Below are 288,358 nucleotides of genomic sequence, written 5' to 3'. Positions count from 1 at the left end.
TTTATCAAACTATTAAATATATATTTAATATATTATTATACATATATATTATTAAAAGTATAAAACAAAAAGAATTTTAGAATTAAAAGTCTACAATTTTTATTTTTTACATTATATTCATTCATTAATTTGTATTTTTTTTTATTTTTGATTTATATAAACATAAATTTATTTTTTTTTTTATAAAAAATATTTATAAAGAAAACATATATGAATATTTAATATAATTTCAAAATGGAATTAATAATATTAGTTTTTTTTTTTTATTTTTTCCCTAATTCTTTTTTCTTAATATATTTTTCTGAGTACTATTGTAGTATTAGAAATCATTCTGAAAAAATGAAAAAAAAACAATTTAGTTAGCAAATCTAGGTAGTTCGATCCAAACCATGTATGTGAGTGATACATTTGCTCCTCATGCCACACCTCGAAATGCATTTCGCATTCCGTACCGCGTCGCAATAGCGAACACAAACCACGCATTCCTCGAGGACCTGCACCGGCTTTCGCTGCAAGGTGAAACACTTCCGTCTGCTAGCGATGCTAACATTGACCTTCCTTTTGGGAACACGTTACTTGCTTCTAACAAATTTAAGTCAATAATATGGAATTTTTAAAGAAATACATTGTTATTATAAAAAATATATTGTTAATTCAATCATAATCAATAGAATAATTATATATATTACAATTGTTGAATTAATTATGATCTTTGATTACAAAGATTAAAATTATTTCTCTTCATCAATGATTATTAATTATTGATTATTAATAGTCAATAGTTATGATTAGCATGATCTTACATTAATCATAATTAATCATAATTATTCAATTATTAATCAAATTATATCTCTTATCTAATTCTATTTTCTATCGATTGACAAGATTTTAATTAATAGAAAACAATTATTGCAATTAATAAAATAAAAATAAATTAATAAAATTGTATATTGTTATAATAATTTTTGTATATTGTTATAATAATTTTTTTGATACTTTAATGCAAAAGACACATTAAAAATTGAAATAAAGACTTATCAATTCAATAACTATTATATGTTATGTAGAAATATATATATATTTTTGCAATTAAATATTTTTTTTTTAATTAATTTTCAAGTTAACTCAAAGCAATAATTTTATCACTAAAATTGTTGCTTGATACAAGTAGATCTGTCCTTCTCTTGCTGCAAAATCATTTATTATTTTTATTATCGAATAAGGAATTGAAAATGGAAAAATACATATTAACATTTAATGAAAAATATAGTCTTATTTGGACATAACCTTGTACGATCATAGGCCTCCAACCTTTTACTTGTGCAGTGAGTCATTTTTTGCTTGCATTACTTTCTTCATTTCAAACGATCAAAATTCTGGTGCAAAATTACACAAACTGAAGGTTCTCACTTATATATCGGGACAACGGTGATCTTGATCGTGAGCCTGCAATTAAACACTTATTCATATATATGATTTTACAGAATGATCGAAAAATTTTTAATGATTGTTAACGATTATTATTTATAGTTAAGAATTTTCATTAATTCTATTTAAGATTAAATCAAAAACATTATTTTTTTTTAAATATTTTTATAAGTTTGTATATTTTTATTATTTTTATACGAAATATATTGATTAGGTTGAGTTCAATCACATTTTATTTTATTTATATCAGTTGAATTAAATTAGATTCTAATTCAATTAGATAAATTTTAAATTTATAAATATATTATTTAGAAACTCAAAACAATTATATTTCGTTTTTACTTATCAAATATTACTTATTAGAAAATACAAATAAATATTTTAAAAAAAGTGTTCATTCTTTTATTTGGATTTATTCTTGAATAAACTTTTAATACGACTTTTAATCTTTAAATTTTTAATACAATCTAAATTAATCATTTTTTACATCATTATATTATTATCATCATTATCATATTATCATATTATTATATCCATTACCATCCATTATCATTATATTATTCTTTTGATAGAAAATTTTTTATATATTTTTTCTTTCATTTACATATATACTTGATACTTTATATACATATCACGATAATTCTTGAATAATTAATTATAACTTTAAAAATATTAATTTTTCAATCTATGTTATATCAAATTTTTTTTCTTTATTTAGTGTGCAATCATCTACCTTTAAATTTTATTAATTCTTTTTTTGCCATCATCCTATATATAAGCGTGTGTAACTGTTAGTATCACACACGGAGAAAACGGTCAAGGCCATCGTATGTGTAGATGCTCCGCGGCAGAGTACTAGAAAGCAGCAAAAGGAATAGCAGTAGTGTGACCAGTATGTTTTCCAATCTCCTTAGCCAAAGTCGACCTTCGCAAATTGGCTTACGATTAACCGAAGAAACATTTTTGCTATAAAGGATTCATTCTCCATTGGGGATGGTCTGAATAAAAAGGTATGTGTTTAGAACAATTGGATCATGTCCAATTACGGTAAATTCACACATTTCTCAGACAAATTCATTTCGTAATTGTAATTGTTTTTATTCATGATTCTTTGTTTAATATTGAAAATCTGTTGAAAATTGTTATCATATATCATATCGATAATCAATATCAATAATAGAATATTGTTTTTCTAATATTGTTTAAACTTAATAATATAAATTAAATTTATAAAATACTATCTTAATAACGATTTTCATAATTATTTTTCATAAACTATCTTAATCCTTTTGCAAATAAATATATTTTTATTTCTATATTTCATTTTAATAATTTTTTTTATTTTTTTGATTAAAAATTTTAAGACAATTCCCAGATTCCCATTTTTTGCATTTTTATTATATATCGATTCACATTTTATAATTTTAATACTTGATCAAAAATATAAAAAAATATATAACGATGGTTTTAATTTTTATAGCCTATAGTAAATGATATAATTAAGAGCAAAAATTTCATACCTCATCGAAAATAATAAATTTCTGTGCATTTATATTCTGTTAGCTTTTGGAAAATCTTCCATTTATTATTACTATCATTGGATATCTTGCAACGAAATTGTACAATCATATTTTATTAGGATCAAATGACCATCCAAGTTGAGGGATAAGGTTCATGCCATCGAAGAATTATATATTACCTTCGAATCGATTGTAAACGTAAGTTAAAGATAAAAAGAAATATTTAAATTCTGAAAAGATTCCTGTATACCAAATTTCATTCTGTTTAACTTGTTCTATTGGCTGAAGCTGATTACTATACGCTTGAAAATTTTACGACACAATTTCTGTAATTTAGTTTTATTTGAAGTCATATTATGAGTATATTCGCATTCGAGTATTCCAATAATACGATATAATATATATTCTTGAATGATTCAAAGACTATATTTTGAACATGTTTTTCTTCCTGGAAAAATTACAGAATAAAACAATAATTTTTACTTTGATTTTTACTTTAAAAATTCTATATGAATTTAAAAAAATTATTAACTAAAAACTAAATAACTAAATTTTTATAGGCTTTAAAAAATAAGTAGAAAAATAGTTTTATTACTTTTACTTATATGTATATTAATAAAGAAAAAAAATTATAGAATGTCATTTTGACAAAGATTTAAGAATTATAGGAATAATAATTTTATTTTCTTTTTTTCCTTTTATAAGATTCTTGTTTCTTAAGATCATAATTCATAGAAAGTAATTTGTTAACTTTTAAAAATTTTGTAGGATCAATAATATTGTCAATATCAATAAATATAGTTAATTTAGATTATTTTTAACACTAAATATCATATTTCACTCAATTTTTTACTTTTCATTTAATTAAACATTATATTCAATATGATTCCTTAATTACGTTCTCTTTGTTTCGCATTTGGTTTTAAATATTATTGAAATTTTTTTCTCAATGTCAAGCATATAAAAATATAAAATTTAAAATCTAGTAGATTTTTAAAAAAAAGTTGAAAATTGGAACAATTCATCGTTCTATCAAGAATTCCGCGAGCAACGATCGAGGACATAAATGCGACGATGCGTGGCTCAAGTGCGAAGAATTGTAAACGTGGATTATAGAAATTCTTGCGAATCACACACGAGAAAAAAAATTCTTAACGTGATTATATTAATTGTAAAGAAGAAAAGTAAAAAAACGGCGAAAAAAGAAAATTGGAATCTATAATCCATAAATCATAAATACATCCATCACTAATCTAATCTTTTTGTATTAAATTTTATATACATATAACTTTTAACTAATCATTTTCTACTTATTCTACAATTTATTACATGAAAAATAAAGAAATACTTACATTTATTAAAGATTACTGGGATACTTAGTATCATTAATCAATTGCAAACTTTTAATATCATGCGATATTCATCCTACAACAACAATTAGAGGTTAACTAAAATTGGTTATATTGAATTTACTTTGTGAACATTTATTGCATCACAACATTTGAAAATCGCTTTTCTAATTATAAATTCCAAAGTCGATTAATAAAATGAAATGAAATAATTCTTACCAATAGTTTTTTTCTAAACGGAACAGAATGAAATGAGATGATAAGACCGAATAGAAGGAAAAGAGAATCAAAGAAAGAGAGGTCGGAAGAACGGGAAAATGGGTAGAGAGAGAAAGAGATCGCGAGGCGTCGGAGCGGCTGTCCTTGGATACTCGCGGATCGGTGGCCACCGGCAGTCAATGACCTAACAACGCTCTTGTATCCACGTCGCTTCGCTTGGTTCGTTTGATTCGTTCGGTTCGTTTCGCCTTGTCTCGGCTAAACTCGGTTGGCCCTGCGACGCATGCTCACCTTCGGCTGCCTTCAGTGACTCAAGTTTTCTGCCGACTCTCGAAGGGCTCATTATTATTATTAGTAATAATAATTATAATCATTCGCAATGATGGGATTTGAAACACTTTTAAATGTGATGAAAAATTCAGATCATTTCGAATATAATTGGAAATCGAATATAATTAGAATTTTTAAAAATTATTATAAGATGCAAAATTTTTAGACTTCGAATTATATTCGAAGTAATTCGAATCTTCATAATCTTGGAAAGTTCAAATCATTTCGAACGTTTACTCATTATTTGATTATCGATTTCACTTTTAAATATTTTTGATAATTAATATTTTGGATTCATTTTTTTGTAGCTAAAATTTTAAGCGAACTTTTATTCTTTTAATAATCTTTTATAGTTTTAACTTAAATAAAATAATGATTATAATAATTTTTTACAACAGTTTTTGTCATTCATTCATTTTTCTCCATGCCATAAAAAATTTTTTATTTTTAATATAAAAGTTAATATTTAAAAATATTAATTGAGTCTCAATTAATTTATAGGATAATTTATATAAGATAAATTAACTTTATGTTAAAGCGACAAAAATAGTGTGACAAAAATAGTGTGATAAAAATAGTGTGACAAAAATATTTATCTAATTCCATTTCTATCTCGTTTTTGTATATCAATTTTTGTATTTGCTTTGTCTCTAGAATCGATTCATCAAAAATATCTTATGAATACATTAACACTCTGTATATATTATAAGATAAAAAAGACTAAATATTGAACAGAAATAAATCTATACTTAATTACAATTTAAATTCAAATATTGTTTGAGAATATAATTTGAATTATAATGAAAATTCAAATCTGTAAATTTTAAATACAATATAATATCTTTCAATTTGATTGCTATGGTGAAATTATGACTTTGTGGGCTATGTTATTTGTTGCGACAAATTACATGTTGCGACAAAGAGGTTATTATACATTTACTTAGAATGAAAAATATATGTACTTACATTGCTGAATAAAAAACTAGCACACTCTAATTTTTTTTTAGAAATCTATAAAATAGAATTTTTTTTTCAATGTTTTGCAACAATATTTACATTATTATAATTTTTTCTACTATATATAAAAGAAATTTATTTATTTATATTATATTATATTATTTATTATTTATTTTATTTATTTATTTACTTTATATGTATTCACTTATAAGAAAGAAGTTTTATTATATTTTGCAAATGCAAAAAGCTCTGATGATGTTGCGTTATAAGACGCATTTTTTTGATATACAATTTCTTTTTTTAATATGAAATCATTTTAAAAAAAAGCCTGAAGATATCCTGACAATATATATTGTTTTCCATCAAAAAACATGTTCGTGTCAGCTAAACGAATTGCAAACTGTTTCTACATGATTTTAGAATTTTTTCATTTTATCTTAGAAGAAAATATATACTACTTTGCACAAAATATGATTTATTAAATAATTTAATAATATAATTTAATAATAAATTAATAATATTATTAAATTAAACACTATTAATAATATATAATCACTTACAAGTTTTTGTTTATAGAAAATTTATAACCTAACCTAAAAATCCAGGCTTTAAGAAATCTAGAAGTATATCATAGAATAGCAACTTTTTCTATTTACAGTCTATAATTCCATCTATAATCTTTTAATATATAATGTATAATATACTTAACCTCTTATTATATAATGTATAACAATCTATACATCATGTAACATACAAAATATAATACATATTTTACTACAAAATTCGAATATTTTTACCTTGAAGTATCAGAAGTATTAACTCGAGAATTTCTGCAACTAATTCTGAATGGAGAATGAGAAATGTCAACAGAAGCATATTTCTGAGTGTGTACCTTATAATTTGCAAAAGCAACATGTGCTTTTACATATGTATATATCATGAAGAATGGGCGAAACGTGAACGCGAATGCATTTCCACAATACATTCGGGTCATGGGAAGAAGACCAATGCAGGGTTATGGGGATTTCGTGGCCGTCGTTCATTCGTGTCTCACGCATTTCCGTTTTCGTGTTTTTCGTACCTGCTATGCTTTTTTGCCGTTCATTACGAAGCTTGCTCAAACCACATGGAATATCGTGACAAATGTCATTTTTTGATCCAGGAAATCCATTCAAGACTTAAGAAAATTGAACAGTACTTATTTCAAGTTCAAAAATTTCCTTTAGCTATGAAAATTCTATATATGTATAAGATGATAAAGAAAAAAAAGAATTCATAATTTTGAAGAAAGATAGTAATTTTGTATAATTAATATTAGAATATTATAATTATAATATATTATAATATTAAAACAAATATAATATATATTTGATTAAAAATAATTTAATTAAAAAAAAAAGTTTAAAGATTTTCTTACAAGTCACAAATTAATCGTGAAATCAATCCGATTATTTTTCTTGTTTTGAATTAATATTAGATCTTCACTAATAAATCGATTCCATTTTTCAAAATCCTTTCGCCATATGCGTTGTTCTTTTGCAGAGAGGAAAATTTGGGTCGTTGTAACAACGCTGTTCACGTTAGAAATTGGCGGAAAGAGGTTTCGTTCGAGATATTTTCTAAGGCCGAGAAAAAGGATCGTGAATATTGAATGGGTTCGTTTTCTATGAGCCGTTCAACCGAGTTTTCAATAGCGGCACAAAAACCAGATCAGTTTCGTGAGAAAGAAAATTTTTAATCCTTGAATCTCACAAACGAAACATCGAAAAATATTTTTTTTAATTTAATTTATTTATAATATAATTTAATTTATTTACAAGAAGAATATACAATACTACTTAAAAAGTCATCATTTTAGAAGAAATTAACTTTCAAAATAAATAATTACAAACATATATATATTAAAATGATAAATTTTTCTTTTTTTCGAAAATCGACAATAAATAAATAATTAATTAACAATAAATAATTAACAATAATTAACAATTAATTAACAATAAATAAATAATAATTGCATTTAAACCAAATTTTTTTATTAGATTTCCAGTTGAATAGATCTTATGATGATAGTTATCCATTATGCTGGAAAATTGAAATATAATCAGGATTACAATACCCAGATTAAGAAAGGGTTAACCAAGTTTCGTCGAAACAGCTCACCAAGAAAATTTCTAACAATGAATTAGTAAATAATTTACAACTATAAGTTATTAGAAGCCTATTTAGTAAATTGTCGGTCCAATACAAGTCAAACTCATTGAAAGACTTTACCTTAAGGTCTTAAATCCTGATTTATTTTCTCAGTAAGTATTAATTCTCAGTTCAAACAAACTAATCATCGATACGTTGTAGTATACCCTTATAAGCGAGATATCTATACAACTTTTGGAATACTGATGATATTAATAATTTTTTGATATTAAATTTTTTCAGCTTTATATTGTATTTATAAATAAATGTTTAATGTAATTCTTTTATAATATTTATAATAATAAATGCATAAAGTAAATATTTCATCTTTCCAATTTGAAGTGTAAAAATTTCTTGTTTATAATTTCATCTTTGTAAAAGAAAAAATTAATATGTTTTACTATTTTTCTCTGTAATATATCAATTTAAAGTAAATTTAACCTTTAAAAATAGAGAAGAGATTACATTATGACGAAAAAAAAAAAAAATAAAAAATAAAATGAAAAAAAAATTAAAAAGTTTAAATTATTATAATATGACATAAAATGTTATTATTATAATAAATATAAAATTGGATTTTTTGTTTAGAAAAGAATTTTTGTATAGAAAAAGAAAAGATCCATCCATCCCATATATTTATTGTGTAATTAATTCACAATATATAGATTGATAATATGATAGTTTGATCATGATTATAACTTTTTACATGTTCATTTTTGAGAAAAATATTACAATATTTTATTGTGTATTATTGATATAATCTCATTCAATATACTATAACTAAAATCATTTACATTTTCTTCATTAATATAATTTGATCTTAAAAAAGAAATGATTCATCTCTTAATTAATTTTTTAAATTATCTTAACCTTGATGTAACTTTATTTTATGAACAATTTTATTTTTCGTTAGAGAAGATTTAACGACAGATTTTTCAACAAAATGATGCGGAGAATACTTATCCTGCAGTCACGTCGAAAAGTGCACGACAATTCAGTAAAATTACGTCACATGCCAGTATCTTCCAAGAATTTATAACGGAACTCAGTTTCGTCATTCAGGATTCAGTGGTCGCCAACGTATATACGTGTATGTCGTGTTTATTTTTAGAAACAGCTACAATCATCTCGAGTTTAAACATTGGCAAGGCACAGGTTCTTCTTCACGCTTCTCCGCTTGATCGAATAATTCCCTGTTTCGCGAAAAGAGTAGAAGCAATTAAACTTTCATGCGAGAAGCGTAAATTAAGTTGGCTCATGAAACGACAGGGTACGTAAGTGTTGATACTTCTTTTTAGCGTTCGTAAAATCATTTTTGAAGAGATAATTGCCTACCAAAGTAAAAGAACGAATATTTTAAAAATTAACGAAAGATAATTGCGAATATAAAAATGAGGAATTTATTATTAATAAAATATTGTAAAAGAAATGAGTCAAAGGAAATAAATTATTAATTTTTATATTAGATTATTCATTTCATTTTAAAATGCAAATATTATTAGATACATTTTTAAATACATTTCCATTCAAATAATTGAATAAAACTAAACTTTAAATAATTGATATTCTTCTATAAAATAGAATAAAATCAAACCATTCATTCATCTTACCAATTTCCATTTCGATTTACTTTTTCTTCAACCGTTCATAAAACATTCGTCGAATCTATGTAAATTTCATGGCGCCTATTCTAGTCGGATACGAGATCAATCGCGTTCACGGTTTCCACGATTCAATCAGCATCAGGAAGTTTTCCCACAAGGTGTGCTCAGGTAGGATATGGAACAGAAATATCGAATATACGGTAAGGTGCTACTGAAGAACGCAGGATACACAAGGATAACTCGAACCACCTGTCCCTCTCTCCCACGCTTCTATAAAATCCTATGGACCCGATGGATGGATGGATGGATGGATGGATGCTCTCTAATATGAGATCTTGAGTAGAGCGAAAAGAGATCTGGCCTGCTACCCCACCTGCGCTTTCTTTTCCATTACTTTAGGACAAAGGACAGAGGAAGGAAGTCGCTTCTTCCTCGCCTCTTCCCCTCTTCGAATGGAATCGATTGAATTTCGATTGGAAAATTTTTTGTGAGAATTTTTCCTTGGTCTAAAAAAAAAACGTCTTTTTTCTTTCTGAAATTTAATTTCTGTCGGTTATCTGATTTTTTTATTTTAGTTTGTTAAATATATCATCATATTTTTTCAATATACATTTTCACATGAAGATTTTCCATTCCATCTAAAAATATAAATATTATTAATATTATAAATATTATTCAACATTCAATTATTTTTGAATGGATTTGTGAAATCGATTGTTTCATAAAATATTTTTCCATTGAATGTAAGATTTTTATTTTTTTATTATTTATTATATTTTTATTTTTACAGAAAATTTTGTTTATTGGAATGAAGATCTGCGGAACATTTATCATGGTATTTGTATACAGCGCGATAAAATATTAAATGATTACTTTGCAAATATTTGTTATAAAATAAATGATTAAGGACAAAGAAAATGAAAAAAAAATTAAAAATATTAATTTTTTATAACATAATAGAAAATATATCAAAACGTTAGGAAAATTTCATTATTTTATTAATTTTTTTATTTCATTAGAGGAGTGGAGGACAAGATTTTTTAAATAAATAGTAAATAGAAATAGATATTTTTTTAAATAATACATTGGATTTTGCATATAAACTCTTTTTTGAAATAATAATTATGTAAATAAAATATTTCAAATATATATATATTATACAATTCACACAATATATACAATTCACACAAATAATATAAAAAAAAATATTTTAAAATGAATATTTAAAATAAAATATAAAAATTATCTTCACATAATCTTTATAAGTCCATCTACAATTAATATAATGTAGCTCTTTATATTAAACTATTATTAAAACTTTATGTTAAACTATAATTTTTTTATATTTAATATTTTTATATTTTAATATATTTCTTAAAATATATTTTACTATACTTAAAATTAACATACCTGTATAAAACTCACAGGACCAATAATCATAAATAATGTCTTAAAGGATAATAAAGAGTAATAAATAATGAAACTAAATTTTTTCTCACAATCATTCCAATTTCCACACAGTCTTTTCAGGTATATATACCTGTCCAGTTTCTTCACATCGGGATTTTTGCGGCCCCCTAATATATACCAGAACCATAAACGAAAATTTTTTGGGGAAGCCCCATACGATGGACCATGAAGAAAACTGAAACTGAAAAAAGCGTGGTTTCGTCGATATTTTTAAGCCTTGCCTATTGTATGTAACGGAATCGGTGGTTTTTTTCGACAATATTTTTTTCCATGAAAAATTCTCGAATTGCCATACTCGAACCTTTTTTTTATGACGGTCGACATTTTCTACTAGTTAAACCTGGTCGAAAGAAAATTGTCATAATAGTGGGATTTTTATTGTACGTACTGGACGTAAACCAAGTGAAAATGTATGGAATAATAGGCTTATGTTGAACATTACTATAACGTTTTACTCTTTTTCAATTTTGTCAGATTTACGAAGAAAAATCTTTTATCTTTTTAGTTACAACATGGAAAAGTGATTTTCGTTTTGATTTGTATTTTTTTCAATCTTTTACTCGCATTTGTTTGCAAAATTGAGAAATTGGAAAATCTAATCTAACTTCTTAACTTTGCTGTTATATTTAAGTTCATTTTATATTTGAGTTCATTTAATCAAAATAAGTTAATGATATTTAAGTTAAAATTAAATATAATTGTTTATATTTATTGTTGATCTTTATAAATTTAAAAATAGAATATATTATATCAAAATATATATAAAAAAAATATTATTTATTTTTATTATTATTATTAGTTGTAATTTACTTTATATAGTTGTACTTTACTTTATAAAAAAATTTAATATTTTAATGATTTAATGAAAAATGAACATTAAAAAATTAAGGAAATAGAAAGTATCATTTAATGTTCTTGATAAGTGTAAGTTTCATTACCTTGACATTTACTTAGCCTTGTTTTATCCTCTTTTATTGAATTTGTATATTGGTAAATATTTCATGATAACATATTATTAAGATAAGTATTAAATATTAATAATGGCGTTATTAAGAGTTCTTGAAAATCACCTCTAATGAATACTGTGGTTAGATAGTTTAATTAATATTCAATATATATAAAGAGAATATGCCAGAATAGATTTTCTGGATATAATAACATAGTATCATAGTAATAATTAATAACCACGTTGACCCATTTTGGAATATTTTTAATGAAATAAACAGTTAATCTTGATTTATTTTACAAATACTGATGTCTGTTCATTAATATAGTGCTGAAAAATAAATTTTCATTAAATTTTTTTGAGAAATTAAAATATTGCAATTCTTGAAAATTAAATATACATAATATTACATATTTGAAGAATTAAAAAAAAAACTTATAGGAAATTAATGTAATATAAAATAAGTACAAAAAAATATTTTAAATAAATTAATAAAAAATTATAATTGGTAAAAAATAAATAAAAAAAAATATATAGCTGACAGAATTCTTGGAAAAAGTGTATTTATCGAATAAAAATTTATTTATTAAAAATATAATTGTTTATTAATCTTTTGACGATCAAATTTTTTAAAGATTATGGAAAACATTTTTTTTATATACTTAATTTTAGATTTCTTGCAAAAAATTTATCCTTTATAACAAGCTTTATAGAATTTAGCTTTAATCTATATAGAAATCTAGTATAGAAAGAGTTAAATTTTCTTTAGGGAATTAGCAAGAATTTATAAAAAAAAGTAATTCCATATTTAACTTTTGGTTTCCTTAATATAAAAAATTTAACCTTCATAACATGCTTTAATCTACGAAAAGGGTTAAATTTTTTTCAAGAAACCATCAGATATTTATAAAAATGACTTCGCTTATGACACATTTAATTTTTGGTTTCCTTAATGCAAAAAACATAAGCTTTAATCTAAATGATGAAAAAAAAGATTTCGAAAAAATTTCGGCAATGGTGTTCAGTTAAGAATATTTACTAACAGATGGGGAAAAAATCCTAGAAAAAGTTGACTCCGTCTATAACTCAAAGGATTAACCTAGACCGGCAATTCATCGAGAATGGTTTACAACCATCCGTATTTGAAGGGTTAAGTTTTAGAAACGATGGATTATCCTTTCAAATCTTCAACCCTTTTCTTTCCATTTTTTTTTGTCTAGGATTAATAAAAGATGTTTTTAAAAAATCTGGTAATTTTTGACAATCGTGAAAACAACTTTTTCAAGAAATTTTTTATGTTTGTAACTATTAAATATATAACATTTGTATTTTAATCTTTTTAAATTAATAATTAATTTCCGAACAATTTTATAATGGAAATTTGAATTTAAAATTTTTTAGATTTTAATGAATTTGCAAAAATCCATTAAACAAATCCATTACACAAATTGTTTTGAATATCCATAAAGAGTGCATTGATCATTATGTTCATTACGTCTAGTATTTGCATTTTTTGCTTATATTTTTAATATGGATTAAGAGTTTTCAGTTTTTTTAAGTATTTTATAATGTTTTACCGTTTAAAGCTTGTATTTTCAATGCAACATTGACGGAGAGCATAGCGGTTTTAAATTGTCCTGGCTATTAACGGAATTTCTTCGCAATTGTAGGTACTATCCGTACTTAAGAAGCTTATAATTGGGTTTTCATAATAAAATATGGTCAATGCAATTCAACGTCTAATACAAAAAAAATCATTGATTGCATATTATCTTCGGTATATTAACTAATAATTATAATTCCGAAGATATTGAATCAATAAAGGATATTTGTAATATTTTTATTTTTTGTCAAAAATTATTAATTAATATATTTATAAATTTTTATTACTTTTTAAAATATTTTTTATTTCTATCGTTTGAAAATATTAAATATTAAATATTATATCAAAGAAGATAATAAATAACTATAAGTATCTATAGAATATTATTTCCAAACTTTTTTAATAATAAAATTTAAAAATTTTTAATAATAACTTAATAAAATTTTTAATATAATTTTTGCAATATTATGTATCATTACATGTTGCGTGCAAGAGAATTATAGAATAGCAACTTAAAGAAATAAATTCGAAAAAGACATTATGAAGAGCACTATCGTACTAGACGGTACGAAATGTGTATATCCTTGATAGTTACCACTCGTTCATCGTTCTATAGACCGGTTCACTGACATTGTACCGTCAAGGAGTCCAGCATTGTCAAGGTCCGCCGATTCTTCTCAATGGCGTCGATCTGTCATGCAATTACAATCGACACGGTTTACCGCGAAGGACACTTCTATTGTCTCTGCGCTTTTACAGTTCCTACATTATTTTCACAATTCTTCCTATAGAAATATATAAATTAAAACAAAAGATTAAAATTGTATGATTATTTAAGATGAAATGAAATCAACATGAAAAGTACTTACTCATTTTTAAGAAGAATATAAAAAATATTTTTATAAAATTAATTTTTGAAATATTATATATAAAGGCTGAAATTTAAATTTTTTATTTTATTCTATTTCAAATCAAGTTCAAATTTTTTTATCCAAAACTATTTTTGCATAAAAAGAAATATTATTTATTAAAAATAAAATTATATTATAGTAAATTATTATACAAAAATCTATAAAATTGATGAAAATTCTTAAAGGATTTGCATTATTTAATAAATTTAAATAAATATTACTATTTCACTATATTATTATTAGAAGCCAATTTTTTTTTATTACAAAAAAAAAACTGAATACTAAAAAAGAATTTTATTTTCACATCTGTGAAAAAATTCCGATTCATCACAAGATTATTTCTATTTATATTTGTTCATTCTAATTAATATACAATAAATTAAAATATTTTTATAAAATTTCGTTAAATTAATAAAAGCGTGCTGCTAGATTTATAAATAAAAGAACAGTAACTCTTTTATAGCATAAGAAGGAGTGTTTTGAAAGGAGTTGATCGAGCATCTGCATCGAACATATGTTACTGTCGTGTTTCCTGAACCTTCGAAGAATCGATTTATAACCCGGAAATCAAAGCTTACTAAGATTTTTTTTCTTCATTACAATTTATCTAGTATGCAGACTCATCTCGGTGGAACCTTTTTTTCAATGATTGCCTTGATTAATTTCCCACTTAATTATCCTTCTTCAAAATGAAATGGTCGAATAATTCCTTAAAATCGATCCTTAATTTTTTACCCTCATCTTCCATATGGTGCAATCTTTTCAAATTAAAAAAGGCTACTGTGAACATTTAAAACAAAAATTTTTAAAAAATCATTTATATTTAAAATTTTCTAAAAAAATCTTAAATAATTCAAAAAGAATATTTTGTTTAATATATATATATATAATCATTTCTTATTCAATTATATCTTAAAAATGTCATATGTAATATAATTATCTATGTATAATATGTATAAAATAAATTCTTATTTAGGCAATAGTCCATAAAGTATATGGTTGGATTAAAACAAGGCTTCGTAATCATAAATTTGTCATAACGCCGTTGACTATTATCCAGAGATGTGATACGGTGTAATAATTTATAATTTTATATCCATATCAAATTAGAGAATACTTCCTAACGATACACAAAAAAAGATCTAAATTCCTAATAGAAATAAACGAGCAACGGTACAATGCAACACTATCCAACCAAATGGCAAATTATTTTCATTTGATAACATGTCAATTGAAATCATCATAACCTAAATTATTCTCCATGTTATAAAATTCATGATAATTTTATAAAATATCAAAATAATCATATCAATATAATTTTTTTATTAACAAAATATAAAAAGAATCTTTATCACGAATAAATATGAAACTAAGTTCTCATAAATTTATAATGACGAGAAAGAAATATCGAAAAGAGAGAGAAGAGAAAATGAAATTATTTTTGAAACATAAATACACATGATGTGAAATAAAATTATAAATCTTTGCATCACTGGATAATACTTTATAATGACATTACAACATAATGATAACGTAATAAACAGACCAACCTTTATAATAGTAACCTTTACAGGTAATAGTTTAAAGAGAGGTTAGGGAAAATCGTTCGCTCGAACTTTCCTTTGACAAATCTTTTCAGTATATATTCAGTCGATGACAATAGCGAGCTTTAAATCGTCCCACACGTAGCATACTGTACAATCAGTACCGCAAGTTCCAGAGACACGACTTACTTGGTTCACTTTTGCTGGTTAACGGTAAGTCCGTCAAGAGTCAGTGAGTCAACGAGTCAACGGGGGCGAACACTGGTCCCCACGCACTCGCGCGATTGCTCGAGAATCGATCTTCCTATGTGCATGCGTGTTATTTGTAAGCATCCTTTCTTCCTCTTTCTTTATCATGATCTTCTTTCTTGTTTCGATATTGACTATTATTTTTTCTTTGTTCTTATTTGTCTTTTTTATATTTTTTATCCTTATTTATTGTTTTATTGAAAGACATAATTCTTGCATGTCCATTTTTGAGATTTTATTTTTAAAATTTTTATTTCTGAAACAAAATAATGTTTAATGTTATTTACAAGAATTTTATTTTATTTTATAAATATATCATAAAATATAATTATATTTATTTATATTTATAAGATATTTAATAAACAATGGATATTTAATATAAATATCACATATATGTATAAATATATATTTTACATTTTATAAATATATTATAAAATATATGATTCAGTTTATATTTTTTTTTCGCTATTTAATATTAAATTTTTAATTTTTTTCATCCTGTCATTTTTTTCTCTTGATATGCACTTTTATTCAGAATACATGTTTTCGAGGTTAACAACTTATATATAAATCATCTTTGATTTTCATTATTTTTGAATTACAATGAAGGATGAGTTCTTTTTTGTCTATCGGAAGATCGTAAAGAGTAGAATGAAATAACTTTTTTGTTTTTCTTACATATTCCGTTACTGCTATATTTGCCGTGTATTTGTTCACATGAAAGAGGATTTTTATGAGCGCGGTGGATTCTTATTCGAAGTGAAGCTAATTAAAGTGCAAGCAAGGATGGAGATAATGACAGGAAAGATGAAAAGAAGAGCAAGCAACACGACTATAGCAAGAACTCACTGAGACCGAGATAACTGTATTTCTACCTCCATTATGTTTTGTCCTTTCTCCTTTACTCTATATGTCCTTTCGTATATAATTCCTTTTGTATTATCTCATATTTTTCACATTTAGAAAAACCATTTTTAACATTCAACATTTTCACGCTTCTTTGATATTTATTATTTATTTATTTTAATAAAATCAAAATTTTTAAATAAATTTGAATATTAAATAATTGAAAATGAATGAAATATGATAGAATAGAAAGTTACTTAATTATTTTTTCATCTATTGTTTTTCTTAAAAAAAATATATAATATTTTCAAACTTTTTTCTATTTTATTTTCTATTTTTAATGATAAAATAAAATTTTTAAAAAAGATCTAAAATATTTTCAAAATTGTTTTTTTTATTTCACTTAGTATTTTCTTTCATTTTTTTTTTTATAAATAAAATGAATATTTTTCAATTTCATGAATCTTGAATGAATTGAAGAATAACATTTAAAATTAGATAAAACGATCGATGAATAATCGATATAAATCAATTTCACTTTGATTATATAACTTCAAAGAAGTTATTTACAATAATTGAAATAACTTATTTTCGTATAATAATAATTGAATAATTCGAGAAATTAATAAATTAAAGAGTATTATATTTGAGTTTGAAAACTAAAATTTTAAAATATAGAAATAAAAATTCCTAATTGAATTTGAGAGACCAGTCAGGAATCATTTTTTTTTAATAAGACGAAAAATAAATTATTTCTTTGTATAAAAATATGAAATAATTGTTGATTTTTATCTTTAACTTCAAAGTACAATTCACTATAAAAAAATTTTTTATGTGGAATTAAATTCTAAATTAATACTGATATTTAAAAAATATTGATCTGATATATTGATACTGATATATTAAAAAATTAATTCCTTAAGAAAAGAAAAAAGAAAAAGGAAAATATGATATAAATATATTCAATTTCTATAAATTTTTAATTATATATATGAGAAACTTGATCTCTTCGTAAAAATAGATGATTACAGTACAAGAATGATTTCTAGCAAATTCCAATCATTCTCAAAGCAATAAAATATGCGCATTATGATGTATTATCAAAGATATGAAAAATAGCATGAATAAATATACGAATTGTTGATTGTAGTATAATGAATCGAGATGAACGTAATCAGAAACCGTCTAGCTGATGTGAAATTAATGAATGACGTAAATACGATACGGCTCAGATGAGAGAGTCTGGCGTTTTCCATTTCACCGGTGTGCTTAGAATTTTTCCTCCGGTTGTTCACTTTTCACCTCGGTCAACGAATGCATATGCCCCGCATTGATGCGATTGCGTCGGCTATCGGCATATACGACTTGCGTATGAGTGGTACTTACTTTCGATACCGTGTGCTGATTTCGTACTGATTTATACATTACAAATAATATGATAAAATAGAATAAATATAATGAATTAATTTATTTTGAAAGTTTATTTTTCTATTATAGTGTTTGTTAATAGATGTATACGTATATAACCATACTATAGCACAATACTATCAAATATATATGATTATAATGATTAAACTTACTTCATAATAGAATTTTAATAGGGAATAAAAAACCATAGAAATATATTATAAATTTGAATAAAAGTTATTGAAAAATATAATTCTAAACAAATTTATCTAAATATTTAAATAATTTTTTACTTTAGATAATAAATAAGATTTTATTTAATAAATAATATTTAAATAAGATTTTACTTTATCTTAATTATTTTATTTCTTTCAAAACTGAAAAAATTAATTAATCAAAGAATAAAAGATAAAAGAATAAATAATAATAATAAAAAATAAAAGATTTTAAAAGATATAAAAAAATTAATTTATTTGAAATTATTTGATAATAAAGGGAATAGAAAATGCCAATATAAATGTCAATAAAAATGCTATATATTGATTTAATATTTATGATTTGTCATTTTTAAATTTCATGAATTTAAAAATACTTTTCATACTATGTATTTTACTTAATTATCATTTTACATTTTTATTTAATATAAAATAAGGAAATAGATATATGGCATACATAGATAAAAAATAATAACTATTAATTACAATGAAAAATTAATTATTACATTACATATGTAATATTTTTATTACATTTTTCATAATGTAATTAAATCACATTTATAGTTGAAAAAATATTTACTTCTTAAATACACAAGAATCCATAGCTAATTCATATCATATGTTGAAATTTTATTAAAAATAAAATAAAATTGAATTTTGAATCAGAATGAATCTTAGATTTACTTTTTACAAAAGTTAAAAATCGATTTGAATTTAATATGAGATCGAAAACAGAATTATCTTTAAAAAGAAAATCTTCAAATAATAATATATTTATGTCAACATACTTAACCTATTCTATTACAAAGAATCAAAAATCTTATTTAAAAGTTTAAATTTTCAAATCCTGACTAATAAATCACATAATCGGTTCATTAAAATCCCATCAAACTTGAACGACCCAATTTCCGGATACTAACCCTTCTCCTTCTCGGTCGATGACGCAACCTGCTGTCCCAGGTTTCCTTGTCCCTGACGCAGACTACTCAGTGGGGGCCTCGTAGGAAAAGCACAAAGCACAAACCGACTGAAATGCTATTCACGTTGTACATACAACTTATACTGTACATCATATATGCTCATTTATACAGATGTGTATATATATATATATATATATATATATATATATATATATATACGTACCTATTCGCATAGTAATAATTCGATGACAGGTTTGGTGGCTTGGTCGTAGTTGCTTACATAGCACATATATTCCGCAGTTCGTTTGCGCATCTGGCCTGCGCACCTACACGCGCATCTGGCTTGCGCACCTACACGCGCAACACTAAACACAGACGTAGGCAGGTAAAGAAACGCGTGTTCACTGGACTACACGAGTTGTGCGCGAGGCTGAGAGTGGGTTCATCGGACGCCAGCGGCCGCGGATTTACCGTTACGTCTTCTTGGCGAAACCCAGAGTCCGCACACAGCTAGCCAGGCTGCTTCTTTCTTCTTTCTTTTGCCACGTTCTTCAGTATTCTTCCTTCTAGTTGGGTTCCTTATGTTCCTTAGAATTCCAGCAGTCATCGGTCACTAATTCCTTCAGAGAAACCGGAAATACAAATAATTGTTCCTTATTAAACGATCTGGATAAAAAATTGCAAATATTGATTTTTTTCTGAATATGGAATCTTATGGAATTAATAGCTTTAATTTATATTTAGTGATGAAGTTTTAAAATTGTCTCGTATTTGAAATTTAATTAGAAATGAATTGTGAATTGAATTGAATAGGAATGATAAGTTTTACAATATTATTATATAGAACATAATACATAAGATACATAAATATATAATTTATGAGGCCAATATATATATATATATAATTTTGAAATTTTTGTTTTTGTAGTTTATATTTGAAAATATAATAAAAAATAGAATTATTTATAAATATAATTGAAAAAAAATAAGATAACAATCAAGATATAGATAGATGTTGCCTTACTTATAAAATAATATTATTATAAAATAATATTATTATAAATTAATATAAACTTAAATTAATAAATCAATCAATATTTTTGTATATTAACTTTTTAATTATTTGTTTTGACATAACAATTAATCCTCAATATCTCATTTGATTCAAAAATTTCACGAATATATTAACATCTTGTTGATTCTTATTGTTGAATATCTATAAAATAAAATATGATTTTTTAGATTTCTATTAGAAATCCTATCAATATATTCATAATAAAACTGTATGCAACATACATTATAGTTATACATGAATTTTAAAGGATCTTAATCTTCTCTGCAATCAATGTCAAAAAGCTAAAACAAAAACTATTATATACTATACTATACTATATTATATTATACAGACAACTATACTATATAAATACAAAAATAATATTTTATTCTTATTTCACTTAATTTTTGCTAATTTTATTTAAAATTTTCTAATATTGTTATAATATAATTTTAAAATTAAAATTAAAATCATATTATCTATTTTTTTTAAACAAGATACATTCATAATTAATTTTAAGAAAAATTCAAAAATTTAAATATTGAAGAATTTTTAATATATATCAAGATTTTCTCTCCATATGACTTTTTTATTTCTGTCAAATTATTTCTTCCTTGCTTTTTTCTTTCTCTTTTCTTTCATTTATAAAGTGTGCACTCTGGTTATAATACTAGAGCAAAATGAAACGAATCAAAAGATGACATCAAGGAAAGTCCCAAGTTTAGAATTCGGAGGTCATTCTCCTTTCTATTCAAGGTTTTCTGAGTCACGTGTAAGATTCCGGCAATGCTTCGACCAATCTGACCCGAAATATAGCTCCAGTGAATCAATCCGCAACATTCCTATCCTATCACAGTGTTTCACATATTTTTTCGAATCGTGACTTTCTTTTATAATAATCAAATCTGTAATATATTTTTTCACAAATATAATCTCTATATAAAATATAGTAGAATTGTAAAATTATAATTAAAATAAAATACAATGAAATAAATATAGAATTTCTTATATTAATAATTATGATGAAATCATTCCAAAATCTCTTTGAGAATCGGAGTTCAAAAATAATATTTTTTTTTTATTTTATTTAATCTAATAGATCTAATGAATCTAATGAAACATTTTTCAATTTATTTTACTATTTTATTTTAAATATTTTCAACTTAAGTACAGCTCTTATTTACAACAAATTATACATTCTTTTTAGTTAATCTCGATAGAATCGAAAAAGACAAAAATTCTTGTCAGCAATGATAAATTGTTGTTTTATTCATTTTCGAAGATATTTACTTCCTAGAATGCTGATATTAAATGATGATGGAAATCATGAAGCCGTGATGAATACATAGCCACCAGTTTATTTTATTTATATCCGAAATAATCGGATTTTATTAAAGGAAAGGAATGAATTTTTTTTTTAAAACGTAATAAATCACGTTGATAATGAAAAATTTATTAGCAATAGCTTCTCCATGAAAATTTTTTATGAAATTAATATAACATTAATATTTTCAATAAGTAAATAAAAAATTTGTTACTTTAACGCAATTAAAATATTAACATTTTTGAATAAATAATTATTTTATAATTATGATTTAATTTAATATTCTTATATCGAGAGATAAAAAAATAATGTTAAATATATTTCTGAAAATAAATCAAAGATATTATATTTTGTTCAAGCATTGTATTATTAAATTATTTTCTTTAAATGTATTTTTATAGAAATTTAGCAAAAAAAAAAAATTTGAAATTATTTTGAAACTTATACAAAATCTTTTTTTTTTACAAATCAAAAAAAAATCGTAAAAAAAAAAATAAATAATTCACTTCACATTTTCCATAATTTTCTCCCTTTAAGGAATCGTTGCACAGGTTTCGCGGAATGGCATCGGTGAACGAGTTCCGTTGCACAACGATCGGGAGAAACAGACGAGTCCTCGAGACGTGTTTTTCTTCTGGCTAAGGCCACCTGTGCAGGGCCCCCAGCCTTCTACTTTACTTTCTTCACGGTTCCGTTAAATACCCGACACACCGATCGCAAATCCAGGTGCGGAGGTCAACTTGAGCCAGGTTAGGGTTTCGTACGTTTCTCCCCGCTATCCGTGCCTCTGTCACGCATGCATGCGTACTTGAACACAGGTGCTTTTAACACCGGGTCACTTTTTTCTCTGATAAGATGGAACAAATGTAAATGCGTTCATATATAATAATTTAACTGTCAATTATCTAAGAAAATTAATTTTTTGATTTTAGACTATTTATATGATAAGATATTGGTATTATTGCAAAATCAAAAATATATCTATATTTTATATGAAATTTTGAATATTTTGTTATGAGTAGATCATAATGGATTATACAGCAATTTTTTTATTAATGAAATATCACTTTCAGCAAAATGAAATCAACAAAATCAATTTTCAGTATATTCTATTATTTTTATTTTTTTAAAATAAAACTTTGAAATGATATGAAACGAGCAAAAAATTTTAATTATAAAATATAAATAATTTTAGTGTTCTATTATTTCGTGAAAAAATAGTAGAAACATACACATAATCATTTATATTTTATATATTATTAAAATAAAATTTATTAAAATTTTATTAAAATATATTTAAAATAAAATTTTTCAAAATTCGTAAATTTCCTTGTAAGATAGCACATGCAGTTTTACAACTGAGTATAATAGCTTAAAGAAGGTATTCAGATAATAAATTTGGAAGAAATAATGGTGATTATTTACTACTATGGAATATCTTGTCTTTTAATGTCTTTCGGATGTTCAAAGTTAATCCTAGTAATTTAGGTAAAAATATTTAAATGTAAAATTGTCAGTTAAGATTTATTCATTAATTACTGTTTATTTATTTATTAAAATGCAAATAAAATTTTCGAAATTTAATTTTGAAAGTGATTTTTAGCTAATAGATACCGCAAAGTTGAAACTAACTAACACAAATGTATTAACATTTTGCATTTACATACAATGAAATTAAAAGTAAAATAAAATCAATAAAATTAAAGATAAAAATTTTGTTCTATCTTTAGATATGTTTCTAATTGACATTCGTCTAGATAATATAATAAATACGTTCTCTTATTCTTAAGCAATACAAGCAGATGGACACCTCGAAGAACCGTTTCTCGCACGCTTGATACCGCTTGTTCGAGAGTGAAACTAGTTGTTCCAATTTCGATCGAACTTTCCTAAAAGATGTCTTTTTCTTCTGTATAATCTTCCTTTTTCATATTTCTTCCATTATTTTACGAAATTACATAGAATTTAATTTTTAAAATAATTCTTTTCCATTTCTACAATGCAAACTATCCTATTTCTTATAGAAAAAATATAAATGTATAAAAAACAAGATTCCACTTTTTTATGCACATAACTTAACCTATATGTATCTAAAATTTTTAAATCTTATTTGATTTTTTCATTAAAATTTAAAATAATAGTTTATTTTTATTTATATTTCGTCTAATGCAAATTTCAATTGTTTATAATTTAATAAATAAGCTTTGATCAACATTTTTATATACACAATTTTTATGTTTCGATTTTATAATCAAAAAGTATATACCCAATGTATATTAATAGTCTATATATACACGATATCTTATTCAAAATTCTTATCACAATCCTGTAACAATTTTTGAAATGCTCATTTTATAAAAGTTAAATTTTTCTTAATTCAATTATATTATAATTAAAAATACATTGAGATCTTTCATTATCAAAACAATCGCATTGATCATATAATCTTTTGTTGTCAAATACAAGAACTTCAAGATTCGACAATGAAAGAAATGTTCATAACAAATAACGAATAAATGCAAGACAATCCCCATAAATCCGTAAACGAGGAAGAAATATCAAGAAGCGAGAGAAGGAAATAGAACTGTGTTCTCAGGATCGAAAAGTATGCAACAAAGATATTTTCGCAAAAAATCATGAGAATCTTCGTGGCAGCTTTACGATCGAATGAAACGGGAAAGCAAATCTGATGTCGTCATGCTGGTACCCGCTGACTTCCTAGATGGTGTCTTTCTACGTTTATGCTGGCATGATAAACGACGAGCGATCGATGAAACGGTTTTCGCTATCGCTGTTTTTTTTTTTTTTTATCAAAAATTCGATATTTCGGAGAAATTTTCTGTATCGAGCAATATGTTACATTTCATTAATAAGAAATGTATTTCAGAAATGTGATCCTTTGATTTTGGTGAAATTTGATATTCATTGATACATTGATTGGCCTGTGCAGAGTACAGTATGATCGTGGAATACTTAAAAGAATGATTCTGAAAAAGAAATATATATTATATTATTATATCATAATTATATCACTGTCATAATTGTAATTTTTGATAAAAAGTTTAAAATTTTTTAATAATTTTTAAGATTAAGAAATTACAATTGATTAAGTAATTGAAGTTACAATTGACAGAAGAATAGTTGTAAAATTTTCTCTTTTTATTTTTAATTAATAATTATGATTATTATTCGAAATATAATTTGAAGTAATTATGATTCAATAATTTTAGATAATAAAAAATACATAAGAAAAAAAATAAATAAAAATAACTTTTGATCTCGGTCTATTCTATTAAATATGAGATAATTATTGTTGAATAAGTTATTAATAGAAAAATAGATCATTTAAAAGATTACTTTAAAACTACTTAACGAACTTATAATAATTCTTATCGGTCAATCAAATGAGCTATCAGTTGGTTTGCCAGTACCATAACGAAAAATGATTTCTTTCTTGGATGTTATATATCATTTTTTTAGAATTTTTTTTCCACATTAATTGCTTTAATTGCAAGCAATTTTCAATTACTAATTATTTTGTTACCTAATGATAAAATTTCATGATAAACACTGTTTTTTCTTCTAAATCAAATATTAATTTCAGTAAATCTTTTTATTTTTAAAACATGAAACAATTTTCATAAATTATTTATTATAAATGCCTCTCTATATAATTTTGCAATGTCTATATATTATAATTTTGATTTGTTATTACAAAATTTAATTTATTCAAAGATAGATTGTTGCAATATCAATTTTATTCATTATCGTAAAATATCGATAAAAAGATACATATTATATATTTTCTTTAATATAAGTTTATTAAAATTGATTTTTAATATAAGTTTTATTAAAATTGATTCGTTTCCATATTAATAGGAAAAACTAGTCTTATTAATATATTCAAAAAATGATTTTCTGAATAATAGAAACATCTATAATGCATTCTAATCTCAAAAAAGAAACAAGAACTTTATTGTTTTAAATCTCAATCTTTTCGAATTTTACCAAAACTATGTTGTAATGCATTTACAAAGCGTGTGTAATATTAGACTTACTTTTATCGATACGCCTGTTTGCCAATAGTAGATTTCCACGGTGTACATATAAAGACAGATACGTGAACAGCACGTATATAAGGTGTTCGATCCAAGTTAGTAGAAAATTGAAGAAGTAATACTAAAAATTAAAAATAATTAAATATAAAAGATAATATATAAATGTCTTAAAAAATTAAGTATAAAAAAATATAAAAATTGATATATAAATATATTTTGAAACTTATTTTTCAAGTTATAAGCAATTTAATTTTGTATTAAACAAAATAAGACAATTATCTTTGTCTTGTTTCGTGTTCAATAGAGAAAAATTTCATACTTAAAATTTTAAGTCTATGATTGTTTATTAATTTATAAAACAAATTAAATAATGTAATTATGTTTATTAAAATATAACACTTTCTTAATAAATATGAAATAGAAAATAATAGAATTAAAAAATTCATTTAATAAGTTTCTCAAACAAATTTTACAAAAAAAATTTCTCTTTTTCTGATTTTGTTCTATAGCATAAGTAAAATTATACGAAATTAACAATAATAATATTAAAAATAATCGTATGTATTAATTTATTACAATTTATATTTTAAGCTGTATATAAAAAAATAATGTTAATTCACAAATAATTATTTGAAATATAATTCTATACTGAATATAATACTACATACCTCAAGATATACGAACATAACCTATTGTTTATAAATAAATATGAATACGAAAATAATCGAAAATAATTTCTAAAATATGATATAAATAGTTACTGTAAATAAAGATAGATAATTTTATTATGACATATGGTTTTATATAGTTTTATAATTAAGTTGATTATAATTTGAAAAATGAACTTCAACAGACATCTTCGTATACCGCCATATTTGTTTAGTATCTATATTATAATCATTCTTTCAATTTTCTATATCTACTTTTCTACTTCATTCGAACACCCTGTATACGCATGCGCATGTGCGCGCACACCATGATGTGCCGCTTACATTAAATAAATTACAGTGGCCGCGGACCGGTAACACGGGAACGCTGTTACCTGGTCTCTCCTGGTCGCACATGCGAGCAGAATCGCGCGGCAAAGCGCAAAACACAGGCAAAGTTTCTTGCTACTACCAAGCCAGAGGAAGTTCCTCTAATGGTTTCTTCCCATGACCGTGCTCCACCTTCTCATCTATCTACGGAATGATTTTCCTGTCGCCAGAAAAATTATTACTCAAACGCGGTGCGAATTACCGTGCCTTTCGCATTGTTCAGGTTAGATCTCTCGTCTTGTTTCCGACTCGTCGCTCTTCCTTTCCTTTCATACCAAACTAGGGATACCGTATAGTATGAGTTACACAAATGCATGTTTACTCGCGTCACGTTTCGATGAGACTGATTTTCCGGAATTCTACAGATTTTCTGCATTAATCGTAAAACTGTCTAAATATATATTAGATTATAATATTCAGAATGGAATAATAAAATTCTTAATGAAATCCGATTAATAAAAAAATTTTGTCTATCAAGATATTAGAATATTTAATTGATTGTTATAATTATTTTTTCATTTTATATTTGTGAAAAAAAAACACTCAATTTTGATAATGAAACATAATTCATCATAATAAAATGATTTAAAAAAAGTAAAAAAATTCTAAGTTTCTTAATATTTAGAATATCTATGCAGCATGATTCATATAAAATTTCTTAAAATTATTTATTCATTTTTTAAAACAAAAAAGATTTTATATTCTTACTTTTTTTCTATATTATTTCATATTAAAATGCATATTTTAGAAATCTCATAGAGGAATCTCGTTATATGTTTCTATATGTATATGTATATAAAACAAAATTATTATTCATTCGCTTAATGCAAATAAAGTGACACGTTTGGATATAACTGAACTATCCAAGCATCGCAGAACAAAGATTCATTTGCAGATCTATGCGAATGATTTCTGCCTTTCGAACGCGCCACGGGAAAGTATCAAGTTCCAGAAATTTACACGCGTGCCTGCCGCGCGTATATACCTCCATAAGAGAGAAAAAGAAAAGAACTTTGAAGAAACGAAGCGAGAATCGGCGAGTTCTCTCGATTCGTGCACATATGTATGTTGAATCCTGTGGCCCTTCATCTCCCGCTTCAGCTGGTTTTCCTCGATCTTTCTCTCGCCTTGATCTTTCTCTCCTTCTCTTTCTCTTTCTTTTCGTTTTTTCTCTTTCTTGAGTTCTTGAGGTCAGAACCGTGATCACGCCTCACCTTCCTTCCCGTTCTTCAGCGTCGTGCATTCATTGGCCTCGCCTCCACACATCTCGAGGTTATAGCGTTCCCCTGCGAAGTTCCACGATGGTTTCGACCTTCTCCGATATAACGCTACAGTTCTCACTATGCACCATCGCCATTTCTGAGGAATAGCTTGATAATTTTCAGAATTCATTAAAATTAACATTGATACTTTCGATATATCATTTTTTATAAAATATACTTATATAATATAGTATATATAATTGTGATCATTATATATAGTAATATATTAATATTTGATAATATTATTTATTTAATACTCATCTAATATTGTTCTGATGATTATATTTCTATTTATAAATATATATAAAGGCATAAATAAATGTGAGAAAAATGATATGCTATATTTGCTGTAAAATCTCGTTTATCAAAAAAGAAGCAAAGAGAAGAAGCGCATTGAACATCGAATAACCAGACGATCCGAAGTGGAACGGCTACGGAAAATTACATTGTTACGAGGGCTGGTTCTTAGTTGCGCGCACGCTCGAGTGAACGCAACACATCCACCATTAAGAGGTCTCGACGGAAGAAGCCCTTAATTGGTCAAGCTGGCACGCTACTGCGGGAAGTATACGGGATCTAAAGACGTGTCTTCGTTGTGCTTCGTGTTACGAGGTGCACGCACGCGCTCTTCTGTCATAGTTACACCTAAAATACGCACGCGCAATCGAACGTTTATGAAGAAAAGCTTTCTTCTAAATTGATTCCTAGAAAAGATTTTCATCATAATTTCGATTTTGACAGTTTATCATAGTGAAAGTTTAAAACGAATATATAATCTTGTCATCTTAAATCAAGTGATTTATATGATATCCTAATATCAGTTATTAGCCTGTTTATTTTAAATTTATTTTAAATTATTTCTTTCTAACCTAGTATCATTTTTTAAAATTTTGATTTTCAATATAGCAAATCTATTAATCAACTAATTTTCAATTTATATCTTAACTATATAAAAACCATTTTTCCTGTCTAATTTATCATTTATTCATAAATTGATTGAGCGTTAACGTATAACAATTTGTGACACAATGAACTGACGTAGCATTTCGACGACATTGGACCCCATCATATTTATCTCGAGTTTAATAAACAATTTTTGTTTTCCGAGTTTAATAAACAATAGAGCAAAGATAGAGAAATAAAAGTTTTCATGCGAATTCTTTATATTTATATTTATAAAGCATAAAATAGAGAGAAGAGAAATGTAAAATATTATTTTGATTTTTGATAGAAAGATTTAATAGATATAAAAATAGATTTAATAAAAACATCAAACGAATAAATTTAAAAAATTTCATATGAAAACATGCTATATAAATATTGTAAAATTAATATTAAATAAAAATTTGTTACTATTTTTAAAAATGAAATATGAAATAAATATTTTTATAACAAAATCAGACAAATAGAAATTCGAGAGAAATTCGAAATATATTGACAGTAAATTTAATCATTATGTTTGTTATTTATTTCAACTAATAAAGAAATTGCAAGTCAGCATATGCAATTATTTTCACGAATTATAATAAATGATAATTAATATTCAAACCGTCGTATATTTCGATAAATATATATTATTATTATAAATATATATACATTTTTGATGCAAAAAGTCATATACTCATAATAAATTAATAATATGAGAAATCGTTAAAAGTAATAAATATTGTATAAGTCATATTTTCATAAATTTCATAAATTTCACTATTGCCAGAGAGAATATGAAATTTCCTATAAATTAATAATTTTGCAAAATAATTTCTATAAATATATATACATAAAAAATATATTAGAGTAATGTTTAATTGCACAATGAAAGCAAAAAATGATTTTCTGTACCTTATATCCAGTCAATGCTATCGTATAGATCATGATCATTATCATCGGCACGCTCATGTTCTACGTATCAGTCCGCTGCTAAAATCCAATTCCAATCATTAGTCACGGAAGGCAATTCATGACTATACGAGTTTTCACAGCGACACGTTTCGATGTCTATTTCCTCTACTTGTTCTCTTCTTTCTCTCTCAAGTTCAGTGCCACTGTCCTCGAGAGAGTTCCGGTCATTGCTCACATGCGTCCCTTTCATTCTGAGCCGTCGCAAACATGTACCGTGATTCGTGTTACGTAATCATCGGAACGTGAATTTTTTTCTCTACTTGTCGCCCCCTTTCTTTAACTACCTGAACTATAGTACGTCGATATTAATCACATTTTGCTTTAATAATATACGCACATTCTTTTTTTTAAATTTTTTTAAATCGAGTTTGTAGATTTTTTAAGATATCGCATCAAAGAATAACATTTTTTTTATTTCACACTTATTATTTCTAATTCTCGATAAGTAAATTGCAAATGCAATAACACTAGCGAATATGAGAATATCTTTCGTTATGCGACATTATTCCAATTAGAAATGGTAATGATACATCGATATTTCAATAATTTCGATATATCGATAGAAAATATCAATGTTTTTTGCCATTGATATTTGGAGATCGATATATCGAAATTGATAATTTGATGGAATATACAACTTCACGATATTTTTCTTTCATTACAAAATATATAACTTATAATAATAATATAATAATATAATAATAATATAATAAAATAATAATAATATAATAATTGTCGCCGTGATTCGATCGAAGACCTCCGCCATTGTTTCTCACGCTTCTCCAAGGGATTCTCAGTGCATCGTCCAAAATGCCCTTTAACCTCTCACATGTGTATACCTTGCACGCAACTCCTCGATGAATTGCATTGCGTCGTAGTTGAGATTTTATCGTCGTTTTCGATACTCGCGTCGGATCACTTTAATTTTATACTACTGCCGAGTTGTGCGATATCGCAATATTACTGGGTTAAATAAAGATAACATCATAATATATGATATCATGGTTAAGGCATACTTTTATCATGTTAAAACAATAACAACTATGTGGTAATTCACCATTTCCCGTTAATAATGAAGTGTAAAATTTCAAACAGTAGTGTTTACATTAAAACATGCACAATTCGAGACATATTGCGAACATATTTATATTTCGGTTGAACTTCGTTTTAATCACTATTTTTCTAATGTTTATTGTATAGTATTTATTAATATTATTGGATGAATAGAGACAAATGATGTAATGATTTTGAATTTAAGAATTTTAATTCAAAAAAATGATCTAACCTCATTTTATTGATATACATATGTCATCTCTATTCATTAAATATAAAATCATAAAATAATAAAAATAATATGATAAAATATAATAAAAGTATAATCATTTTCATTAATGATGCCATCAAATCGATTTTTTAATTTCTATTAATAAAAGAAGCCATTAATATTAAAATATTAAAATAATTTATTTTTAAATTCATCATTGTGAAAATGATTTATTTTTTATTCAATCTTTTGAAAAATACAATAATTTAATAAGTTAATAATCTAATGATTTTCAATAAAAAGAAATATATTTGAAAAATTATTTATGAAAATAATATTTTTATCGTTTGCTATCGTTTAGAAAAACTTTCACATTTAAATAATGTACAGTTATATGTTTCGTTTATAATGACAAAAGAAATCATATTTGAATAAGTAGCAGTGAATCTATAATTATATTATCTATAATTATATATTATCTATAAAAATATTAAAATATGAATCTATAATTATATTAATAAACGAAATTCTAATTTTTTTTATATTTCCAATTTTTCTTCAGAAATAATTTCTATTACCATGTATCTATTACTATATAGAACAAAAAAATCACAAGCAATAAAATTTTTTATTCATTTTGTGTAAAATATAAATAACATATTTGTCAATTTAATCAATACTAATAATTAAATACAATTTATAATAAATAGAATATTTTATAATAAATAGAATTTTAATATATAATTAAATAAAATTTTCAATTTTATAGAAAAAAAAATATTACTAAAAGAAGACTATAATGAGGGAACGCAGTTTTACTTTAATTACAATAATGTTTAATGTGTCGACTAACACTTACCATTTGGTAAATGGTCGAAACGACTTTAAGTCGACTGTTTCCTAATCCCTGTAAAATTTATTGGCACGTTTAATCCTCTTCCTGCTCATGGATAGGCATCGTGTTGAGCTGACGCGGTTTAACATTGGACAAAAGCCGGTTCGGTTGGTCATTCGAACTATTGTTCATGCGAGTAGATCCACTCGTTGCAATGAGTCTCGAAACTAGGGAAACTGTGGAAACGCCCCCTGTCAGTAACAATTGGGTCGATGACGTTTATAACCTTCCAGAAAATTCCGTGGACCTTAGTCTGAGCTTCAGGTATATACCGATATGCTATGTACATTTCTACTTCATCATCGATGTAACAAGTACGCGAACTTTTACCTGCCAAATATTTTCAGTTTCACAGTGAACGTCGTCGAGTTAACATTCCTGCGATCGTGCGCTCACGTTAAACGGTTAAACGATTTTCGCGCGAAGAAGAAAACCTTCATAAAGGTATGTTTCTTCATACTTTATATTTGTATATTTGTGATTCACCGTGTATTAGATTATTATGATAAAATGATGGAATTCTTATAAAATTTTTAATATTTATAGATTTATCGAAAATAGTATTTGTTACTGTTTGATTTTAATGAATTTGCATATTTACTGAAAAGTAAGGTTAAGATTGTTACAAATGAAATATTTTATATCTTACATATTAGAATATATTAATATACATATATTATACTATATTAATATAATATATCTATCAATTTTTTATTTTTTCTTATATTGATTTCTTATTTTTTCTATATATTGCTATATTTTAAATATACTTATTAATTTCATTAGTCTTCTATCACATTTACAATTAAAAATATTAAACAGTGATAAATATTAAATGTAAAATAATTATTAAAAATTTATAAGTGTTTTTAAAACACATTTATTATTTTTTATTAATTTATTATTTTATTTTTAATTTATTATTTTATTATTCTATTATTCTTTATTAAAAATGGATGATTTTCCAATGATTTTCCGCGAACATAATTTGAGTAAAAAATTAATTCTAAATTCTAAATTAATTCTAAATGATCCATGAACTAAAAATAATGAATATGAAAACAATATGATAGAAAAATTGAAATTATAATATATTAAATTATAATAAATATAAAAATAATATAATAGAAAATTTAAAAAATTTTTTATAATAAAAAATAATTATATAAAGAAATAATATTTCAAATAATAATCATAATCATAAATAATAATAATAATCATAAATAAGCAATTTTTAATTTTAATATTATTATAATAGTGTATTCAATCTATAAATTTTCAGTATTTAAAAATCGAAAAATAGAATAGTCGAAAAAAATATAATTTTGCTTGTTACATTCTAATTAAATAGAAAATAAATATTTTTTATTTATTATTTATTATTTATTATTTTTTTATTTATTTATTTATGCTAAATTCGAGTGTAATAATTGTGATTTAGAAATTAAACGAATAATATTTTAAAATATTTGCTTATAAAAATATTTCAGTTTTTTAATCTTCAATTTTCCTTAACTCTGATTACCACAATGCAATCTCATTTCTCATTGCGTTTCGAGTATTGAGTTTTCCTGAGAATACGTAACAGTTCTTTCATACCTGTTTACTGGCGTGGTCGGTCACCGTGCTGCTGTGCAATGATCTCCCCACCATTTTCTTTTAGCTACCGCGGACTATCGCGGTGTACGGTAGGCAACAAGAGAGTTGCATAAGTGTGTTCTCTCTCGCCTCGATCTCGACCTTGACTTTGACTCTTGATTACGAGCACGATCACGACCAAGTAACGACGCCAGTCAACGACGAACGGTTTCGCAAGCCGTGTATAGTTGCTCGAGACCTAGCTTTGCTTGCTATTACATGGTTCTGCGGTATTCTTTCTCTGTTCTGTTCTATCTCTCTCTCTTTCTCTCTCTCTGATGTCTTAAACAAAACATGGAATCGGCTTTAAATGAATCTTGTTTAAACTAGTAACCAGAATACGTAGTTCAGAAAAATTTGAAAAAAGTTAATACAAATATTGAAAAACTGAAATATTTTTATAAATATTGTTTGAAAATACTATTTCGTTTAATTTTAAATCATTAAATATATATACATATATATACATATTGAATTCAATATAAATCAAATATTTTTTTTTTCTTTTGATGGAAACAAAATAAGCATTAAAAATGATCATGTTTTATTTCCCATTTTTTATTTCTTATTATTCTAAGAATGTTAGAATTTAGAAACTTTTTATTCTTAAATATTAATATTTGTTAAATTTAATAATTGGACTATTAAATCAAAATAAACATGATTTTTTATTTTATACTTATAAAAAAATACCTTTAAAAAAATTACATTTTATTAAAATTAAAGTATAGTTATGCATATTTACTAATATGATTCTGGCCAATATCGATTGATTAGATCCTTGCAAATTTATTAGAGAAACGTGTGAATTCATAAAAAATGGTCCAACAAAAAGAGAGAGCTTACTTTCTCCTCTTGAAACATTTTCTTATCGATTTGTTAACTCTCAATTCTTTTTTCAAAATGGTTTTCTTTATTTTTTTTAATGATTATTTATTCAATTGATCATATATTATAAAATTTATTATAAATATCTTAAACAATATATATTTTTTATTTAAATAAATATTTATAAATAAAATTAATGATACTTGTGAAATTTTTCAATACTGGTTTTTAATATGTAGCTAAATAGTTTATATGTAAATAATTGTAATTTTGTGACGTTTGAGAAATTATTCTCTATGTCTATTAATAGTATTCAAAACAGTATGATGCAATATAACATAAAATGTATAAATGAATGTAAAGTACAAAATGATGTAAAGTACAAAAATTTAGAATCATTAGAATCTGCTCTATAGAATTCAAGAAAAATTAAATTAAAATTCTAATAATTTAGAAAATTATTTCTTGCAAAAGTGATTAAAATTATTATTAATATACATATATTAATCTTGAGTTAATAACAAAATTAATAGATTTTATATATCACTATATATAATTACTATATATATAAATAATAATTTTAAATTTTTAATCAATATCTAATATATATATGTTTTTAAAAAAAAAAGTGCAATTATGGATATCAAGAATAAAAATAATATGACTATGCATAATATCTTATTCATCTTATTCATCTGGTTTTATATTTATTTATAAGTAAGACATTATCTAATTTTTTATTATATAAATGAATAGAGTTCAAACTTATAAAAAAATTAAATTAATATGCATATATTATTAATTAATCAATAAATTTAATTAATAGTTATAAATAATGATAATAATTAAATAAATAAAAAATGATATTAAATGAATATTATAATAAATATATAATAAATGTGTTAAAATGATTGTTCAATAAATTAATAAATAATAATAATAATTAAATAAAGGAATACTATAATAAATATATAAATAATAAATTTTTTAATAATTAAAAGATTAGAAAATTTTACTGAAACTTATAATTTTGCAGAAAATTTTTAATATCTAGAAATAAGACTCTCAAAATACAAATAAGATTACTTGTTCATAATACGGTAAAAAAAATATAAACGGAATAAATCCTCACAGATAGATAGTTTATTAATTCCATTGTCTTGGGAGCGAAAGTAAGATAGATAAATATCATTTTATAATATCTTTATTATTTACATAATCTAACAGGAAATATGAATCAGTCAAAAGAAAAAAAAAATTATTAACGTAAATAAAAAATAATAAAAAATAAAAAATCTTTTATAATAATAATAATACATCATCTTTCTCGTTTTTGTAAAATTTCATTAAAAATTCCTCAATTTAAACAAATATATATTATGATATAATGAAATAATATTTTTTATATATATTTTATATATGTTTATTATTTGCACATATTAAATAATTTATTATACCAATCTATGAGAATATAGATTGAAGAAAGAGATAATAAGAAAATAAATATTGCAAATTTATTCTTATTTAATTATTAATGTTCCAATAAAATTTAGATAGTGTTCTTAATTTTAATTTTTTGTGATACAATTCCCTTTTATAATTATTCAAAAAGTTAATTTTTCGAACAGTGAATAATTTATATCTAAATTTATTGTACTAGGGATCCTATATAGAGGAAGAAACTATCCTATATAAGAAACTTGATAATCGAAGGAAAAATCTTTGCATGGTCCGAGATTCCATCTAGGGGACACGTGTCCCCCGTGAAGAAAGTCGTAAGCGTTTAGGTTTGTGCGGGATTTTTCTCATAATTTTAAGTTTCCCATGCGAGATGCAAGCAGGATACCTGCCGAATCCATGTTGTGGCCAAAAAGCATAATTCAACGTTGACAGTTGTTGTGGCCTAAATTCAAACAAGTGCTTTTAGTATAAGGAAACTTCCTAGAAAACAGAGTCATCTTTAAGGTTTTTTGACCTGTGAAATTGAAAAAAAAAAAAGAAAAGAAAAAGAAAGATCAAAAAGATTTTCCCTCGTTAGTTTCTTTCTTTTTATCTCTTTCTTTCTTTCTTTCTGTCTTCGCAATCCTTTTTTAGATAAACGACAAATATGTATGGATAGTTTGGTCTTGGTTTTATTTCCATAAAATTAAAAGTCACGTCGCCTACCTGAGATTGTCACATTACGGTAGCGTAGTTTGAATTTCAAGATTCTAGAAATCTTTGTTGACTATCCTTGTTAAGAAGCCCGAACTGTAATATAAGAAACAGGAAATGAACTTATTACGAAAATTCTGTGAAATCTCGCAGCTATAATCATTAATTTGATGTTTGTTTTTTGAAATAAAAATAAAACCATTCAAATAAAAAAAAAAAATTTTTATTATTAGATATAAAAATATTTGCAAATTTTTTAAATCTTATTTTAATATTAAATTATTTTTAAATAATTTACTTATCAAATATTGATAATTTTAAAAATAATAAAATATTTTTTTAAAATATAAAGTATTATTTTTTTAAAATATAAAATATAAGATTATTTAAAATATAAAGTAAATATACATCTATATATTTAAGTTAAAGGAATATAGAAACATAACTAAATCTAAATAAAAAGAAGACAAAAAAATGGAATTATTATATTTTTTAAGAAATAGTTATATTTTAGTAATAAAATCAAAAAAAAATTATTCAGTGCTAAATAAAATTGAATATTAAAATAATTTATTTAATAATAAATATATTATCATTCAAATAATAAAAGTAAACAAATAATAAATAATAAAAATTTTATCTGACAATATTTAAAATATCCTATAGATATGTATACGTGATTACGTGTTCGTGGTATAACAGCATGGTTCAACTCAGCCGCTACGTGTATACCGCTTGACAACATAACTGACATAGTGGTTAGAGAGGAGAACCTAGCCTTAACCGTGAGTCTATCATAAACCAGTATGCGGACACGTAGTATCTACGTACTTATGTTTATTGGAGAACCGTGCGTGCAATTGTGGCGAATTGTACAGGTGTTATAGATCAATGATATAGAAGTTGTACATTTTTCATTGTATCTGTTTAGTTTTACGTATTTGAAATTTATAAATTTATTCTATGTAATTTTCCTTTTTTTATAATGTCTTCCTCTTCTAGGTTTTTTTAATACTAAAGAATCATAAATTTCATATTTAAAAAATACATATAAATCAACTATATTAATAAGGTAACCGATTTCTACCCAAATCGTTTATCAATTATCTTCAATAAAAACGAGGGCAAGTTCGCAGGGATCATTGCGTCGTGTGAATGAAAAACTTGCACTGCGCACGCGCAATCGCATTTGCACGCGTTGCCGCAAAAAAGGAGAAAAATATATGAAAAATATCAAGCAACTGGTAGGAAAAGATTATACATACACGAGAAAGAGGATAGAAAAAAGAAAGAGAAACAGAGACGATACAATCAGGATAAAACGCGTCTCCGTTAAAAAGAGACGCAAACGCGATGAGGGTGGGAACCGGTACGAGGAGAAGGGCAAGGGGTGTCTCGCACGCTTCAGCACACGTACGATGCTCCGTTACGCGCATGCGCTATCCCGCGAGCGGTTTCCATCTCCAACAGGCCACCGACGGGCCCCGCGCATTGCTAAAGCGACCAAATAATCTGGATGGGTTGTATACCATGCGAGGTGCGTTTAGTGGGAGAAGGAGGGCCTGCCGACCGAGCAATAAAGTGGGGATTAAATCTGCTCGCGGTGGGGATGAAGCTCGGGGCCCGGTCTAGCGAAGAGGCAACGGAGTCTCAGTCGTTCACCAGAGATCGGTCGTTCATGTATGCTACTCGATCTGCGGCCCCTATCCAGGATAACTGTAAATCCGTGACAAAGAAAGAGAGAGACAGTAAAGAAAGGAAGAGATAGAGTAAAAGACAGACCTTGGACTGACCGCGAACAGAGTAGCTAATCGATCTCTGAACTTCGCGAACATCGTGTATGATCGTAAATAGTGACTATTGGAACAGTGATCCAAGAAAAACTTCGTTTTGTTAATATTATTAATATTATTAACAATATCATCATAGATTTTTTTTTCTTTCGAAATGAATTTTAATAAGGAATGCTATGTCTAACTTGCATTCGGATCATTGACATTGGACGAACATTTGGAATTCTGTTTCGTTACCGAAAGTGAAACGTTTGCCGCAATCGCAGTTTTTAAAACAGACAGTGATTGGCTGATTATTAACTTGAAAAAGACTCGAGAAGTGATTATTTGTGCGATTGATGGTTCTGAGGAATGCTATTGAAATCGGACGTGGGAATGGTGGCGTGAAACAACAAAGCAAAAGTCACGTTAGCACGCGTAAACGTACATCAGGATGCCAAAAATCTTCCTGATCAAAAATCGGCTGCATCAGCAGCAACTGAGGTTGCTGGAAGCGCAGCACCTTGGAAAAAGCCCGCCACTCTGTAGTGGTAAAGAAAGTCCTCTTGGCAGTACCGAACCTCTCAGTCTTATTGTGAATAAACATCAATGTAAGTTTTTTTTTTTAGATTAATTAAATATCTCAACAACAAGGAGAATTTTCTAGATTATCATAAAAAGAACATACTATTATTTCAATCAAACATTCAGTATCATTCACTATCAAGTAATTTATTTTGGATTAGAGAATAAATGATATAAATTATTTTTTTCAAATCTTATTTTAATTGAGAAATTATTTTTAAAGTACAGTACAACATAGATCATAAATGATCCAGAATCATAGTTAGTATTATCCATCAGTTAATGTTTTCAAATGTAACATGAATCACAAATGATCCATAAATTATTCAAAATGTTATCAATCTTTATTCTAAAATATAATGTAGCATGGGTCACGAATGATTCAGGATTGATTATTATTAATAATCAATTGACATTTTAAAATATATTTCGATGAACTATGGATCATGAATAACTGATTCAGAATCAATTTATTTAAGCATTAAATCAGATTTAATTTCACAATTTGTATAGTTTGAAAATTTCGTATAAATTAACAAATAATTTCAGAAATCAATATATGTAAATTGAAGAAATATTGTTTCGTGAAAAATTACAACAATTTTAAAAAAAAATAACAATTTATAACAATTTTACCAGCCCGCGATAAGAAGATTCGCTGCAAAGATTGTAAAGCAGGTTTCGGCCGGTTCATTAAAATTCTCTGTTTCCTTCGACTTGGTAAGACTCCTTTCTTGCACTTGACTGTCCTAAGAAAGAAAAGAAAAAAAATGCGCGCGCGAGAATATTTTAGGCCAGCCTGCAGGTGCAAACAAGAGTCGTGTGCACAGGTGCCGTTGCAATTTAGAAGTGCATTTGCAAATTTGATTTGTAACGCTGTCATTATCTTTTAGCATTTTATATAACATGTCATTGTTTTACGATCTATTACATTAACATCGGGAACTTGAATTTTTTTTCAACTGTTTAATTTGATCACGTAAGAAAAATTGAGAAAAAACGCGTTACGAAATTCAATCATAAAATTAATAATAATTTCGTATTTCTTTTCGAAAAGATAGCTAAAGAAAAAAAAACATTAATTTGTAGATTATATAATAATTCATGATGTGACATTTGTCAATCAACGGATCATTTCTTTTTTTAATCATTGGTCAACGGTATATAGTGCATAATGATATGTAAATAAGTTTTTCACTTATAACGTTATTTCTATGAAGAAATAAATTTTCTTATTATTTCATTTTTTATTATTTTTACGATTTCAGTTAAATCATTTAAAACAAAACAGTTCGACAACGATATTCTAACGTTTCATTTTTTTCTATCATTGAACGTTATGAAAATATAAATAACAAATAAGGAAACTATTCGATATTTTAAATTTCCAAATGATTTCAAAATGATTTTAGATTATGTACCTAGTAAATGTAATAATGTCATTTTAACATCATTTCTTCATTGAATGTATAATACGTATAATGGATAAAAGAAACAAAATTAGTCGGTATTTTGAATTTCCATGTTCAAAATCGGAGGCTGATTTTAGGTTATGTAATTCATTGAAAGACAGGTTAATTGAGTGTTTAGCCTGAGGCGCCTATTCGCAGGCATAACGCGCGATGGTAGTCTGACGCGATTCTTTTACAACGGTATAGTGAGTAGACAGAACGATGAAGTTGGTCCTAAACTGGTTTAGAAAAATGACTCGAACCGGTTCCTCGTTTTTCGTCGCCCCTTCTATTTTTTTTTCTTTTTTCTCTATTGCTACAGACACGGTCGATCGTTTCGAGAGCTCGATGTCGATGGCCTCGTATCGATTATCACATACCGCAGGTGCAAATTTATTTTCCCACAATTACTCATTAATCATCTCGTATTATCAATTAAGATGTACAAAACTCGAAAACTTATATTGATAAGTTTTTATTTTTGAAAAAATATCTTTTAATAATAATCGAAAAGAATTAGAATCTTTGAGTTTTATTTCGGCGAATGCACGCATATGATTCTTGATTATCGCTCAATAAACTGAATTGCTAAGCTGTTTCGATAAGTAACAATTATCACCATCCATCATGCAACTGTAAATTTGCAACCGTATCTTTGGTGAAATACTAATTTAATGGAATAATAAAGGCTAGACAGATAAGATTGGAATGAGATAAGCAGACGTTCGTTATTTTATTATGTGAAAATTTATTATGATACTTATTAAAATTTATTATTATTAATTTATTAGTGTTTAATCAGAATCTTCTCTATTTAGGATTTTTTTTGTATTTAATTATCGGTCATTACCAACGTTAACTATAGTATATGTGACGAATATATTTGAAATTCATTCACTATAGTTGAAATTCATGTCACAAACTATAGTTCCTGTATCCGATTATAGTCAACATTTACATAATTAGTATTAAGTGCTCAATATCTATGTTGACTGATGTAATTGTTTAATTATATGAAAAAAATTATAATGTTTTTATTATTTTTTCGTTTTGCAATATTTCAATAGATATTTCAATAGATATTATTATATTAATATTACGATAAAAATCATATTTTCAAAAAAAAATTTTATTTAAAAAAATTTAATGAAATTCTATTATTAATATTAATTTTATTGATATTATGTACTACAAATTGTTCGAAAATTTTCGAATTGCTGAAAATGAAATTATTACATATTTTTTTAAAAAATAAAATAATATAATATTTACTTCTCTTATAATTCAAAGCATTATGAAAATACATATTTATCTGCTACGAAAGTCAAACCTCATTTCAACTTTCTAGGTAAAAAGCATTATAAGTAGAAAATAATTAGTGAAAGACAAAGATGGATGGAGTGTGAAATTATTCACTTCATTAATAAGGGATTCTAAGGGACTTTTCCTTTAATGGAGGATGAGTATTTGAAAACATATGTTTTAGCATAATGAAGAAATAAGAAAAAAAGAATATTTAAACTTGTCGCTTATATTATAATATATTACTATTTATGTAATTAAAACTAATTAAAACAAAATATATATAGATATAGCAATATACAATATAAGAGAATTATATATATTAAAGTATATGATATAAAGAATAAATCTATTTATTTCATAAAAAATTCATTTTAAATTGAAATTTATTTTAAATAGATTATAAAAGAATCACGTAGATTAATTATCGATGATACAATGCAATTGTTTCACCTTCGTAGTTACATCGATGTCCCGTTAATATTACAAGATAAAGAATCCATTGAATATTAATAATTGAATAAAGTCTACGTACTTTGTATCTAGATTTATTACGTCTATTCATTAGATGAGATTCAATAATTTATCGAAGCGACAATCTTTGCTGATACATTGATTGTGTCCGCGTGATTGTGAAAGTATTCAATTCGTATTTAAATTTTTCTATATACACATTCATTATTTAGTAGCACACAATATCTTCGACGCGGCACTTCCACGTTCATATGCGGAGACATCGACGCCCGCATAAGCAAGACGCCGCGATACTTTTTATGCGTTTTAGCATTAGCATAATTTACCTGCATACGCGAATAATGTGACATCGTGATTATTCTATTGACTGTATATAATATGGTATATTCAACTATTTTTAAACTTTTAAACTTTGTATATATAATACACATATATATATTATATTATATTTGTATAATTATATATATTATTCAGTTCTTATTAAAAGAACTATCATATGTTATATATGTCATAAATTTCGTGCATATATCATTTTTTACAAATTTAAAATTTACTTCTTTTATAATTTAATATTTACTTAAAAAAAAAAATAATATATGTTCATATATTATTTTCGTGTAAAATAATTTACAATTAATATATTAATCGATTATTTCAAATAAAAAAGATTTTATAATTAAATTTAAACGAGAAATTCCAATTATTGAAATTTCAATTTTCGAAAAATCTGGTTCTTTATTAATAGCTGAATATTTTTTTTTTTCAAAAAAGAATTTCATTTTCTAAAAATTCAATATTATATCTTATAATAATTATGGTAAAAAAAGGATTTTCAATTATTTTTATCAATATTTTAATAATATCAATATATCAAATTATCATTGATCTGAAATAACATTTAATAATATATAAAATGAATTTTATTCTATTGTACAAACGATTTCAAACAATTTCAAATAAAAAAATTCAAGAAAAATATATATTTATTCATTCAGAATAATTGTTTTTAGGCGCGTTTTACTCATTACGATTCAATTTGGTCACGCATGCGTTACGCGATATTGCGCAACCCTCGCGCCCGTTACAATAAGAATTTTCAAGTTTCGCACGGTTCTCGTACATATTGCGCAACACTTGAGAACGCTCACGATCGTCAATGTCTGTAATTCCACGACGGCCAAGGCAAGCCTCGTGTACCGATGTAGAGAATCCTGTGTCGGGTCGAGAACAGATTGAGAGAGAGGGGGACAGAAGGACGTAGCTGGTTCGCAGTCGTAAATAGAAAAGTGACCGAGAGGAACGAACATTCCACGAATCATAGAATTATTCTTATCGAGCGTTTGTTACTTGTGCGAAGATTTATCGTCGACTACGGAAACTAGATGGACGATAAAGGAAATGGCGTTCGTGAAGACATACTTACATTCTCGCTTATGAATCATTGGAAGTAATCACTTCAAAATTAATAGAATGATTTTTAATGTACACATAAATAAATTATTTTATAAATTATATACTCTAATTATAATATTATATATTGATACGATAAAATATTTTTGTTGCACATTATTATTTATTATATTATTATTATAATTTAAATATAAGATAATTAGTATCAATCATATTGTTTATTTGTCTGAAATGTAAGTAATATCAGATGATTTATGAATGAGAGTAGAGTTTAAATTCAATAATTTTTTTTAAAAAATACTTCAATGTTTATTTATTGGAAGTTTAAGTGATTCATTCTTCTATGAAACAAATGTGTTAAAAAATTATATTAACATTACTTTATCAGTTTGTTTTTATTAAGTTCTTAACTTAGTTTAAAAATTCTGTCTCGAATTAACACGTTAGAGATTATTATCATTTTACTTATTACTTATACTATATTATTAAACGCAAGAATAGAATACATTAACGCATAGAATATATTAAATTCAATTTGATTAACCGTGCTTGTTTAATTTTCAAAAATCTTAGAATTTTTACTTATTGAAAAACTGAAAAAAAATTAAATAGAAAATTACTTAATTTAATACTTTACTTTTATAATAAGTAAATAACAAAAGGTATTAATTATTTTATTAAATATTAATAATTTTATTAAAAATACGAATTTTTGATCAATATATCTATTTGTAATTATATTAAAAAATATTCAATGAAAAAAAATAATTTTAATAATAATAATATTATTTTATTAATGAATTTTACAAAAAATATAATAAAAGGAAAAAAACTCGAGTCAATATAATCTTTTGCTATTTTGAACGAAGTTAAACGCGGTACTATTTAAAATTGTGTCACTTTCCAAAGGTAGCGTATTCACAGTCTAGTCTGCTCGTGATGGAATAGGCGAACACGTTGCACCAGTCAGAGGCGACGTTCGGTTGTCGTTGACACATAGGTTATCGCGCACCTGTGCCAAAGACTAGTACACCAGGATGTGCAGTCATTGTGACGAATTACAATGCACTGCTCGCAGTGTTCATCATGCGTGCATTTCACGCGTGTGCGTGTCCTTACCTGTGTGTACTGGTATGTGGGTATTAGAGGTATAGGTTTCCTCTAGTGATGGGAATGACAACCATTCATCAATATTTTGAAAAACTCATCAAAATTTAATACTGTTAAATTTTCATTGAAACTTTACAATTTTTAATTTTTTATGATAAATTATAATAACAGAAATAGATACGACATAAAAAAATTGATTCATAGAAATCAATGAAAAATCAATAAATAATTAAATGGCAAAATGCTATTTATAAACAAATATAGAAAATATTAATCTCTCATTGTGATATCTGAATATTAATAATCTATCAATATTCTATAACTTTTAATTTATAAATAAAATCACAAATATATATAATTTATTTGAACACAATAAGATATCCTAGACTTTATTTTATAATGTTTAATTACACGAATTTAACACGGGCCAAAAATGATTCGGCATTGTTTGCTCGAGCGTTCGATTGTTAATACCCCTATTTTATCCTACTTTCCCCTACTTGCTACTTATCCTAAAAGTATTAAATAGTCAAAAACAATCGCATACTATATGAGAAAAGTAGAATTAGCAATGGTCGTCCATCCGCAAGGACTCTGTGGCGGTCGCAACAGATTTATCGAGTCGAGCATTTTCTGCACTTGGCCCCTTTGCTTCGAAAGAATTTCGGTCACGGCCCTCTTGCGCCATTAGCCTCCGCGGCACGGTAGTCGTTAATACGGCTGTTTCTGTGCGGAGTCTCTTGGCGTGTGTGATGGACGTCGGTGAACAGGTGCTTATGTGTGCACTAGCCAGACGTACATCGTACTTTTCTGTTCTTCTACCTGCTTACACCGCTTTCGACCACGAGAGCTGAACCTGTTCTCCGCACGGCCAGAGGTCCACGTCGTGTCGTTTCAAAGCCAACCGACGCGACATATCTCTCCCCTGGCATTCATTCCGTTCACTGGCATCTCCCCTCGAGATGTTGTATATGCTCGTACCTTTGATTATCTTTGTTAGTCGTTTTAGTTGGTTAATTAGAATTTACATTCGTGATTAAACTCGATAATGAGATTTCGTTTTTTTTAAAGAATATTAATAAGTAATGGATTATCTGATAAAAATAAATATGAAATAATTGATATATTGATGATTAGAGATGTCAATTGATATTTTTTTATTTATAAAAAATTAGTATTGGAAGATTGCATGATTGCAAGCATGCTGCAAAGAATATTTGTTGAGCAATTTTATATTTTTATAAATATTAAAAAATGGAATTAAAAAATAAAATTTAAATAGAAATTTATTTCACTCTATAAATCTATTAATATTTTTTTTAAATATTGAGAACTTTATTATAGATATATTCTTGGATATTATATCTGTCCTATAGTTCTCTGCAAATTTACATTTTCTATTAATAAATTAATATTTGCAATCTAATTATAATATAAAGCTACATATTTCACAAAATTAAATTTCTTTACTACGCATTAAAAACTAAAAATAGAAATTAATACGTATCTTCTTAGAAAACCTAATGCTCATAATATTTACTTAGGTAAACTCAGAGCTCGGAATTGACCGCAAGCAAGAAACGAAATTCGAGCCTTGTTTTATCTTTGTCAATAACGAGGATCATAAGTAGAAAACGACAACGAAAGATTGAACGAAAGACGAAGAGGGACTGAAAGTTCAAGCATTTAAAGAAAATTATGATGCTTTGTTCGGTGTGAAATTATTCGCTTCACTGAGTCCAAGAGGACTAATTCTTAGAATAGAGAAAAATAAAATATTTTCTCAAATAGTTTTTGTTTGGAAACATTTCTATATTTGTTTCAATTTATTAATAAGTAACAGTCAAAATAATATGTTAATAAATTTTTATTATTATTTTGAAGATATTCATGCATTATTTATAAAAATATAAAAACTAAAATTATGTATACATAGTAGCATATAATTCACAAATTTTTTATTTTAATCTTTTAATATTCATATCAAAGTGAAATATATTGTAAATTATAGGAACATTGGCAAATTCATGAAATATTTTTGTATTGTAATATAAAAATAAAAATATTTATATTTTTTACAATTCAACATTTTAAAATCTATTAAGCTTTAAAAAAAGAAGTTGAAAGAAAAATTCATCATAGAATTAAATAACACTTAACTTCAGAAGTTTATTTTTTCAAGGCAGATGCATGGTTGCACCTGTAACTAATCAGTTTCGTTTGTTTTGAATCTACGTGCAATGCTGTTCTTCCATTGTCTTTTATGCTAAACGAATAACGATATTTTGAATCCGTGTCTTTCTATATCTATATATATTTTGTCTTTGTAAAATCATTTTTAAAAAAAGAAGATACACATAAATTTTTTTTCAAATTTTATATATTAATAAACTTGATTAAATTCTATTTAAAAATATATTTAATATTATGACAATTAATTAATTTCAAATGTAACTGTAAACTAAAAAATTCACTGTAAAAAATCAACAATATATTTTTCATGCATAAAAAAATATAATAATTTCAATATTAATAAAAATAAAAAAAATAAGTAATAAGTAATTTAAAAAATTTAAAAAAAATATATAACAAATATATAAATATTATATATGATATAATAATATATAATAATATTATATATTATTACATGATATGTAATAATAGTTAATGAATATTAATATTATAATACTTTCTCTCTTTATAAATAAAGAAAATAAGCATATTACATATAAATCATTGAAATTGATCAATTGACGATAATAAAATCTTGAAGATTTTCTAAAATAAATTATGAAACGAAATGATCAGAAACTGTAAAGGACAAGCAGGTGCATTCACCAAAGAAATGAAGAGCAAAATGAAATGAAGTTTTAACCGAATTGTAAAACTGTTTTTTTCGCGATATTCATTTCCATTTACGATTGAAAAAAACAATATTCCATGAGAGGAATCGGGTTGCATTCACGATTCGTGTTATTACGTTCAACAAACACTGTAATTAGGAAGCCATCGCATATCGACTTGATCGCGATCTTCCATCCGAGCACACGAATATCATGACATCTTGCTTAAGTATTATTCTTGATAATATACGAATATATGATATAAATGAAAATTTAAAATCCGAAAATTATATGTGTCAGTTTGCAAATTTTATTATTCTTGATATAATTTCGGGTAATATTTATATAACGACATGAATGAAAATTTTAGAGATAAATCGAAATTTAATTTTTATTTTAAATTCTTGAATTGAAATTGAAAGAATCCAGATTCAGAATGATTATCTTTTTTTTTATTTGAAAAGTATTTATAATAATACTAATACTAATACCAATAATCTAACAATAATTATTTTTTTAAGAAAAATTTAATTTTTATATAAAATTTATAAATAATAAATTAATGATTGAAAACTGATGGTTAAAAATTGTTCATTAAATTATTTGTGCCTGGAATTAAATGCTTATTAGTGTATTTAATATATCAATTTTATGTGTAAATTATTAGTAGATTTAATATTCATAGTCTTTTCGATCTAAAAAAATTGTATATATTCTATAAACATAAAATTTTTGAAATAACAAAGAATAATTTATAAAAATCAATTATATTTAAATTTTAAAAATTAATTTTATAATGTTATATTATGTTACTATAAACATATAGATATAATAATTGTAAAAAATTAAAATTATCTAGATCTTTTTATTTATAATTTTTTAATCAAAATACATCTTTTTTTTTCAAAAATAAACATTCTTCCAAATACTTTTGACTCAAATGTTTCGAGCTGTAACAAAACATTGCGACGCAAGTGTGACTCGTTGCTGCGATTTTGCGATAACTAATGTGCGAAACGATTGTGAGTGACAGGAAAGAAAAAAGAGGGGAAAATTTTCCACTTTGGAATATTGAAATTATCGTCCGGTCGAATAACGCGAGACAGCATCGTACCGGTTTTTCCTGCGCGTTTCTTGTAAATCGTTACGCTGGAACACACCGATTAACGTTATGTATGTTTTCCGTATGCGCCGGTACAACGAATGTCAAGGCTTCACGTAGATCTTGAAAACATGTTTCACGCGTACGTCCAATTCGATGCGACTATGCGCTTTAATCGATAGAAAAAAAGTAAGCAAAAAATGAAAACTAGCTAGGCTATTTGCATCTCATTATAACGAAAGACTATTTTGTATTATGCTAATATGAACTTTGTTTATTTATGAAGAAGATTTTTCCAATATACTATGATGATACTTTTAGCACATATTGAAGATGGATATTTTTGCATTTGTTACCTTATGTTTTCGATATATAATATATATAATATAGTGTAAAATTATATGTGATTTAATGAATTATGTTGATAAACAAATTTTAATGAAATATCAAAATATTTATAGAAGCATCAAATGCGATGATAACAATTCTGTTTCATGTGAAATTGCTTATTTCACTGGATGCTTCTTGATTAATATATTCTATCTATTTTTCGATATAACTTTTATATTTTAAGTAAAATTAAAAAGCTCATATAAATTTTCTAGAGATTTAGAAATAGTTTAATTTATTTATTCTAAAAAAAAACGACACAAAGAAAATAAAAAAAAAAATGTCTTCTCGAACATTTCGAAATACATATTAGATACAACTCTTTAATTAAAAATGGTAGAATAGTAAGGATGAATACTTGAAGTGAGTGAAAAAAATTAGAGAATAAGAAAAGTTCAAGCATATGAATAAAATATTCATTAGTAAATCTATTAACGAGGGAAGTTTTAAGTATTTTAAGAATCGGCACTATTGCATTTTTAGTTCATACTTAAAACTTATTCTCACTTCTTAACGAGAATGAGAATAAGTCTAAGTAAAATAAAAAAGGATATTGATATTCGACTTTTCCTTGACGCAGTATATGAAAAAATACAAAAGTTCTTCTTAAGCAATTTCAAGAAATAATGAGAATCAATCTACTATCGAAATGCACAGATTTTTTTAAATGAAATACATACAAATTGAAAAAATAACGAATTTCAATTTTTTAATATTTCTATTATTCAAACTATCTTATCCTCTAACATTGATTAAATAAACGAAATTCCATTCTATTGAAGTATTATTGTGTATTAAAATTATTAACTAGGAATCCCATGATTTTTGAACGATAGCATTGTTCTACATTTTCTCATCGCGACAATAGTTTCTCATCGCGATTTTTCACCGAGGTCAAGCGCGAAATATGATCTGCCTTGATCTTCCGTTCCGCACTGCTAGAAAGGTTGTTCTCCGCGAGAGGAGAGGTACGTTAGAGGGAGAAACGTTGTGTTCGGAGAAGAATTAACGGACGACAGGAGGAGGGACACTCGTGTGCGCGCCTCCATTACGTAAGGCAACCGTATAGCTGCGTGTGCAGTGTCACCTTGCTGTTCGCGATGCTTCGACCCACGCACGGTACCGCTACGCAAACGCTACATAGATGTACGACGTAGCTAGCCGTCTTTGTCCACAAAAGATCTTCCTTTTTCAATTTTGTTTTTCACACTTCGCCTATCACTTATTTATCTTTGAAGAGACAAAGATTCGTTTTTTCTTATATTATTCTATTGTTGGAAAATGTACAAGCACTGTTTTCATTTTTTTCCTTTCTTTTTTCGAAGAATTAATATTTAAAATTTTAATTTTATTTCATTTTAATTCAATAAACTTGTTCTTCGCATGATTCAAGTTAAGAATATGATAATATATGATATAATAATTAAAACTAATTTTCGGAATGCAATATTGTATTGTAATAACAATAATAATAATAATAATATAATATATAATAATAATAATAGAAAAGATAATAGTAGAAAAGTTGAAACATTAATAGTTTTAGAATTAACTTTATCCATTTAATTGTTGCAAAATATACATTTTAATTTTCACTGTATATTTTATTTTAATATTAATTCGTACAAATTATATACTATTTTGAAATGAGTGGATAGTTTTTATATTTCATTAAAATATAAAAAATGATATTTGTAACAATAATATACATTTAAATTATTATAATATAATATATCGAAATTATATATTTGAAGTTATATATTTGAAGTTATATCATACCGTATATAACATAAAATATAAAATATTCAATCTATTTTCAGTGTCTAAGAAATAAGAGATGAAAAACAGAATATAATCTTCTTCCATGCTTATTGCGTTTCAATTAAATGAAACATAAATATTTAATTTACATACAGTAATAAATATTTGCCCATGATTTATAAATTAAATTGAATTGATATGTTCGAATAGAGATTTATTTAATATCTCAGCTTTCTATTTATTTATTTGTTTCACTTTATTTCAAATTTTCTCCAACTCTGTTCAGTCGCCAACTTATACTCGACACACGTGCATGACCAATAAGGTGTGACTGTTGAAAAGAATGCGTACCGCGAATAACAACGCGATCGACATTGTTCCGATGCCTTGCATCAAATCCGTGACAACCGGTCGACGCGACGACTATGATTCAGACGCAATGATTTGTGCATCGTTTTTATTATAATCGTAAGTTGTATATGACGATTCGCGCTAATTATGAATGCTTTACGTGTTTCGTGAATCATGTGTCATTAAGAAAGCCTTCTCATAAAGGGCTTTCAGGAAATTAAGGAAACTAAACGATGTCACGCATTAAAATGTTATTAAATGCTATTTTTTGGAAAGTATTTTAATGTAAAATTTCTTGGAGGCTAATATAATTATAGTAAAGGAATAAAATTATTCTATCTTAGAAATGAATGATGTTTGAATATTTGATAATGTGATTAGACACGAAGCTTGAAAGTAAATATTTAAAGATGTGTTAATAAATTTTTCAGAATTTTTTGCATGATGTAAATTTGCAAGAGACATACCAAATCTGAAAGATCTCAATATATCACTCGATCATAGAGTTAATAGGATTAACACTGTTTGTTTTGTAGAAATAAATGAAATCGTAATTTATTGATTTATTCTCGAATACTGGCAGTATATTAATTAAACAATTGAAAGCTAGAATCATCTCATTTTTTTAATCGATGTTAAATTCGCATGGAATAAAATTTAAAAAATTTTATTATCATTAAATAAATAATTTAGAAAATTAAAAATTATATATATTTAATTGCAAATTAAAATTTATAAATTATAATTGATTCTTGTTAAGTCAGATCCACGTGTAAAATTTCTTTAAATTAAATCAAAATTATCTAAAAAATTAGCATTGACTTAATAATAGCTTTTTCCAAAATAATTACTTTTGGATCGTTGTAAGAGTTAGATTTATAATTGATAAGCAAATCTATTGGTTGCCTTATTTCGACCAAGACCTTGACTAATACAAATTGTAATGGTACACATTCAAAGTACATAGATATACGAAGGCTATCGATCTCTCGGCGGACAGGATGAGAAACGAATAAATCGGCCGGTGAAAGACAAATTCACCGTATTGTTTGGCCGCGTTATAATGTCCGTGTGAACGCAATAAACGATAAACGGATAGCGTGCAAGCGGTGAAGGTTCGTAGCTCTGCGAGTAGCCAAAAGGAAAGGAAAGGAAAAACTGGAGAAAAAAAAGGATCCAAGGAGTGGTCGGACGTAAGTAGGTCGGCTAAGTCGAGGCGTTTCGTTCGATTGAGCGGACAACCAGCCACGAAGCCGACGTGAGGCCAATGGCTGACGAGTCGCTTCTCCCGCCGGAATACATTTTCAAATCTGGTTCCATCCTTTTGATCGAATGTTTATTCATGTTGGGATACGAATTTTAATTCAGATTAGAACTTCCTCTAATTGCTCGTAAGAGTATTTTTTTGTAAATTGACACTGCGTTGAGAGTGATCGTTAATTATTTAAAATATAGAGAATGACTATCTGAGATTAACTATGACTCTTAACGCGATATTTATTTGTGAAAAATATTTCGAAAACAATTTTGAGAAACAAATTGAGAAACTTATATAAGGTTTATAATTTTTATTTATTATTATCTTATGAGGTTTCTGTGAAAAATCATTATTTCATTTTGAATTGATTTGTTCTTTTTTTTTTTTTAATAAGTATGAATGAATTTTTATATTGTTGTAAGAACAAAGTTCATATTATTCGTTCATATTCATTCTATAGATATTTTAAATGTACGTAGAATTGGTAAATTGATCAGATAAAAAAATGCAAATTAATTGATTGATTTCTAATAGATTTAATCAATTCATAAGTATGCATATTTGTTAAAATATCGAAAACTTACTACTTACAAATAAAATCGTAAATGTTTGTGCAATCAACTTTTTTCCTATTATTAATTTAAGAAAGAATGGGAATGGAAAATATTATAAGACTTTTGAACAAAAATTTATATTCAAAAGATTTTATTTTAATGTACCTTTATGGATTATTAATAATAAACTATGCTTGAAAAACATATATAATTTGCAATCAAAATGTTACATTTAAAATTTTAAACATAAAAATAAAAAATGTAAGCATTCGAAGATCAAAAATCGAATATTTTCCTTCAAAGTGGAAGTTATCGTAACTTTAGAAGTATTTTTAAAAATAATGTAATTTAAAAATTTAATTTAAAACGGGATTTTAAATTTAAATCAATAATCAATAGTATTAGTATCGATTACTAGTAACAGAATTGACCCGAGAAAAAATATATACGACGTCATCTCATTCGTCATCGTAGATTCTTCAACCCGTTACTTTTTAACATTAAGCCTCGTGGGGCAGTCGAACGTTCTCGCTTGCCTTGGACCATATCTTTATAGCGATCGAGTTCGCAGGGTCCTCATTTAAAATGGAACTGTCTACGCAGTACGCTCGCTGAAACGTTATTATCGTAGTATCTTCGTTGTACCTTTCGGTTCTGCGATTAGGGATATTCGTGTAAGATGGAACGAAATCAAGATTGACAATGAGAATAAATCATCGCACATAGTACATTGCGCAGCAGTGACTCGCACATCTCAATGTCATCCGATCTTCATGTGATGATTTCAATTTTTGTTAATGTTTTTATTAATTTAATAATTAATTTAATGTAAAAGAAACTTACGAGAGCATTGTGTAGAGTCAAAGTAGATTTTTTTATCAGATTTTTTTCACTTCAAATCGATATAAGTTTCGATTGTTCAAAAATTGAATATTACATATTTTATGATAGAACGTTTTACATCGTGTTAATTTAATATAGAAGAAGAAACGTTACGAGGGTGTTGCGTACGGTCAAGGCTCGAACAGCTATCAGATCTTTCTCGTTCACCGAGAGTCCGTCCAGTCGTTCAAGACTTCGTAACCGGTCTCCTCCTCCTTCCCCTCCTTCCCCCTCTCCCCCATGAAGCCTCGATTCGCGATAAGGATTCGAAGCGACTGGATCCTCTGTACAGCTAAATTGCTCGAAAACTCGCAACACGTAAAGTCGAATGGCCATCGCTAGTCTCTCTCTCGGCAGAGAGCTCATTCCTGCCGAAGTAGACTCGAAGTACCGGTTCTTGTTTCTTTTTTTCCTTCTCTTATAGTCTCCCTTTCTTCCTCTCTCTGTCCAGACAAATGAAAAGAAGGCGAGCAATGGATGGAAAGAGAAAAAGAGATAGGGACTTCCTCCGGGGAGAGAAGAAGCGACTCGAAGAAGCGAGACGAAGAAAAAGATCGGTACACCGGTCACGAAGCTTGCGCAGGTATTTATAGCACGGCCCCGGACCTGTTCGAGGGATTTGGTCGGAGAATCTCACGTACACCGGTCGATTCTTTTCTACCCGAAGGTTGCTCAACCGTGGACGGACGGAACCGCCATTTTGGTTACTCTTGAGCGCGGGATTTGTTGTTACCTTCGGGTTGAAAGTGTGACGCAACGTATTGCGTAAAAACCGCGTCGTTAGAAGCGGTCTCTAAACGGTTGGCCCACGGTCTTTGATATTACTGTGAAATCTCACTGATCGTGGAGACATGTTTCGCCTGAGGGACGAGGCTTTCGCGAATGGCGCGGTAGCGAGAATGAAGGTCATTGAAAATATTAATATGACAAGTATCATATACCTTCTCTTAGAAAATTTATTGTACATATTTATTTCAGATTTGAAAGAAATAAAATAGGAATATCATGGAATAGAAACTTCATTCATTAATAAAAAATTATTTTCTACGAATCAAATTGTTTAAAACGTTATCGTTCATTAAAAAAGGATATCAAATAAACTTTTATATAGAAATTTTTTGTCATTCGAATATCTCTGCAACATTTCATCTTTATAACTTCTTTCTTACTCTTCTTTGAATATTTACATTAAAATATTGCAAAACATTGCTACTGCTTTATATATGTTTATTCTAAATATAGAATATCAGAAATCAAAATTATATCAGTGTTTGAATATTTTTGTAAATATTTTAGTAATTATATAATTAATTCATAATTGACCGATCATAAGTCAATAGAAATCATTAGATATTACAATCGGTCGTTGAAAGAATGATTAAAAGCGAGGAGCGGAAATGGCTTTCCTCGTGACTGGTCCCATACTCGGCGCGCACGTGCTCGCAAAAAGCGGCGTGTCCTCGCGGTCGGTTTCCTGGTTTACGCTCGAATGGCTTCGCCGGCCGACACGATGTCCTCGTGCTCCATTCGCGAAACAGAGTCGGTGTCAAAGTCAAGAGAACGCAGACGCAAGCGGGCCTCCGATAATGGAAACAGAAATTACTAAACGCGTCCCACCGATCAAACGATTCGTGACTGCGTGTAATTGCCTTCCATATCGTGTCCTTGGAGGGCGCTCCTCGCGCTCGCATTTATCCGTCATAAATATGATCGTCGAACGATAGAAAGTTGCACGAATATGTAGCTTTTTTTAACTTGTATTTCCAAGGTTATTGTTATTTGATATTGAGAACGTCAATTGAATGAAATAGAGAGTTAATTAAAGAACTTGGAAACGGTATTATTATATCCGATTAAGTTAGGTTAGATTATATAAATTAGATATTACGTTAAATTAGATAATATATATTAAATATTAGATATTAAAAATATTAAATACCGATAATTTTTTATAGAAAATATATGTAATATGTTAGTTATGTTAGATATAATAATGAGAAAGTAATATCGAGAAAATAATAATTTTCTCAACTACATAAATAAATCAATTTACTGTATTTATATATATATAAGATATAAAAGATTTTTTTTATATTTTTCGTAATATTTGCAAAAAATTTATGAATATTATAATTTTATTATTTATTCTTACATATTATGTTACAATTCAAAGTTTGATCAAATTTTGAAGCTAATATACATAATCGACATAATTCAATTTATAATACACAATTTACTTTCTTATATTCACAATAAGACAATTAATAAAACATTTTAATACTCTTCTTTATTTTGTAACAAATTCTTACTAGTTTAAACGAATTTATTTACACACATGATTATTTTAATTTTTTTGTGTGCAATTTTCATTTTCTCGAACAAAGTTCGCCAACGGTTTTCTTGTAAAACTATTCTCGGAATATCTGTACGAAGGAAAAGATTAAAATTCGCAAATTTAGTTCGGTTTTGTCAACGAAATTTCAATGTCCAACGCGTCTGGAATACATAATGAGCAAACGGTTACAATATGGATTCTCGTAAAGTCAGGATGGCTGAATTTACGAGCAACCTTGAGGGGGTTCGTAGGTACCGTATGCTATACTCTCTTTCCGCACGTCCTTCACGCACTGCCTCATAATTTGTCCTCGATCAGCGATGTTATATCTAAAGCTATCATTAAAAGTCACTCGAGAAATCACTGCTTCTATGAATGGTGAAGGGCATTTGATCTTCTGATCGACTGATTTTAAGCAGTTCATTAATCTAATATTTATACATTTGAAAACATAGAAAGTTTCGAAATAATTTAACAACGATCTCGTTTGAACATCGAAAAAAACTTGAATGTATTAGTAGAATTATAAATTCTCGAGTAGTATATTAAACGTTATCAAAATAAATTCTTAAGTAACAAATACTAAACTACTTAAACGAAACTTTTAATTTATTTGTTTATTACTCTATCTCAAACAATATTATTCGAATAATAACTCATTTATAGGATAAATTATTTTAACATTTGTTATTTTATTTTGAATAGAGAAATTTTTTTATAGAGAGTCAAAAGAGATCTAACAGTCAGTATTACAATTTTCATTTTTTGAAGATTAATATAAGAAAGAAAGATAAATAAGAATAAGAAAAAAAAAAGAATAAGAATAAGAAAAGAAAAAAAAAAAAAGAATAAGAATAAGAAAAGAAAAAAAAAAAGAATAAGAAAAGAAAAGATAAAAATTGCAAGAAAAAAATATCAGAGATTCAATATAAAAAAATTTACAATATATAATGATAATAATACGATTTATAGATCGCGAGAAAACGGATGATGATCGTGCGACGACCCCGGAATCGCTTCGCAGTAGCAGTCCGGCTTCGTCTCCGCCCCCTCAATGGCAGTCGACAAATACTCCGGCTAATACGCCACCTAGACGATTTATCTCGAGTATCCTCGGTGGAGATATCCCATATGGAAGCAGAGGTCATGTTTTAACCAGGGCGGAGCGCAAGGAATACAGCAATCCCCCAATTGCGCCCTCTTCTAGTGATGCTACACAATTCCTTACGAAATCGGAAAAATTGGTATTGCCTAGACCAAGCACTCCTCCAAAAACGCCTAGAGTCGAACCACCCACACGGGTCTCAGTCATTCAAAGGGTTCCTTCCCAAAGTCAATCTGCATCGAGAAGAGAAGATAAGATCGAAGTGCCACAAACTCAAGAACCAGAACAAGTAATTATATCTTTTCGTTTTACATACGTTTCTTGCAATTGATATTGTCTCTCTCTTTCTCTCTCAACAGTTATATTTTAGTTCACATTTTTCCAATTTTAAAATGATTTTTAAAATGATCGTTAATTGGCACTTTTATACATTTACTGAATAATTAAATTTATGATTTAAATTTGTAAATCAACAATTAAAAATATATATAAAATAAATCCTCAGATAACAGATATCTTTACTCTAAATTTAATTCTGGACAACATAATAATTTCTGAGTAACCATAATTTAAAAATGTATTATCGATTCTGTTCTTCGATTCCTATTAAACAAGAAAAAAAAAAAAAAAAAATTAATTTCAATTTTGAATAAACCGATTCTAAAATAAAAATATAATTTCTATACTTCAATATCGAATTTATTTAATAATGAATATATGAATAATGTTATAAAAGAAAAAAAAAAAAGTTTTTGAAATTATACTTTCTGTGATTACTGAAATACTTACGTTATAAATACTCCATTATTATCAATATAGCTCGCGGTGTTTGTCCTTCGTAACAGTAGTGGTTAACACCTCATCAAGGCTAAACTTTTCCGCCCCGCTCGCCCGTTTCCCCTCGCCGGCATACCAGGAAGAATTTTATGAATACCAATAGGAACATATGTTAATCCATACCGCCAGTCCCGAGCAATCCTCAGAAATGCGTGACAGCTGACGTTACTCGTTATCTTTGCAGGAGCAACCTATCGATTACGCTGTGCCGAAGAGAAAGGAAGAGGACGAAGAGCGAGGCCGCGAAGGCGCAAAAGTGTCACGCGCGATAGGTAACTCGATTGCCAGGCCTCTCCTGGCCATGAGACTGTCCGGTCCCCAAGTGGTCCACGCAGCCGCCGGTCACGGAAGATCGTCTAATTCCGGTGGAAACGGCAGTTCCGGGTCCAGCAGCAGCTCCAACAACTCGGGCAGTTCCTCCTCTTCGAATTCAGGCGGAAGTGGCAGTTACTGTGGAGGAGGAGCGGCCACAGGCGGTAGCGGAGGTGGTGGTGCTGTGGGCGGAGGTGCTGGCGGTGGAATGAATCCTGGAGGAAACGGTGGCCGTGGAAATTACGGGCCAAGTTCACCGCCCACTGGTTCTTTGCCGCCGTTCTACGAATCCCTTAAAGGCGGCAATAATCTGGCGAATTTTGCGAATCAGTATAACAGTACTCAAGGTACGACTTTCAATGAAATGTTTTTATTATTGTGGAATTTAGAGGATAGACAGTCAAGATAACTGTTCAAAATAGGAATCGTGTTATTAATTTCGATCAACGACATATCCTTGAAATATTTTGTCAACATCATTCTTCCGAACAACGGTTACTTAATTTTCAAAATATGCAAAAATATTTTATATTTCGTATATCATATTTATTTAAATAGCATGGATATAATGTTGATTTAACTAATTAAGTAAAATTAAATAAAAAAATAAAGAAAAGTAAATGAATTAAATTATAATATTTTCACATATTTAATTTTTTAAATTAGTGTAAAAAAATTAAGTAACATGTTCTTCATATTTTTTGAAACATTTGCCAGGAATGCGTATATTAGTAATTTTATCATTTAAACTTATTATTTTATATTTAGATTAAATTTTAAATACTTTTAACTAGATTGATTAAACTTTGCAATGGTTAGTCAACAATTAAATTGTATTGATTTGACCTTGGCTTAAAACGTATACAATTAATCGATAACGTAATATATATGAAATATATTGAAAATATATCATATAAATCATGTATAAATCGTATATGAAAATATTTTCATATAATATTGGAAACTAAGGAACAGTAAAAAATTATTTAGAATAATAATTGGCAATATATTTCAAATAAATCGAAAATCAATAAAATAATTTCTATATTAAATAATTCTGATTAGATTTTATAAATAAAATAATCGTTTCAGGAAATGGATACCTGACACCATCACCAACAGTAGGGATGGAATGCGACACCGGTCAGCAGGACGTGAACTCACAGCATTCCCAATATAATGCTCAAGAAGGCAAGCAATACTCCCTATTGCAAAATGTCTGCGCCTCGTACGGTTTAACGTTGAAGGAGGAAGAAGATTTATCACCGTACAAAATTCAAGCGAATGATCTGTTATCCGGTCAATATGGCGCATATGACATGACTGATACGGGAATGATGGTAGATATGGTGACTGGCGCAGTGGTGGATCCTCTTCAATTCACTGCTACTCTAACGTTTAGTTCACCCTCCGATCATACCGCCCTCTTAGAAAGTCTAAGTGACGCTGCTGATCTCTTCCTACCGAGATTACCGGCTGAAGATGGTAGCAATGATCTTTTAGAAGAATCGTTACATTCACCAGCATCAGCTGGAAGTGGAATTGGTCAAGATAATGGACAAATGACCACTCCTGTAGAACCAAGTGTTGACCCTTTCCCAGAGCACAGCATGGCTTTGACTAGAAGCTTCGATACATCGAGGTAAATATTATGGACTATATAATATATCTCAAAATTGAGCTGCTTTTAAAGTGCGCATCTGATATGATTCGCGCTATGTAAAGTAATCATACCTTTCGAATTTTATTAGATTTGTTTAAATTGTCTATTTGCTTTATTTTGTTTGTAATTCATTAAAAAAGTAATTAACAATTGTGAGTAAACTTAAACTTTTAATATAAAATTTAATTGAAATTATTCTTCATAGTATTCTTCATAACACATAGATTTAATTATTTTTCATATTTCAATGTAAATAGTGGTCGAATTTTCACTATTTTTATTTACTTGTTGAAATGACGAATTATGTGTGACTATATTAAATATTTGCGTATGTATCGTATCGATTGCTCAAAATTTATTTGATAAAAATATTTAAAGAAAAGAATTTTTTTTATGAAAGTATACTATATATTCATTTTATTTTTATTTTTATCTGAAAAATGTGAATTTCCATTTTTTCAATAGCCTGATTCTCTTTTCTATCTAATCAGTATTCGAAAAATATATGTATTACACATACGTGAATATTTAAACATTAAGCAAAACCAATGGACAACGATTTAAATCAATTATCGATTAGTTCTCGACGAATATTTTTGTATTTGAAATATGTATATATATTTTGTATATATGTGTAACTACAAGATCAACACAAAAATCAATAACAAAGACTATCGACTCAGAATATAAATATAGAAAAAATTCGGTTGGTAATACTATAAGATTGTGTAAGAAAAATAAATATCAAATTTTGAAAACCTTATTTTCAAAACAATATTGAAAACAATAAGTTTATTTTAAATCATTAGTTTATTTTATACAATTAAATATATATTTTAATTTTTAATTTTTATTTATTTTATAGGATGTTAATTTTCGGATACTTATATATCCGAATGTATGTATCTTATATTATGTATCTTTTATCTATTTTAACATTAAATTATTATGACAAATCAAACTAATTTGAAATCAAGAAGTAAATAATTTTTGTTTAAATTAATAAGTTTAATTATGAATGATTTAAACTAACAATTTTTAAATTTACGTAATGTTCCTATTATCATATTATATTCCTATTAGTTAAATTTTAAACTGAAAAAAATATGATTGCTTTATGTTACATTATAAATTAATCGTTAAACTTTTCAGAAAAAAAGGATTATTTTAGAACATTATTATAAATAATTATAATCTTGAAGAATTAAAACGAGTGAATTCGAAAGTTGTTCATTGACTATTGTTAAATAATACAAATGAATAATCATCTTTGTTCAGGCACTACACGGCAGCTCCTCAACATTTCAGCACTTCGAAATTAGGACTAACTTATGCTACGGGAGAATCGAGTTATCAATCCGTTTCAAAAGAACGACCCGAACTCGCGCTTCACATTAATCAAAATCATCAACACCAATCCGAACCACAGCTGCAACAATTGCAGATACAGGTGCAGTTGCAGCAACAACAACAGCAGCAACAAACAACATCCACTTCACCTCATCAACAACAACATCAAGGATTACTCAGTCCGGGATTAAGCTTCACCGGTAGTGGTTAGTGTTTATACCGCTTCTTTCCGTTTCATTCTTCATGAAACAACTTGTACAAATCACTTTATTTTAACAATAATGTCTCCATAAGTGGTTATAGTTATTATATATCTCGATATAATTTGAGATTATTTTTTATATGAATATATTCATCATATTCATATAATGATTTTGTTGATAAAAATAAAATCAAAATAAAACCAAGCACAATATAGTTAAAATGATTTTTGAAATTGATAATAATAATATCATATCATAATAATATCTATATGTATTCTTATTTATTTTTAATTGCTTATTCTTTTTCATTTGTATCACTCGTTATTACATTTTTTGTCATATTCTTGTACTTATATACTTTTTTTTCTTATCACTGCTAAAAATATTATAAAAAGATAAAAACAAATTGAACGAAATGAAATTAAGAAATTCAATATGGCAAAAAAATTATATGCTACTTCTTAATTTATTTTGAAATATTTCCATTTATGAAAACATTAATGTAACTGCAAAATTAATAACAAATTATTTAAATATAGGTGATTTTAAAGTTTTAAAGTTTTAACAATTATATTGACTTTAAGGTCTGGAACTAGATTCAGGTAGTAGTGTGGGTGGAAGTTTACCAAGTCCCGGAGCAGCGAGCTGTTCGTTAGACGCTGCTTCTACTAGTACGTCGCCATCTTGCGCTTTAATGGAGCATGCGCCTAGCCCAGCAGCCACTGTATCTTCGGCATCGGTAAATACTGTGCAATCAACAGGTCCAACTGGAGAACCACCACTGACGCAACGGGTCGGTGTACTGCAGCAAAGGGTAAGCACCCGAAATTGATACAGGCAAAAGCATACTTTATTTCTTTAGCAAATTGAATGCGACTAATTGAATCTGTATGGCACTGTTTTGTTCGATAATTCGAAAGCTTGCCTCTTCTTTCTCCTTTATCTTTTCTCGTACAACTTTTTTCATCTCTTAACACATTCGGATTAAGATGTAAAACAATTGTCGAAGATAGAAAATTATTGTAAAAATACAAATAAGAATTGAATAACATGTTAGTCATTATAAGATTATAAACTTCATTAGTATTCAAAATTAAATAATAGCACTACTTTTGAGTTCATTGATAAAAGAATCACTATATTTCTATAAGAATTAAAAAATAAGAAAGTTTCATTAAAAAACTAAGATTTTATGTGTAACATAATATTTTCTTAGTTTCTCATTTGTGCAAATTAAAATTTAAAAAGTTGTCATCAAGTTTTCTGCAAGCATACTAATTTTTCTATATAACATTCCAAAATGCTTAAACATTGCCATATAGACAATTGAAAACTACAAAAAGATAATTGTTTATATAAAAGTAAAATTTAGTTTCATACGAAACCATTCGAATGAACTGCATTAAAATCTATGCATATATACGATTATGCAATGCCAATCAAATTGAGTGCTTCATCCACTGTCAACGATTTAATTGTGAGGAGGATATATACCGATAGAATTCATTCTTTTTCTTTTATAGCTGGGGTTACCTGGTGACTGTCAGTTGGAGTTCGTGAACGGTGGCCACGGAATTAAAAATCCACTCGCGATTGAGGGTCAGAGACAGGCAGCAGCTAATCGTGAGGAAGAGAGAGCAGCTCGACCTCCGCCTGGCAAGGTAAACATCATTCTTTGACACTTTTCCTCCCTACACTGTATAATTTTATTAACTTGTCTAGATTAGCATTCCATAAGCTATAGATTTACACACCTAGATTCTAGTTCCCGATTAGTGTTCCACTTTTGCAGTTGTTACATATTTTATGCAATTATATTTGTTTGATAACTCAAGGTTATAAAAGACATTTAACGATTTAAGAAAATTTGAAATTGATTTTTCAGGACGACGATCCAAATCGTTTCACGTGCCGTGTGTGCAGCAAAAATTTCAGTCTGCAACGATTGTTGAATCGCCACATGAAATGCCACAGTGATGTGAAACGTTATTTATGCACATTCTGTGGTAAAGGTTTTAATGATACGTTTGATTTGAAGAGGCATACTAGAACACACACTGGGGTTCGACCATATAAATGCAATCTCTGTGAAAAGAGCTTTACCCAGAGATGTTCCTTGGAAAGTCATTGTCTTAAAGTTCATGGTGTTCAGCATCAATATGCGTATAAGGAACGTCGAACAAAGGTAAGAATTTGAATTTGTTCATTTCAGTTACTTTAAATAAAGTTATCTTAAATACATTTAATAAATATAATGAAGTTTTATATATATATATATANAGTTTTATATATATATCTGTTCACACAACCAAATTTTTTCTAGCTATAATTTTTAGCTCAATTATTTTATTTTTAAAATTATATTTTATTTTAAAATTTATATTTAAATTTATTAATAGAATATAAAAAGTATATTTTATATAGATTATATTATGAAAATATATTTGATATTATATATATTACATTACATACACATATTTTATATGAATGTTTATTATATGAATGTTTTGATTTTGATTAATTTATTATTGACAAATCTCTATTTTAAAAATAAAAATATAAAAACAATTATAGTTATCAAAACCTTAACTTATAAATTTTTATTATATGATAATATTTATTATATGAATATATGAAATTTATTAATTTAATAATAATAATTTATATTAATTTGTTTTTATTTGCTCTATTTAGGTATATGTATGTGAAGAATGTGGTCACACAACACAGGAGCCAGAGGTTCACTACCTACATTTGAAAGATAAACATCCATACAGCCCGGCTTTGTTGAAATTTTACGATAAGCGACATTTCAAGTTCACCAACAGCAATTTCGCCAACATGTTGCTCCAGGTGCGCACGTAGACTCCGATTAGAGTACAGTATGACAATTTAAAATGTCGTCATATAAATAAAAAAAAAAAATGAAAGGTAACGAGAAAACATAATTACATGTTTCTTTGTACCTTGGGAGAAACAAAAAATAAAAAAAAATAAAATAAAATAAAATAAAATAAAAAAAACGTTCAAAATTAAAAATTATAAAGCTAGGTTGATAGGAAAGGGTGGGAGGGAAATGCATGAACGAAGAAAATGAATCGAAAGAGAAAAAGGTTATAGTTTCCTAAGAGCGATAAAAATAAAATAGATAAATATAGAAAATGATATGTAGAATACGAAGACACGAGAACGAAATCTGAATATTCAAACAAAAGAATAGCAGATACAAGAACACGAAATTGTTCTTGGTCATGTAACTCTTCAGGGTGGCCTGTTGCAACGGGACTCGCGGAATACGGACAGCTGCGTAAAATCAGCCTCGAAAAACCTTGAAGCGCCACTTCAACGCTCCTCAACATTGTTGCATCTGGGTCGAGCTTCCAGTTTCTGATGACTAATACGAAAACTGACTGGGAAGAAGAAAGAAGAAAAATGGCGAAATGGAGGAAAGAAGAGCCGGCTCTGATTTTAGAAGAACTCGATCTAAATGTCATCGAATCCCGAAGTAAACGTCGCGCGAAAAGTACCTGTAGGTGGCTCCCCTTTAGCGGTGACACATAACAGCATCGAGGGCCAATGACGATCAGATTTATATTAACAAATTCTAAAAAAATCTATATAAGATTTAAACAGACTCGTGACTTTCAAACCTAGACGAAAAACGAAAGAGCATATTTGTATACACAGTATTGCGCTACCGAGTACATACACGATCTTTTTTAGATTTTACCGATCTTAAGTTTATATATATATATATGTACACGCGTATATGTATAGACTATGATATATATTTTAGATTATAGAAAAAAACACAAGTCAGTCGTAAAGAATTACACCTGAAAACTCGGATTGAACGTTTCAGGAATGATGATTATTTCTTCTCGTTGATAAGATTTTTTTGCACGAGATGGGATTGACCAATTGATTTTTTCGAACGATTTTTTTTTCTTTTTAGCGATGCACGGCAAGTTACGTTGCTTTCCGACTTAGAAGGTGAAAAATTATGTAGAAATATCTGATATTAGAGATATTTCAGAGATATGTCAGATATTTCTCAAATTTTTGTTACACCGAGATAACGATACTTCTTTGATGAACATATCGTGTCTCGAAGTAATTGTTTCTTATTTTTAATCGTTGCGTTCCTCGTTTTGACTGATGCGTTCGGGGAAATATATTGCGGAAATGAATTTTTTTTTTTAGTAGATGACTAATGCACCTTGGGAAATCTGTGATATAAGACACGATTTTACTCATTACTCCAAGATTTCGCTTTTTGCACTTTGGTTCTTTCATGGGGTACGCACCGATATAATGGAGTGAGATTACACACATAAATATACATTTTTTTGAATTCACATTAAACAATAATTGATATTTTTTTATTGTTTTTGACTTCAATACGATTTGTACTTTTAAAGTATCAAAATTTTTATTAAAAAAATTAAGCAAAAAGAGTACATTTACAAATATTTAAGGCTTCCACTTAATATATAATAATTTTAAATTTAATATAATATTATAATATAATATTATATTAAATTTTAAATTTAATATAATATTGCATAATATCACAATATCAATAGTATAAAAATAATTTTTCGAATGTAAATTTGAAACATCATTTTAAAAAATCCATTCCGATTATTTTATTATCATATATATATATATATATAAATATATTTATTGGCACATAGTATACTTTCTAAAGCGATACAAATTATATCAGAAAGACTAGATTTTGATTATCATCATATAGTTATGTACACACATACACAATGGGATTTCGTGCAATTCTGCGGTGGTAGGACATATGTTAATTTGGGTTACACATGGTTCAATATACAATAGCAGACACATGTGAATCAATTCTCGACTCGACTTGTTGTTAAAGAAATGATTCTTTTTCAGTAAAATAATTTGACAAATTAAATTTCAATTATATGCATAATGATAATAATGATAATGACAACCTGGTAACAAACCGAATTTTAGTCCACGAAACGGGTATATATTTTCTTTTTAGGAATGAATCGGGTGCTGACTGAAGTACACGATCAATATAATATTTGTATAAATTGCAATCTTAATTTGTAAACAAATCAATTAATAGTAAAAACAAAAATTAGATTCTAAAGAAATTAATGTAATATTGAAATATAAAAGAAGAAATATAAGAAATATATACATAAAAAAAAATCGCTAGATTTCTTGAAATAGGTAAAAGATGATATATTTGAGGTATACGTGATGTATAGTATAATTTAAGTCTGATTTAAGAAATATTAGATTAAAATACGTGGAATTTGCAAAAATTTCATAATTTTTAAGCACATCATACGTTAGTTTTTTACATAACTAAAAATGAATAAAAGCTGAAATAAATACAACGAAAAGTGGTTTAAAGTGTACGTATTAGAATTATTTTCTAATTTTTCAAATAATATTAAGCTTCAGCTAATTTGTGTAAATAGTTTCATAAAAATTTTCAAGATATATTTTATCTTCGAAATCTTTTTTAAATTTATTTTATAGTATACTGAATGAAAATATATTGTGGTGGATTGTATATAGTAACTATTAATTGGGTTGCACGAGATGAAATAGAGTTTTAATCTTTGATTATTCAGTACCTTTTTTTCGTATTGATAATGTATACATATTTTATCCGCGTTGTGCCCCTTGAGAATACTCGAAAATAAAATATATATTTCTCGTCGCAATCTTTTTATTATTTAGAATATTATTTTATTATGTATTATTATTATTATTATTAATTATTATTATCATTATTATTATTATTAATTATTATTATTAATAATGTTATTTCAATTATGATTATTTAATTTACGTCCAGTATTGTCCAAACTATTAGCTTAAATATTTTTATTATCATTATTAATAGAAATTTCCATTTATACCTGCTACCATTTACACCAATATTTACCAATAATTATTCATCTTGACGTTTTAACTTGTCAAGATTATCACCGCCTAGTATATTGTAATGTTTAATTATAATATTATTGATATATTAATAATTTTGATTATATTGACATTATTAATAATATATAAATATATATTTATATATATATTATCTATATATATATATACATATATACATAATATATATATATGTATTACATATATAGATACATACATATATAAATAAAAATAAATATATATCGTCGTTATCATTGTCTACAAGAACGACTATTTTTCTTCCTTGTTACACGAAAAACCGAGGATTGGTATAGTGCGCCATGTACGTTTAAATTTTTGAGAATGAGTGTCAAATTGTACATATGACTCGCTAATACACGAGTTATATAGTATGCATGGAAATAAAATGCACATGATTGTTTAATATATTGTGTATATCGCATTTTAAAAAAGTTGAAGAAACATTAAACTAGCTAAATCAAGATATCGATCTAGGTTCTCAATCCATTTGTCATTTATTGATGCTATCATATGAAATGCGGTTACACGCTGTCTGTGTAGAAATGGAAAAGATAATAAAAGTAACATTAATTGCGTTTATTCCCGCAACTAAATTTATTTTTAATTAATTTTTAATTGTTTTACCTTATTTATAAAATGATTCGAAGAAGGATATTATAAAAATTAATTACACAATTTGCATAAATATATATTTACTCACATTTAGTTGCATTAATATAATACAATCTGTAAATTATATGATCCTTCCAGTTACGAGTTTCCTCACGATAAAGTGTAGCCAAATTTTCTTTGTAGAAAGATCTTTAATGTGTGAAACAGCGTCGATGCAATGAAGAATTCGTCGATTGTACGAACAGTCGGTTAGCAAGCTTGTGTTTCGATGCATTTGCAAGGCTGCAATATCAAAATGATAAGAGACAGAGAGAGCTACTGCTACGGTTAAACTACTACTCCAGGATGTGTTTTATCTGCAACAAAGAATGATGCCGATGTGTGATGATTTTTCGGTAGAGATGAAGAACAAACAAGTATGCGCACGGTGGGTCAAAATTACTGGGTGGTCGTTTGTCGGCGGCCCGTTCGACTTTCCGGAATCGATGATCTTATTCGTCGATCAACGCTGTTTAGCTCGATAAATACGCAAGGAAATCATTCTCTTAGAGATGATTTCACAATGCTTTTGTCTTCTCCACGATTCGAGCTTGGTCAGCGATAATGTACACTTTTTTTTGGTTTATTTACTCACTACTAATTACGGAGCTGAGCATCATGTATCTGGGCTTCATCGGTACCTTCGGCGCATCCTTTTGACCTCTCGGTGATTTCTCTTCGTTGAGAAAACGTTTCACCTATAATAAATTGATTTTTTTTTTTCTAAAAAAATCATCTTGACTTATTTTAAATATATTTTTTACATTCTAGCATAATTAACCTGTTCATCAATTGCATTAAATTGCCATTTCCATGTATGATTGTATAAAAAAGGTCGATGATCAAATCTGTTATCGTCAGGACTATAACTTTCTGCATGACAGGATGGTGTTAAGATAGTCATTTTATGCCGATTTATTGCATAACATCTATAAAAGTGTTTCACTTTATCTGCTACCTATAAATGAATCCAAATTTAAAAATATCGATACATTTTGTAGCGACAAGGACTAATGACTAGTTACTTCTTTTGAAGTACATTTATCCCACATATGGACAAGTCTACAAAACATAGTGAAGGGCCCAGCACAATCTTGTTTTCTTAAACGTCCAAAAATACCAAGTTCCTGATATGTCATACCCATATCAATTTCATCAAGCTGTGCAAGTTGCCCTGCTTGAAGAGGCTCTAATTCTGCAGTTGGAGGAGCATCCAAAATACTATCTAAAGCCGTTATTCCATGTTTTTTCCTAAAACAGAATTAATAATTGTTTATATATATTTAAAAAATAAAGTTTTTAAAAAATATTAATTATTAAAATATTAACCTAAAGTAAGAAAGAAACGATTTTAAATCATTCTTTGCTATTCCACCAATAGGATTGATATCAGCACTACTACAATCATATTTAGTGAAGTATCCTCGAAGCGCCTCGTCAACATTACTGCTTCCTAATACTAGAAGACCACCTGGTCGTCCTCTAACCCAGAGCATCAATTGGGCAAACAAATAAGATATTACCATTCTTAAACGAGCCTTAAAAAATTATAATAATTTAAAACTTATTTATTTTCTTTTCATAAAAATTATAAAAAATTGAAACTAACTTGTATATTTTGTAGAGCTAAATTTTCTCTAGGAGATCCTCCTTGCACTTTAAATCTTGGTGTTAGCTTAGCGACTTGTTGGAAAATGGACAAAATAGCAGATACAGCAGCATCAATAATTATACTATGATGATAAGAACCAATTTGGTTAGCAAGTTCGGCAGCTCGTGTTTTTGTTTCAGCAGATGAGTTTTCAGTTGCCATATAGCATGTGACTAGAAGAATATTGCATAGTTGTTTTGGATCAGTTGGCACATATTCAAAATCACCAACTATTTTCCTGATGTCAGATAATACCTGTAGATCTAATCAATCATTTATTAAATATATCCTTTACGATTAGAAAAATAATAATACATATAATAATATGTATAAACAATTATAATACCTCCTTTTTTAACAGAGTTCACTATCATATCACACATAGAATAAACCATACATGCTGATGAAGCTGAATCAACACCACCACTCAAAGGCAAAAAAAAACCACCTTGGCAAGAACGCCTTTTCAAAAAAAAAAAAGAATAAAAAACATTTAGATCAAAAATCAAAACGATTAAATTATATTAAGTATAGCTTATATATATAATTATAAATAGACAAACCTCAAGTAATCCCAAAGCCAGCAAGCAGGTGCCATTGAAATTTCTTCATTAACAGTATGATAAGAAAGTTTTCCCGTTATATTTTCATTTTCGTAAGGACCTAGATCTATATCGATTGGTCGATCAGGAGGAGTGGAAATCAAATTTTCGGAAGTTAAAGCAAAATCTACTTTTACACGTGGGTAACTTGGTGATCTGGCTGCTAGATGTGACCTTGATCTAATATTGTTTCTATAACTTCTATAAAAAAAATAAACAATTCGATTAAATTGAAATTAAATTTTAACGAATATTACAATCTTTAAAGTTTAGTAAATATTACAGACCTTATGTCTTCCAAATCAAAAGTCGCAACAATGATTTCTACTTCATCCAAAGCAAACTGCTTGCCACGATTTAAAATCTGACCATTTAAAGCAATGCAAGAGCCTCCATTAAAATAAACTCTAGCACCATCACAACCCCTTAAATTACTAAACATATAACAACCACCAGATTTAAATGTAGCTGATTTAACTAAGTCCACAGTGACATATGCTTTCCGTAATTCAAAATATGAGCCACTACCTTCAAAAACAAAATTATAAATATAAATATATAAGTTCTTCTTTCAAAAAAAATTAAAAATGAAGATTATTATATATGATGCATCTACAAGTTTTAGAATTGGATTTATATTAAAATTATTTCTTTTTAATTTTCAATCTAATTTTTAATGTATGATGAATCTATGGCATTATTAAAATTATATTAACAAAGAGAGATTTCACATATAAAAATTTGTATAATATAATATTCAAATAAATTATTAAATATTAAAAATAATAGTCGTTAATTTAATTAATACTTTCGAAAAAAATTAACTCTAAAACTCTGTAGTACTGTGCATGTACTATAATATTTTCAGCTACCATTCGCAATAATTTCAACACCATCCAAAGACATTGGAATATGATTGCTCATTGGATTCCATAATTCTTCGCATATTTCAAAACCTATACATGTGTCTCTAGTCGAAATAACAGCATCACCAAACGGCACCACTGTTTGATTGGTGATCTGAGATATCATTCTAGGTAGAAAATAGTCCTCCACCATACGTTCCTATATAAATAATTAATAATTATTTGACTCAAACAATACATAATATTGAGACTTAGAAAATCGGGAAATTCTTATATGTATAATTTCAAAGAATAACCTTGGTCCACGGTGAAAACCATCTGGATTCTCTGTAATTGCCGTCCTCGCACATTTGCATCTTGGGTCTGATGAGCAGAATTCGTCGATTCAGAAAGGCCACTCTGCAATTATACGTCACATTTTTATGCATGACCGGCATACCGACATCGATAAGCATATCTTCAGCAACGGTCGATTTAAGAATCATTGCAAGTACTTCCCAGCTATGGAATAACGTGTCTGATTCATAAAAATGATCCTCACAGCTATAACCACTGTAAAAATAAATAAATGATGTTTTTAATTTATACTTCTGTCTATTTTATACATGAACATTTTTTTAATTTTTCTTATTTCTTAAAAAGAATTAATAAATCATTAATAAATTTCACTAAATTTTATTGTATTAGTAAGTATATTATAATAACGTATATTTCATTAATAATAATAGAAGAATTAAGTTTTTTTTTTCATTATCTTTCTTTTTTATATTTCTTTTATAACTCTTTTTATTATTCTTGGCTACTAATGTTTTCATTCTTTCATAATTCATATTTCTTCATTCAGTTTATAAATACAACTTTGAATACTATTTTTAAATTTATTTATATATTATACAGGAAAAAAATTCTATATGTTATGGATGAAAATATATATTATAAATTCCACATTAAATGAATGATTTCTATTTTTTTTTTTAGAGAAGAAGAAATTTTACCAAATTTCTAACTCTGGTCCGCTTCTGTAGGTAGCGCCAGCATCTTTAGCTTCTTGAATACTTTGCAAAATTCTTCTAGAATTTCCGTCAAAGTCTAATGCCCATTGATTTAATGTGCAAACTGCCACTGTCACCGTTCGGCCCATCTTTTTCTTTTTCGAATATTTTAAATAAAACGAAAATTAATGTGATCTACCTGTAAAAACAGAAAAAACAATATAATTTTATTGATAGAAAAGCGAAAAATTACTTGGAAATTGTAACGTAAACATTTATATAATTGGAAAGATACAATGAATATCGATAAATGGACAATCGATCGATCCTTGTCTATCAATTGAAAGCTCATTGATTAGTGGAAAGAATATTCGCCCAGGAAATAACAGCATATCCATTCTTGAGTCCGACAAACTTGATTGATCAATAATTTTCAGTCAGGAAAGGGATGTATAAGTAAATTGCTTAACTGTTTCATGCGACTAAGTAAAAGAAACATTTGAAGACACTGCCAATGCTTTTAAATTAATATTGTTTTCTGATATATCATCCTTGTCACAATTAATCTTTATAAATTGCAGAAATATTTCAAAAATTCAGATTGTAAAACAAGATATAATTTTTTACAATTTTCTCCATAGCATGATTGTAAAACAAGATATTCAATTGCAAAGATTGAGGTTTAAAAGAATTGAGAAAACTAATAACTGTTAAAAAAAATCGATAACATCATTTTTATAATGAATCAAAATAAAATTCCAATACTAAAATTGAGAAAAATTTAAAATTAGTTATGAGTTATTTAATCAAGTAGGTATCACTTAGTATTTATATTCAAATTTGATAAGATAGAACATATTAAATAAAATATTTATTTTTAATTGAAAACAATAAGCATTTAAGTTAATTATGTCCTATTTTTCATTTTTTATTTCTTAAATATTTAAAATAGATTTCATTATTTATGTTATATTATATTAATAATATTAAGCAATTAATGGAATAATATTAATGGAATAACTTTGAAAATCATTAAAACACATAAAATATGTAATACATATATACTATACATATCAAATATATGAATTGGTATACAAAAATATCGATTCAGATTTATTTTCTATCTCGCTTCATCTAATGCAAAATTAAATTAATTATAATTTAAATGAATACATCTCAATTGACATTTTTGTATACATATCAATTATTATTTTGACCTAGAATAGATTAAAGTTCAAAAGTACTCCATATTAATATTGTACAATAATAAGACTTTGATATATTTATATTAAACTAATAATGTTAAAATTAAAAACTGCTTATTTAAATTATTATTATTTGAAATAATATATTTTCTCATTATTATTATCTTCTAATTCAATGAATCATAAAAAATATAACTATAATTATATTATTATTATAAGAAATAATTTCACTGAAATATTCATTTTGGAATAATATTTATATAAGTTGGTATTAGAATATTCATTTAAAATACTATTTATTTATATAATTATTTGCAAAATCCTATATCATTCAAAGAAATGAAAATATTAATTTCAATTTCATCTATTTCAACAACTTATTTTTCTTATTTTTCTTATTTTTCTTATTGCGTGCAAATGATCATCCATCAGAATAGAGCGATGAACGAGAAAGCTCCGCCCCTATTTCTCCGTTGTCAGGCAATCGACAAGTCAGCTTTTACGTTCCTTTTCACTGAAAGGCGTATTTTCCTGCTGGCAGTTCACGCGCTAAATTCGTTCAGGGAACACATCACACGAAATTAATTAATCCTATAACATTCAATGAAATTTGAAAGATGTTTTTAAAGAATGATCAAAGATTTGATTCGACAAATGATTAAAAAAAAAAAGATTTCTATAAAATATATAGGAATAAAAATTAAAGAAAATGAACACGATTGCAAAGTGTTTGTTGGATGGAAGACTTTTGTGGATGATTGATTGCAATTTGAGCGAAAATAAATTTGAAAGTTTCGAGGCAATAAAGTTGAAGAACGAAGAGAAAAATGATCAAGCAGATGAAAGATAACGAAAAATGAAAGATCTTTCGACTAGTAGTAAGGTGAAGGAACTTCAAGCTATGCTTTTCCCGATTCAACCGATTCCTGGTAAGTTTAATCCTTTATAATATATGTTATAATATAACAAACAGAAATAAGAAATATTTGCAAATAAATTCTAAAATATTATTTAAAGAATAAGAAAATAGAAAATTTATCTCAAATTTTTATATCAAAAAATATAAAAAGAAATACACTTAAAGTTATATAAAAATATTATCATTAACATATTAACATTAAAATAATTTCTTTTAAATATATTATTATTATTTAAATAATATATTACTCAAAATAAAGTTTTATTTTATCATTATATTTTCATTTAAAATGAAATTTAGAATTTTATATTTTCCTATATAAAAAAATTTTTATTATTTGATATTTATTTGATATATCAATCCTTTAATTTAAACTTCATATATTTACAATTTTATGTATAATTTTATATTATCAAAATGTTTTTTAAAATTTAAAATTAAAAGTGCATTTATTGCAAGTAAATAAAATAACATTCATTATATTAATATAGAATTCGTTATTAATACAGGCAGTACGCTGGCAAATTTAAAAAAACTTCAAGAATTGCAATTGCTGCAGTTAGGACAATGTGAGATACCACGACGAGAAACGGAATTATCATTGTTCTCTATTCCATTTGGAACCAGAGATAATCAGTCGCAAGAGACTCTTCGAAGCTTATTGGATACTCATTGCATAATAGATGGAATTACTCGTGAAGCTGCTAGATGGCCTACAGAATGCGAGGTATGTAACTACTTATTTAATTACAAAGATAGCTCAATGATATTTAATATTTAATATATTTTTTTATATAAAATTATAATATAATTATAATATATAATATTATAATATTATTAAAATATAATTAATATAATATATATATTATTATTATTAAAGGATTGATAAAATAAATATCAAATAATAAAAATATTTTTATATAGGAAAATATAAAATTCTAATATATTAAAAAAGAGAGCAATTTAAAATCAGGATTATTTATTTGTGAAATAAGTAATAAAAAATAAATCTATTTAAAATATCTATAAATAAATTCTAAATTCTTATTATTATTTTAAACAATAATAATAAAAAATAAAAAATAAATAATAATAAAATTCTTCATACGTATACATCATTGAAATTCAAATAATTCTTATTCAAATAATTATTAATAAGAAACTTAAAAAGAAAAATTAATATTAATTTTGTATCAATATTAATAAAATTTTATTTTTAATTTTTTTAATAGTTTAAATCATTATTCGAACAATATAATTGAGTAATTAATATTTTAGGTACTTCCAGAAAGAGTACGACACATTGAATACGCTCCCCTCGTTCCAGAACCATTCTACGTGCCAACCGGAAAGGAACCGAAACCAAAGCCATTAGGAGATGAGCTTGGAACTGTCATATTTCGATATCACCCAACTGGTGTCACTAGTTATGTAAGTCGATGATACTTCATGTGATAGTAAAATATATGTTTATATTAACAGAGGGGAAATAGATTTTTGAAATAGAAATAATATTTTCTTAATTATATAAGATTTTGCAAATAAATTATTCTCCATAATTCTTCTTATCTTTCTGGATAAATGGTCATATCTTAATCTCGATTCTGCAATGGAGGATTATTTGTTTTAAATTATTTCAAATTTTATCCAGTTTTAAATCAGTAAGGTTTTCAAAAGATTAATAATATATATATTTAACGATCAACAGTTTAGTAGATCTTGCGTAGGCGGGAACACAGTTCCAACGGAATTTCCAACAGATTTGGATGAAAACGGGTCAAAGGATGTTGACACTAGCGACAATGTGTTCCTATTAACCAAAGTGACTAATGTAACGGATACTAACACCGATTTACATTTTGAATCCCGTTTCGAATCTGGAAATCTTTGTAAAGTAGTTAAGATCACGGACACGTATTATCAACTCTATCTTAGAAAAGATCTTTATACTCAAAGACACACGCAATGGTATTACTTTAGAATATCGAATACAAGAAGTAGAACGAATTATAGGTGAACTTTTAATTTTAAGTTAAATTTTCTATTAAGAGGATTAATATATTAATACGAATTATAAGTTGAAAAAACTTGAAACAATTTCAGATTGTCTATTGTGAATCTTAGCAAAGATGAAAGCCTCTATAACGAAGGTCTTCGACCACTTTTGTATTCAATCGAAGACGCCAAGAAACGAGCTGTCGGTTGGAGAAGATGCGGAGAAAATATTGCTTATTACAGAAATGATTCGTCGTACGTGTTATTATCTACTCAGACGTTTTGACAATAATAATAATAATAATAATTTTTTTAATACAAAAAATATTAAGTATAAATTTAATATTGTTTTTTAATATTGAATTTGAAAAGGTTTCGAAATATTCAGATTTCAAATATTCCTAATTTTTTATTACAAGTATTTTGTTTTTCAGAAGTGACGAGGAAAAAGAAAAGCATACATTGACGTTTAACATTTCTTTTCCTCACGACAGAGACACTGTCTATTTGGCACATTGTTATCCATATACTTATACCGACTTACAGGTAATATAATAATAAAGTATGTTTGTATTTTTTATTTTTTCTTATTAAATTGATTGAATTAATTCATTGAAACTTATTGTTAAAGGCAGCATGTGATAATAAATAACAATATTCATCAAATATGTAATAGATAATTGTCTCTAATTTTTTTTTTATTTAATATACAATTTCTGAAAGTTAAGTTATTAAGATGTTGCAGTATATTCTTTATGCTTTTAATTCTTATTTTTATCAATTTCTTTATTCTTATATTACAAATTTATTGATATTTAAAATGAACAAATTAAGAATAGTTATAAATTAATAGTTTTCTTTAATCTATTCTAAATTTCTTCATCCAAAATTATTTTTACATTTTACATTATTTGCTGAAAACAAAAATTAAATAAATCCGTGAATAAGAATTTACAAAATTGATAAAAATAATAATTTCTAAGCGATTTACAGCATCTCAAAAAATTTATTGATTTAAATTCAAATATGATTAAATAGTTTAAATATTATTAAAGAAAAGGTCATTTGTACTTATTATTTCAACTATTGTATAAAAATTATGAATGGTAAAGGAAATTTTTTTCCTTATCTTAAATATATTGAAGAAAAATCATTGGAAAATTTTTAGGAATATCTCAGCAAACTAGTCGCCGATCCCATAAAATCTAGATATACCAAATTGAGATTATTATGCCGTACACTGGCAGGAAATGGAGTTTATTATTTAACCATTACTGCCCCTACATACGAGGAAGTACAAAGAAAAAGAGGTATCGTTATCACGGCAAGAGTTCATCCTGGTGAAACACCATCTAGCTGGACAATGAAAGGAATTATTGATTTTTTAACTGGAGAATCGAATCAAGCCAGAGTATGTATTTCTCAACAGATAATATCACAATCTTAATTTCAATTTTAATCTTAATTTCACTGCTTCTTTTCAAATATCATTATCCATAAAATGTGCATATATCTAAATGTTGTTTGTATTGTTATATAAATTAAAATGCAATCTCAATAAATGTATTGAGAAAGATTTTTAACAAACGTAGGTACTTCGTGAAAGATTTGTGTTCAAATTAGTTCCTATGCTGAATCCAGATGGCGTTATCGTAGGCAACAATCGTTGCTCGTTATCGGGGAAAGATTTAAACAGACAATACAGAACCGTGATGAGAGAAAGCTATCCCTCCATATGGCACACTAAATTAATGATTCGCCGATTATTGGAAGAATGCGGAGTGGCAATTTATTGTGATCTCCACGCTCACTCTAGGAAGCACAATATATTCATTTATGGTTGTGAGAGCAAAAAAACCGCTTCGCATATTAGACTTTCTGAGCAAGTGTTCCCTCTAATGCTGCACAAGAATGCAGCTGATAAAGTGAGTGATTTAAATCGTAGATTTATTTTCACATATTTTTTACACTGTAAAATAGTAATAAGATTAATAACAAATACAATATTGCTTAATTAATTACGCAGGATCGTAATCGAAACATGTTATGAATTTTTTGTCACTTTAGAAATCGAGAAAAAGAAACATTTCTTGTTCGTATTTTATTTTTTTTTACGATGTATATGTACATGTTTTTATAAAATATCCTAAAAATAAACCGACAATAGGTTGATTCTTCAAGAGATAATTTCAAGCAAATTTCGACTTTATTAACGAATTATTAATGAAAAATATCGGGTTTGAAATTATCTCAAAAATCATCCTCATCTGACAATTTCTGGAATAACAATATATGTGTGTGTGTGTGTGTGTCTCAGAAATTTCAATTTTTCAGAAGAAATGGATTAATTAAAAGTGCAATAGTTAATCAGGCACTATATTTCTCTTTCTTCCTTAAATCTCGAACAAGATTTAATTTTTTAGTTCTCATTCGAAAATTGCAAATTTCACATGGAGAAGGGTAAAGAGGGTACAGGAAGGGTTGTAGTTTGGTCTATGGGGGTGCAGAACAGTTACACGATGGAAGCATCGATGGGAGGAACAAGAATAGGTTCTAGATCTGGGACCCATTTTTCTACTCAAGATTACGAGCAAATTGGAAAAGTGTTTTGCGAGACTTTGTTGGATTTTTTCGATCCAGATCCTGTCAAGGTAAATTATGATATATTCTTCGTGAACACGCGCCCTTCCATTTTGACTGAATCTACATATTAATCGTGATAATTTATTTATTGGAACATGCAAAGGAAAGGCTTCGGAACAAAATAATTATCAGATTAATGAAGGGTGGCTCGAGTGCCGAAGAACCAACTAACATCGATTTAACTGACTACTCCAGGTAGTCATCATTTCAACGTTAAAACATCATATCACTCCCTCATACCAGAGACATGCATATTTATTATTTGTTAGCGATGAAGGAAACACATCAGATAATTCAATCTCAGAAGAAGAAGAAATAGGATTCTCGGAGGGCACATGGACCTATACTGTGAGGCAACCAATTGTTTCACCGCAATATCTATATGCACCACCCCCTACACCAACATTCATTCCCCTTCGAAGCTTAGAATTGACTAAAAGAAGGAGTAAAAAAGGACTACTGGCCACTAACAAAAGCTATCTTCGACGAAGAAAGATGCTGGTAAAATTTGAAATATTCTTAATTTCTTTCTATTTCTTCATGTACAAAATGTAACTTAATATATGGGTTATGTATCATGTTACATATTAATATGTATTTATTATACATATTATAATTTCATATTATAAATATTTTTAATTTCTTTCTATTTCTTCATGTACAAAATGTAACTTAATATATGGGTTATGTATCATGTTACATATTAATATATATTTATTATACATATTATAATTTCATATTATAAATATTACATATTATAAATATTTTTAATTACTTTCTATTTCTTCATGTACAAAATGTAACTTAATATATGGGTCATGTATCATGTGTCATATATTATGTTACATATTAATATGTATTTGTTATACATTATGGATTGATATTTAGACGAGAAGGACAGTGATGGATTTGCCAACTACAGATCCTGGTAGCGATTTTTGCGAGTATAATGATTCAGCGGATGAAGAAACAACGAAACAAGAACGTAAAGTCATATCATTATAATTAGATGTAAGGTAAAGTAAAGTAAAAAATATAAGAATAAAATTTATCTTTATCAGATTCTTCAGCAAAAATTCTCGGATATTCTAAAGAAGATGCTATTCAATTTACGCAGAAAGAAACAAATGATGTCACCAATGATAGTTTAGTATTGCCGGAAATAGCGAGATCTCGTAGCATATCATTGGACGAAAATTTCAGTGTTATTAAGGAGAAAGCAAAAGCGAACAGAGAATCACATTGTCTTCGCTTGGTCAGGTGAAATATTATAGAAAAATGTTTTGAGAAAAAAAAATATTAAAATTTATAAATAATAATAATTATATGTTTAATATAATAATTATATGTTTAAATTTATATAGAACATTGAGACACCATTCCCCTGTTGCGTTAAGAAGTCAGGACATACAAATTAAACTTAGTTCACTGCGACAACAAATATGGATGGGAGTTACGGAAAATATCGAGAAGAATATTGCGCATCCTTTTGTACGGGAACCATTAAGTTGGGGAATATCCAATATGGCGTTAAGGCAAGATAAAACAGATAGTGAGGCATTGTTAAAGTATGCTAAATTTTCTTAAATATTATTGATAAATATTTAAATAGTAAATTTAAATATTCAATATTTTGTTTTATTTTTATTTTAGAAGAGATATGAAAAAATTGCAATTTTTTGAATATTTTACTATGAAAAGTAATACAAAAGAAATACAAAATAAATATAAACATAAAAAATCGATATATTCAAATGATACTAATTTGCGATTAGAAAATCAACTCGAGAATATTGAACAGAAACCAAAGAAAAAGAAAGTTCCTCTTAAATGGCAAAAAATGACCAATTCTAGAATGGAAGAAATGCGTCGTGGTAAAACATCTTTTTTAACTATTAAAGCAGATTCTTTAAAACTAGTTACGCTCGAAATGCCTTCTAAAGTACAAACGCGACAACTTAAAAACGAATACAAAAGAAAACATCACAAAAATGGCTCTATTTCTAATGGGGAAAAAATATCGAGCATTACAAAATCCGAAATGCATTTGCAAACACATTCACGATCCCATATACAGTTACAACCTTTAATTGTCCCTTTATGCGACAGTTTTTCATCAGATGATTCTGCTAATTCTCATACACAAGAAATTTTAAAGAAAAAATGTAAAAAAAAGAAACAATCAAAAAAAATAAAATCGACTGCCATAACAGGAAAGAAAAAACGTGCAATTAGCGCTAATACGTTACGTAATGCGTAAAAGATTTGATAAAATGTATATTGACATTTTGATCAATATATTTCATAATTGAAGTTCTTATTCGAATTTTTAAATATACTTCGTATATTTGTTATATCTAATAATAAAGATAATATAAAATTAATGTTTCTTGAATGTACCATTCTTTATCACCATTTGATTAAAAACTTCAATTGTTACGTAACGAATCTTTCCAATATATTAATTAAAGCATAAAATAATTAATCAATATACTTACAATTTTCCGCCGATTAAACGGGATAAAAAGAACAAATATCAAAAATTGTTTTCAGATATTAATCCCGCGTTATTTAAATGACATGCGCGAAAATCGTGCTATTTTTCCATGTGTTTTTTACGAGAAATTGATGAATTTACGATTCAACAAAAACATAACCTCACAAATTCTTATCAACATTTTTAATCCCAATTTCCGTTAAAACAATTTATCACTGTTATAATAAATCGTCTAATGGAAATGTATTTTTAAAATGGGCTTTTTTAAACGAAAATCTTTTAAAATGTATAAATTTTTAAAAAACTTATTTTGAAATTTTTCAATATATTATATTGTCATTGAATTTTTTAAGTTTTTAACACAATTTGCACATAAAGCAATGAAATTCTGTTCAAGAATCACTATATTATTATATTCGTCACTAATATTGGGATTATCTTAAAAAGATTTTTAATCGTGAATTTAACTACTATCGTAAAAACAATTACTGTTTTTAACAAGGTGCTGCCATCTGATGTTAGTCAGAATTGTAAATAATAATCATATGTGTATGATTAGATTTTTTGCTTTAAATATTTCAAGTGTCATTAACAAAATAAATAAGTGAAAGTATATTTTAAAGATATCTTTATTATTTCTTTGTGTTTATTTTATCAAATGAATTAATACTATATACAATATATATATATTGACATCATGGAAAATATTATATATCTCATCTTATGTATCTTTATTACATTTCATATAAATAATGAATAAAAATTCCTAATATGTTTTCTTTTTATTTATAAACTGTATTGCTTTAAATTTATTTATTTAAACTATTAATATTCGGCATTATCGCTGAACAATGTTTTAAATTGTATATCATATATGTATTTTGCATCTTCTTAAAAATACATTATAAAGTTAAGAATGTAATATTTATATTTTTTTTACTTCTTTTTTACACTTCTTAAAAAAATGATAAAATGTGTTCAATTAACATTTTGTATCTCGTCTATGTTCATATCAAAAATAAATATAAACAAAAAAAGCAAATAATGAAAGAAAAACAAAAATAAAATAAAAATTGTGCAATTAGTGCCATCTCTAGAGTATCTTAGATAAAACAAATACAAAGAAAACAAATAATAGAAAAAGAATAGATAGAATAAGAATTAACCATTAATGCCATCTCTTAATGCTAATCTTTGATTCTTAATTTACTTTTAAAGAAATATTTTTAATATTCAAGAGATGGCGCTGATTGTCAGTTTTTTATACTACTTTATCTTTGATATCACTCACAAGATGGCGATAATAATTAATTCTTATCCTATTTTTATTCTTTTTTTTCTATTATTTTCTTTCCTTGTCTGCATTTATTTTATCTAAGACACTATAGAGATGGTATTAATTTTTACTTTATTTTTATCTTTTTATTATTTTCTTCCTTTCTTTATATTTTTAGTCTACAAAATGTATGTGCTGAGGCTAATTATTTTTTTATTATTTTTTTTATCATATCGATTTAAAAGTTTATCAAAGTCCATTCAATCTATTCTTTATATATATCTATTTTATTAATTTTTATATATAAGATGTCAAAAATATATATATCTGCCCTTATATACATATATTTTATGTATACATATATGTATAATATATATATATATATTCTTATATATGTTTTATATATACATCTATTATATTTTTTTATATATTGTAAGAAGATATAATTTTATATCTTTTCTTCTTTCTTCAATTTTTGAAAATATGACATTTCAAAAAATTAAGAATGTGCAAAAATAAGTATAAAAAAAATATAAAACATTAAAACAAATTGGCCAAAAATTTTTTTCGTTCAAGAATTTCGATAATTTCAGGAATTTGATGATTTCATTTCCAAGAATTTTGAAAATTCCAAGAATTTAACGTCACTTCCAAGAACTGTCGAAATTCCTAGAAAAATTTTTCGATCGACCTCCTATCGTATCATGTTCTCCTAATACAAAATCGACAAATTGGCGAAAAATTTTTTTCGTTCAAGAATTTCGATAATTCCAGGAATTTGACGTCATTTCCAAGAATTTCGAAAATTCCAAGAATTTGACGTCAGTTCCAAGAATTGTCGAAATTCCTGGAAAAATTTCTCGAACGATCTCCTATCAATTTATGTTCTCCTAATACAAAATCGACTTTTGGACAATAATTTTACTATCGCTCAGGAAATTTCGATCTTAATCTTTTTTCTTAAATATCTCGTTTATTATCAATAATATTAAAAAATGCTTGGAATAAAAATTGAATGGTTTCGAAAGAGCTATATTCTGGTGCCCTCAGTTTTTTCGTAGGTGTATTTATAAAAAACTACTCAAGCTCAATTTCATTTTTTTAAATAGAATCATATAATTTTTAATGCATCAGTCGATGTACCATGGTATTCTCTATAAAAAATCATTAAGCCATATATAGTAAAAAACCATTAGTTTAAAAAATATTTAATTAAATTTAATTATTTTCTATAAATTTTTTGCTACTTTATGCCTTAGTACTTTTTTATAGAGAATGCCAAGATATATCAATAGGAGTATTAAAAAGTGTATACTTTTATTTAAAAAAACAACATTCACTTTTGTAAATCTTTTACGCTTCTATATATAAAAAAATAAATAGCAAAAGGATGTATGCCCCTCGAAACCATTTAACTTTTATTTGAAACATTTTTTAATATTTTTAAAAACAAGCGTGACATGTCAAATTATACTATTCAAACATTTGATAATATTATATTATGCAATCATTCATTAAAAACAATCGACATTTCAAACATTTCAAATAATGAAAATAAATAATGCTCAATGTATTCGTGAATTCTTAAAAAATTTAAAAAAATGATAAAAAATGCATTAAGAATTGCAGAACAGAAGCGTGCAAGAAATAAATATCTAAATTTTAAAAATAATAAATATCACATATAAATTGTGAAAAAAAATGTTTTAAAGCTCTAAAATGGCAATATTAAGAGAAATGATAAAAAAAAGTAAATATGAGAACGGTAAGTATATGATAAATGTGAGAAAACTTTTAAATTATGTTCTCCTAAGATCGATTTTGTGGCTAAAAGTTTCGATCTATTATTCGAGAACTTGGAAATTTCCGAGAATTTGACGTCAGTTCCAAGAAATTTAGAAATTCTCAGAATTTGACGTCATTTCTAAGAATTTTAAAGATTCCGAGAATTTGACGTCATTTCTTGGAAAAATTTTTCGATCGACCTCCTATCGTATCATGTTCTCCTAATACAAAATCGAATTTTTGGACAAAAATTTTTCATCGATCGAGGAATTTCGATACTTATCCTTTTTGTTAAATATCTCGTTTATTATTCACAATACGGAAAAATGTTTCGAATAAAAGTTGAATGGTTTCAAAAGGACTATATTCTGGTACTCTCGTTTTTTTCGTAGGTGGACCAATAAAAAACTTTTCGAACTCAACTTAATTTTTTTAAATACGATTGTATACTTTTCAAAACACCAGTCGATGTATCGTGGCATTTTCTATAAAAAAGTACTGATCCATATATGGCAAAAAACCATTAGTTTGAAAGATATTTAATTAAATTTGTTTATTTTTTAACCTATAAGTTTTTTGCTATATAAGGTTCAGTACTTTTTTATAGAGAATGCCAAGAGATATCAATTTATGTATTAAAAAATGTATAGTCCCATTTAAAGAAACAACATTTACCTTTACAAATCCTCAACGCTTCTATGTATAAAAAAATAAATTACAGCAGGATGTTCCTCCATCGAAACCATGTAACTTTTATTCGAAACATTTTTTAATATCTCAAAAAACAAAAGAGATACATCGAATAATGCTATTTTGACACCCAAAATAATATATTATGTAATGGCTTATTAAAAACAATCGAGATATTGCAAATAATACGAATATAATGTTTGAATTCTTTAAAGATTAAAAAAATGATAAAAACGAACTGAAAGTGGCAGCATTTGTGATAGAAGATAAGTATGGGAGCAGAAAATATTTAAAATTATGTAAATCGTAAAAAAAAACGTTTCAAAGCTCTAAGGAAACGACAATGGTAGAAAAAATAAATGATAAAGAATTAAGTAGGAGAACGATAGATATGTGATAAATGTGAGAAAACTCCTTTTAAATTATGTTCTCCTAATAAAAGATCGATTTTGTGGCTAAAAGTTTCGATCTATTATTCGAGAACTTGGAAATTTCCGAGAATTTGACTCAGTTCCAAGAAATTTAGAAATTCTCAGAATTTGACGTCATTTCTAAGAATTTTAAAGATTCCGAGAATTTGACGTCATTTCTTGGAAAAATTTTTCGATCGACCTCCTATCGTATCATGTTCTCCTAATACAAAATCGAATTTTTGGACAAAAATTTTTTTCGTTCAAGAATTTCGATAATTCCAAGAATTTGACGTCATTTCCAAGAATTTTAGAAATTCCAAGAATTTGACTTCCAAAAACTGCCAAAATTCTTGGAAAAATTTCTCGAGAGACTTCCTATCAATTTATGTTCTCCTAATACAAAATCGACAAATTTTTTTCGCTCAAGAATTTTGATAATTTTAGAAATTTAAGAATTGTCATTTTTAAGAATTGTCCTTTAATAAAATATCGATTTTATACAAAATTTTTTTGGAATTTAATATACTTACCTTTTATACTTACCTTTTTAATACTTACCTTTTTAAATATCCCATGTTTAGAATAACATTTTTCAAACATTGTACTTAATTACTAATTATAGAATTTGAAATACCTATTCTATACTTACTTTTTAGAAACTCAATCTTTTAAGACATATATTTTGGATATACTGAAAAAAATATGTAGAATATATAATATTTATAAAGCTAATTTATTATATAAAAGTACAAGGCACGTATATAATACTTTTTTTATTATTCCTCTTCATACTATCACATATTTCCATTTAAACAATTCTCAAATTATAATTTAATTTGTATGTACTACTTCGTTTCCTTCTTTTCCTCTTTGTTTTTCTATTTTTTTTTTCTTCTAATTTTAGAGAATTCTGGAATATATAGTGAAATATGTCAGGAATATATCTCATATAATTTTTTATCTGGAAATGTCTCTATTTTTCATAATTATTAAATATTAAAAAATAATTCAAATAAAAGTTGAATGATTTCAAGAAGATTATATTCTGAAATTATTAATTTATTCATAATTAGACGTGTAAAAGACTAGTCGAGCTTAACTTTATTTTTTTAAATAAAATCATATACATTTTAATTCATAAATGGATTCATTTAGGCATTCTTTATAAAAAACCATAAAAAAATTATTAATTTTGGAGATATTTGCATATAATTAAATATTTCTTAAACTAATGATCTTTTGGTATAAATGATTTAATACTTTTTTTTTATAGAAAATAATGTATTATATTTTTTACTTTTAATATAAAAAAAAAATATAAAGTTAATATTTAAAAAAAAATAATTTGATTTTAATCATATGATCCTTCTATATATCCATCTATGAAAATAATATTAATATTAAATAATAATATTAATTTAAATAAATAAATAATATTAGAATATATTAACTAACTAAATATATGAAAATATATTTATGTTAGAATTCAACAAGAAAAAGATTTTTTTACTTCTATTTAATTTTATGAACTTTGATACCTGAATTAAATATACATATACTCACACAATATCTAAATACAATTCTAAAATCTTTAATTTTTTTATACTTTAATTCTGAACAAAAAATTTAAATTCTTCTATAAAATGATGGGGGATTTATTTCTACTTCTTATATGATATTATCATAATTTTATAATTTGAAATTAATACTATAATATAATAATTTTTTTTTCAACACATTTACATTTCTTATAATTAAAAAAATACATCTTTATATATATATATATATATATATTTATCCTTGATATTCCATAATATAATAATTTATCTAAACCTTATATAATTAATTTTAATTATAATAAAATGCACCTGTATAATTATAATCGTAAGAAAATATTTTATTACGTATTAGCTAAAATGTCAGGTCATCGAGCAGTAACCTGGATATCCGGTGATTGTAAGCATAAATAAAATTTTCTCATTAGATATACGAAAATATGAATTGTACTATTAAAAAACATTTTACATTAGTCTTGGAATTCAATTTGAAATAATATTATATATAAATTTCAATATAATTATAATTATATATTTTTTAAACAATTTAAACGATAAACAATAAAAAGAAAAGAATATATTCATGCCCGAATAAATTAGATTAGACATTCGTATCCTTTGCATATAGAGTTAACTAGAGAAAAAATTTGACTAAATGAATATTTGATATATTTTTAATAAAAGATAAAATATCATGAAAAAAAGAAGAAAACAAATCTACTTTTAATAAATATTTACAATTTGTATTGTTTTATAATCAATTGTATAATTGAAAATATGATGTAACGCATAAATACAAATAATTATTTAATGGAAGATAAAAATTTTTTTACAAGTTTACTTAAGAGAATCTTAGGAAAATTATTCGACAAAATTTCTATATTTCAATGATATTTAAATGATTTAATGAAAATGTTATAAATTTTTTTTCGAATGTGGCAATGATATGATATTCTGGCAATTATAAGCAAATAATTTCTGCGCAAGCAAACGAAAAAAAGAAAGCATTGTTTGTAAATGACAAAACCGCTGACAAGTGATAGGGGAGTAGGTCAAGGCGGAAATGTTCTTTACGTCTTCGATGACGACGTAATTTCTTTTTATTCAATTCGAAATAAGATGCCTAACAATGGAAATAATTATTGATATGCAAAATTTTAAAAAAAATCATTTTTCATACGATTATGAATTTCTTTTTACTAAATATTATTAAATTTATTATATTATATTATATCATTATATTATTAAATTTATTATATTATATTACAATAATTATCATTCTTTGCTTTATTAATCATATCATTTACTTTTCTAATAAAAATCAATATTATAATATTACCCACAATGAATTACAAGAAATTTTTCTTCAACTTTCTTTTCTATGCATCAATAAATATGATTATTCTCACTGTTTTTTAATATCTTTAAATAAATACACAAATAAATATAAAATATTACTATTTAAAAATATCATATATTAAATGACATTTAAATTAATAAAAAAAGTTATATTAAAAATTTAAAAAAAAATGATTTTAATATTTTATATGATAAAAAAGATGATAAGAAAATAATATAAGTGAATAAAAAAAAATTATATATATATACAAAATGCATGATCTTCAAATATTACAGTTTCATTAAGAATAGAAATTATCTTATATTCTTTTCGAACAAATAATCAATCAGTGTACAATGAGTATTAATATGAACATTTTAAAATCATGCGAAAAATATGTTAAAATTTGGATAAAATAATAAAATAATCGAAATACAAAAAATAATAAATATATAAAAGCATAGTAAAAGTAATTATCAATTCCAATAAAAGCATTCGCACAGCTATTAATTAACATCGCGAATATCTGCCTGAGTAGGGGGTGACCGTAGAAAGGCCCGGTTATAAAAGAGATCGCACGAAGTTGGAAAACCAGTTCGGTGATGGTTCATCGACAAGAATCACAAGTGTCACATTTTAGGTGGGTGGTGATTCTTCATGCGAGGAAGATTCGATTATTTGTTCAATAACATTATCTATCTTTGAAAATATTATGAAAAACATCGGGTTTATTTATGACAATAAGTGATCTCAACCTCAAGATTTCAAGATTTCAATCAATGAAAATATAATCTTTTCACTTTTAGATATTGATCAACTATGTCTACGGCGGGACCAGAAATAGTAGCCGGGTCAATGGCGACCGCCTCGGTCACTGGATTTTCCGCAAGCACTGTGTTCTTATCACTTCTCATTCCTGCTCTCGTTCTCTATTTTATTTACTTCCGGATCTCTAGGCGTCATATGCTCGAACTTGCGGAAAAAATACCTGGTCCGCCTGCCTTGCCGTTGATTGGAAATGCTCTGGAATTAATTGGAAGTTCTGATGGCAAGTAGACAGTTAATATTAACGGTATAAAATCAAACATAATATTAAATAAAATCGAGTGTAGATATTAATAATATATATCAGACTTGAAAATATTTGAATTTAAAATATTATTTTTAATCAATGTATTATTCTAAATTATATGTTACTCCGTTTTTTCGATATTTTAAAATATTTTTACGATGTCATTTAAGATCTTAAAATTTTTATTTAAGATTTTATTTTATCGATTATTTACTTCGCAAAAACAAGAAATAATGAGATAATTTGTTATTTAAAATTGCTATTATTTCATACGAATATATTTATATATTATTGAATATATATTATCGAACACTATTCAAATAAAATTTTCCCAAGTCTGAATATACATCATTTATAATAGTAATTAAAATTTCATCTTACATAACTGATGTTAATAAATTCAAATGATTCTTATGTCATGTATTGACACGAAGAAGAAGAAAAAGAGAAAGAAAATTAAATAAGATTATGTTCCTTATTTTTTTCATTGCAGCCATCTTCAGCAAAGTGCTAAAGAAAGCAGAAAATTTTAAGGATGTTGTTAAGATATGGATTGGTCCCAAATTAGTAATCTTTTTGATAGATCCTCGTGATGTTGAGATAATCCTTTCAAGTAACGTATATATTGATAAATCCACTGAATATAGATTCTTCAAACCATGGCTTGGCGATGGTCTTCTTATTTCCACTGGTAAGTTTTGAACTAAAAAAAAATTTTTTAGTATGATCATTTGATTATAAGAAATAAGAATAATAATATAGTAATAAGATAATATAATAGCAATATAATAATAACAATAAGATTTCTTTTATAAACAATAAATTTTTAACAGATATTATTTCACACAGATGAAAAATAATGAAGGACAATATCTTTGTAACAATAGATATTAATTGAATTTACAAAAATTAATTTCACAATGAAGATAAAATAATTTCATACTTGAAAAAATAATTTTACTGATAAATTAATTCATAAAATAAAAGTGAGAACAGCATAGAGTAGAATAAGTAGTTTAAGAAAGAAAAGGCATTCTTCAGTGAGAGCGAGAATAATCCGGTGAAAGAAACAAGATGTAGTTTCACGATTGAGTGCAGTTATCGTAACTTTCTCGCTATCTAAATGGCTTTTTTTTCTCTCTTGACGAAACTCTTTAGGTCGTTTAATCGACTGCATAACAGGGCTCGACAAGCCCACGTAACAGCCTCGCGTGAAACAAACTCGCACAGTCGGCACGTGCATATTATGCGGTAGTATATTGCATCGACGTAATACTTTCTTCGTATCCTTTACTGCTTCCTTCTCAGCTTTTCATTTTTTTTAACTATTGAATTAGATTCCACGTACAGTCGATTACAAAATTCTTGATACACCGTGTTTTAAAGATTTAGAAATTTTTCTAATTTTAAAGAAACGATTTTTTTTAACAAAACTCGATAATCTTTATACATGGAATAAATTTTTTTTTCGGCGAAAAATCTCATTGAGATGATGAAATAAGAATTTCCATTCCAAAATACAATATTGCTTTAGAATATCTTTTATAGTAAGACAAATAATATTAGAATTTGAATATTTTATCCTTGCATTAAAATCAATGCATCAAAAAATTATGTTTAAAAATATAAAAAAAAAAACAATAATTAAATTAAGAAAAATTGTTTTATATATAAAACATTATATTCTATGTACTCATAAAGTTTAATCAAAAACAAAATTTTTATTAATTTGGATAACACTTGTTCAAGATGTACAAAGACTTTTATGACTGAGTATGATATAATAATAATGATATAATAAATAGATGAAAAAAAAAATATGATAAAAATTTTATATCTTTTATATTTTAATTTAATATCTTAATTTTCATATTTCAAAAAAATATTAATTGTTTGTCAATATATATCAGCCAAAATTTTTAAATCATTTTTTTTCTTTTCATATTGAATCTTTTTTTAATTTTATTATCAATTTAATAGATTTTTAAGAAAAGAATTTTCTAAAATAATGAAATTCTAATTTGTTTCTACTTTTTATGAAACATGTTAATGATTTTAACATTGATTTGATTGAATTAGTGTAATTATTCTATAAATTTTCAAAAATTTCTAATTATAATATAATTAATAATTTACTTAAAAGTTGATCATAAATACAGGTCAGAAATGGCGTAGTCACCGCAAATTAATCGCACCAACTTTCCATTTGAACGTATTGAAAAGCTTTATCGATCTGTTCAATGCGAATGCAAGATGCGTCGTCGAGAAAATGCGCAAAGAAAATGGCAAGGAATTCGATTGTCATGATTATATGTCTGAACTGACTGTTGACATTCTTCTGGAAACCGCTATGGGTGTCTCCAAGCCCTCTCAGGACCACAGTGCATTCGAATATGCCATGGCTGTAATGAAGTACGTATTCGTTTTTCCGACCCTCTTACGCAAACGTTTTCTTCCTCGGAGAAAGTTTGCTGATATTCCAATGTGCACGAGTTATAACCATTATTGCATAAGCACTGGAAATCGGATGCATTTCTGTAATGTAAACGTTATGTACATACGTATAATTCAAGCAAAGTTAAATTGCTTGTAGAATGTGCGACATTTTGCACCTCCGTCACACGAAAGTATGGCTTAGACCTGACTGGTTGTTCAATCTGACAAAATATGGCAAAAATCAGATCAAGTTACTTGAAATTATTCATGGATTAACCAAAAAAGTTATTCAAGCCAAAAAAGAAGAATACAAAAGCGGAAAACGTAACATCATTGATAATAGTGTCCAGAAAACCGAATCAAAAGTAAGAATCAAATTTTCATATATATACAATATTTAATTTTTATTCCATACTTTTATTCTATAATAATTTTTATTTTAAAATAATGTATATTGATACCATCTTTTTGTAAATATTAGAGCAATAATATTGTAGTAGAGGGTGTTTCATTTGGACAATCGGTTGGTCTTAAAGATGATTTGGACGTTGATGATGATGTCGGTGAAAAAAAAAGACAAGCTTTTCTTGATCTTTTAATCGAAGCCGGTCAAAATGGTGTTCTCCTTACCGATAAAGAAGTCAAGGAACAAGTAGATACAATTATGTTTGAGGTAAGATTTTAAAAAAAATTGATACTCGATATAATTATATAATATAATATATTATATAATATAATATATATAATAAATTTTATATATAAAAATAAATGGAATATTATGTTTTAAAGGGACACGATACCACTGCTTCTGGATCTAGTTTCTTCCTTGCAATGATGGGTTGCCATCCTGATATTCAGGAAAAAGTAATTCAGGAACTCGATGAAATCTTTGGCGACAGTGATAGGCCAGCTACTTTCCAAGATACTTTAGAAATGAAATATCTTGAACGTTGTCTTTTGGAAACACTTCGAATGTATCCACCTGTACCCATTATTGCTCGTGAAATCAAGACAGATTTGAAATTAGGTTAGTATTGTGAGATAAAATTTTTTACATTTTTCACTGATTCATACATTTTGCTCTTTTAATATTAATATTAAACTCACGGTAATTTTAGCAAGTGGAGATTATACCATTCCAGCTGGTTGTACGGTTGTTATTGGTACTTTTAAACTTCACCGACAGCCACATATTTATCCTAACCCAGATGTTTTCGATCCTGACAATTTCTTACCAGAAAAAACCGCGAATCGTCATTATTACGCATTTGTGCCATTCTCGGCTGGACCACGATCATGTGTAGGCCGAAAATATGCAATGCTTAAACTCAAGATCGTTTTGTCAACAATTTTAAGAAACTTCCGCATAAGATCCGATGTCAAGGAATCTGACTTTAGACTACAAGCTGACATTATTTTAAAAAGAGCTGACGGATTCAAGATTAGGCTCGAACCTAGGAAACAAGTAGCTACTACTGCATAAAAGTACAAAGATAATATATGAATTATTATTATAAATAAAAACACGATTGGTGGGCTTTTCGTGCGGTGAATTAAACATATCATAATATATTTTATTGTGCATGTATATGGTTTTCGTTAAACGCCATATTTTTTGCACATGCGTGAGATGCCATTTCGTAAAATATGGTTGTATTTAAATGTGTGTATATTTTTATCGGCCGTGTAATGTGTATAGGCATATTTACTACTTGTGTTAATATTTATCTTATGCAATAAATTATGCAGCTATTGCATTGCGAAACCTGATCGCATAGTTATTACTATATTCCTAAACTCTTTTTATTCCTCCTATTCCATTTTGATTATTTACATTTTATATATATTGTCAAGAGGTTAGAAGATATATTTTAAACAATGACAGAATATAATGAAGAAAAGAAATACAATATCACGGAATTTTTAAAAAAGAATTATAAAGAATGGTCAAATACTTCGGAAAGTTATATTACAAATCCAAAATTAAAAACTTTGCCTCAAGCTCGTGGAAAAGAGATATACAAGATTATGGATGATTTAAAAGCTGCATTACCGAATATAAGTCCTAGAGAATTAAGAAGGTTTTTATTATTATTATTACTATTATTATTAATATTATATATAGATTAAAAATAGATAAAAATGAAAATAACATAAAAAATATTTATAAAGATCTTAACTGTAATAATTACAAATAGATTTTATACTCCGTTTCACGAGGCAATTCTTTGCGAGCTTGAAGAAGAAGGATATTATATAGCATATAATTATATGAAAGAAATTTTAGATCTTGATGAAAAAATTGTAGAAAAGACAGTGTTAATATCGTGGAAAAAACCGTATTTAAAGGATCAAAAAGATTTTATACTTTTCTTGAAAGAGGGATTAATCCAAACTGAAAAATGTAGAAGGAAAGGTACGAAAAAATATAATAAATAAAAATAAATTAATTCATTTAAGTTTTCTTAAATAACATATTTGCATACAGTTTTAAATAAATATTGATTAATTACTACAGATGATTACATTGGACGAGCAATATCACTTTTAGATATGGCCCTATTTTTTCAAACAAAAACATGGGAATGGTGGTGGGTAACAGAACAACTATATCAAGCTGCTCTTTCAGCTGCAGAATGGATAATCAATGATGATAATGAAACAATTACATTGATACGTTATTTATACGGTCGATTTCTCTTTTATGAATGTTAGTAATAGATCTCCTCATATTTATAACTTCCTAAAAATATTATAAATTTTCTAAAAATATTTTCGATTGTATAATTAGTAGAAAAACCAAAAGAAGCTATAACTTATTTAGAAAAGGCGCGAAAAGATTCAAGAGATAAATATTGGAATGCGTCACATAAACTGCAAATAAAACAAAATTCCATTTTTATAGAATGTAACATACTTCTATATAAAGGTCTGTTGATTTTAGTTCGTAAGATACGTCCCGAAAATCCTGAACGTGCTTTATCGTTTTGCATAAAAGCTGAGGAAAGAGCTTTAGATGGTAAATTTTATTAACTTTTATCGATTTCATATGATTATAAAATAAACAATATTAACTTTAAACGAAAATAAAAATAGCTCAGAACACTGAATATATGAATGAAGTTCTTTACGAGCTTGGTAAATGTTATGCTGCTGTAGATGACATGAAAAATGCATTGCATAATTTTTCAAAATTATTGGCTCTTGCAAGAAGAATTTCAGATGCTGAAGGTGTTTGCAATGCGCATATGCAATTAGCTTTTACGTATAAGGTAATCAAATTCTTTTTTCCTTTCTTAGTATGTTCTACAAAAATATGATTGACACTTATCTTAAACATATAGCAATTAAATGACGATAATTATACGGAAAAGCATTTGCAAAAGTGGCGAGAAAGTGCTGAGGATTTTGGTCTTATTCAAAAACTCGCCGATGCACATTATTATACTGGTGAACACTTTTTAAATCAGGTAAAAATAAAGTGGAAAAAAATATATTCTATTGCCCTGCTTATAAATATTGTTACAATGATTCTACTAAAAAGATATATATTAATTCAAAAAATATATATACAAATCAAAAGATTATAATAATTATCTATGGTATTTGACTTTATTAAATAATTAATTAATATATTCCATGGAATATAAAATATATTAAAATAAAAAAAATTTCATTGTTAATTTTTTCCTACAGAGAAAGTTACATCTATCTACTGGTCATTTAGAAACTGCTTTTAGCTTATACAGTAGATTAGGCCTGTTGAACGAAGCTGATCGCGCAAGATGCATAGCAGGAATTTCTAAAGGTAATACTTTAAAAGATTATTTTTATATCTAGCACATAAACTTATATATAATGTTATGTTTGATAAAAAACAACAAGTATGGAATGAAATTCCTTATGTTTTCACATATTGAAAATTATACACAATATTCTTACTTAATTATATAGAATTACTATTTTGTTTTTATTTTACATATTTTAACATTTCATAAATATTTATCTACACAAATCATATCACGATATTGAGTACTTAATTACAAAATATTGAAATATAATATAATAAAGTTGTCTCTTATTTATTCCTAAATGCGATAGAAATTAAAAATCTCTAAAGTGCTTGTTTATGCGTAAAATAAATATATATATATTATATATAATATCTTTTTAAAGGGCAAGAAAAAATCGAGAAATATATCGATTTGTTATTACGATGTGGTGAATATGATCAAAATGCAACATTGGATCTTTGTCAATGGAAAAGTCACAGAAAGCCTTTCTGGATTGAAGAAGAAAAGATAATCGGTAATCAAAATTGAACATCAATTTACTATTAAATTATTACGTAATATTACAATGTATAACTTTTTTTTTATACATATTTATGTTTTATCATTTAATTATCAAAAAAGTTTTTAACATATTATGAATTTTTATAATTATTTTTATAATTATTATACTGATAATGTATCGCATATTAATACATTATTGCATACATCAATATCAGATATCATTTGAATCCTGATAAAACCAATTATAATATTTGAGAAATATTTAAAATTTCATCCAAAAGCATATTATTATATTTAGCTTTAAATCTTAATTTTAATAATTGCATATTTATATTATGTACATATTTTTCTTCAAAAAACACTCCAATGACTGTCATATCATGGCTACATTATACTTCTAAAATTTTTAATATTTAACAGATGTTTACATAAAATACTACAATTAATTTCTTTTTTCTTGTTATTCATGAAAAATCATACATTATTGATTAAATTTTGAATATTGTGGACGTATTACATTTCCACTCAAAAATCATAAGACATTTTATTTTCTTGAAAAAACTTTAGTATTTGATAAAGATATACATTTTAAATTGCAAATATTTTTTTTATTATTATACTTTATATTTCCTATTATTATACTTTATATTTCCTTATTATATAAAATATATTAGATTAAGTAATTTTTTTTCATACATTCTTTGTTTTTTACCAGTCTTGAACCGAATGTAAACTATTTTATAACTTTTGTGAGAGCATATATTAAGATAATCTTATTTACTCTTAATTAAAGTTTTTTTATGGTATTTTTTAGTATAGTTTTAATTAATAAAAAAATAATATGTGCAAAATTTAAACTCGCTCGGATAATGAAAAGATATATCTTGAAGAAATAATTAATTAAATATTCATAAAATTATTTTTTTTTATTATTTTCTAAATTATTAATTATATCAAAAAATGTAGTAGATGCAAATCTAAACAGAACGTACTTTTAATGATATATTATTTTTTTATACAATAAATGATTTTTTGAAAAAAATAAAAAAAATCTAAAAAAATCAAAAATTTTTTCTTAATTTTGAAAATTAAAGTGTTAATTATCTGATCGAGTAATTAATTAATTATTAAAACCTAAGAGTACATTCTGCCGTTATCCGATTGAAAAAATTTTCTATAAATTATTTTTTTTATTAATTGCTATAACTATTCTGGGAACATTTCGAAAATAAGAATTATCCTAATATATATCCTAATATATATATATAAATAAAATATCTTATTTATTTTGAAAAATATCATTTTATATATCTATTATAAATGTTTCAGATGTAAAGTCAGATTTGGAAATTCAATATGAAAACTCGGATACAATTTCATCTTCACTATCTTTTACAAAAGCTTAAAAATTTATATGTAACAATAATGCCAAATAAAATTTCTTATTATAAATTCATGTTATACTTATCCAACTTTATACTTAAATATAAAAACTTCGTATTTTTGCTTTGTGAATATTTTGAATTGTCGCAATAATGTTTAAACGAGTAATTTGTGCATAGTCAAACTTATAAAAATATATATGTTATATTTTTCGAAAATTGATTTATATAATTAAACAAAAATTATAAACATAAAATGAAAATTAAGATAAAATGAAATGCATTGCTCTAATGAACCCAATTTGTAATTTTTTTTATAAAAAAAAAATTGTGTATTATAAAAAATTATCTATTAAAAATATATTATTAAAGTTATTAAAAACAAAATTTCAATCAATCAATGTTTAGTTCATTTTACATATGTATCAAAATTGTAATTGTGTTTTATATGATGATTTTATATTGTAATAAGTTCATAGAGTACAAAAAATAGAATTTAATAATTATATCAATAATAATGATTAATAAATAATAAATTATCAATAATAAATTTCAAAAGATTTATTCCATGATTACACACGATATTTGTGTGCAATATAAATATCTTATTTTTCAAATTTTCACTTTAAATTTCGATTAAAGTGCAAATATTTTACATGGTATTTATACCACTAAAAACAATTAATTATAAATTTTATCAGTTTTTAAAAATATATAAATTTTTAAAAAATAAATCAATATTTAATTTATAAACATTTATATATTTATAATAAAATTAAGAAATTATTAACGTTTAATACCTCCAATTAATATGAAGAAGTAAATTTGTTTAGAATTTTCTATTCTATATTTTATAATAAAGAGATAATTAACATATAAAAATTCATTGCAAATATTTAGAAATGAATTCAATTATTTTTATCTAAACTTTTAAATTATTTAATTATGTATGTATTATAATTTTCTTCTTAGCATAATGAAAATTATAAAAAATATTAAATATCAACGTATATATGACATATTTACAACGTATCAGATACGTTAACTTATGATCATTTATGTAATAACATGTTTTTAAATAATAATATGTTTCTATATGAAAAAATAAACTATGTATACAAAGAATACTAATGATTTGAAATAACTGAAAATTATTAAAAATGTATATTAAAATTGAATATTCTGTTATAAATTTAAAGTAAGAATTGAATAATTTTTCATTCTATTCTTTTTTTGTTTATATAAATGTAAATTAAAAATATACAAGATATATTTACATATATATCAAACATCTAAATAAGAAAAACAAAGAAAAATGGATTTTTATAATATCAGAACTATACTTAAATTTGTTATAGAAAAGTGGTATAAATATATATACTTATGAAATTATCTCATACGGATATTATTCAAAATCAATTATATTGTCTACTTTGAGAGATGGCATATCAACAGTATTTTGTATTTCATGTGATATGTTTTCTAAAGTTTCCGTCTCGATAAAATTATTTCTTGCACTTATATCAATAGTTTCTTGTTGTTCTTCAACCTTTGCACTTGCTAAATCAAGTACTTCTTGCAATACTTCTGCTACAACATTAGCAGATTCGTTCATTAGCTCTTCTTGTGTTGAAATATTTAATTTAACTTTTACTTCATCTATATGAAGATCGTTTTTATTAATCATGTTTTCTTCTTCCAATAATATATTTGTTTCTAGTTTTGATTCCTTTGAATTGAAACTATCTATTTTTGTATATATTTCACTTTCATCAGATTTTCTTTCTCGTATACATTCAAACAATTTCTGTTTCGTATTTTGTATTGAATCATTCCTATCATTTATTTCTTTTTTTTCAATACCATTTTGTTCAATCACTTTAAAAGGAGTCTGAATTTCATTTTTATTTATAGTAAATTCAACAAAATCTTCATTAGATTTACTTTCCTTATTCGTTTTAATTTCTTCTTCATTGTGTTTCATTTCCTCTTGTTCTTTTTCTTTTTCAATGTGCATCATTTGTTCTTGTTCTTTTTCTTCTTCATTGTATATCATTTTCTTTTGTTCTTTTTCTTTTTCATTATCTTTATTATTTATATTTTTTTTTACATTTTCTCTATCTTTATCTTTATCATTTTCTTCTTCTCTTTCTTTAATATCATTATTTTCTTTTTCTTTTTCTTTTTCTGTAATATCATCATTTTTCTTTCTTTCCTCTATTTTAGTTCCACTATTTTCTTGATCATCTTTTATTTGTTTCTTTTCTTTATATTTTTCCTGTATATCTTCATTATTATTATATATTTCATCTGAATTTTTCTGTATTTCTTCTGATTTCATATTTTCATCAAATTCACAAATACTTTTATCAGTCTTATCATTATCAGTACAATTATTTTCAGTTTCTATAACAATGTCTTTTTCAACTTCATTCTCATTTTGAATTGATGAAATATCAACATTTGTTTTAATTTCTTCTTCCTTTTCATTCTCAATTTTTTGTATTTGATCATCATCAAATTCTTTCATGATTAGTTTTACATCAACAACATCTTCTATTACTTCTTTTTTAGGAGAAAAAACATTTGCATCATCATTTACATTTAAATTCTTTTCATCTTCTATTAATTCTTCTTCATCATCTTCTATTAATTCTTCTTCATCATCTTCTACTGAAATTACTATAGATTCAGATAGATCTTCTAAATGGTCATCTATTGCTTCATTTGAGCTTGGTATTTCTCTTATGAAACTTTCATCACTTAATTTTTGAATTTTTAATCTTAGTTGTTTATAATGCGTCAATTTGTGTGTTAAACCTATCATTTTATTTTCATAACTGGCTCCACATTCATCACATACATATGTCTGAGTCTCAAATATATCTTCTTTATTATCTGATTCTGAAGACTGAAATTCATGAGATGTTAAATCGATGAAATTTATGGAACGTTTTTGGCTATTATTTCTTCTTTTTCGCAAAGATATGCTCTCTGGTGGAGCACTTGTAAGTCTTGTTCGCTTTCTCTTTGATATATCTTCGTTTGATAACGATTCGTCACTTTCATCTACATTTTTTACTATAGAAATATCTTTTATAATAGTTTTTAATCTTTTATGACTATGTTTATTGTCAACATCGGCATCGGATAATGACAAACCAATTGCTCGTTTATGTCTTGTTAAGGTTCTTTGTTTTCTTTTTGCAGATTTCGATACAGAAGAATCTGAATCTGAATTTTGAATACTATTTCGATTTCGATTCCTTTGTCTCAAATGAATTGACTCTTTTGAATTAATATTATTTATTTCTTTTGTATTAGATTTATGTTTTTTATTAGGTGTATATTCATTATTTGTATTTTCATTTATATCTTTGATAGATCGCTTTTGACCATGTTTTTCTATATTATTTCCTATATTATTAAATTCTTTATTAGATTTATTTTCATTTTTTAAATCATTATCCATTATAATATATGTTTTATTACCTTTATCATCTTCATTAATTCTATACAGTTTTTTCGCTTTTATATCACTATCTTTTAATACATCTTTTAGAAAAACTGTACAAAGTTTGATTTCTGCAAGATTTTGTTGTTTTTGTTTTTCAGTTTCATTCTTATGTATATTCATGTTTTTCCAACAATTTTTACATACAATATTTCCTGTTTCATGAATCTTATACATATCATCATCAGTTTTAATAGAATCATGACATTTGTTACAAGATTTTGATATTGTTTTTTTATTTAATTGATTTTGAGACCGTGTACGAGTCATATTGTCAGAATCAGTTTCCGATTCCCGTAATATGGATAAATTTACTCTTTTAGATTCAGTAATAGTAGTTTTGCGACTTATGACAGTTGTTTTTACCTATAAATAAACAAAATAAAAATATCATGAATAATATAAATTTAATATAATATAATTAATAAATTGATTTAATATTATAAAATACTTGTTTTTCTTGATTGAATATATCAAAAAGCAATAAAGATATAAAAAAAATATTTTTATAAAAGTTTTTTGCTATAATATGAAAATAAATTTTATATAAATGAAAGTTTTTTTCATAGATTTTAAAATCACTTTTATTTTTTTTTATTTTTAAATGGCATGACTATACTTTTTATTTGTTAAGTAAAATAAGATATTTAAACAATTTCAATGAATACAAATCATTTATATATTTATATATATTTATTTAATAAATAGAAAAATAAAAAATAAATTTTATTTTGTAATAGATATAGATATTAATTAAACTTGAATATGAATCTTAAAAGTAGATCATGAAATCTCTAAAATCTTCCACTTACATAAAAAAAATTATTCCCATATTATGATTTCTTTTATCAAAATATTTTCTTAATATATTTATCATTGTAAAATATTTAATTAAATAAAACGGATATTATATATAACAAATCCAAATAAAATAAATATTATATATATAATAAAACATTACCTTATGAAAAATCAAATTATTTGCTTCCTTATTATTTGTATTATCGAATTTTATACTATTTGTAGTTTCTTCACATATGTGTTGTAAATCCAACAACAGATCTATTGTGTATCGACAAGATAAACATATAAATTTAAACTCTTCCCAAAATTTTTCAAACTGTCAAAAGATATAATTAAAAGATAAAAAAAATAATCATAATATATTACAATTAATAAACCACTATATTATTATTTCATACTTCATGATTGAAAAGCTTTCGTATTTTTAAAAATATACTTTGTTGCAAGCTTTTCTCTTTAACAAGATCAAAAATAAATTCGTTTTTTGCAGGTTCCCGACATAAATTGCAGCACTGTTTGCGGACATTTGTTTTTTGCTTTGTATTTCGTTTAAATTTTTTTATAAAAGCACTACATTGATTTAATTCATATGCACATTTGTGACAAATTCTGGTTGGCAATTCATTTGCTTTTGGTACCTATGTAAGTATGAATATTTAATGTAACTAAAATATATAAGAATAAAGTAAAGTTTGTTTAATTTAATAATTAAACAAATATATATATGTATATATAAAATATATATATATATATATATATTATAAAAAATATAATATAACAAAATATAAAAAATTATATAATAATATATTTAAAATTCTAATTTGCAATTATTACTACTAGTATTTAGTACTTAAAATATTTTAATAATTATATTTAATTTGTGATAAATTTTTTTTTTATATTAGGAATAAATATTTTCATAAAATCAATATCATTTTTGAATATAACTTTTAATCTAAAATAAATATACTGAAGATTATAATATTTATATAATATAGATTTATATAAATACATAATAACATAACATTGTAAAAAATTTAATACATAATAAAATTTATAAATTTTATAAAAAATATAGAAAATTTTAATTTATTATATAGTATAAAATTATTTATATTTTGATAAATAGAATAATGTATAAATTTTTAAATTATACACAAAATAGTCTCAATTTCATATTATAATAATATAAATTTTTTGTATAAAATAATTAAACGTTTTACTTAACCTCAATTGTATTTGTAAATTAATAACTTTAAAAAATTAATATTACAATATGATTTTTTGCAATAGATTGGTTAACAATAACAATAGATTTTTTATTATGTTTAAATATAATTATTGACAAATTAACTTAAAAATATCTCTTCGTATATTTACGTTATTTAATGTGCAAATATCGACGCACGTTCAGATTTGCTCCAGAAAATTTAATCAGATTTGAATATTCACTAGCAAATTAGTGATTTTAAGCACGCATTTTTTTATGTAAAACTACCTTAACAAGTGAGCAGATCTCAAATTGATCATAATATACTTGTTTATTATCCTCCGTAATATCCAAGAAAACACCACCATCACTTGCGCAAAGAAAACAGTATTGTTGTGACATATTAATATATAAAAATAAATGAACAAAAATGGATTATGTAAAAAATAAATACGTAATCATTAATTTCAAAAAAAAATATTAATTTTTAAGAATTCACAAAGTAACAAAATTTAGAGAAATGTAATACATTGGCGGCAACCATACTCGAATTAAGATGGCGTACGATGTAGATGCGTCGTCGTCACATTATCAGCATTTAAATAATATACACGTATTCAACTGCAACATTTTAAATTTAAAGTATAAAATATATAATTAATGACATAATTAAATATTATATCAATTATTTTCTATTGTTTATTAATTAAGATATTCTAAATATAAATAATTTTTTCATAATATTTTTTTTATTAATTTTATGATTTTAAATATACATAATGATTTTATTTCATCAAGAATGTGCGAACGTAAATATATATTTTGGTCAAGTTATTTATTTTATAATTATAAATTTTAAAAATATGTCTATCAAAAAAACATCAATATTTTCATACTTCAAATTATTGTTCACGTTGGGATTGAGACCACTTTTGTAGTTGTGAAAGTGAAAATAGATCAAATATAGATTGATTCTGTTCATGAAATTCTTCAATACGAATTTTTATGTCATCTAATATTGACCTAAGAAATAAAAAAATATTGTTTAATATATTTCTTATTGAATGCCAATTATATTATATTCTATCTATAATCACCTGAAAGATTCTGCCATGTCTTTAGAAAATTTGAAAAAATGTTGCATGTACATATTTTTTATATCCATAATACTTCTTTTAACAATAACATTCATTTGTTCATGCTCTTGTTTTATTTTCTCTAAATCGGGTTGTTTAGTTGGATCTTTAATACCAGTCATTATACTTAATTGCTAAATGAAAAAGAATTGAATAAAAAAATAATTAATTGTTTATAAAATAAACAAGTGTTGCAGTATAGTCGCATTTAACAGAATATTTTTATTAAAATTACGCAATAATTTATAATGATACGTTATTATAACAAATTTAAAAATCGCGCGTAAAAACAGTATACATAAATACACGTGGTGGCGTGATGCGAATCAGACATATTGAGAATTTACAATAAACTTAATATATGATATGTATATATTATACATATTTTAAAAAATATTCAAAAATAATTACAATATATTTATATGAAAAGTGTATTATATAATATAAATAAATGAAAAATAATTTTAAAAGGTTCATAGAAATTAAAGATTCATTTAATATTGTTAATTCACTACATATATATATATATACGTACATATAACTAGGGCTTTTTTATATAAAACTGTCAAATACGAGCATTACTGCGATATTTTTTTATAAATGATCAATTCAAATACGCACATGATACGCAATGCACACAATTGCCGATGGGCGCTCGTTTCTATTTTGCATGATCTGGACCATAAAGCCTGAATTATTACTGATTCAAGAAACGTAGACGTCACTATAAAATCCGACAACGAACGCAGAACAACACTTTTTGTCCTGCTTCGTGCGGTACTAATTTCTAAATTTAGTAATTACTCGTCTACAAATTATTGTTTTCGTCGATTTCGCCAGTCCAATATTAGGACTACTGATCGAACTCAGGGATAATGGTTTCTGCGCGTTCGCAAGTTTATTTATCGACGCGCGCAGTAAACGCGGGTAAAATTTTTAAATTTAAATAAAGTAATGTTCGCGTTAAATATTATAAAAATATAACTTATTTTTTTACGATTATAAAAATTAGAGAAAATATAAAAATTAAACAAATTATCTTGAAAATAACACATCTTAATAGATCTTAATTTTAATCAAACATTCGACTCGTAAATAACTATTTGCATTATTTGTTTCTTCTTTGGTTGAATATTATTAGCGTTTACAGCAATGTCTCGAAGTACAGCTTCTACTGCTTCCTCCCAATCTTGATCTTTCGTATCTCCTCGATTGAGAGAAGTTGACCATTTTAGACGTGGCATTGATATTACTGTTAAGACTTTTCTAAAATTAACAATAATATTACAAAATGTTTATTATTACAACAAATAATTTATATAATATTATTACCTAAGATCTGAATGAAGTGCCGACATATCTCCACCAGCTTGTTCGCCTAACCTGCGAATAGTTTCTGCCAATGGTCCACTAAGCCTCTGCAATCTTCTCCATGATTGAGCATATTGACGTCTTACGAGCTCAATAATAGTGCTTGTCAATGCCAAACCAATCAAGATATAGAGAGTACATAATAATGTATACTTCGGTTTTTCTGTATATAAGTGATGATAGAAAGCATAACTTGTAAATATGTAAAATTTTATAAACATATTACGCGTATACAAATATTAATATATGTATAATATATTTTATTTATATAAAATAAAAAATACCATACAATAGAAATTACATGATATTCTAAAAACTGTTCAAAGTAATTATATGATTTAAATAATATATATTTTAATACTTACTTGGTACTAAATCACCGAATCCTATCGTGGTCATCGTCACGAAACAAAAATAAAATCCATCAAAAAAATTCCAGTCATCTTCCCATAACATAAACATACCTGCCCCACAAGCGAGATACAAAAAAAGCAAGACAATTGCAGCAAATGCTCCTATATAAAGATCACGTACGATAAAATATATATAATCGATTATAATTATTTTTTTTTGATGCAAATATTTATAAATTAATTTATATTATAAAAAATATGATAATGATATAATTATATTATTTCGGATATTTGAATCATGAATATTTGAATATAAAATTAATTACGATTTCAATTATATTAATTTTATGTAATTGAACAAGTTGATTAAACTAACCGAGCGATCGTCTTCCAGCTAAATTCATCGGAATGCAAGAGAAGGAAAAGTGTAACGGAAGTTTTGATTTCATTACCAAAGCGATTTTAACTACACCTTTGGCAAACAGTTTTCCCAAATCAGCTATTACTATTAAAGTCAAAGGTATACCAACGAAAGCAAACAAAATACAGAACATCCTTCCTCCATTAGTTGATGGAACAACATTTCCATATCCTTAAAATAACAAAAAAAGAAAAAAAAATAAATATCAAAATATTAAATACGTATTAAGAAATCATAATATGCAAATATCTTAATAGATATAAATTTAAATCTAAAAATTAGATATTTAATTATTATTCATTATTATTCATTATTATTAATTTACCAATCGTAGTGAGAACAGTGCTTGCAAAAAAAACAGCTTGAAAAATACTCCATCTTTCAATTACAATAGGAGGCAAATCCGTTGTATCTCGATTTTCTTGATCGATCGTATCAGATACAAAAGTGATCAACAAACCGCTTTGTGCTGCCTCCTGGACCACTTGTTCATATTCACGTAATTTCACGCTAACCTGTAAATATTCTTTGTCATTCCATTCTTTATAATTATTCAAAGACTGTTGGTATATTTTCAAAGATCGATTCGATTTTAATCATATTCATAAGATGAATATTTTTTCGAATCAAAATTTAAGGATATCATTGATGCTCAAGATATTGACTTACCAGTCTGCGCAAATTTGACACATCACTATTGTTGGAAACCGAATCAACGAATGAATATCTATGAACGCGTAAATTGGCGCGCAAAGTTTCCAAACGTGATAATTCTGCAGGAAGTTCAATATATCGAAAAACCTGTCAATGAAGATTAATATAATAATTTTTAAATTTAAACGAATTCATATAATATTTTTGTATTCTGATATTATCTTAGTTCTAAATTTTAGAAATGATGTTATTTATTACTAATGATATTTAAGACGCGTGTTTGTAAACCTCTTGAATCTCAAGTAAATCGTTTTTTAATTTCATTTTATGTATTCTGGATGCATGTTTAGTTTACAATTCAATAATATCATTATTTTATCGTTATTAATATCGTTATTTTATTCTATAAAAAAAAATTATCTTATATTAATATATTTTTAATGATAATATATTTTTAATGAATCAATTAATTTAAAAGAATATAATTTAATAATATAATATGTATGTGTGTATATATATATACGCACACACAAATATTTAACAAAAAAAGTTAATCGTACTGTATGTATGATTGGTCAATTGCTAAAAATAAAGATACCACATGGAAATACAGATTCACGTTGTTATTTCTATAAATATTACATTCTATTTAAACTTGCGTAAATAAATGGAAAATAAATGGAAATTTGAGTTCAGATGGATAGTATTTAATAATAATTAATTAAATAACGTTTTTCGTTTAAATATATTTGTATATTTTTTGTATATCATTTTTAAATTATTTATAAGATTTTAACGCGCAATTTTCTCATCATTTGAAAAAAATTGTTATCCATCAATTTATACCTTATATTAGATTTAATATGAAAAAAAATAGTAAAAAGTAAAATAAGTATATGTAATTCATTTTTTTTTTTTACTTTAAAAATATATATATTTAAAATTTAATTTACCAAACCACCAATTGCTGTATAAAGCATTAATGCAATTAAAAGTCCAGCATGACCAGCGATTGATTTAATATTTTGTAAATATTCTTTTCGAGAAAATCTTTTTTCTTCTGTAACTCGTTCAACATTTTCTTGGGTAAACCCCACAGATAAATTTGACTTTTTGATCGACATACTAAACTTAAATGCACACGTTTAGAGAACATGTAACTGCCTTCTATACTCAAGAAGAACTGATTGGTTTCGCCTGAATCTTCTACAATCACATCGGTTATTTCTGTATAGAAGAGCGAAGAAACTGTAGTCATAAAATTTCAGCCAGAATTCATTTTTGTCAAACGAGATAATTATTTTATTAAGTGATATTTAAAATTTGCTCATTATCACATCTTTTTTCATACTTGCATTATATTTATTAAATTCATTCTAATTTATTATAAATTTTATTATATCTATAATATTTTATTTTTTGGACAAACATTTTACAAAAAAAATATTTTAATTAATTTTTGATATTTCGAAATCTTTAATTTTTTTATATCATTTATAATAATTTATTATGATATGTATATTTCTTAAAATTAAAAAATATTTTCCAATTTAAGTTGAATTATGTATATAAATATTATATTAATAATATTATATTGAAACATTATTTTTTAATTATACGTAAATGAAAATTATGTATAATTAGGAAATAAATATAAATATAGATTTTTATAAGAAAGCAATTGCATTCTATGCACAGTCGGTAATGAAGAATTATGATCAGACTATGATTACATTCAAATAAAATTTACAATAACAAAAAAGAATAAAAATTTATATAAAAATAATAGTGAATACTAGATAATTGAAATAATATTTATGATGTTATTTGAAAATAAATATTAAGAGTTGAATAATTAGTTTTTGTGAGTATATCTTATAAATTGTATGTGACAGGTTATAAAATGTTATCAATAACAGTAAAATAAATTTAAAACAAATCAACTATTAAGTAAAAAAAATATGAAAGTGCATAATTTTTAATATTGAGTAACAATATAACAAAAATGTTAAAATTTATAGTTAAAACGTAACGAAAAAATGTGTCGTTTATTACATTAATGAAGCAGTATGCTATTTTACTTTTATTAATTATTATTTAATTGACTATAGTAAATTTTTTATTATTTAACTACATTTTTTTAATATTATATTGATATTTATAATCATAATATTTTGATGAATACCTTTGAAAACAAATTTTTATATTTATCTCAATGTTAATATATTTATTATATATATATGTATATATAATTTTAGATCATGACAGCAGTGAAAGTTCATGGTGGAATTGATATCTTAAGACTTCCTGTAAATCAAGAAGAACATGTATTTCCACCATGGCATATTAAATATACACAATCGCATATACTCCATTCTAAATGTTCCAAAAATGAAAGTGGTTGTGGTGATAAAGATGCTGATGCCTGTCAATTTTGCATGTATATTAAATAAATTTGGTTATTTATAAAATTATAATAAATTCATATTACATAATAAATATTTTTGTAGTTTTAGCCATACTTTAGAACTACCACACATGCCAGATATGGTATTTCCAAACAATATATTGACTTTAAAACATCAGGATGGTGCATTCATACAATTCAATGCATTAGATGCATTAAAAACTGTATCAAATGGAAAAATTAATGTTCAATTAGCATGTGCAGAAGCTTGGAAAGAATCCAGGTAAAAATATATATATTACATTTAATTTACACAAATTTATATATGCTATTATGAATATATATATTAAAAATATAATTTTATGAATATATATATTAAAAATATTATTTTATAAGTAGATCTGATGTTAGTGAATATTTAGAAGAAAAAGTGAAACCATTTGATTGGACATTTACAACCACTTACACTGGTACAATATCTAATTTTGAAATTCAAGAAACTAATGAACGAATTGATGTAGATAAATTAAAAAGAAGGGATAAGATCTTATTCTATCATGATTTAACATTATTTGAAGATGAACTTCATGATAATGGTATTGCAGTTTGTTCTGTAAAAATTGTAAGTTTATGATAGTATAAAAGAAAAATAAATAATTGAATTCATTCTAATTTTATTTACTGATGTCAATAGCGAGTTATGCCAAATAGTTTTTTCATTTTATTGAGATATTTTCTGAGAATTGATGGTGTAATGTTAAGGATAAATGATACGCGGCTTTATCATGAATTTGGTCAAGATTATTTGTTGCGAGAATATACATCAAGAGAAGCAAAAATTGAAGAAATACGTGTAAGCAATTTATAAATATTGTTAAATATTTTTTATAATTATAAATTTTTTATAATTATAAATATTTTTAAATATTGTTATATAATAATTTAAATTAAATTTTAGTAAATACTGATCATAATATTCATTTTTTTTGAGTTAAGATATTAAAATAATTAATATGATTTTATTTCTTTTTTTTTAGGCTCCACCATCACTTTTTATAGAACCAAGCGAAATAGCTCCATATTTGCCTTTAATTGGATATCATTATCATAAATTAATAATTGTTTCACATAAACCAGAACTAGTCATAAATAATAAATTGATTAATGATACAGTAGCTGATAATACTACAGCTACAACTAACATAAATGATATAAATAATTCTGTTACTTAAAATTTGCACTTATATGTAAATATATTACAATTTGAAATAATCTACAATTGAGCATTTATTAAAAGAAGAAAATCCTTATACTTTAAATACAATACAATAATGCAAAAGTTGCTACATAATCATTAGAATAATATAAAACAAAAAAATATAAATTTCTTATTCAATTAATAGATAAAATTTTTTTAATATTAAACATATGAATGAAGCATTCATTAATTTTAAATAAACGCTTTTTGATGGCATATTGAATATCATATTAATTCTTCCTTACTCTACTTCTTAAAAAATATATAGTATTATAATTTATTATTAACTTTCTAAATTTGTATTTTTTTTTATCATTTGGAAAAGGATTCATTTAGATGTTCATCATACCGTTTTCTGACATTATTATAAATCCATGAAAGCAACTTTCTATTATATTGTTGTTCAGTTAAACATATAATTCTAGTTGCAATGAAATTTATTTTCGCATGGCATATATCTGTAAATGTAATTTCTGTTTTCGGTTTATTTTTATGCAAAAAGTCAAGTGTACAATAACCTAATGCATGTATATAATTACAACGTTGTATCTCTTCACCCAATGTCCCATTATTTGTTTCCAATGACCAGTTATATTCAAAAATCTATATAATAAAAGTATATGTTAATATCTTCTTTTTTTCATATATTGTGCTTCAAAACAAATTTTTCTTACTTACAGCCATATCACGTATACTTGTATTAGGAGGATAAAAAAATTTTGGTCTTGGATTTGGAAATTTTTTTGGGCATTTTTGATTTTTTAATATTTTCATGTTTTCTTTTACATTATTTGATAAATTATGATACTTTTTATCAATTTTTCTTCTTAGTGCAACACTTTTTGCAAAAAACTTTTTATCATAAAAAATAGTGATGGTTCCTGTTCCATCATCAACTAAAAAATACTTCTTACAAATATTTATACATGACAAAGTTTTTAAAATTATATATATTATATAAAAATATTAAATGATACTAAAAATTTTGATATTTAGATTATTTTAAATTACCTTGATATCGATAACATTTAGCATCTTCAGAATCACATATTACAAATCCCATTATATTAATTTTTCCTATTCTGATATAAGGCATATTAAGAGGATGAAATTTTATATTTTTACCTTCTAAATAAGGTACGAATCTATTCAATTCACATATTAAAAAGGGTCCATAAACTTTTATTTTATCTAAAATAATTTTTTGTATTTATATAATATATGTGTAATTATGTATTTAAAGTTTAATATATATTGTATTATTTAGATATTATTTAAATATATTTAAATATTATTTATTATAATTTTTAATGTTTTTACATACCTTCTTTGTTTTCAATATTTTTATAATTAATCCATTCTTCTTTTTCGGATAAATATAATGGATAATCATAATCTCCTCTGATTGAAATAAAATCATCTTCAATTTCTTTTGGTAAATCTGTCCAATTAAATAAATCTTCTTCTGACATTTATAAAATATAAAATTTTTTTAATATAAATATTTTTGATATTAGCTTGTTATAAATGTTATAAATGTTGTTATAAATTTTTTAATTATGTAAATTAATAATACTTTTATTTCACTATATCTAATTATCATTTACAAAATTTAACATTAATAGATGTTTTTATTCGCATATAGATTTAATATGTTGTTACGGATTTGGCGGGAGAATTTTATCTGTTACCAATAAGAAAACACTTATTAAGATTGAATCTTTAGTGAATTTCAATATTCGACACTAGCGGGCGTTGATAGTACAATTTAAAAATGTAAAAAATCTAAGCATTGGTTCAATTTTAAGATATATGAAACATATTTAAATATCTAATTAGATGTTAATTTAAAAAAAAGTAAAATGTAATATAAATTGAAATAAAAAAATTAATTCGTTGAAATGTTATTAAACAAAAATAATGTAAAGAAAAGATAAAAAATTAACTATGCAATTTATAATTAAATCATAATCATCATATCATAATGAATCTATAAATAAATAAATAATATAAATAATATAAATAATATAAATTGAAAAATAAATTATAAGTTGAAAAATATAAAATTATAAGAATATTAATATCTTATTGCTAAAACTATAATTAATATTCTTAAATTATATTATAATTATATATATTATATATATTTTATTGTGAAAAATATAAAATTATAAGAATATTGCTAATATCTTATTGCTATAAAACAATAATTAATATTCTTAAATTATTTTATAAAAAAGAATTTAATTTTTTTTTTAAATTTTTTATTTTAAACTTATATTAATGGAAATTTTTCAAATGATAGTAACAAATGATATTAAATATTTCTGAATAACTAAATAATCAAAGAAACAAATACATATTTATTATTTCCTTCGATTGCAATCGTAATTGCTATTACTAGTATTGTATCGCAGACTACCACGGATCAAGTCCCATGTGCATTGTTCCTTTACACATCGTCTGACCTTGGGAAGGTCACGCCTGTTATACGCACCTCACATTCCTCGAATCCCCCGCGTTCCATTCTTCACGAAGGCAAGGTTATTTCGTTAAGCAATAAAGATTGATTTCATGTAGTAATATTTAATTTTTGTGAATTAAATTAAATGAAAGTAAAAATTAATTATTTTCATTCTTAGTTTAAAAATAATTAAAACAAATGAAATAAAAATTGAATATTTTTATAGAAAAACAAAAAAAATTATTTAAGAGTAATTTCCTTGAAATAAATTAAAAATTTACTATTTTTGTTCTTAAAATAATTTATATATATAAATTAACAGAACAAAAATATATTGTAATATTAGAATAAATTATAATTTTTAAAAATTATCAATTTTATTTTTATGCAAATGTATATTATAATTCGTCTTTTTAAAAAAATAATTTACAAGAAATTGCTTTATATATAAATTAATAAAATAAAAATATATAAAAAAATTATAAAATTATAAAATATATAAAAAAATTATAAAATTATAAAATATAAAATAATAAAAATCTCTTTGAATTTATTTCATTAATACTTAATGAAAAAATCAATCGAAAAAAACATCACAGTTTCTAAACATGGCAAGGACAGTCTTTTCTAATTGAAATAAGAAGATAGAAAAAAAAAGAAGCGAATCAATCAATTGATTGGTTTGCATCATGACAATATACTTGTGCAAAAGAAACTTGTGCAAAAATTATTCAATTTCATGACACGAGAAAAAATAAAAAAATTTAGATAGAACTAGTGACGGTGTTGAGATTCTTTCGAAATAATAATTCTTAATTAGAATGAATTATAAATGATTTAAATTAAATAACTATATATATCTATTTTTAAAGTAATTTCTACTTATACATTAAATTTTTTTCATACGATTACTTTTCTAATTACTTTCATTTTTCTATTCATTATAAATTTAAAATATTATTCAAATACAAATTTTATCTATTATTTATATTATTATTATTAAATTATATAAGATAATGTTTATTTTTTATTTTTATATATCAATTATTTAAAAAATTATTAAGAATGAAAATAAAGTCTCATAGTCTTCTTTTATCTATACAGTTTGTCTAATTCTCATTAGTGATGAAGCAACATCCGTTTGCAGAATTCATTATAGCATTTATTACAAATTCAATACCATTAATTCACGAATAGTAATATTGAATTATTGCATATAAGATTGCAACCAATTAACAATGTGGTATGTATTAGATCGAAATTAGATATAGTTTTGCTATATGAATTTTCAATGAATTTTTTTTTCAGAATCTCAGGAAAAAATCAGGAAAATTAGAATACAAATGAATATATTTGTGATATTTAAAATTTATAAAACAAAGTTTTTATTTAATAGAAAACAATGCATGACTTAATTACTTGATAAATAAATAATTTTTAGTTATAAAGGACTTCTTTTAACTTTTTTTTATTTTATAACATATACTTAATAAATATAAACGAAATATATCAATTAAAGTTAAATAATTTTTTAATTCATCTATTCCTAAACTTAATATTTTATAAATGTTCAAAACAATTTTATTAATAATTAGATCGCTAAATCGTTAATAATATATAATATATAATAAATATTTATGTAATGTCGATTTTCAAATTCATCATAAAATTTCTCATCCAGGAAAGGGTGCCAGGATGCCAATACGATATTAATCTAACCTAACTTACGCTAAATATAATTAAATTTTAAATATGCATAATATGTTTTCAAATCAATACAGATTCTAACAGTCAAAACTAGTATATTTCATCAATATTCATCGAATATTATCACAAAATATAAAAAGATACATAGAAAAAAATTCAAAGATACTTCAAAGTTTAACTTAAATAATTGTAAAATCAAACTTTAATAACTTTAATAATGATTTTATAGAAAATTGAATATCAATATATTTATCGGCAAGAAACGAGAATTACATTTTTCAACTCTGTTGAAAGAAATCTCGTGAGGTGGTCGTTCCCATCGCTGAGCATCACCTCGCACGCTACCACGATGCGTAGGTGTTTCCGGCCGGCTGAAGCACGGGCATCTACCCGATCTCTTACAAGCACAAGAACGAAGAAATAGTAAGAGAGAGAATAGAAAGAGAGGAGAAAGAAAAGAAGAAAAAGAAGAAAAAAGAGAGAAAGAGAACGATCAGATGAGAGAGCGGTATGAAGCGAGAGAAGAGCGAGTTGGCGAATAAGAGAACTAGCGAGCAAAGCGAGAAAAATAGAGTCTGCCAGCGGGTGAGCGAGTGGAAAAGCAGGATGCGAGTGGAAGGACGCCCATCGTATACAGAGGGACTGAGAGGAAGGGAGCAAGAGAAAGAGAGAGAAAGAGAGAGAGGGAATACTCGGCCGGAAGCAGTTACTCGTGCGATGTAACGAAAATATCAGCCGTCCGTTTCGCAATCGGCCTACCAGCGTTCGCCGAGTTTAATATAGAACACTCGCACACCCTGTCGCGAAAACATCACGCTAACCCCGCTAACTGCATGCTATCGCATTTATCGCATCAGATCAAATAAAAACCCGTTTCGTCTCTTTCTTATATGCGAATTCAATTAAAACTTCATCTACTATTAGTAATTAGACATTCGCATAAATTATTACACAACAATTTTTTAGGTTAGGGATGTAAGTTGTCAATCTACTTACATATATCTTCAATATTTTTTTTCAAGGTCGTAGATCGAACATTCGAATGTATCAATGAAATTTGATCGATTCCATCGTGATTCCAATGAATCAAGATTAATTTTATATCGAAGTATTTTTTTTTTGTGATTTAAATAAGAATCTGTAATAAGAAGCATTTTTATGCATTTGTCATTTTAAATTCATATTTTTTTTCAAAATCGCGAATGTTAATAAATTTCTATAAACTATCTTTGTGTAAAATAATCTACTACGTTAAATCAGATTTGTATAACGATGCCTCGTAAATTTTTCTCTCTCGTTTTTTTCATAATTCATTTTTCATAAATTTCTTAATTTTTCTATCTATTATCCTGATATTTTTCCTATGAAAAATTTTAGTCTTGTTCATCTAATTTTTTAGTTTTATTTCATCTCTAATTCTATTCATTTCTAATTCATTTCATTTTTATAAGAAATCATATAAATTATATAAATTCATGCAAGTTTACCTCATGAATTCTATGATGAACATTTCGAATGCTTTCGTTTTAATCTTCTATCTTCGATAAATCTCGTAAAAATATTTGGTTACTTCAAATATCATGATCGAAACGTCATTAAAAATCGAAACGTGTTTAAAATTTCTTGAAATTCTCTCTCCATCGATTTTCTTGAAAAGTTTATTGATGATTTGTCCGTGAGTATCATGCACATACTCATTCCATTCTCCTTTCCACCTACTTACCACATATACGAATAATGATCAATATGATGTTGATAGAACGACACTAGAAATATCATGCAATTCTTGGAATATCGCAAGCATTCTACGAACACCTCTCTATCAGTCTCAATTCTTTCCTCGACCGCATTATTGGTTAAGATTTTTACGTTTCCGCGACGATGCGCTTCGAACGCATTCGTACAATGGCTGCTTCTATTTGACTCTCGTTGAGTGGCTTGCTACTCTACGACTTCAACTTGCTACTCTAGTATTCCATGATTTGGTATATTTCTGCGAAAAAAACTATCATAAGAAAATCTGATTTAACATAAATTTGACTATTGTTTATCCGAATGATATGAATGGTACAAATGATATAAATGAATGATATGAATGGTATAAATGGAGACACTTTCTTGTGTCTCGTGTCGAAGTTTGTGGAGTCACGTGATAAGTTTGTGCTTTCTTGTATTAGGTCCATGTTTGTATCACGTGACAAGTTTATCTTTCGCTTGTTTCTTTTTAGTGGTATTGTCATCGTGTCACAAAATCAAACTGAAGACATTATCGTTCATATCGTTATCGGAATGCATCGAGTCGAATGCAATTGAAAATTTCTCTGAGGAAAACTTTCTAAAACACACTTTAATATTACACTTTAATATTTTTGTTGGTCTTTAAAAACAATGTGATAAATATTACATAATATATCTAATGTAAATATTTTTAAGTTGATCTATATATTATAAAATTATTGTGTCATATATACACTTATCCTTGATATAATAATCAAAGGATAGAATTATATTCTTCTTAATTAAAATATTGTTCTTTATGTTTCTTATTTTTTAACATATAATGAAATATTTTAAGTTCTTTTCTTTAAGGTCTAATGCCTTTTTAAATTTTAACAGTACTAGATTTTATTAAACATTACATTAAAATCATTTTCATTTCAATTGTGTTCACTACTATCAATATTATTTAATTTTTTATCACTAATTTGTATCAAAATTTTTCTGAATTATATATAAAATATAAAAAGATTGTTTATTATTTAAAGAAAAGAATTTGAGATATAAAAATTCAAAGATTATAGCAGAATGAGTAAGGTTAGAAAGCTCTCTATGTTTTAGATTATATCTACGATTTCAATCAGATCAAATTTTTTATTTTCCTAAAGATATCAAAAAAAAAACGCTAAATTTAATTTTTATATATTTTTATATATATTGAAACATAAGATATTTCAATTAAGAAGGATAAACTAATTTTATTAAAAAGGAAGTGAAAGGGTTAAAAGATATTTCCAATTTTGACTTCTTCGGACGTGATCGAATCATTCGTAAAGATAAAGCAAAAGGAAGCCAGACCAATCTTTCCTCGTTAATGTGTTCGTTCGTGCGGAGAAGAAGGGATAAATAACTGGAGATAGTGATGGATTCAACACGTTTTGAATCCCTTTGAACTGTTAACAAAGCTTTCATCATTTTAAACGTTAAGCAAAATCGATTTAATTACCAATGTAATTTATTCTTACTTATAAGTATTAATTTCAATTCAATGTACAAATTTCACTAACCAGTTTTAAAAAGATAAAGATTAAAAAGAAAAAAAATAAAAAATTTTTTTTCATATTGTTAAAATTTTGATATTTCAAAAATAATTTTAATATTCCACTAAATTTTTACTTCTGTTTGTATTAAAATTAAATTAAAGTAATAATAATATTGTGATACCTTTTTTTGTATTTGTAATAGTCCATTTAATATTCTAAAGAATATATTATATTCTGACAATTGCTCTCTTCTATGAATTATTAAAAAAACCTATGAATTTATAAATATATTAAAAAATTATTATTCAGTACTGACTATTAAAAGGAGATTTTTATCGAAGTTTTTCATTCAAAAACTTACAGCGGACGGAATTTAATACCCATCGCTAACCGGATGAAGCCAGAGGAAGGAAAAAGGGGGGAACGCGTACAGGTCTCCACATCGAAGGTGGAGTTGAAGGGTGGGGAAAAGGCCACTTCCGGTCACGTGACAACACTGGACCAACCAGCCTGCCTTTCTTCTTATTTTCGGCTCGTTCTCTTTTCTCTTTCTCTTCTGTACCCTTCTCTCATTGGCATCATCTTCTTCTTGATTAACTTGAATCGTCATGAATCGGCTAAGAGCAAATAAAACAGATGATAGAACGTATTTTCTTATTTTTCTTATTATCACAACGAAATAGAATTTTCAATTTATATATGTTTCCATTCATAATCCATTTCTGATTCTCATGATGATCGTATCGTAATAATCTATACAAGAAATTTAATTGCCATCAATATAAATATTTAGAAATCTTGAATTTCACGAAGTTTGTGTTTTTTTTTTTTTTGTTTTATAAAAATTATATATACAGGTTAAAAAAGAGAGCGAAATTCGTGTAAGAAAAAAAGGAAAATAAGAAAATATTTGCTTACTAACTTTATTAACAATTGCCGGTATAAACTTGAATCTACTAACAATTAGATAACAACATGTGCGTCAACGCATTCCTATGGACGTAACGAATTCGCATCAACCGGAAGTAATGGAATTTTTCGTTCTTTTCTATTCTCCTGTTTCTTTTTCTTTTTTTTTCATTTTCTTTTCTGTTTCTTTTGCCATTTATTTTATAGCCATCAAATGTAGAAAGATCGTTCAGTTTGAGGCGAATTTGTATCGATCGTCCATGAGATTTGGGGGGGGGGGATTAATACACCGAATTGATATCTTTCCTTCTGGTATTTTTATACCACGTTATTTTTTTTTTCGTTTTTAATATCGTACGTCCATGTACGTAAGATAATATTTATATCATAATTATGTCGATGCTCTGCAATTACAATTTCCTGAAGATCAGGCTTCGTAAAGGAAACCACACGGTAACGATCCTAATGCGACGAAAGCTCGTTCATTGTAGAAGAGATTGATCAAATCTAAATACGCCGATTTGTCTATTTCTGTTTTCTTTTTTTTTTTATTTATGCGCATTGCTCGTTCTAATGTTTTATATATATATATATTTTTTTTGAATGATTTTAATTCTGATCTCGCGGTAGACTGAATTGTCTTTCTCTCGATCGTTTTTTCCAATCAACGATATATATACGTAAAATACATTTGTGTGTACCACTTTTTTTCTTTTTTTTTTTTTTTTTTTTTGCTAATCTAAGGACTATTTGGAGTGACGGAAAATAATGCAAAAGAGAAAAGAATATATTTCGATTCATCGAAAGTATTTGCATTCGATATTTCGAAAATGACCGCTGCCTAAGTACGATGCGATACTGTGAAACGTCGAAAGAAAGACATAATGATGAACGATACAGAAAAAAAAAAAAGATAGAATGTAAAAGACAAGATGATAAAAACAGAATCGATCGGATTTCTTGTCCTGTGTTACAGCCTCTGCGCATTCAATAAAATGATATTGCAAAGAACGACAGACAAATTTCTAAATTATTCGGGGAATCGAAATAGATCGGAAAGAATTTTGACTGTCCTCAAACTACGGCTTCTAACATGTTAAACAGAAATGCATAAATATATATGTATACATATATATATATACAAGTATATATACGTATGTGTGTATATAAAATATTTATGTGCATATATATACATATACATATATGCATGTATATATATATATATTTACAAGACATATACACACACAGAGCATATAGAGTTAATATTAATAAAAACTTACATTTTTTCTTTTCGCTTGGCGAGACGCGCGCGCGCACACACATCGAACCACACATATACATACAGACGTGTGCGTAGGTACATACAAACATCAATGGGATTGTCGCACATTACTTTCTAATTAACATTGTAGCAAACTTCTTTCCTCTTGCATCGATTCATTCAATCGAATCTTAATAAACATTTAAAAATCCAATTGACTTTTCTCAGCGTCTCTTGTGAAACACTTTCGTTGTTTCTTTTGTTACATGAAATATATTCACAACATGAATATATTTCATGTTGTAATACACTAGTTAGGCTCAAGAATTGACACTTGAAATATAGAAGCTAAGATATAATATTTATTCGTTATACGTCGTTATAAAATCGGAATATGAAATTCTAACCTTATTTTATTTTTGCTAACAAGAATAAATGTAGACAATAAAAACTAATAAAAGACTAAGTGGAATTGAAAGCTTGTATATTTCAAAAAATTTGTTATGTATTATTTCGATATGACATTATGCACTTCACTAAAAAGAATTTGCAATGGTGGGGATAAGACTTAAGGATATAGTATCCGCAACAAAAGTTCGAGTATGTAATGAATAAATGTTGTATAGTTTACTCGCTTGCTCATATGGTATTATATGATTTTATCTGTAGATGGTGACACTTTCGATCAGTATTCTTATTTTTATGATTGTATATTAAATCTTTTAGAAACAACCAATCAAATTCGATTGCCTATTCTTGAGCTTTTAAACTAGTATTACTTATTTACGTAAACAATTCTTGGCTGGTGAAAGGCTAACCCGATCAATGAATTTAAAATTATCAATTACCGATTAATCTCCGTTCTTTATGTACCATGCGTTCTCTTATTCCTTCAACATGGAAGAATAAAGGTATGAATGTAGATACGTTACGATTCATTTGAAGTTCGATCTCTGTCGCCATATTGACTTTTCGATGGTAATAATTTCGTCTCACTTCTCGCTACTTCTTCGCGATGAGCGAAGCCGAACGAGTAGTTTGAAGAATCATTGTTTCGAACAATCGCTTTTCTCGTGACATATTTTCGAACATTTTGATTTCTTCCTTCTCATTCGTACCTTATGAACTTCTAACAATCCTTTCTCGCTGTCGACCTCGTATGCATTTGTGATCAATGACATGTTCAATCACTTGTAACGCTTTCGATATTTAAATATGCAAAAATGAAAAATGATAGTTTTATAAAGTATTTGATTAAAAAAATAATTTCAGATAAAATTTCGACAACGAAACAATCGTACGGTCATAACGATGACGATGTGTGTCCTCGTGGAACATCGACAGCGTGGTACATTCTTCAACGATCAAGCTGCTCGGGAATGGAAAGTTAACACACCTTCGTTCAGTGAATTCCGTCCGCGTGGGAAGCGCTGTTACCGTGCAATTAAACGCCGTTGCGGGCTGCAGTAGCAGCTCCAACACCAAAGAATCTCAAAGGCGTTAATTATTTTCTAAATCTTGCCTGAGAAGTAGACTTGAACTAATGAGGAAAACGATTATCCCTGTATATATGTTAAGTCAACATTTGTTAAGAGAAAAAAAAAAAAAAAAAAAAGAAAAGGAAAAGAAAAGGAAAAAAGAGAAAAGAAGAAAAAGATCCAGTTAACGCGAATTTCCTTCGTCCAAATCCATTCTCCTTGTAAAGCAGAGAGCGGAGCCAATAACAGCAACATCAGTTTAGCAATCACCACGCATGCATGTATCGCTTTTGTCATTCTCCCGTTCCCTAACGAAACGATATTTAATTAAACTCGCACGACTAGATAATACTGGAAAAAAAAAAAAAAAAAAAAGAAAATTAACAAAATGGAAACGACGCCCGAATGTGGTATACTATATACGTACATAGAAGAGATTTCAGGCGTGCGTTGCTCTTTCTCCCCACTCCCTCCTCCTGATCTGTGTTTTCTTCTCCTCACGCTTATGCCCCCCACGCAATTGTCCTTTTTCCATCTGCCCGCATTCTCGTCGACCCCATGAAGCACACCCACATACGCATACATACTTAACATACACACATAAACGCAAACGTTCATTCTTACAGATTTACAGTTCTCTCGCTCTCACGCAACCCGAACGCGCGTGCATTATCTCGATCTCGTGTCATATCACGCTCTCTAACGCTCGACAGGGCCTCGCGCGCTCGATACAATTCCAGTGTTAACGAGTATAAAAGCGTATACATCATATGCCGAGGAAAACATTCGGAAATACGGACAATGCTTCTTTTCAGAGCTTTCTTTCCCCCTGCCCCGCCCTTTCCTGCTTTCTTTCCCTCTTTCTTCCTCTTTACGGCCGATATTCTTTATGCGTTTCCTATCGCTATGGTAAGAGACTGGAAATAATTTTTGCAAATAATCCAGTCGCGGCCTTCTCGCCTCTTTTCTCCTTGTCGTGCTCCTCTTACTGCGAAACTTTATATATGTGTTACTTGGCAATTCAGCCACGAATAAATTAACCGTAGAAAAGATTTTTCTTTATACAAATATAATATACAATATACATATCTATAATCTAGGTGTAGATGCGCATACACGCGCTTCAAGCAAAGTAACAGCAGAAACGCGTGTATACGCGCATACACGTGCTCGCGTTTAATATACTTTAGTGGTTCTTCTATTCACTCTCTCACTCTCTCATTCACGTTCCACACATTCGCTTGGTCACGCTCGCACTTGTTCTCTGTGTGTGCGCGGTACTATTTATATATTCTATCATGTATAGACCTATCTATACGTAAGTGGTATGTTTCTGCGTTAATACGCAAGCTCGCGTACCTTGTCATCTTTCTCGCCCTTTCTCCGCTATCTTTCTATCATCTTTCCTACGCCACTATATCCTTTAGCATCATCTCCCTCCCCCGTGACACGATCTCGCGTTCTTCCATTCGTTCTTTCTTTCTTGCTCTCTCAATCTCTCTCGCTCGCTTCGCATTTTCGCGCGCGCATGGAAGAATAATAAATAAAACACTCGCGACGTTAGACGTACAAATTCGTCATTCTCGATTATCGTTTCTCGACTTAAATGCAACTCTTGTACTTAATGCAATTTTCATTTTGCTCCCTCTCCTGTCGGATAATCTCTATGCGTAGAAGAGCAATTTTGTATCCCCCCCTACGTGAGAGATAACACTGCGGGTGTTGGTATTACTGTTGTATCTCTTCCAATTAGAGTTCCGGCGTGACAGGGTCGAGTAACCTTTTTTCCGGATCCCTCGAATCCCCGATATCATTCGCGATCGGATGATGTCTGTTTCCGGCGTTCCCAGTCGTGTTCGGATTACATCTGCATCCCTGGGCTGCGTGCCGAGCATAACACACCTCACAGGCCGCGACACATCCTTTGAACGGCCAGTAGCACAATAAGCAGGGCATGACGAGAGTTAAGGCGCCAAGGCAGGCCCACCTGGAGACTCTCCTATTTCCCGTACAGGAGCACGGCTCGTCCGCACAACTAGCAGCCGCCTCCCCATCGATTCCACCTGACCCATTCCCGTCTACGCAATGATAAAACAGTCCCTTCACGCAGCACAGGCAAGAAGCGTAATCGAGAATCGTATCGGCGGAACAGAAACACTTGTTGTCGCACAGCCATTTGCTGGGCAATGGAGGCGGTTCCCGACAAGACTCGCAACGACATCTACCGCAGAAATTGCACATTATCGACAAACCGGCCGGATCATAAGTCCTAGAAGCGAGGCTATTGGCCGGTTCTTTGGTGAACGAAACCGGCTGCTTGGTCACCGCATTCGGTGTCGCGGTGTTCGCGGCGATCGAGCCTGCGGACGCGGTCGCATTCGTCCCACTGCTCGCAATCAATCCACGAAACGCTTGAGTCCTGCTCGCGTGCAGCCGATGCGTCGCCGCGACGGACGCATCACCACCTTTCTGTCGATGCCTCCTGTCGATTTTCGGGCAATCGGCACCGATCCCCCGTTTGTTCTCATCCTCGAAGACTCGTCGCTCCTGTTGGTTGCTATGTTTGAATGGTGCCTCGACGTATTCGTTGATAGCCCTCTCTCCGTCTGGCCTGGGCACGGTCAGACTTACTTCGCTTATAGGACTTCTAGGTGGCGTGTCGTTCGATACCAATCCTCGAGCATTCGTCTCGCTCGTCGAAGTATCCACGTTTCTCGGTCTGCTTCGGAAGGTGTTCGAGAGTGGACTGAGCGGAGCTGTGACCAATACTCTCGGATTCGACGATGCTGTGAGAGGGGGCGCTGTCGAGGCAGTGGCAACATGCACGCTCGGCAATCTCGGCGGAGGAAACGGCCGATTGTGATCATGGACGCGACCAGTGGTGGTGACATTTTGCTGTTGAACGGAATGCGCTTCTCCATCGTCATTGCTGTTCGCTACGGCATCGGTGGTGTCATTTATATTCGTCTGCGAGGAGGGTGGCCGCGAGAGCGGCGTAATCGCATTGTTTTGCGACATCGGCCGACCTCTCAGTTCAAGATGCTCGGCTTGACAATGCGCAGCTGTGTCCACGCAACGCTTTCGGTGCTCCTCCTTCTTCTTCGCCTCCAGCTCTTCTTCCTCCTGCCAGTGATTCGTGAAATGGATACCGTTACCGATCTCTGTGCTTCTTTCTGCTCCTCTTCCGTCACCTCCACCTCCGCCTCCTGGCCTAACTCGACTCGACGACGAGAAAACTCTTCTAGACGATCCTGTTCCCGGTCTCCTTGTTGTTTCTGGCGAGGATGGTGATGCGGAACGACCAACCGACAAAACCGACGATGTTGCCCGCTCGCTAGCCCATTGTTCGACTGCTCTCGGTGTGCTTGGACTCGAGGTATGCTGATTCTGGTGGTGGTGATGTTGTTGTTGTTGTTGCTGCTGATAATGAATTGATTGACTCGGGGTAGTAAGTGTCGCCTCGTTGATCCGCACTGGCCAGCCCGCGCGAGGTGGTGACACTCTCGACAAGGGCGTTCCATTAGCGAGGATGAGGCTCGGTAATGCTCCGCGTCCGCTTCCTCTCGCCCTCGCGACACGCGCTTCATCCCCACCTGAAACGATACCAGATCCGTCAGTCTTTCTTTCCCGTCCCTTTCTTCGTTTCCTCATCCGAATTGAACAAATCGTTCTCGCTTTCGTTCAAAAGTGAAAATCAAATCTAAATGTTCAGTTTATAGAATGTAATATTATTTTACATCATTTTTACAAAACTTTTAAGCGGTAAAAGTTCGCTAAATGCATATAAGAATCATTTCGTAATGCTTATTGTGTAATACGAGGAAATACGATTCTCCAAGCCTTTCCTATTTTATCGAAAAGCAGAAAAGAATAAGGAGTTTTAAAAAAATAGAAATTTTTTTATTTTGAAATGAGGATTGAATACGATATAATTGAATATGTAATTCGATTGATATTTATTTATTTAATTAGTGTTGATAATTAATTTTCGAATGATAAACAAAATTTCTTAAATTTCTGCATTAACTTTATTAATATTGATTTTGGCATATAAAAACTTCTCATTTAATTGATTCAAGAGAATGAATTTCTAAGTAATGGAGATAAAGATATGTATATAATTTAATTATAATTCATAAGATATTAAATTTTATACGTAACACTATCTATCAAACGTAACTTTATCTTTCTATTCATTTCGTGTCGGATACAATCTTATAAGTTAACCTAACTTTCAGTCGGAACTTATGCACAAGATACAAGGCATGATTGTTTCTATCCTGCGTAAACCACGGAGAATAGGTAAGTGGAGGAAGGGATTTGAATGAACAGAGTCGAAAACGATATTCGGATCACACTAAAAGAGACACGAAGAATGTACGCGGCACTACCTACGTAGCTTCGAGATAGGATTGGTCTACGTGGGCGAGTGCGCCGCTCGTGGGCGCTCGTGGCCTGAGCGTACTGTGGTTCTTGATTCAGTGGTCATCGGCCCACTCGAAGCGCCTACAGTTGTGGAAGAATCGAGCGTTTTGTTCAGCCGAGATCAATCGTGTCCTCGTCTACGCATCTACGCTTTGTGACAGCACGATTTACATCCGATTAGCCAATTAATTATTTCCATAAGAACATTTAGGAATATCGAATCAAGGAAAAATAGGATGAATGAAACGTTAAACAAATTTTTTTTTCAATAACAAGAGAAAATCTGAAATGGGTTTAGAATTAAAACGAGAATTTTTGTTAAAAGGAAATATTTCATTCATCAATAAAAATAAGATTCTTCCAAAATATCGAAAAATATATATCAATTTTAATTATGAAGTATTAAGTGTTTCGTCTCATCGAAATTAGATAGTGATCTAATAACGACATCTACTGATTTAAAATGTAAGCACAAGTCACGTGACTTTTGTGATTCTTGGTATCTAGAATCTTCTTCCTTCTCATCATTGCAATCAAATCATTGCAGATATGCTACTTAAATTTTCTGTGCAATGAAGATTTAATATATTATTATCTTTATTCCTGATATTTTATTTTAAAGACCAAAATATAAACTAAATTATACTATTTTAACTAAATTCGTCCAATTAAAAACTGATGCATGGATTTGACTATAATATATAATATATAATATATATATAATATATAATATATAATATATATAATCACGAACTAACACATACTGTTGAATTTAGACGTATATCGATCGTAAATCGTATTTCTTATTTTACAAAAACAAAAATAATTCGTTTTATCCATTTTACAGTTATTTTATTGTATTTTTTTCACATTTTTTCTTATTCATTGAATTATATTCTCGAAAAACTATCGCGAAATTGCGGAAAGCTGATGATATTAAATCTGGCTGGGTAATACGTTCAATGTGCTCCGACCCACTCTTGAGGGGCATACAGGATTGGAAGAAACGACGTTTGCCCGCACAAGACCATTCTCGCGACCTACACGCATCTCAACGTGTAAGATATACAATACGTCTCGTGCAACGATGCTTTTTACCTTGCAATTTAATCCTTGCTGTATAAACACATTTATGGTATTTTTAAAATGTAAACGTGAGTCTTCCATGCTCGATGCATTTTTTAGCGATAGTGATAATAATTTTTAGAAGAATCTGAAAAAATTTCTGTGCGTGTCCTCAAATATATTATATATATTTTTAAACAGGGAGACTTGTTAAGAAGTTTGTAAAAATGTATTTATACTAAATTGAAAATTGGATTAAAAAATATTATTTATTAATGATCCTTCAGTCTTGTAAGATCTATGTGACTTTTTTTACTATTAAATATTTTTCATTTTGTAAAAGGATAATGAAAAATAAATAAAATAATTAATATTCTTATATAATGAGTTTTTTTATAACTGAAAGAAAAAAGGGAGGTCAAAAAATGGACTTATAACAAATGTCATCCGTTGATGATTTCACTATTCGCCTTCGGAAAGTAGGTTTTGTTCAAAATTTAGTGTATAAATGAAATCAAAAATAAAATGATAAAAAGATGATAAAATTATTTAGAATTATTAATAATATATACAATAAAAAATAAAACAAATAAAATTAAATAGCTTTGAAAATTGTATTCATACACTTCTCAATTTTATATTAAAAATTCACTTTCAGACGCTTCATTTTAACTCCTATATTCGAAAAATAAATACACCAAATTTCATTTTGAATATTTTCGTATGAAAATATTTTTGTCACAAAAATGCGTTAATCTTTAATCATCCTTTTTTTTTTTAGAAGCAAAATTAAATACCAAATTTAAACGACGAAGGTTATCTATTAATCTACCGAATGTCAAATTGATGTGAGAAAAAGAACGAACAAGATTATCGGTAAACATTGTATCAATTAAAACGAACCTCCTTTAATGAAACATTAATGAAACTTCTAATAATAATCCTCGCTCCGTATAAAAATTATATATGCTCCCCTATCCACGAATAACGCTTGCTCTCACTCACCCATAGTCATGTCTCGAACCAAGTATCGCGATGTAGGAGATAGTGAACAATCGAGAGGATTCGAGGAAACGTATTGTGGCGCGACTCACACGTGGTGTGAACACCCACGGAAACACGCACACACGCGAAAACGAGCGAAGGACGCGTTCGTGAAAAAGAGAAGAAAAAAAAAAAAAAAAAAGAAAAAAAAAATAGCCAGGACGATTCAGAGGGTGGACTCTGAGAAGAGAGGAATGCGCGCGGCCTATCACCGACCGACTGGCATAGGTCAGAGCTTTTAGTCGCTCTATACCGACCAAACGCAGATAAGAGACGTTTTGTGAGTTTGTGCATACCCGGTGAGCGGTCGGCTCTCTCCCTCTCTTCCTTCCTCTAACCGACAAAAAGGCATTTCTTTTCAGGTTTCCCTCGTGCATACCTCTGCGTCAAGAGATAGAGACTCATCTGCTAATGGATTTCTGGAACCAACCGAACTTCCACTACTACTACCGTGGACGATAACGCGGGACGAATTTTCATTGAAAACCGAGGTAACCGAGAGGGTGAAAGGGAGAGAAATTCATTTTGTCACGGTACGAGACATGTATAATCCCGTGCAACGTAACGTGGGTTAATCTGGACGAATAATAATAATAATAATAATAACGCGTGCTTTTCAAGTAATGAAAAAAAAAAAGTAAGTCGAGAATCAATTTATAATGAATCACGTTATTACGGAAGAGGATTCGGGGAATAAATCGCGTAATTGTGACGCGGTGATTGTTCCGGCAATATTAACGCGTGCACGATCATCGTGATTACGATAATGACCATGATACGTCGAATATTTAACCGATTATCGCACCCCGTCGCTTCGTGATCCGTTCGACATTCCATTTCTCATTCTTCTGATCGAGTGTGCAACGATTTATCGTAGAAAACGCATTTGTTCGCAAATTGAATGCCACGAGAGATGAGATATTAAAAAAAAAAAAAAAAAATGATAGAAAAAATGCGTACACTGTTTTATATCTCTTATAGGAACGTGTATATAGGGAAAAAAAGAAAAATTCGGTATGTTTAATAATAATGATAAATTGAATTTAACTGAAAAATATATAAAGTATCTAAATTTAACAATAAAATTCCTATAAATATTCGTAATCTAATGATAATGATAAAAAATAAAATTTGACTTTTATAATAATTTAAATACATCTCGAATTATGAATTATATATCTTCAACAGGATGTTAGAAATAAAATTCGTATAAATATCATCCGTAAAAAAATAGAATTTTTAAACGAGGTTCCGGTCCAGATATGTTTTAATAACGTGCCGGAAATGTCCGCGATAAGATCGGACGTATTTCCTTGCCATGCACATATATGTATATTTCCGTCCAATAAAATTATTTTTTGCCAACTCGACATCATACGAGACGACAAATTTTTTTCAATTATATATCATTTAATTTCAGAAGAATACTTGTGCATGTACGAAATAAACATCTAATTTATAAATTTCTTTCGATAAATATTTATAATCTTGATATCCCTTTACGATGATAATTGCATAAAAATAAAAATAATAATAATAAAAAAAAATAGAAACGAAAATGATCTGTCGACTTACTGAAAATTCATGGGACTAGTGAAAATCCAGAAAAGAAGGTGGGCTCGCCCACGCCAGGGCCGATAGAATCCTTCTAAAGCGTGTCTGTTAGTCAGAATGACGCACGCGCACCAACACGATGCCTTCGGAAAGGCGATTCCGTTCGAATGGTTGAACGGATCTAGGAACGTCCTCGAATTCCACCGGACGGCAGCTGTTTATCACCCTCTCATCGGTCACGTCGTGCTGCTCTCATTTCCCGGTCGTTAATATTTCAACCATGAGCCTCTCCTTGTCGCTGATATTTAACGACGAGAATGGAGTAACACGTTACGATCGCCAACAAATTCGGATAAATATCATGAAAAAATGATTTTCTATCGTATATTATATTTCCATCGGACGCCTTTCACTTAACGACACCGAGAAACGAGGATTTACTTTCTACGAAAAAAAAAGTTTTAGTTTCACTTGAATCGCAGTCTTTCAATTTATCGATCGTTTATCGAATTTCAAGAATGAAAATATATTAAAATCCGTATAAATTTACTTAATTGAGTAAACACGCTTGTTTCAATATATATCGCGTTAGAAACAGGAAGTGGTTGTGACGCGCGAAGACTAGGATGAATGAATGTTGCTTGACACAGAGGCGAGGAGAAGAAACGGTAAAATGTCAAAACCCGAAACAAACACGAGAGCTGCTGGCGAACGACTGACAATGAGCTTGCCGTGAACGAGTCGAGTTGCCTGGCTGGCGAGGGAAGAAGAAGAGAAACGCGTCGGCGATTGGGCGCAGCGTAAGAGGACGGCAGAGGGGCTAAGAGGGGGGCAAACAAGTTAGAGAAACGACGGATGAGAGAAAGAGAAGGACAGAGTGGGAACGATAGAAGAGGGAGTGCGAGGGGGAAGAGAGATATACGAGCAAGAGGCAGTAGGACGAAACGGATGGGGAGAGAGGGAAAGCAGGAAGGGAAAAGGTGGGAAGGAAGCCATGAATGGCGACAGCCAGGCGAGGGGGATAGAGGACACAAAAGTAGAGAGAGCGAGCGAGAGAGAGACACAGGGGGGCGAGGGCCGGTCGAGTTCCGTGCACGGTATGCCATCTGGCGATATCGTGGCCAACGACTCGTTCGCAACACGAAGCTTTTTATGAATGGGCGGAAGCTATCATTGAAGCTTTAGATTGAATGAAAACATTACCTATGTCGTCACCGTGTATACCACCGACAGCGTCGGCGCGGCGACAGTGACGGTCGTCGGTCGCCACGCTGGAGGTGGCAATGCTTGCGCGGTGATTTTTTTTTTTTTCGTCCCTGTCAAATGTGCTCTCTACACGTTGCACACGCCTCCTCCTTCCACGCTGTGGGAAATTTTTTTGTCCGCACCAGGGGTTCGATGTGCCGTTCCTCGCGTTATCGATCGAATTTAAGCGTACCTCTCTCGCGTTTACACTCGGCAATGAGTCACATTGGATAAAGGATTCTAGCTGCGTCACTTTACACGGTCGACGTCTACCGGGTCTTGTACTTTTTTTTATTTTCTATTTTTACTTTTTCTCTTTTTTTTTTTTTTTTTTTTTACTTTCACGCATTTTCGATCGATTCTACGTTTCAGAAGACACAAATGGAAATACAAATCGAGAAAGGGACAATAGATATAAAGAACGAAAAAACCGTTATGCTTTAATAACGATGCCATTTTTGAACTGGAGGAATCTCTACTTATTAAGTAATCGGATTGCATATCTGACCACATGCCTTCGATCTTTCACTTAGCATTTAAGGTATCTGTCCCATTATTTCAGACATCGGTCTCATTAATATTAATTACTCGAGGCAATAAATCCTCACACATATTCCGTTATAATCAACTCGAAAATCATCGTTGTATTTGTTATTAATATGATAATATATCGTTACGAAACAAAGAGAGATCGGTAAAAATAATCGATCTGAAAATATTTAATACCGTTAACTTTTCACAAGCGCATCTTGAATCAATTCATATGTCATTTCAATGTTTTATCTTTTAATTTTATAATACAGGAGGAAATTTTTTGAGAACGCAAAGAAAGCAAAGAACCTGAGAAATAAATTACTGCAATGAAAAAATTTCGAGGGTAGATTACATATGATATGTACGAACTAGATAGAAAATTTATAGAAAATAAAGATTAAAAATGAATTTAAAAATTGGTATCCAAGAATGTCCATCGATATTTAGTTCTTAAATTATGAACAATTTAATTTTACAATAGAAGTGAAACGTCTCTATCTTCGTCTTGTTTCGTTTATTTATAAATTGCTTATATTAATTTTTGTATTTGTTTTAATTTTTGAAACTTTCTATTTCATTTGAACAATTTTTACAAAGATTGTCATTGAATTTGATTTCAGAATCGAATTTTAATTGAAAAAAAAAAGAAACAAATGTTTCTATACGATTCAAGAATCGAACGCGAAACAGATTGAAAGATCTGTAGATGATAATAAAAGATCGAGGATTATCGCTGAATGAGTTCCAAGCGTACTATACTATCAATAAGTTAGTCTAGCTAGTTGACGCTATAGCATCGATTCAGTTGGCACATATAATATGCGTAAGTGTAGATCATAGTACGACAAAGAAGAATCCTCTCGTTCTATTTCGTTTGATATTGTATTTGAGGTTGCTTTCGAGCGAGTAAGCTATCTCGTTCGATCACACGGGATAGAGAACCGAAGTCGAGAAACGACCAACCAACGAAGTGAACCGAACATCAACGAAAGAGAGAGGGCGCGGATAGAAAACGGAAGGAGAGGAAGAGATAGGTCGTCTCGTTCTACCGCGTTACACGCTTCTATATTTATCCCACTCATTAATTCTATCCTCGTCGTGCACCGTTCATTCATTCGAACATCTGTCTCGCTCTATCTCACCCTACCACGCGCACCCGTCGATGTCTCGTCTCTCTCTCTCTTTCTGCCACGTACGTACGTTCATTCATCTCCTCTCTGTCCTTCCCGCTGCCCGTGTACTTTCTACCCATCGTTCGTCTTTTCCTCTTTTCACCTTATGTTCCCCCTCTCAATCACTTCTTCCTGCGCTCGACTCTCTCGCTTCTTTTTCTTCTTCATCCTTTTCTAGCCTTCGTCCTTCTAGTTCTGGTTCGTTCACTCAGTCGCGCAACTAGCCACGTCGCTCCCACTCACTCGTAGCCCCACTACCAACACACATCCGCACGACAGATACCAGTAGCGTAACAATCGATTTGCCCGGTTTGTAGACTTTCTAAACGTTCATCCTACGATTTTCTTTCTACTCGTTCTTTGGAAATCTTTTTTCACGATACGATTCTACGTTCTTTTTGATCTTTTCATTTTTATTCGATAAATTTTATTTTTATTCGAAAGCACAAAATATTGATTAATTTTATTTCAGCATTTCGAAATATATATGAAAACTAAAATTTTTATTTTTTTTTCTTGCGATGCTTAAAAAAATAAGTTAGATTTGATTCTAATTTCAGAAATATATATATAACTTTTTATTTTTATTTGAAAATTAAAATTTAATAAAATTGAATACATTTTTAAAATTAAAAAAAAAATTTATATTAGATTCTTATTCTAAAATTTACGTAATTTAGTTTAGATATTGAATAGACAAAATCAACATTAGATAGCGGATATAGCGTGCACAACGTGTAAAGGAAACGATTCAAGTCTGGCACGTTCATGCTATCTTTTAGCAAATTATATCAAGTATTATCTATCCGCAGCGCAGACCTGCCCGATCGTGTGTCAACGTAGATCATAGTTGCGTAACAACGTATTTCCGGGTCGCGGTCCTTGCAGTGCCGCACGAAAACTAAATAGCGCAGATAAAACGATATCGAAGTGTAATGTTTCTTTGGTGTATCTCGAGTGTCGAGCCGGCAACGATACCATTCGAAACTACATACGATATTACAGTTTATCGCTCTCACTATGTGTCGATGATTTTCCATTTAGAAAAATTTTACTGGAAAATTTTTTTAGCGTATATTTTACTTTTATGAATTATATTTTAATGAAATCTTAATAATCGAGAAATTAAATTATAAAAAATTACATTTTATATCAGTATGTCCAAGTATATTCCTATTGAAAAATTTTCACATCTATTTGAATCATTATTTGTCATTAGTATTAATTTATATTTTAATTCACAGATTAAAGAAATCATTTGAAATATATTATGAATTTTTTAATAATCGAGAAATGAAATTAATAAAAAAATCATCATTACGCGAGGTTCCGCGAATTTGATGATACGCTACTGAAGCGTAGAAAGACAAGCGCGCAGGAACGTTAAGCGAAGCGGGCGAACATCGAGCAAGCGCACAGCCAAGTAAACTTTGACGAAGGCTTGGCTCGTTTTCGAGCAAACATCTGTGCTCTAAGAAATTTCTATATAAAATAAATTCCGATCCGCATCCCTACCATCGGAAACAGCCTTTAAACCAAAAGATCTGCAAATTAATTACATCTAAATATAATTTTCAATTTATTAATTTCTAATATTTACAACTATTTATAATTTTTCTATGAATATGTTCTATATAATAATAATCATTTTTACTTACATAAGATTATATTAACCCTTTTTACTTAATATAAGATTAAAATTAAAATTTTTTTCAAAAGATTTTTAAATTTAACTCGTCAATATTTATTATCGATTCATGTTTCAAACTTGAAATTTTATTAATTATTGAAAGCAGAAACTCAACGTTGAAAATTAATTATTAAATTTAGCTGTTGATATAAAGATAAGAAAGATCCAAGTGTACTTTCCTAAATTGCTATTGCCTTCATCGAAATTATGCGTCAATACGATGAAAAAGTGCGAAGTTGCTCTAATGACGAAGAAGAAAACTTTTCGAGGGAAAGGAATGGCGTGCACGGTAGCGTTAAGTTAGCAAGCGTCAAAGCAGCCAGTTTATTTCGAGCGTTTTCGATTTTGAGAAGGCAGACTCGCGTGCCACTGGCAAAGCCAATTACACAATGGCTCGTAAAGGAGGTTCATGTGAATTTCGGTTAAGATAGAGGTGCGCGCAAACAGTGCGCAGTCTGGCTCGTTTCGTTTTCGCGCGTTCTCCGTACCTCGAAATGAAGCACGGAAAACGGTTAAAAGTTAACAGGACCGGGCAAGTTGACGGTGATCCAAAATATTTTTCTTTCAACGGGCCGTGTCAGGGTACGTCCGTTCATAACGCTGACAAAATTAGATCTCCGCTCCGTCAAGTTATTTTAATGAGAATTCTACTTCTCGCTGTGTCAAGATCGCGCGATTCAACGACCAACACATTGCGTATGTGCATGAAATGCATAAAGCTACCGTGTCTAAAGTAGAGTGGGATCGAAAGAAAAATGTTAAATAATTCAAAAAGTAGATAATATAGTCATAAATATGATAAAAAATCATAGTTAAAATATATCTATATTTTAGTAATACGGATACGCGTATAAAGAAAAAAAAAACAATATTTTCTAACTTAGTTAACGACATATTTTAAAACTTTAATTTTGTTTTTAGTACACCATAATTGCTACGATAGAAATTTTTTATTTACTTGAAATGATAATGTACTCTTAATTTTTTATAATTAGTTTTCACTGTTTTTGATAATAAATAATTTTTTTTTATATTTTTTTTATATAATTAATATTTAAATAATATTTTATCCAAAAATTAAAAATACTTTTTAGTAAAATTTCATAATGTTACATTTAACCGAAAACCATTTGACAGGGATAGTATTTCTACGCTTGGGATACGATCGTGTTTGACGAGCCAACTGGTAAAGCCACCGGATCGATTCTTATCGGTTGCGTGTCTTTCTCTAGAGGTCGTAACTTGTACGAGTTATCTAATATCAGGCGCACACACTGCATCCCAAACAAAACAAGCTATATTTCGGAAGAAGCGATTAAACTCGTGCGTTTCGTATCGCAGAAAGAAGGCCGGATTCCATTAAAATCTTCAACAGTTCTCGAGCAATTATCGTACAACGTAATGATAAAACGTTTTCTTCCTATCCAATTATTCTGCTATGAAACACAAACTATTCCAAGCAATAAATCAGCAATACTAGAGGGGCATTTCTCCTATCGAAATCATTTCTCAGTTCGACGTCCTTTCAGTTCACTGAAAACAGAAAGCAAAATGAAATTGATTCCGCGATGGTAAAGTGCTGCCCACTTCACGCAATTTAGTACCGACTTCAGATGCTTGTTGGATAAGTGACTTCTGTGCCGTCATCGATATGTACTTGAAATAATCAATAAAAATCGATATCGAGTTTTGTTAGACAGTTTATCTTATTTAACATGCTCGAAGCTCGTTCCGAAGTTCCATTTTCAAGAATTGAAGAAGTTTAAAATTAAAATTCCATAGAAAATAATAATTTAAGAAAAAGTTAGGTTATAATTTTGACAGGATAAAATATTTTCTTATGTATAATAGATTTAGAATAAATATTAATACTTTTAACATTAATTTCAAATAAATAACAAGATTGATAGAAAATTCAACTATTGTAGCTGTAACAAGAAAACTAATTTCAAATTTTTGGACAGTGTGCTCGTTAACCGATTTTAATTATTTTATAACATGCTCATCATGAAAACGTTCTTTTTGTTGTCAGACTTTAAACAAACTGCACAATTCTTTGGCAAAGACTTTCGAAATCTTTATAACCTTTTCTGATAATAATCTATTTTCTGATAATAATCTAACTATTTTAAAATAATTATAATGTTATGGAATTCACGAAGAAATTAATAATAATTCAATTAATAATAAAACTATTATATATTTTTTTATATAATTCAAAAATATATATTGAAAAGATTACATAATTATAGATTGAAAGAATTATTGAAAATTGATCCGATTTTGAGAGATCAATAAAGTGGAAAAAAAAAGAAAATTAAGATTGTCTGTTCAAAATTAATTATCTTTTTTATTTAAAATATATAAAATAAATTATAATAAATGAATGATAATAGATTAACGATAAATCATGTAATCTTGCATCCTGATCAGAATTCTGTCTCGTAAGTTGGTCATCATTATTCATATTTTTTAGAAGTGGAATTATCAAACATAGCTTTTAACAAGCTTATCTAACAAAAACAAACGCGAGTAATATTGTCTCATTCTATCTTACCATTCATCTCATGCCAAGACAGAATTCTTGGTAAAGACCCTGCCTTGCAAGTTGGTCAGTTTCGATCCTAACCTATTCTAGGATGCAAGATTACTGTACTATACTGTAAAAAGAGTTCATTATAATAAATGATAATAATGATAATTTGTTAATAATAAAGATGAAATAACAAAACGAAAGAAACAATAATAATTTTTACAATGACTACAATAAATGAACACTGATTTTTTTTTATATTTTTATCAATGAGATTGTTTAGACGTAGATCTATAACTTAAATCTAGAAAAAAAATATAGATGGCATTTTAAATACAATATTGTCTTTTTCAATTATTAATTTAAACCAAATATATTTGATAATACCTAATACCTATATATATATGAGTATCAATCATAATTATTGTATCGATTATCATTTATTTTTTTATCATTTATTAATATATTTTTTTTAATTATTATCTATTTATTTAATTAAATTTATTTTTATAATAATAATAAAGATAATTAATTTTAAACAAACAAAATTGGTTTTTCACTTATTTCTATTATTTTTCTTTCTCTCTCAAGATTAGATCACTTTTTTTTAAATTTTGTAATATACGTATTTTTTAAATCACAAAAATATTTGGATACTTTTCAAGCTTTATATTTTAAATAAATATATCAGCAACAAAAATTTATTATTATATAGCAATTATTAGCAATTATATAGCAATATTATTATTATAGCAAAATATCAATTAATTTCGTCTATCTTTTATAATTTCTTATAATTAATAGTTGGTAATAGAAACAAAGTTGGCAATCGTTGAAAGAATTATTCCAGGCCAATGATTGGTTAAAAAAAGATGATTGTGTAAAAAAAAAAAAAGAAAAAAACAATCAATATTAATCTTTCATTGTATTTTTCTTCTCTTTCTCTTTCATAAGTCTCATATAAAAAAATAAGAAACATTATATGTTTAAATCACAAATAAATATTATTGATTTATTCGAGTCACGCAAACTCACGTTTCAAGAAATAATAACTCAAAGAGATTTAAACAAACACGATAACTATCTTTCGTATTTTTTTACGAAAAGGAAGTTACAAAGTATTAAAAGCTTATCTTATTCAAAATTGAACATCGATCATTCAAGTTACAAGAGAAGAGAAACAGAGAAAAGCCGGGGCGACAGCAAAATAACAAACAACCAGGGACAATAAGGAAATGAAGAAGCATACTTGCACCGCCGTTTTCCAGGATGTTGCAGCTTTTTGTCATAACTGACAGGGAACGCGCGCCCCATGCAGCGAAGACGTTACGACAGATGTTTGCCGGCCTCTGTTCAACTTCCCTTGCCAGCCAAACGGAGAGAGAGTTGGTCGTCGGAAGCTGTTTTGACTTCGCATGCAAAGTAGTAGCGGCGCGGAGAAACTTCTTGCTAACGTAGGAATTAATCGTTATATAGTACCTTAATACGATCGTAAATCTCAGATAACAAATCGGCTATAAATCGACCGTCACTATAAATTCTTATCGCGACGACAGCTTACCCGGATTATTAAATTTTAATTTTGCGCCAGACACGTTTTTTTTTACGATTTCTACGATTCCCAGGGAATTTAGTTGTAAAGAGGCGACCTATCGGCTAGGGTCTTTTCTTTTTTCCCCTAGATAACTTTTTCCTAATATATATATATATATAGTAATTTCATTACTGTGCCATAGCAATTTGATAATTTCACATTAATATTGTATATGGCAATTTAATAAATAATATTTAAAATAATTTTTTAAATATATCGATCTTTTTTTTTTTATAACACGAAATATTTTTTAAATGATTTTTAAAACTATAATGGAATTATTATTATTTGCCATATTCGTCATCGATTTACAATTTCATTAAAAATGGAAAGACAAATGATAACAAAAAAGAGGGATTCGAGTTAATTAAATTCGAATTGAAAAATTTTTCAATAGTACGAAGATATAAAAAAACTGATTTTATCAATATAAAAAAATGTAGAATAAAATTTATTCATTTAAAAACTCGTTCAAAAAATTTTGAAATTTTCGAAATAAGAAATTTTTTTTCTATTTCAAACGCTTGAATTAAATTAAATCTCTTAATTCGTTACGACTGATTCTTCCAAAATAAATTATTTCAAGATTTTAACAAACAGAAATACTAGTAGATACTAGTAGATTGAAATCTAACCTAATAAAAAATTTTTCTTTTCAAAAATGTAAAAATCATATGTCATGCATCAAAAATTTTATTCTCCATTCTCAACTCATTATTTGACAATTCAATACGAATTATCTTTCTTTCGTATCACACCATATATATATATACATATATATATTTTAAAACCAAAAATTGAATAATACCAAAAATTTTATCGATATTGACACAAGAAAAATACTAATAATTAATAAACGATGAGAAAATCTCGAAATAATGTTTCAAGAACAGATTGGAAGTAAACGAGAGAGAGAGAGAGAGAGAGAGAGAGAGAGAGAGAGAGAGAGAGAGAGAGAGAGAGAAAGGAAGGAGCGAGAGCAACACCGGATATCCTTCAGACTGCGCCCACGCAACATGCATGCATGCACGTGTGCATACACTCGTATATTCAAGATGCACCAGAGCATCTCTCCGCGATTCAGTGCTGGCATATTTTTAAGCGTCGCTCGGCAAACTCGCCGCATCCGATTATTTATTCCCCCTTGGTGGCATTCCCGCTCGATTATCTCCCATCTTTTTGCCCACGGGAGCGTCGAACAACACTTTCGAAATTGATTACGAAAGGAAATAGCCCGAAAATATGACCAGAGTAGGGGAGGGGGAAGCAGAGAGAGAGAGAGAGAGAGAGAGAGAGAGAGAGAGGGAGGAGGAGGAGGAAGGCTACGACGAGGACTTTTCGGTGGGGAGGGGGGAGGGAGAGGCGAGGAATCGACTATGGACCCAGCCACGAGGAGACAGATGCATCCGGTTTTCCCTGAAACGTACTACACGTTTACTTCGCCCTAAAAACTCGGCAAACTTTCCTTTTTCCGATTCAACGAAATTCCATCCATCTAGGGACTTTTTTTTTTTTTGGATTGTTACGCTCCGCTTGCGACAGTTTTATCTTCGGAGTGAAATCTATTCTGCCGAACTAAACGTGTAATTATCGTTGCAATTTCTTATTGAAGTTGGATTATGATATTGCTTATAAGTTAATTGTATAAATTAAATTAAATTGCATTGTGTGTTAATTATATCATAGGATTGAACTTAATATCGATCAATATTAAAAACAAAAAGTTGGTCAGTTTAATAGATAATGTTACTACTTTTTTTGCATTTTAATTTGTTGGTAGTACAGATTGATCGATATATCGACCAAGTAACCGTAATAGACTTCGCGTGTAAGTTTTACCAAGAGAAAAATTCTCGAGAGTTCTTGTTCTAATTTCATTACGTACAGTTACTTTAGTTGTTTATAATTGAAATTATTATCATCCGTCGACAAGAGAATCGTCTTCGTTCCAAATTATAAATAGATAATTTCGTTTTTGTAATTTGGTAATAAATAATTTTCGATCGTAGAATATTTGCATTGTAAAATATTGTCCTTAATTGATAAAAATCGCTTCCGTTTGTTAACAACGACGTTGTTACTCCACTTTTTGAATTTCCCGCCAATTAGAAATATTCGAATTTTTAATGTTTCGCCTGAAACAGTTTCAAATTTTCCCCCAACTCTTACTTGGTCCCATTACTACTCTCTACCTCAGAGGTGAATATACAACAAAGGTCGTTTACAGTGACACCAGGTTACAGAAAGAAATTTCGAGGAACCCGAGAAACGAGTCATTTTCTTACAAAAGGCAAGGGAAGGACGAGAAGGGAGGATGGCAAGGGAATGGAAGACAATGGAACGCTACGATCCCCTTCTTTCTCTCGTTCCCTTTGCTTTTCTGCCACCTTGTGTTACCTGTTCCCGTACCTGCAAACACCAGCGCCGGTCTATGTTACCTTTATACCCGGGATCGGTTTCAAATTTAAAGCGCAATAAAATCATTGAGGGAAAGGTATCCCGGGTTGTATAGAAAAAGCACCAGGTTGGATGATTTACGACGGTGATTAACCCTCGAGTACCTCAGATCGCTAGAGAAAGATAATCAATCACCTGCTCTCTCGACTACGTTGCTTCCCGCTACCGAGTGTTAAATTATCATCTTCCTCTCGTCCTAATTTGCATAACCTTCCTGTATTTTCTTTGACTTTTCGTTGATTGATTTGCACTTGAACATTTGCGGGAAAATTGTAATAACGTGTAACGCAATATCAAATTCTGGAACAACATAATTGACGGATAAATAGTAATTAATATTGAATATATTTAAAGAAAATTTTCTATAAATGTGATTAAGGAAACAGTAGAATGAATGAGGATATCATAGATACTCTTTTTCTGATAAAAAAAGAGGAAAAAAAAAATATAGATTAGAAATCTGGGAATAATCGATTTAAGATATTTATCGATCGATGCATTATTTGATTTTCGATTGGTTGAACCATAAACTCTGTCGATAAATAGTTCCACTTAAGAGATATTCGAAGATATAGGGGATCGGTTCTATTTGATAATCAAACGATAGAATCATCGAAGTAAAATATTATCGATGTTGAAAAGAGAGGGAAAAAATGCAAGGAACAAAATTTTTTTCAATTACAAAGATATTCGCAAGGCGGGAGGTAAGCTGGCAGAACGAGAGAGCAAACACGCAGATATCGTCGGTGCAGGAGAAATGGAATGTGGACACCATATGGCCGGGATCTTCGCCCAACCACCCACTCGCTGTCGCCATCGCCGTCGTCGTCGTGATAGTTGTCGTGGATTCGATTCGTTTGCTCTCAGCACGTTAGGGTGCGAATAACATTTGAGAGTAAAACTCTCGAGAGTTGCTGTCGAGACTATTCTCCGCAAGTGGCTGGTATTGAGACTGACAAAGTTACGATCAAACAGTGAAAATTGCCATCGAATAGTCATTCTTAATGTAGTATTCACAATAAAATTTATTATTTTGATCAAATTCTATTTTCAATAAAGTTTTCAATAACAAAAAATAATTTTTGATTCTACACCTAACCTAACTTTCACTGTTCAATAAATTTACTTGAATGAATGAATTCCCTCTCAACACAGTGTCCATTTATACGAGAAACACTTTTGAGAATTTTACACTCAAATATATTCGTCTAACCTAACTTTCAAATATAATCTTTTACACTGAAATATAACCTAATCTAACTTTCACTATTCAATTACTAATTTCTCAAATAGTCATTCAAAACGCAATTATAGAGAATATTTTTTAAAAATTTTATACCCAAATATATTCGCTTATCTGCAAATGTAAGCTTAATCTAACTTTTATTGCGGGGATAACTATTCCGAACGTTGCGTCCACTAGCGAAGTACCAGATTCACGAATGTATTTGCACCCTTAACGCGTTTCTTCACTTCAACTTTATTCGAGAAGAGTTCGTTAGCAATTCCAGCGTAATTGTACGGCCTGCGGAATGGAAATTTATAGCCGGTATTACCACATTCGCTTTACGTGAAATCACCCGCTAGCCGGGAATTCTGATTGTGCATCTGTTTGCGAACTCGCGTCGTCCAGCTACCATTTTACAACGCTTTGCTCGTTCGCTATTTGCCAATGGTTTCTTCGATTTCTCGACTCGCGTATCGATCACGTTCAACGACATTTCGATAGGAAATAATACAAGATGACGAATAAATTTATAAATGATCGTCAATATGTAACAGTTTTTGACTCAAAATGATCAATTTATTAATGTAGATACGAATATACTTAACTTTTATTACGCATTGTAACTGTGTCAATTGAGGTTATTGTATCACTGACTCGATTTGATCAAAAATGACCTAGTCAGAGATTGGTATTTCAAGAAAGAAATACGCGCTTCTTACTAATTTGAAAAATATAAAAAAATGTTTGAATATATCTTTTTAATGGAAACGAACAATTGAATTATTTTACTGAGATCCAAAGAAACCCGTATCAAATCAAATACGTGTTACGTATAACATATGTAAGTTTATATTTTTCACCATTTATCATTTTTACAGTATAGTATTAAAATACACATTTCGCATATATCTGTATATCCAAATAATATAAACATTGTTTCTCTCTATATATATGTAGATATAAATTAAGGACTTTCCCTATTTATATTCTCGCCACTGTATATACAATATACTATGTACATAGAAACCTACGCACTGGCGACCCACACTCCGCCACATGTCGTGAAACGCGGACCCTCGTGTACGTTGAAAAACTATTTTCGACGCAAGCATTGTGTATAAGCACGGACTCCGGACTCCGCCGGAAACCTGTGTTTTACGTATGTAAACATATTGCCGCGGCCTACATGCGTTTCTCGATATTTATCCAACCGGCAGAAATTCTTCTCGTTAAGGGAATCGGTAAACGCTGCAGCCTGATCTTGTATAATTTCTGTCGAACGCATCGTTATATAAGAAAATCGTAATATAAAATATCAATCTTTCGATCGAATTTGAAAAACAGAATCTTCGTGACGAGAATATATATTTAAAAAAGTATATGTCTATAACAAATAAATATTAATTGGGACCATGTTCATGCCAACTAAAAAAAGAATATAAAGATTCGTTATCGCATTTTTATACCTTGGAGAGAGTGAGAAATAATAAGTTTGAGTGTAACAAAAAAGGACATCGACGTTCGACCGTTTTCTCACGCGATGTGCAAAAAAACGCAGAGGCTCGCTCGGCCGAAGCAATTTCAGGAAATGGTGGGGATGACCGCGTCTACTATCGAAGCTACTGTATTTGCCTTGCAATAGGATATCGTCGAGCAAATTTACTAAAAATTCCTCGTTCAACTCCCGTAACGGAAAAAATCGCAATTCTCAAACGAATCAAAAAGAAGATTAAACAAATTTAACAAAATTTTCCCAATCGTTTCGATTAGATGGATTCATATATCCAAGATGACAGTTAAACATTGTTACTCGTTTATCGATATTAATATCGAATCTAATGTTTTTTTCGAGTGACGAGGAGGAATTATTCGTGTCTTACGATAATGTCTACGTAGTTGACCAAGCTATCTAGGGAACGATACACGAACGATCGAAGGGAAAAAAACGCAGAGTACAGTGTTAGTGTTGTTCTCTGTTGTGCAGCATCATTCCTCATCCAGTATATATCAACGTCGATCTTGGCTGGCATAGCATTCTGAATGAAACCACATTCGGAACCAGCGTACGTACGAACGAACGAACGAACGAACAAACGAAGGAACGAACGAACGAACGAACGAACGAACGGACGGACGGACGGACAGATGGACGTTCTCGTGAGGGTCAACGTTCCCTTCCCTTCAAGGACGGCCAGAGAAAAGTCAAAGAACAGTCTCGAGCGTAGGAGCGAGACTAACCACGAGAAACGGTGAAAGGGAGAGAAAGAGAGGTAGGAAAGAGAGAGAAAGAGAAAGGATGGCATTTATTTCGGGAGGATGAATTTTCACGGAACTAATAATAGTTCGTAAAGTGGAATAGATTGCCCTAAATATTTTGTGATGTCCACTTTTAGACGGGCTGTTTAAATGTGGCGTTAGAATTTTATAGGCATTCGAGGCGAACACTTGTTGCTCTATGTATGAGTAACGATATGAAATGATAAATTTTTCTCCCTGCCTTTTTTTAGAACATCTTTTTACGAAGAAAATTTTGATGATGTTTGATAGATAATAATAGTATTTATTAACGAATTAGTTAAATATTTGAAACAAAATCCTACAAGATCTAGAAAGAAATTAGGTTAGAATGTTATGTTAGAAAATTCCTTGTTAAAAAATCTATCACAATAAGAAAGATTGTTATTAATATTTATAGCATCTTATTTCGAATTAATAATAAAATTAAAAAAAATTCAATGTAAAAAAAAAAATGGAAGAACGAGATTTTTAATTAGTAATTTACGTATAAATTAAAAAAAGAAATTAAGGAAACAATTACGAAAATTTAATAACGATAGATAATAATTAGAACGTAAAATAATAGTTTACGAATTATTTTGACGCCATGCTGTCATTTTCAAAACGAAGAATTTCAATTTGGTAGAGGAAGAGATCTTGAAAATTTAACGACGACACCTTAGTACTTAATATACGCGTATGTCGAGAGTGGAGAGTAGAGAGAAGAGGCAGATAAAGTGAAAACACTGAAATGCTTGCTTCTCGTTCTTAACTCGACAGAGGTCGCGCATCTCGATTCCAGCTCGTATTACACGGCTGTCATAGTGAACTGCTTTTATCGTGCTAATTCGTAAAAGTGTCTTCGAGATAAGGGCACGTCGTTCTCCACGATAGAGGGACGCAGTCATTTGGGTCAGATGAAGAGAAGTACGGAAAAACTCTTTCGAAACTCATTTCTTTCCAAATATATACATATATATATATATATATATATATAATTGGAACTTAAAATACGTAAAATGAAAAACGTATCATCGTTCAAATAATATAAATAAATATAAATAATTCGCACAATTAATTATTTCCATTAATTTTAATACACGAGATTAAAAATTCTACCATTCAGATTATAAGATAGATCAATAATTATTACGACATGTCGATCTATGATAATAAAAATATAATACTTTTTATTATTATTAATAATATAACATATCTTTTCGACGAAACAGATCTCAAAAAAAAAACTATAGAATTTTTAATCCGTAATAAAAATTTTATCCTAGAGAGGATTAAGTAGCAATTGGAAAGCATGACTTTACTTAATGAATTTTAAACACGACTATCGACTACGAAGAGGATCGTAAAGATGCAGCATGGCAATCACTTACTAATTTATACGATAGATGGTACGGAATACGAATAATATAAATACGTACAACGAGTAAGAAAAAAGAAGAAGAAGAAAAAAATCGGTATCGTAAGTAGAAATTGACGGGCTGTAAACGTTTACTTTATCGTCGTATTATGTAACCGATCGTTCACGGTTCGTTTATTCGTATAGCACGTATAATTCGTGGTCGCAATAAAAGTCCGTGCATCCGTGTATCATAACGTTGGCCCCGTGACAGTGACAATAAATTAATTCGCCGAGAGGCCAATTCGTTGAACCCTGAACCGAATCGAATACTCTAGTCGCCAATTAAAGCGGCAGCCTGCCTCGTATCTTCGTCCCTGCGACTTCCGGTCAATCTCCGCGAGCTGATCGCGACACACGATATCTTCGTGGCAATAAACTGCGTCAATCCTGTCCCTGCATCGGATCGAGCCATTGCTATAATTTTCGATGCATCGCCGGGAAAAGAAAAAAGGGATGTCCAACTGGTTTATTCCCTTCACAGGAAATAATCCTGAATAGAGATTTGGATAGAGTATCTATCTAATCTAATTTTCTAATTTTCTAATTTTGTTATCAAAGGTATGTTGGAAATCTTCGATTACACGAGAAAAATTAAATAAAAACTTCATCCATTATACCCTCAATATACTCGATGTTATAAATTTTATAACTTTAATGAGAAAAAACAGAAATTAAAAACTCTTTCTTCGAATCTATTTCTTCGATATATTTTAATATTTTCAAAAATATTTATATCGTATAATTAAAAAAAAAAGAAAAAATTATATTTTCCGATTGGAAAATTTCTATCGAATCGTTCAAAAAAAATCAATAAAAATTTAGAACCTTAATCTTAAAGATGTATTCGATAAAAATATTTTTCGACGAGGCAAGAAAAAAAAAAAAGAAAAAAGATTATTACAAATACAGTATTAAAATACGTATAACCGAAGGAGGAAGGAAACCGAATCTCTAGAAGCAAACGTATAGATCGAGCGAGGAGAAGCAGCGACCCAGCAAGAAGACCGAAAAGAGAAGCATTAAGAACAGAGAACGGGGAGAAGGCGAGCGATCAGCCAGACCGGATATGACGCGACAGCACATAACGATGATCGTAGATTGCGTTCAGTGCTTGTGCAAAAGCAGGCGAGCAGGAGCGAGTTGATGAAACGATGACGAACAGGGAGGGTAGAGTACCAACGACAGAGGGACGAAGACGGAACAAAGGAAGGGGAAGAGAGAGAAGGACAGATACCGGCAATGGGCGGGAGCGACGGAGATAGGGATAAAAAAAAAGAGAGAAAGAGGGAGAGAGAGAAAGAGGGACGCGGGAGAGCGAGAAAGGAGATCAAAGACGGAGGAACGAGAGATAACGGGGTTGGCAAACATGAAGATAGCGGCGGTGTTCTTGTGTTACGAAGAGACACAGGGAGAGAAGAGAATCTTATTTCAGCAAAGGATGATCCAAACGTTCGCACAACTTTCCGATCGAGTAAATTCGCGGTGTAAAAATATCTTCATCCTTCTTTATATATCAGATATATATATATATATATTATAAAAACGACCCATCGCGAAACTTTTTTTCCACGAAAGTATTTCTCTTATCTAAATTGTCATTTAAAGAATATACTTTTTTTGTCTAACTACGAAACTAGTTAGTTCTCTTCGTAATTGAATCAAGCTCGTACATTTGAATCGTATTCTTTGTTAAAGATTCGTGCACGACTGTGTAACTGTTGTAACAGAGTTGTATTAGGTCGACAGGCGACTCGGCGGGTTTATACATCGAGAACGATACATGCACGCGTTCCTCGACGCGTTCTACTGAATATTTCAACGCGATGAAATGGCGAGAACAAAATCTAACAAAATAAACGTGCCGTTTAAAACCAATTTTGATGGTTATCGCGTTACACGCGTTATACGGAACTTCAATTGCAGGAACTTAGAAGCATTGCGGTTCGCTGTACGCGATTGTACGCGATGATTTGTCACGTACGTCGAAACGCGTGGAATGCAGCAACATTGTCAACGTTACGTGGAACATTCAATCCGGAATGGAAATTTTCCTCCCTGATGCAAAACATATCGATGATTCTTTTTTTTTTTTTTCTGATAAATTTATTTACGTATCGATAGATAGATACGTAGCTCCTTTTTTCTCGTGCAAGAAATCCTTTATATGATTTATATCATTTTATACGCAACAATATTACGATTTTAATCGATAATACAATGAATTTTTTTTTCTTCACCTAAAATATTATATTTTACGATATTCATCGATGATGAAATTTATTTTTTTCAATAAACTTAATAAATCAATCAAGTAATTTTTTTTTGGTTTTTTCTTCTTTTTAACAAACCGGAAATAATATTTGAATAATTTATGAAAAATTCAAAGATATTTTTTGTTGAACGACGAAATGACGTCGATCGAGATGATATCTTTTTTCTACGGAAATAATGAGTTAATTTCATCTCGATCTACGATGAGATGTTAATCGAAGCTCGAACATATTTTTCACGATAAACTTCATCGCTCTCTCTGCTTCTCTCTCTCTCTCTCTCTCTCTATCTATCTATCTATCTATTTATCTATCTCTCTATGGAAAACCGGAAACGACGAATTAATTTCATAAACACGTATGTATATACATATATACATACACACTCCCATAATTTCGATCGATGCACGAACACCTTTTTGGAAAGGCGAAGGATACGATCTGAACGCAATTTAAATGCCCCGTTGATGAGTTAAACACGCACGTGCGAGAACGTGCAGCGCGAACCACTCCTTTTATGACTTTGTTCATATTTCTTCGATTCATTATTCTGGACACATGTCACTCAAGGACACGGCGTCTTTGCGCGAAGATCATCAAACGCATTTGCAATGTGTTACCACATCGCATCTTTTTTCTTTCTTTCTTTTTTTTTTTTTTTTTTTTTTTTTTTTTTTTTTTTTTTTTCGGAATTGCGACACATTACATAAGTAAATGTACGGTAGCTCTCGAAACGGTACCACGCCTCTCCCCTAACGTTTAAAGATTTTACGTCGTCAAACGTACAATGTTTTACAAACATTGGACGCCGGTGTCTATGTCAAACCTCATACATAACGATCGATACGTCAACCGAGGAAAGAAAATCACCATTTACCATTTTTCAATCGATGTGCTTAAGATTTTTTGTAACTTGTAACTTGGACAAATAATAAATAAATATAATAAACGAATAATACGGAGAATAACAAATTTTTTAAAAGGATTATTATTTAATAGAAAAAAAAAATAATTGTATCTCGTGATACAAACGCAAGTCTTCTAATTTGACTTTGTATTAATAATGATTGTTTAGTATTTTTATACACTTTTTCCTCCGAAATTTTGTATTTTTGATATAAATATAATGTTAAAATGTTCAATCTGATTAATTTTTTTTTTTCATTTCACGATATTAATTATTCGTTTGTTATATCGTGGAATTTGATGTTATCGTAAACACATAGTCGTCCAATTTGGTTTCTGAATATAAAAATAAGTTTGAAATAAGTTTCTCGATTTTCCAACAACGAGGAATATTTTCGAGATATAATGAATATCTTTGTCGCGTATCTCAAACGTACGTCGAATTATTCAGTAAGCGATGCAATCGTTCGAGAATATCGGAAAATCACATTTCTGCATCGCGATTTGCGTCATCGACTTCGCCTCGTCCCTTCTATCGAAAGAATGATAAACGCAAGCGGAATAACGATAGAGCCCTTCGAGAAGAGAACGATGGTTAAATGGAAAATATTTAGTTTCTCTCGAATCATTCTTATTCTTATTTATAAATTATTAACGTCAAAAATACGAATAATATAGAAAGATGAATATTTCAATCGAAGTATTTTTTTAAACTTATTAAAAAAAAAGGAAAAAAAAAAAAAGAAAAAATATTGCGTAAATATTCTCGTTAATTTCGTTTCACACGATAAAAATGAAATTAAAAAAATTCGAAAAGTTTTAAGTTAATATAAACAGATTATTACGTAACTACTTACGATGTACTAGTTGTCATTCAAAAGTTCCTGAATGAGAAATCTTATCGATTCATATGCCAGTTGAATGAAAAAAGAAACGAAAGCAAAACGAGACAAAATTAGTTTCAATATCTCTGTCACAGATATAGCATATTAATCTTTCTCATCGATGAGTCGAGCATAGCGCCAGACAAGTCACCTACCTATGCGCCATGCGTGGAAATCATGGTTTCATTCATGCCAGACCGACACTGCGTGTGTGTGCGCTCGTAAACGTGTATATCTGTGTCACGATGCGCGTGAGCGTGCCGATATCTCGCAAGTCGCCGTGCAAACTGCCTCTACAAGTTGGCCTGAAAGTCTAGCACACCTTTTCGCTATACTTGTGCCAAGTTCAAACAACGAACTTACGAAGATGACAGACTACTATTTCTTTAATTTTCCGTCATCAATCCCGTTATCTCGAATCGATCGATACACTTCCGTCTTTCAATAGGGAAATATCAAATCGATTCGAAAAAATCATAATTAAAACGTTTCACTCGCGATTATACGTTTATTCGAAGTAAGATTACACTATTCATCTATTCGATAGATACCTAATCTACGATACCTAATCTACGATATCAAAATTACGTGTCAGATCTTATATCCCAGTGTTCTGACTAAGCCGTTCTCGATCGAACCTTTTTTTCCAAATATTAATCGTAATCTCGATACACAACTCCAGCTACGCGTCAATAATTTAATCCTCGCGTTCCTGAATTTCTCAGAAAAGAATCATTCAACGAGGAGTCGAATAACCAACATGTGTTTGGAAACACGCAAGATTCTTCGAGCACCCGATAAATCGGAATATTTATATGCGAAAATCTTACGTGAAACATTCACGCAAACACGCGGACGCATGCGCACCAACTCACCAGGTACGTCAAACGAGTGGCATTCATTCCTATTGCCATTCGAAGCGAATGACGCGGCTGTGTTAGTGTGAATGCGCGGCTCTGCGCATGCGCGTGTATTCCGATCGTATTCCGCACGAAGAGAGAGGAAACTAGCAATGAAACTAATTCAATTACAATCTCCAAGTTTTCAATCGATGCTAACTTTGATAAATCATGCATACGTAATGAAAATGCGTTTAACTTTATGAGAAGTTTAAAGAGAGAAAGAGAGAGAGAGAGAGATAGAAGAGAAAGAGAAAAATTTAACAAGGCATAAAGGTGTGTATAATCAAAAGAAGAGATAAATAATATCCAGTTAACGTAGGTCTGCGAATCAACTCCGGTAGAGATAACGCAAGATAAAGACCGATGTTTACTCCGAGTCAGATTTTTATTTTAACGTTCTACAAAAGTCATTTGACACGTCCACCTTCTCTTTCATCATTTCTTATCACATTATCCAATTCATTCGAGAAGAATATCGACCCATTAATGGATACGGGAACGATAAATAAATTGCAATACAAAATAACTGAAATTATCGTAAATTTCACCGAGAAATTCATCATTCACATCCGATGCATTCATAAATAGTTACAATAAGCGAATACTTTCTATAAAAGCATCTGCGACTTGCCTACGAGACCAGCATTCCCATCAACGGAAGGAAAGCAACAAGTAAGTAACGAAGCCGAATAATGCTCGAGGAAGAAATACGGCTTAATGAAGAATGTGTCGGGTGTTACGAACAGAATGGTGGCAGCGACTTTCTCGCAAACTTTCTACATCAGTAAATTTCATTCACTAGTCGGCTCGTGCCTTCTGGCTTGGCCTCTATGAAAGCGTAATGTGACTCAATCCACGGCGAGTCACGCTCGCTCGCTTCGATCGTCGATGAAATTACCACGAAGAAATCGTGTGACCTCGCTTGTTCTCGATCGTCGAGTTCTCGATCGAATAGAAACAAATTCATACATTAACTAGGAAAAGTGCTAAATGTTATATTCTTTAAAAAATTATGAAACGCGTAACCTAAGATACCTGATGCAGAAATCATAATAAAATATTCATACCTTCGTTTTAATGATAAAACATTAGAATATCCTTCTTTCACACTTGTTTTCCTATCTTTCATTAAATGCCTTTAAAATATTATTAAACAATAAATAAACTTTCAATATTCGCGGATTATTTATTATTAAATATTCTCCGTTTTTTTTAATAATAGAAGAATAATTTTTCTTAGAAAAAATTTCTATTATGGATCAAAAGTGATTCGTCAGTTTCGTCCGCTTATCTACTGATCATGGAAAAGATTATTAAACTCAATTCAAATGGCTATTTAAAATAAAATTTTCAAGATTCTAGCGTGCTAATATATATATTATAATTCCTATATATATATAATATTATAATATCCTAAACAGGAATTAAAAACGAGAAAGAATGCAAGAAACAATGAACAAATAAGAATGAGATCTATGATCTCTTCGAGATGGATTCACGTGAAAGTAGAACGGATAATCGAATGAGAATAAAAAAGTATAAAAAAGTTGAATAACGGTATAAAGTTACAGACTTACCGTTTCGACTAGGGGGCCGTGGAGGCGCAGGATACTGGGGCGGCGTCAAGGGTGGCGGCTGCGGCGACACTCGCGCAGACGAGGAGGTCGTTGAGCCTTGGGAGGCGGACAGCGCCGATACTAGCGTCGTTGTCAGTGGCGTCGTCGACGTGGTAGTCGTCGTAGCCGCCGTCGGTGTCAACGGGGACGTGGTGGCGATGGTGATGGTGCGCTGCCCGATGTACCTCGAGGCGGTGCTGCTCGGGCTGTTGAACGGCCAGGGCGGGCGCCGCGGTGGCAGCACCGGGGGCGGCTCGTAGTCCAAGGTATCCACACTTTCGGCACTTCCGTTTCACCTGTATCCTTCACAGAACCGCAAATCTTCCGCTTTAGCTTTATCCTTTGCTCCAATCTCCGTGGCACGTGTACGAGCACGAACTCATCGGAGAAGCGAGCCGACAAACTCGTTTTTTTTCTTTTCAGTCCCTTACACTGTTTTTCGCGTCGTCGAATCCGCGAGCACACAACACGCGGTTCGAAAAGGAAGGGGAACGAGAAAGAAAGATGGGAAGTAAAGTGCGCGCACCGTGAAATTTCGAAAAATTGTTAGATTCTTTCTCTCTGTGTATTATATGTATCTATTCACTTCTCTTCGCACTAGTCACGTCACAACACGTAAACACATGCTCCGGTACGGATGTATACGTGTGGTATAGTGTGGTAAAACGTATCAGAGGAACAAAAAACTTGCGAAAGCTATAGATTATCGGTATATTTCCATGGTTAGGAACGAAAGCGGCGAACGCGGCACAGTGACTCCGGCGTAGAGCTCTGTCAAGAAAAACATAAGCACGGGAAGAGGAGACGAGAACCGAACCGAGTCGAGTCGAGTCGTGGCGAGGCAAGACGAGACGAAGTGAGACGAGGCGAACTGAGGCGAGGCGACGCGAGGCGATGCGAGGTAAAGCTAGCCAAGACGAGGTGGGGCGAGGCGAGGCAAAAGCGAGACGAGACGAGAGATGAGGTGAGGCGGCGAGGTTACGTAGAGAGAAGCAGAGGAATACGAGAAGAGGAAGCAAGCCGAAGCAAGACAAAGTGAGGCAAAGGGCGGAGTGTCGATGGAGTACTAAGGTGCGTGATGAGGTGAAGGAGGTGAGGAGAGGTAGAGCGAGGTGTGGTGAGGTAAGAGGAAGGGGTGGCGAGACGAGTCGAGACGAGGCAAGACAGGACAAGACCGGTGAATACACTGCGGACTCTTCTCGCGCACTGGGAACACACACGGCTCTCTCTCGTGGCAACGATGCGCGTCCGTCTCTCTTTCTTTCTTTTTCCCTTTCTCTTTCCGCTACGGGACGCCTGCTTGAGCGAGAGCGAGAGCGAAAATCAGGGAGAGAGAAGGCACGAGGGAACGACGATTAGCGTGCGCGATCGAGAGAGAGAGAGCGCGAGAGAAAGAGAGTCGACGACTGAATCTCGCGTAGGCCGTCTGCCAGTAAACAGGCTCCTTCATTCACTGCTTATTTTATACGAGCGGCCCCCTATGCTCCACAGAAATAGCCACTTCACTCTGTCCTTGTCGTGCGCACATGCCACGGCCGGATATGCCTTCGCTGTGTAGATCTCCTTCCTCTCTCTCTCTCTCCCCCTCGTTCCTGCCTCTCCTTTCTCTCACACTCTCGCATTCGTGTCACGCGGCTCGCACCTCGAACAACAGTACTACTGCTCGTCGTGGAAAAGCAACGAGTAGGAGGTCCTCACCGACGTTTTCCTTCTCGCGCATCCTTCTTTCCTCTTCCTCGAAGCGTTTCTTCTTCCTCCGTATGTTTTCTCTTCTCTCTCGTGAACGTCCTCGTGCGTAAACTTCACCGAGCTGGATGCTTGCCCTTTATTCTACCCTCCGTTATTCTTCCGTCTTCTGCTGCCGGCATACGAGACACTGCCACACTCTCTGCCACTGCTAGCAGCACCCCGACGACGACGATGCCACAGGTGCGTCACGATTGATTGCGTCGCCCCGTACTTTGATGACTGACTGACTGTCAACAAGAATTTCACTGTTCTGTCGTGTTATAAAATTTTAAAGTCACTAACCAATTTATCGTATCGTGTTTGTGCCTGAAGAATCTAATTGTAGATATAGTAATTAACTTGATCGAACAATGTCGCAATCGATACAGTATTTTTCTTTTTCGCGCACATTTCACTCATTCTTCTGAATGATACACGTTATTTCCTGCGAGAAAATTAATTTCCATCAGTGATTCAAATAAAACAACTTTTACGTTGAATCACACATACACATCACGATATTAGTTATGAAGACCACTGCCACGATAAATCTGACGCATGTGTCCGTGGTTAAATAGCAGTAGTGTAAGGGGTTCGCTTGCGTTCACTGATTTTCTCGAATGGCAAGCCTCCACTCGATTTCCCCGCGATGGCTGGCAAACTGCGCGTATACACACATAAGCGACGCATACACAAGGAGTCTGGGTATTCGTGGCGCACGGTCCTCTCTTGCGTTAAGCAAAGAACGGGAGAGAAAGAGAGTCAGAACGAGTTGGATGGAAGAAAGAAAAAAAGAGACAAAATGACGAGACAGTCAAGAAGTGGGAGAAGCGTGAACGAAGACGAAGAAGGATTGACAGAACGAGAAAGAGAGAGAAATGAGACAGAAAAGAAGGAAGGGAGGAAGAAAGATGCATAAAGTGGGTGGGAGCAACGATCGTCGTGCAAGAGAGAGAGAAGAAAAAGTTCAGCTGGCCTCGGCGGCCATGCCGGTGTAGATCGTGCGAGCGCAGCCCAGGCACGTACTGTCCGGCTCGCAGGCCCACCACTCAACACCTTCTCTATTTTCTCGCCTTTTCCTTCTTGCTCTCTCTTCTTCTTTTATTCTCTCTTTCTTCGGCACTTTTTTCGCTTTTTGCTTCGACCACGTATTCCTTCAGGCTTCGCAATCACGTACACGACACAATCTTTACTCTTACTTGTCTTTTCTAACCTCTCTTCCTTCCAACTTTTTTCACGTTCGCTCGTATTGCCGTGCCGGTCGATAGTCGAATCGATCTTCGAACCGCCGAGTTTCCATCGATTCTTTTCGTTTCGCCACTTTAAATTACACTCAATTTTGATATAAAGTGTACACGTTTATGTTTTCAGTGAATATCGCACACAATCCAAATATGCAACCAATCATACAGAGATATGATTGTATACCGACAACTCTCGAACAGAAAGGTGAACGAACCTTTTTTCCTGTTTTTCACAGAAAATCTTTGCGAACACTCATCATTTGATCTGCTCGAGAAACAACGAAATATAATATAATAACGCGCACGCGTACACTACCGATCTCTTTTATTTTCCTCTTTTTACGTATAATATCGTCCGTTCTTTTTTCTCAATACCGTTCGTTTTCACAGCAGGAGTATAATCTTGTGTTGTTTGAAGCCGAGGCCGGTTGCGCTCGACGCTGGTGTGGCGTTCTAGACTCTCTGCTTGTTACAAACAGCGGAGCAGCGGCCTGTCTGTCTGTGGGTGGGGTGCGCGCGATGCGCATGCGCATTCGATCATACCGAAAGTTGCATATGCGCGCGTTCACTCATACGTGCGTGATCGTTTACACGTAAACGCGTATACATACGTCGCAACAACCTCACCGCCACGAAAGCACAGTGACGCCTGCGATCCCCCTCGTCGCTTCACCCTGTTTCGTCCGAGTATACCGTACCCCGCGAGCCAGCCGCGATACTTCATTCATGCTCGTATTGTGCGACCAGGGCTGCTTCTGTTCATCCAGGTTCCACGTACTTTTCGTCGACTTTCGTACACGTGTACCGCGTCTAATCTACGACATATGATTATATTCTACTCTTTTTTTTTTAATAATATTCTATCATGCTTTATTCTTTCTATTTTGTTGATACGTTTTTATGCCAATTATTAAAATAACTTTTGTTTCGCTATTGTCATTTTTTTCAAACAATTAATTAATAATTAATCTTACTAATGGAATATTATTTAAAAATTGAGAATTTTTAAATAATAAATATAATTGAATGTAATAATTATGTAAAAAAAAAATTTGCAATTAATTAATTAAAGAAAGAAATTCATGATCATATAAATTTTCGAAAACATGTTATTTCCGCAGAAACGACGAGTTAGAACATTCTCAGGGACAATCATTTATTAATCGAAGGATATCGAAGAGAATGATAATTCCGCTTGTTCGAATTTTCTCTTTGCTCCATGATTAAAAAATCTTCGTTCAGGTGATCGAACGTCGTAAAACCGATACCTCTCTCTGTACTACGGGGCTCTCCCACATGTCGGGGATACTCGGTTCTCTTCGTAAATGTCCGCCGACTACATCCTCTTTCATCTTCGTCGTTCTTGTTTTACAACCTGTATAACCATCCTCTTTCCTCTGTTTGTCTCACTCTCTTCGTTTACACGTAAGTCCGCACTGTATTTCTGTGTGTTGTGTCACGTTATTTATGCGGCCATGTGTGCGTGTTCCTCCTCCCACTCCCTGTTGTAAGGCAGACAGTGAGCATAAACCTCGTTGTCCTTTTCGTTTCCATATCGGTTGTCTTTGTTTCACTCATAGTTGGGACAGCAGGCAGCGCAGCAGTTCGGGTATTAATCGGACACGCATGTTTCAAATCACGAGCGGAATATTGTCAAGATAAATCGACCGAACTCCTGTAAATAAAATTACCATAAATACACCAGGTTGCATCACGTCGCGCTCTTTCCCCTCTCGTGCACGATTTTTGTCGCTTGTTCCTGTACGTTCCAAATCGACGCTTCTGTCCTCGAAATTTCATTACGATATTTGCCAAACGTTCCAGCGTTATCTGATCCATGCTAGACATTTATATATCAATGACTGAAGAAGAATATAGTAGAAGGACAAGATATCCTATTTAATATATCATTTTAGATATAGAATACAGAATAGAATAGAATACAGAAACGGGAACACACACAAGAATTGGTATAGAATTTTATGAAACGCATCGATAGTGACGACTCTTAATACTTGGCATTAAATACAGTGAACCGGTTTCCATGCAAAAATGCCACTGTTCTATAATCTCGTATGCGCGAAGCGGACGTATTGAATGTGTGATTGATTTGCAAATCGCATTTTTCGATATTTATGATAGGGAATAAAACGTAGCAGGACGAATATAGAGGATAAATTCTGAAAAAGTTGAGAAAACAGATGACATTGAAGGGAGCAATGAAACGTGATCTAGAAACGCGACTTGCCAGACTCGTCTAATAATGTGGTATGTACCGGCGTTGCTGCAAATCATGCTCTCTGCACATGCATACAAACAGCTAGCCGAGAAGACGGTTCAAGGTTTCCACGAAATTATTCGTTTATTTCGCTGTTTAACGTCTAATCTGATCCATTTTGGAACGGTCAGAATCGCGAAGCTATCATTACGAACATCTGGAAGTGAGAACAAGACCCGAATTTTTAATATCATCGAAACGTCAATGGAATATAAAAAGAATATTTTTGTATTAACATTTCGCCGAAACAAAACTTTGCTCTGTTCTCCGAAATTATTCCATCCTTCTGCAAATGATATCTCGAAAGAATTATAGATACCATAAAAATAGAATTAAAATTAAAATCTTTACGGTAAACATCAAGATAAACGATAAGACGAGCCGATCTTGACACCAATATATATATATATATCTATCTCTTGTGCAATATTCGACTTTTCAGATTTAACCAATAATTAAATAAAGAAATTACAATTAATAAAGCATAAAAGATCAAACCAATTAATCCAACAATTTTTTCGTATTTTTTCATTATCACTTTTTATCAATAAATTTATAATAACATATATATAATAAAAAAAACGAATTTCTAATAATAATATAAATATATATTCTCTGCATGACGGGCGTGGCGATGCGAATCGCGTGCACTACTTCCCTCGGATTCGAGGATATCCGGTGTGGAAACGCTTCGTCCTACCTCTCCCTTCTCGTTCCAACCGACGAACCCCCTCTCTTCCCTCTTACGTTCGATGATCACCTTTTCTAGCGTGGTAATAGTACGTCCTGACGTATCTCCAACCGAGCAACGGAGACACATTCGTCTGGTAATTTTTTTAGGAGATCATGTTGAAAAATATTTACTTCACTTTAGCAATTAAATTTAATCAAATATTGCGAAAATCAGAATACTTTTGAATCTACTATTTTACATTTAATTTTTGTCAGCATAAAATTTTAATGAAATGAATCATAAATGATCTAGGATTAGGATCGTCTATATTATTCTTTCAAATAAAAGATTAACAAAAATAGACTAGATACTTACCTAAATGAAATATATGAAATTTATCTGTCTAAAATTTTCGATATTAAAAAATAATCCATGATTTATTCGTCAAAGATTAAAGGAAGATCAACAGAAGTAATAAATCAATGTATTTTATTCTTTATCTTAAAATATCGTGTAAAACTCAACTTCTGATAAAATAAAAGCGCTACTTTTCTATATAAACAGGAACGAGAACAAATTAAGAATATAGTGCTATTTTTCGCACCATCGATTTCAATGATCGTAAAAAATTAATTATCTAATTAATCTTGACGTGAAGTTGAATATCATGCTCATCAAACGATGGCGAAATTTATCTTCATTCTCGCAATTTTATTCCTCCGCATTCTTATCTTTGCTTCATATTGTTGTCCGTCTCGTGACAGTTTGGTTGTTCCGTTCCCTTTACTAATCGTTCCGTTGCGAGCATACGAGCTCGAACAAGAAAACATTATCCAGAGATTTTTTCCTCCGTGAAAGCATAAAACCAGCATGTATGAATTATAACGAGTCACTGCTAAATAATTGAAAATGACAATGTGTTTGAAGATTAAATTAAAAATTAACCTTAGTGGATCCAATAAAAAAATTTTCATTGTAAAATATCTTGTTCGAATTGTTTTAGCTTTCTTTCATATACTATTTATATTAATCTATTTATATCAAATACAAACTTAAGTTTGAGAAAATCCAGCACAGGTTGTTTCGTTTCATTGCTTGCAAAATAAATTAACCTAAAATTTTCGCTATAATTATAATCTATATACCCTTCGTTACGATTATAACCTAAAATTCTCACTACGGTTATAAACCACCAATGTAAAGATTTAATATATACTCATTTGAAATTGAAAAAGTTATAGCCAATCTTTTTTACCTTGTATTCAAAATTATATGTAATCAAATTTATAATTCTAATATCATTTTTTTTCAACACCATAATTTCGGTTCTTTTTTCCTTTTATTCACTATCTTTTCCTGTATTCGACAAAGAATGTAAACAAATTTCGAGGTTTGGTCGAGTCAGAAGTAAGAAGTAAGAATCAATATCTCTGTCGATAACTGGAAAAGTCGAATCTTTTATAATCATAAAATATTTACCTTAATGTCTTGCAATATTATATATGTTTTATGATCTGCTTATGTGTATTTATTTTTGAATAAATTGGAAATTGTATTAAATTAAATTAAATCGAATTATATCAAATTTTCTTTTTGCATCTTTCAAGATATCAAATCGCGAACTGAGTTTAGTTACTTTCAAGTTTGTCGCACGAAGGATCGTGCGCTTCGTTCTCACGATATCGTTTACACGGCAAGCATCAGCGCGATATAGTCGTGACGTAAAAGTCTTGAACCTTCAAATGGGGCTATATTAACGAGTAGGCTGAGAAACACTGGTTTAGCCTATATTTAAACGGCGGCACGCCGCGTATCTTAAGCGCGTTCATTAATGCACTTAAGTATGTACCGCCCGTTTAACCTTACGCCTGTTTACAGTTCTCTCGCCTGGACGATTTGTAACCTACGACATACTAAGACACATTTCTGTCGTTCCTTCTCTCGTCTCGCTTGCTGGCTGACCTTGATCGAGTTGTTCCTATGAAAGAATGCCGCTATTGAAAGCATTGCGATATATCGTTGCAAATTTTATCGAACGGTCATGGTAAATGACTCGATGCTCTTGTCGAATTTAAAAATCTCGCAAATAAAAAAAAAAATGAAATCGATGCAATGATTCTTCTTTGATTCACGAATTCTGCAATCAAAGATAAAGCAAATTTTTGATAAAAGGGTAAAAATTAGATCGAGATCGAATTCTTAACCTAACTTTACTTCGAAAAGCTAATCGAAAAACTTTTTTTCTAAAGTTAAATTTGAAGAATTATTTAATTCTTTATATTTTATTAAATAATAAATAATCATATACAAAATTATTTCACTATATAATGTTTTTAATAGATTAACGCCAAAATTCTGTTATTAAATGAGAGATCAAAGAAATATAAAGAATAATAATAATATAAATCATTATAGATATGTAAAAGATTGCAGAATGATTGTAAAACCACATCAGTGGAAATCAATTAGATTCAAAATGATATATGATTTTACCAATATGTCAAGAAATATATCAATTCGAATTGAAAGTCTGCAATGTATTGTTGAATCAAAACGAAGTCACGTGAACGATGTGAAGAGAAATGAAACGGAAAGAACCCGAAGTCAAAGACACGAGCGAAGGGGGAAGCGAGACAAATGATAACGATACGACATTTTTCTGAGCACATGTAAAACTATCTACGCGATCTTTCGTGACCTAAGCTACGGATAAATACACACCATACATCAGTGAATAGTACTTACGTGCGCTAGCTAGACTGACTATATGGCAATCTACACTCACATTCAAAAATCTTTAATAATAATAATAATATTTTAATTTTTTTGATATATTTTTATTTACAATATATTAATACATGTTAAATATTTTTATGTTTAAAATAATAAAATATTAATAAAATTTTCGCAACATACCTGAACTATTCTTGCGATACAATCTTTTTAAATAATTTCAATTTGTTTTACTAAGATTTGTGAAAAGTTGATTATTTTTCTTTTATCATTATTTTTCATTATCTTTTTTTCTCTGGACGAATTGCTTTAAAAAATAAAAGAAAAATTAATTGAAATCTTTGTTTGTATGATGAATTGTTCTATATATATATTTGATAACAAATTTTACTTACTTATTTTTAATTTTTTAATTAATATTAAAAAGAAACTTAATATTTTTAACAGTCATAATTTTTTCAACCACTATTTTCTATTTTTTATTACGCAAAATATCAATATACATATTTTTATAACCAATTTTATTAATCTTGCTATTTTAGCTATTAATTTTTTCATTACCTTGCAATTATTATTTTTCCAATTAGTTTGTAAAAGTGTCCTTAAATGTTTTTTATGATTTTCTATATTCTTCTTGGATTGGTCTGATTACGATGATCACGATAAAGCAACATCCTATATCGTAAATAAACTTTTAATTATTTTAAGAATGTTTTAAATTTATCAACGAACGTCATTTTATGTAATAATAATTTGTATATCAATCGTTCTATTTATGAAGAGAAGTGTACATAACTCTGACATATTTTCAATGATTATAAAAATATCAATTTTCTTTTTCTAACCTTAAAAGAAATTGATTATTTCCGCAGAAAGGTCAATATTCGATCAAATTTAGTAAAAAATTAAATGTTGTATTTAAGATAATTTATTCGCGCAAAAATATAGGCTTTAAAAAACCGAGAGCGACCTTGAAATTACCAAACTAAAAGAGATAAATAATTCGATCGGCACGAGTCTCGAAGCTTTTCTATCAATTCCACATTTTTTTTATTCATGTCAAGAATTTTTTTTCTCTTTTTCAAATGAATATTTATAAAACATAAAAAAATAACAATTTGTCCATTGAAGAAACAACTAGTAAACAAACATCTCGCGATCACATGATATATGGTTAAATAGTACAGACCGAATTAATCAAGAATTATAAATATTACGTGAATGACGAATTTGAGGAAAACAAATTATATAATACTTTTCACAAACGTGTACGTAATACGCCATTATGATAACTACCGATAAATATATAGTAATGCTGTAGTATTTGCGGCACTCGTGCGACGTTCGTCATTTTGGTGGGCTCGATATCTCGAAAGCTCCTTCCTATCGATTAAAGAACGATATATAGGTGGCGCTCGTTCTTAATCCTTAAAATATCGATACCAATGAGTTTAATAGATTATGGATTTCCAAATGCGAAAATCAGACAATATGATGCAATTTTATTTTTTACATCACAAAACTATCAATTATTTTGAGTATTTTTAATTTTAGAAAGAAGAAATAAATAGTATGTCTTGTTTCGATTACTCGATTAAATTGTAAGAAGAGAGAATTAGAAAGAATCGAGAGACGATTAAATACGTACTTTCCACGAAAGTATGATACATCACTTGCGAGGTCATCATTCCCATCGCTAACGCACACGCAGTCACGTGTATTGCGTATAGACGCGCGAGGACAACCTGCAGATGCATGAATGACTCGAAATGACGTGTGTTCATTGAGCGCCGCTTGGCGTGCCGACTTGGTGCTCTCGGTTGCTCCCAGCAAGGACACGACATATTTTCTGACTTGCGTAGGAAAAGATTCGAACCGACCGATTTCGATTGCGACTGCATTTTTGTAATCACAATCGATCCTGGATCATTTATGATCTATCTTCACAATTAAAAAATTTGACAAAGTTCATCTACATCATACTACAAAATCTAATCATTATATATATATATATATAAATTGTGTGTAATATATATTTAAATATGCATATAATTAAGAAATTTTTAAACTTTAATTTTCTCAAAAATATAATTTCATATGAAAAAATTTTATTTTATATTTTCGATTCATTTTTAAAGCAAGAATTATTTCCTTGTGCTACGATTTTTCGGGAAATATGTATAATCTTAGTCATATCTGTGTATGATATATCTTTATATAATACTGATGAAATATTAAAAAGTTTTATATTAAAAATATTCTAGGACAACTGTTTAAATATTTTCATTAGTCACTATTATTACATATAAAATGAAGCAAACTAATAACTAATAAAAAATTTGTTCGAAAGCTCGTGCCTATCATTGAACAAGTGTAACATCCAATATCGATGATTTGGAATATTAGTGAGGGATAGGCAAGATAGGGCGGGCATGAGGGTGGGGGACGAGGAGATGAGAGGAAGTGAAGGAAATGAGCGTGCACACTTACGCTTACGCATACGCAGCGTGTAGCGTAATAGAGGCGGCTGCATCGGTAAACCGATTAAACGACTTACATAAGTTCCAATTGGCAGAATCTCGAAGCACACGTAGATTTGATGAAAAGAAGATTAGTGTAAGGTCAAGAAGAGAGAAGTGAAGAAACAGAACGTCGGTAAGAGAGAATTCTGCTTGGCGTCTCGAAAATCGATGATACGTACGGGCTGAAACGGAAAAAAAGGAATGTGAGTGCATTGCGCTCGGCGTTCGACGCGGATGCATTTCCTGTATGCATGGTGCACAAAATGACGATAGCCTGGTTTCGAGTTCCTTCGCTAATTATGTTTCAAATTTACCGATTTACTGGCGAAAAGGAAGTGGAACAGTTATACCTACCATTAAAAAATTAATGAGTCATGGTATCTCCTCGGAGAATTTTAAATATTCGATGGTCATACGTTGGTTGTCTTCCGGTATTTCATCATTTTTAATCTTCTTGAATTAAGAACGGAAATTATGTATATCATTCTAATTTTTTCTTTTTTTCACAATTTTGCGATCCTTTTATTTTGAAATGTATATCATTAGTCAAAAATTTAAAAGAAAGTAATATTAGAATCTTGTTTTTTATAAAATGTTCTTTCCTAAAAATCTATTATAAATGGAATTATTATCGATACATGTATTAATACACTTGTTAATAATAAAATTAATAATAGATAAATGAAATTGGAAAAGAAATTCTATATTTTTAACCAATAATATATATGCGCATTGTTGAAAATTATTCCATGCTCTTAAATGGATAACATTTGTTCCTTCTCGTTTCTTTAATAATCGATCAAGCGTTAAAATCAGTATAATTGGAAAATGCAAGAGAATCTCATTGAATATCCGTTACGAACTTCTCTGGAACCTCGTGACACTGTAGGCAAAAACAAAAACAGGAAGAAGGTTAAACTGATACACTCGACCGCAAATGTCCGATCGATTATTATTTTTTTTTCTTGTGAAACTTGTGGTCTTTATTTTTATCGCGATAATTCGCTCGATTATCTTATACAAAGTGAATACATATACAAAACACGTGAGGCTCTCGTATATCCTTTTTTTTTTCTCTTCTAATGTAACATCATTTTACCTTTTTGCTCCTAGTTCTTATTTTTTTCTTTCTCACATACATACGCTCTCTCTCTTTCTCTCGATCTCTCAGTCACTCTTTCATTCGCTGTTTTCCTTCTGTTCACGTATCTACACACCTACTCCCCTTTCTGTCTCTCTTTCTTCTTTTCCTCGCACGTGTGTTCTCGAACAGCGAAACCGGAAACACGTCGGAAACTGTATGCGAGACACGCTTCTGCTTCCACGAATCGATCGTGAGTACCGACACTCAGACGAGTTTGCCATTCGTGACAAAATTCGTCGTCATAACTATTATCGTATCATTTCTCCGCCTAACCTCTTAGAATGTATCTAATTGTAACTCATAATACAGTTGGAATTATAAGATTACACGCACATTCGTAATTTAATACTAACGTTGCAAAAAGTATTTGTTTAAACTTGTTTTTCAAATTATATGTATATTGCCACTATATTTATTGCACATTCTTCCAACTTTTTGTCTTATAATTAAATCTTCTCGACATAGAACTAATTATATATAGGGGAAAACTTGGTAACATACCTCTATTAACGAAACACGCATTGTTTTAGTTACGTAGATGGCGACACATTAATAAGTTCGAACATTTTTCAATCGTACACAAATATGACAAGTATATAATAAGTGTAATTATTATTATTTAATTAGTGAGAAAGTTTCATTGATTTTCGAGTTTGGTAAGATAAACAATTTCAATTTGTATATCATTAATAAATTCATTTTATGAGAATGATATTCTATATTTTATATTCTATATTCAAAATATTCTATTATCCGAGGTTAGAAATCAATGTAGATTAAACAAGTGTAGCTTTAGACATAAGACAAGACAATATGTGTTTTGTTCATATATTCTATAGATTAAAAGATATTGAAACATGAAAAAAAAGATATAATAAGCAATTAAGTAATTGTTTTCTCGTCTCGATGAATTTGAAAATAGAGTATATTATCCAATTTTCCCTTATTGTATAAAAGACCTTTCATTCGATTTATATAAAAAAACATTGATTAAAATTTTAAATTCTTTTCAGCAAATTTGAGAAAAAAAATGAAGAAGAAAAATAAGGAATATATTATCGATCAAATATTTGAAATCATTAATGTATTCCATAAAATCCAGTTCGATATTTAAAGAATAGTTAGAATAGGTTAGAAATTTTCTTATCTTGAAAAATTCTATGAATTGATATCTGTAAAATTAATTTCAATTTAATAATAAAATTAAAAGAAAATTCGACTTAATTTAAAAACAAAAAATGATTTCAAATTTTTGATCGATATTGTATATAATCCTTGTTTGATCGCGATTTCTTTTCAAATCAGCAAAGTGTTAGAAGCAACTTTGCTGGAAACTAGCCCGAAAAAGACACGGCTTGAACACAGTAATCGGGTGCAAGGAAACCAGAGCGTGTGACGTAAGATCGATCGCAAAAACGGGAAGAATCGTTGCGGTCGAATCATCGCGGGAAGAGGAGAAAGAGAGAAGACGGAAGTTCCCTTTTCGTTCGAACAGCCACCGCCTTGTTCGCCTCGCGCAACCGCATGCGAGGTAGTATCGGACGAAACTCGTTCACTCGTCGACGGCTAGTTCAAGAGATCTAAGTGACCGGAAACTAGAAAACGCTAATAAGGACTTCTCTTACTTTTTTTCGATTTTTCTTCATCTTCTTCTTCCTTAGCTCTTGTCCGAGACTTTGTTGGGCATGATCACGAATCATATTTCGTATGTTCTAGTATTTCGTTTTTCAAAACGTTATACGGGATGTCTCAGATTTTTCTGTACAAACATCGTCAATGGATTTTATAATTAAAAATGAGATTAAAATCTCATATAATAGACAATTCATTGATGCTTCATTTAAAAATTGTATCAAAACTGAAATGAAAGATTAAGTACAATGATATTATTTTTTTAGGTTAATTCAATGCAGAGCAAGATATAATATGTAAAATGTTAAAGTTATCTATTATTGTAATTGTTATATGTAAACTGTTTGTGTACTAGTTCATTATAGCAGCAAACAATTAAGTTAACTTCACTTTTGTTTCGTTCTGTAAAGTAATACAAAAGACAACATAACCTCTTCGGTATGTTTGAATAATCGAATCGTAATTTCTTAATTTCAATTATGCAGATACACATTTTTAAAATAAAATTACAAAATTAATTACAACATCAAATATAAAAAAAAAATTAGACAAAACGATTATTAAAATTGCAACGATATTAAATTCAATAATACATCGATACATATATATACTTATAAAACATCTTGAAATGAAAATATAGATATTTACAGTGTTGTACAACACATTTCATATTTTTGCTATAACTTATTAATAAAATATTTATAGATTACATGAAATATTAGTTATATTTTTAAATATTGCTTTTTCATTTTTTTTATTTTTTTTTATTTTTTTTTTATTTTTTTTTTTTTTTAGAATTCATTAATAGCGAAGTTCGTACGGAAAAATCTGGGATCTGTAGACGTAATATTATTGGTTCAAGGCCCCACTTTTCTCTCTGTTTTTTTTAAATATTTTTAGGATATTATTAATTTCCATACATTACAAATTCTTGGATCCTAGATAAAAACAATTGCGATTTAGCTTTATTCAGTTTTTTTTTTTTTTTTAGTTTTCTTTCTTTTTGTTCAGCTTTGTTTGACTCAATAGATAAATCTCGTCTTCTAATTTCAAAAATATTTTCCAACATATATATGCGATTTTTTTTTTTTTTTATAACTACATGCAAACTATATATGTATTTCTCGGTGTTGTGTGTGTTACACTATCGACTTTCTGCTATCGCGAAATCTAGTTTATTTCATTGTGACATCTCGATTTGTCATAATTGAGAGGTTACGTCCGGTTGGTTAAGATGCGGTTCACTAACGGCATTCAATTGTACGCGTTAAAAATAATTCAGTTAACTATGCACAATGATTTGCATTGATATTTGAACAGTATAATGTGATATAGATTATTATTCCATATATTTGTTTCTTATTACACTATTGAATTAATTAATTTTCTTTTTAATACATTTGAATATTTCTTATAGAAACATAAATATCATTTAATTAACGTATAAATTTTTTGCACAATAAGTGATAACAAATTGAAATAATGATCAAAGTTGAAAAAATATTTACCAAATAAATCATACGAATTTTATATTTGCGTTATAAACACTATAAGCTAATAATAATAAAATAACTCAAACCCAAATATTTTTTTTTTTTGTTAAATTTCGCTATTTCAATGTATCATAGATAAGTGATTATTATGATTATAATGATATGGTACAAATAAATAAAAGTATATAATGATAATATTATAATATATAGTAATTATAATTATAACTACTATAATAATGTATATTACATATCATATTAATAATATATATTTATAATAGTAAGTAATTGTAAATAATTATAATAATAATGATAACAACAATAATAATAATATAACAGTACAATGGAAATAAATAATAATTAAGTTTTTGTTTCCAATGAAATTCCAAATGTCAAAAATATCCATATTTTTACTAAAATAAAAAATCTGCATCCCATTTTGAATCTCTCTCTACCTCTGTTACTTATCACAATTATTGTGCACAAAAATTACATACATTAGAAATAAAAATTACGTTTCTACAAAGAATATTCAAATATATTAAAAACAATCGATTCAATAATATAAGAAACGAATATACACAGCAATAATGGCACAAATTGTTCGAATATTAATGCGAATCAACTGAACAACATTGTATTTGTTGTTCCGTGTTCGTTGCGTGCCAGCGTGAAATCGGTGATTAAGTACTACAAAGCTTGAATCGTTCATCACTGCTGCAAAGCTTTCAAGGAATAGAATCGTGGAATCGCGCGGTCTTGTTCTCCACTATTATCTATTAAAAAATAATTTTCGATGATTATATTATATACGTGATTATGTAAGATTTTTTTCCAACTGTTGATTTCGTATTCTATTGTAAATATGGTACAGTGTCGCTGTACATTATTAAAAATATCGACGAATATATATATATATATATATATATATATTCCGACAAGACGAAATAATTTTAAATATTAATCGGTCGAGATTCGAATCGAAATAATAAAAAAAAAAAAAAAAAAAAAGATGATTCCGCGTGATGTGTGGCTTTCAGCGAGTTTTTTTCCAGCTTTATTTATCGAAAAAAAGAGTGGGATTTATCACGTGCAGGGGGACCTGAGAAAAACGTTTCGAGGGATCACAGGATGAAGAGAGACGTGCGCCGATTAATTGCGTACATCAAAAGAGAAAGACAGAGAAATCAAAAAGTTCGACGTGTATATTACAATTCGTGTGAATGATCGACAACGAACAGATCCAAGATGGTACGTGTGCTTGATAATCGTAGCCCACATTTCTATACTCGTCACCCGGTGAACCCATCGATAATGGTTCGATTTCAGTTTTCATATTGTCCACCATGTCCTAGAGTATCTGGAAGAGCTTTTTCAGTTCGACCATCAATTGCCAATCCGTTTTCACAAGATCGTCCCTGAAGTATTCCTTGCAGGCGTCTATGCTCTGCCTGCTTATCTGTAACAGAGGCGATGAACAACGTTTTTTAATTGATTAATTTCAATTTTTTTTAATTTTTTCCAATCTCAATTTCTGTAACTCGTAAATATGTATTTTCTAAACATAGTAAGTAATTTATTTAATGATAATCAAAATATTTTATATATTATTATTTTATAAAATTATGAAATAGTTTGATCATCTCGATTGTTAAACGAGAAATATTTCGAATTATTTTAATAAAAAATGGAAATTTTAATAGGAATTTTTATTTGTTAAACTTTTCTTATTCGAAAATTTCAATAAAACGAAATATATTTCCAAGATTTTACTTCCTTTTTCGAATTAAAATCGATATATGATGGTAATATAAGATAAAAACAATGTATCTAAAATAGAGACGTTATTTATATGAACATAGGTTAGAAAAAGTAATCTTACGAAATACTGTTCGTAATGGAAAATAAAATACTTTTTTTTTTTTGGATAAACAGTCGAATCATATTATTCTTTGCAAGTGAATAAAGAAAGAACCGGGAAGTATAAAGATATTTGTACGACAGGTTAGAAAATGGAAAGATCGTTTTAATCGTGTTCCTCTTCCTACGAATAATTTCCTTGAATCGGTTTTCGCGAGAACAGGCGCATGCTCGCGCACACGGTCCATTCACTAACGTAACGCTTTACAACTGTTTCCGCCCCCACTCCCGGCCGGAAGTCCCGTTTCATTCATGGATCGGTCACAATGGTGGTTTTACGCGGCTATTGAGGACGCCTGCCTCCCGCCACGCCCCTGCTACTTCTCCCTCTCCATCTCATTCTCACTCCCTCCCGCCCCTTTCATTCCCTTACCTTTCCTTCTTTTTCTTTCCCTTCTCTCTCCTTCCCTCTCGTATTCGTTCGCTTGCACACGCTCTCCCTCACTCTCTCTTTTTCTCTCTCTCACTCGTTCATTCTAGCTTTTTACTTCTCTTTCGCACGCGCGCACGCACACTGCGCAGCTCTTCCACCGTAGAATTCTTTCCCTCTCTTTCTCGTTCCCATTCATGTTTCATATCTTCATCTTCGTCCACCGTTCTCCTATACGCCTCGCACCCTTTGTAACTAACCGTGCAACGTTGCACGAACGGCAAAGGGTCCTTCTCGTGAAACCTTTGCGCACGTTTTCCTATATGCCTGACGATCGACGACGAGTTCGATATCTCAACACGTAAGTTACTATATCTATACAGGTCAAAAATTTCGAATTACTTTTTATTAACTACAAAGAATTTCTTTACTTTAATTTTTAATTTGATTATTGATTAAAAATTAATATCATCGATAATAATTTTTAGTTAGAGAGATTTTGATGAAACAATTTCTCGATGTTGTTATATATTTCGATTGAAATTTTAATAATCTAATATTTGATTAAGTTTATGGACTCTTAGAAAAAGATAATGATTCCAAATTTTTAACAGTGCACGTACAAAAATCTATTTATCGTATAATATATATAACTCTGATGTTAATGTCAAAAAACGAATTTTATTTGCTCATAATAATGATTCTTGTCATTTACGAAAGAATCAAATCAATATCAAATAGACAAATGTTTATTAATAATTATACTAATAACTTTTAGATTACAAATTTTTATACATTATTTTTTATATTACATAATAAAATATGTTTCTTAAATAAAAAAACAAATAAAAAATTCATAATCTAAACCGATAAGAAACAGAACAACGAGATTAAACTTTAATATTTCTTATTAATCGATTGGAAATTTGATTTTCGATTTTTGGATCATTTTTAAAGATTTTAGATAAAACCTCCTATAAATTTAAATTAAAACAACCATTACCAAATTCTTTATTATCATTTAACAAATTAAATAAATTATATAATATAAATTAATTTCGATCTATAAAATCGATTCAAAGATATGCCACGAGATTATATTTATTAGCACATTTGTCCATTAAATTTCATAATCGAGATTTTATATAGGAGCTATTTTAATTTAAAATTAGCCAAAGTTCGGAACATGGAATTCGAGTGACAAGAAGGAAAGAAACGTGGAACCTAGGAAGGTCGAATTCATAAAATTGTCGCCCGACAAATCATCGTGGGAACAAGGTGATTCCGGGGAATCGATTCTACGAAGCAAACGGTAACGACGACTTCCGCTCGCCTTGGGAGCACACAAAGATGCCGAAGCCAGACCATGCTGTGCACGTATAGTGCTCGCACAGTTGTTGAATACGCGTGCGCGGCCGGAAAGTTCGTATAGAGATAGAGGAAACGAAATTGATGCTATTAAACACGGGAATTTTTACGATACTCGATGATTAACTTTCTCGGAAACGAATTTAAAAGACTGCGGGAGAGAATTCTTTTTTTTTATTAATTGTAATATTTTCCATCCAAATATATTATTATCTTAAAATATTTTTGATAGAAAATATTATTAAAAATCATTTTTACGAATTGATTACGAAGGGAACTTGAGACGTGATGAATTTGAGGATTGAGTATGGAAAAATATAATTTTCTATTAAAAAAAAAAAAAAAAAATATGTTACAATTTAATACTCAACTTATATCCAAAAAGAATATATTCAATTATTTAATAAAAATTATATAATAAATTTCTAAATTTCATAGAATACGAAGACTGTAGAATGACGAGTTGCAAGTTTAATTATTATTAATATTACTAAATTCTTATTTATTCACGAGAATAAATCCGTAGATATAAAAAGATGGAAAAAAAAGTTAAAAAATTATATATTACTGCGCAAACACTCCTCCATAATGTTTCTTTATTTATACATTTTTTTGCAATACTTATTTAATTTATTTATAATTATTTACACGATATTAATTTATTTATTAAGCGATAATAATGTTCGTTCGAGGAGCAGAGAGAAACGCGACCGTTCTGCTCGGCGTCCGGAAAGCGACTTCGTTAAATCAATATTACGGATATCAACATAACCGATTTGCCTTTCCCCGCGCTGCGGTTCGTAACTGTATAAAAGTATAAATATTGAAAATATTATTTCACGAAACAGTACAATTTATTCATTTTCGTTAAAAAATATTATCAAAAATTTTTAAGTCGACGATGTTCGTTATTTAACACATATAAAAAACACATAAAAAAAAAAAAGCAAAAAGCTTCATCAAAATAAAGTTTCCATAACCTTCTAAAATTAAAATCCTTGGAAAGAAAAAAAATTTTTTTTTTTTATTATTTTCTTGTAAAAAAAAAAAAAAAGAAAAAATAAATAAATAAAATAAATCTCATTTACACGTCCTAAATGGAATATCGAACGTAACGAGAATATCGTTAAGTATGATTAAACCGAGGCCGATCTATGGGAACGAGACGCGTGTCGAGCACATTATATATCCGCTTCCATTAAAGTACGGCGATCGATTCGGTGCCGATATCCGAACCGGAAGGCGGAAAAGAAAGAAGGCAAGAGGCGAGGGGAAGGAAGAAAAAGAAGGATGGGAAGTTCTGCGAAGGCCGGAAGTCGATGGTGGACGCCTGATCGCTGCCGGATGTGCATCTTCCTTTTTCGACCAAAGTCTTGCATACTAATAAGGATCGTTTCCGTCTCGCTCGTCTCTGATTTCGATGAAAATTGCAAAGCTGTACGGAATTGGCCGACACCAAGGGGAAAAAAAAATATCTATATATATATATATATATATGTATACTCTAGGGGAATTTCATCAACGGCCGAGACCACCTGTCGATCGAATTCTTTCGAAGCAGCTGCTTCTCGAAAGCCTTGTGATCGGTCCTTCTTTCCTCGCGAGTAGTGATGGAATCAAGTATACGAATAAACGTATGATTTTTCGTTCGGAATTTTGCAATACATGAAACTAATAAAAATGGTTAAAAAGTTAGGTTAGATAACGATGGAATCAAGTATAAAACTCTCATTATTCAAAAGAGAACATTAAAAAATCAAGTATATTAAATTTATTAATTTATAACACAATATATATATATATATTTTTAATTTAGATTTATAGTATGTATTAAATTTGATCCCATCAGTACTCATGACTAACCTCAACAATGAATTCTCATGCTTTTGCATTATTCTATACGGTGTGCGCAATTTAATCGTGTAATAATTGATTAAAATATCATCGAAATTTGCTAAATGAACAACTTAGTTTAGAAGAAAAAATATGGAATTAATCTTTCTTTTTTCTTCAAATTAAGAAAAAGAAAATTTTCGAATTATATTGAAGAGTTCGAAACAGTTTGTTCGATCATTTTCGTAATGGTTACCGCATTCATATTAAGATTTATTATTATACGTTCCAAAACGAAAATGATGGTTCGTGTAAAAGTGAACATGTTTTAACGAAACTGTTTCTGTAAACATGAATGACGGATGAGAAATAAAGTTCTTTGAATTGAGCAATTGTCTATAATATTCGTGATGATATCTTATGTAAATTGTTGATTCAACAATGTTGATTCACTCGTATAAATTTAGTCGATGAATTAAAAAACATGAAAAGCTTACCTTGCTTACGACGAAATCCTTTTCATCGAAATGACGACCGAACATTTTAGGCGCCTCTCCAGGTATCGGCTCGATTTTCACGCAGACTTCCTGACCTTTTCGCGCGGATTCCACAGGTTTGTGATTATATTCTATGCTCGTGACCACGCCCAAATCCACAAACTGTAAAATAAAATCAATACAAAGATTTAGAATTAGATATAAATATTTATAATTATTCTATAATTGGAGAGTTTAAAAGTTTCAATCATATAAGTCATATTCTCTGAAAATGATTTAATTTCTTTATTGTTTCAACTTTCACTTGACAAATCAATCGACTATAATGAGTCAGAGTTCAGAATTTCATTATTCAATAAAAATTTCGTGTCAAACAATTACGAAAACAATTAAGAAAACAATTACGAAATTCTTAATAAAAATATTAGGTTTTTAAAAAGATTACATTAAAGGAATAAATAATTTATTATTGCAAAAAATTTAAATAATAAATAAATAAGAAATGAACTAGTCATAATAAAATATATACTAGATACATATAAAAATCAATAAAAATATTTCAATTGTAATAATCTTAACCTAACTTTTCGGCGAGAAAGATGTATCGAAGTGCAACGAGATGTTATAATCCATAACAATAAAATCTAAGTTATTTAACTTCCAATGGATGCTTACAATTCATCAAAATGTCTTTCAAAGATTTGCAGAATTTTCGATTTGCAATAGAAAGCGTGAAGCATACTATGACAAGGTGAGAAGATTTCGAAAGGTTAGAATTTTTCACGCGCAGCTCTCTATACGCAGGCTGTTTCACAGCTTGTACCGGCGCTATCGCCGTGTCTTTTTTCCATCCTCGATCGGCGTGTGTCTCTTTGCGTGGGTATAGCTCCGCCTATGCATTCCTTTCTGCGACCGGAAGTCGAGAGAAAACCGAGTACCTGAGCATTGCGCGTCGTCAGGGCCGACTCGGACGTAGGTACGGTTTTCGTCGTGAATACCAGGCGAGGATCGGTGTGGACCGAGTAGGTAGATACGCGGATACGTAGGTTGTTGGATACTGTGGGACGTTGTACACGCAGTGATCTACAAGTTTTGATTGAAGCTTCGTTTTGGGGCATCATCTTTTTTCTAAACTTTCTTTTTGCATTTTCTGATAATGAATACAAACAAAACGATGATTTTGAATCTGGGAATAGATTGGTTCAAAAGTTATCTAACCTAACCTAATTGGTATCACCTATTTAAGATATAATAAAAGACTCAAAAAAATACGAATTGCTTTTGTTAATGATATCAAATCGACGATAATAACTAACTTTATAAGTATTCATATTAATAATTGATCTTGAATTTCATCATTGTAAAAATAATTTTTCTTTCTTATTCTCAATTGTTTGCAAGATGCCAATAAGATGTCAATTATCTTATTTAATATAATCTCATTAAATCTAATCTAACATAATTTATAAGATAGACTAAGATAGATTGAATATTGAATGTGAAATTTTAAATTAAATTTTTACGTAACCTTTAAATTAATTTTTAAAATCAAAATCAATATATTTTATCCCTATTCATCGAGTATTAAATAATATAAAATAAACTTTAAAAAAAAAGTAATACCTTAATACGAAGATTAAACTTTATTTAACATCACGAAATCTCGTGTGGAAGAAAATATATTTGCGAAGAAAAAATGTGTACACGTATTTGGATATTGTTGAAACAACAAAACTAACCACCAGAGTGCACTAGTCTCGATACATGAAAAATAAAAGTGCATAGGTTACAGAAGGAAAGATTTTTATTTTGAGTTACTTTTCTTATAAAATTGTTTTCATTCAAGTTATTTAGTGTTTATTTTTCTATATATATATATACAAATATATTTATATTATGTTCATTATAAAAGTGTTGTTTAACTGTGTTATTTTTTTTTTACATTACTATCTTCTAACCTCAACAAGAATGAACATTCAAAAAGAAGATACAAAGGGAAGTATATATGTATGAAATAATAATAGTATAAAATTATTATATTCGGATTTAAGAACACCGTATAGAATGGTATATAGTGGTAAGAAAGCTCGAGCATGTCGTTTAGAATCGCGTTATTGCCGTAACACACCTGCAGCTGCAAGAGCGCCAAGTGGGCGATAAACCCGGACGCAAGTTTGCTTGGGGACACACGCAGATTGCCGCTTATCCTTTTCAAAGAATTGCCTATAATTATGACTAATTAATGATTACCTCTTCCGAAGAGTTTTAATCTATTCAAAAGTCTTCCTCAATGAAACTTCAATGTAACATCGAAAAGTTTATTTATAAAAGATGTTACTCTTATTGGAGAAATTTTATTGTAAAACGACAATATCTGGTAAGATAACCCTACTTTCTGTATAAATAATAATAATAAATAATAAGAACCAAAGAGATTTTTAAAAGTCTTAAAAATAAAAATGATATTTCTGATATAGAAAAAAAACATCAAGGAGCAAAGGGACGAGACCGAAGCGAGGTCGAAAGAAGCAGAAGCAAGCATGGTATCAATCGATGGACAATGACCGGTCGTGTATTTCGAAACCCACGCCACGAAAGAGCAATATGCCCACACACACACGCTTATAGTCAGTTCAAATCGAACCACGAGGTCTCTCGTTTCTTTATCCCTATAACGTGCTCTCTCTCTTTTCTCCCATATTCTTCTCGTTCCTCCATTCCTGGTTACTTTTATGGTGTTGTACGATCGTCCGATTTTCAACACTCTTCGCGTCCTACTGCATGCATATACAGGATCCTGCATTACCATATACAGGATATATATATATACACACACAAATATGGTGCATCTTTAAAGAATTGATTTTAAATATTGAAACTAATAAAAAAAATTAATATATTGAAATATCGATTGAGGTTTATTTTTCAAATTATAAGCAAGAATTTTATAAACAGAGTATAATGATAATATTTAGGTAATATTAAGATGTGTCAGAAATTATTGCTCTATATGTATATTTTCTTTTTACTATAGTGTTGTTAAATTGATCGTTTCTTTTATACAATGAAACACTCTTTGTAATTAGTAAAACAAATTTAACATAACTTTTATTAAAGCTTTTATTCAAAGCAAATATATCATATCACATATATACATAATTATAATGATATAATTATATCTTTTTTTTTTTCTCTTTCACCATTTTAATGACTCTTCTTTATAAATCTTAATATACTTTCTATTCTTCTTTCGATCCTGTTTATTTTTCATTCGCAAAAGTTCGAATTTTTCTCAATCTCCTTTTATTTTATCGCAATGCAAGAATAGCATGTTAATTTGCTCAGCATCATCATCTTCAAGCTCCGTTAGCAATGCGACTGGAAGTAAACAGGTTTGGTCAATTGTTTTTTCAAGTTGGACTGGGAAATTGCCAAGCGTCTCGCGTATCGGGTAGAAATGGAGGAAGATGGGAACACGTTTGGCGAGGATTCGCAATGTCTTCCTCGTCTTCGCGTGGGTTACCACGGATTCTTTTTCTTCTTTAAAGCGTTTCAGACTCTCTCGGGACACGTGGGAAGCCAGTCATGGGAAAACAAGAATTTTATAAAAATCAATTTATTTTCTTCTTAGATCAAACTGGAACTCTGAATAGAAGAGATTTCACTCACAGTTAACGATATTATATATATTAAGTAGTTTTTTTCGTTTTTTTTATTATGCAAATCTCTTCTGTTTTCATAACTTTTATGATCTTATTCTTTCAAAGTAATGATTGAGCAATAATTTTAACAATATATTTATAATATTTATATTTATAAAATATAAATATAATTATATTATTATATATAATATAATATATAATTTATATTATGATAGGTATGTATTTAAGTATAAATATAATAATTATATTTATATTTTTTCATATACTTTGTATGTATATATGTGTCAAAATTCTATTTTATTATAATTTTCAAAATAATTATTTGCAAAATACTTAAGATAATTTCTAATATCATTAATAAAGAACCGATTCTTTATGGAGATTCATCAAATTGTTTGATTATTTCCTATTTAATTGTAAAATCTAAACCTAAACTTTTAAATTAATCAATTTATAATTTGTTAAATTTTATAATATTATTAATATTCCAAAACTTAACAAGAGGATACGTGTTTCTTAGAAGAAAACTGAATAATATAAATGGTCTTAATAAAATAAAAGAGATAAGAAAAAGAGATGCATTTCTTTAACACTGCTTGTAACATTGTAAATAATAATATTTTAAAAGCATAGTGTTCATTCGCTTTCTTTTTCTTCCTCTATCTATTCGTATTTTTCTTACATTATCTTCGTCTCATTTATTATCTTTATGCCAGTCATGTATCGTGGAACGACACAAGATATATTCGGTACCGGTAACGAACTGTGCCACTGATTAATACGTTTGTCGCTTGATCTATCCGGTGATTAGCGTCATTCTTCCGGTCCGGAAATGACCGCTCGATGGCGTTAGGGTATACATATGTTGATTTCGAAATATTTTCCTGTCGTAATAATTAGTTTTTTACGAGATCGAAATTACCATGAAACATTAACAGAAATGAATAATTCTTATATCATTTATCATATCAAATTTCCCAATTAAATTTCTATTTATTAATTTTTTAGATATATTTGATGAAATGTACATTTCTTATTTCAGGATGATGAGTCTAACTTATCAATCGAAATAAAGTAATATATTTAACAAATTTAAATTTGCATTTGCTTATTTTGTAAAGTGATTTATGTCTGTATTAAATTTTTTAATAAATTTAATTTCGTTGATTTCATTTCATTGATTTGACTTAACTAAGTTTATATTAGTATTTTTTAAATGTTCGCTAATATATCATAAAAAATTCGATATTTATAAAAAAATTAAAACTTGTGAAATTAAAATTTATTTCAGTTTAACATTTTCGCAATGAAATCATAATTTATATTATTGCATCAATGTTTTTGACCGTGTGCGCTATAAGTATAAAATTAAAAGCGAGACTACCTGGCTACGTAAACAATGCCAAATACCATTGCATTTCCTCAAATTCTTTGAAACATATTTTTCAAAACTATTACTAAATTATTTATATTCTATCATTTTCTTCTTTCTTTATTTAATTAATTTATTTTATTTTGCATTTTATTTTATTTAATATATTTTGATATCTGAAATCATTTTAATATTATTTATTCTGCACAAATAAATTAATTTTTTCATAAAAATTTTCCACAGAAAATTCAATGAAAAATAGACACGTGCCATCTGATACGATTTCATTCAGCCAAATATACGTGATATTATATTAAAAGAATTAATTTGTTTTCTAAAAGATTCAATTAGTAATCACATGAACAAAATTATTTTTGCTTTCATTCCACAACGTTACTTTTTTAGCTGCGCACGCAACTTGATTCTCTTATTTACAATTGGTCAAGAAATGTGTCGCTGACAACGGTCCTAGTTCCTTACCGATTCGAAAGCCGGTCATTCTCAATGAATCTAAGTTTAGTAAAGTGCCAACCTGATGTACTCGAAGAACGTGTATCGCGGGCCAAATATGCACGTCACAATATAAAACAGATTCAGAAACGTAAATCGACAATGTGCGCATGCGCCACGCGCGCGAAGGAAACTAGGAAAATTTAAGTCAGAACTAAGCGTGAATTTAACAATAATTATCAACGATTCTTCTTTCAGTAACGTACATCGTCCTCGAATAGACAAATGATTAACGGAGATAATCGAGGTTAATCGTGAGTGCTAGACAAACGAGTTATATATATATATCTCTATAGGTATGATTGATTTAATCGATTATAGTGTAAAAAAACTTGAGTTATATTAAACATGAGAGTTGTTTCGAAACTTTATTATGATAATTTTTACCTTCTTTTTTTTTTTTTTTTTTTTTTTTTTTTTTACGATTTTTTATTCAACTATCATTTTCCATTTCAATGAAAATGTGATACAAGATAAAAATATAAGAGGTTATGTTTATATCTACAGTATAATTAGAAAATCTTTATAAAACTAGAATTATGTTCATTTTTTTCCGCTTTGCTGTAAAAACTTTTACAAGTTGTTTATTTATTATACGTTTAAAAACTATTAGAAATTAAGTTAAATTATCACAAGTCGAATTCAGAATAATTCTATTATAAATTTATTTCTATAAATAAAATTTTTATCACAAATGTCTTCGTAATAATGTTTTCCATTTTTTTTTTTTAGGTTATGATCTTTTTTTATAATAATCAAATAACTTTTAATTTTAAAAGTATATAAAAGAAAATTTGTATATTAAGTATACAATTATATGATCATATCATATATATTGTATTTGAAAATTTATTTTTCGATAAAATACAACGATTGAATAATATTAGATATTGAATATAGTATCTGAAATAAAAATATTTCTTTAATTATTTTCATATTAATGTAAGTAAAATATTTATTTGATTTTACAAATATATAATAAGTATTTCAGTTATAAGTATGTCTTTTAATATAAATGATATAATTGAAATAGATATTTTCTTCAGTACACGTGTAAAATATTTGAATATTATTTTGATGAAATTTTATCCGCCAAGCAATTACGATTATATCTTAAAATTCGTGTTTACATGTCATGGAGTGAGTGATTAATATTTATCTAAGTTCATACGATAATCAAAAAATATAAAAATAAAATAAAAATATACTTTCCTACTTATTTTCCTTGTTAGATAATAATCAAAAAATACGATTATTTAAAATAATTAAAAGTAAATTTGGACACGTGAAATATTATTTCAATATTTCATTCCAGCAAAACTATTCCCAATACTTGTTCGAAAAAACTTAAATATTATTTCATTTAATCAGTAAATTATATACAAATATTATCATATATATTATAAACATTTATAATATTTATTTTATATATCTATTTATATAATTGGAGAACGACTACAAAATATATATATCTATATTTTAAATTGCCAGAAAAAATTGTACGTAAACGAGTTTCAATTTTCAGGAGTTTCCTTCACGGAAGACGGATTTCCGTGAAAGATAATAGAATGAGAATGATGGAAAAAGGAAGAGAGTAGAGGAAAAGCGGAGCGAAAACGAGACGAAAAGAGAATGGGTGTTGGCATACTCGGGAGCAGACGCAGCGCAGCGAGTGAACGCGTGAGACGGGAACCGGAAGTCTATTTTCGTGTGCCGCACCGATTTAGAAAGCTTTATAGTTTGTACGAGCCTGAACGGCTACAGCCAACGCATCGTTGATGTGGCTCGTTGCTTTGAGTGCATGCACAAATTGAGATTTGTGCGGCATTCTCTCTCTCTCTCTCTCTCTCTCTCTCTCTCTCTCTCTCTCTCTCTCTCTCTCTCCCTCTTTTCTCTCACTATTCTAGATCTATCCCATCCAACTATTTACAAACATTAGCCCATCAAACACAAAATAGTAAAATAATAACGAACACGTGTCAATTTAATAATTGTGATTATTGATATCGTTATCGATAATATCCTTCATCTAATGGAAAATTACGTTGCACACTAACTTGATAAATAAGTCTCAACTCATATTTTTTTTTTTTTTTTTCGTTTGATTCCTAGAACTAACACTTTTCAAAAATGTTCTACTTTTATTCTTAATCTTGTAATATTTAGAAAAATTTAATAAATAGAAAAGAACCGGATTAAAAAGATTAATATACGTCCTCTATTTTCATAGAATGTTCGATGAACGATAAAAAAATATCTTAAATTGGATCCACGCGTTATCGCATTCGTCACGGTTTCCTCGCGGCGGAATAGATATCTACAAACATAGACAATATTATTTCAATGAATGCCTTGTCAATCAGTTGCGTAGATCGGCCACGTGCACGATACACCTTTGATCTATCGGCTGCTTAATGAGTGTCGGACGGATGAGTCGATGAATGAAATCCCCACTACCGGCATCGATGTCCTTCCTTCATTCGCGACCAGCGCCATTCAATGAACAACCGTTTCTGAAAACCTTGACGGCTCTACTCCCCGTGTTTCGTATCCGATAATACGATACAGTGCCGGCCAAAAATTTGTGCACGCATACCAATACGTAAAATATTTTTAAATTCTTTGATTGGTGATGGTAAAATAACAAATATGATATGGCTTTTTATTTATTTGTTTATATATTGTATATACTTATTGACAATTAAAATTCTTAGTTTTATGCAATAAACAAATTTTCATAGTTTTTACTCGTCTATATTCTATTCATTTATTTAAATTGAATAAAGTAAAGTATTTGTAAAGTATTATTGATTCTTAGAATCTATAAAATTTGTGTAAATTTGTGTTTAATCGTTTTTTAAGAATTCTGTGATAACCTAATTGAATAAAGATTAACACAATTGCATTTTGATTTACAGATATACATCTTCTTTTCTAGTTCAAAATTAAATTAAATACGAATCAGAAGAAATAAAGAATGTATAATAATTATTAATTTAATTGACCGACAATTTTATTTCCGAAAGAAGAAATAATTTTCCCCAAACAATGAACAAAAAATGAGATTCGTGTCGTGTATAAAGATCGATTCCTCGAAATGGAAGAAATGGAACCACGAGACGCGCGAGACATTTAAATTCGATACGATCGAGAAGGAATCCGGACATTGAAAACGATACGATAAGCATTCTTTTCTTAGCCCATGGACGGGAAGAAGGAGGATCCGTACAGTTTCGTCAACTGGCCGATTATCGTCCAGTATTCGTCGTTAGCAAAATTAATCGCGAGCCCGGGTAAAATGATCTACTCGACATTGGAAACTCGACATCCGGCCAGACGTGTATCTCTCTCGGTCGTATCCTCGCTTCTCTCTCGGCCGCCTTTCCTCCAACCTCTTTATCTCTCTTCCTCTCGCTTCTCTCTTTCCCAAGTTATTTCTTCTCTTTTTTCTCTCTTTTTTTTTTCCCTCCGTTCGCTACGATAGCAACGTTAACCAGCTGCCTACTTAGAGAAACAAGACAGAAAGAGGGAGAGGAAATGGGATGAAGGGAGAGGGAGAGAGAGAACGAGAAGGAGAAGGATAGAGCGAGAAGCGAGTGGGGATAGAGATGGAGAGAGGAGAACGAGGCGGAATACTCGCATACTAACGCATCGATGCCACTTACTCACCAACCACATCCCGTCTTTCGGCCTTCCGGCTTGTCTGTAACTTTCGTGGAAACGCCTCTGGCTTCCTTCCGGTCGTTTATCACTCGGTAGACGCTCTAAACGTAGATACGCTGTCCCACGTATGTTCATTTCACCCCCACCACATTCATTTCTAAGCTGCCTCATCACCCCCTCCCCATCCCTTCGCACCAATTATTCCCCCTCTCTCTCTCTCTCTCTCTCTCAACTCTTCTCCTTTCTCACTCTTCGTTTCTTTTCATTCCTCTTTTAAGATGGCGGCATCTCTTACATTTATGTGCCCTTCTTCTTCACATTTTAACCTTTCCTCTAATATTAGGTCGCACGATTTTCTCTTTTTTCGCGTTTAGAAGGTTACTTGAATGCCATACTTCGAAGGTAGGTGCAGTTGCATGGTTGCATGCTACGATTATATATTATAATTGCGCGTTAAATTTCTCTCGCAATTCGCACTTAACAACTTATCATCTCGTCGCGTACCAACAAAATCGATACATAAGTTGAAATAAATTTGAAAAATATTCCAGTAAGATAAAAATTGATATTATTTTTTATCCCTAATTAAACCTAAAATCAATTTTACGTATCAACAGGGAGAAGAGAATTATACTTATTGATATAAATAAATAACGTATATACTATTCTAATCAAACGTAAAAAGGATTAGGAAAGATTATTAACGTATATTATGTATATTCATATTAACTACCATTCTCGGATCATTTAATTTTTACTTAGAAAAAAAATTTTTTACGAAACAATTTCGATGCCCGCGACGATCATTCGTCGTTTCTCTCGCGTAAAATTTTTACGCGAGAACAGCTTATACGTCTAACTCGGTCGATAATGAAAATCACGTTTCATATTCTATTTATTCACCGTTCGTATTCGCGTGCTCGTTAATTAGCTTCCCTCGCTAGGTCCCGCTCGGCTAATCCGCTCCGACGTGTTAATTTTCCACTCGCAATCAACAAATTAACAAATATATTCTGGTAACCTGGCGGTAACCAACAACCGGGGAGGGGAGAAGGGGGGAGGAGAGGGGAGAGCATTACGAGGCGGCCTTCCGCCGGAAGGGAACTCGCACACCACGGAGTTTCTAGTTCCTGTCACTCCCGTGGCGGGATATGTTATATAGTGGCGCGGCTCGAAAATCTTCCTCGCGTTTCCTTGATATAATTATCGTCGTTGAACGTCGAACCCCGACGATCGAGCGGAAGTCGCGTTTAAATTCGTAATGCCGTTCCGCTAATTATGCTCTGACCGTAATCCCATTAAAATAATATCCAACGTTGCAACGTTCCGTAAAATTTCACGATCGCGATCACGATACTTTGATAGTCGATATTTTTGGAATTTTTTTTTTTTTGCAATTTGAATTTTTTCCACGAAGATTAGATTGAGAAAAGATTATTCTGAGAGTAGCGCGTTAGGGTTAGGATTTTACTTTAGTTTAGATTATCGTATATTCTAAAATTCTAAAAATTTAACACGTTCTTTTAGCTTTGCTGTTAAGGAATTATCACTCTTTAAAAAAAGAGCTTTTTGTAACCGAAGGTGCAATAAATTTGATGAAATTTTAAAATTTTTCCAAACGATCTTCAAAAATATTCGTTTTATCGTGATAAAAATGTACTTTCAAATTCATAAATAAATAAATATAGATAATGAGAGATTTTTTTTTTATTTTTTTTTTTCCGTATCGATGATTGATCGATCGATAAAGAAAACGGAGATAAAAATCTTTTTACTCGAAAATTTCAATGAAACTTTGAAGCACGTAAGATAGCATGTTGTCGAAGCTGTGATACGATAAAAGAGCCTCCTTCGTCTTTTTAGAGACCCTTCGGCTAGACGGCCTTCTTTTTTTCACCGGCTACTCGTCTAGCGCTGTTCGAGTTTCCAGCTGTCGTGACGCGACTTCGTGAAAGGGACTGAAGCATCGTCGACAAGGGGAGCGTGCTTTAACGAGACACGATCGATCTACCCTCGCCCGTATCGGGTCTATTCAGCCGTACGGGGAGGGAGGGGAGGGGGAAATATAATTCCAGGTAGACAGAATATGACGAAGATAAGAGTATCATCCCTCACATTTTGTCTGTGCAATCGATATTATTAATCGAAAAAATTCTGTCGTTCATTTTCATAGAAAAGATATATGAAATCTGTGCAACGCTACTTTACCGACAATTCCAGATGATTATTATGAGATTTTAAAATTGATTATACAATGGATTACATTTAAAATCACATATTCCTATATCATACTCAATTATAACGAAATTTCACGAAACATTTCTTCAGAAAAAGTTTCTTTATCTTTTTTTTTTATATTCAAATAATTTAAATTTCTATAACTCGAAGATTTTGATTTAACCTTAAAATTCGGAATTTTATCGTCAGAAAATTTCGAGTAAAAAAAATGTTAGATTCAAAGTTGGTTGAAATTAGAACATTCTCCACTTTTTTTTTTTTTCGTGAATAAGTGAGAAGAAGAGCGGAAAATCTGTGGAGAAAAACGTAGTGGCGGTGGAGGACCAGGTTCGGGTGATCGAGCAGTGGCGCACGGTCGGCGAGAAGGAGAAAAAGGGATAAGACGAAGAAAAGGAATGGCGGAACGGCAAGAAAACGGCAGGCTAAAAGAATCCGCCGGATTTCCGCTCGACGTTAAAGCGCCTATCGAGGCCGTTGCGCAACGCGCGTGTACGCCCGATAACGATGGAAGCCGATGGAAATGCCTTCTACGTTGTTCCACGGATTTTATCTATGGAAACCGATCGGATTTTCATCGATATATCATTTACTACTCGTTAATCCCTCCTCGTTTTCCTAGATATATCTCTTTTCCGTTTCTTTTCTTTCTTTTTCTCCCTAGGAAATTTTGACCGAACTAATGGTATCTTAATTACTGTCATTGGGATAATAATTTGTGAGCTAATTAACCAGAAATAGAAATTTTTAAAGATATAGGAAATAGGTTTACTAATCGGAATAACGAAGTATTTTTACGATGTTTATTTAATAAACATTTTAAGGTAAATGATATAATATTTAAACTAATGATGGAAATGTGTGTAATAAAATTTGCAGAAAATACAAATATTGGAAGAAACTGTGGGAAAAATTGTTCAGAATTTATTATATGTGATTTTTTATATATTTCATTAAATAAATCATTTAAAAAGAATTTATTAAATGAAATAATAAATGTTCCAAAATTATTTTTAACTCAAACAACAATTTTTTACATGTAAAACATACATACAATTTTATAAATAATAAAATATTATTGAAGCAATGATTTCTGATTTATAGAACTGAAAAAAGAAAAAAAAAAACGAAACTTTTCGAATGATCTAATAATCATCGAAAGCGATTCAAACGAGTTCAGAACGTGCGAATCCGCTCGAATTCGCGCGATGCTTGCGGAATCACGTAGAAGGCGTGTCGTTCTTTTTCTAAAGCGAGGTTCGCATCTTCCTTTCACGGCACGCTGCAGTCCATCGTATTCTTCTCGTTTGCGAATACAGAGAAAGAGAGAGAGAGAGAGAGAGAGAGAGAGAGAGAGAGAGAGAGAGAGAGAGAGAGATTCGACACGGCGAGTTCAGAACTGACCTAAGCCAATGGCCACTCGTGATAGTCGACATCCGGTCCGGATCATCGTTCGTTAATAAAAAGTATAATAAAGACAACCAGAGATACGGAACGAATCTGTTCGCCTATCATTTTATGCATATTCGGTATCTGCTATGCCTAGTTATATAATCACATGTGAATGCCGAGATCGATTAGAATTCTGTTTTCTTGCTTTTGATAAAATGAAATGAAAAGTCGATTAAATAGACAATGGATTTTTTTTTTTACACTGACGTTTAGATATATATATATATATATATATATATATATATATATATATATATATATATTGGCGTATAGAAATGAAGGTGTGTACGAATCTGACGAAGAACAAATGTATGTATATAATAATGTATAGCTTCAAAAATATTTAATTATTATATTTACGTATATAGAATTCACATACATATTATAAAAATGAAATATAAAGCGTTATGAAAATATATATTCATTTGAAAATAATCGAGTAAGAGTATAATTGCAAATAAAATTTAAAAATTTCGAATCTAAGTAAATTAGAATGAAATAACTTCGAGTTGCTTATCGTAAGATATTCCATCGAAAAAGAACCTGTCATGAAATGGACATGTATTGTCGATTCTGATCTTATGATAATTATCAATATTAGAGATTTACAAATACTATTTGTTGAGTAATTAAATATCAATTGGATTCAGAGAAAAAGTCAAAACGCAACGTCGAAAGGGGTAGGGCCGAAAGAAGCATGTACGATTTGAAGTGGAGGACGCGTGGGCCAACAACGTGGTCGGAGCTGCTTTCTACGCGCGGGCGAGAAACGCTCGTTGCATACATAGGATACGGGGTTACAGCTTACTTGCCACGAATTTTACGCGTTTCTATCACCCACATACGCTTCGATATTATTGGATCGAATAATTTATATTCCCATTTGAATTCGAAATCTAGACCCATAGGAGCAATGTCCGATCACTACCACTTCATCGCCTCTCATACTCTTTCTCTCTACTGTTCGATTGATCGTTCTGCTACAACGATTTTGATTTTCAATCGATGTATCAGTTCACAGAGAAGTTCACAGATATGTATTAAGATTTTTGTATGTAATAATTGGAAAAATAATAATAAATAAAATAGAATGGATAAATTGGATAAAATTTTTGCACAAAGAATATTTAGAAGAGAATATATGGAAATAGATTGAAATAGATATGCATAGTATATCCATTTAATTTTTAAAATATATATTGTTATATTTATTAATTTACTTAAGTTTTGCATATTGCACTTAGAGTAGAGATTTATTTAAAATTGTATATTATGTAATACTTATATAAAAACTATTTTTTCGTTTACAATTTCATCTTTGTGAAATGTAAAAATTGATACATATTTCGTTAAGTTTTTTGAGGTTAGGATATCAACTTAATATATTTATAATGATTCGTGTCCAAAATAAGTGTTAAATTTTTAAAAATGAGATAGTTAGAATAAAATCTTTATAAATATCTCCATTAATTGTGGATGTAAAAAAGATAATCTCAAAATTACTATTCTTCTCTTCATTAACTCATTCTTAATTTTAGTAACTAGTTACTTACTACAAATCGATCAAAGTATCCAGATATTTAAGAATGAGAGTGTATGCTGATAGATTTCTCATCACTTATTCAAAACAATAAGAATGATTAGTAACAGAATATTATCGAAGATAGAATGGTAAGATAACTCAATTTGACACAATATATCGATCGATAAAACATGTGTACACCGGTAAAACAGTTAGAGAATTGACAACAAAGATACAGTATGTATCACAATTCACAATAGATTGGCGTTCAAATTTGACGAAATAATTGAATGTTGTCAAGTCAAATAATTGAATGTTTCTTAAACGAGCGTGGAGAATACTTATGTCCAGATAAATCAACTCGATTCCTACGCAACGAAAATTCGAAACGATTCTTGCGCAAAGAACGCGACCATTCGGAGAGGCGAAAACCGTTTGCCTAATAAATCATTTCGGTTGGCGAGCACGGTCACCAGAAGGCGTGGGTGTGCTTCACGAGAATATACTTGGAATTTTTGTTTACGGAGAATTTGCAGGCTACTAATGGCATTGCTACGCCTACGAATTCGAGGCTAGGCAACCTGTAACGTTCACGTGCTACCGCGTAAGGCGAGGCAGAAAACGAAACTACCCACTAGTTCAACTCCTACGGGAAATGGAAAAGGAACTCGATCGTCGATGGGACCAGTTTGATAATTTCATCAAATTTTCCAAACGTTTGAAACATTCGTATCTCTCTATTACCTTTTAACTTTTTCATTACGATATCTAGCTAAAACTGTTTGATATATAGAATTTTACGGAATTAATACGAAAATATACGCATGTGAAAGTTTAATCTTTTGGTGTCTAGTGTTCTCTTAAAAAAGAAATCGATATTTATAAGTGTCTACATTATCGACGTAACGTATAGCCATTATTTAGCCGCCATATTGTTGTCAAATCATCTACTAGAACGATTGAAAAATCAAACAAGTTTATTTTTTCTCAAAAAAAAAAAAAAAAAAAAAAAAAAAAGGTCTTTTTAAAAAAATATTATGGCTTATTTTATATTGACTTAGTTTGAAAATTTGTCAATAAGGAGATTTAGAAAGAAATCTCAAACGATTAACGGGGAAAATATCGCATAAATTGGAAGACGTTGACGTTAATCGCACGTATGAAAAAGAAAAAGAAACTAAAGAAAACTGGCTCGAACGATTCGCGTGTTCGACTGTTTGATCGAAATCCATCCATCGATCGACCAATTGGATAAGTGTATTTCCCTCGAACAAGTTCACCTACGCGCCGACAAATCGATCGCTCGACACAAAGAACTCGAATCGCATGGCTCCTTAAGGATTCTGGCTCGAATTCGCCGATTATCATATTCAAAAGCGATGAAGAAAAGAAACACACGACTAGCATCTGGCTTTAAATTAATTCTCGACACTGTTTCATGTGATCTCGCGACAGCACTTCCTTTTCGATTTGTATACTCTGATATGACGCATTTCTAATAATTTTTAATTCTAATTTCAGATTTTAACTCTCTGTAAACACACGTTTTTCTCGCTTATGAAACGAACGAATTCTAATCGTTATTTTTAGATTTCATTTGGAATTTAGAAATTAATAATTTATTATAACAAATAAGTCATGGAGTATTAGAATGACGATAAATTAAAAAGATACAATAATAAAGTGATGAACAAATAAAAAATTGAAAATAGAGATAAGTATGCGTCTTCCAAGATCTATGGTATTATTATTACTAGAGAATTAAAATTTGTCACTAGATATATTTTATTTTTCTAAGATATCATACTGCTCTTTCAATATATTCCATTTCTCTTGATTTTGTCAAGTGTAGTAAAATATATTATGATTAAATTTAGCATGCGTTAACGTGATCAAAATTTATGAAAAAAATAAAAAAAAAATTGGTACTCACATCTTTACTGGGTACGCAAAGCGGTGTCCCTTCTTTCACGATCCCAGCTTCTACCATCACTCCCATTACGATGGGATCTCGAGAATTGAAGATGTACTAAAAAAGAAGAAGAATATTTTTCTTAAGAAAGAGTGTTTTTGTGGCAAATGATAGGATAAGAATCATAATGATATAAATAATATAAATAAAACATTAATATAAATTACATATAAATAAAAATATCTTGAAAAACTTTTATTTATATTTGTATTATTCAAAAACTAAAATTGATCACTTCTAACTTTCTTCTAACTTTCATTTATGAATAGATATTTAAAAAAAGAATTTCACAGTTTTCTCTGTAGATATATTTTCCAATTTTATTGATTTTAAATTATATATTATTATACTCTTATTATTATATATTATATATTATATATTAAATATGTTATAAATGAAATAATTGTTTCTTTTTGCAGTTACATATATGATAACTTAAAACAATATGATATATGATATACGTTATTAGAACACAATTCCATTATTTCCATTACCTGTGGCAAAATACGAAGTTTGCAAGGAAACACAGCAATATGCTTGTTTTCGTCACGTTTACGTTGCTTCAACTCCTCTCTATACGCGGTGAACTTATCAAAGAGATGGTAAATAATATCCGCTTGGAAAATTTTAACTCCAAGCGAATCGGCCAATTCTTGAGCATCTCTTTCTATCTTTACATCGAATGCGAGGATGGTGGCATATCTGTAAATTGATCAACATTCGTCAAATAAAAATCAAAAGATACTATGACTATACATTAGAGATGTGAAAGAATTCAAAATTTTCTTAATATATTCACTAGTAAAAATGAAACATTGCTTTTATTGTTTTTATCAAGAGTTTTAAAATTTATACCTTTTTTTTTTTTTTTTTATATAGAATCTTTTAAAAGAAGCTACTCACTGACTGTCATGCTCCAACATGATAGAGGCCTTCATGACATCTTTCTTAACAACGGGACCAATACGAATTCCAGCATACTGCAATAGAAAAAATTGTGATTTTAAAATTAGATGCTTCGAAGTTAAAAAATCTATTAACCCAAAAAAAAAAGAAAAAAAAAACAATTTGTAAGTATTCAAATATCATCTAATCCTAATTGATATCAGATCAATAAGGAAGATTACTATTAAATCGTTAAAAAAAAATTCAATTCATCTATGATGAATAAATGGCAGATTGATAATAGTCGAGATAATTTTTATTATATCGCTTGTTTCCTGTTTTTAAAAATTATCGCGATAAAACTGGATGTATTAATATTGTTTTGATCCATCTTGCGTTTGCGTGGGCCACGTTTAAACGGGAACTCTCGATTCAGTCGCAACGGAGTTCCGTACTTGGAAGGAAAACAAAATATTAAGGTAAGGCATAAACCACTGTCACCGTAACATAAATACAGTGGAACGCTATGCGAATGTAAGCGTGTGTGCCTGTTCGACCGCAAAAATAACTAGTGACGCATGCTGTCCGGATTCGGCTTCGCCGATGCGGCGAGACACGACGACAACGTAGAAATAAACGCACCGATGCACCTACAAACAATCTGTCCCGCGGGCTCTCCACGGATTGGAGAGAGATCGAAACAAATCCTTTAAATTCTCTATATATAATTATATAAATTAAATAAATAAAATTTCATATATTTCATGATATTCTGATGATAATTTCTATGAGATATAAACTGAATATAAACGTGTGAATTTCATTTCAGGAGGAGGAAAAATTCTGGAGGAATAATTTTTTAATTCTCGAATTCGAGAGAGAAATAAGACAAGAGATAAAATAATTAAAAATATTCTACTTTTTCTCTAATTATCTGGTGGTATTGATCGATGTTTATTGCATTTAATGCAATCTTGTTTTAATTAACGATACAATTTAATTTAAGCTTTCTAAAAAGTAAGCAGGATGAAATTAGAGAGAATCGGAGAAATAGAGTAAATATATTTATCACACCCTGTGTATACACGTGTTATTCTAAGACTTTCTTCTATTAAGATAGCACAACTTTCGAAAGATAATGGTACGACTAATTGCTGGTGGATAAAACGATAAAATAAAACGCGTAACAGTAGCTACATTTACGAGTAGCTAATTTTCGAGTTCAGAGACGAGCAACGGTTTCGATAATCATTCATCGAGAGTAGGCGAGGAGGGGAAGAGGGAGGGGCGGAGGAAACAGGACGAGTAGAAGAAGATGATACGTTGCCGAGAATTTTGTGAAGATAAGACGGGTTTTTAAGACTTCCGGTGCGTGGTCGCATTCCGATATTAGGACGAGATACGGCCGACTTTTTTTTCTTTTTTTTTCCTTTTCCTGGACCACCATATAACCCATTAAGCCGAGAGTTCCTTCGTTGACGTAAATATCCGTACATTCCGGCGTGCGTACGTCATTGTTTTTCACTTTTATTGTAAATAAGAACGTCATCTGCATTCTTATGTAATTCCGTGTATATATATATATATATATATATACGTTTAAATATTAACCTTAAAATATTATTGCAATTTTTATTGGATTTTTTTCTTTTTTCTTAAAAATTATTATTAATCAACGAAATTTTGTTTGTAATTTTTTTTTTCTTCTTTTTCTAGTCAATATCGATGGATGATCCAGATTAGATGATTAGAATTATTATACATTATGATCCTTTTGACGTGAATAACAACGATGAATGCATCGCCATCGACCGAACGGAAGGAAAAAGGAAAGAAAAACACGGACCAATTAGAAGGCACCATCGCTCGATAAATGAGCCTACCGAAATACCGGTAGCTAGTCATGTTTCATTGATGAATTGTGATACCATCCGGTGGAATAAAGCAAAAAGACCGGGTGCGGAGTAAAATCGATCAACGTGTAAGAGAAAGAAAGAAAGAGAGAGAAAGAGAGAAAGAGAAAGATGAAACGAGAATAAGAAGAGTGGTGAAGAATCCAATATTAATGAAGTACACGAAAATACATAATTCGAAAGTAAGAAAGGGAAAAAGATTAAAAGTTGTTAAAAATGGTACTAAAAAGAAAAATAACACTTAGCAAAAACATTGATCTTTTCGAATGTTCTATCAATATTGGCAATATTTTATAAAGAAAATATATATATATAGTAAGAAATTACTCGAAATTATTTATTGAATTTTTTTACTGTATCTAATTTGTGTATAATTGTGTAACTGTATAAAATTTTTAAAATACACAATCGTTATGATCGAAAAAGATTGGAATATAAGAAAAACAAGCAAACAAGCATCGGAATTCGGAAATGGATTTTGGCAAGTAGGCCCCTGTTCAAACGGAACAGATGCTATCGAGAAAAGAGGAAAGGAGGAGGAAAATAGAAAAAAGAACAAAACAAAAAAAAAAAAAAAAAAAAGGAAGAAAAGGCGGTGAATAAAAGGCAGAGGAAGGAAGAAAGAGAAAGTGGAGGGAAAGAGATAGAATTCACAGAGGAGAAAAGGCGGACGACAGATGTTGCCAACGAAAGAAAGCTAGTACAAACGAGAGGAAGTCGAGAGGAAGAGGGGAAAAAGAGAGAGAGGGCTAAAGAAGAAAGAAGAACGCTTCCGGCATTAAAAACCGGCTGACAGTGCACGGATCCTCTTCAGCCTCTTGTCACAACCGCGAAACGTTTGCCGAACAAGGAAACTCTAATTTATTAACCAACCCTTTAACAGTGTAATGAAATCGAGGGAAGAGATTCGGATTCAGGGCAATTTAGAAATTGAAAATAACGTTTGACGTTAAATTAATTAATAAATTAAAATCAATAGATCTAATTAAAAATTATGTAAACGTGGCTTTAAAACTAATTCCTCGTTCATCAATTCGAAGAATTTTCCCTTGAGACTTAATTTAATTCCATCGAAGTTGGATATACTTTTATAACCTTTTATGTAACCGATAAATTTTAATAATTGCATTGGTAACATTTAAAATATCAATATAACTATATATCTTTAAACCGTTGCCTGAATTGAACTTATAACTCGATTAAACTGCAAATCGTCTCTTTCTCGGTTTATTTCCACGATTGTTCGCCATCCGGCGTCATCATCCCATGAAGAAAGAAATTAATTAATTATTGTTTCGGCTGGTTAATATTTATATTAAAAAAAAAATATATATATTTTATAGAGTTATATATAATTTTAGAGATTTTTAAAATTATTTTATAAATTATTTTAAAATCGTTAAAATTATATTATTATTAATTCATTAATTTATATTTATATTTTATATACCATTATTACATGGTATTCATTGCCAAAAGAAAAATTTGTCTCGAAAAAGATAAGCAGCATCGATTAATTTTCCACTTTCGTATATTAATTAAGTTGCATTAAACGGTAGAAATGAAATTCGCACGTAGCTAAGTGAAAGAAACGTGGGAACAACTGGTTGCTAATTGACATTTGCTTTGCACTGCATTCTCCACTTTCATTTCACATTTTTCTCTCTTTTTTTTTTTTACTTGTCCCTCCGTTAGTCCTTATTGTCATCGATTACCGGTTAGCTCAACGATAGATGACCCGTTTAACTTGTCTTCTTCTTCTGTTTTAGAAGTTTACACACAAAAAAAAAAAGATAGTTGGTCGAACAACATCGATTGTAAAATTTTATAAAATACAAATTCTGTGTGCATATAATATAAATTCGAAGCGATTTGTAAAATTTCTGTTTCAATTTGCTACCTATTTTGAACGTTTGACTATTGTTTTTAATAAATAAATAAAAAATTGTGATAAATATTCATAATAAGATATTAACAAACTTTTTAATCCTTAATACAAACTTTATACACATTTTTTTAATATAAGTAATATTTTTCAATACATCTTCTAGAATTTAATTAATTTATTTCTTATAAAAAAAAATTATTTGTTGAAAATCATTATATTGGCAAAATACATGTTTATAACCGCCAATAATTGCGTTGACAAGAAAACAACTAAACGCTATCAGTTAATTAGTTTCCATTAAAATTTTGAGATTTTGTTGGTCAACGTTGTTTATTTCTTTTTTTTTTTTCTTTTCAGAAGCCGACTATAATCTTTGAGCGGCTTCTCTCTTCGTGAAAACGTACGTATCGTAAGATGCCAGCACACGGCCGACAGAGCGTGCACTCGCGTGTCCGCGCTCCGCATATCCGCTCCCATGTCCTGGTATAGCTGCTTATATACCGCGGTTAAAAACAATGCGAGGAAACGAGCCATCTTTTCCTGCTATGGAAAAGGAGCGGAGAACTGCACCTCCGTCCATCCGTCCGTCCGTCCGTTCGTCCGTTTGTCCGTCCGTCCGCTCGTTCCATCGTGCAACGGAATCAACAATCGAATGATCCAAACTATGCGAATACGCGAAAAATCGACGCGTTTCTATCAGAGATGAGTCGAAATCTGATTTAAATATGTGAAACTCGAATCCATGACTTTATGAGATCTTAAAAATTCGAAAACTCGAGACTCAAAATACTTAATTTTTTCTTTTTTGATATATGGAATCTTAATAATGATAATAAGAAATATTTAATTTTTACATTTTCTTTTATAATATAAACTAATAATAAAATTATGAGATTAGTAATCATTAATTAAAATAAATTTTTAAAATATCTAAACATTGGATTGATAAATTGAATTATTTATTTTTAATTAAATAAGAAATCTTTTGAATTTCAAAAAATCTATAATATATAAAAATACATTGCGATTTAAAATTTAAAGTAATGTTTTCTTATCCGAAAGATTTTTTTCGTTCGGGGAATAAAACATTAATTTCTACGTGGCTATATTACAAATAAGGTAAGTAATTATTAATCGATGCGCGTGGCATTGGCTTATTCCAAGAAGAATAGCGCGTGTCCCGGTTAAACTATTTAATTCGATCCTGCTTGCGCGCGCTTCTAAACAGGACGAGGACAGGAAGATACTGGACAAGAATTTTCAATTCGCCAACGCCAATCGAGCGGATATGCGTATAGTTCGAAGTTGAAACGAAATAATTCGCTTTTTAAATATTAAATATTTCATTTCGATTGCAATATCGATTAAAACATTCGATTCAATTTAACATAACCTCAAATTCATTCACGATGAATTATGTTATTCGACTATTTCGTTTCTCAATTTCGGAATTATTATATATAATATTTAACAGAAATGAAGATTGAATTATTTTTCGTTAAAGAATAATAAATATTTTATAGAAGAACGATACGATATGATTCAAATGTAAATATTTCGATTTGTTGAATGTGTATCGATTGATTGAAATATATTTCGAAACATCTGGCATAAGAAAAAAAAAAAAAAAAAAAAATAAAAAGAAATCAATATTTGAATCAATAAAGGATTCCTTCAACGATATTTATGTCTCATCTCATAGAGACACAAACGCTTTATAAACCAACACACAGAGGACTACGATTCGAATCGTACGTCCGTCCGTTCGTCGATTCGTCCACCCACGGTGCTTTTGCTTCGAGTGTGGGCAGTTTCCTGTACGTTGGTCACGTATTCCTTTTTCCAGCCCACACGCGTTTGTGTCTCTGTATTGAGAAGTCTCAGAGAAGAGGTCTTCTCAGAGAATCTCTATATATTGTTAGTGAGTAAGGTTAGCCCATCAACCCCATGATTTTTCCATCTCTCATTGAGAAAGAGAGAATTTTTGAACGAGAAATATATAACGGATAAAGATATAAGTAGACAAAAAAGAAAGATAAAGAAAGAAAAAAAAAATGAAAAGAAAACAGAGGAAACTAGGCTACCTCTGGTCACTGCTATACGGTCTACTCCCTCTTGCATGCCATATGTAAAAGCATACCCGCATTACTCGTAGAGTGACGAACCGTACTTACGACTGACTACGTACGTGTATATGCGATAAACCTGACGTCACACCGCACGTGATCGTACGATATGGTGGGGACAGCCCATTCATAATCCGCGGAAGGACAAGCTTAAGGCCGTTTCGGATGTTACCTCGAACTGAACCATCGTAACTATGTACTTACTATATATTACTTTTTCTTTTTTTTTTAACGTGCAAACATTGAAGCACTGCTATTTGAGTTACAATCTAAATATTCAAATAATATCAAACGAATTACAATTAGAATATACGGGATTAAATATTAAATACAAAAATTTTAAATTATTTTTCCATATGCAATTACATAATTTTCTATTACTTTTATTATTTGTTGTATTTAATTAAATATTAATGTCACAAATATCATTAGTAATTTCACTTAATTTCATTGATAGATTTTTTATGAATAAATTTTTTAAAATCATAAAATCTTAATTTAATTTTTATTTAAATTTTTAAGTTTAATTTAAATAAATTAGTGATTCCAAACTTTTGAATAATAATATATTTAATTAGTGCTTCAACGAAAAAATTTCTTTTTTTTCTATCTCATTATATTTTTTTTATAAATATAATATCATGATATTTTTTTTATAAATATTATTTTTTGTTTAATTACAATGATTTATATTTTATATTGTAATAGAAGAAACATTTGAAATGGATAATGCCTTAGAAATATTATTCTATAAATTTAATTTTATTTTTAACTAATTGAAAATTTTAATTAATTAATAAACTAAATTAATGATATAATCGTTAATTTTAAAATAAAATTTATATGATGAAAAATTGCGAATCATAGACGTCCTATAGACTAGAAACCTATAAGGCTTGCTCACGGATGTACAACACAGTTGCTAGTACGATGGATCACAACTACAAGCATCATATGCGACCAATGAGTCGTATCCTGCTAAACTGTTAAGAAGGAAGTAGTTCGTTGTTGCTGTTCTCTCTTTTTCTCTCTCCTTTTCTATTTTATTCCTCCCTCTACACATCTTTTTCTCTCTCATTTTTTGTCGGTTGTACAATTCGCTTTCTTTTTTACATTTTTAAAATTATTTTGTAATTTTTTTATTAAATATGAAAATCTATTGAAAAATTATCAAACATATAGATGCAAGAACGTAATTATATAAATTTATAAAACAAATTTTTAATGCATTTTAAGTTTTTTTTCTTTTTTAAATTTCATTCAAAATTTTTACGATTTAATTTGTTTAATATTTATTATATATTTTTGTTTCATTATTTTATATTCTTAATATTCTTAAATGATCTATAATAAAATCTATAATAAAATTGATTAAACAATAAATAAAACTCACCGGTATCTTGCTGCTTTTGAGGAAGTCCAATAATGCTTCAAGAGCACCCAACGTTGATGCTTGCACGTAAACACCACGTTCTGCAAGCCGAATATTACCGAGAGCACTAGACAACTCTTTTGCAATTTCTTCTTTTAAGACTTCCACTTCATCTGATTTTTCAGCCACTTGGAGATTTAATCCTATTTATAAAATATCAAATCATGTTTTATTTCTTCATATGACAAATATAGTAATACTTGCATGTATCAATATAATAAACTATTTACCTGCAATAGCTTTCTCTAAATCTTTTGCAGCAATTTTTACTCCTTGTGCAGCTTTCACTTCACGATGTTCAATATACGCATTCTATAATTTATCAAAAAAAAAAAAAAAATAAATAAATAAATAAATAAAATAAAAATAAAAAATTAATATCATACAATTATTTTTATACTAAAAATAATACAAAAAACAAATTCAATCAACATTATTCATTGCAGAAAAAAATTTCGAATATTTACTTTGACTCTCAATTCTTTAAGCGGTTGTGGCATAAGTAACGAACGAATTTGAGTTACTATAGGACCATCAGTACCCGCTACTATCATTGTTTCGCCTTCTTTCAACATTCCATTGACTAGAATACAGTCTATTGTAGTTCCAAGACCTGGTAATGCTTTCACTTCTAAAACCGTTGCTTGAAGCTCTTCACTATACATAAGTCTTTTAGCTAATGGACCTTGACAGGCATCAACTATTAATGATAGCAAATTACCCATACCTTCACCTATATAAAAAATATTAAATAATATTTTATTGTTGCAAATTAAAATTTTTCATATTATATATTATTAAAAAAATTAATATATTGATTTACCCGTAATAGCACTAGTTGGTACAAGAGAAACATAACTTCTAGGATCCGGATTTTCATAAAACAATGCAGCATTCAAACCTTGTTCCGCAAATTGTACAATAACATCCTTGGAACGTTTTTCAAATTCACGCTGTGTATTAATAGCTTGGCTTTTTACAATATCTTGAATATCTTTTCGATTCATAGTTTGCCAATCATATAATCTATAAAAATTATATTTATCTTATAAAATTTATTATAAAATATATATTTTTTATTATTATTATATATTTTATTATAAAAATTATCTTTATATTTATAGCATTTAATTTATATATTTTTATAGAATTGATTTTATATATTATACCTATCAATCTTGTTTAAAGCTACAATAAAAGGACATTTCTTCGTCTTCAGTAAATTAATACTTTCGATGGTTTGTGGCTCTAAACCATGCATAATATCAACGACTAATATCGCTATATCACACAAAGAAGATCCTCGATTTCTTAAATTACTAAAAGATTCGTGTCCTGGAGTATCTATTATCAAAAGTCCAGGTATTCTGAATTTCTTTTCGTCAAACTAAACAAAAATTATTACTTTTTATTAATCTTTCATTTATTATTTTTTATCTTTTATCCTGTATATAATATATAAAACAATTTTAAAAAATAACGTACTCCTTTCACGTGTTTCGTTGATTCTCGAATAGCATCGATAGGTACATTTGTGGCGCCAATTTGCTGAGTTATACCACCTGCTTCACCATCTTGTACATTCGTTCTTCTTAATTTATCAAGGATTTTTGTTTTTCCAGTATCTACATGACCTAGAACACATACTACGGCAGCTCTAAGATTATCTAACGATCTTTTTTTTTCTGCTTCTATTCTTCGAACTTGTATTCGTTCCCTAACTCGCTCTTTTTTCCTTGCTGCATCTGATACTTTATCCTCTAATCCACTATCATCTTCACTTTCCTCAGTCTCTGATTCACTTCCACTCTCACTTTCTGATTCGCTTTCTGAAGATTCTTTTCTGGTTTCTTCAATTTGAGATTGCTTTTCTTTTTCAAATGAAAGAATTGTTTGTTGAATTTTTTCAGGAGTTTTTGACACATCATCTAATTTGTCTATAAAATTATCTTTCATTAAAAATACATTTCATTATACATTTGGAAATATATTTATAATTATATATTAATACCTTCATCCTGTTCATCTTCACTAGTTTCAGCATCCCATGAATCTTTAACATCATCTTCCTTTTCTTCAGATTCTTTTGATTGTTGATCTATTATTTCTACTTCAACTGTATCTGCCTCTGGTACACTTTCTTCTATTTTTTCATCATCTTTTTCATCAACGCTCACTTGCTGTTTTATTTTGTTTGGTCTTATACGAGTTCCTGAAAAGATGTACATATATTTAAATTTCTTGTTATATTATTTTTTACAAAAGAGTATTATAATTACCTGGTCTAGTTTTCTTTTCTCCTGCACCTGGTAAATCTACTAGGCCTTGAGCTTTAAGTGCATTGATCATAGCTTGTGCTCTAGCTCTATCTTGCTTTTGTTTTGTTGTTAAAAGTTTCCCTTCTGCCTTTAATCTTTCTTTTCTTTGCTTTTCTTTAAGCTTTTTTCTTTCTTTCTTTTCCTGTTCAAGTCTCAATTGCTCTAATCGAGCTTGTTCCCGCAATTCTTCTTGTCGTAATCTTTCTTCCTCTTCTCGTTTCAATCTTTCTTCTTCTTCTTTTAATTTCTTTAAAGCTTCTTGCATTGCAGCTATAGTCTTCTTTCCAGGACCTTTGCCTATTGCACATATCTAATTATACTAAATGTAGACACAAATTAATGTTATATCCTAACAAATATAATTTGTATTAATTTGCTACTTTAAAAAGGACTATGAAATTATTTGTTACCTTTTTCTTTTGTTTCTTCTTTTCCACCTTTCTTTTTTTTCTTTTTGCTCTCATCATTTTCACTAGGTACAGAAACATCTACTTCATTAATATCCTTCAATTCTGCTGTTTTTGTTTCTGGTACCTTTATGTCTAATTCTTTCTTCATTTCTTTTTCTGCAGGTTTTTCTTCTTTATTTTCTCCCTTCTTATTCATTTCCTATCAAGAAAATATAATTTAAATATAACAATATAATAAAATAATATAATATTTAATATAAATGTACAATAAACACAATAATAATTATATAAATCACATACTGCTTTCTTTTGAGCAAGTTTTTTTTGTTTCTCTCTTTCTTTCTTTTCTTTCTTCTTTTGTGCTGCAGTTTTTACAGTACCAACTTCCATCTCATCATCAATATCATTTTCTTCAAGAAGTATACCAGTTTTCAACTCTTCTTTAATATCAATAATTTCACTTTTCTCTTTTTTCTTATCTTTTTTTCCTTTCTTTTTTTTATCCTCATCTTCAGGTTTTTGTTCAATTGGTTCATCTTTGATTTCTTTTTTATTGCCAGAATATTCCAATTCCAATTCAGCCAAAACTTTTTCGATATCTTCATCACTATCATTACGCTTTCTTCTGGCTATTTAGAATATAAAATATAGAAATATATTTTAATTTTATTACAATTACAAATTATAACTTAATATAATATAATTCCTTCTTGTATAAAAGTAATTTTTATTATTCTTTATAAAATAATTCAATATAAATATATAAATATATTATAAAAATTAATAAATTGATTAAATTATTACATGATATATATATATATATATATATATATATATTTTTTTATATGATACATAATGATATATAATATAATTAAATAAAATTAAATTAAATAATTAAATTAAAAATATTAAAAAAATAAATAAAATAATATAAATAAAATAAATAAAAATAAACTTTTATTATATAATTTAAATATTGTAATGAAAAAATAAAAAATGTATAACAATAATATTGATAAAAGTATATGACATTTTGTGATAGACACTTGTAGCTTTCACTATCTAATTAAACAACTTTCACTTTACATGGTTATTAATTATTACATTTTCTAAACGTTTTTATAACATAATATAATCATATCATTTATAATGAATTTATATTCTACACAAGAACAAAATATCGTAAAATTTAATATCAATTTTAAATTATGAAATATGTATCATAATGCTTTAAAATTATAATCATTTTCATAAATCACTTCATAAAAATTTAGAAGTTTCTATGAGTATAGAAAAAGCCAAACAAGATAAACTTTAATTTATCAAATTATAAATATTATAAAAAAATTAAAAATATATTATTATCCTTTCCGTATGTAACTCAAAAACAGTTAAATAGAGGTTAAGTGAAAGCAGACGACATTTATCATAAGAAAAAAATGTTTAAAGTTTAATTAAAAAATAAGCTTATATATATATTTAAAATATTATTATTTAATGATACATATTTATAAATTTTATAGTTATTTTTTTACCTTTTTTGCCTTTCTTCGGTTGAGATTCCTGCATCTTGATCTACTTTTAAGATTTTCTTTATGTACGTTCAGTTTTTTAATAGTTTTTTTATCGTTTCAATAATAAAATTTTTTTGGAATAGTTCAAATTTCACTTTTAAATATATGTAATTTCGAGATAATTACAACAAATAAATCTTAGGAAATCTACAAACCCTTATATATCTTTTAATCCGGTCTGCACAACTAATATGTGCACAACTAAACCATATATTATTACTTTCTTGTAAGATGCACATTACACAAAGATTAAAGTCAATTTCATACATATAACTAATAATTTACGAAAATAATTATTAATAAGTAAATATTCATTTTGTATTATATTTTTCAATTTTTATTTATTAAAATATATAATTTTTGAAAATATATTATTAATGTAAATATAAAATAATATGAAAAATAAAATAAAACGTAGTTTACATGAGATTTTCAATAGCCAATCACATTGTTTTATTATTTTTTACATTTATCTATTATTTACGTTTTAAAATAAATTATTTATCGTATTTATAATTAACAATTTAATTTAATAAAAATTAAACTTTATGTCTTATATATAAGTTATATTAATAATAATGTTTTTGCTATTTTTTTTAATAGTTATTTTATGCTTAAATGCTAGTTACACACACGCCATCTATGCAATATCTAATAATTTCGATAAAAAACGAACGGTTTCGTTCTTCACATTGTGACTAAAATGGTAAGTTAGTTATAAATATAATCTGAAATACTTGAAAACATCTTTATATAAATAAAATATTAAAAATTATAGTTTTATTAAAAATTTATTAAATATAGTTTTATGATTATTATTTTTTTTAAATAATTTATTATGTAGTAATTGTAAATATTATTAATATGATAGATTCATGTTATTCAAACATAACCTTTATGATAAAACAGATTAAAATCTTTTGGGATTGAATCAATAATTCTATAGCATGATTTTGATATTTTTTTTTTTAAATAATTCATTAAATAATTATAAATATTCTGATATATGTGTCATCTTAATATTTGGATATAATTTTTATAACAAAATAAATTAAAATCTTTTAGGATCTTTTAGGAAATAATTTTATAATTTTTGATTTTTTTTTTTTTATTTATAGTCTACACATAAAAAAAAGACCAGGAAGCTTCGTGGTCATGTAAGCCATGGTCATGGACGTATAGGTATGATGTTATAATATTCACTATAAAATTAAAAATTTATTTTAATAAAAATAAATTAAAAATTATATAACATTATATAACAAAATTAAATAATAAAACAATATTTTATTATATTCAAGGTAAACATAGAAAACATCCCGGTGGACGGGGTAATGCCGGTGGTTTACATCATCATCGTATCAACTTTGACAAATATCATCCTGGTTATTTTGGAAAGGTAAATATTTTTATTTTGTATTTTTATTATAATTAAATTATTTCAAATATTAAGTGATGATATTGAACTTTATTTTTCACTGGCGAACTGAAATACTTTGATTACACTTAATATTCTGATATGTTGCATCAATATCAAATCTGTTTCTAATTAAAAATGATTATTAGTAAATTTTTAATTTATCTTTATAGCTTGGTATGAGGAATTATCACTTGAGACGTAATACAAAATGGTGTCCTACTTTAAATTTGGATAAATTATGGACATTAGTTTCTGAACAAACTAGGCTTAAATATAAAGATTCAGAAAATAAAGTTCCAGTAATTGATCTTGTTAAAGCGGTAAGTTTAAAATAATAATTATTTCATTATTTATTTCATATATATATAAATATATATTTATAAAATAAAAATTATATGTCCTGAAATTATTTACTATATTGCATTTACATTTTTATCATAAATTTAATTTTGTAGGGATATTACAAACTTTTAGGAAAAGGTCGACTTCCTAAGCAACCAGTTATTGTTAAAGCCAAATTTTTCAGTAAACTTGCAGAAGATAAAATTAAAGCTGTTGGTGGAGTTTGTGTTCTTTCTGCTTAAATATGCAAGTAAATTATATCATAATGAAACTTTTATAATGTTTAATATCTATTTATATATTTCTATAATTTTATGAATTATAATTAAAATGTTTAATGATGATAATATGAACGGGCGGTCGAAAAAGTGCGTACAACACTTAACACTATGTTGATTGTTCTTTTTAACTGATAATGAAACTAATCTAATTTAATTATATTAAAGTTTTTTTTTTAAATTAATGAAGATTTTTTTATTTTTAGGAGCTGAAGTCTTGATTATCTTGATTGGTGTGGTCACTGTGTATTCCAATAAATTTATATTCTTAATAAAATTTAATAACGAAAAAAGAAAAATCATATATATTTTTTAATTTTTTTTTTTATATTAAATATAATTTTCACAAAAATTCTTATATTTAAAATTTAAATAGATATTTACAGTTTGATTAATAGTAGTAGTAATAGTGATAAATAGTAATGATTTGATACAAGAAAATAAATTTTATTGAATTTCTTAAAATTGCTTTCACAAATGGCTATTATTTAGGATTAAATCTTGTTAATTATAGAAACAATATTCAACTTTTAATCAATGAGATATTAGTTTTACAATTTCAGCTTTAATAATTTATTTACTTTTAAATTTTGTCAAATTCAATTTTTCTCTGAATTATTTAAATATATTTAAATACCAACAAAAATACCGAATTATACGATTAACTTAACGATTCCAACATCTCCCTATTAATTACATTTATGAAAATATATTTTTTTTAGATATATATATAATTATATAGAAAGGAATTGTAAGCAAATGTGTATGTAATATTTCTCATTTTTTGTAATTAAATGAAAAAATTACTAATCTATATCGAGCTAATAAATTAGCAAAAAGATAATGAATTAGATACAATGAAGAACTGTAAGAAATATTTTTAGTTTTTTTATATACAAAAAATTATTTATTTAAAAAAGAAATTTAATATTCATTGTTATTTTTTTATTTTATTTTATCATTAACCAAAAGATTATGCTATATGAGGAGGTGGTGGAGGTATTTGCATGCCTGTTGCTAAGAGAGCTGGTGGTGGTGGCACTGGATTAAACATAGGTGGTCTTGGTGGTGGTGGAACTGGTACCATAGGTGGTCCTAATCCAGGCCTTATTAAAGGAACTGGAGGAGGTGGTACTTTGCCAACTGAAGGTTTTTCATTTTTAAATGCAAATTGTAAAAAAAATTGTTTTGTATCTTTGTTCCAATGTGTCCAAAACTTGCCTTCTGCCTTTTCAACTTCTCTACTAGGAACCTAATAAATATTATTATATTTTTATAATAATATAAAACATAAAACAATGAATAATTTTCTATTAGTTTATATTTATATTATAAAATAAACTTACTTTGAAAGCTATAGTTTCATAAGGCTCCGCAGCAAATAATAAGTATTGCCACTTACGATCTGGTGGTTCAACTCTTTGTTCATATGCTGACATAAATCTATGTCTTGGAATAACATTATCTGCAACTTCTGGATAATCAACTTGAAACAATAAACTTTGCTGTCCTGATTCTGGATCTCGTTGTTTAGTTACTCTGTAACCAGGTCTTCCAATTTTTACAAATTTTTTTGGTTCTACGCGAGGTTTTTCGGGTGCAAGTGTTTGAGGTGCTTCCTTTGCTTCTTTAGCAGCTCTTCTAGCTAAATTTGCTTGATGCTTTTTACCTTGTGTATGAGCTAAATAACTGCCTTCATTATTGTGAAGAGTTAAACACAATTTACATTCATATGATCCTAAATGATTTTTCATAAAATATGGATCTTTGTTAAGATCAATAGTTTCCAATGCAAGTTGTCGTAAACGTTCTCTTCTATCTCGGTTACTTTCTGACCAAGATGCAACACCTCCACCGCCAGTTTTACCTCCTGGACGATTTTGAAAATCCATTTTCGATTTTTGTTTATATTATTTTACTTATTTATGTTTAACATATACGAATAGTTATGATTATAAACAGTATAGAATCTTAACTGAATAGTTTACTACTGGATAGTACTACATTAACCTTTATTTATAATATATCAAAGCTGTCGAAACGTCAGGATAGGCAATATAAAGAATGTAATTAAATTACTAGAAAAAAATGTTTTTTTTTATCTTTTCATTTTTGTTATTTCAAATAAAAATTTTTAATATTTAATATTTTTTATTTATATTGTAATTAAGCAATTTACAGAACTTTAGTAATTTTTAATGATTTCATTATTTAATTTTATTATATAATGGTAACTCTAATGGAATTGTTTTGTTATAATAAATATTATATAATTTAAATATAAATATAGAATATAATTAATTAACAATATGTTTTATACATATATTAATATTTATATAATAATCATTTTACGGAATCACAGATTGTATTTTATTATAATGTTGGTAGAGAAATATAATATATATATATATAACTATTTTTATATCGTCATAATATACATAAAAATTAATTTTGCTCTTATTTACATCATATTTATGAAAATACAAAAATATAATACCTGAGAAATATAAATATATTGATACTGTTAATATTTACACTATTTCAGTAAAAAGGAATGAACATAATACTTCGATAGTATTATGTATAGTAGTCTTCTAATATTTAATAATATTGTAGATTGTAATTTCTGGAAGACTTTTTTTAACTATGTATGCATATGTTTTTTTTAGAATTTGATAATCTTGTAAACTTTCATAATATTAGCTGGAACATTTTCTCTCATTTCATTCTGTAGAAAACATTAAATATATATGTCATTTCAACTTTAAAGATTTCTAATTTTTTAAAAAATAAAGGAAAAGAAAAATAAGCTATGAAAATTAAACGTATAAATAAACAATATACATCTGAAAATAAAGTTAAATTTTAACATATAAAACAATATATAGAAATATTTTATGAATAATATATAAATATTTCATCTTAAAATATGAAATTATTTTTTTCATGTTTAAATAAATATTCTAAGTTAAATAATATTTTAATTTTAACTTTAAAAAAATAGATATTCATTACTTTTTTATCATTTTTCAAACATCACTTCATTACATATAAAAATAAATAAATTGTAGAAATTATATTTGTTTAAGCACTATCAAAAAAAAAACTAAATCTTGATAGTTCAGTTTTAAACAAATCATATTTGAAGAAATGTTTCATGTTTTTTCTCAAATCAAATTATTTGTTGAATTATATAACAGAAATATATCAATTAGATTCTTCTTTCAAAAATTCAATATATATTGAATATGATGCAGCCTATGCTTCTTTCAATTCTCTTATTTTATTTTCTAAATTTTTTATTTGTTGGAATTGTGCATAGCATACACCTTTTATTAATTTACATTAATATTTTTCTTTTTCTAATTTTCTTATTTTTATATGATTCTGCAAAGATGTTATTATATATAAAATTGTTTTTATATAAAAGCCTATGCTCCTTCCAATTCTCTTACTTTATCTTCTAAATTTTTTATTTGTCGACATCGTGCACGGCATATATCTTTTATTAATTCTTTTTCTTTTTCTAATTTTCTTATTTTTATATGATTCTGCAAGAATGTAAAATAATTTTTATGTAAAATTACTATATTATTATTTTATATTTTTACTTACCTCAATTATTTCGTTATTCATAGTAAAAAGTTGCGGCGCATTATTAAATATTGTTTGACATGCTTGATCTCTTTTATTAATACGCCATCGTCTACATATGTCACATTCCCATGTATTAATATCATACAAAGTCCTTTGAAGTTTTCTTACTTCAGAATTAAGTTCAGTATTCTATAAAAATATTTTATTATTAATTTTAATTAATTTGATCAATTGTATTTTCTAGGATTTGTATTTTCTAGGAAAAATGATATTATACATACCTTTTTGCGAAACATAAGTAAAAGTTCTTCTAATTCTTTGCATTTTTGTTGATAAGGAAAATTTTCACTCTGAATTTGAATTTCTAATGCTGCAATTTGTCCATTTTTTGATACTAATTGTAATTCTAATTCTTGAATTTTTTTTCTTAATATTTGACATATTTCTTCATTTTCAGTAGAATCAATATCAATCATTACATTTTCTAATTGTCTTCTTTGATTAAATATCTCATTTCTGCTACGTCTTCTTCTATTATTTTCAAAAGCAGGGCTAGTAGATCTTGAACTATTATTACTGTTGGTTTTTATTTCCAGTTCATTTTGATAATCATTACATTTCATTTGTAATTCCAAATTTTTTTTCAAAGTATAAAGAGTTTTTTCATTGTGTAATTTTGTATCTTCTATCTGTTTCATATTAGTTTCTATTTTTATTTTAAATGTCTCAAGTTGACATGTGAGATTTTTATTTTCTTCTTCTAAAATTTTTAATTTTTTCTCTAATTCATTAACTAATTTAGTTTTAGTTTGCTGGATACATACTTCATCTTTCAAATTTGATATTTCTATATTGCATTCACATAAAGTAGTACTATATTCTATTAACTGATTATCAAATTGTTTCTTTTTAATAACAAAGTTTTTTATTTGATTCATATATTCATTAATTTCTTTCTCTTTTTGTATTAATAATAATTTTTTATCTTCTAGTTCTAATGCAATTTTATTTTTTTCTTGAAGAAGTACATCATATTTACCATCTTCTTGAGATAAATATAAAGTAGTTTGTTTGAATTTACATAATGATAAAGTTTTTTTTATTTCTACATTTTCTTGAGACAGCAATTCATATTGATTTTTTAAATTAACTAATTCTTTAAAAGTTTTGTTTTTACTTTTTTGTAATTCAATTATACGATTACTTGCTCCTTCCAAATTATTTTGTAATCTTTTATTCATATCCTTTAATTCTTCCATCTCTGCTTCAGCTTTTATTTTACTTGTACTATTTCTAATTTTTTTTTCTAATTTTGCATTTACTTGTTGTAATTCTTCATACTTTTCTTTCAAATTATCTAATTCATCTATTAAATTAATATTTTTGCTATTCAATTCATTTAATTGCTTATTTAATCCAACATTTTTTATTTCTTCCGAATTTAATTTATCTTCAATTATTTCAATTTTTTTTCTTTTTTCCATTTCCAATTTTTCTATTTCTTCTTTGTATCGTTCTATACTTTCTTTTCTTTCTTTACTTTGCTTTTGTAGCATTTCATAATCTGGTATCATATTTTCAAGTTTAGCTTTATATTCAGATAATAAATCACATTTATTTTTTAAAAGTGTTGTAATATTTTCAATTTGGATTGTTTTTCGTTCTGCTTCATGAGTTAGTTCATTATAAGCTTCTGTGAGTTGTTCAAAATCAAGAGACATTTTTTGTATAGATTGATTATTTATTTTGAGTTCAGAGGAATTTATTTCTATAATATTTTTTAATTGTTTCTCATTAGCTTCAAGTCCTTCAATATTATTTTTTAATTCTATATTTTTTGTTTTATAAATTTCTATAGAAGAAATTAATTCTTCTATTTTTTTTTTATATTGCTCTTCTTCAAATTTTATTTTAGACTGAAGTTCAATTTCTTTATGTTTAAAAGCTTCTTGCACTTCCTTTTCTCGTTTTTGTGCAACGATATCTGCTTCTCCTTTTTGTTGGATATCTACTTTGCATTGTTTATCAAATTCGCTTTGCAAATTATTAAAATCAATTTCTATTACTTCTATTTTTTCTTTAAGTATTTCTTTTTCATAATTATTTTCTTTTAGAAGATATTCTAATTGATAAATTTTATCTTGTTGTTCTGTACATAAACGCTCTGTTTTTGTTAAATCAGTATGCAATTTTTCATTTTCACTTTCTAATTCTTTAGACCATAATATTACACGCTTTTCAGCATCTGCACTTTGTTGTCTTTTGTCATCTAATTCTTGTTTTTCTTTTTCAAATAATTCTCTCATTTCTTTAATTACTTCTTCTTCTTTTAACATAAGTGTTTGCAAAAAAATGATGAAAATTTCGTTTGCAGTTTTATTTGAAAAGTTTAAAGAATGTATTTTACATTTAAGTGATGTTAATTCTCTAATCATACATTCTTTGACAGTATCTAACTCTTTTTGTAATCTCTTATTTGTATTAATTTCAGATTCTTTAATTATTGAATTATCTTTGGAATTAGTTAATTGTACTTCAAGTACTTTAAGTTTTTGTTTATATGTTTCTTTTTCATTTTCATTTTCTTGTAAAAAATTTTCCAATTTGAAAATTTTTTTCTCAAATTCTTTATGTAGATTTTCTTCTTTCTCTAAATCTATTTTAAGTTTTTCTATATTTGATTCTAATTCCTTAACCCATAATGTTGCACGTTTTTCTATTTCTATGTTATTTTGTTTTTCTTGTTCTAATCTATCATATTGTTGTTTTAATAATTTTAATTCTTCTTTATATTTATATTCAATTTTTTCAATTGAAATAATTAAATCATTTTTTTGATTACTTATTGAATCTAATTCTTTTTTTAATGATGATATTAATTCATTTAATTCATTGATTGTTATATTCAATTTAGTAATGAGAATATCTTTATTTCTTTGATCCATTTTGAGATCTTCTAATTCTACTTCTAATGTTAATTTTTCAGTTTGCATTAATTTCTCTTTCATAAAAAATTGTTCAATTTCTTTATTCATATTTGATAATTCAGTTTCAAAAATTTGAGCTTTTTCTGTAACTGTAATTATTGATATTTCTTTATCTGATATTTCTTGTTGTAATTTTTCATTAATGTTTTTTAATACATTGATTTTTTCTAAAAAGCTTTCTCTTTCTGTTCTAAATTCCTTTTTCAATTCACCTATATCCCCTTTCACTTGATCAACACGATTTTGTAATTCATCAAGTTTTCTTTTATTTTTGAATACACATTTTTTCAATTTACAACCATCATCTATATTTTTTGAATCACCTATATCATGAAGTTTTTCAAGTTCGTCGCACTTTTCTTCATATAAAACCCATAATTCATCATGGTTATCTTTTAAAATCTGTAATTCATTATTTAAATGCTGAATTTCTTCCTCTACAGAACTTACATTCATTCCACCTACACAACTTGTATTTAAAGATATATCAGTTAAAGTTAAATTTAAATTTTGATTAGCTTTACGTTTTAATGCATCAGCTTCTGCACATTTACGATCAAATTTTTTTTGTAAATTTTCCAACTTACAATTTAAAATTTTTTCTTTAATTTTATGAGCTGTACGATTCTCATTTACAGTTTTTAAATATATGCATTGACTACAAGATGACAATTTTAAATCACTTAATTTTTTATTTAAATGAGATAAATGTATATTTTCGTTTTGTAATTTTGTAACTTTATTTTTCAATAATTCATTATCTTCTTCCTGCAATGTTTTCTTTACAATTTGATTTTTCTCTTTTGAATTATCAAGTTCTATACATAAATGCATATTACTATTTACTTTTTCATTACGTGAATAATCAAGATCGTTTATCGTTTTCAATAAATTATTAGAAAACTTAGTATTTTCATCAGTTAACATTGTTATTTTTATTTTTAATTCTGCAATTTCAGCTTTTAAAATATTATTTTCCAATCTTAATTGATCTATGTCACTTTCATCAGAATTTGCATTTTTCATCAAATAAATTTTACTTTCCAAGATATTGCATTGTTCTTTTAATGTTTCATTTTCTTCAATTTTATTTATTAAATCAGTAGAAAATTCATTGTTTTCCATTATTAAACATTTGTTCTTTTCTGTAAGTAATGCAACTTCATCCTTGTAAATGCAATCATGATCATATAATAATGATTTACTTTCTTTAATATTTTCAAGTTCTTTATTTCTTTCATCAATAATAGCTGATAATTCAATATTTTCTATTTTTAAAGTATCAATTTTGTTCTGATATTTAATAATTAATTGTTCATCATTGTCTTCTTCTTCTGTTTTTGAACGAAAATTTTTTAATTGATTATTCAACATTTCTATATCAGTTTCTAAATTAATCTTTTCATCTGTAATTTTCGAAATACGTCCATAAAGTTCATCAATTGTTTTTTGAAAATTTAATTCAGCTTGTTCTGAACGTTCTTTTTCAGCAGATAATTTATTTAACATTTCCATATTTTCATTTGTCAATAAATAAATAGTTTTTTGTAATTCTTTTATATCCAATTTAAGGCTTTGAAAATCGTTCTTTATTTCATCTGTTTTTTGAACTTTTAATTTCGAATCTTCTGATAATTTACTTTTTTCTTTTTGTAATTCTATTATTAAATTTGAAGAACATTCGATAATTTCGTCATTTTTAAAATCAGTCGTAATAATCTGTTTTTTTACTTGATTTACATTCTTAAAAAATAGAATAAATATAAAATATATTAAGAAAAGTATTAAGATATATAAATGTAAATCAATTATACTTACATGTTTACAATCTTCACACATCAATTGTTTTTCTAAAGTTGTAAATTCTCGAAGTTCATTAAGATCTGTTGTCAAATCTAGAATATATTTTCGTAAAACACTTTTTGGTGTAGAAGGAGATACTTCATTGCTATTGTAAACAAGAGAAAAGTATTAAGCTACAATAATTAATATAAATATTATTTATTAGCAAATGACATATACCTAGAGGTTTGTATAGAAGAATCTTGTTTTTCTGGTTTTAAAAAAAAATCATCAATTTTAGATTTTATATTAAATTCATTACTTATATTTTCATTTTCAATACTATCAGTTTCTTTGATTTCATAATCTGCTTCACGATCAAGTAATTCCAATTCAAAATCTGTAAAAGCTGTATGAAATGCTAAAAATATAAAAACAAGTTAAATTCTTAAGTGAGAAAAAATAATATGAAAGATAAATTGTATAATATAATAAATTTACTTTGATCTACAATATCAATTGATTGCACATTTTTTTTATATGTTTTTTCAGGCGATATCTCATTTATTGTTGGTAAGCAATTTTGAATATGTAATATAGGTAAATATTGTTCGATCATTCCAGAATTACACCAAATTTGTCTTTTTCTAGATTTATATTTAATTGGTTTTTCATAACTTTTTGTGCATCCAGAAATAATTTGATTCTTTAATAATTTTATACGTTCTTCTAACAAATAATCAATCTGATATTTTTGTTGCAGTTTATTATATTCTATTTCTTCTATAGATGAATTTCCATTTCTTATTTGCTAATGAAATAATTTCAATATAATGCATAATTATTTAAAATATATTATAGTATATTATAATATATAATAATATCATAAAAATATATTAATTTTATTTATTATATAATTATATTTATCTTCAAATAAAATCAAATAAAATCATTTTTTATACAAACCTCTAATTCTGTTTGAAGTTTTTTTAATTGTTTTGTACAACGTATTAGAAGTGATGCATTAGATGTAATTTCATTTTTTTGTGGCTTAGTTTTAATATTTTTTGCTTGAGTTGCAAACCTAAATATTAAGAAAATATATTCTAATATATAAAACTTTGAATAATACTGTAAAAGTAGCATACTAACGATAGAGTGCAATATGTTTCCTCTAAAGCAACAGGTATTATTGTACATATCATAGCTATTAAAGCATTGCCACTTAATGATGATTGAAGTAATTCTGTTAATTTACTATGATAATCAACATGTTTCTGGAAATTTTGTGACTTATTTATCTGTGTAATTATTGATTCTAGAGTAAAAAGAGATATATCTCTTTGATATTCTTCAATATCAGTTGTACAATAATCTTTCTCAAAACCAGCAAGATCTATTAAACTTAATTGTGATACTTGTATAATATTTTTTGGATCATCATCAATTTCTTGACTTTCAATTATCTAAAAAGATGAAAATTTATTATATTGAATTTTAAAAAAATATTATAATAATATATTTTATATAATCTTACAATTTTAAATATGCTATGACTATATATATGTTTATTCCTATTCTTTTCTTGAATTTTTTTATTTTTAATTCCTTCTTTCATTATAGATAACATGTAATCTGCAGAATTTGTAATTTCTTCTTTACATTTAATAATTATTTGTCCATTGTCATCTTTATATAATTTTAAATCAACTTGATTTTTATTTAATAAATCATTTATCTTTTCATTACAAATTTCTAAATAAGATACTCTGAAAAGAATACAACACACAATCTATTATAACTTTTCAAAATGGTTTAAAATATATATAATCTTTATACAAACCTTAATATAAATACACGATTAATGATATTTGAAATAGTATTAAATATATATTCAATACTAAGTGGTATTATTCCTGGATCTTCTGAAGTACCTATCATTGTATATGTTTTACCAGAATTGATCTGACCATAACAAAATACTGTTCCATTAAAACCATTCATAACATCATCAACAATAGGTTTTATAATATTATCAAATACATTACAATTTTTTGTATTCATATCAAAATTATAATCTGTAAATAAATATAATATAAAATATAATATATAAGATATATAGATATTCAAAATTGAAAATTATTTTCTTTTATTATTTATTGTTTATATATTTATAGTAGTTCTTTAAATAAATTAAATAAATGTAGTTAATTTATTTATATAATTTAAGATTGTTAATATTTAATCATTAAAATTATTACTAAATAGTTTATTTTTAAATTTTGAATAGAATAAAATCAAAGGTTATTAATAATACAGTGTATTTTATATGTTTATTATTCTATTTTCTATTTAAATACAAATAAATAATTACAATTACACAATATAAATATTTAATAACATAATGTATTGACAAGTATATATATAATGAATAATTATTTAACAATTATAAAATCTTTGTATTTTGACTAATTCTTATTCATAAATCAATAATATGTTATTTAATTAAAAAAAATAAGTAGGTTATATTTTATTATAATTTCATTATAAATACTTTACTTTTCTATCTGAATTTAAAAATAAAAATTGAGACAACATTAGACCTGACACGTACCAAAATGAAATTCATTATCCTCCAATTTTTTAGTCTCTTGATTTAATGAAACAATTGAATTTTCTTTTACAATCCATTGTATTGATAAATTTTCATCTTGTTCCTGTTCAATCAACGGTCTCAATTTTATTGCCACTTTAACATCGCTTGACATTTTTCCTTAATAATCCTATAACATTAATATGTTCAACGAAGTAGCATACAAATTTTGATATATGACCACTTCGTTCTTAATTTTTCTAATCTTTTCGGCTTTATTACATACCGCTTCACAGATTGCAACTGCCATTTGAAATGACGACAGCTTCAATACATATTTAAATTTAAATTTTCAAAAGTCCGATTGGTTCATATAAGCATGCAGTGCAATGTACGCAAGAACGTGATAAGACTAAGAATATTTAAATTTTCTATCACAAGAATATATATGATAATGTATGTTCTGGAATTTACATTTATATATTTAATATATTATTTAATGTTTTTTGATGATTTTTTTAGGATAAAAAATATTAATAAAGATTTGTTATAAAAGAATCATTATCTTTATAAATAAAAAAAGACTAATAAAAGGAAAAAAGTAAAAAGAACAGAAAATTATTTATTACATTGTTAATATTTGATATTACTTTTATTTTTTTATTTTTTAATTGTTATTCATTATTTCAATTTATTATTACTTTACTTAATTGATTATCAATTCGATTCTATCGAATTTTTAAGAAAATGATATCGATAGCGGTGTCTGCTACTGTTGTTGAATGATAACGTCTTGTTTATAAAGCATTAATTTATTAACGTAAAATAATATTATTGCATCCATTTTCAATTACAGTAAATTATTTTATAGATCTAATGTTACTTGTCATGTACAGTATGAAATATATTTTCCAGAAGAGCAATTTCTGGAAATTCACTCTATAAATGTTGAATAGGTTAGGGCTCAATATAAGATATTTTTAAATATTTCATATTTTATTATACTTTCAAAAAATTTTGAAAAAGAGTATAGATCTGAAATAAATATTATTTATTAATTATATAAATATATTTATTAATTTAAAAAATGAGCAATAATTATTGATTATGCTTTTTATGTTTTTAAACTTTTTAAAGACAAAAATATCATAATGGATCGTGGCAAGGCAGGAATTGGTAGAGGTGCAAAAAATAAGATTGCTCAGCATCCTTCTGATTTATTTGCACTTGGATCCAAAAGTTCACGTAATGAAAGTTCTGATGTTAAAAGACCAGGTGTTATTCATTCTAAAGCAAGTAGTAGTTCTTCGACTTCTGGTAAATAAAATATTATTTTCTGGTTTAAAGATTTAAACAAAATTAAATAAATTATTTGATAAAATTTATTTATATAATGTATAATAAATTATGTAGGAAATGATAGAAAAAAGGAGTCATCATCAGGATCACTTCAATCTTTTCAATACATTCCACAAAAAAAACCTAAACTTGCAGCACATGTTTCTCATCAACGACCACCATTCTCAAGTGCTGAAGCTTGGGAATTAGTAGCCATAGATAGTGATCCAGCAGATTTTGTTCCTATGGTTTTGGAAGCTAATGATAATGATGAAGGTGACAAAGTTATAGGGATTATTTGCGGTGCCATAAAAACACTTAAAAATCAGAAATGGAAACCTGATACATTAGTTTATATGGGATTATTATATTTGGCAAAAATTCGTCCTTCTATGTTTTCAAATGATTGTATATTACATGCATTATCATCTCTATTAAAACGAGATCAAGGACATAATTATAAAACAAAAGGAAATCCATTGGTTCCTGTACTAGCAGCTAATTTATTAATGAAAGGATTTCATGATAAAAGAAATTGGCCAGAAATTTTTGTTAAGGTTATTCATGAATACACATGATTTATTTCAATATATATATATATATACATATATATATATATTATACATATATATATATTATACATATTATATATGTATATGTGTATATATTATATATTATAATATACATATTATATATATATATGTAATATTCAATTTAGAATTAATTTTTCTTATTTTTTTTTAGCTGTACATTGAAGATGCTTTAGGTGAAAGAGTATGGGTTGATCATGAAGAATGTAAAGGTTTTGTAGATAATATTTTAACAGGATTTAATACAAGGCATCCACCAAAAAGTATTCTACAACCAGAACTATCTGTCTTAACACCACGAGATTGTCATAGTCCATCTACAGTTGATGATGAAGATCCAGGATCTTCATCTGTACAGTTTTCTGGAGATAAAGAAAAAATAGAATTTCCTATTACCCCTAGATATGCTCATTGTATAGAAAATATAGAATTTATTGTTCTTGAAGCTGTAAAAGAACAATTGAATAGGCGGCAACCAGAGTCAATTACCAAGAATTTTTTAAAGTTACTTTCTTCAGCTTGTGGTTTTGTAGAAATTAGGAATATCGCTGTTCCAAGATTAGAAGTATGGTTACATAATCCAAAATTAATGAGACCTGCTCAGGAATTACTGAGTTATATTTGTTACAATTGTACTTCTCATACACAAAGAGATGTTGAAGTCATAAGTCAATTAGTAAAGATGAGACTAAAAACCAAAGCTGTAATTAATCTATATCTAAATGGTGTAAAGGAATTAATTGGCTTACATCCTGAAAATTTATCTACTATTTTAAAACATACTATTTATAACGAATTATCTAATGCAAGAAATCAAAACAATATGCCAATGTTAGGAGTAATGTTTCAAACGTTACCCGAACAAGCGGCTAAATTACTTGCAGAAATATTTCAGGATTTATTAATGAACCGAGAAGATTACCTGAGACCTTTACGTGCATTGCTCAGAGAAATAGTACGTGTTTGTCGACACGATATTAATTTACTTACTTTTGCACGTACATTGATGTCCGAAAGACAGGATATAGCGCAGCAATTGCTTAATTTTGAATTCAAAGAACGAGTCTTCATTTCAATTGCAGATTTATTGTGCTTATGTATGTTACTAGCTATCAGTCCACAAGTTAAAGAAGCTGTGGCATTGGCACAAAGAGGTGATAAAAAAGATATAGCTTTATTACATCAATTTCAGAATATGGTAGCGACAATACAATTCGAAGCTGTATTATGGCTACAGAATTCGGCGCCACAAATGTACGCCATTGGAAAAAATGAACTTCTTCATGCCTTACATAAAATTTTACTGCTTGAACCGCCAGAGCAGTACTATAAATTAGATAATTGGCCACCCGAATCTGATAGAGTGTTTTATTTACGTCTAATTTCGGATGTTCCATTATTACAGAATACATTGTTAAGACTACTTCTAATTGGTTTTTCAAAAGTGCGTATCTACAAAAATCATTTATTTATTTATAACATATTTGTAACAATTTGAGTATTTTAGATTTTATATTTTAGGAAAATGGTATTACTCATTCAGAAACATTAGATCTAGTAGATCAATTAATCAGACGAGCGGCAGCTAATTCAACTGAAAGTTTCCCAACATTACAAGCCGATAAATTAGATATAATTGAACTTATTTTTAATTTGTGCATTTATCAACCACCAGGAACTATAAATATACCATCAAAGTATTTACAAAATTTAATTATATTATAAATTTATTTACTTTATAGAATAAAATTCATATTATTTATTTGTTTCTTTTTATTTAGCTATGTACCACCTACTTTGGCAATATCAAATTTATATTGGAAAGGATGGATAATGTTATTAATATTAGCTGCTCATAATCCTTCTACTATTGGTGCTGTTGCATGGAAACGGTATCCTATTTTACGAACTCTGATGGAAATGTGTATCACAAAGTATGTTTAAATTTTTAGAAAGAAAAATATTTATACATGTTTCAGTAAATTTCTTGTCATATAAAATTTTTTTGTAGTCATTTTTCTTATCCACCACCGACAATGGCATTACCGGAGATTATAGAACAAGAACGCTCTAAAGAATTACAAGTTGAAGCTATTGAGAAGCAAGAAATATTAGAATATGAATCTCATTTAGCTGCTGCATCAACAAGAATACAAATATCAGAACAAAATAGTTTATTATTATCACAATTAATGACTATGGAACCAACTGGTATTGCAAGAAGACCACCTCCAGCAGTATTAGAACAAATTCAATCATTAAATATGTCTCACAGATTGGGACATTTGCTTTGTCGATCTCGCAAACCAGATTTTTTATTAGATATAATACAAAGACAACAACAAAGTTCATCTCAGAGTATGCCATGGCTAGCAGATCTTGTACAAAATAGTGAAGGGTCTCTTAGTCAATTACCTGTACAATGTCTTTGTGAATTTTTATTATCTACTAGTGCTCAAGCTGTGGAGAAACAACCAAGACAACAACAATTATTAGTCCATCTTCAAATGTTACTAACTGATCCAGAACAAGATCGACAACATGCTTATGAAGTATTAGAATATTTCTTAAGAAGACTAAGCAGCCAACAAACTGGTAGTCGTCTTCAAGCAATTACAGGTTTAAAAATGGTACTTGGATCTATACCTACTGAGGAAGAATCTATGGATATAGATGGAGAGAATGAAAGGTAATTTAATAAATTTTTTATTTTTTTTTCAATAACTTTTCTTCAAATTAAAAATTATATTTCTTGTAGAGAAATCTGGCTTCTTCGTAAATTACCATCCATACCTCATTTCTTATCAGTACGATCTTTAGTTTCTACTGCTCTTCGAGGTGCGTGTCAAGTCGAAAATAATCCAGATCTTGTACATGCATACATATCTTATCTTGCTGCACATACTACAGAAGATGATTTGCCCGATTTAACTGATTTGGCTAATGAAATATCTCAATTAGTAGTTGAACGAAGTACAATTATAGCAGCTATTTTACCGCAACCAGAAATTGATAGTCCACAAGCTAAACAAACTTTACATGCATTCATGGTAATTTTTTGTAATTATTTAGAAAAAGCTCGATCTCCACGAGCAGAAGAATATACGTGGTCTGAGAGTCAAGATCAAATATTAGTACAATGGAATACAGGAGAAGAATGTACTATGCATATTCTAGTTGTTCATGCTATGATAATTTTATTAACATACGATTCCGATGATGATGTATTATTCGATGTTTTACTAGAAACTTGGTTTCCATTAAATACAGAACCGCCAAAAGCATTCCTTGTTGATACAAGTGAAGAAGCTTTACTTATACCAGATTGGTTAAAATTAAGAATGATTAGGAGTAGTGTACCTCGTTTAATTGATGCAGCTCTCAAAGATTTAGAACCACAACAATTGGTTCTTTTTATTCAGAGTTTCGGTATTCCTGTACCTTCAATGACTAAATTATTACATACATTAGATGCTGGTGTGCAAATCGATCCGAGTTCAGTTGGCGAAGCAGTACTCGATAAAACGTATATGGCACAATTAGTTGAAGTACAACATAGAAGAGGAGCAACAGGTGGATTAGTTTTTGTACAAGTTTTGCAATTGATGGAACCACAATTACCTGACGAAAATGCGATAACTATTGGACAGTTACAAGAGCCTTTACCTTTGAGTGCTATGGTTCAAAAACAATCTGTTATACAATCTTCTGTTAAAACGGATGTTCCACATTTAATCAATAGATTATTCATTGAAAATATATCAATGAATCAAAAAATGGATGCATATCGTCGATTACATAAAACCTTAGCAAAAGACTTACAGAAATATGCCAAAGAAAGTGGAGCTGTTGTATTAGCAATACAACATATATGTAGTGTACTAAGTTCAATGCAAGTTAAACAATTTTTAGCTTCGCTTGTACATATGCCACAATATTCTTGTACTTTAATGCGAGTAATATTGTTGCCTTTAAAAAAGTCATCAACTTCTAAACAAGTAATTGAATTAGCTCGTAATATGTGTTTAAATTTGATACAATTAATAGGCGATGTAAAAGCACCAGTTTTATCTATTTTACGAGACTTTGCAAATGTACAATTAACTAAAACACCGAAAAGTATAGAATTAACTATGTTGATGCAAAATCGAGATCCCGGATCTATTTTGGAAAGCACAGATCCAGTAAATTTAGAAGCAGTCGGACGTAAATTATTAGATATTTGTCTTAAACAACAAAAAACCGATGTTCTTGTTGAAGCAATGGCAAGATTATTAGTAAATGATAGTAATGAAGGTATTTTAAAACCACGAACTGGTTTACTAATTGATTGGCTAGCATCTGTTGAGCCGGAATTGATTGGAACATGTCCTACTCTTCAAATGAAACTTTTATTTGGAAAAACTAAGATAGAAATGAAAATTGATAATAATATTATGAGCTCACATTCATTCAGACCTTATTTATTAACTTTATTAACACATAGGGCGAGTTGGGCAACTTTGTACAAATGTGTGGGACATTTGTTAGATAAATGTGATAATGGGTAAATAAAAAATAATTTAAAAAATAATTGAAGAAGATAATGATTTAAAGATAATAAAATATTATTTTTATAGGTATGATCCAACAGCTGTTTTAGATTTTTTGTGGGCATTAACTTGTAATCCAAAACTTTGGCAAGGCAGAGACAAATTCACGCCAAAACATTATGTTCCAGAAAATATTTTATTATTACATGATGAACAATTATTAACACTTGTAGCATATATAGTTGCAGAAGCTGTTATCATATATAATTGTCAAAACAGAAATACCGCACTTGCACGAATGGATTCTCGCCTTGATTTGTTATTACATTGTATTTCTACAGACGATCATTTAGTAGCTAGTGTTGTAAAATATTTGGCTGAACGTATGATGAATGATGCAAAGTATGTTTATTTCAATATAAGAATTTTCTATATATTTTTTTTTTATAAAATTGTATTGAATATTTTTTTTAAATATTCTGGTTTTTTATTTTTAGCATTGATTCTGATATGGTTCATCAATTCTTGTTACATATGTATATGAAAATACCAAAAGTAATATGTTACTTAGATACATTTCAAAGTAAAAAATTTGTTGGAGAAGCGAAAATCACAGAATGGACAGGTTCTGTGTTAGATTGCATGAGTCATTCTTTGTTAACTGCTTTAGCAGCAACACCAAGACAAAAGTCATGGAATTCTCGATCTCAAGACTTTGAATTATGTGCTCGAAAAATGGCTGCTGTACATCCTATTTTAGTATTACGACAACTTCCAATGTTAGCATCATCACTAATGGGAAGATGTTATTTGGATTTTAGTCAGTTTAGAACAGGTCATCATTTAAATCTTTTTGTACAAATAATGGGATTACTAGAATTATTACAACCACATTTATTTAGTGATGAACATCAAATTGCTTTGGAAGATACCTTAGAAAATTATTTTCAATGTTTTCAAGTATGTAAAGAAATATTTATATATTATTAATATATATCAAATTAAAAATTATTGATCTATTTTATTTTCAGAATTATGGTCCAGTAAAAGATCTCATATCACTCTTAAATAGATTTATTACATTATTGCAAGCATATATTTCTTATGATCCACAAAGAGCATTAAAATATTTACAAAAACATGCTCAGATTCTTCAGTAAGTAATACCTTTGATCTTTTCTAATGTATTACAGATATTAACTTACACTTACATATAGTGAATTGCAGGTACATTATCCAAATTTAGTTACACTTAGAACACTTGTATCGGGCATTCCAGTGCCAAGAGAAGGAGAAGATATAGAAGAAGTTTTAATTACTGTACCTCCTACTTCACTTCCAATAGAACCCATTATTCCACAGCATTGGTCATCACTATTAACAACATTATCTAAACTGCAAGGTGAAGGTATGATTCAGAAATTTGCTTTAATTTCTATGAATTTTTATTATAATACCAGAATATATAAATTTTAATATGTTTTAGATGTGTTTAGTGCTCTTCAAGAAATTGAACATTTATCATCTCGAAAACCTTCAGTTTTAGAAACTATAACGGATAATATAGCAGAATTACTTGTATCTCCACAAAGTAACATAAGATCTCTTGCTCATACATTATTAGCAAGAGCGTTAAAACATCGACCTGCATCAAATGCAAATATCTTATCTGCATTTCAGAGGTGTTTGGATAGTTCCAGAGCTGATATTTTAATGTCAGCTCTAGAAAAGTTACCAGAAATTGTATTATGTATGCAAGGTATAATTCTTTTTTATTTTATTCTAATATAATATATATATATATATATATATATATATTGTACATATAATATAAATTTTATTTAATAAATTTAATTTCATATTATATATAAATTATATTTTATTTCAGAACATGCTTTACCATTGATGCAGAAAGTATTTGAATTAGGAGTAAATTCAAATGTGAATACTATACCATATATAAATAAAACTATTGCTCTGTTAAATACACAGCAGGGTTGTTAATATCATAAAAATTGTAATTTTATATTTTGTATACAATGAAATCAAAAATTTTTTATAAAGAGACAATGAACAATCATTGCACTTATTGTATTTTCTTTAGGTAATAATACATTTTTTATAAGATAAAATTAATTTGATATTATACACAAATATACATTTATAGTACAAGTACATTATAAATAATAACATGTACATAAATATTATACAACAGATTATAAAAGATGTATATATTATAAAAAGGCTTCAGGTGGTACATTGTTAACTGTGTACATATTCATAAATGTAGCAATAGCAGTCCTAATATCCCAGTTGGCATCTTCAAGATACTGATGACAAAATTTTATGTTCATTGTAGTCAATTCATGTAAAAATGTAAGCAGTTGTTCTTTTTCAGAAACACTAAACACTGTTGGAATAAACTTTGGAACGCTTTTTAATTCAAATCTTATTTCATTGTTTCCTGATAGATTAGCTGGTGTTCCATCAAGATAACACTGATCATTAGTAATGCAATATTCATTATCTTCTTTCTTCATAATTATAAAAGTTCTATTGAAAAACATTGGTGGACATTGATTGACATCTCGAAATGAAAACATTCCTTGTACAGAAATTGCAAGATGGATTTCTCCTTCATACAATAAATCCACATGAAATGATTTGAAGTGATGTATTGTAGGTGGTTGATTTTTAAGTGCAGAAATAATTTTTTCTGGACCACGTAATAAAAATTCTTGACACTTAGCATAATCAACAAATTTTAGTAAATTTCTATTTGTTACAAATGTTTTAGTCAACTGTTTATGAACATAATTTGAAACAGGTCCTAAAGTCATAGAATAGAGAGCATCTCTGTCATATAAACCATTTATCACTTGCCTATCATCTTGATCGTATAATGTAAAATAATGCTTCACAAATTGCTTGATTAAACAAGTGTTTGTACCATCTTTTAAATAATTACTTTGAATATTGGGAACAAATTTTTGTTCCATACCTATTACAATCCCATCCAATTTTTGTAAATGAGGAAAAATATTTTTTACTGCTTGGATATAATCATGACACTTATTATATTTTATACATAATGGATTTCCATCCAACCAAAGTTCACTTATTTTAAACTCACTAAAATAACGTAAGTACTCTACATCTGCAATTTGATTGTGACGTAAATCTAATTTGGTTAAATGATAATTAAAAAATTTTTCAAAAAAGATAATGCTTGTGATTTGATTATATCTTAAACTCAATTCTCTAACAGGTAACCGTGAATCACGATTATTACTTAAAATTCCCATTTTAGTACATCTTAAAACAAAATGCAATACTTTGGGCAAAGATATGGGACAATATATAGAGCTTAATGATTTTTCATTTTCAAAATCATCAAGATTCAATATTTTTTTTGTAGGTTCATATCTATAATAAAGAGCTTGTGCTATAATTCTATTAGGATTTAATTGTAAATTTTGAGAATCTGTATATCCTAATATAATATCAATGTGTAATTCTTGTCCATTTGACAATGTTAGACATAAACCTTGTTTTATAAGATTTTCAATAGCATTACAACTACATTTTGTCAAGAAAGTGCTTTTGTTGGGATTTTCTTCTTTATACATAACAGGTAATATAATTTCTGGTTCACAAGCAATAATAATAGTTCGTAACACTTCTGCTGCTTTGAATTGTCCTATGCCAAATAAAATGAACTTATGCCATAAATCTTGACGTGATGCCAAAGCGGATTCTTGAGCATTAAATGATGGTTTAACATGTGTTAGACGTAATGGTTCCCAACTTATAATATTTTCAGTTACTTCTACATTTGCCATTATTCTGATAATATATGTAAATAAAATTGATTTATAATAGAAATTTATAATTTCATAAAAAATATAATTAAAATTAATAAAATATGAAATCACTCCATAATACAATCACTTAAATTTATAAGATTTATTTATAAAAAATTTTTAGAATATTAAGAATTAATTATAATAAAAAAATTATGTATTTATAATAAATAAATAAATACTATTCAATATATATATACTATTCAATATATATGTATATATATATACTATTCATACATATTTGTTTAAATATATAAAAAATTGATTAGATAAATTATTTTAAGTAAGAAAAATTATTTAATGGAAAAACATTACTGATTCCAATGATATATCAATACTAATGAGATTAAATTTATTTTACAGTTACAAATTTTTTACTTGTAACGATTTTTTATATAATAATTTATCAAAATCATATATTTTTAAAGAATATATTTAATATGAAAAAACATATAAATATTTATTAAACTTTTTAATTTTTGGAATTTTAGAAAATATTTTTTATTATTTAAAAAAATCAACTTTAAATTTCATTTGTATGAAACGTTGTATTTTTTTATATTAATTTATTTTTATTAATATATAATTTACAGTTTATTATTAAAATTAACTAAATTAAATATAAAAGAATTCTTAATTTTTAATTTTAATTTTAATTTTAATATAAGTAGATAAAATACACAGATAAAATACAGAATAGATCTACCTATGTTTTATGAAATTTTATGATTCGTATGCTCTGAATTATCGATTGTGCAAGAAATCATTTAAATCATAGACTATAAAAGAAATACAGAATAAATCTAATATTTAATGAAACTTTGTGTTTCATGTTTTGAAATATTGATTAAGAAATCATTGATATACCGACAGATAAGGTATATAATAGATATGATATGTCATTTAAATTATCATTTTATTTTGAATCGATAATATTATATATGAAAATAGCAATAAAAGTTATGTAGTCCAATTATACAATGATACGAAAATGTATTGGATGATAAGGTCTATTTTATATTTAGTTGATGATATATTAATTTATGAGAGAATAGTTAATTTAAGTTCAGATGGCAGCACATGTACAACTCACAAATGGGTTGGGCATTAAGAATCATTTTTTCATATATATATATTGTGAATATTAATTGTACATAAAATAAGTTTTTTCTTTTTTGAAATTGTTAAATATAATTTAATGACAGAATGACAAAGCAATTATATTTATTTTTATTTACTTTATATTTTATGTGGCAAGGTAAAATTGTATAATTTATAAAATTACATGTGTTTTATTTATGTATATAATAATTTTTATTTTAAAAAATAAAAATATTATTTAAAATCTTTTTAAAAAATATAAAATTTTTGAAAAAATATAAAATTAATGAAAACATATTTATTTAATATTTTTGTAAAATTATCTTATAAATATTATTTATTAATATTATAATTTTTTAAAAATTTTATAATATACAAATCAATATATGAACATAATTTTATATTCTTTTTATATGTATCTCTCTTTAGTTATATATTCCATCCAAGAATCAAGTCCTTGTCAAATTCCATTAATTATTAGAGGATCTTGGTTTTCATGGGAAAATGGAAGAAACACATTAACAGAAATAAATGCAGAAACAATGACTAATCGTGGCAAATGTGTTAATATGTTGGAAGAATATCATGTTAATTATACATTTATATTTCAAAATGAAGCATGTTATCATTGTGTTAAATTAATTGTAAGAACAGTAAATGTATTGGAAAAACTTGAAGGTAAAATAATTATAATAAATTTAAAAAAACAAAAATATATATAATATATAAAAACTAATATTATTACTCTTATTTATATTTAGCATATTGTGTGAATTTGCCCAATGATATTGAACCAACAGTGGAAAATGTATGTAGAGGATTACGTCCTGATCAACAATTAATAACATTATTTTCAGAAAATTATGTTCCTGTAAATTGTAGATCATCTCTTGAAGGTGTTTGGCAATTTGCATATCAGGTATATATTTAATAACTGAAATAACAAATATATACTATACTATATATGAAGGAATTTATTTATTTTTTTTTTATTGTCATAGAATCGATTCAGATTTACAGGAGAATGTAATCATCCAGATGCACAAATTAAATCATGTCAAACTGCAGGAACACAATTCCTAATAACTAATCAGAAATTTAATATAACATATAAACAATGTCTTGGCATGAAAAATACTTTTGATGGAGGTAATATTATTTTTTCATTATTTCATTTGATTAATTATTATTTTTATAAAATTATATTACTATTGTAATTACTATTCTATTTTATTTTGTTTTTTTTATTCTATTATAGTTGTAGAATATAGTTGTTTAGGGGATTGGTTTGTTGATAAAAATCATTTTTTTGCCGTTGCAAATACAAAAGAATCTAGAAAAGATGAAAAATATCGATGTTTTCTAAAAAATCGTGATGACGACTTGTTTATTGGAGTATCTATTACTGCAGAATGTAATACATTAAAAACAGTTGAAAAAAGTCCAGAACGTTTAAGAGTAACACCTGTTAAAGCAGAAGTGGTAGAGCCTGGATGTAGATTACCAGAAGATATGAGTGGACAATGGATAAATACTGCTAATATTGATGCAGATATATTTATTAATGAAACACATATAATTGAAACTTGGTATCCTGATGAAGGTCGTTACAGACGCACAATTTATGTTTGTCGCGAATCAAGAGATACCAGAGTGATGATGGCTAGATTAACCGTTGATGGATGGTATTGATATTATAATATAGTTAATATATAATATAATTTATCATTGATTAATTAATTCTTATTTTTAGTCAAAAAGATTACGTTTGCTTTGATTTTGTACCCCGGCATCATAATATTATTAGATATCGACGTGGCATAGCAGTTATCAAAGATGATTTTCATACAGTTTGTTCTTGGGTTCAATTTCCAAACAAAGAAGCTTGGAAGTATGATTTATTTTTAGGTCAGCATTAAATTATTTTATTGCTAAAATTATGCTTACTAAAATTTTCTATCTATATTTATAATGCCTTTATATATACATATAGCTAAAAATCCCGTACCTGTACGTTGTCCGGTAGCTGGCAAATATATGTTTACTCAAAAAGGAGATGTTTTATTTGAGACCAGAATTTTAGGGGGCGTTACATTATCTCCACGTCCAAACATATATTGCAAACAAAATATTTCAGATTTTTCTGTATGTGATACCGACCAAAAGGAAATTGCTATTGATGAAACCTATTGTTTATCAGTAGATCATTTAGGAAGACCTGTGGATATTTATAGTGAGTTTAATTATTATAGAAAAATGAAATAAAACGACATTTTATGTTAATTTTCTATGTTAAATTCCTTTTTTTAGGTTTACCGGATTATAAAATGAAATGTATTGGATTTTGGAAAGAAAATTTAAAATCATACTTAATAACCTATGATGAATTAGATCCTTTTAGTAAATATCGTTGTTGGGTGTATCAAAGAGCTGATTTAAATAAAGTTCTTATGTCTCAAGCTATTGGACCGTTTTGCGATCTTAAACAGGATGTTACAAGCAGTAATTATACTGAAGGTGCTGCAGTTGCATTAGAATTACAGGTAACAAAATGTTCTCATAAATTTATTTAATAAAATTCTATAGATGTTTTATGATTAAATTTAGGAATATGAAAGAGAACGTGATCAGTGCCCAATGTATTTTGATGATGGAAGTAATCCATGGATTATAACTGAGAATTATATAAAAATATTTCATTATGGTAATGGAAGTATAAGGACTTCAGTTTCATATTTATTTTTATTTTTTATAATCAGCATATTTTACATATCTTTAATAGAAACATAATATAACATATTTTATTAGGATAATAAGTTTCATTTACAGATATTATTGATAATATTATAATTAATTAGATTTATAGTTTTAATTAATAATTTTTTATATTCCGTCCATTTTTTTATGTACAAATAGTTTGTTAAATTTGAGTAACTGTAATAATATAATATAATATAAATATACTATAAATAATTATATATATATATTTATATATATAATTATTTAAATGCACTTATTTATTGTAATTATCTATTATAAAAAGATGTTTTTTTATAATATTGTAATATAATGTTTATTATTAATATTAAGTGCATTTAAAAACGTGCCTTATATTTAAAAGTATTAATGAAAAGAATAGTAATAAGTTTTAGAATTTTTATCCATATTTTATTATTTTTTATAATGATCTGAAATTGTTTATAAATATTTACAATAAAGCATAAATTTATATAAGATTAAAAAGTTATTTTTCTTTATTATTTATTATATTATTTATACTTACATTTTATACTTTATATATGTATATGAATAAAGTAAAAACAAAAAATTATATAAAAAATTTATTTTGTCCAGCTGACTTTTGGTATATCAAAATGTTCTGTTAAACTGTCTAAATGCCTGTTAAATTCTTCTACCCGTTGTTTATGTGTCATTGAAGCTTTTTGTTTTATTCGCTCAGTTTGCTGCAAATATTATTATGCAGTTAAATGAAAGTATTTTAAAATATAAAATATTTATTTAAATAATTGCTTACCATTTTTTCTTGCATTTTTTGAAATGCTATTTCAGCTTTTGTTCGTTTAATTTCTACTATTTTGGGTTTCTCTTCTTCTATAATTTTCGTCACTTCTACCAATTTTTTTTTTTTACCTTCTTTATTCTTTTTTCTATTTTCAAATAGATAATAATAATATTAAAAAATTTGAAAATTTTTAAATATTAATATATAACTTTAAATTATTCGATAGCCAATATTAATAATGAATTTAACCTATAAATAAAATTTAGCACATAAATACATACTTTTTACTCACGCTTTGATCATTTTTGAGTTTTAACAGTCCTTTTGCTACATGTGCATAAGGATCATCATCGGTTGTTGATGGCATATTAATTTTTTAAATAAATATTTATTATTTAATATCACTACCAAACACTAATTTTCACGTTATACACGAAACTAATCAATTTTCTGGAGACAAATCGATTCTCGACAATATAATCGATTATATCATGACGTCATGCGTATGAACCAATAACATCTTTGAATTGAACAACTGAACATAATTCAAAATTTCGTTATCTATTGTTTTAAAAACATACAATATTTTATTTTTTTTATTTCATATTAATGATAATAAAAATTTTTTTAAAGGCAAGCTTCCATTTAAAAAATGGATTACATTGTTTTATTCTTTTATATATATATGTATATATATATATATATATCTACATATATATAGATGTGTGTATATATACATAACACAACTGTCATATTTTAAGGATCATAATAAATTGGTATAATATTGTTAATAATTCTCCATTAATTATACAAGTTTACTTAGCATCATATTCGTGTACATATAGCAATCAATTGTTCATAATCTCTATGCCGTGATGTATTAATCTTAATTAAATAGTTTCAAAAATGTGTGTGTACTATATGATAATTAATATTATTTTGCGCTTGTATTCATACTAACTACCATTGTATCTAGATTAAATGCTATTTTTTCTTGATGAATTTAAGTTAGAATAACAGCACTGTTACTTAAATTGATTATCTGAAAACACAATATAAAAAATTGTTACTTATTTCTAAGGTGCTTGCAGGATGTACATGTCTTGTTATCATTTGCATGAGCATATTTGGTTTAAGCAAAATTTCTTTGTTTTTTTTCATTGAACTTTCTATAAATTTATATATGATTGAACAGATAACAGCTAAAGCTTAGATTTAAAAAAATTGTCTACAATAATCAATCATTCAATCCAGAATAAAATCATTACTGAACACTCCCTTGCACATTTGATCCCCATTCTATCAATATCTTGGGCTTTTCGATAAGGATGTGTAAGAACATAAAATTAGTTACACGTATTAACGAACACCACTTCTAGAATGTGCTATAAGCCACTGCAATGTTATATCAATATTGTCTTTTTCTTTGCATGAAATACTATAGCAACAGATTTCACGATCTTGAATAGCTGATAAATTCCTAAAAAAATATAAACATATTTATTATATATTTATTATTTGCTTATTATTATTATTTCTTTTTATAACAAACATACATTCTTTCTATAAGTCCATTTTCATCTAAAGCATGTGGTAAGTCCCTTTTATTACCTAGGACCAATACTGGTATACCAGATAATTGAGGTTTATCTAATAAATTATGTAGTTCATTGCGGCTTGCTTCAATTTTTTCAGAATCAGCTGCATCTACCATATATACTATTGCATTTACTCCTCTGCAATATCTCTCCCACATAGACCTAAACCTTGGTTGACCTCCAATATCCCAAACCTTTATAGTTACATTGCCTTTTGTTATTTTACGCATATTAAAACCAACTGTTGGAATCATATCTTCACTGAATTGTCCTGACTGAAAAAAAATTATTATTTAACAAGAAATATAAATATTTATTTAATCATAAAAATTAAAATAAAATAATGATAAAATATAACATAGACAATAAAGTTGTTGAAAACAATAAATCTATCTCTCATAAAAAAAGATATTTAATTTTTTTATTCTGTTTATAATTTTAATCTAATTATAATTTAAAAAGAAAAATATAATGTTATTTTTTAAAAAATTATTAAAAAATTTCATTATTAAATTTCTATATTAGGGCGGATACAAGGTTTACATCAATGACAAAGTTATCTTAAATGAAATATGGAATCTAACCAAACGATGCACGATTTTTTTATTACAGTGAATTATAACAATTTATTGATTAAGACATTTTACATTCACGTATATTTTACTTTGTTAGATAAAAAATAAGAATAGTAATCGTTAAATCACAGTAACAGAAGTAAGCTTTCGTACCGCTATAACATTCACGAAAGTGGTTTTTCCACTATATTGCAAGCCAACAAGGGTGAGTTCCATTTCTTCTTTCCAAAAGAGGGATTTAAACCAATCCAAAATTCGATTAATAAGAGCCAACATTTTTTATTCGATCGGAGGAAATCCAGCTCCACCGGTAGAAAGTGCACTTAAAGTACGCCGCTCACTGACTTTGACATGTAGTCATTTGCACTCGAATACGACGTCAGTCCGTCAGCTCTAAAGGTATGTACCGCGCTAGTCAGTGACTGGCGCTGACTAATTTATATGAGTCATAAGATACTATACACGAATTTATCTTATGAGAAAGTAATATCTTACATATTAAACAAGTTTATTGTGCGTGATAGCAGATGATAGTCCAGTGATCTTGACAGTTCAGGCTTTGACATGCAGCAGAAGATGTTACAGCGATTCTCAACTTGATGTTATTCACTTTCGGTTAATTAATAATTTAAATCAGATGATTAGAATATTAGTGACTATTTTTTTGTTTTTAAATAAATATTAGTAGATATATATATATATATATATATATATATATATATATATAAATGTATATAATGAATAAGTATATACTATAAATAGTGGAATATATAGTTATTTGTAATTATATAAATTATCAATTTTTTAAAAATAGAATTAATATAAAATATGCAATATAAGTAAATTTAAATTCATGAAATATTTTTTATATAATTAAAATATTAATTATATAAGAATATATAAATTTATTTATTTGATTCGATGAGATTTTTTATAATTTATATTCTTAATAAAAAAAAAGATTTATTTTATTGTGCGTATGAACTCATAGAAAATAACAAAATATCATCATATTAGAACAATAATGACCGTTATTGTAAATATACGAAATAATTGCGACAGAGTTAATTTGCGACAATTTCTATGTAATCGTTGGTTTTTAATTTTCAGTTCGGTTTATTAAAAACAAAATATTATTTGCTTATTGGTATTCTCTTAAAGATAATTTTTAATTTTTTTTCAGTAATTATCAGATAATGCAATATAAGTTATGTTTTTATTTCTTATACTATTGTTTCTAAATAGACAGTATAACAATTTGAATATTGATTGAAAATTATTGTCTAAACAATAGAAATTAATATTAATTATGAATGTATCCTATATCTGTACTATTATGCAAATGTTAAAAAGAAAAAATATTTTTTTTTTATGCGATAGTTTATAATACAATATATAATACATATATTTGAATCAATTTATGTTTCACAAATTTTAATTTTGTTAATATTATATTTATAATAATTGATATCAATTCTTTTATTTAATTCTTTTATTTAATTATATAAAATCGTTGATTTATGAAATTTTATTAATTATTTAATGATTACGCAGAGATTATTGTAATCTGTATTATTTATGCATGAGAAATAAGAATACAACAGAATTAAATCTTTGTTGTATATATATATATATATAATACAGTTGTTATATATATAATTTTAATTATATATAATTCGAAAGGTAGATTCGAGTTCTAAAGATGCTATATATATAATTTGTATTTTATATTTAATATTATTTATTTATTTGGATTTCTATATATATTATATTTCATTATCAAATTTAATTAATCTATAATTGATTTAATTCAGAATATTTAATTCAATAATTGAAATTATGAATAAATAATAAACAGTTTTCTTTATTTTTCACAAAAAAGATTAATTGCATGAGCACATGTTAAATTTAAATTGATAAATTTTCTTTTTTTCAAATTATAATATGGTTGATAAATGAAAAAGTACTCGTATTGTTCTCGAGTTCTTTAATCAAAAAATATTGATATGAGATTGCATAATTTTTCGTTGAATTAACGAAACATTTGTAATAAAGTTTTAAATTATTCTTAACTCAAAAGGAATTATAATTTATATTTTTTGTATTGTTTGTTTAAAAAAGATGAACAATTTTCAAAAGTGAACAATTTTTCTTCAAAAAAAGAACTTGAGAATAATGATTATTGCTTAAATTTTCTAAAAATGTTATGTACATAGCCGCGATTACAAAACAATCATTAATCTCGAAGATTATTTTCATTCCTTTTTTTAACATTTTATTCGTAATATCTAGATGTAGATTCGTATATAAATTATTATTATGCGCACGTTGATTCACGTTACCTGCCATTACATTTCTTCTCTTTCGAATTCTTCTTTGCTTATTCGATTTTTCTTCGCGTGGCACAATACGTGATTATTTCAATTTTCTTCTTTTTCTTATGACAGTACAAAACTATCCTATCTATGTACAAGGTGTACGAAACGTGCAAAGCGAACGAAACACAAAGTGAACATTTTGTGCGAACCAATCGTATCATTATACTATCCAATTATCTCTGTGGTACAAAGTTCGGTAATCATATCTTAATTACTCTGTAATTTTATAGGTAAATATACAAATAATTTCTTAAATAAAGTTTGAGGTTTTCTCTTTCAGAAAATGTGAGCAAGTATCGACGAAAATGTTACATTGTGCAAATAATGCGAGGCATGCAACAAATTTTATATTCAGAAAACATTTGATTTCGTTGATCATTACGAATGATCTTTGTCACAGATCTCTCGGATTACAAGCATTCGTTTAGAAAAATAGATGTGCTAGAATAAATTTATGTGGAATTAGGAAACTTGATCTTTATACTAGAAAATATAAATACTCAATAGATTTTCTTAGTTCTAACAATAATTTCAACAACGATGATTTTGGAAAAATTTGATTAACAATTTAACCCTATATAATATTATTTCATGTACAAAAAAAATGATAAAAAATCTCTTGATTAATTCGGCTTGTTTGATGACGCGTTCTGAAGTTGAAACCTTAATGTCTAGATTACAAATGATTACGAAATATCTTGATAATCACAGCTTTAATATTAATGTGATCATGTTACAATATAAAATGCGATTTCTTGCTTTTGATGAATTTTTGCTGACAGATCATTATCAGAACATTCTAGATATTAAGGCACATCAGTTTGCTCACAAGGCACGAATGACATTACTCTCTTATTCTTTCAAGAATTGAACGTTAGGTAATTAATAATATGAGTTTCCTTAGCTTTGCGCGACTTCGCGATGCCTATAATAATATAGTCGGCATAAAAGCCAATCAGTGAAAAATCTTAAATATAATAATATCGATTATGCATCCTCAATTAAATCATTATAATTATTTTCTTCGTTGATTAGTTTAATTTTTATAGCTTAAATGTTTCGTATAATTTCTTAATTTACTCGCATATATTATTCCTTTTATCTTGCTTTTTTTTTTTTTTTTTTTTTNTTTTTTTTTTTTTTTTTTTTTTTTTTTTTTTTACTTTCTTTTCTTTTTTTACTTCTATTTCAACTGAATGGCTTTTGAGTCGAACATATCAAATAGGTGATGCATTTTATGTACAATGAATATGTTACACTGTGTGTACTGCTACCGCGCAGATAAAATGTCTCTCAAAATCGAATGTGTACGCCAACGTCTTATATTGTAGTAAAAATAATAATTTTTAAGCAATAATTTATGATAGATACTCTTTATATGCGAAAATAAAAGATTCGCAAAATTTCGAATATTTAAAATATATTTAAAATCATAAGCATGATGTATGATGTATGATCAAAAAACTCAAATCAAAAATGTTTATAAAAATACACGTTGCATTAATTATCATTATATCATATAATGTTCTTGCAATTTTTAATATTTATAAAATTTCATTATATGTAGGATGAATCATTAACATTAAAATTTAAAATTTCTCCTATACTTTTAATATGAAAAAATTTTCCTTTTTAACTTAATTAAATAACCCTGAATAAAAGATTTTTTTTATTGCAAAGTTTATTTTTTCACAATTGGCACATTCTTTTTTTTTTTTTATTATTTTTATATCATTCAAATTAAAATCGGAGAAATTTTATATTCTAATATTAGATGATTTATTGTATATGGGTATGAATTTAAACCCAGTTTCCGCAGCATTTATATAACCATGAAACTTGGCATGAAAGTGCGTAGATTGTGTTTCATAGATCGGCCCAATTAAGGTCACGAGTTCTGGAATAAGTAATAAAGTATGAATTTTCTAATACTCGCGGGATCCTGGTAAAATGCAAAAGAGATCTTCCCGAATTATATAATAAAATACGGTCGCTGGCATTGTTACATAATTTAATCCAAGACTCACCGTTAACTCTCTTATATAATTCCTTGTTTTTATATAATCTTAGAACCGCGCGTAAACCGATGACAGTAAAAACATTTTGCGGATTGCTATCGTCCTGGTGTGTATATATATATATATATATATATATATATATATATATATTTGAACATTATGTAAATAGAAAAATGATTTTTAACAATGTTTATAATCTAAAATATGAGATTACAATAAAATCAGGTAATTTCATCCGAAAAATGTTCTCATTAATAAAGTGAGAACATTGTTCGTTATTTATAGATATCGAAGATGCATTTTTGATATTTTGACTATTGAATTTCATTATGGTCAATAAAAAAACAATTATCATCCTTCGATTATCATTCTATATCGTAATATCGCTATAAATTATCACAACGATGTACATTATGAACACTTTATGTAATTTCTCCTATGTTTTTCTTCTCTTATCAAAACTTTGCAAGTCTATACTCGAATTACAATTAGACGGCGGCTTTCTTTTCTCGCATTCGAAGAGAGAGGCAGAGGATGATTCGAAAACGAATTATCTCTTGTCGGGCATGGTAAATGTACATACAGCGAACCGAAAAAAGAATCACGAATACCTGAATCACGAGGCCAGGGATCCGTGACATTGGAGTCGTAACACATCCGGGACTACCTTTGTACATTGATTCATATCACTCTTTTCCTCTTACTTTCTATCTCCTTTCACGAATACACGCAAACGCGATCGCAGAGTAATTTTGTACTCAATGTTTTCTCCACTCGAACCCGAAGGATCATTAGAATGGAAGGGCGAAGGAACGAAGCCCGGATGCGACTCGAGGAATCGATGAGAAAAGACGAGATGAATTTGATGATGGCTACAACGTAGCATGATCGGGTCACTCGGTCGTTGTATACGATTTCCTAAGATTGAGCTCCGAGGCGGCTAGGCTGTCGCCTTTCACGTAATAATCGGCCGCGTCTCTTCTTCCGGACGAATTGCCCATTGCTCCATTCGTCATGCCGTTCGTTTGATGATTTTGCTGATGATCTTTTTTCATGCCATTCGTGATTGTTTGCTTCCTCTTCTTTTGTTGGTAGCTTTGTTGGTAGAATTCGTTGAACAGGAAGAAGAACATAGTTGCGTGTAAACCGATCCACCAGACGAATGCCTTAGGATAATTGCAGTCGATGAAGAGTAATTGGAACGCGTGGATCATTACCGCGACAAATTGGATCATTTGGAAGACGGTCAAATATTTTTTCCACCAAAGGTATGGTTGTAATTTTGGACCCATCGCGGCCAACAGGTAATATGTATACATCACTATATGAACGAATGTGTTCAAGAGCCCGAAGAAAGTAGAATGACCGCCTAGAAAAAAAAAAAATCAAATGACAAAATTTTAAATGTTTATATATATATATGTGATATAATAAAGAAAGATTAAATTTTGTTTTGACGTTCTTTTCCAAATTATTTTTTTCTAAATTGTACTTTGTGATAATATTTTAATGTTTCAAAAGTTATACATAAGTATTTGATATTTTTAAACCATTATATTTATACATTCTTATTTTTACATTCAATCAACTTTAAATTATACAATTTATTTGAATATTTAATCTAATCTGAGCTTTTTGAAACATTTATTATATCTTTTTATTTGATCAATGAAAATGAAATAGATAACTTTTGAACTTCAATTAACATTTTTAATTTTAAATGATTATACATTATTTTGTGTCTATTTATTGAATTTACTATTAGAAAATACAAAAAAAAGTTTAGAAAATATTGGTACTTCAAAATAAAATTTAATTCTATAAAGAAATTTCGCTTACCTGGTGTGAATTTAACGCCAAACCATACTGACATTGGCATGCAACCATGGTGAATAACGTGCAATATTGACACGTGATCGTTCTTCTTCCTTAATACAAAGAAGATCTACAAAGATTATGATTAGTGGATAAATTTATAATGAACGAATAAATTTTTATGAGATGAAATATTCAATTCCAATCTATAATTTTTACATACCGTATCCATGAATTCCGTAAATTTGGAGAAATAATACCACCAACAAGCGTGCACCATCTGCGCTTTGAAAAATATCGATTAGATAATCACTTTAACGTTGCTCTTGACACGAATATGGTGAAAAATACAAATCCTTGGAGATTATGGCGTTATCTTTTGTATTCCATTTTTTAATAAAAAATATTTTTCATGATGAAAAATATGATATAATTATGAAAAAAAAATTATAAAATTTTCCAAAGATTTGCCTTTGATAGATTTACGTCGATGAACAGTCGTAACTTTGTATTGTGCATCTGTGTAATCATGATAATCAATGTAATTGTCGTCGTGTAAGTGGTGTCTGTTTTTTTAAATCTTTGTTTTCTACTTGTTAAATGGCATTAATTGCATGAAGCATTTGTTTCGAAGTATGTTAGTTTAAATTAACTACAATATTTTCAAATACTACAGGAAATTTAGTGGCATATAGGCATATGGCGTAATGTTAAAAATTAAATAGAAATAGAGTAATACTAACAGAAGAAACTACTAATAGAAAAGAAAATATAAAAATTTTCAATCATCCCAGAAATTTGTTAGAAAAAATTCTCAAAAAGACAATGTTAAAAAATACATATGATTATATTCGAAATATATATAACATTTGAATCATTAAATTTATGAATTAAACAAATTTTTAAATTCAGAATTTTGAAATATTTTTATATCTTCAAATTTTAATAATTTTTTTATAAAGTATAGTTGAAATCTGATTTTTCGATCGGGAAACTATTTCTTTAATATAAATATTATTTGAAAAAAAAATTTATTCATAGAATTTTCTTTTAAGAAATAAAAATATTTATTATTATTTATCTACTTCAGAAATTTTTTTGATTAAAATTTTTTTAATATCCCTTTCAAGATTTCAAATATTGTATCTTCAATTTTTTTCAAATTTATATTACCGAATTCCTTCCAAAATTTTGTTATTGTTATATTTTTTAATATTATAAAATTGCAAAAATAGAAAAAATTAAAAATATAAATATTTTTATTTCTTAAAGGAATATAAAATTCTGCATGAAAATAAAGTTTTTTTTTCTTGAAATAATATTTACTCTACTTATGTAAAGAAATAGTACTAGTTTTAAATATAAATTTTAAAAATAATTTCTATAAATATTACTTTTAAATAAATATTTGATTGAAATGTAAGAAAATAATATTTCGAATAAATAATTTTTACCTTAACATTTTACAATAAGATATAACATATCGAAATCATATATCATATATATATAAAAATATATGAAAAGCTTAATCATAAACTAAAAATGAAATTTCTGTTTTGAAATTTATTTTGAATTTTAATTACTTTTATTCAATAATTTTTATTCGATAACTTAACTATATTATTGATATATCAATATTTATCTCTAGTCTAGGGGCCGCACCTTTTGTATCCCCACTAAGAACGATCCTAAAAATAATATTTTCAAGTAATATTTGATTCAAGTATTCAACGAAATAATATTTTCAAATATTTGTATTTGCTTGTGGAAATATTTTTTTTTTTTTTTTAATGTCTCAATTTAAATTTTTCCCTAGTCCTGTAATAATAAATAATTCATAGTTTAATCGTGTGCAGTTAATAAAATGCAGAGATTGTATTTAGTGTAATTTTTGCGTGTTAATGGGGAATATCACCCACCCTTAGTACTTGGGGTCGATCACTGTAGTCTACGGGTTGGCACCTTAGAGAATAGTCGCCAGTCAGCCATCCGGACATTCCTATCTGCAACCACAACCGCCCAGAGGCCATTCTCCGATCAATGAAAAGAATAAATAAACGAAAGAGAAAGGCGCAGAAAAGAAAGGGGGCGTGCGCATGTGCATAATTCTCATAAGAAAAACTAATCGTGCTATATGTTGTGATAAAATAATTGGACGATTGTGTGCGTTAAGACAAAAGATTAAAATATTCGACACTCCGTGAAGTTATCCATTAATGGATCCATGTGTTGCAACTCCAATAATTCTTACCTATTTTTATCGTTTTCTTTTTTTTTTTTTTTTTTTTTTTTTTGAATCTTTCCCCCAAAAGATTTTCTCCTTCGAATAAAAGTGATTAGTTCACCTGGATATCGAGTTTGTGTAAATCGTTTACCGATTGAACTCTCGATATCGATGGATTTGATGGAAAAAAAAATTTGAAAATAGTGATATCTTTAATGTGCATGCAAACATGCTAAATTATACATATATTTCATTAGCACAAATGGAACGGTGTGATTATGTATGATGAAGGAAAGAAATACATGTACCAAAATAAATATATTTATGGGATATTTTTGGAAGATCGACTCTAGACGTAATAAAAATAATACACAAAAATAATTTATTAATTATGTTATAAACAGTTTTTAAATTTATATTAACAAGATAGAGACAATACGATGAAGATAAAGTTGTCTCTATCTTATCTCATTTTATCCATCTTCGATTATTTATAAGTTAAAAAAAATAAATAATCAAAATTTTTGTATATTAACTTTTATATTCGTTTCGATCTCTAGAATCGATTTTCAAAGATATTCCAGAAATATATCAATACCTTATATAGAGATATGAAAATAAAGATAAAAAAAAGCAACAAGCGGAATAGTATAATTTACTCTTCCTTCAAAGGCGGTTTCCTCCCTTGGTTGGCTGCCTACAAAGCATAAGATAATTTGCATCATAGCACAAATTCTTCAATTTCTACAATCCATGACCCTTAAAAATGTATTTCTAATCGTCGAAATATGCGTATACGTTATTACATTAGTTTTAATACATAATCAAACAAATCACAATTGTTGCAAATCAATCAATTATATATAATATAAATTAGAATCATAATGGTATAAGTTGCCAAATTATTTTGAGAATTCAAGAAAGAAATTAATATTAGGAAAAATAAATATTATATGATGTAATAAAAATTAAAATTAGTCAAAAAATATATCATAATATTAAAGATACAAAAATATATATATAAAATTAAAACATCCACGATATTTTATTTAAATTTTTATTTAAATTTAGAAAAATATTTGCATCTAATATGCACATCTAATATAGAAAATTAAAAGCAAGTCACAATTTTTTATACTTAGAAAATTAAAAAATAATCATATAATTTTATTTTTTTGTTTTATATTTATACGTATACGCATATAAAAATCGTTAAAGAATAAAATTTAGCATTTGTTGAGGTTCGTCTCGTTGAAATGGCGGTCGATGATCCATCTGCTGAGGAAACTATAAATACCAAAACTTACCCTTATCGCGATTGGATTGTCGCTATAGTCCACAGGTTGGCAATGGAAACTATAATGGCCCCACCATCCGCCCATCAGACTCTGTTTTTTTTTCGGTTACACAATTAATGTTTTATCTTGCACCTTTTTTTTCTGCGTTAATAGCAAGTTAAACCGATCGAGTTCGAAATATATATATATACGAAATAAATATTTCTATGAAATATAATTTTTCCAAAGGTATCTTCCAAGCAAAATTAATTGAGCAGTAAGAGGAGGGCATAACTATTTTTAGATAATTTGTTATGTTTTGAGTTATGTGTAATTTTGCATCGTATTGTGCAAGTTAGGTGCAAAGGATGAAAGCAAGCGATTTATTATAAATTTTTGGATCATATTGTTTAATAAGAATATAGATTCGCATCTGTCCCCCTCTTAATTTAATGAAACAATAATAAATCCATAAATTGTTTATTATTATCAAAAAATAATCATTTCTTTAATATTATAATAGAAATTAGAAATTTCAAATTCAAAATTGAAGTAAAAACTCATTTTGCATATAATAAATATCTTTTGCAGAAGATGTATATTGGAAAAAAAAAATATAAAAATTTAGACGTGATCATTTTTAAATTGATCAACTTCACATTTTAAGAAATTTTAAATTTTGATATAATGTATTATGATTAATATTTAAATATTTAGAAAACAAATATAGTAGTGTCTGCATATATGATCATAAATTTGTCTGGTTATATAGCTAAAAATATTTTCATCAATTCCTAAAATCATAGAATTCGAGACAGACCTCAATATTATTTATAATTTTCATCGAAATGATTTAACTAATGATTATTAAACTTTTTAAATCATCAGAATAAAGAAAATATAATTTTTTAATATTTCTCATTATATTAATTCAAAATAGCCTTAATCGAATTATTAAGATTTGCTATTAAAATAGTATCAATATTAAAATAATACCAAACATAATTTTGTATTTCTATTAACTTTTAAATTATTAATTTTAATTATTAAAAAGTAATCTGACTTTTACACAATTATCATACTTACCTCATATGTTCCATTATTTCGCATTATTTATTTCTCACTTTTAGCCTTGATGCAGCATGGTAGAACTGAAGTCAAATAACGCCAATTCTGGCAAACTTCATAACTTCTTTATAATATGGTTAAGTTTGGCTATATAATCAGACACTATTGTAATTAATTTCGATGGTGCTGATCAATTGATTTTTAAATTCTTGGTTCACTTATAAATTGCATTGTGCCATTGATCACGCGTGATTTCGAACTCGGTGGTCAAACCCGGACATTCGATGTTCTTGCAGAAATCATTCATGATACAAACACGAACCTTTATTTCATGGTTCCTCATCTAACATTCCGATGTACGAGCAAAATTTTATTCGTACGTGCTTATATACAAAGTGGCATTTCAAAGCATGCAACACATTTTAATATCGAAAAAAAAATTTTTCGTAAGACGTAAGTAATATTCATAATATAACAGATATATGGAAAAAAGTGTAAAAATGGAAGAAAGAAAAGAAAGCAAGGAGGGAGGGAGAAAGATCGAAGCAGGAACCTTACCTCGTAGAAAAGCCACGCTGAGAACACCATTTGGAATAGATTATAAGCTATTAGGACATTTTTTAATTGAAATGGTTTCCTATTCTCCATCAGCTTTGGCCCTAAAACTTTTACACCATATACGTAGCTCAAGCAGATAAACAGAGTAGGAAATGGTGAACTCATCATAAACCAATTCGTTGTTCTCTGATCTGAAAAAGATATTGTAGATATAGATTCCATTAGAATTAGATTTAATTAACAAAAATTGAATATAGAAAAAGATACAGTAACTATAAAATTTGTACATAATCTTATTTTTCACAAAATTTTAATGAAATTTGATTTTTTCATTACATTTTATATTTCATCATATCAAATTTTCATAATTACAAATTCTAATAATATGAATAATATGAATTTGCTTAGATTTAATTGATTAATATATATAATATCATAATAAATGTAATGTTGTGTGTGTGTTTTTTGTACTTATTTACTATTATCATCCTAAAAGAAATCTAGATGATATACCACTGTTGATAACACAAATTATATAATAATTTTTTTTAGATATTAGTTTATTTTTTTTAATTTAATATTATTGATTTAATATTCTTTATTTTATTTCAACTCTCAAGAAATTTACATAAAATTTATGATTATAGATAAAGGATTATAGAAAAATATTCATTCTGTTTTGGTTTTTCTTTAAAAAAAGGGATATTATTAAGTATTTAATTTTCTTAGGATGAATTGATTATAATTATGAAAGTTATGCTTTGTTATTATTCTTCATCAAGTATTCAAGATTATTTAATATAATTTTAAAAGTGAAATAAAAGACTAAAGAAAAAAATAATAATCAATGTTGAAATGGTAAAAGTATAACAACCTCGACCTTTAGATTTAGGTTTTTTTCGATACCCTTCCTCATCCTTCAAAGTTTAGTCAATTAACGTGCTATCGTATTAAAAACCAGTTATAAAATCTCTTCTATTAATTTACTCTCCTGTCGGTTTTAATGATCAATCGACCTTGATGCGATTTCATCGTATTTTTTCAGATTCTTGTCGTGAAATGGGAAAAAAGTGAAATCAAAAACTAAGATGAAAGTAAATACCACGAAAGTCGATAATCTTGATGGCAAAATTTCATTAAATATTTTTCAAACTGCAACTAAGTTCGATGAATTCAAGATTGCGATTTCGTATCTGCTCATTTCTGCATTCGAAATATTTTCAATAAAATTTACGATTAAAAAAAAAAAAAATAATAGTAATGTTTAATCTTATGTTTTTTTTTGCTAGTAATTTTTTGTATAGACAATTAGATTCATATCTCTAACTTTTTTTTAATATTTTAGATTCTCAAAAAATCTGAAAGAATTCTGAGATTTATTTAGATTTATAAAGTTTTGGTTGAATTAAAAGATTTATTAACAGAAAAAATAATTTCTTTGAAAATATTCAGAAATGAAGAAAGATTAAAAAAAAAAAAGAGTTAACCTTGATGATGATATGGAACTATTAAATATGGAAACTTTGCAAATTGAAATTAAATTCGAATGAAGAATATGAGTTCGTATCTGCGCGTTTAATATTAGAGATGGTTTAAAAATTTTTCTCGAAATCGGCGGCTGCTTCCACTGGCCACGTGAAATGAATAATTCATCTTCGATGTAGTCTACTGCTGCATCACGACGAATGACGTTTGCTTAACCATAATGAAATTCTAGGTAATTTTATCCTTCCTTTCTGCTCATGTATTCGTCGAAATCTCCGATCTCATTTGTATCAACAATAAAATATTCTTGTTCATTTTTTTACAATGAAATCAAGTAAGAAATATCTAGACATAAAATATTAAGATAATTTATTCTTAAATATTATTATTTAAAATAAAATATCATAACAAAATATCATAAAAAAATAGAAATTCAAAAATAAAATTTTTGAACAATTATACGGATATGAATTCACTTTAATAATGTCCAATCCAGTTTCATGTACATAACCTAATATACGTGGGAGGTTTCTCAATTGCCTTTGGAAATGTTACGTGAGAAGAAAGTAAGTAAATAAGTGCGAATGTTTGGAATTCCATAATTCCTTATCCTTCGTATTAAGTTTCTATAAAATTGCGTATATGAAACAAATTTTTATATTAATTTCTAACGATTATTATAGAAATATAAATTCCAAATTCGATAAAATGATGATGAATAAATAACAATTAAGAACTTTCGATCTAAATACGAAACTATGCCATCTATGGAACAGAGATCGAAGTTCAAAAAAGCGTAAGTCGGAAATGATGAAAGTTAACGATATTATAAAAGATATTGACATTTTAAATTAAATGAGAAACGAATTTTTTTTAAAAATCATATGAAATTTGATTATTTCACAATGAAACTATTTCTATTTAGCAATAATTTTGTTGCTATTAATATAAATTTATAGGAATAGTTTGTATTTTCTTTTTATATTTTCTTTTATAAGATAATCTATTCGATTCAAAGATAATTTTACGCAAGGTCAATGCTTGCGTAATTTCTGTGAAATTTCTATTGTTAAGATGAAAATTGATAAATATAATTTTTTTTTCTATTTTTAGAAAACGAGAAAATTTTTCTTTTTGAAAAATTTATTATTATTTTATTAATTTGAATACTTTAAAAGATATTTTTATTTTAAATTAAAAAAAAAAAGAAATTAAGCTGAAACGATTTTTTAATCTTTATTCCTCTTTCCATATTGTTTGTGTATACTATATGATTACGTCAAAGAACAATGTGCAGATTTTATTCGTTTACTCTAAGTTTCATTTACTTTTATGATTTACATCGTATGAGAATAGTGAACATTTGTAATTTGTACATTTAATTACATATTATTTGTATAGTTTTTGCATTGCAGATGTATCTTTTTCTGTTGTAGACAAATATTAGTATATGATATTAAAATGCCATTATTATGGTAAATTTCAATTATATAATAATTATAATTATATATTATTAATTTTTAATTATACATATATTATTCATGTAATTTCTGCATTAATGATGTATCTTTTCTATTGTAAATAAACCTTAATAAATAATATTAAAATTCAATTTTTAATTTTAATTATATTATTCATTAATTTAATTACATATTACTAATCTTTATTTATATATTTTTTGTACAATTTTTGTATTTAGAAATATATACTTTATATATAAATACTATATATAAATGTATATAAGTATAAATATTGATAAATGATTAAAATGCAATTTTTATATTTATATATTTAATTCTTTCTTTACATTATTTCTTGAAATTCTACTTTCGTTTATTTTTGTGGCAACCTAATTAATGTTAAATGTATATTGACATTTTATTTATTATTAACATTTTATTATTGTTATGTCATTATATCCAAAACATTATTGTGAAATGTTTAATTTAAATAATGTTTTTATATACGTTTTTTATACGTTTAATATATATGCCCGATGAAAGAAAAAAAATAAGATTTTTAAGTTTCGAACCATGAATAATATAATATAATCATGAATATATAATATTAAATAAAACTCAGAGGTAAAATTCTTTTTTGTTATTCATGATCTAGCAAAAATTATTACAAAAATTATAGCAATGTACAGATTATTAAAATCTGAATATAGTCTGAATATCAGTAAGTTTTTTTGGATTATTATTATATATGTGTCACAAATCATATAAAATTATTATTCTTATTAATTTCTTAAATTTTTATTCGATCTACAGTATTCGAATTTACAGTAAGATTTAATTTTTGTTTTCAAAAAATGAAGAAATTTGGAATATAAATTTAAAATTATTATTTTTATTTTTAATAGAATATATTATTTTTATTTTAAATAAAAATCAAAGAATAACAACAAGTAATTTTAAAAATATATTTTTAAGAAAAAAACAAAATTAAAACTTCGAAACTTTTAACACTATTTCAAAAATTATTTTTTATACGCGAAATCTGAAAGATATGAAAGTTAATGAATTTTCTTCATTATTAGAAAATCATTTAATTTTAATTTTTTATAATTTACAAGCAATAAAAAAATCAAGTTGTTGCCAGTCTTGGCAGTTTGTAATTAGATCAAGGTGAAAAGTGAAACGAAAGCGGAAAGGCGAGAATTGAATAGAAAGGGAGAGGGCTGAATCTTTCCTGTTCCTGTTTAATAAAATTGTTCCCAGTCACTGGTCGGTGATCGTCCCTCGGACAATCTTCTCAATGTTTTAAGTTCGTTCATCAGGCTTGAAAGATGGATGACTATATTTTACATAAAAATAATGATTGAAGGCTTACCTGCATGTTTGTCAAGTATCTCGTGAAATCGATCCACGTATTGCATTACAATCGACATTTTTCTTGCTTTTTGTCGAGAAAACCTTTGCAATATATCTTCCTGAGATCGTAAGAATGTAAAGTTTCAGGACGAAATAAGCGAGTTCCTGAAATGACAAAAAATGAAACGATTATTATTATTATGAAGAGAAGAGGCATAAAAAAAAGTTCATTAAAAAAAATCAGGCTTCAATTATTAAAATAAACTATTATTTATTATTTATTTAAAAAAGTAATATAATAAATTTAAAAAAAATTAATTTTTTTAGAATGAAATATTTTTCAATTTGTATACTTTTGAAAAGAAACTTCAAAAAGTTTAATATTTCTTGCATTATTGTTTCTTCGTTTAGATATGATTAACAATATAAAAAATTCTATTATTCTAATTTTATATTATTCATTCATTATTTTACATTATGATAAAATACATTTCATACATTTCATATGTTATAAATTTTATTTCAGTAACACAAGATTTTAATTTGAAGAAATTTAAAAAAACATATATTTTTATAAAATATAAATAAATTTATTTAACTCAACCTAATTTAATATAATTCTAATATAAATTAAAAACTATCTAATGATCTAGAGTTACATTTTGCAAGATCTAAAATATAAGATAATATAGGATAATTTTTATGTTGCAAATTTAAATTAATTCAAACTTAATTTCGCAACATTTTAAATCAATTGGTTTTAGTCTTTCATCTTAAACTAGAATGATATTATTAGAATTCACTAGAATTCAAATAAATTATTAATCTAGATAATTATATATAAATTCAATTGATAAATAGTTGGTTTCGAACCAAATATAGTCTTTTTGTTTTACGCGTGAACGAGGACGTATTACTTAACATTGATGTAAAGGTTAGGTTACATAAAATGATGTCGATTTATGTCATGATTTTCGGCATCGGCATTGAATTAGAGAAGCGATTTCGCGCGTGCGCGTTCACGACCAAGATTGTTCAAATCCCGATCCGAAATTCACTGCGTATGTTCGATTACGAAAGTAGGGCCACATAATTTTTGTTATGGATTACACGATGCGTTCTCGCGCAATTTACGAGACGACCATGAATTCGGCACGGCCTTGAACTGTTATGTCCACGACTTCGTCGTTTCCAATAAGAATTCACTCGAATTTCACTTGCAATTATAGTCAAAACATCATAATCAAAACATTTGATGGTTCATGGCAATTACAATCGATCTCTGTACTTCGACATCTATGTTAACCAACTATTGGAAAAAAGCAATATCTATTAAAAATTCATTTGTAGTTTGAGTAGTAACTTTTTATTTGTTTTATTTTATTTAAAGACATTATGTTTTATTTAATATCAAAGCAATATATAAAGCAAAGCAAAATATTCATTTTCTTTTATTCCTCAGTGAAAATCTTTATTTAAATAGAATTAAATTTATTTAAACTTTAATTGCCATATGTAAATCGAAATAATTATGTATATTATAATTTGCCAATAATCAAGCATTTGATATGTTTTCTTAAATTTTAATTATTAAAATTGTTTTGGATGCGAAATATGAAATTTATTTACGAATTTTTCGAATTGTTTTTTTACTAAAAATTCATTCTTATAAATTCTATATATTGAATTTTCATTTAACAATTAAACAATTAAAGTTAAACAATTTTATTCGAAAAAATTTATTTTTTATATAAAATTTTACAATTTATTTGTAAATTTTTCAAACATTTAATATCTTTTCAAAAAAAGAGATTTCTGATTAGAATTTTTTCTTTGAAATTTTGGATTAACTAATTTTCAAAAATCAGCATTAAGCGATGAATGATTCAAGCGTTCTTTGAAGTGATTTTCTCGCGAAATGATTCACAAAAAAGAGGACACAGAAAAGAGAGGTAGATATAAGAAGATAATTGTTTGTTTCTGTGGGCGCCCAGAATGATTAATCACGTCCCTGAAATCGAGTGGACAGCGTCCTATCTATATACTCATACTCTCTAAGCTGCGACGGATGATTTGGTAACCCGTTGAATTTCGCTTTCAATACAACTCGGTTGACGAGAGAATTCTCGTCAAGGCCAATCGAGAACGAACTTGAATGGATGTCGTCATTTATCATCGGGCAGTTGGTCACTGATTTGTACACGAATGCGGAATCTTCGAGACTGTCTAACTAACTTACCGTCTCATCTTTTTTGTTTCAAAGTCAAAGGAAAAAAACCAGAAATCAAAATTATTTGCTTTGAAAAGAATCATGTCAAAAAATTGGCAAATATTGGCTAAGGAATTTCACATAATGAATTAGATATTCTCTTTATATATTAGAAGTGAATATGTTCTTGGAAGATGATTAGAATAATGATTGACTTGATAATAGATATGTAATTATCAAATAAATTATATTTAGAGAACAATGATATAAGATGTGTAAAATTAAAATGTAAAGTTGACTTTTTAATGAGTTTTTGTTCAAGGTAAGAATTTAAAGAACTACAAATAATATTATTTAATGACAATACACGGATAATAATTTATTTAATAAATCTAATTTTTCTACAACTTTTGTTGAATGAATTCATTTATAAAACATTTTCTAATTATAATCTTTTAATAAAACAAAAATGTTAAACTTTATATTAAAATATCGTATCTATTGATGATCTGCTTGTAAAATCAGATATCATTAATTTTAATATTACTTTGCAAAAGTTTATTTAAAAAATCACTATTATATTTGTTAAAGAAAGATTTGATGAATATTACATAGATCAGTAGAAAATATATTCGTATAAGCTTGGAATCTAACTTAACCTCGTTTCATCTATATCGACGATGATCACAGAAATGACAGCTAACAAAAGATAGAGTTTAAACATTTAATTAAATACAAAGAATTTAAATATTTAAAGAAATTTATGATGTATATATTGCTTCATATAAAATTGCTCGTTTTACTAGATTCATAAGAAAAATTCTCCTTAGTAGAATCCCGAGCATATTATTTACATTAAAAGCTCACATAAGGAGTAAATAACATACTCTTAGCCTTAATTTTTTATAATCATTGTGTAAAAATTTATTAAAAAGTTAGTATTACATTTCGTTTTTTTTTGTTAGAGATTTAACGTAACCTAACTTAACCTTATTTTATTTTTTTCGATAATAAGTTGTAGAAAACGACAAGTAGCAAAAGATACAAAGCTCAAACAAATTATGATGTATTGGTGTGAAATTATTCGCTTCACTGGTTCCAAAGTGGATTTTTTCTTAATAGAATTAAAATTAAGATCATATAATAATATACAATGAAATATAATATACACTATATAACCTAATTCAACTATAAGAATATCAATTTTAATGGGAAGTAAGGTTAAGTTACGGTGACGATTCCTTGGCTCCGCGATGGATCGCGATCGGTTGTGGCTTGAATCGTCTCTTGCAAAATGAAAAGTCGAAAACGCGTCGAGCAAGCGAAATACCTCGCGAATATATTGCGAAAGCTGTATACATTATAATGGGCCGGGCACAGAAAACGGGCCAGCAACACAACTTCGATGGTTTTGTGAACTCTGCGACTCTCGATGACTCGATAGTATGGCATACAGCCGGAGTCTCTGTTTGTAAGTTACGCAAGGAATTGCTCGCTCGTGCTTGCTGTTCGAAGCTGTGTGTCTCGACACTGGAATCGTCATTAACGATAGGATGAACAAACCACTGACCTCAATATCCATGCCGACTAAATATTTCGTTTCACTGGCAAGAACTACAATAAACATATACTATTGTAAATTAATGCACCGCAATGATTCGATCACGATTTACATATATCTGTAAAATGTTATATCTTATCAATATCTTATCTTTTTATAGCAGTTTCATAGAACAACGATCGATTTTATATCAAAATTATATAATATGTACAATATAGTTTCATAAGAATACTTGGATAATTTTAAAAAGTTTCTGCCAGATTGGAGATATCACAAATATATAAGTTATTATTAATCTCTTGAACATTACAGTTATATATTATTAAAGTTATATATTATATATTATATATTATATATTATTAGTTATATATTATTAAAGGTATATTTCATAGAGATATAAATTTTCTATTACTATTATTATTATATTTTTATATTAAAATGAAAAATATTATTTTATTATACTTTTGTTCTTATTACATTATATATATATATAAATTTTCTTAATTAATTCAATATTATTTTAAATCATTTGTAATGATTTTGGTTGATGACAAATATAAATATATAAATATATATATATTTTATATATATATAACATAAGACATATAACATATATATACAATATAATTTATCATGTTTTTTTGAACTAAGAAATCAAATTTTTTAAATTTATTTTTTTTCTTAATTTTATGACATTTTTTTTATATATTTCTTGAAATTCTTAAAAATATAAAAATTTTTAAATTTAAATATAATAATTATAATAATTAAATAATTAATTTAAATATAAAAATTTTATATTAAAAAAGAGATTGATTTGTATAATTTACATTTATCTAATCATTTGTTAATATTTGTATATTTGTGTGTAATAGAACTTGGAAAATATTCAAATAGATTGCAGAAAGTGATATGTATTTAATATTTTTTAATGGCATTTCTCAAGCATTCAGATTCATTTAAATTATTTTTATTTTTACTGAATTTAAAAGATTTGATATTATATTATACCAATATAAATTGCTATTTATTTAATTTGAAATATTCTTTCAAACTTGTACTCAAACCATCAATTAGCTTGGTTTTATTTCATTTGATCTGAAATAATTTTTGAAATGAGGTTGATATTCTTTTAATTTTTTTTTGATTTGAAGTTTTATATGATGTGAATTTTGATTACTAACAAATGATACTAAAAGTTATTAATTAAAAAAAATGAATTAAAAATAAAATTGATAGTAATAATGAGCAGACAATTCTGGATTATTTGTGGCCTTTGGTAAAATTTTAATTTTAGAAATAATTTCCTTATCAAAATTATACATTAAAAAAATTTATACTATAAAAGAATGTTTGAAAAAAACAAAATAAATTAAAAAATATAATTAATCATTCTCTAATAATTTAGAGTTTTGAGAACTATAAAATTATTACAGAGCTTATTAATTAAAGAACTTATATTAAAGAACTTTTATATTATTATTAAAGACATTTTAATAAACATCATTTTAGAATTTATTACTTTAAGTTATTTCAATAATTTACAAGTATAATACATTTGAATAATTTAAACAAGTTTGACTTGATTCTGTTTTAATTTACGATCAAAACAATATTTAAATATTCCATTATTGAAAATATTTAATTTCCCAATAAAAGCGACTATGATTATTTACATTTGCATTTCATTTATGACGAGCAATATGAATGATAATTTCCTTCATGAAATGAAAACTGTATGTAGAAACATTCGATTCGTCGTAAATATTGAAATATATAGAAACAAAAATTTTAATAATATTAATTGAATTTTTCGACAATATATATTGTATTATCAGATTGTATAAATGATCAACATGAATATTATAACACTTTACGAAGTAGTTACACAACCACACTATTGTAAGTTTGACTAGTAGTAGATTGTTAATTGTTTGAAGATGTTGGTTGCGTCAAGGTTGAGTACTGTAGATAAATATGAGGTAGAGAGGCGTATGAAATTAAAAAATGTTTACACATTGCCATCGAATAAATAAATCAAAAGAAATACAATAGTATTTATTTGGAAAAAGAATTCGCAATATAAGTATGATGTCAATAAATGTGAATTTGAATAAATATTAAAAAGATGTTTTCGATATGTAAAACAAAACTTGAAAAATTTATTTTTTTTTATTTAGACAATTCAATCAATTGAAATAATAATCATTAATAGACCAGACATTGTTTGAAATATTATTTCAAATAATATGTTATTTATTTTATAATTATTTGAAATGATTTGATTGTGAAATAATTATTTCAGATAATTTGAAATATTAAAATATTTTTAAATAATATCATTTCTACGTCATTTTTATGCTGTCAGCTCTGTCATAAAATAATTAATTTGAATTATTTGACATTTATTTGATATATTTAAATGTGCTGATTCACTTTTGCAATTTAAATTTATAATGACTTAACCTCTACAAGTCGAAGTTCACTATTATATTATATATATTTAATGAAATATAATTATTATACTTACTATATAATACTAAATTATATATTAAATTAAATTTTCATTTAATCTTATTATCTATTCTTATTCAAATTTTTCTTATTTCAAAATTTCAATGAGATCATAACGAGAATTTTCTCTTCCCAAATTTCCATTATCAAGCTTCAACTCCTTCAAATAAAAATTTTTCTATTAACTTTTCATTTATCGAGTTTCCACTTTCCACCGACTTTTGAACTTGTTACGATACTTTATCTACAATTTCTACTCTTTCACTTCATTATCATGCCACGCAAGATATCTATTGCTGCTATAAAAACTTGAAGAAGCATGCAATAGAATGCTACGTTATTCTATAGAATCGATATAAGCTTTCTGCTTGCAATAACGAGAATTTCAATCATTCAAGCGGATTATTATCGGTCGGAAATAAGATTTGAAATCGGTTATTCTTTCTTAGAAATTCATCAAAATTATTGATTAGAGATTATAGAGAGTATAATTATTGGGAATAAAAGAAAAATTATCTTAGAAATTCCTATATGCTGTAATATAAAATATTATCTATTTTGTAATTTAAATGGGAATTAATTTTTTTTAAAATGTTTCTGTAGTAATAAATGCATGATATAAAAAAATAATGCAAAACTTAATAAATAAATATATTGCACTTTTGTATCTTTTATCTAAAATTGACAATTTTTAAAAAGATAGTAAATACACAACGTTTTTTTAATCACTTTAATTTTTTAATCAATTTTTTAATTTATTTTATTTTAAGAATATATATATGTAATATATCTAATATAAATATTACATTAATAAAAACATATATATATATATATTATTGCTAATTAGTTTTTTTGTAAACAAACAGATTAAAAAAAATATTTTTTAATTTCCTGATTATGATTATGATTAACATAATAATATGTATACAACTTTTCTTACAATATTTTTTGAGAAACAAAGATATAGATTTTTTATTTCTAACTTTGCAAGTCATTCTATAGTACATACATTGACATGCTTCATAACATAAAAAATATATGTATACAGCACTCATTAATTCATTAATTTACATTATATATCATTTATGCTTTTATTAATCTTAACAATACCAATCATTAACAATTCTATATCATTAGTAAAAGATTGCAAAATAACCTTCACTATACTCAATTAAAAAAAAAAATATGTTAAAATAAGTCTAATTTTCAAAATGTGATATACAATTTCATTTTTAATTAAATTATTATTGTATTATAATATAATTATTATATTATATTTTATAATTTGCACTTTTCATAAAAGAGAAAAATTTAAAAAATTAATGATTTCATCATTTCAAAAGTTCATAATTCTTTTGTCATTTTGAATTTAAAACATGAAATGTTTAATTCTGCATGAAAAATTGAAAATAAAAAAAAAATTTAATTTTAATTACTGATATATAAAATAACGACAAATAGTGATAAACTTACGTGTAGAGTGTATCATCAATTTGATTCAATTCAAAAATTACTATATCACTTTTTTTATTTTCTAGTTTCACTTCTCACATTTAAAATATTATTTTGTATTATTCTTCTATAGTCTTGTGAAACGAATTAGGAATTATTGTTTTAGAAAATCATATTTCACATAAGTGAAAATATATGTTCAATTTTTTTTTGTTATGAAAAAAATTTACGATTTTGTAAAAAATTGAGTTTTATAATTGAATCTAGTTTACGACAATAATCACCTGATTCGCGTTTCTCAGAAGCATTTAAGTACTACTATGAGATCATAGTTCACACCACTCAATGATACAATCTGTATTTATATCAGCAAGTAATTCGCGATTATATCTGTAGATAATTATGCGTGTGTAAGATTGTAGATGGATCCTAAAATTACAAAAATTGACGATATACGTGTATGAGTCACGAGAAACTGAGGCTGACGAGCTGCTATAAGAAAATTGCAATAATATATGATTTAATAACATGGTAAATCTCTAGTGAACAAGTAATTTTTTTTTAATTTAACTTCAGTTTTTTTAATCTTAATTTTTAATTCATTTATGATGCATTATAAAGAAATCTGGAAAAGAAATTTGGAAATATTTTATAATTCATCCCAAATTGTTAAAGATAGTTATATAATTGTTATAAATAGTTATAAAATAAATATATAAAATAATTATAAAATATATAAAATAATTATAAAATATATAAAATATATATAAAATATATAAAATATATAAAATAATTATTAATTATATTATATATTTATTATTATTATTATTATTATTATTATTATTATTATTATTATTATTATTATTATTATTATTTTTATTATTATTATTATTTTATTATTTTTATTATTATTTTATTATTATTATTTATATTATATAATTATTATATATTTATATATTAATATATTATTATATATATTTAATTATATATAATTATATAAAAAAATAAAAATATATTTATATAAATATATAAAATAAATAAATATAAAATAATTATATTAAAATATGTAATAGTTATATATTTATATAATATATTTATATAATATAAATTTCATATATTAAAAGCGATTAAATTTATTAAATTTATTAGATTTATGGACTATGAAAATAATTTAAAGCTTTTATTTTTTATATTTGATTCAAAAAATTTATAAAATAAAATTACTTTTTAAATAGCCTGTTGAATTATTTGTTATTGAATTACTTATTATTTTATTATACTTTATTATATTATATTCCATTAGTATTATATTTTATTATATAATATATTATACTATATTATTTTATATTATTATTATACTATGTTATATTTTTTATTTTATAATTTTATATTATTATTTATTATATTTTATCGAATATTTTATTATCAAAGAATTAATCTTATATATCTTCTACATAAATAATTGTATATAATAGATAGAATAATAGAACTATAATAATAGAACTATGATAAAATTATAAAATAACATTTTTTTGTAGTATTATTTATTTATATTTTTTAATTTTATTATTCTATATTTTACTATATTTTACTAATTTTTTGTATATTAATAGTAGTTAATTAATATTTAATGAAAAATAACATTAAATATATAAGGAAAAGTAAATTAAAGAGATCTACTTGTATAATGTAAAGATAAAGCTCAAACATAAGAGGTTAAGATATATGACTATGTTTCATTGCGATAATGGAAGTGTTTATAGAGATCGTATATATGATAACGATTATATGATACATCTTTATTTAACCGAAACCGCAGCTAATGAAGTCTATTTGCACTTTAAGATATCTAAATATATTGCCACTTATTCAAAGCTTAATGAAGTGAAGGAAGAAGAATCATTGAAACGTGTCCCATCATTTGTGTTGAAAACAATTTCGTACCAAATTGCGATATTACTGTGAGAATTTTGCAATTGATGTTATATCACGTTAATAACATGAAATGACCATATTGTAGTACTATATAATTTAAATTGCAAAACAAATACATACATTGGTAATAAATTTTTATCGAATTTGAGGTTAAATCAAACCAAAATATTATAATCATAATTTATTATCTTATGGAAAAATTAGCTTATATTATTATTATATTATATTACATAATAGTATTATTTTCAAAAAAGAATCAAAAGAATGTTTTTTAATATTTTTTCTTTTTTTTGGAAATCACATTAAGTATTCTATTATACATTTGCTATATTTATAAATAGAAATTAAGAAAAAATAATAATTTTTAACACAGTATTTAGATAAAGCATCATAAATAAGTATGTAATATCTTGCCGTAAATTTACTAACAAAATATTGACGAAAGATTCAGACAAGATTTTTTTATATCTTTTAAAAAGATATTTTATAATTTTCAAACATATGCGTGATTTTATTATATGACAAATAATAACTTAAAAAATAGAATTTCTTTATTAAGAAATTGTGTTACATATTCACTTAATATATATTCACAAATAATTGCACTTCTTATTTGGTATGTTTAAGAATGATCAAAAATTCGAATCTTTACCTTATTAATGTTTATTTTTTATTAATTAATTGCAATATATTCATTAAATATATTAAAAAAAAATATATATTAAATATAATTCACATAATTAGACATTTATGTTAAGAGAAAAGTATTATTTCGCTAAGTATTCGGATATTTTATCATGTTTTAAAATATTATCATTTTTGATAAAATGAAAATGGTGTGCAAAATGAAAAGACTATTCCAAATTAAGTCGAATTCCAATCATAAAATCGAATTGTAATCATGAAAAACGAGATACAGATGTTTAATTTATTTGGTATGATTCTAATCTAATCGATTTTTAATGCTTATACTCGCGATGCGTAAAGTCCGATCCACAGTTATATGGACCGTCGAAATTCGCGAAACGTTAATTCAAATAGGCAGATTCTGGAACAGTTCGAGGTCTCTGAACCACTGGAATATATCCAATCCGAGGCAAGAACGATCGTGAAAGTGGTTTCACGCACGCGCATGTCTATCCTTGATACGCGTCATGATTGGCGATGGTGATTTGAGCAAGATCGAAATTTTGTTCAATCCGTTTCATTCTTATTTAATCGCCTATTTTAAAAATATTAATTAAGTTTGCTATCATTCGATTTTGATCAAAAATTCCATTTCGATCGAAGATAAAAAATGATGCAATATGTAATTTGTTTCGTATTTAAAATCAACTTGAATTTATCATAATTTATTACAATTTATTCGAAAACGTGAAATTTTATAGTTATTTCTAATATGTCACGTGAAAGCAATAACATCAATTTATATGTCTCGCGACAAGCCTATATTTAAAATTCTATCATTGTAGATACTAATTCTACTAATTTCGTATATCAATATTTTGTAACAGGAAATAACTCAACTTAAACATGCAGCTGATCTACTTTATTGATTTTAATTCACAATGATTTTGTTGATTTAATCCATAATTTCGTTATAAAATTTATATAGAGAATATAAATAAAACAGAACAAGAAAAATCTCAAGCTAATTAGATAGTGAATCAAAAAATTTTTTTTAAAATTTGATCTTCCGAGATAAGAAAAATATTATATATGAAATTGGACTAACATTCGATTTTTACGTGTTTTACTGTTGACACATGATAATACATGGTTGGCGGGAAAGTTTAAGGCGCAAGGTTCAGTAACGTCACGCCACGCCGTGAACCAGCTCGAAAGTGCAAGTGTAACTATTGTAAAGCAATGCAACTGGTCAATATTCTTAAGTAATACGCAAACTGTTGCGTGTTAAGTAACGAAACACCGTCGGAGATGCAAAGAAACTACTAGCGAAAGGAGAAAAAGAGAAGGTGCCGACATCGTGTGGGGAGAATGAAGGAAAAAGAGAAGGGGTATGTTTTAAAGAAGAAAGGAGAGATAGAAAAAGAAAGAGAGAAGTAGAGAGAGAACGCTGAGAGAAAGGAGTGAGCTAACATGTCTCGTTGTTGACACTTGGCGAGAAATTGCGGCTGCGTATTTGCGAAGAAAAGTAGACGTGTTTTCAATATATCTGATTATTGCATCTTATAAATATATTTCTTTTTAATTATATCATAATTTTTTCGGATGTGTATGGATTATATTTATATATTAAAAGTATATATTCGAGAACTCGAATTTCAAGTGATAACGGAAAAATTCGAATAGAATCAGACGAGATTTTAATAATTTTATGTTAGAATTATTCAGTTCAATTTTCAAGCTCATTTTTAATATATATTTGTAATAAGTTCATAATTATTTGTAAATATATAAGAACAGAAGATTCTAACCTCATTTCATCTTTACAATAACAGTTAATGATAGTCTTTACAATAACAGAGAATGATAATTAAACAAAAATGTATCAAGTGTGGAAAAAAAGTTTTTTCAGTGTGAAATTACTCGCTTCATTAAATTTAAAAAGAATTCTCCATCAATGAGGTTAGAATGATTCTCGAATATACATTCGTAAGAAAGTGTATAAGTGCTACGAATTTCAGAAAATAGATATATAAATTTTATTTATTTTTAGAAATATTAAAAAATGTTTTAGATAAAATTTCCATAAAAAATATTTCAGATGATAAAATTACGTATGATATCAAGCATACATATTTTCTCTTAATAATATGATTGCATTTTGATAAATTTTATAAATTCATTTATTAAATTATCTTAACAATATTGGTAGAAATAATTTTAAATTTCATCTAAAGATATCATAACGAATAAATACTGTATTATAATATAATATTTATAACATAATCTTTCCATATGTCTACCTTGTGTTTTTCGTTCAGCCACGACCTCGACCGTTTCTCGCTTCTGACGACTCTGACACTTCAAGGATACGACTTTGTTAATTAAACGCATGCTATTGTGTATCGAGTTTTACATGTGTTGCTTAGTAATGATTATTAATAATGGATTAATCTATCGTGTTTGAATGTAATTAATACTACTGTAGTTTATACGATAGAATTTCATTATATTTATCGTTCAATTTTAATTGAGTTCGAAATATTTGAAAATTAGAAAAACCAAATTAATCATTTTGGTTTTTTTTTTTTCATTAATTTTCATTTCAAGTTCTAGAAAGATCTAAAGTCTCCATTTATTTCCCTCCTCTTATTGTATTTAAGAAATGAGACTGTAGATTACAAAATTCTCCGTCTGCTAATTGCGAATTCTGATACTGAGATGAGTCTAATCTTCAGCAAGAAAGAAAAAAATTGCTAGAAACAGAAAATTATCTTGGAAATCATTTCAATAGTCATTTTTAAAAATATATGTAATCATATTAAATCTAACAATAAAAAAATAATTTTTTGTTAGAAATTATTATTAGATTTATATTATTAGAATAATCGAAGATAATTTTTTATTAAAAATAATAATATTCTTATAGAAATTTTCGTACAAAAAAAATGCGCGCGATATATGCAGGCACAATCGAATATATGCAAGGAAACAATCGAATGATAAGTTGTCACAAAGAAAACGCATGCAGTCAAGGTCATAGTATATCATATTGTATTTTTAATTTCCTTAAAAATGCTTCTTGAAATTCTTAAGAAATTTCGATTAAAAAAAAAATGAAAACTTTTGTTTTTTAATTTTGTTTTATAATTTTAAATGAAAAAATTGAAGATCACAAAGTAATATTCGTTTCTAAGAAATTCGAAGAATGAAAAATATTAAAAACCCTTCCAGCGGAACAAATACTTTAATCGATGATCCATCATTATTGAATTTTCGTTAAAACGTGATGTCATGTTTTTCCATTGTCGACTTTGATTCCTTCGTAAAAATGTAAACATTAACCTAGCCTTCATGAATATCTTACGTAAATGACATATAATTATTACGCTTTCAGATATTATAGAGAGATTATTCTATTGATTTTTACTATTATATTTATTAATTTGAGAATATATACGATTTCAATTATATTGATAATATTGAATTGCGTATTAAATAATATTAAAATATAAGTAATTTTCACTTTAATTTTTTAAAGAATTTTTTTGATCGAAATTATTTTAAATTGCGCGCGGTGAAGATGATTAGGAATACAACGCATGCCTGGAATCACAGTTGTAGTACACAGTTATTTTGTTTAACTCACAATATTAAAATATCTTCTAAATGATCTTTAAAATTATCAAAAAAATATTTTTACAAGAATTTAATTTAAAAACATTACATTATGAAATGTTAATAGTTTTTCTGTATATCTCTTTTCTGTTTATCAATGAGTAAAAATAAAATATTATTATATTATTATATTATATTATATTTTATTTTTATATATTATATTATATTTTATTATTATATTATATAAAGTATAAAAAAATAAAATATATTTTTTTAAGATAAAATTTATAATAATTTTTAATGCTTAAAATATGCATATATATATTATATTTGTAATATCTTTTTCTTTATATTTAAGTTATTACATAGCATTTTGTCATCATCTAATAAAATGCGATTTTAGCTAGTGAATTCTGGAATCATCGTTTCTTATTGGATTATAAATATAATAATATAATCTAAATATAATTTATAATAATATAATAACAAAATATTAAGATTATGAGATTGAATTAAAATTCCTATTTGAAATCAGAATAGATTAATTAAATTATTCATTTTTTGTATTAAATTTTAACTCTTCTCTTGAGATTTAAGTTACTAAGATTCGATTATAGAAATTTGAATATATTTACATTATTCTATTTACTTTTCTTATTTTCATTTTTTTTTTTTTTTTTTGATTACTTTTTGATCTGTCATGCAATCCTGCAAATGTTATTGATTTCAACAACTGTCTGGAAATATCAGTTGGTATTTCTTACTAATTTAATTATTCAATTAAACAATGATTTGCATTTTACAAATTTTTTAAATTTAAAAAAAAATTCTTCATTCATGAAATTGTTGCTATAAATTATTTCTATTAATTATTCCTTAAATTCTTAGAGAGGAGAATCATTTTTGTTTTTCAGATTATTATTAAACAAGTGTCGTGGATGTATTACAAATTACAGGTAATGAAGATCGTATTTATTTGATATAATCGCAATTTTTGTTTATTCTTATGAAGATAATATTGACATTATAATGCCGATTAATCGAATATATGCGATTGTTTTGTTCATTGTTCTGCTTTTTATGATTATTATTTAACATATAAATTTTCGAAATACCATTATTCCAAATATATAATACATTATATTTACATTATTCAAAATATAATTTTAAATTTAATAATTTAATATTATTTTTATTCGATTATTTTTAAAATTTATATTTTTAAATTAAATTAAATTCACACTAAAACTTTTGAATAACAAAATGTATTTTTCAATAAGACAAGATTAAATTTTTTAATATTAAAAATCTTGTTAGGATACTGAAAAATTATCTTTGTTTTCACGAGTAAACTTTACTATCCATTTTTGTAATTTAAAAAAAAAAGAATATTGTTATGCGTCAAATTTTTTTTCTTCAAATTAAAGTCCACTATGTTCATCAATCTTCTTATAGCGAGTTTGAAAGCAAAGAAAGTGCATAACTATGAAATTACTACTTGTTGAGAATTGCTACCTTAGAGCCTTAAAATCGTACTGCATGGCGCGATATTTGTTACGAAGATGAAGAGAATCTTTTTATGTAACGATTATGTCAAAGTCTTCTCTTCAATCGATGCACTACATATTAATATGTGTATAATGAAATATATGTACCTAAATATGATATAAAATATAACATTTTATTATGTAATATAAAAAAATTTACATTTGCTTTAAATATCTTATATTATATTTTTTTTTCTTTATTAAAAATGCAAAAATATATAAAATTATTATTTTTCTCCATTTTTTAATATTAGTAGCTTACTGCAAAAATATTATATGTCCAACTTTAATATTTGATACACGAAAAAAATAGATTAAAAAAAATTAAATAATATAAACTCAGGAATATACAATGAGCAAAATAATAATAATAATAATTATTATTTTATAAAATTTGAATTTTATTTAAATTAAAATAAATATAAATGTGATTTATATATATTGTATAATATTGTATAATATTGTATTATGAATGTATAATATTGTATTATAAAGAAACAAAAATTGATATTTTGCACATAAAAAGTTAAATTATACAAAAAATGTATATTAACGCAATTTATATTGAATTGATAATTAATTACTTCATCATTGTGAAAATATATAATTAGTAATAAATTATTTATTATTTATAATTATAATTTAACGTTATATTAGATTTAAAATGATTTTTTATATATTGCAAGTATATATTAAAACACTTTTTTTTATTTATTTTTTTTTTTAAATCTAATTATTTAAATTATTTTTTTTATTTAAATAATTAACAATGTAAATAAAAACATAAAAACTATATAGCAAAATTGAATAATGCATTATAATATTAAATGAAATCATTTGTTAATAAAAATAAATATGTTGAGCATTCCATATTTGAAAAAGTATTTTTGTATTCTAATTATTTCTGACTTATTTTTAATATAATAAATATAACTAAATAAAACAATTTTTTAAATACATCATTATAATTAAAAGTCTCAGATATTTATTTATTTTTTTATTTCAAAAATTTTGTAATACTTGATTTTTCTGTAAATCAATAAATTTATAAAAACAAGATATTTTTAATTTCTATTAAATGAAAATATATAAAATACGATTAATAAATAGAAAATAGATTGATTTGGAAATAAATTTAATAGTTTTATGTCATTTTAAACAATCTATAAATAAAATTTTAGATCTATTTCTATTATTATGCAATTTATGAAAAACTAACCTAATTTTATTTGTTATAAAAGCAAATAGTGTATTAAGCATAATATGTTATGATATATTTAATAACATAAAGCAAATAATAGGCTTTAATTTAATTAATAAATAAAATTCTTTTTTATTTTCATTATTATTTTAATATTTCATTTACGAGAAAAATAGAAAAAAAATTAAATTATATTAGAAACGAACAATAAGTTATATTGGAATATATAAAAATATTTATTGTAACAAAATCCTGAAAATGATGTTATGCACCAGTAAAAATATTCATTTCTTTCCTGTTATAAATTCTTATTATTCTATCTTATTATTATAATATCGGAAATAGTAGTTATTTAGCATTGCTTTGTATCGTTATATATAAAAATAATCAACAATCTATGCGGGAAGTTTAAAAAACTACAGGGAGAAAGCAAAACTCGTTTCAGTTTCTTTCAGAAAATTTGCCGGGTGTCGCAACGTCCTCTCACGTAATAACTAAGCAGATATGTTGCCGCGTGATTGCTAGAGCATGCATAAATCAGTATATCCAAATGTATCGAAGAAATCATCGATTCTTGATTATTTTCCACAATCAAATGTTTTGTAAGCATACTTTACGATATCGTTTATTATAAAAATGATCAAGTTTTTCATACATCAATTATTACTCGAAATCTAATCTAACCTAACCTAACTTTATGAAATGTAGAATTATATTATTTATGAATAACAATAATTATATATTATTCATTTTCTCAATTTTTTTTTCTAAAAATAAAGTTAACAATCCATCTATTGAATTATATAAAAATCTAACAAATTCAAACGATTAATATTTTTATATCGATGATAAGTTATGCTTTTTTAATGTTATCTAAGCTTCAAATATTTTTTATCAACGATACGATATACTCTCGATATCCGATAAAATCGATATTCGACTATTGTCTATTTATTAAGAGTAATTAAACCTTGCTGTTCCAATCATGTTCCGCTTTGATCAGCATGAAAGATATAACATTATGATTTTAACCAATCATTTCGAATTCATCGCCAACGATGAGGGAACGAATACTTCCGTATATCATCAAGGATTTTAAACGCGTCAGACATTGAATTTGTTCTTTGGTAGTACATTTGATCGAGTATCATTCCACTCACGATGTTGCGTCTAGTGGAACAGTCTGACCACGAAAGTATATTATTTTAAAAGTGAGTGAATCATTGAAAACAAACTTGTTTATTAACGATTAAAATTTATATATAAAAATATTAAAAGATTAAAAAATATAAAATATTATAAATGATTAATATATGACTAATATATGATTAATATAAAAATAATTTTTATGCATTTGATATATGTTTTAAGGAATTATTTAAGTAGAAAAATATATTATAAAAATAATGAAAAAGAAAAATGATTCTAACCTCTTTTAGATTGTTGTAATATTTATAATAATTTCTATCTTTCTTTTCATATAAAATTTTTTAAAAATTAATACAGTTCTATCATTATAATATATATTCAAATTTTATCATGCCAAAGTAATTATATTAAAATATATAAATGTTAAATCTTTAGTTAAAAATAATGATAATCCAGAAAATAATTAATGATCCTTTTTATCTACAAAGAAATTATTGTTATAGATAAATAATATTTTATTATGTTATTAATTATTATAACAAACAAATAACAAATTTTTATTATATCACATATGATAAAATTTCTTCAAATTTTAGGAATAATAATTAAAAATTCAAGAATTTGGAAATGAAAAATATATTTTAAATTAATAAGAATGAAAGAAGAATCAAAAAGATTATCAAATTTTTTAAACAAAAATGAATTTTATATTCGTAATTTAAATTCAAGAAAAAAAATCAAAAAAATAAAATTTGAATTTATATATATCATATGTAATTCAATGTCATCGGTAAAAAATATATTTTAAATTAATAAAATATAATTCATAAAAATAAAAATACAATTGTAATGAAGATAAAAAAATATATTTAAATAAATTTTATTATTTGCAATGACTTAAATAATATAAAATCAATATGAATACAATAGATTCAATGAAAGAAACGCATATAAATTTAATTCAAATATAAGTTAAAGTTCAGATCATCGTTCATTCTCCTATTTAATTGTATTTAAATAAGTAGGAAATGAATAATATAAATTTAAGTAATAATTTAAATATCTTTTACATAATACCAATTTCGATTTTGAAAATATCCTGTTTCATATAATTACAAATAAATAAATTTCTTATATAATAATAATTGTAATATAATTTTTTTTTTTATTTTAATTAGAATGATTAATTATGTATTAATCTTTCATTATCGATATTCATGATTATAATAATTAAAATTGACGTCTAAAGATTTCATTAAAATAATTATCAAAATGTAAAAAAAAATATAAAATTCTATAAAAAAAATTATATCATTAATATTCTGACAAAAAAATTATTAATATTCTGATATAAAATCTTCCGATGAATGACGTTTGTAAAAAAAAAAAATTATTTAAATTCTGTTTCGGGAAATTTTTAAATAATAAATATTCTAATTAAATATTTCGTATTTTCATAGAATAAAAAGTTCTCTATACGTATATAATTATATTTTTATATTTTTAATCAATATATAATTATTACTAATTTATTTTTCTTTTCTTAAAATATTAAAGTATTTCATATTAAAAATTAAAGAATACATATAATTGAAATATTTTATATTGAAAAATAAAATATATGCTGAATAAAATATATTAACTGAGAAAGAGAAAATAATTTAAACAAAAATAAAATTACAAGATAAATACAAGATAAGGAATTAGTATAAAGTTTTTATAATTTTAATGATAATGATAATATTTTCTAATCTTTTTAGGTAAGAAATTCATTTTGATATATTGATTTATATATAATTAAGTTTTCATGCCATAATTTTTAGAATAAATATTTTTATTTACTTTATGATTTTTTATATTCATTAATTTAAAAAGAAGAAAATTTAAAAAAAAAATCAATATTTTAAATTAATTTTAAACTAATTAATACAATAGAGAAAATATTTTGAATACAATATAATAGAATGAATACAATGGAAAAAATATTTTGAAATTTCATCATTTTGAAAATTATTAATATTGATTAATCGACAATACAATGAATTATAAATATTAATTATTTTTAATTTTAGTCAAATTTTGATAAAATTTTTATGACACGTATTGGACAATTTAAAATTAACAGAAGTCATGACATATTCTTAATCTTCGACGAATTTTTCAGGAAGTCTGTCGATCGTGCAAGGACATTGCATTTCGAGATTCGAATCGGCAATCAGAAGAAGGATCCAAGATTCGTTTCTTCCGGTTGTGAATCTTCTCGAGAAACGATTGACAATCATTAATATGCGTTTCGAATCGTGTATCGAATTAAAAGAATACAAAAAATAATCCTTTGTTTTAAATTTACCAATTTTGATGATATTTAATTTACAAAATTAAATATTATATTTAATTTTACAAAAATTATTTCGCAACTTAGAAATAAACTCATTTCTTTGATTCGATTTATCGATAACAATATTTAAATTCATGATAATTATTTTGTAAAATTAAAAACCAAGTATTTTTTATTTCCTGATTCGATGACAATATTTAATTTTACGATTTTTAATTATTTATAAACTAAGAACCAATTTATTCTTTATTATTTATTTTTATTTTCCACTTTAATTTGATTTATCGACGATAATATTTAATTTCACGTGGATTATTTAGTAATTTAAAGATTAACTCTTTTTTATTTTTTAATTCGATTTATTAATATTTAATTTTATAACAATTATTTAATAATTTAGAAACCAATTTAATTTTTATATTTTGATTCCATATATCGCGTATCAAATAACAAAATAGAAGAAATAATATTTCCTTCATTATAAGGATGTAATAAATATTCGATAATATTATTCAATCTCATGATAATTATTTCACAATATTAATTTTTTGTTTCATTTTTTATATTTTTTATATATATATAAGAATACAAAAAAATTTTATAACTTTACTTAATAACTTGGTAACTTTTTAACTTTTACATATTCCATTTTACATATTTATATAGTTTTTATATATTTTAAGTTGACGCAATTATACTTTGATAATGATAAATTGTGTAAAATGGAAAATAATTTTGAATCAATATCTATTCCTAATTACTTTGAAAATTGTATGAAATATATTGTGAATATAATTACCAAATTATTTTTAATTAATATCTTGTTAATATTTATCATATAAATGTGAAATACTGTTTTCAGCTTATTATTTAGCAAATCATCTAAATTGTTTTTGACCTCTGAAATTATCGTCCAAAACGTTAAAAAGTTCAAGAGAGATTATTATTGTTGTTATTTCAGATATATTTAACAGTGAAACAAACAAAAACATAAACTTTTTCCAATTGAAAACAAGTGATCTATTTAATATAAACGAGAAATATAAAAAAATTCTAAATAATAATTAAATATTATATATTATATTAAATAATATTAATATTACATATATATTTTTTTATATTTTTTATATTTTAATTTTATTTTTTAAATACAACGTAAAAAAATGTATTATATATATTTATATGTAATAATTAATTATATTTATACAATTATGGGCCAAATATTTGAAATCATTTATTTTTTTCTTTAAATCTTCTACTTTTGTTATTATTATTTCGAAATTAGTTCTTTAGATATTAATATTTTGATAGATTTTTTATAAAAAAATTTTCTGAATGAATTCTAACCTAATTTTTCTTAATTCTGTAGAATGAGTTATTAGTTTCAAATTTTTTTTAACATATATATATATATATATATTTATTTATTTATTTTTCATTAAGCTGTCTAATTTCTAATCTAATATTTTTTCTATTTTAATTATAAATAGAAAAAGAAAGCAATCAATTTAAAAGTGGTTATTTAATTTACAGTGATTATATTAACTATCGATAGATCGAATAATCATTTCACAGAGATGGTACAACAGTAAAAGTTCCAAAATCTATATATAAGTTAAAGAAATTAAAAAATATATTTTTTTTTGAAATGAAAAGAACAACAAAGATGAAAGTTTTTCAATTTTTGCCATTTAAAAATATTTCAATGACGGCAAGGAGACCGCCTAGCCAGACAAACGTACGTCCCTTAAATAACTGCGACGCGATCGAGTGGAACGTGAATCGAAGTCAAATCGATTGCTCATGTGATTCGTGATTCATGGGACAAGCAGTGCACGCGGAGAAACGATCGAAAAACGACGCGTCAATATGGAAAGACGTTTCGGTGTTTACATCAACGAACTATGTTACGATTTGATCGTTCGTTTGCTATGATCTTTCAACATTATCGGTTTTCCATTATTATCTCATTGACAGGAAAAAACATCGATAATATCGCGAATTTCTATATCATACTCTTTCAACTAAAATGTTCATTGTTGAACATAAGTTTTATTCTGAAAACGTTAAATATATTTATGTTTATTAATATAATAACGATAATTTACTGTTTTTCAGATACTTTTTTAGTAAGATCGTTAAATGTAATAATGAATTATATAATAATAATTTGTTTTTAATAAATAATAGGAATAATTTTGAAATTAAAAAATTAAAAATTATATTGCTGATATGAACCTATACGTACGTATTTCTTACTGATTAAAATTCAATTTGTTCGATTCGATCGTTGTCAAACTCCTATCTAAAAGATTAGTTTTCTCTTTTCATAATATATCAAGATCAATTACTCTTTTCATCCATTAAAGTCCAGTTTACATTAATATAATATTGTAATGTAAGAAATTTGTAATTTCTTTCAGTTTTCATTCATGATTTGTAATATATAATATATTTATATTTATAATTTTTAGGAATATTTAAGTATCTTAGTTATTACAAACATATAAATAAGATTAAAATATATTTATTTAAAATTTTCAACGTAAATTTTTTTCATAGGTCGTTTCCAAATGTTTATCAATTATTTTTAAAAATTTTCAAATAAATTTTTTTACTGTAATTAATGTAAAATGTTCTCATAGAATAGACATCTCTAATATCTTTATGATATTTTGTTAGGAAAATAAAAAATTATTAAAGGAAACATAGAAATGGATATTCAATTGCCAACACAAGGGTTAACGAATCCGTATAAAGTAAACATAAGCGCCACCTTGGTAGGCAATTTAAAGATAATATTACGCGCATTCTGTCTACACATATATGTTTAATACACATATATTTTTTTGTACAAATATATACCTACATCGATATCGTATAGATATGGTACGTATCACTTAGTTTATTACCGATGGCATATTACCGAGTACAAAATAATTGCAAGATAATATACACTGACCCAGAAACGCGTAACAACGAAACATTTCCAAGTTTTCGTTTTCTATTCAGAACGATCGAATTACACAACTTCGTAATTTGAACACATCGAAATGATTAAGGGAAAAAAAAAGAAAAAGGAAAAAGTGTAACGCATTTGTAAAACATTCTACTAATTGTGATATGAGTACAAAGCGTAAAAATGAACAAAACGGGTGAAGTATATTATGGTTTCAGCGATTAAATCGAAAAAGAGGCGCGCGCACGAAATCATTTCCGTGCATTTCTGTCGATTTGTTACGTCAGATATAAGAAGGAAAAACAACCGCGCGAAGTGGTTGCGCTTCTATTGGAAGCGAGCGTGGCAACGTTATGTACTTTCAGCTCACTTACCGGACGATCGGCCGACGACAGGCAATTATGTATCTCACGTAATCGTCTTTCCTTAACAATCGAACACACACTGCTCTTTTTCCGTGCTGTCACTGCTGATCAAATTTCTTTGATGAAAAATTCTCTTTTCTCTCTTCGTGAATCACGTCTTTTTGCCAAGTTTCCTCAGATTTTAACGTCAATTATTCGATAAATGTTAAACGAAGAAGAATAATAATCAGGCACGACGAGTCGCTAATCACGACGATTTCTATGATCGGATCACAAAAACGCGATATTTTTTTATCAAATTCTTAACGATCTTTCTCCTCAAACTTGACTTTTTACAAATTCGTATCAAATGATATATCAAGGGAAATTAAATTGAATAAAACGAAATGTAAAACTAAAAAAAAGAGAAATCGAAAAGAAAAAAAAAAAAGAAAAATAAAAACGTTAAAGAAACCAAAGGGACGAAAGTCTGCTTCCGCTTATGCGATACCGATTATATTCGTACGAATAAACGCGCTACCGCCGTGCCAAGTTGCGGACTGACAGCAGTCACGCCGGTGGATTGCTTTTAACCGAGCCGCCATATTGGTATCGCATCCCTTCTACTTTTTGCGATCCTTCGACTCTTGACGCGAGATCGGACACCTTCATGGACAACGTTTGCCGCGTCTCTTGTCGCCCTTCACGATTCTTTTGCTCCTTTTTCCTTCTTATAATAATGTGAATCATTGAATTCTTTCTTTTTTTTTTACATATTTAAGATATATACGTATCTTTCTAGGATTACTTATTATTTTATATTATTATTAAATAATATATATAATTATATATTATTATATAATTATATAAAATATAAATAATATAAATATAAATAATATAATTAAATTATATTATATTATTAAATAGTTAAATGATAATTTAGTAATAATTATTATAAAAAAATGATAATTAAATGATAATAAAGTTAATAATGTATATTGTTTGTTTAAATATATATTATAATGATTTATTAAAAATATGCAAAATATATGAGAAATTACCATAGTCATGAAGCAATTCAATATTATTTAAAAAAAAAATTATAAAAAAAGTTTTAAAAGTTTTTTTTAAAAGATCATTAATTACACGATTATATTATCCAATCAATAATTTACATAAATTTCTTAATATTTGATATAAAACTTAATCTTCTTACTATATTTTTATATAAGTATTATATATATATGTATAAAAATTTATTTTTTTTTATCTTTATTAATACATTCAATATAAATACTCTAATTTTATTTATTCTTTTTTTATTTTATTTGAAATTTTCTAACAAAATATATTAATAAAATATTCAATTTTCAATATAATTACTTTAACAAATATCTTTTAAATAAATTGTAGAATGGCTGCAAACTTTATGGAATTATACATCTTATATCTTTTCAAGCAATGTATCTTAAGTTTTTAAATAACGCATTATGGTTAATAATGACTATATCATTTTTGAATCACTTGCTGATTTATATTCTTGTTTTATTCGATAATTTTTTTTCAAATCGTTGACGATTCTTTCTCCTTTGAAATATTAAAATATAATACATTTTGCATTTTTTTTTCATATTAGTCAATTATGTATTTAAGTTTAATTTCTAACCAAAAAAAGGAAAAATAATTAGCAATAAATTAATAGTAAAAAATTATGTGAATATATATGTGATTCTATTATATCTATTAAAAAAAAAAAAAAAAACAAGAAAAATAAGAAAAAAATTTCATTAAAATCTCAATTTTCAATAAATATTTGTAAGTCTCGATATTACGATGCAAAAAAAGATAATGAACAGCATAATAACATATCTTTGAGGAAAATTTAAAATCTTCAACAAGATTGGTCCGATGGTCAATAAGTTCGGACAAAGGTTTTTCGTTTCGTTTAACGAACGTGACTGATGTCGTATAACAATACGCAACAAAAAGTTTAGCGATTTGAAAAATGTATGTACGAACTCTGTTGAACTTAGTTGAAATACAAATATTCGTCTACGCCTCGCCTCTATTAAAAATTGTTAACCTAAGTAAATTTTATCCGTGAACATTTTCTTAAAATACCAATTAGAATTCGTATTGTGAATTTTGACGGTTCGACGGAATTTGCGTTCTAAAATCACAAACATTTTATTTCGAGAATAAGATTCATTCACGTTGAATGTTCATTGTCTTATTATGGTCTGATCCGTTTCTCGACGTATGTGAAAACTTTCGACATCTCATTCAGAATTCATTCCCATCATTTAGAATATTTCTTAAAAAAAAAAAAAAAAAAAAAAAAAAANAAAAAAAAAAAAAAAAAAAAAAAAGAAAATTCGACATTCATGAGTTTATTCGATTCGATTCCGATACAAATCGAAATTATATTAATTTTTATTACATTCATTTATCGCAATACAATGCGACTTAATTTGTTTGTATTATATTATTGTATTATATTTGTATTATATGTATATTATACGTAATTTATAAATCGTAATGTGAAATGATATTGCAATATTCTCTGTTATTATCAATCGATTCTTATCCTTTCATTAATCATATAATTAATTATGAAGAATAAAACTTGAAAGGAATATTATCAAAAGAAAACAAAGAAAAAAAAAAACAAAAATATCAAGAATATAAAGAAAATAGTTTTTTCTATTTCAATTCTACTTTATTCATAAAAATATTCGATATAAATGCAAGAAACTTTTTATTTCTATTTATTGAATATGCAATTTTCAAAGTTACTTTCAGTTTTAATCTGTTTGATGATGTTAAAACAAAACTATTAAATATTTTCTAATATCAATGATTTTGAATTTTTTTTTAAAAAATTAAATTAAAAAAACAAGGAAGAAAGTATATTTTATATTTGTTAATTTTGTAAGGATTTTTTTAAAAATGTTAGAATTGAATTTGTATTAAGAAAAAATACTATATTTCTTATATATTTATTTTTTAAAAAATTTTTAATAATTTCGAAATTAATTTAAAATTTTTTTTTATTAGAAAAATTATTTCAGAAATTTCAGTAAAATAGCTGTGTCAATGAGGTGATCTATTTATCAATTATACTTGTATTATCGTCATACTATTATAAGCAAAAGTGAAAATTAAAATATTGCGTAAAATTTAACTTTTTGTACACTCGAATCAACAATTCAAAATTTTCCGATTTGAATAAGTTTTTCATAATTAACTTAAATTTTCACGAATTAACATACAAAAATTTTACGTAATTTATAAATCGTAATGTGAAATGATATTGCAATATTCTCTGTTATTATCAATCGATTCTTATCCTTTCATTAATCATATAATTAATTATGAAGAATAAAACTTGAAAGGAATATTATCAAAAGAAAACAAAGAAAAAAAAAAACAAAAATATCAAGAATATAAAGAAAATAGTTTTTTCTATTTCAATTCTACTTTATTCATAAAAATATTCGATATAAATGCAAGAAACTTTTTATTTCTATTTATTGAATATGCAATTTTCAAAGTTACTTTCAGTTTTAATCTGTTTGATGATGTTAAAACAAAACTATTAAATATTTTCTAATATCAATGATTTTGAATTTTTTTTTAAAAAATTAAATTAAAAAAACAAGGAAGAAAGTATATTTTATATTTGTTAATTTTGTAAGGATTTTTTTAAAAATGTTAGAATTGAATTTGTATTAAGAAAAAATATTATATTTCTTATATATTTATTTTTTAAAAAATTTTTAATAATTTCGAAATTAATTTAAAATTTTTTTTTATTAGAAAAATTATTTCAGAAATTTCAGTAAAATAGCTGTGTCAATGAGGTGATCTATTTATCAATTATACTTGTATTATCGTCATACTATTATAAGCAAAAGTGAAAATTAAAATATTGCATAAAATTTAACCTTTTGTACACTCGAATCAACAATTTAAAATTTTCCGATTTGAATAAGTTTTTCATAATTAACTTAAATTTTCACGAATTAACATATAAAAATTTTACGTAATTTATAAATCGTAATGCGAAATGATATTGCAATTTCAATTTGCGTAATACTTTTAAAGAGCTTAAGAATTTGAAATGATATTTTAAAGAAATTAAACATAAATTAAAAATATTGTCGCTGTTCTAATTACCGCATCAATTCAAATAATGATCGAGAGTCATCTCTCGAGTTATCGCATCAAATGGTGCCTAAAAGTCACTTCTCAAGTGCAAAGGATTAATATTAGAACAAAGAATTATATCATAAGAAAATCATATGTTCTAAATATTCATTCATTTTCCAAGTTATGCTTCCTCAATTCATTAATATAATATAATATTCATTTTAGCATATAATTTATCATTTGTTAAAATTCGTCTCAAACAATCAAAAAAAAAAAAAAAAAAAAAGAGATTATAGGAATTAAGAAATAACTTAAAAGATATATATATATAAAATATAATTTTTCTTGAGAATTATTTCTACAAAATGATGATTTTATATATATTCAAATTTTGTTCATTTGTATCATTTTAAAATATTGATTTAAAAAAGAAAGAAAATACTAAAATTTTACTAAATTTCACTCTTTCAAAAGAGTGCTGTTATTCTATTAGAAAGATATACTACTTAATATATAATTTAACTTACTATTATTAATTTCAAACTTTTGAATAAATAAAAATAATATATAAAGATTATAAGTAACTGTATATATAAGTATAGATACAGATTTATTATTTCTATGATTCCAAATTTTTTATCAATATTTTATAAAAACTAATAATAAATAACAAGAAACGATATAATAATTGAATATTAATTACAAATAAAGTAAAAATAAGTTGATAGACAAATTTAGATATAAATTTATTTCTATAGATCAAAAAAGAGAAAGATCTAATTTTTATTATATTTTTAAATCCTGCAGAAAATTAAACAATTTAGATAAATTTAAATAGATTTATTTCAATGGAATTTTTGTAAAAATATTTTCTAAAAAAAATATCTAACCTAACTTTTTCTTACATTTTTATATTTTGTGAGATACATTTTATTAGTTTTAAATCTAAGTAACAAAAAACTTTGTAAATTTATATATGATATAAATTATAATTTTAAATTAGAAATAAATTGAAATTATCAAATGTTTTTTTTTTTATAATCTATTAGTAGACTTTGTTCACAAATATAATATCTTATTTTTTTTTTTTATTTGAATAATGTGAAATCATTGACTAATATTTATCCACAAGTATGCATAACGTCAAGTATATGAAGGCGTATCGCGGTTTAATTTCTGAAACAGTATTTTCGCTTGATTCCGTATATAGTAGAAAGTAAAAACATAACGATTCGTACGTCCACTTTCCAGACTCGCAGTTTTACGGCTTATATAGTTATATGCTACAAACAACGTAATTAAGAATGCTCGTACAAAGAATGCTCGTTCACAGTGCATAATACAAGGACATATATATATATATATATATATTTTTTAAATATATTAATATAGATATTTTTTCTCAATGCAATACTTATTCATGTCATACAAATATATGATTTTTTTTCTCTCAATCTCAGAAGCCGATAAATAGCAATTATAAAACTTGAGTCTTTTTCGGATGTGAAGTACTGAAATTATGATTCGAAATAGAAAAATTAAATATAACAGTTACATTTCCGACAATATAATGATAATATCATAATTTCATAAGAAATCATATATTTCTTTTGTGTGCGATTATGATATTATATTATGATATGTTAATTAGTTGTGATTATGATGTTTGAATATAATGTTCTATATTGATTTATACATCCACATTTCAAAATCGTATTGTTATAGTTAAGTTCATAAATATCCGATTTCTTGACGCATAGTCGTGTGCGATAAAACATTATGTAAGAAAAAATGTTTTCTACTCAAAATCTTTTTGCGACTTAAAATATGGAAGATATACAATGCTACATTTAAAGTTTGATATCTATTTTTTATGCGTATTATGAAAATTACTAGATCTAGAAACATCTTGCATTGCTTTTCTTCTTCTTCTTCTTCTTATTCTTTCTTATATGCTTTTAATCCTTATAAAAATATAACATCATGTGCAATGCGCATGTTCCACATTTTATTGCACAGCGACTGCGCATTATCATATATAATGGACTTAAGAATCCTGTGATCACCAGGGAAGAGTCCATGTGTCATGCGATTTTCCGATCGCCAAATCCAGGGAATAGATATCCATCATCTTTCGTAACAAAATAATTTTTGGCCGATGACGCAATTCATTGCTTACATCACTATCTGTATAAACGTTCTCAATACTATTTGGATAAATAGAGATCGGTGATTCGAAGTATTACTGTTTTCAAAGATTGGCCTACGTTCAAATTGCTTATAATTTTAAATAACAGTATTTAAAAAATAAAAAAAATTTGTATAAACTATTTTTTCAAATGACTTAGATATAATTAATTTACAATATTGTTTTTTTTATATATTAATTAATATATTATTTGAAATTATTATTTAATTTTTTGAATGTGTAAGAGATTTCAATTATATGTATTTTATATTTTTCGACATGAATTTGAAATAATTAATGGTAATGAAATAAATATTTTTTTTTATTATATATGCAATATTTAATATTTTCTTCTTACAAAAATATTTCCAACATAATTGCATTTTGCAATTTAATATGCAAAATTAATTTCAATGTTTATATCATAAAATGAATAAATAAATAATTAATAAATTCATAATAATATTCATATTCTAAATGTATATTTATTAATTCTAAAAAATGTAAAAAAATTATTTATTCATAATAAATTGTAGAATTTTTTTATTTTTTTTTATTTATTTTCTTATAGTAAAAGTAATTATTAATTATCATATTTATATGATATTTCAAAATATATTAACATTCACAAAAAAATATGATATATATGTATCATATCTTAGAAAATGTAAAATATTTATATAAAATAATAATAAATTTTAAAGAATTATTATTTATTTATTCTAAATAATAATATTTTAAATAAATTCATTTACTATATTTTACAAATAAATTTTCAAATTTCATTTCACTTTAATGAAATTATTTTATTTATTATTTCAAATATTTTTTTCAAAATATAGCTGATACTTCCTTGTTTAAAATTTAAGAATTCGAAGAAGAAACGTTTCAGAATATATTGAATCATTGACTGAAAAATGATCTACGTTATCTTCGAAAGATGTAGTACTTTCAAGGAGAAATTATGACAAAGCAAAACTCTATAAATTTATATTTGAATGAAATCTAAATATGGTGTGACAGTGAGTTCAAGTTCAAAATTACGATATATATCTTAACATTAAATCTCTTATACATCTCGATTAAAAATTTTTTTTCGATTAAAATTTCATTTTAATATCTTTCTCAAATGCCTTTAGCATTTAACAATATTCAAATTCAAAATATATACGATCGTCATCACGATAGTCATTTATGGCCATAATGTGTCTTTGAACTTTTTTCTGACCTTCCTCTGATGATGATGGTCCTCTCGATCGAGGAATTACACAAACTATTGGTCAACAATTTTAAATCGTTTCTAGTCAAAATGAATCGTAGTGATTACGTGGAAATTTTACGAATCGAGAATAAATAGTTTGCTAATGTTCATTCTACTAATGTTCATTTGTTATTCTATTTGCAAATATGCAAGATGAAGTTAAATGTTACAATCAAGCAAAGAATGATTTTGCATGCAAAAATATATAATATAATAGTCGAAAAAAAAATAATAGAATAAATTGACTTATTTAATTATTTTTTGACTTAAATGATTTTAAAGTATTTTTTTTATTTTTTTTTGTATTAAGATAAAAGGGTACATTTTTTTTTACATTCATTATTCCTTCTAGATAAATTATAAATAAAAAATAATATATTGTGAAGTTCCGATAAATAAATAGAATAATTATTTATCAATAAATTGAAATAATAATTTATTATATATATTTTATATATATTCCTAATTTTTCATAATAGATAAACTTAATACTTTTTTTTCATTAAATAATTTCGTAATATAGATATATGTATAAATTTTTAATTATTTAAAGGATTTAAATAAGTAAACAAATAAACAATAAAAGATTACTTAGCAGCAAAGATTTCATTTTATAATAATAATTTACATTGAACATCAATTGTTTCTTAAAAAAAGATTATTTCTATTTATTTTAAATTTACTTCTATTTAATTTCTATTTAAAAGAATGTTATCTTAAACATGTCAATTGTTTTGCAATTATAAATAATCTTTTGTTAAAAATTCGTTCACGTCTATCACTTAAGATAAAATAAATAAAATAAATATAAAAATTTTACTTGAATAATTGTTTAAATAAATATTTATTTTGATAATAAATAATCCTGACAAAAATAATAATAGAGAAAAATATTAATTAACAAGGTCATAATCCACAATTTTTACATGTATAATGATATATATACATATATATATATATGAAAATGAAAATGAAAATGAGATTTAAAAACATGTCGATAGTCACGCATACTCACATTTTTCAACATGACATTTATTACACAACAACATTTGATTATATTTAGTTTTCTATTGCTAATTGAAAGCGAATAATTGTTTAAAATGAGCGAAAACTATAGCTATAATTGATCAATTGAAAGAAATAAGAAGAAAATTATAGTAATGAATTATTGAGTAATAAAACGGAAGTTAATTTCAAAAGAAATGATCTTAACTACAAATCTTAAACAAATCAAAAATTTATTTGAAGTGAAAAATATTTAACATAACCTATAACAAATATTTAAAATAATTTATTTGCGATATTGAAATATAGATAATATTGATTTATTTGAATTATAATAATAATTATAAATAATTAATTATTTCTTCATATCTTTATTTCAAATTTGGCAAAAGAAATAATTATAAATAGTCACAAATATAAATTATGTTATATTTTATAAATGGAAGTTATAATATATATATTTATATTATCAAAATAAATATAAATTCTATTAACGTCATTTATATTAGAATTATAGAATGACATTATTTAAAATAATATATCAAATTATCTGAAATAATTATAAAATAATATGTTGTCTGAAATAATATTTCAAATAACGTCATTGCAATTTAAAACTTAAAACATATTCTATATCGAGAATATTTTTTCGCATCAATAAATGCAAGATTATATTTATGTATTACGTAAAATGATGAATATGAAAATTATTTAAAAGAAATATATTTAAAAACTAAAATCATATTCGTGATTTATATAAAAACATAATTTTAATTCTTAATCATGTTATATTCATATTAAGTATATTATAAAATTCAAAATAAAAAAATATAATAATAATTAATGATATTTTTACAAAACGTTCAACTATAAATGCAACGCCTACTTCTAAATGTACAAAAGGCATCAAATATTGATCGCTAGTGACATCTAAACGTCTCCACGCTAGACATTACATTTCTAGTTAATAGAACTTGTAGTTAGTACAACTTATCAAACATCCAATATATGTACTTACTAATTACAATATTTTCATGGAAAACAGAATTGAAAGGATGTGCTGCCTTCAATTTCGGAACAATCCATTTCCCTTCCCTAGCACAGTTAATCACAGAAAGGACGAATACACTGAATATACACGAATGAAACCACCTGTACAAATCGGTGAACGTGCAGCGGTATCTCGCTGCAGCAGTAGGCAGTGAATGGCTGTCGCACGCGGAGCAATTGCCCAGTTGAAGAAGAATTCAAGAGGAGTTCTCGCGTTTTCCACATGGCACACGACCCAATTCGTCGATCTTACATAACCGACAACATTGGATCATTCATGCTCAGCTGATCGTAATACATGCGCGCTGCTTCCAATTAAATGCGCGATCACCGGTAAAATATTTTTTAATTCGCTAAAACACGAGTGTCAAAGTGTTTCAAAGATTAGTTCTTTGGGTTTTAAAAGTCAAGGATCAAAATTGGTATCTATATATGAATCTAAAGCAAATCCAATACGAAAGATTCGTTACAAAGACTATCGAGTACTATTAGCGATAAGATATATATAATTTATTCTTATTCATAAAATAATTCATTCATTCTTATAGGTTAGGTTCGAATTTTTAAATAAATAATTGTAAATCTATTTCAATATTAAAATAAATTAAATCTTTTAATAAATAATAATTGAATTATGAAAGTAAAAAAATATATTTTATTTCATTTTTATAAAAAAAATTCCCATAATTTTAATTTTTCTTTTTATAACTGTTTAGAAGTAATGTTTGGTTTACGAACTATTATAGGTTATTAAATTATATAATATATTAAAATACATAATTTTTAAGGAAACAAGAAAATTAGAAAATTATTATTTTATGAAATAGATGTATTAATAATTATATAGTATAATTATATAATAATAATTATTTATTATATATATATATTATATTTCTATATAAATGGTTGGAATATATGTATATTTTTTAATATTTTTAAAGAATTTAAATTGTGGTCTATCAATGTTTGAATCTACTTAGAATATATTTGGTCTCGCCACTAATTTTAAATAATCAAGTGACAATAATTTAATAATTATTCGTTTACTTTATTAATATCGCAGAAACACATAATAGAATCAATATATAAATAAATAATTGCTGGAAAAGTAAAAATATTCTTTTTTTGAATTTTAAGTAAACAAATAATAAAGATTCGATAATTATTCGTTTTCTGTTTCATTAGTGTCACTGATGCAGTTGACATAAGATTTTACAAAGTAAACAGAATAAGCTTAAGACAAAGCGTATACGGTTCGATTTAATTAATCGACCGATAACAGAGGACCCGGTACACAAAGAATTTGGCCTTGGCCTACTGTTTCACCATTCGTTCGAGAAATGAAAGAACGAATCATCGTCGCAAAAGTCGAGCGTGAGCATCGATAGTCCGTTGCACAACGGTAGAAACGTGCCTACGAATGTTCTTTACCGGCTGGTAAGCTTTAATGGAGCGATTCGTACCATTTGTGAATCATGATTAACACGATTCGGTATGCTCGACATTGTGTCCCGTTTTTCCAACCAGCTGATGGATCGCGTCTAGAGGCCTCCTGACCTACATTATTTTTCGCAACTCGACCCATCTTTTCGTCATTCAGTTCTTATGTATTACTACATTTATTCGAGCGAAAAAATGTCGGGAAAAAATATGAAACAATGTGATTAGAAGGAATAGGAAAAATAACGAGATATGAATATGTTTGAGAGTAGAACTGTCTAAAGTTATTTTTCGATAGAGGACATTATATTGAGAGTGAAAGTTACAGTCAATTTCAACAGCTCTCGAGAGTTTTTTCTCTAATATAAGTATTTTTACATTGTCCTAAAAGTGAATCAATATAAAAATAAAACTCTCAAGAAAATATTCAAAAAAGAAAGATTTGAAAGTATCTATTAGATCTATATCTCGATCACAATATATCGAAAAATAACGTGATTCTAACTAGAAAATTAATAATTCGAACTGATTCAATGATCGAAGTTCCTTCTTCGGTTGTCTCGATTACGTGAAAACAGTTTATGGCGCAGGGACAGGGAGGGGAATTTCTCATCGAGCGGGCTACTGAAGCCCGACTCATGATGCGGGAGAAAGTTTCGGTATGGACGAGAATTACGGAATATCGAAATAAATAATAATAATTCTTCCGTATGTAGCAATCAATGTCTAACTAAATTTTGTGCAAAATTACGATTTTGTCCAATTGTAATTACGATTATAAATGTAATTCATCTCGATAATTATTGTCTATTAATTATCCAATATAATCAATCACAATATAAACAATGTACGAGATATTTTCTAAAATATCTCGTATGCAATTTTAAAAGTCTTAAGTACGTTCAAATAAAATGGTTCAATTCGAATATAAAAATTTCTGATTATTCACTGAGTTTACGTAATTAAATATAGAAAAACGAAGAATCGAAATAAGAAACGACTCGATAGCCACGAAATGTCGATTAACTTAATTCCGCCTTTCTAGTTGCCTAATTCTCGATTCGATTAAACGAAGGATCTCCATGAATTTTGTTTTGTTCCGGTAATAAGCGGAGCGTGACTCAAGGAGAAAAGGACGAGAGAGAGAGAGAGAGAGAGAGAGAGAGAGAGAGAGAGAGAGAGAGAGAGAGAGAGAGAGAGAGAGAGAGAATAAGAAAAATTTTTACAGTTTTCAATTTTCTGTTTGGAGGAATAAATCGAAGGTCTTGTTGTGGAGAAATATCTACAGTTACATATGCGATCAAAAAAATCTCGAATACTCGAAGAATCAATACTAATAATTAATCTACCGTGTATACGATTCATACTTGAAAATTTAAAATCATCATTCTAGAATTGGGAAAAATAGAAAATAGATAAATAAAAATAAATATTGTAATGATAAATAATGATATTTGAAATCATTAATTTAAATCATTGTTACATAATGATATATTGAAATTATAATATTATATACGTATAACATAATATACAAAAACTTAATCTAATCTTTATATTTAGTAAAAAGTAAAAAAATTTCAGCATTCGACACAATTGATCGAATAATTTGATTATAATACTTTATTGCTTATGTATTAATCGATTTTCGATCTAAGTAAAAAAATTTTGATGTCATATATAATTAAATGGAATTATTAAGTAGAATCTCAATTAAAATTTTAAATCGTGATTTCTGTTTTCACGGATTACATGAAAATACGCACCGTAATGCACTATATTGAATATATATTTTTTTTAAACAAAAATTTCAATCAATTTTGTCCGTGATTTGTTTGCTGATGATAACAAGTTATCAATCAGGAAGTTTCCATTTTCTTATAATATCTCGAGATTAAATCATAAAGATTTTTATATATCTTCTAATGGAATAGAATGAAAAATAATAAATTCTTATTGAAATAATTGTTTAAAAAATGTTTGTATTTCTTACATACATTTTTATAGTGTTTTATATTTATTTTTATTTTTATTACAATACATTTTTATAGTGTTCTATATTTAATTTTCATGATATTAAATTTTTATAATCATACAAAAATATTAATAAATAATATACAAAATATGAATTTAAACTTAATTAATTAATACATAAATAATATAAAAAATATAATGGCATGCAAATATTATATTATATATTATATTTTATATTATATTATATTTTCTAAAATTATTATTATTTAAAATAATGAATCATTTGATAAATGATAGAAGTATATGTTTTAGATAATTATATAGTATTAGATAATTATTGAATTTATAGTAATTATTTGTTTTTTTTTATTTATTTCAAATAAAATATGCTTCTAACAATTGATATTAATTTTATTTATTATAATGAGGATTGATTAAACTAACTCCTGAAAGAATTAGTTTTACTGTATTATGATAATGTTAATGTTCATTTTATTATTATAAATTGAATTAATTTGTGTAATTGATTTATCTGCATTAACGTTTAAAGATGAAGAATTTTATCAAAAGTGTAGATGCTAAAATGTTTGAGAACTATTTACGCAATTCGATCTAGGATAAGCGTGCTCGTCGGATTTCGTGACACTTTCATTTTTTATAAATGTCGAAATGTCCTCTATTGTCACGAAATTGGTCAATACCGTTCTACTCCTTATCGACTTTCCCCCTTTCGATTTTCCTAACGATTTACAACATACATATGCTCGAGGTAACATCATGGAGTCTCCACAAAGGTTTCTTGCAACAATCTTTGCTGATTTCAGCAAATACATAATTCATTTTGTAACGGAATTTTTTTCAAATATAATTAAAACATTAGCTATCGTATATCATCACATGATAGACGAATTTTAAAAAAACATCGCGACTTTATAGGTTAATCAATTCATAGAATTATAAAGTTCACCGTATCAAACAATCAAAGTACGATATTTTAAAATGTTAATTATCAAAAATTTTAATAAAGATGTCATTAGGATTTTTCCATACAATATATTAATTTATGTGCAAAACATTCTTGATGTTATTCTTTTATTATTGATGTATTATTCGATTTCATATCATACGTATATATATATATATATATATTATGTGTATATATATATATATATACATAATTAAATATGTATGTATTTTTTATACACTTTTTATACTTTTTATATAACTGCGCGCCAAAGCACGTGCACCTAACCGATTTAAACCACTTCATCGAGATTGTCCAATGGATTGCCCGCTGAAGGGGCTCGATTCATGCGCAAAGTTGATGCGCAGCATCGATCCCACGAGATGAGAGCACGCTTAGATCATGGTGCCTCAAACACCGGTATACTGAGTATAATCAGCTGATCGAAAGGAACGTTACTTACCAGTAGCGTGCAGGCCGAACGAAAGGGATACAGACTTCCTCACTTGTTGCGTCGCTCGAATATATCCTATCCTGTGTTCCGTCCTTTTTGTCTCCTTTCTTTCTTTTTGCACGTCAATAGAAACTTCACTTGCCCGAACGAACAGTGTATGCCACGCCGGCCAGACTTTCGATGGATCCGGTTAAAAATATATACAGGGCGGGGCTCGGCGGAGATGCTCGAGCTTACTCGATGATTCTTCCTCCTTCTCGGTACGTTACACGGTAATCTCATGCCGCGTATTCACGACTGTACGATATCATCGTCATCATATACCGCGAAATCGTCGTACCTTTCTCGAATTCCCTTGACGTCTTGTAGTGTTCTATGAGTATCGTCGTTGCACTGAGAACCGCCGACAGGTCCGTAACTATCGGTTGGAGGTACCCACAAATACCGAAATTTTTGTTTCACTGAAGAATAACAAAGAAAATGTATCAATATGAATGCTTGAAGGATATAAACAATCAGGATGAATTTATTATTATTAGTGCGTTTGTCATCGATGCTTTGTGCGTAGTGAAATCAAAAGAAAGTTTGAAATTTTGTGATTACGTAATTAAGAAAATTGATCGATAATGATCTCAATATTTTGATTCCTATTTTATGTTTAAAATTGCGAAATGTTACAAATGAATGTGCATCGTGATTATTACAAAAAATTCGATTATCATTTTAATACAAGTATCTTATTTTATCGTAACGAATTATACTTTTGTTTTCGTTGCGGCGTGAACACTTTCTTTCTTAGAAAATGATTGATTATATAAAAACTGTTTTATAAAGACGCGATTGACCAACTGAATGAACACGAGAGACATCTT

At 27.2% G+C, this 288,358-nt stretch overlaps 20 protein-coding genes and 3 long non-coding RNA genes across 35 annotated transcripts; 8 read left to right on the top strand and 15 right to left on the bottom strand.

The window, feature by feature from the left end:
- Positions 1 to 2,954: 2,954 nt before the first annotated feature.
- LOC122711714 lies at positions 2,955 to 4,649 on the bottom strand. Its single transcript, XR_006346154.1, has 4 exons — positions 4,517 to 4,649; positions 4,301 to 4,373; positions 3,199 to 3,396; positions 2,955 to 3,127 (listed from the first exon to the last, which is right to left on the bottom strand). It is a non-coding gene; the product is annotated as an uncharacterized LOC122711714 (long non-coding RNA).
- A 34,167-nt stretch (positions 4,650 to 38,816) lies between these two features.
- On the top strand, positions 38,817 to 66,669 carry LOC122711769 (transcriptional regulator ovo-like). 2 transcript variants are annotated; one of them, XM_043930805.1, is made up of 10 exons: positions 38,817 to 39,504; positions 57,674 to 58,095; positions 58,828 to 59,302; positions 60,048 to 60,597; positions 61,897 to 62,174; positions 62,756 to 62,964; positions 63,695 to 63,832; positions 64,057 to 64,356; positions 64,866 to 65,024; positions 65,437 to 66,669. In XM_043930805.1, the coding sequence occupies exons 1-10, from the start codon at positions 39,348 to 39,350 to the stop codon at positions 65,560 to 65,562; spliced, it is 2,814 nt and encodes a 937-aa protein (XP_043786740.1). In that variant the 5' UTR covers positions 38,817 to 39,347; the 3' UTR covers positions 65,563 to 66,669. The 2 variants fall into 2 exon arrangements, with proteins under 2 accessions (XP_043786740.1, XP_043786739.1); XM_043930804.1 differs by having other exon boundaries at positions 62,756 to 62,985.
- A 2,133-nt stretch (positions 66,670 to 68,802) lies between these two features.
- LOC122711671 (glutamine-dependent NAD(+) synthetase) lies at positions 68,803 to 82,616 on the bottom strand. 3 transcript variants are annotated; one of them, XR_006346146.1, is made up of 13 exons: positions 82,158 to 82,616; positions 72,901 to 73,096; positions 72,202 to 72,457; positions 71,912 to 72,104; positions 71,327 to 71,567; positions 71,001 to 71,240; positions 70,784 to 70,899; positions 70,396 to 70,700; positions 70,116 to 70,324; positions 69,812 to 70,037; positions 69,568 to 69,744; positions 69,174 to 69,484; positions 68,803 to 69,103 (listed from the first exon to the last, which is right to left on the bottom strand). XR_006346146.1 is itself a non-coding variant. In XM_043930671.1 (13 exons), the coding sequence occupies exons 2-13, from the start codon at positions 73,044 to 73,046 to the stop codon at positions 69,075 to 69,077; spliced, it is 2,241 nt and encodes a 746-aa protein (XP_043786606.1). In that variant the 5' UTR covers positions 73,047 to 73,096; positions 82,158 to 82,616; the 3' UTR covers positions 68,803 to 69,074. The 3 variants fall into 3 exon arrangements, 2 of the variants coding, with proteins under 2 accessions (XP_043786606.1, XP_043786607.1); XM_043930671.1 differs by having other exon boundaries at positions 69,382 to 69,484; XM_043930672.1 differs by lacking the exons at positions 68,803 to 69,103; positions 69,174 to 69,484 and having other exon boundaries at positions 69,614 to 69,744; positions 69,826 to 70,037.
- Positions 74,692 to 81,919, top strand: LOC122711672 (cytosolic carboxypeptidase 2-like). The gene is made up of 15 exons (XM_043930673.1): positions 74,692 to 75,031; positions 75,531 to 75,748; positions 76,300 to 76,452; positions 76,730 to 77,034; positions 77,125 to 77,271; positions 77,451 to 77,562; positions 78,185 to 78,427; positions 78,609 to 78,941; positions 79,440 to 79,667; positions 79,763 to 79,854; positions 79,929 to 80,160; positions 80,548 to 80,644; positions 80,721 to 80,919; positions 81,024 to 81,227; positions 81,313 to 81,919. The coding sequence occupies exons 1-15, from the start codon at positions 74,959 to 74,961 to the stop codon at positions 81,917 to 81,919; spliced, it is 3,243 nt and encodes a 1,080-aa protein (XP_043786608.1). The 5' UTR covers positions 74,692 to 74,958.
- Positions 82,617 to 89,713: 7,097 nt separating the features above from the next.
- Positions 89,714 to 94,493, top strand: LOC122711712 (cytochrome P450 4g15). Its single transcript, XM_043930724.1, has 8 exons — positions 89,714 to 89,855; positions 90,022 to 90,263; positions 90,781 to 90,978; positions 92,447 to 92,699; positions 92,881 to 93,088; positions 93,205 to 93,396; positions 93,513 to 93,750; positions 93,842 to 94,493. The coding sequence occupies exons 2-8, from the start codon at positions 90,035 to 90,037 to the stop codon at positions 94,204 to 94,206; spliced, it is 1,683 nt and encodes a 560-aa protein (XP_043786659.1). The 5' UTR covers positions 89,714 to 89,855; positions 90,022 to 90,034; the 3' UTR covers positions 94,207 to 94,493.
- A 64-nt stretch (positions 94,494 to 94,557) lies between these two features.
- LOC122711713 lies at positions 94,558 to 98,451 on the top strand. 2 transcript variants are annotated; one of them, XM_043930725.1, is made up of 9 exons: positions 94,558 to 94,804; positions 94,922 to 95,139; positions 95,242 to 95,433; positions 95,515 to 95,742; positions 95,820 to 95,995; positions 96,068 to 96,193; positions 96,420 to 96,531; positions 96,900 to 97,031; positions 98,348 to 98,451. In XM_043930725.1, the coding sequence occupies exons 1-9, from the start codon at positions 94,602 to 94,604 to the stop codon at positions 98,422 to 98,424; spliced, it is 1,464 nt and encodes a 487-aa protein (XP_043786660.1). In that variant the 5' UTR covers positions 94,558 to 94,601; the 3' UTR covers positions 98,425 to 98,451. The 2 variants fall into 2 exon arrangements, with proteins under 2 accessions (XP_043786660.1, XP_043786661.1); XM_043930726.1 differs by lacking the exon at positions 96,900 to 97,031 and having other exon boundaries at positions 98,348 to 98,435.
- Positions 98,452 to 99,717: 1,266 nt separating this feature from the next.
- LOC122711770 (MATH and LRR domain-containing protein PFE0570w-like) lies at positions 99,718 to 106,115 on the bottom strand. The gene is made up of 7 exons (XM_043930806.1): positions 105,686 to 106,115; positions 105,026 to 105,198; positions 104,825 to 104,951; positions 104,217 to 104,549; positions 103,117 to 103,356; positions 102,876 to 103,034; positions 99,718 to 102,280 (listed from the first exon to the last, which is right to left on the bottom strand). Exons 4-7 carry the CDS (start codon positions 104,328 to 104,330, stop codon positions 99,806 to 99,808), a joined length of 2,988 nt encoding a protein of 995 aa, XP_043786741.1. The 5' UTR covers positions 104,331 to 104,549; positions 104,825 to 104,951; positions 105,026 to 105,198; positions 105,686 to 106,115; the 3' UTR covers positions 99,718 to 99,805.
- Positions 106,116 to 106,789: 674 nt separating this feature from the next.
- LOC122711771 (TWiK family of potassium channels protein 7-like) lies at positions 106,790 to 109,006 on the bottom strand. Its single transcript, XM_043930807.1, has 5 exons — positions 108,817 to 109,006; positions 107,879 to 108,010; positions 107,535 to 107,724; positions 107,165 to 107,380; positions 106,790 to 106,950 (listed from the first exon to the last, which is right to left on the bottom strand). The coding sequence occupies exons 1-5, from the start codon at positions 108,985 to 108,987 to the stop codon at positions 106,790 to 106,792; spliced, it is 870 nt and encodes a 289-aa protein (XP_043786742.1). The 5' UTR covers positions 108,988 to 109,006.
- Positions 109,007 to 109,668: 662 nt separating this feature from the next.
- Positions 109,669 to 111,542, top strand: LOC122711709 (TIP41-like protein). Of its 2 annotated transcripts, none has more exons than XM_043930721.1 (6): positions 109,669 to 109,727; positions 110,122 to 110,303; positions 110,374 to 110,553; positions 110,670 to 110,892; positions 110,965 to 111,123; positions 111,308 to 111,542. In XM_043930721.1, the coding sequence occupies exons 2-6, from the start codon at positions 110,125 to 110,127 to the stop codon at positions 111,500 to 111,502; spliced, it is 936 nt and encodes a 311-aa protein (XP_043786656.1). In that variant the 5' UTR covers positions 109,669 to 109,727; positions 110,122 to 110,124; the 3' UTR covers positions 111,503 to 111,542. The 2 variants fall into 2 exon arrangements, with proteins under 2 accessions (XP_043786656.1, XP_043786657.1); XM_043930722.1 differs by lacking the exon at positions 109,669 to 109,727 and adding an exon at positions 109,797 to 109,930.
- Positions 111,543 to 111,773: 231 nt separating this feature from the next.
- On the bottom strand, positions 111,774 to 114,055 carry LOC122711721. The gene is made up of 6 exons (XM_043930730.1): positions 114,026 to 114,055; positions 113,191 to 113,212; positions 112,853 to 112,993; positions 112,540 to 112,719; positions 112,207 to 112,424; positions 111,774 to 112,131 (listed from the first exon to the last, which is right to left on the bottom strand). The coding sequence occupies exons 1-6, from the start codon at positions 114,053 to 114,055 to the stop codon at positions 111,841 to 111,843; spliced, it is 882 nt and encodes a 293-aa protein (XP_043786665.1). The 3' UTR covers positions 111,774 to 111,840.
- A 1,519-nt stretch (positions 114,056 to 115,574) lies between these two features.
- Positions 115,575 to 121,412, bottom strand: LOC122711694. 2 transcript variants are annotated; one of them, XR_006346149.1, is made up of 6 exons: positions 121,149 to 121,412; positions 119,321 to 119,576; positions 119,141 to 119,230; positions 117,423 to 118,044; positions 117,187 to 117,347; positions 115,575 to 116,837 (listed from the first exon to the last, which is right to left on the bottom strand). It is a non-coding gene; the product is annotated as an uncharacterized LOC122711694 (long non-coding RNA). The 2 variants fall into 2 exon arrangements; XR_006346150.1 differs by having other exon boundaries at positions 117,187 to 118,044.
- A 1,374-nt stretch (positions 121,413 to 122,786) lies between these two features.
- LOC122711690 (protein sprouty) lies at positions 122,787 to 153,414 on the bottom strand. Of its 2 annotated transcripts, XR_006346147.1 has the most exons (4): positions 153,385 to 153,414; positions 139,119 to 139,318; positions 123,035 to 126,200; positions 122,787 to 122,915 (listed from the first exon to the last, which is right to left on the bottom strand). XR_006346147.1 is itself a non-coding variant. In XM_043930697.1 (3 exons), the coding sequence occupies exons 2-3, from the start codon at positions 139,156 to 139,158 to the stop codon at positions 124,357 to 124,359; spliced, it is 1,884 nt and encodes a 627-aa protein (XP_043786632.1). In that variant the 5' UTR covers positions 139,159 to 139,318; positions 153,385 to 153,414; the 3' UTR covers positions 122,787 to 124,356. The 2 variants fall into 2 exon arrangements, 1 of the variants encoding a protein (XP_043786632.1); XM_043930697.1 differs by having other exon boundaries at positions 122,787 to 126,200.
- A 9,256-nt stretch (positions 153,415 to 162,670) lies between these two features.
- Positions 162,671 to 165,089, bottom strand: LOC122711693. The gene is made up of 3 exons (XR_006346148.1): positions 164,956 to 165,089; positions 164,637 to 164,783; positions 162,671 to 162,754 (listed from the first exon to the last, which is right to left on the bottom strand). It is a non-coding gene; the product is annotated as an uncharacterized LOC122711693 (long non-coding RNA).
- A 4,038-nt stretch (positions 165,090 to 169,127) lies between these two features.
- On the bottom strand, positions 169,128 to 203,951 carry LOC122711689 (eukaryotic translation initiation factor 5B). Its single transcript, XM_043930696.1, has 16 exons — positions 203,751 to 203,951; positions 202,516 to 202,844; positions 202,216 to 202,414; positions 201,767 to 202,102; positions 201,499 to 201,699; positions 200,973 to 201,424; positions 200,657 to 200,874; positions 200,311 to 200,513; positions 199,955 to 200,220; positions 199,718 to 199,799; positions 199,449 to 199,630; positions 192,147 to 192,223; positions 191,738 to 191,945; positions 191,205 to 191,300; positions 174,856 to 175,017; positions 169,128 to 170,326 (listed from the first exon to the last, which is right to left on the bottom strand). The coding sequence occupies exons 1-16, from the start codon at positions 203,782 to 203,784 to the stop codon at positions 170,219 to 170,221; spliced, it is 3,153 nt and encodes a 1,050-aa protein (XP_043786631.1). The 5' UTR covers positions 203,785 to 203,951; the 3' UTR covers positions 169,128 to 170,218.
- Positions 203,952 to 204,477: 526 nt separating this feature from the next.
- LOC122711692 (60S ribosomal protein L27a) lies at positions 204,478 to 206,128 on the top strand. Of its 2 annotated transcripts, none has more exons than XM_043930702.1 (6): positions 204,478 to 204,495; positions 204,908 to 204,971; positions 205,091 to 205,188; positions 205,380 to 205,529; positions 205,665 to 205,797; positions 206,036 to 206,128. In XM_043930702.1, exons 1-5 carry the CDS (start codon positions 204,493 to 204,495, stop codon positions 205,791 to 205,793), a joined length of 444 nt encoding a protein of 147 aa, XP_043786637.1. In that variant the 5' UTR covers positions 204,478 to 204,492; the 3' UTR covers positions 205,794 to 205,797; positions 206,036 to 206,128. The 2 variants fall into 2 exon arrangements, with proteins under 2 accessions (XP_043786637.1, XP_043786636.1); XM_043930701.1 differs by having other exon boundaries at positions 205,665 to 205,801.
- A 585-nt stretch (positions 206,129 to 206,713) lies between these two features.
- On the bottom strand, positions 206,714 to 207,842 carry LOC122711691 (splicing factor 3A subunit 2). The gene is made up of 2 exons (XM_043930700.1): positions 207,176 to 207,842; positions 206,714 to 207,081 (listed from the first exon to the last, which is right to left on the bottom strand). The coding sequence occupies exons 1-2, from the start codon at positions 207,719 to 207,721 to the stop codon at positions 206,803 to 206,805; spliced, it is 825 nt and encodes a 274-aa protein (XP_043786635.1). The 5' UTR covers positions 207,722 to 207,842; the 3' UTR covers positions 206,714 to 206,802.
- Positions 207,843 to 209,032: 1,190 nt separating this feature from the next.
- On the bottom strand, positions 209,033 to 217,078 carry LOC122711646 (kinesin-like protein KIN-7I). The gene is made up of 11 exons (XM_043930644.1): positions 216,810 to 217,078; positions 216,039 to 216,273; positions 215,733 to 215,964; positions 215,348 to 215,661; positions 215,162 to 215,279; positions 214,697 to 215,006; positions 214,436 to 214,616; positions 214,232 to 214,361; positions 209,708 to 214,156; positions 209,445 to 209,615; positions 209,033 to 209,380 (listed from the first exon to the last, which is right to left on the bottom strand). Exons 1-11 carry the CDS (start codon positions 216,961 to 216,963, stop codon positions 209,261 to 209,263), a joined length of 6,414 nt encoding a protein of 2,137 aa, XP_043786579.1. The 5' UTR covers positions 216,964 to 217,078; the 3' UTR covers positions 209,033 to 209,260.
- Positions 217,079 to 217,579: 501 nt separating this feature from the next.
- LOC122711682 (integrator complex subunit 1) lies at positions 217,580 to 225,456 on the top strand. Of its 2 annotated transcripts, XM_043930687.1 has the most exons (14): positions 217,580 to 217,744; positions 217,926 to 218,105; positions 218,202 to 218,683; positions 218,871 to 220,160; positions 220,238 to 220,413; positions 220,498 to 220,650; positions 220,728 to 221,405; positions 221,475 to 223,262; positions 223,336 to 223,650; positions 223,746 to 224,208; positions 224,280 to 224,404; positions 224,466 to 224,656; positions 224,735 to 225,007; positions 225,137 to 225,456. In XM_043930687.1, the coding sequence occupies exons 2-14, from the start codon at positions 217,940 to 217,942 to the stop codon at positions 225,250 to 225,252; spliced, it is 6,216 nt and encodes a 2,071-aa protein (XP_043786622.1). In that variant the 5' UTR covers positions 217,580 to 217,744; positions 217,926 to 217,939; the 3' UTR covers positions 225,253 to 225,456. The 2 variants fall into 2 exon arrangements, with proteins under 2 accessions (XP_043786622.1, XP_043786623.1); XM_043930688.1 differs by lacking the exons at positions 224,735 to 225,007; positions 225,137 to 225,456 and having other exon boundaries at positions 224,476 to 224,637.
- A 5-nt stretch (positions 225,457 to 225,461) lies between these two features.
- LOC122711683 (nuclear RNA export factor 2-like) lies at positions 225,462 to 227,484 on the bottom strand. Its single transcript, XM_043930689.1, has 2 exons — positions 227,427 to 227,484; positions 225,462 to 227,094 (listed from the first exon to the last, which is right to left on the bottom strand). Exon 2 carries the CDS (start codon positions 227,088 to 227,090, stop codon positions 225,483 to 225,485), a length of 1,608 nt encoding a protein of 535 aa, XP_043786624.1. The 5' UTR covers positions 227,091 to 227,094; positions 227,427 to 227,484; the 3' UTR covers positions 225,462 to 225,482.
- Positions 227,485 to 228,314: 830 nt separating this feature from the next.
- LOC122711748 lies at positions 228,315 to 231,058 on the top strand. Its single transcript, XM_043930767.1, has 9 exons — positions 228,315 to 228,369; positions 228,642 to 228,890; positions 228,974 to 229,131; positions 229,214 to 229,361; positions 229,471 to 229,897; positions 229,966 to 230,120; positions 230,206 to 230,445; positions 230,523 to 230,755; positions 230,820 to 231,058. Exons 1-9 carry the CDS (start codon positions 228,318 to 228,320, stop codon positions 231,000 to 231,002), a joined length of 1,845 nt encoding a protein of 614 aa, XP_043786702.1. The 5' UTR covers positions 228,315 to 228,317; the 3' UTR covers positions 231,003 to 231,058.
- Positions 231,059 to 231,443: 385 nt separating this feature from the next.
- On the bottom strand, positions 231,444 to 232,227 carry LOC122711750 (protein FAM32A-like). The gene is made up of 3 exons (XM_043930769.1): positions 232,017 to 232,227; positions 231,748 to 231,880; positions 231,444 to 231,676 (listed from the first exon to the last, which is right to left on the bottom strand). Exons 1-3 carry the CDS (start codon positions 232,100 to 232,102, stop codon positions 231,554 to 231,556), a joined length of 342 nt encoding a protein of 113 aa, XP_043786704.1. The 5' UTR covers positions 232,103 to 232,227; the 3' UTR covers positions 231,444 to 231,553.
- On the bottom strand, positions 232,017 to 234,427 carry LOC122711749 (ADP-ribosylation factor-like protein 8B-A). Its single transcript, XM_043930768.1, has 3 exons — positions 234,062 to 234,427; positions 233,292 to 233,608; positions 232,017 to 233,215 (listed from the first exon to the last, which is right to left on the bottom strand). The coding sequence occupies exons 1-3, from the start codon at positions 234,182 to 234,184 to the stop codon at positions 233,095 to 233,097; spliced, it is 561 nt and encodes a 186-aa protein (XP_043786703.1). The 5' UTR covers positions 234,185 to 234,427; the 3' UTR covers positions 232,017 to 233,094.
- A 3,508-nt stretch (positions 234,428 to 237,935) lies between these two features.
- On the bottom strand, positions 237,936 to 287,627 carry LOC122711767 (elongation of very long chain fatty acids protein AAEL008004-like). Of its 4 annotated transcripts, none has more exons than XM_043930798.1 (7): positions 287,496 to 287,627; positions 249,567 to 249,712; positions 245,247 to 245,437; positions 242,039 to 242,122; positions 240,343 to 240,399; positions 240,144 to 240,249; positions 237,936 to 239,673 (listed from the first exon to the last, which is right to left on the bottom strand). In XM_043930798.1, exons 2-7 carry the CDS (start codon positions 249,622 to 249,624, stop codon positions 239,198 to 239,200), a joined length of 972 nt encoding a protein of 323 aa, XP_043786733.1. In that variant the 5' UTR covers positions 249,625 to 249,712; positions 287,496 to 287,627; the 3' UTR covers positions 237,936 to 239,197. The 4 variants fall into 4 exon arrangements, with proteins under 4 accessions (XP_043786733.1, XP_043786734.1, XP_043786736.1 ...); XM_043930799.1 differs by lacking the exon at positions 287,496 to 287,627 and adding an exon at positions 282,626 to 282,785; XM_043930801.1 differs by lacking the exons at positions 242,039 to 242,122; positions 287,496 to 287,627 and adding exons at positions 243,651 to 243,731; positions 273,032 to 273,554.
- Between the last annotated feature and the right edge of the window lie 731 nt (positions 287,628 to 288,358).

This window comes from Apis laboriosa, unplaced genomic scaffold, assembly GCF_014066325.1.
Source record: "Apis laboriosa isolate Shangri-la unplaced genomic scaffold, ASM1406632v1 scaffold17_cov146, whole genome shotgun sequence".
Lineage (NCBI taxonomy): Eukaryota > Metazoa > Arthropoda > Insecta > Hymenoptera > Apidae > Apis > Apis laboriosa.
Note: the sequence above shows the minus strand (reverse complement) of the source record. Positions and strands in the feature narration are given on the sequence as shown.

Excerpts from the sequence above, each read along its gene's own strand:
- LOC122711769 (XM_043930804.1), top strand. The coding sequence starts at position 39,348 with ATGCCAAAAATCTTCCTGATCAAAAATCGGCTGCATCAGCAGCAACTG. Across the intron at positions 60,598-61,896 it reads AGAAGCTTCGATACATCGAG|GCACTACACGGCAGCTCCTC; the intron begins GTAAATATTATG and ends ATCTTTGTTCAG. Across the intron at positions 64,357-64,865 it reads ATAAGGAACGTCGAACAAAG|GTATATGTATGTGAAGAATG; the intron begins GTAAGAATTTGA and ends TGCTCTATTTAG.
- LOC122711671 (XM_043930671.1), bottom strand. The coding sequence starts at position 73,046 with ATGGGCCGAACGGTGACAGTGGCAGTTTGCACATTAAATCAATGGGCA. Across the intron at positions 70,900-71,000 it reads TGGCTTTGGGATTACTTGAG|GCGTTCTTGCCAAGGTGGTT; the intron begins GTTTGTCTATTT and ends TTTTTTGAAAAG. Across the intron at positions 69,485-69,567 it reads TTAATGCAATTGATGAACAG|GTGAAACGTTTTCTCAACGA; the intron begins GTTAATTATGCT and ends AATTTATTATAG.
- LOC122711672 (XM_043930673.1), top strand. The coding sequence starts at position 74,959 with ATGAAAGATCTTTCGACTAGTAGTAAGGTGAAGGAACTTCAAGCTATG. Across the intron at positions 78,428-78,608 it reads GAGAATCGAATCAAGCCAGA|GTACTTCGTGAAAGATTTGT; the intron begins GTATGTATTTCT and ends TAACAAACGTAG. Across the intron at positions 78,942-79,439 it reads ACAAGAATGCAGCTGATAAA|TTCTCATTCGAAAATTGCAA; the intron begins GTGAGTGATTTA and ends TTAATTTTTTAG.
- LOC122711712 (XM_043930724.1), top strand. The coding sequence starts at position 90,035 with ATGTCTACGGCGGGACCAGAAATAGTAGCCGGGTCAATGGCGACCGCC. Across the intron at positions 90,264-90,780 it reads ATTAATTGGAAGTTCTGATG|CCATCTTCAGCAAAGTGCTA; the intron begins GCAAGTAGACAG and ends TTTTCATTGCAG. Across the intron at positions 93,089-93,204 it reads TCCAGAAAACCGAATCAAAA|AGCAATAATATTGTAGTAGA; the intron begins GTAAGAATCAAA and ends TGTAAATATTAG.
- LOC122711713 (XM_043930725.1), top strand. The coding sequence starts at position 94,602 with ATGACAGAATATAATGAAGAAAAGAAATACAATATCACGGAATTTTTA. Across the intron at positions 95,140-95,241 it reads TGAAAAATGTAGAAGGAAAG|ATGATTACATTGGACGAGCA; the intron begins GTACGAAAAAAT and ends TAATTACTACAG. Across the intron at positions 96,532-96,899 it reads CATAGCAGGAATTTCTAAAG|GGCAAGAAAAAATCGAGAAA; the intron begins GTAATACTTTAA and ends ATCTTTTTAAAG.
- LOC122711770 (XM_043930806.1), bottom strand. The coding sequence starts at position 104,330 with ATGTCACAACAATACTGTTTTCTTTGCGCAAGTGATGGTGGTGTTTTC. Across the intron at positions 103,357-104,216 it reads AGATCTGCTCACTTGTTAAG|GTACCAAAAGCAAATGAATT; the intron begins GTAGTTTTACAT and ends ATACTTACATAG. Across the intron at positions 102,281-102,875 it reads ATAATTTGATTTTTCATAAG|GTAAAAACAACTGTCATAAG; the intron begins GTAATGTTTTAT and ends GTTTATTTATAG.
- LOC122711771 (XM_043930807.1), bottom strand. The coding sequence starts at position 108,987 with ATGTCGATCAAAAAGTCAAATTTATCTGTGGGGTTTACCCAAGAAAAT. Across the intron at positions 107,725-107,878 it reads TGTCAAATTTGCGCAGACTG|GTTAGCGTGAAATTACGTGA; the intron begins GTAAGTCAATAT and ends GAATATTTACAG. Across the intron at positions 106,951-107,164 it reads AGCTGGAAGACGATCGCTCG|GAGCATTTGCTGCAATTGTC; the intron begins GTTAGTTTAATC and ends ATCTTTATATAG.
- LOC122711709 (XM_043930721.1), top strand. The coding sequence starts at position 110,125 with ATGACAGCAGTGAAAGTTCATGGTGGAATTGATATCTTAAGACTTCCT. Across the intron at positions 110,554-110,669 it reads GAAGCTTGGAAAGAATCCAG|ATCTGATGTTAGTGAATATT; the intron begins GTAAAAATATAT and ends TTTTATAAGTAG. Across the intron at positions 110,893-110,964 it reads CAGTTTGTTCTGTAAAAATT|CGAGTTATGCCAAATAGTTT; the intron begins GTAAGTTTATGA and ends TGATGTCAATAG.
- LOC122711721 (XM_043930730.1), bottom strand. The coding sequence starts at position 114,055 with ATGGAACGCGGGGGATTCGAGGAATGTGAG. Across the intron at positions 112,720-112,852 it reads AAATATTGAAAACAAAGAAG|ATAAAATAAAAGTTTATGGA; the intron begins GTATGTAAAAAC and ends AAATTATTTTAG. Across the intron at positions 112,425-112,539 it reads TAAATGTTATCGATATCAAG|TTGATGATGGAACAGGAACC; the intron begins GTAATTTAAAAT and ends AGTATTTTTTAG.
- LOC122711690 (XM_043930697.1), bottom strand. The coding sequence starts at position 139,158 with ATGACAAAAAGCTGCAACATCCTGGAAAACGGCGGTGCAA. Across the intron at positions 126,201-139,118 it reads CCTGGAAAACGGCGGTGCAA|GTGGGGATGAAGCGCGTGTC; the intron begins GTATGCTTCTTC and ends GTATCGTTTCAG.
- LOC122711689 (XM_043930696.1), bottom strand. The coding sequence starts at position 203,784 with ATGCAGGAATCTCAACCGAAGAAAGGCAAAAAAG. Across the intron at positions 201,425-201,498 it reads TGAAGATGAACAGGATGAAG|ACAAATTAGATGATGTGTCA; the intron begins GTATTAATATAT and ends ATAATTTTATAG. Across the intron at positions 199,800-199,954 it reads TTAAAGAATTGAGAGTCAAA|AATGCGTATATTGAACATCG; the intron begins GTAAATATTCGA and ends GATAAATTATAG.
- LOC122711692 (XM_043930702.1), top strand. Across the intron at positions 204,972-205,090 it reads CCATGGTCATGGACGTATAG|GTAAACATAGAAAACATCCC; the intron begins GTATGATGTTAT and ends ATTATATTCAAG. Across the intron at positions 205,530-205,664 it reads TAATTGATCTTGTTAAAGCG|GGATATTACAAACTTTTAGG; the intron begins GTAAGTTTAAAA and ends TTAATTTTGTAG.
- LOC122711691 (XM_043930700.1), bottom strand. The coding sequence starts at position 207,721 with ATGGATTTTCAAAATCGTCCAGGAGGTAAAACTGGCGGTGGAGGTGTT. Across the intron at positions 207,082-207,175 it reads ATGAAACTATAGCTTTCAAA|GTTCCTAGTAGAGAAGTTGA; the intron begins GTAAGTTTATTT and ends AATATTTATTAG.
- LOC122711646 (XM_043930644.1), bottom strand. The coding sequence starts at position 216,963 with ATGTCAAGCGATGTTAAAGTGGCAATAAAATTGAGACCGTTGATTGAA. Across the intron at positions 215,965-216,038 it reads AATCGTGTATTTATATTAAG|AGTATCTTATTTAGAAATTT; the intron begins GTTTGTATAAAG and ends TATTCTTTTCAG. Across the intron at positions 215,662-215,732 it reads GTCATAGCATATTTAAAATT|ATAATTGAAAGTCAAGAAAT; the intron begins GTAAGATTATAT and ends TCATCTTTTTAG.
- LOC122711682 (XM_043930687.1), top strand. The coding sequence starts at position 217,940 with ATGGATCGTGGCAAGGCAGGAATTGGTAGAGGTGCAAAAAATAAGATT. Across the intron at positions 223,263-223,335 it reads TTAGATAAATGTGATAATGG|GTATGATCCAACAGCTGTTT; the intron begins GTAAATAAAAAA and ends TTATTTTTATAG. Across the intron at positions 225,008-225,136 it reads AATTGTATTATGTATGCAAG|AACATGCTTTACCATTGATG; the intron begins GTATAATTCTTT and ends ATTTTATTTCAG.
- LOC122711683 (XM_043930689.1), bottom strand. The coding sequence starts at position 227,090 with ATGGCAAATGTAGAAGTAACTGAAAATATTATAAGTTGGGAACCATTA.
- LOC122711748 (XM_043930767.1), top strand. The coding sequence starts at position 228,318 with ATGACAAAGCAATTATATTTATTTTTATTTACTTTATATTTTATGTGG. Across the intron at positions 229,898-229,965 it reads AGATTAACCGTTGATGGATG|TCAAAAAGATTACGTTTGCT; the intron begins GTATTGATATTA and ends TCTTATTTTTAG. Across the intron at positions 230,756-230,819 it reads CAGTTGCATTAGAATTACAG|GAATATGAAAGAGAACGTGA; the intron begins GTAACAAAATGT and ends GATTAAATTTAG.
- LOC122711750 (XM_043930769.1), bottom strand. The coding sequence starts at position 232,102 with ATGCCATCAACAACCGATGATGATCCTTATGCACATGTAGCAAAAGGA. Across the intron at positions 231,881-232,016 it reads GATCAAAGCGTGAGTAAAAA|AAAAAAGAATAAAGAAGGTA; the intron begins GTATGTATTTAT and ends ATTTGAAAATAG. Across the intron at positions 231,677-231,747 it reads AAAAAATGCAAGAAAAAATG|CAAACTGAGCGAATAAAACA; the intron begins GTAAGCAATTAT and ends TAATATTTGCAG.
- LOC122711749 (XM_043930768.1), bottom strand. The coding sequence starts at position 234,184 with ATGTTGGCTCTTATTAATCGAATTTTGGATTGGTTTAAATCCCTCTTT. Across the intron at positions 233,609-234,061 it reads CTTTCGTGAATGTTATAGCG|TCAGGACAATTCAGTGAAGA; the intron begins GTACGAAAGCTT and ends ATTTTTTTTCAG. Across the intron at positions 233,216-233,291 it reads AATGGACTTATAGAAAGAAT|GAATTTATCAGCTATTCAAG; the intron begins GTATGTTTGTTA and ends ATATTTTTTTAG.
- LOC122711767 (XM_043930798.1), bottom strand. The coding sequence starts at position 249,624 with ATGTCGATTGTAATGCAATACGTGGATCGATTTCACGAGATACTTGAC. Across the intron at positions 242,123-245,246 it reads CAGCGTGGCTTTTCTACGAG|ATAGGAATGTCCGGATGGCT; the intron begins GTAAGGTTCCTG and ends TTGTGGTTGCAG. Across the intron at positions 240,250-240,342 it reads TTACGGAATTCATGGATACG|ATCTTCTTTGTATTAAGGAA; the intron begins GTATGTAAAAAT and ends TAATCTTTGTAG.